Genomic DNA, 243,793 nt, shown 5'->3' with positions numbered 1-243,793 from the left:
AGCAGCGCTGATGTGAAACTGCTCTCGCACAAGCGAAAGGACTCTCCTGCGGGGAAGCCCTCGGCAGGGCTGGTCCCCAGCACGCCCCAGGGACCTGGGGACCGCGGTTTTCCAGAGGAAGGCGCTGGAGCCTAAAAAAATGGTGGTTATGCAGAAATTCATCTCCATGTGGGTTTCTCTGACAATTCCCAGCCTTATTTTAGATTTTTACGGTCTGCTATAAAAGCTGTTATAGTAAATTATTAGACCTACATGTGGGCTGTCAGGAGGCTTCTTACATTTTAAATCCCCCACAATGTTGTTAACTCGTTGCACTCAGCTGGGCCGTGTGGACCACGTCCCTCCAGCCATGCCCCTGTGCTCTGCCCCCCACAAGGCATGTGGGGCTGGAGCCGTGTCCCCCTGTGACCACACCGGGCTCACGGGGGGACAAACACATCTGCAGGGAGAGGGAAAGCTTGGGGTGGTATCCTGAAAACGAGAGCTGTGCTTTGGAGGAGAGGTGGGGATGCCAAAATGGTATCAGCAGGATGCCGTTGTTCCTGGAGATATTTGGGATAGACATCCACTGCTGAGTTGCCCCAGAGCAGAGCTGGTTCTGCACAGTCAGTGGGTGCTGTTACCTGAAACACAGGGAAGAAAAGCGGCGGGGGACACCCCAGTGCTGGAGAGAAAGCTGTGCCCTGGCCAAGCAGCAGCACCGGTAAGAGCATCCCCATTCACCGCACTGGTAACAGCATCACCATTCCCAGCACCGGTAAGAGCATCCCCATTCACCACACTGGTAACAGCATCACCATTCCCAGCACCGGTAAGAGCATCCCCATTCACCACACTGGTAAGAGCATCACCATTCCCAGCACTGGTAAGAGCATCCCCACTCACCACACCAGTAACAGCGTCACCATTCCCAGCACTAAGAGCATCACCATTCCCAGCACCGGTAAGAGCATCCCCATTCACCTCACTGGTAAGAGCATCACCGTTCCCAGCACCAGTAAGAGCACCACCATTGACCGCACTGGTAAAAGCAACACCATTCCCCACTTCAAGGGCAGCTGCCCCAAGCTTGGCTGAAGCCCGAGGGCAGACGCAGCCCCAGGACAATCTCTTTGCAGCTGAAGCTGCTGCAGCCAGTTATTCCCCCCGAATTCCACTTCCCACGGTTCCTGTGCGAGGATACTAAGACAGGTCCATGTGGGATGACATTAAGGTTTCCAGAGATGTATCCTCAGCTTCACCTCTTCAGTCCCAGCTGGTAACAGTATAAAAGCGTACAACAAACGCTGTGGGTATTTTATATGAAGGGGCACCGCCAACACCAGGACACGCCGGGCTCGGGAGGCAGCGAGCGTGCGGGGAGCCCGGGCTGCATGCAGCATGCCTTACCCCACGGAGCTTTGCCCAGGGGTATAAAAACCTCTTGGGAGTCAAAAATACTCCTCACTAAGCCATCCTAACAGCCAGGGCAGGGGAAAGCGGAACAGCATTTGCTTCTGCTGGTGAACACAAAGCAAAAAACCTCTCTCGGGTGCCCGGGAAAGTTTTACAAATTTCACTGGTTTATTCTATTAACCCTATGGCTGCTCCAGGGAGCCCAGCCGTCATGTCTGCAATAACGTGACCTCCCTTTAACCCGCAGACACCGCTCCTTCCCCGCTCTCCCAGACGCTCGCCAGCGCACAGCCCGTCCCCAGCCCTGCCCGAGCTGCAGCTACGTGCTTTGGTGCAATCTCGGGGCGAGAGGCCAGGGCAGGACATCTCCCCAGGGGCCAAACAGAGCTGAGCTGCCATCGAACGCACTCGTGTCATTCCGCTGACAGTCACAGCAGGCTCGTTGCTTTGCACAGCAATTAGCTGCAACTGCAAAAGGGCTTCCGCAGCGTTTTACCACCCGCAGGAGGGTAGGAGCTGCGCGGCGGTGCCGAGCTCTTTGGGCAACGCACCGCAGAACGACTTGAAAATGTCACTTAGTGCCGTTGTGTTTCCCTGATGGGCAACTAAACTTGCTGAGCTGGCAGGCGGCCGGAGCTGTGATCCCTGCTGCACCGCCGCGCTTGTCTTCCTCGGCGGGGAGAGATGCCACCGCTGGGGACTGTCCCTTCGCAGGGCCTGCCCGTGCCCTCACACCCTCATCTCCATCCTGCCGCTCGCTCGGGGGCTCTGGGACCCCCAGCCCTCGCTGCCGTACCAGGGCTGGCTTTGCCTGATTGGAAACCTCAGCTGGAGCCACCCCGGGGAGGTGCCTCAGTCCGTGTCTGATGAGACGAGGTGACTCACAGCGAGTGGGCAGTGGACGTGTGCCCAGCTAGCATCCTTCCTCTATGGCGTTTCCCCGACCCTTTGCCTTGAAATACGTCTGTAATAAAGCTGCACGTGAGTAGAGCTGCAGGGTTTTATGAGCGGTGCTGCTGCAGACACCCCTGGAGAGCCCCGAGCCCTTTCCAGGTGCGATGCAGCCAGCAAGAGCAGCGCTGGGTTTTGGGCAGCCGTCACTCGGAGCTGCCTCTGAGCTGGAAGCGTTTTCCTCCCGCAGCTACGTGAGGTTTGAGGACAGCAGAGCACGACCGGCGGAGGAGGCAGTGTCGATCACCAGGTGCCCCAGGCAGCAGCGACAGCCCTGGGAGTGGGGTGTCTACAGCAAGGGCACGCACAGAAACCCCGCGCGTGGTTTCCCTGAGCTGGCTGGAGAGACTTGGCCACAGGGTGGGCCAAGGAGGGAGCCCTGAAGTTAAGCCAGGAGGAATCCAGCTGCTCCTGCAAGTATACAGCTTCGGGGCAATGACTGCTCTCTTCCCAGGAGGAGCGATGTAGGCACAGAGGAGTTTAACACCGTCACGGAGCCCTTGCTCTGCTCTCTGCAAAGAGGTTGTCCTCTTGCGGGACACGTGCATATAAGGGAGAGAAGGAAAAATAATCTCTCCTGTTGCAGTTGTCACCGTCATCAACGGTACAAGTGCAGCTACGTGTCTCAAGAGACCTTTCTGCTCTGGGGCTTGTACGTACCGAGGGTTAAAAGCAAGCCTGCAGCCCGCCAAAGCCCCTTCCATGACAACTGCTTCTCTCTGCCAAGCATCTCAACGCCCGGCCAAGAGCGTCATCTGAACACACGCGGCTTCGTGCTGATTGTAACGGAGGCACCGGGGGACGTAACTGGTTATCGGTGGCTGCACACCGGCCCAAGGGCCCTTCGGCTCTCCCTCCTGGACGGATGGCTGCCATCCTGCGTGGCATCTCGGCCCCGCTCGACGTGGCTAGCAAAGCAGCGCCTGCTCCCGTCCGTCCGTGCGGGCACTAGCCCCCGGGTACGGGCTGCAGGCAGCAGATGGGCAGGACCGTGGCTGGCAGCTCCTTGGACCTGTGGAGCGTGTGCCACGAAGAGGCGGCGAGAGCTGGTCCTTTCGGAGGGGCACAGGCGCCTCTTGCGACATGCCGCAGCCACAGGGAACAACGCCGGGGGCTTTCAGACGAGGGTCTATTCGCTGCACAAGCATTTATCAAAAGCCCCCTGCCGTCCCTCCCCTCCCCAGCAGGCAGGGCAGGGGGGTTAATGGGCACCATTACACAGCAAACTAGGCAGAAAGATTTGCATTTGTTGGCGAGAGAGATTTCCTTACTAGATGGTTTGTGTTTGCAGTACATTAGCTAATCTCATTTCAGCTTGCGCTACATCTCCCACCGTGCGAATGCACTCGCGCACACACACACACTGCGATGCTGAAGCCCTGCCAGGGCCCCACACATGTTGTTTCCACTCTGCCTGCTCCTCCCTCCTCCCCAACCTCCCTTTCCGAGTCGTGCCTGGATCCCCACGGAGTCCCCCAGGCGCTGATGCCTCCGCAAACAGGGAAGGACCACGGGGCTGGGGTCCCCATGCCTTCGCACGCCGGCTGCCGTGGCACAGTGCCGGAGCTGGCGGTATGGCAGAGCCGGGCTCGCCGCCCACCCTTCCGAATCACTCAGAGCAAAGCCCTGCACAGAGCCGTGGCTGGATCCGGGAGCACAGAGCCACGGATGGATCCTGGAGCACAGAGCCACAGGGCTGGCGCTGAGGGAAGAGCTGCCGGATCCCATAACCAGCTGTATGAAGCACCGGGAACCAACACTGGACCTTCCGGCCTCGGCAAATCCCTGTGCACAGGACTCTGAGCAGGTGCTGGGAGCCAAAGTACTGTTATTTCAGAGGACGCATTTATATAGCAGCGCTTAGTGACTGCTGGTAGGTTTATTACCAACCCCTCATCATACTGACACACTCAGCAGTGTGAAGTTAGAGCAAGCCTCGATAATAGCTCTGTGCAAGCGAAACGTTATTATTTTTTGCTAAGATCCCTGGGAATGAATAGGCCTGTACCCGCGTAACCTCGCAGCCGATGCCACAGGACGGGACGCGTGCCCGCACCCTGGGTGGGGGTGCCAAAGGGCAGGGGACCCCCACAGACCTCCCCGCTCGAGGCAGAGTGCAAGGGCTGACCCAGCCACAGTCGCGGGGACTGCGTGTCTTAGGGGCGTTTCTCTTAAAACCACTGAAAATCACCTGCCCAAAGGCACTTTGCGGGCGGAGGGACAAGTCTGGAGGCAGTTAATGGCTTTCCACCTGCGGGAGCTGCAGAAACGCTACCAACAAAGCACGGGCTCTGCTGCCAAGCTCTTACAAGCTAATCAATTAAAGCATCACAGCTTGGAAGACGGGTCAGAGCAAAGCAGCACAGTATGGATTTTCTTTTTTCATTAGAAGAGCTTTAGAACAAATCCCCTTTTCCCCCACAAAGAGAGCAACCAGCCCCTGCAGAGAAAACCAGCCCCGGGGCACCGCAGAGTGCCCGCGGGTGGGCTTGGGGGGGGACTGCTGCCTTCCTGGCAAGGCACAACCACTCACTGCCCTTGTCCTGCTCCCTCTGCCACCCGGTCCATGGGTGCTGGCACCCTGGGTGATGCCCAAAGCACGGTATGTCCCTGCTGGCCCGTGGCCGCGCTGCTGGCCGAGGCACAGAGCCCATCAGGAATTTGCCATGCGGGAGGGCTGCCGCCGCCCCTCTGCAACGCCTGGGTTAAGTAAAGCCCTGCTCCTTGCTCCAGCTGCAGGAGCTGCCCTCACAACAGGGGCTTTCTCTGACCTGGGTGATGCCAACTGCTTTTCCCACTGCAGAGGGACCCTCCAGTCCCTCGGACCTCCGAGTCCCTTCCACCGCTGCCCAGAGCACAGCTTCCCCCGCCCCAAGGCCCTCTGTTTCATGGCACAGAAATCAGCTTTTGACCGGCTAGACTACGTCTGGTTTAATAATTCATCCCGCGCTGTGATCCGGGTTGCGCCGTAAGACCGCAGGTCTCCGCACAAGTTAACCAGCCTGCTAATCTCCCGCTTGTAAATCTAATGACTAGTGATTTCATATTTACCTGCAGATCATAAGTGAGAATGTGAAGCGGTGACAGAGCTAAGCACCAGTTCTTAACGGGCTCATTAATAATTCCTCCATTTGAAGACGACTCCTCATCGCTGTTCTCCGGGATCTGTCAATGAGCTGGTTCTTAGCCCACTTAAGATGCACTGCACTGATACTGCATCATGCTGCTTTTCATGAGAATACTGCTTGATACCACATCAAATACATTACAACAACCTATAACAGCAATTCAGATACCTTCTTCCATCAAATGCATAATCTCTTCAAAGATTGCAATCAGCTGTTTGACAAAATCTGGTTTTCATAATGCCATGGTTACTGGTGTTAATAGTAATCTGTTCTTTCTTTCTTTTCCCCTCTTTCCCTTATTTCACTGTCCCTTTCTCTTTACCCATCACCAGTCTGTGCTGCATTGGTGCCATGGCAGGGCTCGCTGGCTCTCTCCGGCCTCTCCAGCGTCTCAGGGGTTATTCACAATCAGCATCACCGAGAGATGCTGATTGCATCGCCTCCTGTGGGGAAATTGCTTGGACCAGCTGGATTAAAAATATTTATGTGTGGTCAGCGCTGAGGGCCAAGGTCTGCGCCCAGCCTGTCCCACAGACACCTCCAGCCCTCCCTGGGACATTCCTGCCCACCTCCAGGTGCTGAGCACCCAGGGACTCCAAAAAGCATGAGGAGACACTGGTGTGAGAACTGCAGAACATCTTCCCAGAGGCAATTAATAGGTTATGGTAAGCGCACAATAATGCAGAGGCAAAGAAACCACTTTTTCTAGATGCCGGTAGGATAGCACTAAAGTCACGCTGCGCTTTGCCTGACTTAAAAAAAAAAAAAAAAAAAGAAGCTCTAACGAAATTTCTTTTTATTCGTCAAGGAAAAATTGCTAGCGAGGGCAACATAACTCTGTGCGCTCATGAATTTACAAATTCGGTTTTTCGTATCAGTAACAGTATCTGATGCAGAGTAACTTGCAATTTGTATGGGACGTAATGAGTAAATACCAGCAGTGTCCTGGCGCGAATACCAATGCTGAAAGGCATACGGGGAAGGGAGGCCCAGGTAGGAAAGCCTCAACAGAGCAGGTATTTTTTGGCAGCTGGCAGTGTGCAGAAGGCAGTTTTCTCCGGGCACTTGTGGACATGATGGGCTGGCCGTATGGGCTGGCCACGGAGCTCGGACATGGAGGTCGGGCACCAACTCCCCCTGCCTGCTTTGCCTGATGCAAATCCTGCCAGAACAAAACAAAACTGAAAATCACAACTGAAAAGTCTTTAAAAAACTTTTGGCCAGCACAGCGCAGCAGTGAGCTATGGATATGGCAATTAGAACAGCAATATTGCCTTGGTAAAGAGCCTGTTATCCATGGATGGGAGGGGGTTGGAAGAGCCGCAGTGCCTGAAGCTGGTGGGAGCCTCTCTGGGTGCTGCCGTGAGGAGCTTTGGTTAATTGAGCCATGAATTATGCATAGAGGATAAAACAATGTCCTGTTTTATGGCTGGGGAATTAAGGTGCCACGGGTGCAGGTAGGTGCTCCCAGGCTTCATCCCTGCTGCGCCATGAAAGCCCTTGCTCCGATGACGGGATGGCTCCCTGGGATGTGCCGTGGGGACTCGTCCCTGCAAAGCTGTGCCGTGACCGATGGCCCACGCAGGGGCATTGCATCGCGGAGGGATGCCGAGGTGGGGTGCAGAGGGGGTGCTGTGGGTCACAGCCCCCCTGCTCGGCCGAGGAGCAGCCCCGGGGCCAGGTCACCCAGCACCCCAGGCAGGGTGCCCGCGGGGTCCCTTCCCTCCCGCTCTGCGGGGACGCCGCTGCCTGCCATCCCCGCAGCGGGTTTGTTTCCCTCAGCTCCCTCCAAACCCCAATGGGCAATAGAGAGCCTATTTTTGAGCCGTGCAAAGTCTTCTCCTGTTGACAAGGAACAAGGACTTCCCTCCTGAAAGGGCCCCCAGCTGTGCCCACGGGCACTCGCTCAAAGGGGCTGGAACCGAGCCTGCCTTTGGCCTCAAACCCCCCATTCAGCGCTGGCGTTTGTAAGGCAGAGCAGGGAGGCAGCCCGCTCCCAAAGCCAAAGGCTGGAGTGGCTCTGCCATCTCAGAGGGACAAAGGCCTTTTCTGCCCTGGGACAATATTGCCACTCACCAGCGATGCCCCCCAGCCAGCGCAGCCTGGAGACCGCTCCTCAGAGCCACCATTCAGCTTCGCTGCAGGAGACCTCAGCTTCCAAATCTAAAGACGAGGTTATTTTTCCGCTTCCTCCTGCCATTGAAGCTCCTCCGGGCACCGCGGAGGAGGCAGGGGGGGAAGCTTGCAAGAAAGCTGCAGGCAGGAGGCTGGCCCTGTATCTGCCCCAAGAGCCTGGGGGTTGGGGGGCAGCAGCCTGGCACCACACGCCTGCCCCTGTGCCCCCCTCACAGGACTCCCCCCTTCACACCACGGAGCAGCTGCACTGGGCTGGGCCCTAAACAGGAGCCTTGGCGAGCTGTGGGGCAGCTTGGTGCAGGTCTGGAGCCAGGAGCCCCAGAGGTACCCTGGTTGGGGTCTGTCCTCCCAGCACCTCCGTCCCCCTCTCCCACCCGGGGCTGTCCTGCACCCCACAAGCACCAGGGGAAACCCACCTTGCTGCTGACCGATGGCATCTCTGCTCTGAGCCTCTGCCCTCTTTACACCGGCACTGGGGAAAGGGACCGGCGCCCAACTCGCTTTTAAGCCATGAGATGCTCTTCAACCAGGTTTCTGGTAGCTCAGGGTGGAGGTCTCAGCTCATCAGGAGAAACTGCTGTGCCCAGACTGGGAAAGCTCCTTCCTGCAGCACTTGGAGGTACCACCGTGGCCACCCACACCTGGGACATGCTGCTGGAGCATGGCTGCTGCAGGTTTGCTCTCTGCATCCCTGCTGGGCCGCAGCTGCTGCATCCCCACCCGCCCGGCACCGCTGACCGGCAGCCAGCAGTGATGCTCCGGCCTGGGCGCGGGGAGGACCTGGCTGTCCCTGCAGGGGACACCCTCAGGGCTGGGGACGAGGACCCAGGGATGTGTCACAGTCCATAAAATCACCAGGCGCAGCCAAGGGTTGCCAGCCTCTCAGCTGACCAGGGGAGGCAGCTTGTCAGCGCTTCTGCAGGCTGGGCACTCGGGGAGGTTCATGTTATGGTGGGGGAAGAGTAAAACCTGCAACGATGGTGGCGTCCTTGCTGGCAGCACAGCAAACACCATGGGTGAAACCCCTGCACCCCCTCTGCCCGGATGGAGGCAGCCATCCCTGGGTGTGCGGACACACAGACCGTGTCTTGTGTCGTCCTCGCTCCTGCACTCGCAGGTTTCTGCACGGTGAACGACCCCTCTCGGCGGCTGTGCCCGTGCTGTGCCAAGAGCCAGCCCAGTCTCTGCCCACCGACGTGGCAGCGGCCGCCTGGGAGGTGCTGGTGGGCTCCGGTGGCTGCAGGCGTCGGTCCCAGGTGCTGCCAGGCTGTGGGATGCTTCCCGCAAGGCAGATGTGTCCGAGCGCTCCTTGGGTGATGCCAGGCTGGATGGAGACCCCGTCCGGCGCCGCTCCTGCCCCGCGAAGCGCCCGGAGCTGAGAGCGGATGGCGATCGATAGGTGTAACTGCAGAGCAAATGCAGCAGCGCTGGGCTGCTGCATCACCATCATGAAAATAAATGAGAGATTGATTTTCCGGGCGGTTTGGATCCCATAGATCTCACCAGCTGTGACAAGTGGAGCGCAGGCATGGCCGGCACGGCGGGGCTGACACCTGCCTGTGCTCCCGTGCACCAAGGAGAGGGGGGCAGCTGCGAAGCGGCTGGAGACACGGGGACCCTGAAAGAGGGGCAAAGCAGGTCTGAGGGGCTTCAGGTTCTCGCTGGCATTGCAGGGGACAGACCCCGAGTGGGGAATCAGGCGAGGCTGGGGACAACGGGAGGGATGGGGAAGCGTGGCACCCCCTGCTCCCCCACGGGAGCCCCCGGCTCACCGGCACGTGGCCGCCGCAGCCCGACGCGACGCCGGCATCAGCCGCAGCCCAAACCGTGGTGAGCTGCGCTTGTCTGCTCACCAGAAAGGCACCGTCTTTCTTGTAATGTCTTATCTTCAAGCTTCTCTCGCTAAGTCACATCTGACTTAATTATGGTAATTAAGATTGACATTAATACAAGATTAAAATGTGAAATTAAAATTAGCTGTGAAAGTTATCTGAATTTTTAGTGTGCTTATTGATTTTCTTCACTGTTAATCAAAGGTCTGAGGTAACTGCCGATGTACATGATGCTAATTAGAGCAATGCCCACTAAAGTGGCCTCAGGAGACGCTTCTCTATTTCCTTTCGAATAGCCCAGCTTTCTGACCACGCAAACATCTCCAGCCCTGACGCGCTCCCTCAGCGCTGCTGGAGGAGCAATAACAATTTCTCCTTTTCTTACGTGCACCCCTGTGGCTGCCTGTCCTGCCTGCTCCCGCAGCCACCGTCTCGCCCGCTCCTGTCGGCAGCGCTCCCTGTACGCAGCCGGACTGCGCTCCTGGCGATGCACGGCGATGCATGGTGATGTGCAGTGATGCACGGCGATGCACGGTGATGTGCGGCAACGCACGGTGATGCACACTGATGCACGGCGATGCACGGCGATGTGCGGCGACGCACGGTGATGCACGGTACTGAGGGAGCCAGTCCGGCTGGAGGGGGCTGAGGGCGGCGTGTCCCGGCTGCAGGCAGGAGGACCCTGATGTTTCGGTGGGGGCAGCCGGAGCACGGTGCCGTGGGGAGGGCTGAGGCTGCCGGCTCGCCTGCCGTGCACATCGCCCTTGTTTCTCAGCCTGAAATTTCACAGGCCATTAGGCCTCGGCGCTGGCTGCGCGGGGAGGCTGCAGGAGGAAAATTATTCAAATCACCCTGTTACACACCAGCTATGGGGAGCGCATCCTGCAGTGCATCCCCCTTGATGTGCTCCCTCCTCCCCACTGCCTCCCAGCTTGCCCAAGACCCCAGCGAAGCTGCTGGAGGCACAGGGGGACCCCAGCACCTCTGCGAGACCCCCGGGCTCACTGAGCAGTGCCGTCCCCAGCAGCCGCTGACCCCTCCTTGGGCGCAGGGGCCATGGGGAATCGGGAAACGCACCCCAAGAGCCCTGCCGGCTCTCGGCAGAGCAACGGCAAACACCATGCCAGGCCCCTGGTACCAGGTGTCGTGTCCCAGGCTCGTGGGATGTTGCATTCCCTAATCCCGGCTGATGAGCCGAGGCTTGAGCTTAACCGTTCCCTCTCCATCACTAACAACTTTTGCCACTTAGTGAGCATTTCTGCATTACAAATACAGCACTTGTTCTTTTTTCCTGCCTGTTACCATGGCACTGGTGTTATTATCTGGCTATCTTAGGAGTTTACTACAATGCAGATGAACACAATAAAAACCACTCAAGGAAAACTGCTAAATGAGAGACAACTTTTATCTTTAATAACGGCAGGTTGGGAGGGAAGCCGGGGATGGAACAGAGGGGGGACCAGAGCAGGCTGCGCTCGCTCTGCCGCAGATAGCTTTGTTAGACCAAATTAAACCTCTGAGCAAGCGAATCCCACTTTGTATATGAAAATGACGGTGTTAAATAATATACTGCACCTCTCGGTGATTTCTCTCCCTTTCTTATTTTGTCCTTCTCTCGCCTGCTGCCCAACTGCTCCCAGCTGGCAGCAGCTAGGAGTGACACAGGGAATGCAAATGACCCGGCTGCCTGCACAGCCTGCTTCACGCTCCTCAAAATCCCCCGGCTGCTGCTTCTCCTGCTTGCACCGGTGTCGGGTGGAGGAAGTCTGCAGAGCCCAGCAGGGAAAAAGGCAGCAGGATCAGTCCCCGTGTTTGGACGGTTTCTTGACTTGATGTGTTCTGCGTGGTGGCATTTGTAGTGATACCAGTATGTGATTATTGTTGCTGAGGTAACCAAATCAGTGTAATTGCTGTCTCAAAGGTAGCAGGGACTTCTCAGATGGCAGCATCAACAAACTGGCTATTTGAGGGAAAGGCCGGCCTCCGTCTTGTGGTGTTTGACACTCGTGTCGTGCTTCGTGACATTGTTCTGGCTATTTGACTTGACAGGCAGAGTGGCTGGGAGGACCAGGCAACTCTCCCCAGGAGGTGACTTACAGTAAACATTTCAGGGTAGGATTTGGGATTTCAAAAGAATGAAGCCTCCGTTCCTGTTCTTATCAAAGGCGGTGTAATTACACCATGTGCTCTGACGGGCTCAGGAGGGCCTGCTGGAAGCTCTCAGCTTACTGCAGCTGCGGTGGCCTGGGCAGGGGGGACAGGCAGGACCAGACCGGGCAGGGAGCTCCTGGGAGCCATCAGGCCCATGGTCCTACCCATAGGCGAGGGGCTTGTGGAGCTCCAGGACTGGGGCTGGGGTGCTGAGCGGGGATTGCTTGTGTGCTGCTTCTTTTGCTGCAGGGCTGAGGAGACTCTAATGGCCACCCGTGGCCATGGTGCCAGCCACACGTTATGGCGGGGGGGGGGGCCTGCTCAGCCTCCACAAATTGTGAACTCTCATGTGCCCAGCGCCTATCACCCCACCATGGCTGGTTAGGTCGCAGCATGCAGCTCCATCCCAGCCCGGCTTCTCTGGCTCCAGCAGCAGGACCAGAGCCTGGTGCCTCCATGATCCCAAGGTGGGGCATGGGGCCTGTATCAGCCCCCCAATAGCACCATTACCCTATTCACAGCCTGCATTTCGGGAGCCCAAGGGGAGGGAAGGCTGGGCTGGAGCATGGAGGCCAGAGGGGCTTGGGGTGCTGAGAGGGGCTTTGGATGCTGAGGGGGGCTTTGGATGCCGAGAGGGGCTTGGGGTGCTGAGGGTGAGTTTGGGATGCTAAGAGGGGCTTGGGGTGCTATGGCGGGTGTGGGGACAAGGGGCAGTGAGACGATACAAGAGACTGGGCACAGGCTGGGCAGTGGCCTGCAGTGGGGAGCGCTGCCCAGGCTGGGGGTCACTGGGGCTCCTGGAGCCGGGGGGAGCCGGGTTCTGGGGAGGCTGAGGGAAGTCGTAGGGGCCGCGGGAGCCCCAGGCTGGAGAAGAACAACGGGTCGGTGGGGCTGGGGCGATCCGTGGGGGGGGGAAGCCGGGGGAGCCGCGGGCGGGGCCGCAGCTCACGGCGCTGCGCGGGGGCCGGGGCGGCCGCCGGCGCCCTCCCCCGCCGCTCGCTCCGCTCCTCTCCGCGCCCGCTCCGCGCCCAGCCGCGCCGCTCCTCTCCGCCCTCCGCCGCGCCGGCTCCGGCTCCGGCGGCAGCCCCAGCCCCCGCCCCCGGCCCGGCCCCGCTCGGCTCGGCTCGGCTCGGCTCGGCTCGGCTCGGCTGGCAGCAGCGCGGAGGCTCCGCCGCGCCCGCCGCCGCCGCCGCACCATGCCGGGGCCCCGCGGGCTCTGCCTGCTCGCCCTGCTGCTGGGCAGCCCCGCGGCCCCGCGCCCAGGTAAGCGGGGCGGAGCGGGGCGGAGCGGGCCGGGGCTGCGGCGCGGAGAGGAGCGGGGCTCCCAGGGCACGGCCGCCGACACCGCCGGGGCCCTGCGCATCCCGGCCGGGGGGGGTGCGAGCGCTGCCGGGGAGGGGACACCGGCCGGGGCCGGGGTGGGGGGAGGTGTGGATGCAGCCGTGACCGGGGAGGGGGGAGTCGGAGCGGGGAGGGGGCAGCCGGCTCGGGAGGGGCTGCTGGAATCGACCGTGTCACCCCCGACCGGGGACCCCGCGCTTCTGCTGCTCCTCGGGCCGGGCTGAAACTTCTGGCATTGCTGGGAAAGGACGGCGCCGGCACGGGCACCGGGAGCGGGAGCGGCGCCGGGAGCGGCGGCGGGGCCCGGCAGGACGGCGGCGGCTCAGCACCGCGGGGCGGACAGCTCCCGCCGCCGCCGGGGCCGCTCCGGCCGGCGCCGCTCCCGGGAGCCGCGTCCTAACGGGGACCCGAGGGCTAACGGCGGCCGCGTCCCCCCGGGGAGCCGTGTCGGACCCTCCGCCTCCCTCCCGCAGGGAGAGCAGCCCCGTGTCCCTTCCCCCCCGCCGCGTCCCCAGCCCCCGGTGTCCCCAGCCCCCGGTGCCAGGTCGCCGCCGGTGTTCCCATCCCACGGGATTTGGGGTGGCAGGGGGGCGGCGAGTGTTTTGCCAGGGGCTGCATGTTCATTCCACGTGTTTCACGTTTCCACGCAAATCCGCTCCCTCTCCCTTCCCCACCGCCGCGATGACAGACCTAAGAATAGGCATCGGGACCCGGCTGCGGGTGACTTGACAAAGTCGTTGCAAACTAGCGTGGTGCTTAAAGATCGTGGAACTGGTGCCTGCTCCTGGTTTCTCATAACTGGAAGGCTGCGGGGACAAGGCAGTGGGTTTTGGTGAGCTGCTGGCTGTGGTTACCAATGCGGATTGGTCAGAGGGAGAACGGGAGAGGCCAGCGTTTGCCTGTGCTGCAGTGTTTGTGCAGGGCCTGGGATGCTGACCTCCAGGGCCGATGGTGTGTTTTTAGCAAAGATTAACAGCTCCTGGTGTCAGGAGTGCTGTGCAGTGCTGTCTGCCTGGCTTCGGTTTCTGTTCTTGTGTTCAGATTGCATTGAAAGATTTTGACTTTTTGGTTTTAAGCCTGGCTCTCCATACAGAGATTATATTACAGAATCTATCCTTTATGGATAACAAAACAGAAATGGGTGTAGATTGTGGTATTTCTTCTTTCACCTGCATGGGTCTGTGTTTTGTGTATGGATATGCACGTACATTTGAAGGAATCGGATCTGGAGTCTCTATCCAGAATTGCTGGCATCCTGTTTCAGCATCAGAACAAACAGAAAGACACTCTTCTCCATCGTGTTACACAAACGCTCTTGTCCAGGCCGCTGGTGAGCTGCTGCGGGAGATGTGTGTGCGCAGCGATAGTCCCCGTGCTGACATGGGGGGGTCTGGGGCAGCTGGGCAAGCAAACCGAGCGAGTGCAGGGCCCAGTACAGGGCTTACAGCTCAGCCGCTGCCTCATGTCCTGGAGGCAGGAGGGCTGCCCCAGTCCCAAGCACCTGTTGGGAGCACCATCAGGCAGCCCAGCTCCTCAGGAACAGGATTTGGCCCTTGTGGCAAGCACGATCTGTCATAAATCTCAGGGTAGAAGAACACAGCGTACTGAACTCCTCTTTCCTCGGCAGAGAGGGAGCTGATAAATAGTTGACCCTTTACAAGGTTTGGTGAATTATTGCTGTAAAATCCCAAACTCCTGCACAGGCAGCCCTGGAGCCGGCGGCGACGTGGCAGCTCTCCCTGTTCCCGGGGGGAGGCTTGTCAGTCTGTTTGCAGGAGGTCACAGCCAGGGCCCAGATTAGCAAACCCTGCTGTTCTCAAACTGTGAGGGGGAGCAGGATCAGACCCTGCAGAGAGACGGTTTGCTGTGCTCCATCTGCCCACTTGTTCGGTTCGTTCTTTCAAGAAACAACTAATTTCACATGACTTAACACTGATCAGTTGCTCAGCTGGTGGCTTTTTGGTGCTTTGCACTTGTAAAGCCATTTAGATCAACGGAGAGGAGGTGTGAAAGCCTCTCCTCTCGGCATCCGCTTCCACCCACCCACCAGCACGGAGCAGGCAGCAGTGGCACGTCCCTTCACCAGGGTTTGGTCCAGGAGGCTCCGGGCAGCGGCGTGGTCATCGCCGTAGATATTTATTTAGCATCGTGTTGAATGCAGCATGCGAACACGGGGTGTGCGGGCAGGCGGTGTCCAGGCTGGCATCTGCAGGCAGAGGATTTGGGCAGCGCTGCCTGTGCTGCCCGTGCTGCCCGTTTTCTGCCCGCGCTGGGCAAAGCCCGGTGGCTGGGGACGGCCGGACCCCCGGGAGATCCAGGGTTCCTAAACAGACCCCGCTGGGTGAGGTGGTGGCGATGCGGACCTGCGTCCACTAGAGGTTGTGATGAGACCAACAAATCCTTGAGGCTGCGGTGCTGCGAGCAGAAATGCAGCCCGGGGGGGTGCTGAGCACCGGGCTCCTCCGTCGCCCCGACACCTGCCCTCCCCCGTCTTTTCTTCAAGGCGTCGGGACATCTCCAGGCTAGTTGTCACGGTGGAATAGCGAGCCACGGAGGTTCACCCGGCTTGGCGGTGAGCGCAGCACCACGGGAGAATTTTTCCAGAAAATCAGGTGTGTCCGGCAGGATGGAAAACAGAGGGTGAACTCAGCGAGGGCTGCAACAAGTGAGCGGTGCGCTCTCGCTGCAATCGCAGCACCCCGAGCGGTATCGGCTCGAGCAACAATAATAGCACACAGTCGGGCTGCCAGCGGGCTGCGCGGCCGGAGATAATGGGGAATGGAATTTGTCTGATGGGGAGGTATCAGAGGCCATAATAAATGTCTCCTCTTCCTCCTCTCCTCCTTGGCAGAAAGAATGAGGAAAGTCTGGATCAGGAGCAATAAAATGAAAATAATACCTCTTAGCCCTCTCCTTCTCCTGCATTTTTACCATTATGAGCATAAAAAGATGCTATTTAAAGTGTATGTTTTGTGGATGTTACAGCGTCACAAATGCTTCCTTCTATACATTTTTAACTTCTCTGTCAGCAAGGAATTTGACGCGAGTGTCTGGGGCTGAAGAGGCAGTAAACGTGCTCACTTGGCATCCAGCGTGCCGCACAGAGGTCTTAAAAAAGCAGACCGTGTAAAAAGGGAAGCGCAGAACGTGTTCGGCGTATAATCCATCCCTCGTAGCTTCGAGTCAGCTTCTGCTGGGTTCTGAAATGAATAGGTAGTAAGTCACAGATGGGGGGGCACCACGCGCCGAGGTGTGGCAGGGCAGCAGCGTGGGCGTTAGAAGTGACTGGTGTGGGAATGGCACGTCCTGCCAGTGGGCAGGGTTATTCCTGCGGGTATTCGGGGTCAGAGCTGAGCGCTTTGTCATCCCATTTTGTACAAACAGTTGTGTTTTTTGTTGTTTTTTTTTTTTTTTTAAATGAAATGGGCTCTGTATGACTAAATAACACGCAGCTTTTGATCTAGAGTACAAGCTGCTTCAGAAGTCAGTGTATTTTACATCCTCTGTCGCTGCAATGAGTACAGCCAGTTCCAGTGGGCTTTGGGAAAAAAAAAAAGACTAACCTTCCGTGAGCAATCCAAAAGTTATTTACTTGATGCGATTTTATTTTTCAAAGATTTGAAAGTGGTTACTGAACAGTAAAATACGCTCCAAGGAAATCCTGTTACAAAACACAGGCTATATTTTAATTAGCATAACGTGCAGTTACATGGCTGGAACTGGAGCCTGCCAATAAATGTATCTTTCGGGAGTTTAGATAGATGTCTATAGAAAATACAGCATGAGCACTGGCTTTCCAATTTTCCAGTCCATCAGGATGGATTTACACTCTTGTCAGGGGTATGAAATTGCTGAATTCAGCGGTGAGATAGCTCTGTGTCTTTAACCGCTTGACTTGGCAGGCACAGGGTGCTCAGTAAGGCAGGATTGTGTCCCCGCTTCGCGACAAGGGACCCAGCAGGTCTGCAGGGGGATCACCCTGCCCGTCTGGGCACCCCGAGCAGCGCCCGGCCCCCAGCCCCCCCTCAGGGCTTCAGCAGAGCAAGTGCTGGGGTGAACCACGCCGGTACCGAACACAGTGCATTGGGCAACACCGGGGGCCATTGGTGGCACCTGGCCATTCCCCTTCATTAGCCGAGCGATGTTAGTGATGTTTCCAGCAGACTGTCGCTCGGGAGCAGAAACCCCGGGGTGCCACCGGTGCCAGCACCCATGGCAATGGGGATGGGGACCTGCCATCCCTTCAGCCACGGCCTCAGGGCAGTGGTGGGGAGGAGCGCGTGTCCCAGGGGGGTTTAACTGTACCGGGGGTGTCAGAGCGGGCAGGGCTGCAAACAAAAAGTGCGTCGTGTTGGCCGTGCTGGGCCAGGACCCACGTCCCTTGGGGAGGGCGCAGGCAAAGCCCAGTGAAGCCGCTTTTCCACTGCTGCTTCCAGAGGGAGGTCTCACACACGCGGCCAAACCAGCCACAAGAAAACGCCATCAGACTGCTGCCGAAGAGGCACAGAAGGGCAGGGAGCCCCCCTGCTCCCCCCCCCCGGCAGCACCTGCCTTGCAGGGGGCTCGTTGTTCCCGCTACTGACTCAAAGGGAAGAGGTGTTGGGCGAACGATGCGATTCAAAGAGAGACAGAACCACCTTTAACATGTCCTAAGGTAAAAACACCGGATGCTGCGGAGCTGGGGCTCTGTGATCCCGACAGAAGCCTGGGATGTCTCCGGCCGGGCCGTGCAGCAGCGCTGTGAGGCTCTGGGCATGGGTCTGTGCCGCACGCTGCTGCCACACCGAGATGGAGAGCAAAACGCAGGGTGTCAGGAAGGCTCTGGGGAGGCTGCGGTGGGGTGAGGGTGGGTTTGGTGTCACCCTGGCTCAGGTTCCTGCAGTTCAGCTGCTGCTCCTAACTGTCTTCCATGGCTTTCCAGAGCCCTTCCCAAAAGGACCTGTTTCACGAGATCATTTTTCATGCTGATGTGCGTGTGAGAGATGCCTGGATTGGATGCCCAGAGGAGACCCGCGTGATACAGGTGCCTCAGCTGCTCTTGCTGCAGCCCGGGGTCCAACTGGGAGTCCGGGTATCCCAGTCTGCACGAGCCAGTATGACGTGAAGGAGAAATGCTTTGCAGAGAGCAGCCTTTTTCCACTGAGGTGCTAAGGGAAGGCGTCCTTCATTTCAGAGGACAGGATGCCAGCTGCCTGTCTGTCTGTCTGTCTGTCTGGTTTCCCAGCTTGTTGTTACAGATCCTTAACACAAGTTGTTAAGGATGTTCTTGCCCAGCCCCGTGGGGCTGGTTGGCTCTATCCGCGTCCTGCTCCGGTGAAGATCTGCCTGCTGCAGCCCTGCCCAGGCAGGAGAGAAGATCCCAGGACAGATGGACGCTCCTCAGGGATCTTCTGCACCCCAACCCTGAGCCCGTACCTTTCAGTGGCTCTCCTGAAGAGACCAGAGCTGCTCTGCTCACCCGCTGCCATCCCCCGCAGCAATTGCTGCAGCAACTGCACCGCTGGGAAGAAGAAGAAGAGGAATAAATGAACTTGTGATAGTCACAGCGACCCCCTTGTCACTCAGCTCGGTTATCTCCCGGGCTTCATCCGTAAGGATTTTAGAAATCAGAGATCTACCAGGCTCGGGGGCTGGGGGAGCCTACCAGAGCCTGGGGTGGAAGAGGCAAAGCTGGGAAACAGCTGGAGGAAAGGAGGCTCAGTTTTCACAGCGGAGAGCCAAGCGTTGTGGATTTCTAGCAGAGCCTATGGCATAGGCTTGATAAGCAAGTGCAAGCGTTGCTTATCTTCAACTCGAATCCGTGGCCGTGGTCTCTATGGTTGGGGTGATGCTTGGGCAGTCGCAGCCGGTGCCTGTGTCCCGACGCAGCTCAGTGTGCCCTGGTAGCCCCAGGACCCCTGAGAAACAGAGGTGTGGGTTATTAACAAGGAAATTGGGAAATTTAAAAGTTGGGGGGGGTGCAGCTGGCGCAGAAAGGCAGCACTCCTCCTGCGCTTTCGAGAAGACACTATTTCTGGCCCAACGTCTTTCTTAGATGACATGGATGCGGAATAACGAGCCCTTTGAAGCGTGTTGCAGTGAGTTAGCGTCACGCCGTTAAAGCCGCTGGAGTCGCACTGATTTGTAAAACCAGGGACCCGGCTGAGTGGCCCAAGCCCTGTCTGCAGCCAGAGCCTGGGGGGGGCAGCGAGCAGGGGGAGCCTGAATTTGCCCCCCTGGTCCCCCGGTGTGAGCAGCCGTCCCAGGCTGGTGGGTGCAAGGGTGCTGAGGGGGGTGACAACCCCGTGGCATGGGGGACCCTCCGCTGCAGCGCGCTGTCCCCGCAGTGGCTGGGGGGGTCAGGGCTGTGGGCACATAGAGGTAACACCGTCCCCCACCTGGGGACCTGCCCTTGCTCAGGGGGGACTTTGTTCCCGGGATGCTGAGAAGCTGCTTCACCCCCTTCCCGTTCCTTCTATTTGCTGTGGTGCAGCTGAGGTGACCTGCTCCCAGTGCGAGCAGAAAGCACAGCCCTGATTTAACCACCGTTGGGGTTTTTTTTCCCTTCTTTTTCCTCCTTTTTCTTTCCCTGGGGAGATGCCAGAAAAACAGCTGACCAAAAGGGACCCCGGTGCCGGCTGAACCTGGATGTTTCCTGCTGCCAAACCAAGGAAGGTCTGCCTGGATTCCCCAGGTCCGCGCTGTGCAGGGACAAGCAGAGATTTGTCCAGACCTTTCTCCCTTTTCCCAGGATCCTGTTCCCTCCAGTAGAAGGTGGAGATCCCGAGTGACCCCCCGCCAAGGGCAGGGCTTGGCTCCGCGTCCCCTCCGGCAGGAGCGAGGGGTGCAGAAAGGAAAAGGGCATTAGCAGCCCAGGACAGATGGCTGCAGCGGGAAGGTACAAGGAAACTTCATACAACTGAAAGCCAAGCTCCCGGCGGCGGGGAGGGAACGTATGAGCAGCTTGGCCACCAAACCCAGCTCTGGAGGTGCGATTCCAAATGCAAAGCTTTAGTCTGGAATGGAAAATTTGGTGCCAACTGCAAAGGCATCCAAAAAATTCTAGTGTGACAGAAGGAGTATCTGTGGGGCTGATCCCAGAGCAGCTTAATCTGCTCGGCAAGAAGGATTTTCACGTCTCTGTCTGTCTCACCGTCTTGCACACTTGTGTGTTACGTGCCAGAGCAGGGATCCGAGGTGCCGGGAGTCGTGCTCGGGAGAGGCGGTTCTGCAGGGGCAACCCTGGAGAAGGGACAGCAAACGTGGTCCAGGAGCAGGCAGGAGCCGGCAGGAGCGGGCAGGAGCAGGCAGGCAGGCACCAGTGGGAGCAGTTCTGCTGTGGGTCCCCTCCGGGTATGGAAGGAGAGGGGATGGCGGAGCTGGCTGGAGGGGTCTCCCCCGGGCTCTCGTTGAGCTCGTTGCAGTTCTGTAAGCAAAGCAAGAAACTGGGGAAGAGATGAAATTAGTCCGAGCATCCAAGCACGAATGAAACAGGAATAACGTAGGGGAAGTGAGGGAACGTTCTGGAAACTGGTCAATTCATGGTGGTTTCAGAGCTAGTCAGGACGGCTAAAAATATTTAAAATTCAAGAGAGAATCTCCATCTGACTTTTTTTGGGGTGGATTGGGCATGTCAACATTTTGTGGAAGAGATCCTTCATCTTGGGTCGATGGGTGGCTGGGGGACAATACCGGGGGACATCACTTCTGGTACCCTCTGCGCTGCCTCCCTGCAGCCCTGCGGCTCACATTTGCTGGTGATGATTTAAATGCAATTTCAGCAAAACTCAGGCAATCCCGGACAGTCCTAAACTTCCATTCGCAAAGATACCAAGTCCCTAAATTGGAAGACTACTCTTGCGTGAGCCCTAACGGCCTCCCAGTGCTCCCAGCACACCAGCAGCATCGCCGCCCACAGCGAGGAGCTCTGCAAACACAGAGCAGATGTCCGCCTGGACACATCAGCTGTCCTTTCCCCCATTGCGCGGGATGCAAACGAGGGAAGGATTTAAAATAAGAAAGGTAGACGGTGCTAACAACGTTAAAAACACGATCCAAGCGTTGCTTTGCTGTTAGCGGGGTGGGGAGGTGCGTGGCTGTGCCAGCCTGGTACCCGGGGTGCCTGGGGAGGGATGCAATGATGCGTTCCAGCCCCGAGAGCATCCTTAGAGGCACCAGACTATTCCCAATGCCATCAGAGGGGACGGATCCTGGGGCGACGCTGCCCAAAGCATCACCCGCCTGCAAAGCCACCCCAAAACCCGGCACCCCGAGATGTGGAAAATCCGCTTTAGGGAGCACACAGCCTCCGTCAGACAACTTGGTTCCTTTCACCCCTTATCATCCATCCAGATTATTCATGCAGCAGTTTTTAAGTTGCTGTTGGACACTATATTTACGTAAATATGTGAGCCAATGAGGTCTAAAACCCTGGTGAGCTCTAAATGGTGTATTAGGTTTTGGAAAGAGGATTTTATCAATTTACTGAGAGTACAAATCAACACAGCAGAATTTACAAACCCATCAAAAAGCGAGGTGACAGTTTGGAATTAATCCTCTGCCCGAGGCACACAATGTACCTCCACAAACATCTCCCAGCATAAATATATTTGAGAAATAGTGAAGGAAAATGTAACTTCTACTGCCTTTGTACGCTGCCAGCGGAACGGCTGCAGCGTCATGGGGGAGATGAATGGAGCTAATGTCATTGGGAAGGTGCTGCCGCCTCCCGCTTTATTTTTATCCAAGACTCAGTCCCCAGCCTGCGTTGAAATATTTCAATTTGTCTTTGTGCCAGAATTTCCCCAAAAGAAAATTTCCCCAATAATCTTTTCTCCTCATTCATTTTCTTAAAAAAAAAAAAAATTAAATGTAGTTTCTCCGCACACCCCCTCAACTGCTTGGAGCAGCGCCAGCATGTCATGGGGGGCACGGAGAGATCTGGGGGTGCCCCTGGGGTCAGGTGGTGTTGGTGGATGGTTGTGGCTTTGGGGATGCAGCTGGCACTGGCTGGGGCCGTTCCTGCGCTGATGGGTGCAGGGCTCAGGGGTTTTCTCGGGTTCAGGGGATGGTCCATGGCCCACGTCCCCTGCCTTGGTCCCAGCCTGGTACCACCGCTGCTGTCCTGGGGGGAGCCGAGCATTTTGGTGTTCGCTGAGCAATAGCTCCTTGCATAAAGAGAGAAAACAGCTTTTGGTCTCCCAAGCCAGCGCAGCATCCTGAAGGCACAAAGATGCCTGCTTCTCCTGAGCCCCTTGGACCACATCTCCTGCGAGAGGCGGTGCGGGACGCGGGCAGCCATCGCCTCTGTCAGGAGCTGGGGCTGCTCTCCCGCAAGGGGCTTTAGAGCTGACACTCCGATGAAATCAGTGCGGCAATTTCAATTAAAAGCAAACTTTTCAAGCTACCTAATCAAAAAATATAAAGGCTTCTTTTCAGCTTTTGTTTCCAGTACACAGAGGAGCCCATGCCTGCCAGCGGTGAAATGGCTGTCTTTGTTGTGTAGATGACTGTGAAGGACACAGGCTGTGTTCCCATTTAGGGATGCATTGAGGCTTTCTTGGAATTCATTAGGAAAGGTGGGGAGGGAAGGGTGCAGCAAAACAAGAGCCCTTGCAGCTGCAGCCGGACGCCCTCCTGACAGCCGCTCGGGGGCAGGGGGGGACACGATCAGCCTGCTGCCCCAGGGGAAAATCTTTTTCGTTTTAACGCTGCAAAGTGTCTTCTACAACACCTGACATTTGAAAGCGTTTTCCGTTCCTCTAGCTGGGGCTTACCTGGAGTGAAAGAGGCTGCACCACCGGTAGCCCACCAGCTTGCTCTCCGGTAGCCCCAGATCTGTCTCCTCGCTAGGACCCGTCTGGTGGAGCAAGAAGGTCTCTGCCAGATGTCAACATCCGCGCCCATCTTCTGCTGGCTTTTGCTAGTCTTGCCTATACCTCAAACTCGCATAGAGAAGAGTTTTGAGGCTCCATGTGCCCACCAGCCGTCACCGCGGGCAGAGCCGTTTTGGGGTGTTAGCCGCACGGCAAAGGACCGGGCAGCGCATGGCACAGGCTCAGCACCGCTGGCAAAGGCGTGCGGGCACCCTGCCTGCTCCGACAACGGCATCGCTGCTGCTCCATTGCCCTCAGCAACGGTGAGCCCCCGGGAGCCAAGCCATGGCAGAACCAACAGCTCATTCTGCCCGTCGGCGAGCCAGCCTTTCCTGCAGGCTCAGGCACCACATCTGGATCCGGGAAAAATATCCCAGCCTCAGGAACCTGCTGGAGTGCCTGTTTGGCTGGCTATGCATGCCATGAGAAGCCAGCCCCTTGCAAAAAAAAAAAAAAAAAAAAAAAAAAAAAAAACCAGCAGAAAGGCGGGCACACCAATGAGAAGAGGGTGATGCTGGGCTGCAGGCAGCTCCGGGGGAGCAGCTGGTGGTGGAAGGGGCTGGGGAGATGCTGCGCGGTGCGGAGCGGCCGGCTCCGCTGGCAGGATGCAACGCAGGGCCACCGCAACTCGTTATCGCTCATTGGTACGTTGTCACCCAACCGCACAAATTGAATTGAGTCATGGCAAATAACGGCTCCTCCAGTGACTCAGATGATCTGCGCTGGCTTCCATGGGCAAGGGTTGTATTTTTCCACGTTTCTGCTCCCTGCACGCGTCGAACTGGCCTCGCAAGAAAAGTCTTTAATTATACAGCATTGCATCTTTGATCAAAACAAGAAGCCTGAACGCATAGCAAAGGCAACAGGCTGCTTACATTCAGGACTAGGACCCCAGAGAGGGAGTCAACTCTGGGAAAGGCATTCACCTCTGAAAAATTCCTCCCTGAGCCCCCCCAGCACCATTCCCAGCTACAGTCCGGAATAGTCACTGACGGAAAATACACATTACAAGTTTATGCTGAACCTGCTGCTGCTCTCCCTGCTCCCATGAAGTCGGCTGATGTGTTTCTCGTGAGCAAACAGACCTAACCGACAGCCTCCCGACTCCAGATGCTGCTCCCGAAATGCTGCTATGGACTACATGGCACCTTGCAGGCTCCTCCCGAGCACCCGCAGCAACAGGCGCAGGATGTGACCGTCATTTTGGGGTGGAACAATGCCCAGAGAGAGCCATGGGGTGGTTTGCAAGGGGCAGAGCCTTGGCATCCCTCCCTGCCAGCTCTCAGCGGGACCTGGGGGACCGTCCCCACGCAGGGACAGCCCAGGTCCCCTTCAGCAGCAGCTGGTCCTTCCCTGAGCATTTAATACTGCACGTCAAGAAGGCAATCCTTAAAAGACAGATTTATTTCTCAGACGTGCCTATTTTAATCATATTACACTGCTATCAAAAGTACATTTAAAATTACGACTACCCTGTAGGAACATAAAGAATAGAAGCAGTAGGAAAAAAAACTTATCCAAGCTGGACAACACACTGTTTTTTATAATTTTCTGATTCGTTACCTACCGGGAAGAACAGAGTCAGGTACTTTCTCACCGCGTTTCCCAATCAGCGGGGTGTGTCAAAAATAATAGTATCGCCAGGAAGCACGCGCAGGCACCAGCGATGCGACACACAGGTTTTACAAGAATATATATGAGGAACATCTGACAAAGCCCCCCCCCCCGGCTCCGCACACCGATTCGAATATCAAAGCTCTTCTGGAGAGGCTTGTCGAGTGCCGCTCCTCCCCGAGCCGGAGCGGAGCGGTGGCTGGGGTGTCACACGCTGCCAGAGCCTCTTTGATGGGAGCAGAAAAGCTGCAAACCGAAGAGGAGGCCCCCCGCAATGCTCCCGCTGCTCAGCCGGGTGCAGCCCCGCACCCGGCACACCCCGTTTCCCAAGGCACCCCCCCCTGAGACAGGGCTTGTGGTAGGATGATCCTCAAGGGCCGGCATTTAAGGGCTTTCTCGTTTAACTGAATCCAGCTGTGATTAATGAACAACACAGGTGGTTGTTTACATATTAGTGTTTTCTGATTTTTCTATTTAAGGAATTCTTGGGGGTGGGCAAAGCAGATGTTGCCAAGTTGCTTAAAAGTGAGATGTGTTTCCGTGCCCTCCTTCAGCATCCCTATACGTGCAGAGGGGCAGGGAACCCCCCCAGAGGGGACGCAGCAGGTCTCACCCTGGATGGGGAGGGAGAGGGGAGAGTGCCCCAAGCCTGGTGGGAGCCAGCTGGAGCCTCTGCGTGGGCGCTGGGGACAGGGTGGCATCTCCAGGCAGAGCAGGATGCCCTGGCGGGGGTGGCACAGGAGCGCAGCGGGGAGTTTCCTGCAGCGAGCATCTGCTGCGAGGCACGACGGGAGAGGCAGAGACGGGTCCAGGCGGAGGACCAAGTCCTCTTTGCTTGTTTACGATACCCTTTTAGCCTTCTGCTTCTCCGTTTTGGGGGAAGACGGGAGTTTCCTGGGCGCTGGTGGTGCCCTGGGAGCGGAGGGCCGGGTGCCTCGTCAGGCTCGTTAGCTGGGCGCAGCGGCCGTGCCCGCCATCGCCACCCCAGCAGCCCTCGTGCGCTCTCAACAAAGAGGCTGTCATCTTTGTTCCCAATGTACTTGCACCCCCACAAAGACTATCATTATCTTTTCTGATATAATTAAGATCAATCAAATGGAATAATAGAGCAGAGGTCAAGGAAGGCTGTTACTTCCTCGGGGAACAAGGGGCTGCTTTCGTCAGAAATACCAGGGTGCCGGCTTAATTGTTCTAAATTTCAGAAATTAGGAACGTGTGTTATAATTGCATGTCCTCGCGCACTGGAGGGAGGCGGGAGGCTTTGTCCGGGAGCACGCTGCCTGGCCCTGCAGAGAGCTCTTGCCCTGCAGGCTGTGCGTTCCCCCCCCTCACCCCCAGCCCTGGGGGCTGCTGCCACGGGGCAGAACAGCTAAAGCAGCTTTTTCCAGGGTCCCATGGGTCATCCCACCGACACTGGGCTGGTAGGAAACTCTTTTCCCTGTGCCTGCCCAGCTGATGCCATACAGGTGCACATGGAGGGATGCGGAGGTGGCTGGAGCTGAGCGGGGGACCACGGAGGGGACCGGGGGCTGCACCCTGCCCCGGGAATGAAGGTGCCGCTGCTGCTCGCCATGCAGGAGGACCGTGCTTCTCTCCTGTCATCCCGATGGCTAATGAAAATATATTTGCTATCTGTATTAATTAAAATAAAGTGCAGCGGCTCATCATTAGGCTCTGTGGGAGAAGCCGTACATAGGTTATCATCATCCAGCACGACACAGTGCAGAAATGGAATTAGTTCTGCCAGGCCATCTTTAAAACACAAATCACCGATGACTGATACAGCTGACAATTAATTATATAGAAAACAGTGGCTCTGAAAACGAAACGAGGGCTGAGAAGCAGTAGCAGCAGCCCGGCTGCCCTGCAATGATGGACCTGGGGTGGGCTTGGGTACCCATGGCGGGTCCGGGGCAGGGCAGGACAGGGTGGTGAAGCTGCTGCTCTGCCCCCAGCAGAACAACTCTGATTTTATTGAGAAAAAATTAAAAAAAAAAAAAATTAAAGCATTGAATTTTGTATTTCTTCATCCAAATCTTGTCTAAAACCAGGCTTATTTCTAAAAACACGAGCCAGGGCGTCGGTGCATCCTGCGGCACGGCGAGGCTGGACGTGCGGTGCCGTGCCAGGCGCTGCGTACGGAGCTGAGCAGCGGGCTGTGACACGGGGACCTGCCGTGCTGCCAAACCCGAAATTGTTTTGACATAATGAGGATCCGGCAGCCGAAATGCAGTTCATTACTTTCTTTAGAGGGGGGAAAAAAACCTAAGTAACGGAGGAGGTGACTGGCTGACAAACTGCATCACGACTGCCTGGCACTGTTCCGGGCTGTTAAATAGCATTTTGGAGCAGAATGTGCCCTGTCCCTCGGCCGAGTGTGTTTTTAAGCTGGGATCATTCTGCTTTGCCGGGGTGTGCGGGGCCGGCAGCCGGCACGGGAACGGGATGCGCCGGGCTTTGCCCTAGTTACTAACAGCCTCCGTCGCGCAGACTGTCCCCGTAATCGATGGAGTCCAATAACTGTAATAACCACAAACATCAGTAACCCAACACTTCTCCTGCCTTCCTGATTGCTAGCAGCGGGACTGTTCGCAATCTGTCAGGAATCATTAGATGCCAGAGCTACATAATTTCAGAGGAGTACAACAGGGGTCTTTTCAAGGGCACTACGCCGCGGCAGGCAGCAGGCGGGCAGGTTTCTGCCTGGCCTCCACGAGGGGAGAAAATGCAAAGAAAAACAACGCTTGGAAAAAAGTCGTGTCCCCCCCTCCCAGGGCAGCTCCTTCGGGGAGATACGGGCTGCAGCCGTCGGTGGGACATACTGACCCCGACGCCTGGCCAGACAAACTGACCGAGCAGGCAGAGCTGAAAGCCCACTTTGTTGCTGGGGAGGGAGAAACGGGCCGTGCACGGGGGCTGGGGGCGTGAAGGCACAGCATGGGGTACAAGGAAACCCCAGCCCGGTCCCCCATCCCTCACCCTCAGCGTCTCCAGCTCTGCTGGCTCTGCCTGCCTCTCCCCAGTGCATGGTGCTGGGCGCTGCGTCCCCGTGGTGGGAAAAGCCCAGTTCCTCTGGCGGGGAGAGCAGAAAATCTCCTGTACTGCTGTGCCCTGCGCCCTGTTCACCTGCGCCCCCCTCATTGCTCTGAGGCACCTCCGCACCCCGGGAAGATGGCCAGGACCTGGTGGGCTTTGGATCCCACCCTGAGATGCCCCAGGGCATCTTTTGGGGTACTCCAAAAAAAAAAAAACCAAAACCCCATGCTTTTGGGGTAGCCCTGGAAACACCCACAGGAGGACGGGAGCCACAGGCAGCAGCGGTGCTGGCTGCGTCCTCCCCTGCTGCTACGGGGGGAAAAGCAGCGATCTGACCCTGAGGAGGCTGCCTCTATCTGTTCTTCTGTCGGGAGCTTGGACTGGAGCCACTCCGTGATTCCTGTTACATCTTGTGAAAGAAATATAAAGCCTTGCCAAGCAGATTTGGCAAAAGGCAGCTGAGCTCTACCCCATGCCTTCCAGTCGATGCAGAAGCTGCGCTGTTAACTCGGGCAGAAATCGAATCTTGCAGCTCCCCCAGCCCGAGGAGCGCAGGGCAGTGATGCTGCAGTGCAAGAACAGGGCTGTGCCGGTCACCTGGATCTCTAACGTTATATTGTCATCTCCTGTTTCCAGTTCTGGAGTGGAAATCAAATCAAACCAAGCCGTGAACACACTCCAGACAGGTAGAAAAACAGGAGGAGGTTTTGAATAGTCAGATAATCCATGGATGTGACTGCCTGGAAGTGAGAGCATGAATGATTTATAGCCAGGCAGAGAAATAGTCATCTGTTATAATTAGACTAAACTTTGTCTCTCCAGACGTTTTACAACTGTGTATCTCGCAATTGTTTCCCAGCCATCCTCAGATGCAGGGAGTTTTAACTAAACCCCGTGGATGACAGCTGGTGCGGTCTGGTGTGCGCGGCGGGATGCCCTTGCCTGGCCCCTGTCTTGGCCAAGGTAGTGACGGCAGGGACACGAGCGTGGTGCCCTACTGGGTTGCAGCCCAGCAGGATGGGTGCTCAGGACAGAGACCCGTTCAGAGCCCGCGGTGCTCCTGCAGAGCCCCTGGCTGGCGCGGCAAGGGACACTCCTGGCGCCTGGGGACATCAGTGCCTCGGGGAGAGGAGCTCTCAGGGGGAAAGCCCTTCTGGCCACGTCACACCGACCTCCCCAGCCTGTCAGCAGCCCAGGGGGGGTCCCAGGCAGTAGGGATCACCACGGCACTGTGGTCAGGGCTGCAGACCCCTGGCTCGCTCCCTGCAAGCAATGTCCTGCCTTATAGCAGAGCTGCTGAAGCCTGGGCTGGAGTCCTGCTGGGTCTGCTGCATCCCTGCCAGGGCTCCTGAGTCCCTGCCGGGGCTCCTGCATCCCTGCTGCAGCTTCTGCATCCCTGCCGGGGCTCCTGTATCCCTGCTGCATCTCCTGCATCCCTGCTGCATCTCCTGCATCCCTGCTGCAGCTCCTGCATCCCTGCCGGCGCTCCTGTATCCCTGCTGCAGCTCCTGCGTCCCTGCCAGGGCTGTTGCATCCCTGCTGCAGCTCTTGCATCCCTGCCAGGGCTGCTGCATCCCTGCTGCAGCTCTTGCATCTCTGCCAGGGCTGCTGCATCCCTGCTGATGATGCTACATCCTTGCCAGGGCTCCTGTATCCCTGCTGCAGCTCCTGCATCCCTGCCATGGATCCTGCATCCCCTCCATCATCCAAGAGGCAGTGTCAGGGCAGAGCAGCCCTGCCAACACGTTGGCTCGTGCAGCACAAGCATCGAGAGGCGCTGGCATGGTGTGGAAGGGAGAAAGCCGAGCCCAGCCCAGCCAGGGCAGGAGCCCCTGTGGCATCATGGCACAGAGCACAGCACGAGCTGCGTTTCCCGGGGCTGACCTGCTCCCAAAGAGTTAATCACAGCACTTGCTTCTCAAGATCTGCTCCATTGCATCTTAACAGTGATGGGAGATTAATTATTTTAGTCTCAGATAGCTGACTAGAATGGGCTTTTTGTATCTAAATATACTCTCTCTTTAGGAACCCATTTAATTTTATACCCTGATATAGACGACTAGGCTGGATGATTGGTTGAGAAAGAAGGAGCTTCTCTTCCCCTTGTTCAATTTGTATCCTGAAAAACTGCCAAAATACTCCATTTCCTCTCCCTAGGCAGGCCCTGAGGAATGAGCATCCCAGCCACAGAGCCCAGGAGAGCCACAGGATCGATTTGCCTTTGCTCCTTCATCCTTGTGACAACCCCCCCCCCAGAGCAAGGACATCAAGGGGGACACAACAGCAGAGGACGAGAGGGAACAGGGGCACGGCAGGTCTCCCCGTCCCCGGGGTGTCTGTGTTTGTCCCTGGCTGGGACCAGCCTGGGGGTGCATCTGGCCGATTTGGCACTGGGGATTTACCAGGAAGACTAGAAAACTCCACAAGAAACTTTCTATTTGCACCTAGCGAGGCTCAGCTTTCAAAAAATTGAATTACTCCTTGAAACCACCCCGCTAATTCACTTCAGACAGGCCTATTTGCCCATAACAAGACAGAGTCCATTTCTTTCTTACATTCTGAAATTATGAAAAACTGCAGTGAACTTAAATTAACGTCTGCATCAAAGTGCCACTATCTCTAATGGCTCTGCTCCCCTGCTCCGTGGTGCCCACCAGCTTGTCTATCTCTGCTGAAATATCAGGATAATTAATCACACCCATCAGCTGGGGAGGCAGTGGCGGTGGTACCGAGCCGGGACGAGTCAGCACACGACAGGTCGTATCGTTTCCACGCTGCAAATCTCTTGATTCCTCCGTAATTGGATGAGCCTCTTTAATTCCTCTTCCTCGTTAGCTGCTGCTGCTCCTCCCGCAGCCGAGCAGTGACCTGGCTCGTGGGCGCTTGCATCCCTTTGGGAAGGAGCTGGGCATTTCCCATTGCGGGATGGTACATCCCTGGGGACCTTGGGACAGCTCTGCCAGGGATGCTCCATGCCAGGGATGCTGCCGGTGGGAGAGGGGTACCAGGGTGCTGATGCTCAAGGCACAGTGGGGCTGGGGCATCATGGGGACATGGGGACACACAGGCATGGAGCATCCAGGACTCCTGGAGCATGGGAAAGCATCGGCAGGTTCCTCCGAAGCCACAGGAGCTGCAGGTGCCCACACCGAGCTGGTGTTGCCGAAACAAATGCCTGAGAGTCAAAGTCTCATTGATTCCAGCTCCGCGAAGCAGCACTGGGGAAGAAAATCCATTTTCCTTGTAGCTTGGAGAAGTGTGTAATTTCCAGGCATCCGTCAGGCCGCTGTGGATCATTAGAGCAGTTACGAGCTTCTCCGGAGTGCGGAGGGGGAGAGGTCTGCAAGTTTAATTCCCATATTCCTGGCGGTGTCCTTGCTCCCCAGTGAAGCGAGTCAGGCGCAAGCAGTACGGATTCGCTGCTAAAGCGGGTTTTTACAGAGCATTTCGTTGTGGAAATATCCCCTCCGCCTGCAAGCCAACCCTGCCGCGGAGCCCAAACCCGCCAATCCCACCCGTGACCAGAAACCCCATCACCCACAGCCAGTCCTTGGAGTTTTTCCACCTATCTCGGCCCAGAACTGGGGCCGAGCGTGGACATGGGATTCTGCTGCCACCCAGGACCACGTCCCAGCCTGGTGTCCCCTGCCAAAGCAGCAGGTCCCTCAGCATCTTGCCAACCCCGCTCTGACGACAGAGACCAGTTGCCGATAAAATGCCTTTCCTCTTGCTTGCTTTGCTGACAAAGGCAGGTTTCCCGCTGGGTGGAGGAGCCGCGGCCGGGCGGGTGTCGGGGAGGAGAGCCCAGTCCTTCCCGGCCACGGGTCCTGGGGCTGGGCACCGCTGCCAGCATCTGTGCGGGTAATGAGGGGTTTCCATGGCAACCTTATTTGAGCATTGCTAGCGACACAGATGTAAATTTTAAAATGAAATATTCAGACCACAGTCCTGTGAGCATAAATAAACCCCTGCACATGGCCAATTTAACAGCATTTTAAAGCAGTTTGGAAACTCCCCAGGGCCCCGGGAGTTTCTAGCATCAGGAAACTCATGAAAACAGCAGGAAAAGCGCCCTGACCCCATCCCACCCTAGTGGCCCCAATAACCAGCCGGGTGCCTGGCTCGAGCCCAGCTCAGCCCCAAGTGCCAGGGCAGGACCAAACCAGCAAGGAAAGATGCTGAAGATGCGGCTCTCGGGGACTGCACAGGAGGGACATCCAGACACCCACAGGAACACAGACGGGTCCTGAAGCTCCTTGACCTCTGCTGCAGTCTGCTCCCAAGCAAAGCCTGGCCACCCCTCTTCTTCCAAATTACCTGCCTATTAATTGCTCTTTGGGACAGCTGGTGAAGACAGGCTGGCCGGCTCCATCCAGCGCAGCCAGCTGTGGAGCCCTGCACACCCCACTGCACCCCAGCGCTGATTTTTAAGAGCCACCTGCTTCGCACAAGCACCGGGAATTGCTCAGAACACTCTTAATGCCCTTGAATATGCAACATCCACGTCCTCCCAGTGAGCCGGACAGAGCGCTGGAGTCTTGGGGCTCCCTGACTGCCGGTCTGTCATCCTCACGGAGCAGAAGGACCTGAGGATGGGCACCGCTCCCACATCCCTTGTGCCACGCTGGGCACCAAACCGTAGGAGAATTATTTTCCATTTTCCTCTGCCTGCAATACAAATGTTTGGATGAAAGCCATCCGTGAGCTCCTGCCTCGTCGGCTGCAGGTGGCACAAAATAGCCTTTCCGCAGGAAAGCGGCTCAGAAACGCCCGATGCGATGGGCAGATACCGCTCCGGCTGCGTTTGTCTGCGCTCCCACACGGATGACTCACCGATGATCAGATTGCTACTATTTTATTTGCTTACAGGTTGGACTGTCAGGATGCTCTTGAGGAAAACTTTTTTTTGTCCATTGGAAAAAAAACTTAATTCGCTGAAATTGTAACCGCAGGAAAGAGCAGGTTTCAAATCTCCTGTTTGGAGACACGCGGCTATCTAGGCTCTATCAGTCTGTTTTGACATTTTGAAAACGAAAAGCTGTTTTGATTCAGGTTTTTCTACTCTTCAAGATTTAAGGCAAAAATCTTTTAAAATCTGAAACCAAACCAAAGCATTTCCAATCCATCACACCGGAGTGTTTTGACGGACCCAACCTGCTATTTTTCATCTCTCCGATTCACACTCAAACCCTCTCTCTTTTTTTCCTCCCTGATGGTGAAGTTCATACGGCACGTGCTGGAGATCGGGGTGGGACGGAGGTCCCGGGAGAACACAGTGTCTGCAGAGACCCCGCTGCCCCTTCCCACCCCCCGCAGCCCTCCATCGGCACGGGTTTGTGCCAGAGACCAGCCTCCGCACCCCTCTCTTATCCGAGATCTGGATCAGCCCTGTATGAACTCGCAGAAGGACATTTTGGATTTAATTAGCAATTCCTGATTTAATTAGCACGCCATCCTGAGCTGCTGCGGTGTGCAGAGGGCTGGGTTGGAGGGCAACGATTATCCCATGGATGCGTGATCCGGTTCTTCCCGTTGCGGTAAATGGCAGCACCCACCGGCTCTCCTTCATCGTCCTGGCAGTAATTGGTGATTCCGGGGGTTCAGCCTGCTCCTTCTCCTGCTCGCATGCCGCCACGGGCTCTAGATTACCTCTCTGTGCACACGCAGAGCTTTGAGGAAGAAGCCTCTATCTTTGGGAAGGCAGATTTGGATTAATTAAAGTGGCTGCGGCATCCCAGTAGCCCTGGCCACAGCGGAGGCTGCCGGGCTCCTTCGTTAACGGCAGAATCGGTGCATCCACGGGGGCAGCCTTGGTGGGCGGCTGTATTGCAGGGAGCCCTGGGGCGAGGGGGGAGGCGAGACCCAAGCCCGGGTCATCCCGAGGGAAGGCATGGCTCCGGGAGACCTGCCCGAGCTCAGCTCCCTCCACTCCAGAGCACATCCTTCACATCGCCCCAGCGGTGCCGGCGGGCGCGGAGGCAGTTATGCTCATTACGGCTATTGATCGCCCCGTTTCACCTGCCGATGGAGCCTGCGACAAGGCTGAGATGAACCATCTGCCGGGGTTCATCGCTCTGCTCAGTCCCCTCTCCTCGCTGCCTCGGTCCCCACTGCGCCATCCATCTCACCCGTCAGAGGACCTCATTCAAGGCAGAGAACACAAGAAAAGATTGAACTATACTCTGCAAATAAATCAAGGCAGCATCTTTTTAAAGGAAAGCTTATTGCATTTGGTGGAGTAGTTCTGCCAGCAGAAAGCGTCCCTGAGTTCTCCATACCAGGGCAGTGCCACGTGCCATTCCCAGGCACCCACCCCATAGAGAGCCCCCTCGTCAGCCACCCCCCTCGCCTGACATCAAGACACATGAGAACTCGCGGTCTTCACAGTCATCCCTGTGGCGGGCGCTGCAATGCCTCCCGGCTCCGGGGCAGCTGGCACATCCCTCCGGCAGTGCCTAGCCAGGGTAAGGGGGGGGCTGTGCTGCAGGCAGCCCACCCCAGAGTGGCACGGCACAGCAAATCTCAGCAGCATCCCCTGACTTAGAGAAATCCTGGCTGAGCCTGCAGCCCTGCCCCTGGGCAGCCCTATGCCCAAGCCGAGCCGATCCACCTGGGCCTGGCTTTATGGCAGAGCAGGGCCAGCTGCTCCCATGGACCTCTTAAAGGGGGCTTGTTCCCGAGAGCAGGGCACCCCCTGAACAGGGCATCCGCTGAGCAGGGCACCTCCCCAAGCAGAGCATCCCCAGGGCAGGGCACCCCCAAGCAGGGCACCCCCCCAGGCAGAGCATCCAGAGGACAGGGCACCCCCCAAGCAGGGCATCCCCCGAGCAGAGCATCCCCAGGGCAGGGCACCCCCCGAGCAGGGCACCCCCCCAGGCAGAGCATCCCCTGGACAGGGCATCCCCCAAGCAGAGCATCCCCAGGGCAGGGCACCCCATGAGCAGGGCACCCCCCCAGGGCATGGCACCCCTCAGGCAGGACAACTCCCAGGGAGGGCAGCCCCAGGGCAGGACATCCCCTCACCCCGAGCAGAGCACCCCCAGGGGAGGGCATCCCCCCAGGCAGGGCATCCCCCGGGGAGGGCACCCCGGAGCAGGGCACCTCCCCAGGCAGAGCACCCCCAGAGCAAGGCATCCCCCGAGCAGAGCATCCCCTGAGCTGGCACGGGGCCGGGGGGGGTGCAGAGGCTGGGGTGCGGGAAGGGAGGTACAGGATCAATCCCAGCACTCGGGTGAGACGTCTGCGGCAGAAGCCGCTCCGGGCAGGATTAGCTGATCCCAGCACACCGTCAATCCGCCTAAACCCCGTCACACAGGCAGAGCACGGGGGCTGAACGCCGCCATTAATAGCATCCATATAAGCTTCTCAGGGTTTCTGGTATAATCAGATCGCTAAAACCTTCAGGATGGTAACTACTGAACTTGAGCAATCAAGCCACCATCCTCCGGCAGCCTGGGAACGTGCGCTCCCAGCGAGGCAGCGATAGCATCGGCATTAGTAATGGGAACCCGGCTATACAGCTACTCATGGTTTAGCTCTTTCAGCAGCACAGCAGCAAAATGAGTGCTTTATGATTATTTCAGCATCCTTTTATCAAGCATTTGCAGTTCCCTAATTCCTTTAAGCCCCTCTGGCTGAGATATCGGAGGCAATCAGATTTGCTGGGCTCTCTCCAGCCACGGCACCTCTGGAGCAGCACACGCGCCTCTGCCATCGCCGGCTGCGGCCGCAGGACACGGTCCTGTCTCCCTGGATGGGGCTGCAGGGGTCCCGGGGGACCCTCTCTCATGGGGATGGAGCTTTGGGGCTGGGGAGGCCGCAGCGAGTGGGTCCTTGCCTGGTAGGGCCCCAGGGCTGAGCCTCCCATGGGAATGACATGGCTGTGCAGCGTGGTCCTGGGAAGGGACATGGGGACTCAGCGTGCTCCAGGAGCTGCCCAGACACCTTCTGCTCTGCCGGCAGGGTGGCTGTGGTGAGAGCGGCTGATTTTCCTGCGGGTGGGGGCTGTGGTTGCAGAGATCGCAGTCGCCGGGGTTGTTTCTGAGGAGGCGGCTGCTGCCCCGGGCACCATCCCCAGGAGCTGAGCTAACGGGCAGCGGCTCCTGCCCTGCGCTGAGCGCATCCCTTTGGGATACAGGTATCCCGCAGCCGAGGTCCCACCGGACCCCGGTGTGCCACCATCCCAACGCCAGCCCTTCCGACCCAGTGCAGCCCCACGGGGGTTCCCAGATGACCCGTTCCAGGTGACACTGGGGGTCCCCAGGACCTGGAGCGTGGGCAGGGACCACGGTGGTGTGGGCAAGGCGTTTTGCTGCCAGCTTCTCCCGGCGCTTTGAACGCTGTGCTTGCCATCCCCTGCTGCTGCGCAAAGGCCTTCGGGGCTGGAACAAGCAATTCGCTGTGCCCTTAATTGAAAGTCCCTTGATTGCCAGGGGCTCCCTGCTGCAGGGGGGGGAAGCACAGGCACCGGCGGGGCCGCAGGGAAGGTCTGACAGCCCGGCGGGTTTCAGCGTGGGTTTTGTCTGCTGATTCAAGATCCAGAAGCTGAAACCTTCATCTTGCCACCAGGCTGCGCTGGATCAAAGGCAGAGTCTGGGGGTGCCCCACGCCCAGGAGCGCAGCCGGGACCCCCTCGGCGGGGACGCGGGGAAGCTGGCACTGCAGACACCGGGCAGCGAAAAACTGCCGGAACGCACCCTGTCCCTCCTGCGCGAAACACAAAAACACAGCCACGCTGCTTTCTGCGAGGGACCGCCGAAAAGCCTATTTCGCTTTCACAGAGAGCAAGAGCTGATAGCGTAGGAAACTGTGGCAAAGGGGAGAGCCTGGGCTCACACTTAATTAGTTTTCTTTCGTCCGCCTGGCCTCACAATCTCATTCACTGCTTTGCTTAATACATGGCAGTTCGCTCCGTTAATGCGCCTCGGCCGTCGCGGCAAATTCCAGGCCACCACCCGAAATCTGTCGCCGCGCGATGGGCAATAAGCAGATTTATTTCTGAGTAGCGGGAAAACAAAATTCTTCAGAAGAGCGAGGTAAAACTACCCTAAAGGGTAAAAAACAGGCTGTTTGCACCTGAGAAGATATTGTCGGAGCAAGTAGCTGCTCTTTGTGCGGGCAGGATTGCATCGGTAGCAGAGCACAGACCCCAGTTACGTTGGCCTTGGAGGTCGTTAATTTTTCTCATGATAGCAAGTTTCAAAGAGGCATTTGTATGCGTTTATATATATTTAAGTCTGCATTCAGTGCCTCCGTGAGTGGCTGACGCTGCTTGGGCAGCTGGCTGGTGCCCTGCAAGCACCCAGGTCAGTGTTGGAGCTGGGCGGGGGGAGATGCTTTGGCAGCCCCTGCCCTGCCTGCCCTGCCTGCCCTGCCTGCGCCCTTCCTGCCCTGCTGCCCCCGGAGAGCACCCTGCCATCGCCCCATCCCCGGGCACCGGGGCCATGCGCCCGCTGCCAGCCCCGGCCGGCGCGCAGCCCGCACGCTCCCACGCGCAGCACGGCGCGCTCGGCCACCCCTGCCCTGCAGAGGAGCGAGCGCTTCCGACGGCGGCTAAGTATAAATCCTGGGGGAGTGCAAGCTGGTTGGAGACGCCCTCCCTGGAGCTGAGCTTCCTTCCTCGGTGCTTACACGCCGGTATCTAGGCAGATCCCAGAATAGACCTGAAGATGAGCTGTCGTTATGCATTAAGGTCACTTGTGCTCCAAATTGTCCCGGACGTTTGTGTCCCATCTCGCGGGAGCAGCCGCCTGTGCCAGCGCCGCTCTGCAGAGCGCAGTGGCCCAAGTGCCGCGCCGTGCCCGGGGGGGAGCAGGGGCTGCAGGGACCACTTGCAGAGGCTTTCCTGGATTTAGAGAAGCCTTTCCAGTCTCCAACCACCTGCGGAGCGCTCCCGATCAAGATACAAGATAAACCCCTTGTACATCTTGATAGCATTTACTTCCTCCGGAGCTGGTTTAGCAGATTAGATCAAGGTCAAAAGCAATCATTTCTGTTCCACCAGCTCAGTGTCTCCAAATCCATCGCTTGTGCAGAACAGGATGGATTTTGGCAGCTGGGAAGCATCCTGCTCCATCTGCCCTGCTCCCCAGTGGAGCATCCCATGAGGCCGGAGCGGTGGCGGGGAGCATGGGCATCCTGCAGCGCTGGGTGGTGTTAAACAGCCTCGTCCCGTGCTGGGAGCGGGCAGCAGAGAGTGAGAGCCCGGCTACGAGAGCACCCCAGGAAATCGTCCCATGCTGACAACATTCCCTGCTTTTGTCAGGCAGTCCCTGCCATTACGATAAACCTCTGGTGGTTTCGTTATACACTCCGGTGGCATTAGCCGGCCAGGCTGCATCGCTGCGCGTCTGGGAGGGCAGAGGGGCTGCATGCCTTCCAGCCACGAGTGCGAGCCACAAACCCCTGTGCTCCTGGGCTGGCTCCTGGATAGAAACGCACCAAAGGTGCCCGGGCAATTTCAAACCTCACCTCTCGCCGTGATTACCCCATAGTCCTTGGAGATGGGAGAACAGCTGTTTGCGTTCAGATGGGCATGGAAAGTTTCTTTCCTACCAAAGTCCACCCTTATCCTAATATCAAATATGGAAACCTACTGCAATCCTTCCTTACGGATGAGGATATTCCGGTCTGCTTCACCTGCTCTTTGCTTTTCCTAAAGCCTCGCTCATCCCGGAGAGGCTGTGGGTGGGGGAATGCCCCTCTGTGGGCAACGACACCCCCTCCGTATGTGGGGGTCTCTGCCCCCCGACAGGGAAGAGCTGGTGATTCCCTTCCCAAGACGGACAGGAGCGAGTGGAGGAGATCCATCGAGCTGGGGGGGGAGCAGGCACAGGGCTGTGCTGGGGCCACGGGGGGGTCCCGGTGCCGCACCAACAGGCGTGGGGTGGGACAGGGGTCTGGTAGCTCCGGGGAGGCAGCAGCGGGGCTGGCACCTCCGCGACATGCTGGAGCACAGCGCCGGTTTGGGGGTGGCGATGCAATCTGGAGTTAAGCTCATTAATCACTTCTCTTTCTGGTATCATGGAATATGCCCTTATTAATCACTGATGCCGGGGCCCCCCTGCGCCTCCATCTCCCCGCTCCAGCCTGGCTGCCTTCGCTTCCCTGAAATACACATTTGCCCTTTACAAACTAAAGCATGTTAAGTAGCTCATTACAGAGTCGCTATACAGAGTGTTTTATTTCATGCTTTGTTAAGGACAGAATCGTTTAAATGCATCCTGGCAAAGGATCTAATAAGAAATTAGTCAACTTTCTGAAAGCATAAAATATGGTTTAACGGCAACATCCGTTAAGAATTAGAGTTCACATGACAAATAACCCGGGGATGCTGTTTTGCTGTTTCTGGTAACACAGCGATTTTAAGGACTCGAGTTCCTGTAGGAGTACTCTGACTGTCCCACTGTCAGCCAGTGTCCCACCAGCCAGCGAGTCCCCTCCCCTCCCCTCCCGGGGCTGTGCCGCCTCCTCCTTGTCTGACAGCCCCATCTTCTCCTGTAAGGGAGAAACCGTTTTGCTGCAGAGCACTAAAACCGATGAGCTGAGCCGCGGCCAGACCAGCGGCAGTGGGAGAGCAGCCACCGGCCGCCCATCCCGGGCTTGGGCTGGGAGAGGAAACCTAAAGCACGTGAGAGCCATGCAAAACTTGTCAGGGAAGGAGAGCTGGCGCTGGCACTGCCTTGGGGACCGATTTTCCCCCATCACCCCATGGCAGGATGCCCATCATCACCCCATGGCAGGATGCCCATCTTCACCCCGTGGCAGGATGCCCAAGGAGGCCAGGCTCAGCCCGGGGCTGGGATGGAGACGGAAGAAGAGACACTTAGAAACGAGCAGAGGGTGTGGGGGCTCACGGGGTGCCCCACCAGCAGTGGGTGAGGGGACACCGAGGCACCCAGCCTCCCCAGGGGGAACCGGGGGAGATTATTCAGAGCTGACACAAGTCGGTGGTTGCAGACGACATGTGTGAAATGTCTCCTAATGTGCTAAGGGAATCGGCTAATGAATTTGCTGAACCACTGCTAATTAAAGAATTAATTTTTTAAGTCATGGGGAATATAATGGAAGAGGCCAGGAAGCCCCCAGTAGCCGGGACAGGCTTGCCTGCAGCTGGTCCATGGCTTGGCCAGCTGACAGCAGGACGCAGCGGCTTGGGGTGAGGACGGGCACGTCCCCGGCTGTCCCAGGGAGCCATACATGGGCTCTCTGGGACGGAGGAGCAGGAGCCACTCAGCGAGGGGAGAGGGGAGCCTGCCTGCAGCCCCCGCGAAGGCTCCCGCGCTCCCGCAGTGCCCTCCCTGCACAGACCTGGACAAAAATACATCTCCAGCCTTGGACAAGCAGATTTTGGAAACTCCATCCTTCAGGCTAACTCTCCCAGCCATTGCCTTTTGCCGTTCTGTTCCCTGCAGTTCTTGCCAGAAACCCCTCTGACTCCCCAGAAGACGGAGCAAAGTCAACTTCCAACAGGCTGCTTGTTTCCCTCTGCGCAGGCTGTTCGTGCCCATCCCTCCTGCCCTGCAGGCACTGGCCACCCTGTTAATGGCCAGGGATATCCCCCGTCCCACGGTGTGTCCCCGAGGGCGACCCCTGGGCTGCGTTTGCTGCAGAGCCACCATTTGGAGCAGTGACGGCTGCTTATCCCTGCACGAGCTGCAGCAAGAAGAATAACTGCCTGGTTATAAAGGGAGCTGGCAGGGACCACTGGGGCATGCAAGGCCAGACTCTGCCACCCCAGTGGTGCTGTGCGTCCCTTTTCTCCATGGCACATATGGAGGTGACAGTGCTGGGGTCCCTGGTCCACCCGGGTGGGTGCTCACACCTTACAGTGTAGGAGCCCGAGTCCTATAAAGCCCCAGATCCTGCGTATCTGAATAACGCAGGAGCTGAGCGTTGTGCATGCAAGTCACCTCTGCGGGAGCGTGCACCTCTGCAGAAGGCAGCGTGGGTACCCGAGTGATTCCCGGGATCCGCAATTCAGTGTGTAATGAGAGGCAATAGCTGGATGGCACAAACACGCCGGGGGAGCTGCAGCACGGCCGGGGATCATGAGCAGCATCACAAGCAGCCACGCTCTGTGGCGTCACTGCCAAGGAGGGTCTAAGGTCCCCTACAACTTTCTTCTCCGTCAGGAAACCTCCGTGCGAAATACTTGGGCAGGGCAGGGGGGAGACATCTCACTACAGGAAAGACACTGAGGGGCTGGAGCGGGTCCAGGGAAGGGCGACGGAGCTGGTGAGGGGTCTGGAGCACAAGTCTGGTGAGGAGCGGCTGAGGGAGCTGGGGGTGGTCAGCCTGGAGAAAAGGGGGCTGAGGGGAGACCTTCTCGCTCCCCACAACCCCCTGAAAGGAGGGGGCAGCCAGGGGGAGTCGGTCTCTGCTCCCAAGGAACAGGCGATGGGACAAGAGGAAACGGCCTCAAGTTGCACCAGGGGAGGTTTAGATTAGATATTAGGAAAAATTTCTTCACTGAAAGGGTCGTCAAGCATCGGACCAGGCTGCCCAGGGCAGTGGCGGAATCGTCATCCCTGGAGGGATTTAAAAGCCGGGCAGACGCGGTGCTGAGGGACGTGGGGTAGTGGTGGTTTTTGTCACTGATAGGTTGGATTGGGTGATCTGAAAGGTCCCTTCCGACCAAGACAATTCCGTGATTCTGTGACTCTATGAAGAGTGGCTGATGGCGGCGTTTGTGTGCCCAACACGGGGCAGGAGGAGCAGGGGCTCCCCCAGCCTGGAGCAAAGCCAGGCGAGCTCACCGATGGTCGCCCGCTTCCCCATCCTCTGCCCAGCTCAGCCCCGCCGCCCAGGCAATTAGCTGCAACGAGATTACCGTTCTGTGCTTAGGGCTGAGGAGCCGAAGCCGCCTGGACCAGCGGAACCCTTGTAAACCCGCTGCCGTGCCGGAGCGATGCTGCGCCGCAGCGTGCCCAGCACGGCGCTCACCGGCACCAAAACTGATGCTGGGGCGTCAGAAACTCAAGTTTAAAGGCATTAAAATCACAGGGTGATGTAAACGGCGGTTGGACGCACGGGGAACCGCACTCCCCCGCAGCAATCACTCGGCAGTGTCGCTTTGTTTCCAGTTTCACATCCAAAAGCTCCTTTCTTCCTTTTCCATCCGGTCTTACCTTAATTAGTAGAATCTGAAATGCAAAAAAAACAAGTTAAGTGTAACGTCAGCGTTGTGCTTTTGCTTAAAGTATGGGTACCGCTAATTGCAATGAAGTGCCCAGGGTGAGCCAGAGGTTTATCGTGCTTTGTTGGAGTCTGCTCGGGAAAGAAACCCTGGCTGCCACTCTGGTGGCCCGTCCCACAGGGACCTGGCGCGGTGGCGGGCATGTGTCCCAGCTGCCCCTGTGGCCATGTCACCGCAGCTCGAACCGCTTTTCGGAGCAGGTCAGAGCCGTCATTTGCAGTGGAGAAGGGGAGCACATGCCCGGGCAGCCCCGGAGCCGGGGGCTCGCAGACCCCCCGAGCCCAGCCGGGCGCTTGCCCATGCTGAGGGCAGGGACCCCATGTTTTGGGGGCTTCAAACCCTCCCAGGGGAGCTGAGGGGGCTGGAATGACAGTCTTTATGTACTGTGCATTAAGCGCCTTCCCTGGCAACTGCTGTTTCCATGGAAAATGTTGACTCGCTGCCTCTCGGAGCTTTCTGCAGCGTTTCGCAGAGCCACGGCGCTGCTTACAGCTTCTTCCCCACCGTGGCCCGCAGCCCAGCCAGGCGCATTGGTGTCGAATAAATCTGTATTTCGTGCAATTAAGCTCCCCGGCCGAAGCGGTGGCGGTGCGGCTTTGATTACTCTTTCCTTCCCGCGCATTCCTTTGCCCAACACAAAAGGTTTGCGGCTGCCTGAGGAGAGACTTTGCCGAAGCGGGTGGTGTTTTGCCGCGGGAGGCCGGAGGAAGCAGGTTAATCGGCATCTGTTCCCCGCCAGGCAGCAGCATGGGGAAGACAATGGGAAAAAGCTGCCGCCTAATCAGGAGCTTTGAAATAGCCGTATTTGCTGATGACAATTGCAAAAATAAAGGCTTTTCAGAGAGGCCCGAGCCAGAGCAACAAACTCAGCGGGAGCGAGTGAACCTCCCTGAAAAAGTGACCTCTAGATAAAGAGACCAAATAGCAGCTCTGAAACGGGGAGATAAGGCCACCGAGTTTCGGCAGAAAAAACAGCTTTCAGGGAGTTGGTGCAGGCTCGTTATGGCTTTCCCATAATGAGCCCGTTTGGGAGAGCGGCAGGCATTCAATCAGCTGCGGCTCCCCGGGGGGGGCTGATTCCGCGCCCCCAGCACAGCTGTAACTTCATGCCCAGAGCTGCCCAAGTCCCACTTTTTCCCCATTTTTTTTTGGCAGACAGCGGATCGGGGGCAGCGCTGGTCCCCGCCAGCCCGGACCCGCTGGCTGCGGATGAGCTGATGGAGAAGCCGGCCAGCAGAGCCGGGGAGCTCGGACACGCCACCGCCCTCAACCTGCTGCCACCCGCCCAGGACGGCACCGACCCGGCGGCGGAGGAGACAACGATGCTGGTGCAGAGCCACGTCCTGCCAACCCCCACCGCCGCCCCTGATGCTGATGACAAACAAACTTTCCCTGTTAAGAAAAAGCCACCTACTCTAAAGCAAGTAAATACAGCAAGGAAGCACCCGAGGCCCAAGCCCGCCCTGCCAGGGCCACCCCGGGCTGCCTCCCCAGCCACCCCGTTGGGCTCTGGGCTCCCCACCGCCTCCCAAGAGCCGCCGGTGCCGGCAGAGGCAGCGGCTGGGGTGGGGGATGCGGAGCAGAGCCCCCCTGAGCTGCCCTGGGGGAGTCGGGCCACCACCAGCCGCCCCGTGCTGCAGATCTCCCCATCCACCCTGCCACCGGTGGTCCCTCGGCCCTTCCCCGACGGCACGGACGGTGCCGGCGAGGCTCCGACCGCCGCTCCCGCCGCCGCCGCCGTTAACCGGACGAGTATGGTGGAGAGCGAGCCGCACGGCTCCGTGTGGGAAGAGAGCCAAGAAACCACCACGTCCACCATCATCACCACCACCGTCACAACCACGGAGCCCACCCCGGGTAAGCCACGCACGGGGCCGGGGGGGTGTGCGGGGATGGGGTTATGGCAGCTGACGGGGAGCAGCTCTGTGTGGTCTGCCGAAAATCTTGGGGTTTGGGGCTGCTTAAAATCTTGGTGTTTGGGGCTGCCTCAAATCTGCACCCCAGCGGTGTTGGCCGCTGGAGCAGGGACCTGGGTGCTGGGTTTTAGGGCAGCGGGAGCACCCAGGCGTGGGGTGAGCCGGTACCCGGGGCAATCACTGCTGCGTGTTCCCCCCCAGTCCTCTGCAGCATGAGCTTCCACGACCCCGAGGGCTACATCGACTCCACAGACTACCCCCCGCTGCCCCTGCACAGCTTCCTGGAGTGCACCTACAATGTCACCGTCTACACGGGCTACGGCGTCGAGCTCCAGGTGAGAAGCGCATCGGCTGGGGGGGATCACCATGGCCCAGACCCCCTGCGCCGTGGCGGCAAAGGATGCAAACACCCATGGCCTCAGGCACGGCCGCCCCGGGCACCTGCACTTGCTAAAAAAATACCCTTCCCAGGGAAAAAAAAAACAACTAGATTTTTTCTTAGGCCGTGTAATATATAAACTGTACGAAGGAACTGGTACATCCTGAACGTCAGCGATGATCAAAGCACTAAAATGCCATGCAATTAATGTAACAACGAGACACTGGCAGGCAATTTGCAAAAAAAAAAAAAAAGGCACTCGGGCTTCGTGGGAAGGGGCGAAGCAGCAGGGCTGTCTCCAGCCTCGACACGTTTCAAACACCACCAGTCCACGGTCTCCACGCTCTGGTGCCCAATCCTTTCTCGCTTTTTGCCTTTTCCCCGTGTCACCGTTTGCATCCAATTAAAATCCATTAACTTTTGATCTGTGTAATTAAGAATGTGCATTAAGAAGAGGAGTAGTTCCAGTGAGCTTGTTCCTGCCGTCCCTCCGGCGGGCAGGAGGGGCTGACCTCCGTGGCACGACTGCCACCGCGGCAGTGAGCCCCGCTGCGGAGGTTGCCCTGGGACCGGCACAGGGGCGAGCACTGGGATACGTGCATCTACGACACTTTTCCGTGGCACTAACTCTGTCTCCCCAAATCCGCAGGGTGCTAAAGACAGGCCGATGCGCTGTAAATTCGCCTCCGTCCATGATCCATCAGGTGACACCACTCCTGACCCCGCTCCGTTGTAAGCTGAGGTTTTAATGGAGCATAAAATTAGCCTCTCCACCCTCCCCCGAGCTCTGCGTTTCACTTTGTTGATGCTTTTCAGACAAATTAAATCGCAAGAGCGGGTCCACGCTGGCTGGGCACGGCCTCATTTGGAGCTGGCTGGGCGTACGCCGTGCAGCCCGCCCGGCAACAGCCCCTGGGGTGCCCGGGATGCCCGCGGGTGGCCGGGAAGGGCTGAGCCACCCCAGATGGATGGGCACCGGTGAGAACTGGAGGAGGATGGGTCCTGGGACTGCAGGCAGCGGCGCTGAGTGCCCCGGAGCTGCTGCGGGCGCTTGAGTGCAGGAAAACCACCCGTGCCCTGCCCCAGGGTGGGCAGCGGCTCAGCAGGGAGGAGGGAAGTGGGGGGGTGGTCCCTGCCCCCCCACCCCAGGGCCCCTCCGCAGGTGCCCGTGTGCTCCAGCACATCAGCATCAGTGAGCGTCTGACCCGCCACGGCAGGCAACGAGCTCTGCAGAAGGCTTTTTAACCATTTAGGCAGCAGCGGAGACATGATTTATGTCCCGAGGAAGCTAGAAATAGCATTCACGGCAAGCAAGACAACAGATTTATCCCCTCTTTTTAGTTCGCGCAGGGGATGTCGCACGCAATCCATGCTGATGAGCCCATGGAGGAGAAAGACAGTGCAGGGCAGGAATTTAGTCTGTGTTTGCATGGAAACCTGAGTTTAAAATGACAAGTCCACCCTGGACGTCACCCCTGAGCAGTGGGGCTGGTGCAGAAAGCTCTGGTCCCACGGCTGGGACTTTTCCCCGCTGTCACGAACAGGCTTTGCCGTTACCTCCCCGCTGCTCCCCGTTGTTTTGCCCAGTGCTGATGGACTCGCTTCCATCGCTTTTTAATTATTTCACATGTACAAGCTCTACGAGCTTCAGTGGCTCCGAGGCTAATTACATCGGGCAGGTGCTGGAGTAATGCAGTGCGACTTCCTCAGCTGCCTCACCGTGATGTGGGTAATTGGTTAACATTTAAGTGATTTGGATTTAATTCGCAGTTCCTGTAATGGAGATGGGCAGGGAAGACCTCGCTGGGTGAGGAGGAGCGGGGCTGAGCTCTCCTGCAAGGATGGTGTGATGCCAAAGTGACCCGTGGGGGTTTCCTTTTTTTTCACGTGGATTTGCTGGGGCCAAGCTGGCAGCTCCGGAGGCCAGATCTGCTCGGGGATGCTGGTTTGGGAGAAGCCAGGCTGGGCTGGGGAGTGGAGCTGGGCAGGCTGGGAGGGGCGGGGAGGCGGGTTGGACGGGCTCTGCGTGGAGCCTGAGCTGGCGTGCTCCCCTGTCACGAGCGGTGCACGGTCTCAGCAGGCCCTGCTGGAGGCTGGGCAAGAGGAAGGATGTCCTGGAGAGCGTGGGGGAAGGTCTCCTTCAGGATTCAGCGTGTGGCATGAGGGGGAGGGCAGAGCAACTGATGGTGAAGTGCTCCCTCTTACCTCTGTGAATCTTTTTAAAGTCACCTGCAGGAGAAAAGAGAAGCCCCTGGAATGGGAAGGTGCTGACCCTGCATGGAGGGGGTCACATCTCAGTGCAGGGACCATGGGAGAGCACGGTGTGGCAGGAATGACTGTGGTATGGCAGCCCTGCCCTGAAACAGGAGACGAGGACACCCTGGGGCTGCTCCTGCGGGCACTTGGGGCCATTCAGGAGGCCCCGGGGACCCTCCGCTTCCTTCCCTTGCGCCCTTTGGAGTCAGACCCTCGCTCGCTGCAGAGCAAAGCTGCCTTTGGTGAGGAGCGGGCACAAAGCCTGGATGTCAGGCATCGTCTCGGGAAAGGCTGCCAGCAAACCTGCCTGGTGCTGGGGGCTGCCCAGGGGTGGGTGAGAGCTCAGGGCCCCTGCTTAGGTCCCTGCTGGCAGCCCCCCCCCATGCCCCTCACAGCATCCCGGAGGGAGCTGTGCCTCACCCCGGCTGCCCCCGCACCAGCCAGGTCGCACCATGGCAGCCCCGAGAGCCGTGGAGCAGCCAGCTCTCCGAATGCTTAGTTAAATTCTATTTATTTTTAAAATTCTTGAATCTTCCTGGCAGGAAAATAGCATTTCCCTAAAGAGATTTTTCTAGTGGGTGAGCGAGGCTGGCAGCCTGAATCGAGGATCCCTCCTGTCTTCCCAACAGACTTCAGGAGCTGACATTGGTGCAGTCTTTGATTAAAGTAAGAACTTGTCCTCCCCAGCCCCTGGCAGGAATTTGCCCATATGGTCCCTCTCGCAGCGGCTGACGGTCCCTGGCACGAGGCCACCGCATCCGTCTGTACCCGCCGGTTACTCCGGAGCGGCCGGGGTCCTCTGAGGATGCCAGCCTACCTGGCACTGCCACGGGGAACTGCGGGTCCTTCGCAACGACATCCCTGCTCCAGGCTCCTCTGAGCCCGGCTTTACAGGAGGGGGAGGCTCCCAGCGGTGTCCCCACCCCGGGGCACCCTGCGAAGGGCCGGGGAGACGCCGCAATGTTCATGGGCTCCCTCCCTTCTGCAGAGCTCTGCCTGCTCCAGCTGCTCCTCGGAAACCCTTTCCCAGCAGCAGAACTGGGGAGGGAGAGCAGAACAGCTCGGCTGCAGTCGGCTGCTCCGATGGCACCCCTGATCCATTCTCTTTCTCGTTTGCTGGGGCGATTTGGTGCTCGCTAGCGTGTTGGAGACCAGTCATCACTGGAGGAAGCTGGCTGGGGAGCCGGTTTGTCTTTGGGTGATTTTGGAACAAAATGTGTTACAAACACCCTGGAAACGTCTTTGCAGTGATTCAGACCCAGCTCAGGAAGCAAAACTCTGCCCCGGTGGGAGCTGGGGGCCAGTCGTTAGCGTTGTACGTAAGCCCACTTAGCATCCCTGGATCCCACGCTCCCAATAATTCATCCCCGATAACGTTTCCTTCATTAAATTTATTAACAATTAGATCTGAGCCATCCCCCCAGACGCGAGGTGTGTGTGCTGTGCTGGGGAGGCACGTTTTCAAGGCAAAACCTGGGGAAGAAGAAATGACCCAGGGTAGGGTCAGGGTCCAGGACAGGCACTTGCCCCGTGTTTCCGATGCACCCTGCGGCACCCGTGAGGACCCAGGACTGCGTTTCCCTGTGGTGAGGACCAGAAACTCTCTGCAGCGACCCTGCCGCAAAATAAGGCAAAATCAGCTCCTCCTGGGTTAAAAGCATGGGCTGGGGTGACCCAAGGCGCCGGGAGCTGCTCGGCCCAGCCCCACAGCGAGGACCGGGCTTTTCCAGGCGCTGCTCAGGGTTTACGGACCTTCGGGGCAGGCAGGGAATTACCTGATGGGGTCGGGGTCGTTTCTCCTGAAGCCTCACTTCTTCCAGCAGAAGGCCGGAGGATGCCGAGCGCCGCAGGTGGCTGCGTGCGCGGTACCGGCGGCCCAAGAGCCGGGCACATCCCCGCCTGGTGCGCTGGGTGGGGAAGACGGGCAGGGTTGTGACAACAGCAACAAATCCTCCTAGTCACAACATCGTCGGGAGCGCTCGCAATCACGGGCTAAGGCTGTGGTGTGTGCTAAATATAGAGCCCTGGTCCTCGCACACTTAAGGAAACAAATGATCTGATGAGCATCTTTCTGCTGAAATATGAGCCCATTTATTGCGCTAAATGGACGTGAAATGTAAATGTGAGGTTACTTTTCAGCTATTTCCAAATAATAATTAAAGCCTTTTGGGACTGCTCATTAGACGCGTTTGCCGTGTGTGGGTGAGGGATCCCGGGGAGGTGCACGGGGTGGATGGTGAGCACCAAGCCCTACAAAATACCCCGCTTGTGTTGCAGATCTGTGCCAAATTGTCCAGCCCTGGCTGGGACCAGTGAGCCTTGGCCATGGCCTTGTTCTGTGCCGTGGTGCCCTGAGATGCAGGTCTGCTCCCAGGGCTGATGCGAGTGGAGTTGGAGCCTCACCACTACCATAACCAGTGACTTATGGGACCCCTCCGTCTTTGTCCTGTCTCACCCTCACCTCCTCGACCCACCTGCCCAAATCCCCAGTTTCAGCAGGGAAGCAGAGATGGGTCAACTCGTGTCGCACAGGAGCATCCTGCTTTGAAATCCTTTCGAGCATCCTGCCTGCGCCTGCTGTCCCAGGGGAGGGAGAAGGGGTCGGTGGTCACGGGGGTCCCCCGGGCTCGCGCAAGGCACAGGTTGCTCCATGGCAGCTGAACGAGCAGTTTCTGTCTGCAACAAGCCCCCAGCGCTGGGAGCGGTGCGGAGGGAAGGCTGCGGCGGTGCAATGCTCTGCGGGCGCCGCGGGTGTTTGGGGCTGGGACATGTCTGGTCACCTGCACCCCGTCGGGACCCCCAGCTTCGCCCCCGCAGCTCACAGGTCTCTGCTCCCGCCCAGGTGAAGAGCGTGAACCTGTCGGACGGGGAGGTGCTCTCCATCCGTGGGGTGGACGGCGATGCCCTGGTGGTCCTGGCCAACCAGACCCTGCTGGTGGAGGGCCAGGTGATCCGCAGCCCCACCAACACCATCTCCGTCTACTTCCGCACCTTCCAGGATGAGGTGGTGGGGACCTTCCAGCTCCACTACCAGGGTGGGTGCCTCTCTGACATGGATGCGCGAGGAGGGGTGGGTTTGGGGGGTCAGTCCCGTGGGGCTCGGCCCCACCGGGCTGCAGGGGTGGAAGGATGCCGGGCTCTTCCCTGGCAGCCCAGCCGGGCTCCTGTTTTGCTGCGTGTCCATGCTCAGAGCATCGTCTAGGGTGGGTCGAGCGGCAGCCTGTGTTTTCCCCAGAGCAGAGGGTGCAATGTGCACCGATGTCCCGGACCCCCGCGCTGGCTCTGCTCCTCACATCTGCCTTGCCCCGTTTCTGTCCCCGTGCAGCAGCTCTTCCTGCACAGGCTCAGGCTGCAAGTCTATTTTTTTTCCTTGAAGAGCTATAAAAAATAGATGAGTTCAAGAAAATTCTTTTTGAAATAGAAACTGGGTCTGAGCAAAAGCAGTAACAGGTGGAGAAGCAGCAGCGTGGTGGTTTGTCGGTGCTCTGTGCGGCGAGGTCTCTCCGTGCCACCGTGGGCACATCCAGCGTGTCCCCAGCGCTCCCCCCCCACCACCGACTGCAGGGTGGCTTGGAGCAGACAAGCCCTAAGCTCTGAAATGCTTCTGCTTGTTCCAGTGTTTATGCTGAGCTGCAACTTTCCCCGGAGACCTGATTTCGGAGACGTCACCGTGATGGATTTGCACTCGGGTGGAATTGCTCATTTTCACTGTCACCTGGGCTACGAGCTGCAGGGTCCCAGGGTGCTTACCTGCATCAACGCATCGAGGCCGCACTGGAGCAGCCCGGAGCCAATCTGCTCAGGTACGCTCCTCCTTAATTAGCCTCAGCGCTAAGAGAGACTGGGATCCCCAAAGAAAAAAAAAAATTAGAGTTGCTTTCTTTGCGCCGTGTGTTGAATGCAGTCCCTGGGGGAGGGTGAAAGCAATGCCCAGCGCTGCGCGCAGCGCAACCCGAGGTACCGCGGGTTTGCACGCCAATGGCAGCAGAATCTGCTTCCTAATTAAGCGGAAAGGAAATTACAGATTTAATGTGTGAGCATATATACGTATACATAAAACAAAGCAAAGCCAAGCCAGGCAAGAGGTTCATGCATTAAAGAGTGCTGAGAAGAGCTGGGCAGGCATCGGGGGGGGTGTTCATCCCCTTTGCTGTGCAGAAGCCCCAAGCGCAAACCCCTGCCCGTCCCCTTTGCCCTGCCCCGTCTCCTTGCCCGTCTCAGCGGGGCTGTGCTCTGTCTTGGCAGCGCCCTGCGGTGGGACGGTCCACAATGCCACCATCGGCCGCGTCCTCTCCCCCAGCTACACGGGGAACCAGTCCAGCAGCATGTACTGCGTGTGGGCGATCGGGGCCCCCCCGGGCCAGAAGCTGCACCTGCACTTCGAGAAGCTCCTGTTGACAGAGAAGGACAGGTGAGGATCCAGGAGCTGCTCGGGTGCTGCTGGCCGGTGGCGAGGGCTGTGCTGAGCCTGCATCCCTGCATCCCTGCATCCCTGGGACTGCGGAGAGCTTTGCTGGGTGCTACATCTACAAAGCTTGGAAGTTCCCAGATGGTCTCAGCTCTCCCACCTCGCACCTCCTGCCCTCCCGGTGCCTGGGGTGCGGGTGTCCCCGCAGGCAGCACCGACCCCAGCTCGGGATGCAGCACAGGGGAGGCTGCCAGCCAGAGGATGGTGGGGACGGGGGCAGAGAAAGTTCCTGACGCAGGAGAGGAGGATCCTGATTCAGATGTTCAAGCGCTCAGGAGGCAAGACGGGTCTTTGAGCCGAAAGAGGACCAGCCCCTGCTATCCCGAGACCCTGCGCTTCGTGCCAGGGGATCTTGCCGGTCTCCTGATCCCGCCGGCTGCAGGGTGACGCAGTGCGCTGTGTCACACCCCTCCTTTCCTGCCCCCGAACACCCGATGCCCGGCACCGCTCACCACCGCGGTGCAAGAAGCTGCAAATCCCCCGCTATCCGCATCCGTAACACAAAGCACACACTTAGGGTGCTGGCGCTTGGGTTTAAACAGCATTAACATTCAGTCTGGTAACAGGCAGTAAAGCAGGTTTATGGCTTGTAGTAAAATCAAAGAATAAAGCCCCTGTTTATGACACAGTAAAAGAGACTTATCTGGTTGGTGAATTTTTGTTTGCACAATTTCTTTAAAATGCCGTATTCCAGGATCACCAGAGAGCGGGCGCTGGCGAGGAGGAGGGGCCGGGTGATGCTCTGGGGGGGACGACGTGGGGACACTTGTCCCATGTAACGTGCGGTGTCCTCCCGTGCAGGATGGTGGTGTACAGCGGGGACACGAACCAGTCCGCCGTCCTCTACGACTCGCTGCGTGCCGACAGCGTGCCCTTCGAAGGGGTGATCAGCGACGGCTCCTCCATCAGGATCGAGTTCCTCGCGGAGGAGCCGGCGGCTGCCACGGCTTTCAACATACGCTTCGAAGGTGATGTGCTCTCATTTTGGTACCCCTAAGAGCAGCAGGCCGGCCTCAGCCAACGCTCTCGGGACATTTGGGCAACTAACAGAGATAAGGCTGTAGAAAGGGTCTTGGCTGCCCCCCGCCACCAGCAGACCCGGAGCTCCACTGTGGCATTGTCCCCAGGTCACTGTAGGCACACAGGGCAACCCAAACCTCCCCTGGGGCTGAACTAGCTTTGGGGAACAGGTTTGCCTAGCAAGAAATAGGAAAAGAAATAGCTAAATGTCATTTATTCCAACAGAAATGTTCGTTGGTAAGCTGAGTGTCCACAGGACTCATCTGAGCCTGCCGTGGGGCAGCCCTGGCGCAGTGGGTGCCTCGTCCACGATGGGGCCCCTCCAAACCCCAGCTGAAAAGGCCATCGGTGCCGTGGGAATCACAGAGCCTGTGGTGACCCTCACCACCAAAAGCCCACTCTATTCCCTTCCCTCAGTCCCTGTAGTGCTGGGTACTGAGCCCACGCCAGCCACGGGGACGGGGGCTGTCCCAGCCCCTGCCCTCCCTGCAGCGCTCGCTCACCCGTCTGCCTTCCTCCAGACCCACCAGCGGCTCCTCCGGGGACCGGCAGGGACGGGGCACTGGGCAAGGCCCGGCAGCTCACACGGATTTGCTCCAGTTGTCATTTAAGTGCGTCCTGCTGCCGGGATCGGTCCCGCGGGAGCCCCGTGCCTCTGAGCAAGCTCAATAACGCGCAGTAATCCCAGGGGAGATTGCTCAGCAAATACAGCAACTGGCAACACAGCGAGCGTGTTACTGATGCTGGTACACAATGGAAGTGGGGTTTGGTTAAGCCTGCGTGGCTCAGGGCAGATAAACTGTTGTTAATCCTAATTGCCTGTAAAATACACCGTGGAAGAGGCCATGCGTGCACGGCGGGGATGGAGGGAAGGGTTTCTAGCTGGGGACGGAGGCAGAGCCCGGGGCTTATCACCCCCGGGGCCGAGGGTGTGAGGAGCAGGGGAAGGCAGTGCTCCCCCCAGCCAGCCCCTGTGGCTAACGGGGAGTTTCTCTTCCAGCCTTCGAGAGGGGCCACTGCTACGAGCCCTACATCCAGAACGGGAACTTCACCACCTCCGACCCCACCTACAACCTGGGCACCACCGTGGAGTTCACGTGCGACCCCGGGCACTCCCTGGAGCAGGGCCCCGCCGTCATCGAGTGCGTCAACATGCGGGACCCGTACTGGAACGACACGGAGCCGCTGTGCCGAGGTCAGTCCCCGTGCCGCAGGGTGATGCCGGGCGGCGGGCACAAACACCCCCGGCACCCCTGCTGAGCCCTGCCTGCCTCTCCCTCCCGCAGCCATGTGTGGGGGGGAGCTGACTGCCGTGGCTGGGGTGATCCTGTCCCCAAACTGGCCGGAGCCCTACGCGGAAGGGGAGGACTGCATCTGGAGGGTCCATGTCGGCGAGGAAAAGCGGCTTTTCCTGGACATCCAGCTGTGAGTAGCCCAGGGCCTCGGTGTGTGTCTGCCGTGACAGGGCTCAGCCCACTTCACTGCAGTATCCCTGCTCCCCTTGCCCCAGGGACCCACGCCTTTCCCTGTTCTCCCCCTTGGAGCTTTCCTAATCCTCTGTGATGTACTCGGCATGCAGGGGGAGGTCCAGGGCAGCACTGGGTGCTGCTCCTTGAGTTCAAAGCGCTGTTATACCATCCACTGCGGTAGTTAATTGCTCCCAAGACAGCTCCTTGGGAGCACAAAGTCGTAGGGAGCACACGGACACACGCAACTGGGAGTGACACACAGCACCATCACGAGCTGGGTTCATTTCAGGGCTAGGAAAGCCTAGGGACATCCATGAGCTGGAAACCTCGGCTTGGTCTTTGGGCTGAATGGGATACAGGCAGTACCAGGATGCCTAAGGGAGGGCAAGGGGCAGGGGGAGGCTCTGCCCGGCCCTCAGTCCTGTGCCCTGCCTTCTTTTCCTTGTGGGACCAACCTGTCTTCACAAAATGTGTCCGTTCCCCTCCTGACAGCCAGCCCACTCCTGCGCCATTCAGCGACACGGCACAGAAAGCAGCGGGGAGCAGGCACCGCAGCACTCACTGCACATGCCGGGGGTTAGAGGGGTAGGGGATTTGATGCCAGGCTGGAGGCCCTTGGCGTGATAATGCTGCCGATGCAAAGGGAATCTCCTTCAATGCTATTTTGGGTTTTCAAGAGGAGGGCATGTTTCAAGTAGGGGCTTAGAGTCATAAGGATTTTAAAGCTTTTTCTACAGTCACAAGTCGGAGCTCCCAGTGCACCTCTCCCGGCTTTGTGGGTGCTCGGGCTGAGCAGAACTGGAGGCCAAGTGATTTGAAGTCATCAGACATAAATGCCACTGAGAAAATCATGTTTGACAGAGAGCAGAGATTTACTACAAATGTCAGCTTGCCACGGGGATTAGCTGGGCGCTTTCCAGGAACATTCTTAATAAAACGTTTGGGGATCAGCTCAGGCGTCTCCAAACAAGGCTGAATTAGATGCGCAGGGCAGGGGTGCCGCAGTGACCGAGTGTCTCCTGGGCCCACGGGTACTGTGAACGTACAGCCAGCCGGATCCTCCCCCGTGTGCAGGAGTGCAGGCTTGGCTGGGAAAGTTACTTCAAGCCTCTAACATGGTGGAGGCTCCTCCTGTGGGGCTGGGAGCATCCTGGTGCTCTCCCCCTGCCCCTCTCCCCCATGGGGAAGGGCAGGACGTGGTGTCCCTGCCCCAAGCCCTTGCTGCCCTTCCTGAGACGCCCGCTAGCAGAGTGCTGGGTGCTGGCCGTGCTCCCCAGCACTGGTGAGCCACGCTGGCACGCAGGATGAGGCAGGGTGGCAAGCAGGGGAAGGTGATGCCTGTGCCCATCCTTGGGGTTGATCCCATCGGTTCACCCACGCTACCGCTACCAGCACCGAGCAGGCAGCCAGCGGTGGGGGCTTGCAGCGGCTGCAGAGGCGAAAGAAACAGCCTGGCAGCAGGGATGGCAGCCCCGGAGCAATATTTCCCCCGGGGATGCGCAGCCCATTTGCCTGCCCTTTGCTTGGGAGCGAGGAGAGAGTCCCTTGTCCCCTCCCGGCCGGGGGGCAGCCGCATCCCTGCTGCAACGGGGGTGGATGGAGGCTGCTGCCGGTGCTGGCGCTGGCTCTGGAGCAGGGTTTGCTGCCTGCCCTGCCTGCCCTGCCCGCCCGGCAGGACGCCAGCCCTCCCCGCTCCGCTTCCCTGCGCCATCCGCGGGCCGCCACTGCTCTCTGCTGGCCGCGGCCACCGGCGCCGCAGCAACGCGTGAAGAGGCGGGCGGGGGGGCACACAGCCGCCGTGGGGCTGGGCTTTTCCACGCCGTGGGGCAGGGTCTGGTGAAGCTGGTGTCACCCCACCGCGGGGCTTGGGGCCGCCCTGCCCCACGGAGCCGCCGGCACCTCCCCGGCATTCGGGGCGGCGGGCGAGGGCTCGCTCCCTCCCGAGCCACCCACCGCTGCCGGCGGGGAGGAGGGAGCCTGGGCGAGTTATGGGGCTGCCGTTTGCCCCCCAGCACCGCTGACCCACCCAGGACAGGCCAACATCACCGTGCTTGCCCAGCCTGCCTGGGGATGGGGACAGGGACAGGGATGGGGACGGGACGCGAGGCAGGTTCGCTGCACTGCAGCGCCGGGGCAGGTCGCCACACGGCTGCTCCTTAAGCCCGACACTGTCGTGTCCTGCCTGGGCTCCCTGCCCAAGCTGCTCTCTAACCAAGCTCTCCTTTCCAGCCTGAACCTCACCAACAGCGACATCCTCACCATTTATGATGGGGACGAGCTCACCGCCCGCATCCTGGGGCAGTACGTCGGCAGCAGCGGTCCCCAGAAGCTCTACTCCTCCAGCCCCGACCTCACCATCCAGTTCCACTCAGATCCTGCCGGGCTCATCTTTGGGAAGGGGCAAGGATTCATCATGAACTACATAGGTAGGGAGAGCGGGGTGCTGGGTGCCTCCCCTGCCACTGCAGTGCAGGTGGGGACCATGACACAGCCGGACCAGGTTGTCCAGGTGCCAGGTTTGGAAGCAAGGAGAATGTGACTCCTCTCCACATCCCACCGAGTTCCTGCAGAACCCCCCAGCCCCACTGCAAGTCTCTGGGTCAGTCAGTTCTGGGGTGTCCCCGTATGCCTCCCCTCTTCCAGGCTGGCAAGAAGGCAGTGGCATTTTTGGTCCCTGTTAGCCCCGGTCTGCAAAGCAGAACAGGGAAAGAAATTGCTGGAAACAGGGTTGCGGGATCCCCGCTACGCACACTCCGTCAGGCATGAAGCTGATGGTACTGAGGCACTGCAGCGAAGTGTCCTCCTAGGAGAGGTCACGGAAGCCAGTCCCCGGGTGGGCTCCTGAGACGGACATTCCTGGCTCACAGCTCCTTGCTCCAGAGAGGCTTAGACTACGTCTGGAGACGTCTGTTCACATCGTCCTTCAGTGCAGCCATGTCTGCTAGACCTGGGCGGCTGATGCCCAAGGAAGGCACAAGGACTGGGAAGGGCGCTTCTTCCCCGCGGCTGCCTGCGGCCTTGCTGCCTGCCTCTCCTCTGACCCGTCTTCCCCTGCCAGGCTTCTTCCAAGCGTGTTTTCTTTCCATTGCTGACAGCTCTGGCTACGATAAACAGAGAGCAAGCTGCAATGCAGATCACCTGTGAGGCTGCAGGTCCCATCCCGGGTGCACTGCAGCGCACGCTTGGCGCTGGGCACAGCGTTTGGTGGGCACGGGGCTGGGGGGAGCAGGGCAGAAACCCCTCACCGGAGCAAACCAGGCATGCCGTGACCACGGCATCTGAGGAGCAGGGCTGCTCCTCTCCTGCGCCTGCAGCCAGAGCTCAGCCTGGTGTTCCCGGGTTGCTCCTTTTGTCCTGACCCCAGCAAAGGTAGTGCCCTGTTTTCATCAGCACAGCTCTCCGCCTGGTTTTAGGGTCAGGGCTGGGGAGGCTTCAAAGAGCCCCCGTTACCCACTGCTGCCCCTTCCCTCTGCCCGGGGATGCCACCCGTGGACAGGGCTGCCAGCTGTGGCCCTGCTGTTTGCAGTGCATGGGGCTGGAGAGCTCTCGGGGAGCGACAGGCATTCGGCGACGAGCCGTGTGTCCACGTGCAGTGGCTCCGCGGAGGGCTGCGCCGTGGAGTCTCGCTCGGTGGGTGACGGTCAGCATCTCTCTTGGCTGCAGAGGTGTCCCGCAACGACTCCTGCTCCGACCTGCCCGAGATCCAGAACGGCTGGAAGACCACGTCGCACACGGAGCTGGTGAGAGGGGCCAAGATCACCTACCAGTGCGACCCGGGCTACGATATCGTGGGGAGCGACACCCTCACCTGCCAGTGGGACCTCAGCTGGAGCAGCGACCCCCCCTTCTGCGAAAAGAGTAAGTGCCCCGAGCAACGTGCTGCTGTCCCCATTGCATTCCGGTGACCCACACCAGTTTTTAACAGCTGCTGGTCCCCGCTGCCCCACTCAGACGCCTTCTTTTCCCCAGTTATGTACTGCACGGACCCGGGGGAGGTGGAGCACTCGACCCGCCTCATCTCTGACCCGGTGCTGCTGGTGGGGACCACCATCCAGTACACCTGCAACCCCGGCTTCGTGCTGGAGGGCAGCTCGCTGCTGACCTGCTACAGCCGCGAGACGGGGACGCCCATCTGGACCTCGCGGCTCCCACACTGCGTCTGTAAGTTCCTCCTGCCCTCCCGCAGCCCGGCTCCTCTGCTCGGGGGGGTCCTGGGAAGCCCTTTCCTGCAGACGAGACCTTCCCTAGCTTCGCGGGGTGGGGCAGAGCTTTGAGCTACGTGAAAGCGGGATGGGGTGAGATCTCAGGTGCTTGCCCGCTGCCTCCCAGGCTCCTTCTCTCCCTCGGCAGTCCAAGCCCTGGGGCTCACCCCGGGATGTGTTCCCTTTCAGCCGAGGAGTCGCTGGCCTGCGATAACCCAGGACTGCCAGAAAACGGCTACCAAATACTTTATAAGCGCCTCTACTTGCCAGGAGAGTCCCTGACGTTCATGTGCTATGAGGGCTTTGAGCTCATGGGGGAAGTTACCATCAAATGCATCCTGGGCCAGCCGTCCCACTGGAGCGGACCCCTGCCCATCTGCAAAGGTAACGGCGTGGGCTGGCTGGGGGGGACATGGGGGCAGCCACAGCCTCGGTCCCCAACCCGGGCCAGCCCAGGGACCTTTGTCTGGCTGCAGACTCCCGGCGGTTCTCTAGCTGGGAGTGAAACTCATCTGAAACCTGGGTGCTTTTCTGGATTTGTGCTGAGCGAGCTCTGGCGACCCAGGGAGGGGGAGCAAACCTTCCGGCCACCATGCTGATGGCGTGGGCCATGCAGGGCGTCATCTGCTTTCCTTGCTTTGTTGCTTCCCATAGTGGTTTGCCCAGGCTCGGCAGGGATGCTCTCCTTGGGGACCCACTGAGATGGGAGAGCTCAGCCCCGGGGAACCCCCTGGGCACTGGGACAAATAAGGGTTTAGTGCACTTTCTGGGCACAGGACAGTCCTCCCATCGCCACTAAGCTTCAGGGAGGAATTGTTCTTAATTACTACTTAATGGGACTACGTGGAGACCTTGTCTCTTGGGGAACAGGGCTCTCTGGAGGGTACCACCGCCCCAGGCAGAGCCGTCCTGCCGGTGTCTCGCTTGCCCAGCCCGCTCAGTCCCATGCCATCGCTTACAGAGACAGAGAGTTTATTAAAAACCACAAGTTTGCAGCGTGGCTTGGGGCCAAACGGGGCAGGGAGACCCCGGGCCTGGGCTGCCCGCGCAGCCAACAGCTGCCGGCACCCAGTCAAACCCAGTTACATACCGGTAACTCTCCATTTCTCTTCCAGTGAATCAAGACAGCTTTGAACATGCTCTGGAAGGTGAGTGACATGCGTTTGAGCCCCGCGTGCGGCCCTCAGCCGGAGCCTGCGTGGAGCCCGGGAGGAGGGAGCGGGGGAGCAGGGGCACAGGGGGGATCACAAGGTGCTTGCAAATGCCACCATAACAGATCCTGTCCTTTTAGTAGCAGAAGCTGCTGCAGAGACATCGCTCGAGGGGGGAAATATGGCCTTAGCCATATTCATCCCGGTGCTGATCATCTCCCTGCTGCTGGGAGGAGCCTACATCTATCTCACAAGGTTGGGCTTGCAGATGGGCGGGGGGGCCGGTGGCAGACCCCCATGGTGACGTGGCTCAGCATCGCCATGCCCTCGCTGGCCACACGCCCCAGGCACCGTCCGGGGGAGCCGGGCACTGAGCTCCCGCTCCGGGCTCCCTGGGGCGCCGGTGGGGAGCTGGGATGGGGGGGACGTGGGAGGACGGGGCTGGCCGTGCTTTGCTCTGGGGTGGTGCCGTGCAGCCCAGTGACTCCGGCGTCTCCCCCGCAGGTGTCGGTACTACTCCAGCCTCCGCCTGCCCCTCATGTACTCCCACCCCTACAGCCAGATCACGGTAGAAACGGAGTTCGACAACCCAATTTATGAGACAGGGGTGAGTCCTGCTGCGCGCTTGCCTCCCTGGGGACCGTCCTGACGGGGAAGCGGGGGTTTCGCCGGGCGTGTGGCAATAGGATGAGTCAAGCCGTCCGGATGTGGGCGCACAGAGTAACGGGAGGCTCCGTCCCTGTCTGCGTCTCCAGAGGGGCTGGGGGGGCTCCGGCAGGCGGGAGAGGCAGAGGGGGCTGAGGGTCCAGGCTGGGAGGGCACCGTTTTCGCGAGAGCAAAACAACGCCCAGGGCCTCTCTTGCCGCCCGGGAATGGGGAATTATCCTGAAACGCAGCTGCTGCCCTCAACTGGCTTTTCCTGCTTTTCAGGAAACGAGAGAATACGAAGTTTCGATATAAGGACAGCGGTAAGAGAGTCTCCGGCTGCGAACTTAATGTGCTCTCATAGAACTTCCTCAGTAACTAATCCAGAGACCACGTGGAGTTTGGTTGGACCCCTGGACCTGCTGTTGTCTTTCCTTTTGCCTCTTTATTGAAGATTTTACTGTTTTCTTCACTGTATTTATTCTATTTAAACTGCGATAGGTGTGCTGCGGAGCCCCGGGCGCAGGCAGCAGCGGGAGCTGGGGCAGAGCTGGGTCCCGGCGAGGGCCGGGATGACGTGGGGGTACCCGCTGTGTCCCCCGCCCCCGCGCGGTGGCACATCCCCCAGCACTGCCCACGCACACGCAGGGGGATTTTTGCGGTTTCTGATGTTGTTAAAAATTAAAAATGTCTCCATTGCAAGAGCCTGCAGTTGATTGCTGGGAGCTGAGGTAGGCGCAGGGTTTGCCGCAGGGTCCTGCCCTCCCCATCCCGCAGCTCCCGGTTCCCCTCGCCCCCAGTGGGAGCCGCAGCTGGGGGCTCAGGGTCTTGTGTGCCATGGGTGCAGGGACAGTCCTCGCTGCGGGGAAGCGGACTGTGGCTCAGGAAAGCTGCCGGCCGGTGCGGAGCCCCGCTGGCCGTGCCCGGGGAGCAGGGGACAGCCCGGCACGCACCAGGTACATCCCGCTTTCTTTTCCCGCTTTGCTTTGGATGCAGGAGAGGCAGCAAACCAGGACTTGCAGCTTTACGGAGAAGCATTAACCAGCGACCCCCCCCCACCCCACCCCAGCCTGGGAGCCGTGGGAAGCCTCCCTGGGCACAGGGAGCGGAGCGGCCGGCATCCCTTTGCTCACACCAGTCATTCCTCTTTCATAACTTACCGTCACCCTTGCCAGGAAAACCCCGGTCCCGCTAATGGCCGGAGGTCACCCCTTTTCCCCCCCCGGTAGCATCTCAGGGTAAGCAGGACGGACTGGGCTCCCTGCCACCGCTCCCGCCAGCTGCCGAGATCCCCTTGGCCGCAGGAGGGTCCAGCACCCGCCCCGGTGTGCGGGCAGCCGTGCCGGCACAGCACCGGGCAGGGATGGGGGCATCGCAGCCCTGCCCAGACCCCCCCGCGTCTGCAGCTCCCACCCAAACCCCCCCGGGGCTGGCACCTTGCTGGGCAGGGCACGGACAAGGGGATGAAGGTGGAGGTGTACTGGGGAAGGAAAGGCAAGTAGACAGCGTGGCCGGGCTCCAGCGTGGGAGACCAGCCCGGGGGGGAGCAAAACAGGCAGAAATCAGCCCATCAAAGCTGGTCCCACCCCGAGCGAAACCCAGTTCGAGCCTCAGCATCCCCTGCGCGCCTTCGCTGCCTTCACCTCTGCCAGAGCCGGACACTGGCGGGGCTGGTCCCACTCTGTGGGGACACAGACCCCCAAAAGGGCCATCTTCTCCTCCGCGCTGCCACCCCTCCAGCCAGGCTCTGGGGGCGGCGGGGAGAGAGAAGCCGCCGACGTGTCCTTGGCTGCTGGTGTCTTTCTTTTGTCCTTGTAGAACTGCAATTGTAACCACGGGAGGCTGGTTTAGTTTCGGGATGGTTAGTGCATCTCTGCAGTGTACAGCTGAGACTTAGTTTTTTTCCTTTAAAAACAATGAATGTGTGTTTGTAATTTGTAAAGGTTAAAAAAAAAAAAAAAAAAAGAAAAAAAATGTGCCAAAAATGTACTAAGCATTTCATTTCCCTTCATACATGTCTGTTTTTATAAGAACAATGTGAAAATTGCTGGGATTAAATATTTTTGAACATGATAAAATACTTCCGTGGGAAGCTCTAGCGTTCACTATAACCTCAATACAAATTGCTCTGTATTTTTAAATGCCTGAAATAAGTTTGCAGAGACCTGAACGGCAGGCAGGCCCACGGCGCGGCCGGCTGCAGGGGCTGCGGCGCTGCAAGAGAGGGTGAGCGCTGGGGACATCGCACGCCTCGCTGCGGGACGGTGACCCGGTGCCTTTGCCTTGGCTCTGAATGTGGCTTCCAGGGGCCAGATCCTGCCCTGGTGCAACCCCATGGGGTCCCCCCTGCTCCCGTGGGAGGGAGTTGGCCAAGCACTGCTGGGACACAGGGTGAGGTGGCATGGCCCTGGGGACATCTTTCCTCCACCGGACGCCCTGTGGGACCCAACACCGGCTCCCCCCCCGCCACAAACCCAGCCTTATCCCTTCCCGGAGCACTGCCCGTGCCAGCCCAGCAGTGATGCCCCATGGGCTGGGTGAGGGTCTGGGTCCTGCCCCGAGGCACTGGGACACCTTTGGACACCCATGGCCATGTCACAGAGGATGCACAGAAGGTTTGGGGGAGCCCTGCTAGCACAGCCCCGCAGGGCAGGGGGCCTCTGGGGACCCATCCTGCCTGTGCCCCGCTCGCCGATGGCTGCCCGATGACCTGTGGCTGTCACACGGCAGCTCCTATGGGGCACGTGGCAGCTGGGGCAGGGTAGCTCCCCAAAACCCTTGCCTGCCCCCCGTACAGCTCCACGCTGTCTGGCACAGCTCGGGAAGATCTTGCAGCTGGGTGGGAAAAATCCCTTTGTGTCTCCCCGGGAGCCTCTCCACCCCCGGCTCCAGCGGGGGCTTGTCCCTGCCCCTTGCCCGCAGGAGTTTTCCCCCCTGAGCATCCCTTCAGGAGCCATCCGGGCCCTGGCACGTCCCTGGGGAGTGGGGAGCATCAGGAGTGTGCAGGGCAGGGTCCTGCCCGGGGGGACCCCCGGGTGCCTGCGGGACAGGTTCCTGCTATCCGGGAGCATGGTGGCAGGGTGGCGGATGTCGCCACCTTGCCAAGGAGCAGGGCCACTGTGAAATGCCGGGTTAAATACCATTTCCCGACACCTGCAGAGTGCCAGGTTACCCTGGCAATGGCCAGCGGGGAGGGATGGGGATGAGGATCCCACCCAGCACCCTGGGAAATGCCCTCTCTTGGAGCATCCGCTGCCCTGCCAGGAAACCCGGGGCCTCCTGTGCATCCCTGCACCTCCCCACACAAAACAATAAAATAATCCTGCACTCTGAAAATGTGCTTTTAAAAAAGGTTATGATGCGACACAAGATAATAGCTTCATGTAGCAGCTGTCAGGCTAATGCACGGGGCGGGGGGCGAAGGAGCCAAGGCTCTGATGTGGAGTATTCCCGGGGGAGGAAGCTTGGGTTATTTTTGGACAGAGATTGCAAGAGAATTAAAATGAAGGGGGGGAAAAAAAAAATGTCTTTATGCTGCCATTCTTCCTCGGTGACGTAAAGCGGGAGCCAATCTCTGGCCTCACGCTTTGTGCTGTGGATTAAGCTTTGTCTGGGCGCAGCAGCCACAGCCATTCCCCGCCTCTCCCCTGCGGAGAGCCCGAGCGGGAGGACGCAACGTGCTTGTCCCCCGGCAGTCACGTAGCCGAAGGACCCCCGTGCCCACCCACCCGAGCTCGGGGACACCTCACCTCCTCTCCAGCCGCGTCGCAGGGCGGTGAGGCAGAGCATCCCTGCCCAGCCCCAGGGGATGCTCTGCCCCGGCGCGGGGGGCTTGCGCTCCCTAGCAGGATTTCACGCAGCCGTTTGCTGGCTGCATTCCTGCTCCTTCCCTGATCGTGGGGTTATTTCTCAGCAGGAACAAAAAGCCGGTTTTGGGGAGCCGTGCCAGGGATGGAGAGCTGGGGCAGCAGCCGGCCCCCAGCCCCTCGGCTCTGCTAAGGGCTTTGCTCAGCGTCAGGAGGCTGGAACCGGCCACCGAGTGCCCATGGTCACTGGTGTCAGTGGTGACAGAGCCCTGGGGCTGGCGCTGGCATCCTCCAGTGCAGAGTCGGAAAATAGCAGCAGGGTGGAATACGACTAAAGAGCAAAGAGCTGGGGGGCCACAGGCTGCAGAGCAGCACCCAGAGGCAGAAACGCTGAGGGAGGGGTGCGTGGCTGCGTGATAAAGCCATGCTCAGAGCATCCTGCACGTTGCCCGGGCACAAGCTGCTCTGGCAGGGACTTGGGGAACAGGATCCTGCGTGGTGCGGGTCTCCTCGGCTCGGGGAGCACAGGGACGGCCCCTCCGGGAGCACCGTCCCAGCTCCAGCCTAAACGCTCCGGGAAATCCTGGCCTTGGCAGAACACGAGTGCACTTTTGGCTGCAGCCGCGTCCTGGCAGAGGCTCAGGGGAGGACACCGGGCGGTGTCTGCCCCAGGAGCTCAGGAAAAGGGAGAAGGAATCACCGGAGCCAGGAGGCTGCCACGCAGACAGGGCTCCTGCCAGGGTGTCGCTGGCAGAGACATGCCAAGCGCATCCCAGGGCTGCTCCCAGCCCTTCTGCTGTGTAACGGTTCCTGAGCTGGGTGTCGCTGGCAGAGCCATGCCAAGCGCATCCCAGGGCTGCTCCCAGCCTTTCTGCTGTGTAACGGTTTCTGAGCCTGCTCTCGCTGACTGTTTGTCCCCTGCTAGACTCTTGCTGTCCCTGCCCGGAGCCCAATGACCCTTTCTGATGCCCAGGTGCCAGCAGGGGGGCCAGGCTCTGCCCCAGCAGCAGCACTCCATCCCGCAGCCGCCCCTCCATCCCGCATCCCGCATCCCTGGGCGCTGTGGAAGCAGGGGCTGCAGAGGCAGTGCTGCGGGGTGGGTGCTCGGGGTGCTCCCCCCAGCCTGCAGCGCTTCAGGGGATCCCAGCTGAGCCATCCCAGCCCCTGCCCTGACTCACAGCAATGACATCTCCCCTGAGCTCCCCGCCCGGGCCAAAAGGGAGGAGAGGAGTTGATAGGGCAGAGGAGGGACCTGAGGAGCAGAGGACGCTGGCAGCAGGATTAACCCTCGCAGCCAGCCCCCCAGAGGAGCACAGGGCAGAGGCATTGGGTCCCTGCACCCTCAGCGTGGGACATGCATGGCATGCGTGGTGCAGGGTGTCTCTGTGCTGCATGTTACGGGCTTAGCATTACTGGAGGAAACGCACAGCAGGGAGTCAGGATGAGACCCCCGTCCCTCAGACCCCTTGCCCCTTCTCTCCCCCAAGCTCTCCGAGCTGTGGAAGGCTGCACAGCAGATCGGTTTCTGTAGTGCATGAAGTGTTGAGAAGGGGGTTGCTGCGCTGGAGGGTGAAGAGAGCCAGGCGACATCCCAAAGGCAGAGGGAAGAGAGGGACAGCTCGTCCTGTGGAGAAGAGACGAGCGGCGGAGCTGAGGACCAGGGACTGGAGAGGCCAGAGAGCAGAAGGCAGGCAGAGGGGAGAAAGGATGGGAGAGTCCAGAGCGCAGCGCCGAGAGCCAGCAGAGTCTGTGGCTGCCGACAGAAGGATGCGCCGTCTGCCAAGAGCGGGCAGGAGGTGCGGGCTGAGGCTGAGAAGGGTCTGGGAAAGAGCAGGAAGGAATAAACTCACCCTCCTTTCACCCTGCAACGCGCGGTGCTGCCAGGGCCCTGCAGGAGCAAAGCGGGGAGAGGGCTGGGATGGGGAATGTGCTCGTGGGAGCAGGGAAACAACAGGAGAAGACAGGAGGCAAGAATGTGCCAGGGCAGAAAACAAGGTGCGGCTTGCTTAGGTCTGCAGTAGCCGGGGATGAGGTTGCTCCAGAGCACGGACACACACCTGAGGGGCTGAGCAGAGCCCTTCTTTCACTCCTAAAGCCCAGCTCGAGCCGTGACGGTGGCAGACGGGCAGGCTGGCTACCTGCAGCACGCAGGGAACCTGCGAAACAAGGCAGGGCTTCCCCCGCGCTGGGAGCGGTGACACGTGTCCCACGCAGCTCCACGTGGCACCCTGCCACAGGGCCAGGGCAGCGCTGCCAGCGCTCTGCCCGCACCCGGGCTCTGCCCACTCTCAGCTCGACACGGCGGCTCATCCGGCACCAATGGGAACGGTGGAGGGAGGGCTGGAATTTTGGGGCCCACGGATTTGACAGTATTCCCTTAGGTGAATGGGAAAAGGGCTGGGGAGGAAAAAAAGGAAGAAGCAGGCAGCAGCAAGGCTGAAGACAAACTGTTCCTCCACCAGCACCTGAGCTGATAAGGGACACCCCAAATTGCTAAAAATTTTACTTCCTCTACAGCCAACCGGCAAAGCTGCTCTCCTCTTTTCCATAGGGCCAAAGCGTGGATGTGTGCAAGGTCAGCTTGGAAAGGGAAGGTTTTGTCAGCCCTCTCAGGCTGGTTGAACTGGTTGGAGCCCAGTGTGTGTGGGGCTGGCTGCGCTCGCAGTCTGCTCCAAGCGCTGAGCTGCTGCTTTTAGACACGGCCGGGCACTGCCAGGGCTCTGCAGCTCCTGCACCCGCTGCCTGTGGGCTCTCAAAGGGAAATTCCAGGAGCTGAAGCTCCCTTGGCCCAGGAACCTCAGCCCTGACAGAGGGAGGAAGCGCCGCAGCGCAGCGGGAATGGGAACAGGAGATGCCAGCAGACAGGTTGTCATTTACCATCCGAGGGACCTTCCTAACTGGAAGGGCAGGAACTGGCTGGGGGGCGGGTGGGGGCACTCAGACACTTCTGCCACCCCCTGGGAGTGCCCACAACCCTGGGAGCTGCCTCCCCAGGCATCTGCATCCATGGGGCTGCATCCCAGGTGCCCCCAGCCCCCCAGGACAGCATCTCCTGTATCCTGGCAGCCAGCACCCCCGGGAGCAGCTTCCCCCCACCTCAGGTGCTGCAGCACGCCCTCACATCCTTGCTGAGGCATCCCTGGCTGGCTGCATCTCAGGCACTGCCTCCCTGGGTGCTCCTGTCCCCTGCATACCAGATACAGGCATCCTTGGGGACCAGCAATCCCTGCATCCCGGGTGCTGCATCCCTAGGTGCCTGCATCCCTGCAGCCAGTACTCCCTGCACCCCTGGAGCCAGCATCCCGCACATCCCAGCTGCTGCATCCCTAATAGTCTGCGTCCCTGGAACCAGTATCCTGTCTCCCGGGTGCCTGCATCCCTGTGTGCTCCCACCCCTGGGGCCAGCAACCCCCGGGGCCAGCATCCTCTGCATCCTGACTGCTGCAGCCCCCAGCACCTGTATCCTCGGAGCCCGTTTTCCCTGCACGTCCTCCTGCATCCCCCTCGGCGCCTCTGCACCTCCTGCATCCCCGCTGCTGCAGCCCCAGACGCCTGTGCCCCGGGGGACCGTGTTCCCCGCCCCCCTCCGTCCCGGGGTGCCCGCAGCCGGGATGGATGCTCCCCTAGGGACCAGCCTCTCCCAGCCGACCCCCAACCCCGGGGTGCCGCAACCCCGCCCGGCTGCGCGGTGAGGGGGCGCGGCGCGCCGCCCCGAGGCCGCGGCGATGGGCGGGGGCGGGCGAGCGGGCGGTGCCTCGCCCGGGGCCCGCAAGCTGCCGGCCCCCGGCGCGGTCCCGGCGGGGGCGGTGCGGGCCCCTCCTGCCCGGGCTGCTGGGAGTTGTGGTCCGCGGCGGCGGCGAAGGGAGAGGAGCGGAGAGGAGCGGAGCGGCGGCCCCGCACGGCCCGGGCAGCAGGTCGGTACCGCACCGCACCGCACCGCGGGGGGAGAGGGGGAGGGAAAGGGCGAGGCCGCGGGGGGGTTGCGGGGCGGGGAGCGGTGCCCCCGGCGGGGAGCGCAGCCCGGCTCCGCCCGGCCGGGGCAGCGGGGCTCGGCGGCGGGCGGGCGACACGGCCGCGGCCGGGTGACACCGCGGCGGCAGGTGCCACCGCCAGGTTGGGTGACGTGACGCCAGCGCTCGCCACACACCGGGTGATGCAGGCAGCCACACCGGTGACACCAGCTGACGCCGCCACGCCGGGTGACACGCTCACACTGGGTGAGACCAGTGCGCCGGGTGACACCGCCGGGGTGGCACGCCGGAGGAAAGGGCCAAGCCGGCGCCCGCGGCTGCCTGGCCGTGCTCCAGCTCCGTAGTAGCAGCCGGCACCCTGCCCTCACCCCAACGCTCCTGCATCCCGAGCAGGCTCCCCACACCGCTCCCAAAGGCGACGCTGCCGGTGCCGAGCCGAGGACAGCCCCGCCACGCGTCCTCATCACCGCAGGGCCCATGGCCTGGGGATCCCGGCAGGGCTGAGCGAAACCTGCCTCCTCCGGGAGATGCCGGGGCCCCCACGGAGCTGCCGAAGATGCAACTTTCTGCTGCATCGAAGCCTCTCTGCCTTCATTATGTAACGGCGCTGCTGCCTGGCACGGTGCTCGCCTCCACGTCCTGCACAACTTCAGTGTGATGTGGAATTGATTTCCACTCTTCTGGACTGGCGCCGCTGTTTATTATTAGCTGACGGGTCTTTTCTTGGATCTCGGGCCAGGGGTGCTTTATGCAACTACCCATCTCGGCACGGGGACGCCGCGCTGCGCGCAGACAGGCTGGAAGGGTGACGGCACCGACCGGTCCCGGCCGTACAGCGTCCGCTGGGAGCGGTGCCGGCGTTTGGGGCCCTGCTCTGCCACCGCTGGCACAACCCCTGCGGAAGGTGGGTTTGGGCAGGTTTGCATCAGGGGTGCAGGAGGCAGTTACTGGGTTGCATCCCTGCAGGAGGCTCTTCCTGAAGCATCCCTGTGCAGTCCAGGGCTCAGTAGCCCAGAGGCTCCCTGGCTGCACGGCTCTGGGGCCAGGCAGGCTGCACGTGGGCACGGGGGCTTTGGTGTCCCACTGATTTTCCCCCTTTGAGGTGTTGACAGCAGCTCCAGGGCAGCAGCAGGGCAGTGTTTGTGCTGTGCCACCCTTGCAGGGGTGTGACTGACTCCGGCTTGGGGACCCCACGGCTGTCAGACCCCCAGCTCGGCCCCCCCTGCACACTCGCTTTGTCAGTTGGCTTCTGGACGAGCCTGGCTGCTGCGCTGAGGCGGCTCCCGGCTGGCCTGCCAGGGCGAGAGCCACCCTGAATACAGATCATGCCAGGGCTCTGCCTGCCTTCCCGGCCGCGCTCCGGCTCCGCAGGGACATTGTGCCAGCCTCGGGGAATACCCCTGGGACCGGCTTCACGGCCGTGCCCTGCGTACCGAGGCCTGGAGAAGTCAGTGTGTCTGGAGGGATGCCAGCCGGTGGGGATAGAGCAAAGTTATCTTAAAATTCCCAGGAGGCTGCGACGTGCCACGTGGATTGCGCATCCCGGGACGGGGCACACGTGCAACGTGCTACGAGGAAGTAGGGAGGAGGGAGGTCAGCTGTGAGGATGTCCCTCCCCGAAGCCCGTGTCCCCAGCCCTGCACGAGGTCCACAGCTGCAGGGTCAGGTCCCAGCCAAAGCTCCACCAGCAGAAGCGCATCACCATTGTGATCAATAGGGAAATGCACATTCATTAACAGGCTGCAGGACCTTGGCAGGGAGGGCTGGGAAGGGTTTGGATGGCTTCCCTGGCTAATAAACCCATCCTACTCCTTCAAGTCAATGCTCTTACAGAGGAGCTCCCACGGCGTCTCCCTCCCCCTTACCTGGATCATCCTTGTTCCTGGGATCTCCTCCCAGACGGAGAGCTGTTGGCTCCGCAGCTCCTGCCGGCCTGCATCCCCCTGCCCTGCCCGGGGCTGGCCAGACCTTGGCACGTCTGGGAGGTGCAGTCTGGGCGCATCCTTCACCCCGCTTTTGGTGCTTCGGGGTGGGCTGTGACCCTCCGCATGTGCCCAGCCTGAGCACCTGCTTGGTGTGGAGACCTGACCTGCGGACACTCCTCACCAGCAGTTTTAAACGCTGCACATCAGTAATTCCAAGGCTCTCCTTTGGCTCTGGCAGTGTGCTGGAGGCCAGGATAGCTCTCAGCATGCTTTCCAACCTGGTTTGTGCTTCCCCTCCATTTCTCACCCGTTGCCTTACCTGCCCGTCTGCCCCCGCTGCCTGCTGCTCGGAGGTGCCCGGGGATGGATTTTGGGGCAAGAAAACATCGCTCGTGGTTATGAGGAGTTGCAGCATCTTCTCTTCCCCCAGCTGCTTTCCCAAGAGCTGTGATGGTGCTGGGAGCCGTTCGGCTCCTGTGACCTGCAAGCCGGTAGCCTCTGGTTGGTGAAATCAAAGAAGCCATCTGCCACCATCGCCGCTGTGCCCTGGCCGAGCGCTGGGGTCCTGTGTCCCTGGAGAGCAGAGCCACCGGCGGGCTCAGTGTCTGGAGGGAGAGTCATTTCAGAGCATTTAGGTGGAGGGGATAAACCGATGTGCTGCAAGATAGGGCTGTTAAGTGTCTATTCCCAGCCTTGCCCTGCTGCCTTATCAGCCGGATTTCAGACATGATAAGGCAGCGATGGAGGAGAGAAATGGAGGGGAGAGCAGGAGGGGGACACTCGCCCTGGGGCAGAGGGAGCCGAGGGGCCTGTCTCTCCCCCCTCACCTTCCATTTGGATATTTGTGGAACATGCTGTTTGGAAGGATGGGGGGGTTTCTCAGCATGGGGTGATGTTGGGCTCCTGGGCAGAGGGGAGGGCTCTTTATCCATCACCCCGTCATGAGGAGTCGGAGCCCCACGCAGCCCCGGGACGTGGCTTTGGCTGCACCCTGTGCCCTGAGACCCCGCAGGGACCCCCAGGGGAAACTGCCTCCCTAACACCTCCGTGTTTCTTTCCCCAGAGCCTTCCTCCAGCGCTGCCTTTCAGGATGATCGGCCCAGGAGCGCCAGCGGAGACCCTCCAGGCACATCGCTGCTGACCCACAGCGCCGGGACCCCCGGGCAGCCTGGCCGCCCGCCTCCCCGGGAGCTGCCGTCAGCCGCTGCCAATGCAGAGCCCCCGGGTGCGCAGGGGAGAGCCACAGCTCCACTTCCCCATGGCAGCCCCTTCCCCTCGCGCCCTGGCCCAGCTGCATGGTGTGGGTGCCCCTGAGGACCACGAGGACTGACCGCCGGGCCCCCCTGCGCGCACCCGCCACCCGCTGCACCACCATGTCTTTGGAGTGGCTGATGGATTGGAGCTGGTCCCTGGATGGCCTCCGGGATTTCATCGCCACTGGCATCCAGTCTTTCCGGGACTGCGACGCCACCGCCCTGGCCGCCGTCGCCTGCCTCCTGGTCCTCTTCGTGTGGTACTGCTACCACGTGGGGCGGGAGCAGCCCCGCGCCTACGCCACCGTCAACGCCCTGATGCAGAGCGCCGAGGCCAACGGCGTGCAGAACGGGTACGTCTACTGCCACTCGCCCGAGTGCGTGCGCTGCACGCACCACGACGGGCTCAACCAGAAACTCTACCACAACCTGCAGGAGTACGCCAAGCGCTACTCCTGGTCCGGCATGGGCAGGATCCACAAGGGCATCCGCGAGCAGGGCCGCTACCTCAACAGCCGGCCGTCCATCCAGAAGCCAGAAGTCTTCTTCTTGCCGGACTTGCCGACCATGCCCTATTTCTCCCGGGACGCTCAAAAGCACGACGTGGAGTTGCTGGAACGCAACTTCCAGACCATCCTGTGCGAGTTTGAGACCCTCTACAAAGCTTTCTCAAACTGCAGCCTCCCGCAAGGATGGAAAATGAACAGCACGCCCAGCGGGGAGTGGTTCACCTTCTACCTGGTGAACCAGGGCATGTGCGTGCCCAGGAACTGCAGGAGATGCCCACGGACGTACCGCTTGCTCGGCAGCCTTCGCACCTGCATTGGCAACAATGTCTTTGGGAATGCATGCATCTCCGTGCTCAGCCCGGGCACCGTCATCGCCGAGCACTACGGACCCACCAACATCCGCATCCGCTGCCATCTAGGTAAGCGCCCGGGGGGGTGGTTCATGCCGGCGGGGCGTCCCCACCACGGGCGGACAGAGGGCTGCAGCCACGCCTGGGCGCGGGAGCCCAGAAAAGGCCTCTTGCACCCCGTGCTCTCCAAGTTCAGCCGCTAATTGCTGCTAATTGGAGCCAGCTCATGGCGCAAGGGAGGTTTTGGGGCTTTGGAAGCAGCAGCCTTCCCGGGAGAGGCCAGCGCTCGGTCCCCGATGGGTGCCCGACCTCCCCCAGGTCCCCAGCTCAGCAGCAGGAGAATTTTGCTTCCTCTTCCCGCTGTCCTGCAGGCAGGTGAGAGATACGGGGCTGATGTTGTGTAGGGGTCTCCCAACACCCCCCCACTCTACAGGCAGCCCCCCCTCGCATCGCGGGATGCGGGGCAACCTGGGATGCTGCTCCAGGGACCGAGCTGTCTCCCAGCGCCGCCCTTCCGGCAGCTCCCTCCCTCCTGGGATTTCAGGCATGGTACAGGCAGATGCGAGCAAAGATGCCGCTTTGGTGCAAATCAGGAGTGGGGGGGGGGGGGGTCCCAGGGGTATCCCCTCTGGCGGGGTAAGCGTTGGGCTGACGGCACGGTGCTCCCGGCCCCGCGGGTGCCCGGGATGGGGAGAGCCCAGGCGGCACAGATGGTCGGGACGCTGCCGCGCTGGAAGCGGCGCAGATCGTGCCGGGGGAGGCACCGCACGGGCCCTGCTGGCAAACACGGAGCGCGCTTGTTCAGCCAACTCCTCTTGGGTAAACACACTCAGGCGGTGACTGGCCATTTATTTAGAATGGGAATCAGTCTTCAGAGCTGATCCGAGGAGTTCTCCAGGCCTGGGAAGCCGCTGGGGAGCCAGGACCTGCCCTTGCTGGTGCGGGGAGGCAGCCCACCGCCCGGCCACCGGCTCTCTCCGCTGGCTGGGGAGATGCCTTCTCCTTGCAGGGGGCTGAGAGCGGCTCCCGGGAGGGGGCCAGTGTGGCAAAGTCCAGGCTGGCTCAGATGAACGCACCCTGCCCCGGCAGCGTGGAGCTGGGGCCAGCCCTCCAGCTGGAGCACGCACGCCCTGGGGAGATGAGCCATGCGGGTCATTCCCTTGTCCTTCCACGTTTTCCAGCTCCATCTGCTCTGCAGCTGCTGGCTCTCCAGCCAGGACACAGCACGGGGCACGCCGATGGGCTGCTCCTGCACTCACCGACATCCCCCCCGGTGGCGCTGGGGACTCGGCTCTCACCGTGCCCAGGGCACGGATGTGTTTAAGAGACAACCAGCCCTTTCAGGCCGGTTTGAAAAGCCAGGAGAGCCGTCAGCATAATCCAAGTCGCTCTCTAGGATTTACCCCAACCCCACTACTGCTCTGCTGAACGCACAGGGCCAAGCACAGGCACCGGCTCTGCCCCCCGCAAGGGACAGGGCAGTGTCCCCAGGGGTGCCGTGGAAAGGCTGGGTGCTGCTGGCCGCCTCCTCCCCGCCTCCCCCGGCTGCTCAGCTCCCCCTTCCCAGCTGGAGCGTCTCCAGCTGAGGCCGTTGTGCAGGGAAATGGCTTCGGGTTTTGTAGGCTTTGACACAGCCGTTGGAAAAGCGGAGCGGCTTTCTGCGGTCCCAGCTCTCCCGGGCAGCCGGGAGTCCCTGCTGCGCTCGCTTGGTTTTTGGCATCTCTGTGAGATCCGTTCCTGCTCATTTGCTGCATCGTTACCGTTCGCAAGCCACGTGAGCCCTGACCCCTTTCTCCGCCACGGCTGCATCCTCGGGGCAGGTCGGCTCTGCGCCAGCTCCAGCGGTCCCCAGCACTGCGGGGGGTGACGTTCCTGGTGCAGGGGGTGACGGGATCAACCCTTGTCAAAGGGGCCTGACTTGCGCTCGTGTTTTGGGAAAAGATACGTTTTATTTCTAAGATTGACCTTCATACGGCCTTCACAGAGCATCTTCCCTTACGAGCGTTTTGCGACCCTCCCCTGGGTTTCTGTCCTTGCAGCTGCCTGGTGGGGGACGGATCGGCAGCAGCTCAGCTGGGGGACTGAGGGACAAGGTCAAGCGGGGACGTTGTGGCAGAGCCAGGAGTTGAGCCCGTTTCTCGAGCCCCTGTGCAGCGTCTCCTCCCGCCCCAGCCCTGCAGCGGGCAGGGTAATTGCAGCAGAATTAAGGAGGAGGAGGGGGCAGGCTCTGCCTTTGGTCTTGAAGCTGGAAAGGGTATCGGGGAAACTGTGGGCTCTGGGGACTTGTTGGCCGTTCCAGGTGCAAAGGAGGCTGCCCGTGACGCTGAGCCCGTTGGGGTACAGCGAGTGACTGCGGGGGGTGCCCTGCAGCAGCTGGGGAGGAGAGGGCAGGGGGGAGCGGGGCAGGGGCTGAGCTGCATCAGGTTCAGCTTGCAAATGCAGCGCCAGCTTCGCGTGTGGTTTGAACCCAGGACTTTGCCACGCGCCGAGTTCAGCGCAGCGTCTGCTGCTGCTGCTCCTTGGAGGGAAGCAAGCCCTTGACAGCAGCGTGGAGGTCGCCGGTGGCGTTTCAGGGCTGTTCCCTTGTGCCCGGGAGCGCAGCATCTCACCCTCCCGCGTCCTCTCTCTTTGCGCCCGCAGGTCTGAAGACGCCCAGCAACTGCGAGCTGGTGGTGGGGGGCGAACCCCAGTGCTGGGCTGAGGGTCGCTGCCTGCTCTTCGACGACTCCTTCCTGCACACGGCGTTCCACGAAGGTAAGTGCCGGGGGGGCCGAGGAGGAGCGGGCAGGCAGCGCCCAGTCCCTCCTCCTGTCTGCAGGGCTGGAGGCACCCGCGTCCCGTGGGGGTTACACCGCTGCTGCCCTTGGCTTGCACCAGGGAGGGCAGCAGCCCCGTTCCTGGCATGGTGGGGATTGCCCATCACAGACGCTCCTTGCTGCTTCGGGGTGGTGGAGCATCCCGGCACCCCTTCCCCAGCAGAGCCCCTGCAGCCCCTCCTCAGCCTGCCCCAGGACCCGCTCCCGTCCTGACTCGCTTTTAGCCCACCCTGACTTGCTTTTAGCCCATCCTGACTTGTTTGTGGCCCTGCACGGGGCCCGGTGGTCCTCTCCCCGCCATGGCAGCTGGCACAGAACTGCTTCCCTCGTCCCCCAGAGCTTTGCAGGGCGGCATGGGCTCCGATGCTGTCGGCATCCTCATCCTCTTGCCCTTGCTCGCGGCAGCGCTGCCGGCTGCAGTGGCCCTGTCGCAAGGCAGCAGCTCTGCGCCGACATGCCAGTGGCACCTTTGTCTCCCGTGCACGGAGAAAAGCTTCACGCCGGCCTGTTTTGTTGCCCCTCTCCGTCACTGACGGAGGCTGTTACGCTTCAGCTCTCCCGGATTAACCGGCATTAGCCGCTGATGGCATAAAAGCATCAAGCGGAGCTGTTTTATGCAGGGGAGCGTGCAAAGAGAGTGGGAGAACAAAAGCTGTTGCTCCCACATCAACCCTGCTGTGGCGTCGGGAAGCGCAGCCGCGGGGCCGGGAAGGCTGGAATGCGGCAGCAGCAGCTCCCTGCACGGCTCCGAGACACAGCTGCAGGAGGGGGAGCTCGGCGTCGTGCCGCTGCCCTGCCACGGGAAACTTTCGGGTCGGATTGTTCAAAGCAACCCCGGAGCCCTGGCAGGGGGGACCCTGCCCCACGCTGGCTGCTGGAGGCACTGGGCTCCCGGTTAGCAGCAGTTTAGGTGTTTCCTGGGGTTGCACTGGGCAGACGCCTCCGTGCTGGGCGCTGGCAGCAGCCTCCCGGCGTGGAGCCCATCACCCGTGCGCCGGGGCGAGCACCGGCCTCTCCTGCAGGAGCCCAGCCTCACCCCGTGCTCGCATCCCACCCAGGTCCCCCGGAGGAGGGTCCCCGCGTGGTCTTCATGGTGGACCTGTGGCACCCCAACGTGGCTGCTGCCGAGCGCCAAGCCCTCGACTTTATCTTCGCCCCGGGACGATGACGGCGCTGCCCGGTGTCGTGGGTTCGAGGGCAGCCGGCGGGCGGGCGGCCGTGCCGGCTCGGCTCTGCCGCGGGTCCAGCACCGCACGTGGACGCGCACGGCCTCGGGTCCTCCCTCCCGGGGGCTCTTGTAAATGGAAACTGCGACGTGTATCAACGCCCATCTCCTTCCTTCCATCGTTGGCTTCAGGGATTATTTTTCCAACATGACAGCGCATCGCCTTCCCTCCGTGGTTAGCTGCAGCACCACTCTCCTACGTGTTATGTTGCTACTGTGTTTTTGCGGTGTTCAGAAGTAGAGTAACAAAAAAACCAGGGGTGTTTGTTTGAATGTAATAATGTAAAACTTCTCATGGTCATCAGAAGAACAACATGCACACACACACACACAACCAAAACAGCAAACCAGCCAAACAGCCGTGCTCAGCCTGCGCCCAGCCCCGTTGCAGTCCCTGGATGGACGGACAGACGGATGGATCCAGGGGCTGTTCAGGCCGGGGCAGCGCTCTGCCCGCAGAGAGCTCTCGCACCACGAGCCCAGGGGCTCTCGCTTCCTCCCTCGCATGCCAGCAGGGTCCCTCCTTGCCTTGAGAAACCTCTCTGCCGCGCAGCCAGGGAGAAGAGCCGACACCGGGTCCCCGGCTGCCCTGGCAGCCACGGTGCCCCCAGCCCCAAAGCGCCTCGACATATGCCCTGTCGAGGGGACAGCACGCATCGAGCCCTGCTCTTTAATGTGACGAAGGCCATTATCAGTTGCCTAAAGCCCCTTCTTGCTTTATCTCCAACCTTCGGTTTTCACAGCTCAAGCTGGGAAGCCCCCGCAGGGGCAGGGACACTGCTCGGGAAGGCAGCGCAGGGCTTTTGTTTGCCCGTAGCCAAAGGCCAGGGAAGAAAGGAGGTCACGCTTCCTTCTGCTGCTCCATCTCCTTTCCTGGGGCTAGGGCGAGCGTACAGAGGCAGCTCATGCGTTCGTGACAGCAAAGGAAAGGTTTCCAAAGGCAGGGGGTGTTTAATTCTGCAGCCCGAGGAACAAGCCCTCCACCCTCCCGTGAGTCCTGCCCACCCGGCAACCAACACGCTTTTCCTGAAGTCGCCCAGCATCCAGGGTGTGTTTGGGTTTTTTTCTGGGGGTACAGAGCTACCGTACAGTTTAGAACATGCTAAACGTGAAGCACGGCATGTCGTGGATGCTCACCGATGCTCACCCCTGTCCTTGCGCCTCCGGTTGGGAAGCGGCTGCGCCAGGCTCGGTGGCCTCGGCACGGCTCCGGGGACCGCTCACCTCCTGGGAGGGAACGCAGCCCCCGCTCCCCTCCGATTTCTCTACAGGTTTTTCAATGATGAGATTGCAAGATAAGGCAGAGATTTCAAATACATCCGAGATATTTTTTACACCTGTCTTGTTACAGAATATCCGAAGTGCATGATTTCTACACGCATTGACTACCTGGAAGCAGAGCCTGAGGAAGCAGGCTGGCTTGGTAACCGTCTTACAGTTTGGTAACATTCATACAGTGGATAAGCAAAGATTATCAATAAACAGTTGTGCTGAAAACAGAACGGGCTCTGCCTGCTGGTGTAACCGCTCCAGGGTCAGGGAAAACACCGAGGGGCTGGGTGCTGCTTCCCCCCAGGTCGGGGGAAACCTGCTGGAAAAGCAGCTGCGGGACGGGAGGAAGGGGATGGGCCTGGCCTGGGTTTGCAAGGGATACGGTGAGCAAGGGCATTGCTTCAAAATACTCAGCGCTTGTGTCCTGACCAGTTACAGCCTCCCTAGTCCCTATTTCACCCGCAGCCCGCGCTGCCAGGGAGCACAGGGAATATCTGCTTTGGATCTCCTTGCATCTGCCATACCCCTTCGGTCCGGGCACTGCAGAGCCCGCAGGTCACCGACTGTCACCGGTCAGCAAGAGAAAGAGACGCGTCCCCACCTGCCACCCCCACTGGCCACGCTCACCAGGCTCCGCAGCAGGGCCACCAGCCTGCCCCACAACTGGCCACGCTCGCCAGGCTCCGCAGCAGGGCCACCAACCCGCCCCCCCACTGGCCACGCTTGGGGAGCTCTGCAGCAGGGCCACCAGCCTGCCCCCCCGGCTGGCCACACTCACGAGCTCCGCAGCAGGGCCACCAGCCCGCCCCCTCACTGGCCATGCTGACCAGGCTCCGCAGCAGGGCCACCAGCCTGCCCCCCAACTGGCCACGCTCACGGGGCTCCGCAACAGGGCCACCAGCCTACCCCCCCGCTGGCCATGCTCGCCGGGCTCCCCAGCAGGGCCACCAGCCCTCCCTCACACTGCCATGCTTGCCGGGCTCCACAGCAGGGCCACCAGCCCGCCAGGGAGCCTTCAAAGGAACCACTGCAGAAAACGCTTCCAGCTGCCTGCTCTGCCGCAGCCAAGGCAGCTCCGTCGGGAGCAGCTCTGGGGCCGGGGGGGGGTGTGTGTGCTGGGCTGCCACTCAATTCCTGCCCAAATACCACAAAAACCAGTGCCAGACTTCACCCCCAGCACAGGGCCAGTTTGGCAAGGCAGGAACCGCTCCACACGAGGCCCCTGGCCGTCGTTAGCAGCACTCTCCCACGCTCACGGGACAGAGCCAGGGCAGCAGCTGCTCCTCATCCCGATATACTTGAAATGGCCAATTCTTAAACATCCTCTCTCCCATGCAACCATTAAGTCAAGGGCCTGGAGCTCTTCACTTGCACTACCCCAAGACAACTTTCCTCTTAACGATCGAAGGACAGAAATAGGTCCTGGTGGCCAGATGCAGTTCAAGAAGCGAAAGGGAATGAAGCCGCCCCAGCTGTTCCACCGCCGACAGACGGCACAGCAGATTGTAGCGGGAAGATTCCTGATGACAGCAGGCAAAAGCATCTATTTTGTGCTTTGCTGCTGTGCCAAAACCCCCTCCTGTCCCTCTCAGGCTTTTCCTTCAACTTCTTCGTGTTTCCTGATAGAGCAGACAACCACTTCCCAAAACACCCAGCTAGGAGACGGCAGGCTCTCCCTCGGGGGAGCGGAGTGGTCTGGAGCTGCCTCGCAGCCCTGCCTGCTGTCTGGCTGCTCCTTCTGGCAGTCCGAGGCTTCCTTGCCTCCCGAGCATCGCAGAGGGAAGCGGGATGAGGGCTGCTGAGTGTGCGGAGAGGAGACGGAGCAGCATCTGACAGAGGGAGCCTCTCGGCTCAGTACACCAGAGGAGCCCAGAGGATCGCAAGAGGGCTGGAGCCCACAACCGTCTTTCCTCCCGCTATTCCCACCACCTCATCCCTCACCCACATGTGCCTCTCTGTGCTGCGCTCCAGAACCGAAGCGGCTTGTCCATAACTGAGGGAAGCCGTGCCTTACCCTGTGCCCCCTTCAGCGCGGGTATCACCGAGGCAGGAGGTCTCCTGGATGGCTGTAGCTCAGGCTTTCCAATGAGGTTTCACTTCTACGCTGCCGTGAGCCGACAGGCAACTGGTAGCACTTCAGTTCCACTCCCGTAGTCCCCACGAGGAGGATGGCGGGAGGAAGGAGCAGCATCACAGAGCTCTCCCGCTGCTGCAACACCTCCTCAGCTGTCACAGCTGGAAGCCAGATGGCAACCCATGGCCAGCCATCCCCTGAGCGAGCAGCTGGCTCCTCCTCTGGACTCCACCGAGTTTCCCAGCTGAGGTCTGCGGAGGAGCCCTGCAATGGGAGAGCTACCTTGGGAACTGTCTACTGTCAGAGTGGAACAAGAAGCTGTGACAATGGTGGCTTTACCGTGTCCAGCTCCTGAGGGTGCCCTGCTAACACCAACACAAGCCTGCTCACCATTTCACGGTGAAGCGAGTAATACATCTACCTTTAGCCATCTTCACAGACCCTGAGAAGTAGCCGCTTTGCAGGAGTGATAGAAGCAACAGGCACCGCCTGTTCAACCCCAGTGCAGGAACTCGCCCTCGGCATGGAGCTCACTCAGGGTAACAGGCCACCCAGCCCCAAACTCTCACACCAGGAATCACGAACAAGATGACCACGCAGTAAGCCTGACTCTGGTCGCTGACACATGATCTCCAGAGGTGATCTCCATCTCCTCTGGATGATCTCCAGAGGTCCCTTCCAACCCTATGATTCTATGATTCTATGATTCTATAGTGCTTGGAGGAGCCTTGGAGACTCTTTTATTTTCACAGTGATGGGTGCGTACGTAACAGCAGCAGGCTCTGAAACATACAGCGCAGTCAGACGCGGGTATCCGTCACTCAGGTCTAAGCAGCCATCACCAACAACCCCCCCAGCCTGCGTGGAGAGGGGACACACCGTCTGTCTGAGCAGAAAGAGAACAGCTGCCGAGGAGCTAGAGAGCCTCTTTGGTCCCATTAGCTTCAGGGACTCCCACTTGCCTTTTCTGTCAACATAGCATAGCCAAATTGAGAAGCGAGAGCAAGGAGGTGAAACAAGGTCCTCCACCAGGAGGGAGAGGAGGAAGAGAAGGCCAAGGAGCGGGCAGGTGTAGTGCATTCATACCACCACCATCACCAGGAACCTGTGAGAGAGCGGCGGGTTACAGCTGCGAGGGCGGGCAGCGGGGAAGGCAGCGCTGTGCTGCACGATCCCCGATCAGGCACGCGTGAAGGGACAAGGATCTCCCAGATTCAGCCACAGTGTAAGAACCTCCGGATCAGGCCTGTAGGAGGATTATGAGTTTTGCAGCACTTGTTCTATTCCAGTTAGTCTGAGAACATGCAGGCTTTGTTAATCAAGGCAAGGCATTACATCATGGCAGGGGATTATTTCTATAGATTAAGAGGTATAAATAAAGCCCAAGTCTGAACAGGGCAAGGGTAGGCACAGAACTCCAGGCAGACGCCGTGTCTGAATGCAGTACTGCCCTGCAGCCTGGTCTCTGTGTAGCTTAGAGCAAGAAAAGGTTTTACTTTAGGTCAAGGCACTTCAGGAGTCTCTGCCTGTGGCAGCAGAGCACCACGAACAGTCCTAGAGTCAAGGTAAACCAAGCACCCCAACACAGCTATTTTCTATCTTCCGTCTTTGGTAAGTGCTAACATCAACAATACCCGGCACAAAACGTGGTGCAGGAACAGGGCAGTAAGAGTGCCCCGTCCCCAGGGCAAGGCAGGCTGGAGACTCCGTGGACTTCGGACAGAGCCTCGTACCTCCTACGGAATGAGTGGCTTTGAGATTTCACTTATTGGAGATGAACGGGCTGAGACGCCTTGCCTCAGCGCATCAGTTCAAAGCAGGTTCACTCCATGCTTCAGCAGCTTTTGCTTGGCCTTGCTCGGCAAGCTGAATGCGCTGTCGTGAGGGTTGGGAACGCCCGAGTTGCGGTGTGGAGCACCCAGCTGCTGGAAGTAGGTTTCTTGGACGGGATTCCGGCAGGCGTACACAGCCGTGGAGGCATTCCTAAGCAGGGCAGGAGAGAAGGCAGCAGTCAGTATTTACGGATTTGTGCAAGTTCCCCTTCAACTCACCACACTGGGCATTGAGATGCTTGTGGCACTGGATTCCCAGCTCAACAGAGGGACTTTTAGGTCTCTCTCAACAGAGCAATGGAGCAGAGAGCTAAAACGGGCACCAAAACCCTGCAATGTATTGCCAGAAGGCCACCAGCAACCTGACCCTCCTTCTCAAGGGTCCCGACATCCTAAAAGAGAAAGCATCATATGCCTCATCCCCTGGGACCTACTCAGCAGCATTAGCACCCATGCACGTGGCCATCCTCTGAGTATTTCCTCGCTGGCAGACCAGCCCAGTACATCAAGAGCCGGTAGTTGAACACTCCTGGTGTTTAATATCCCCTTGTTCCTGGAGGAACCTATCTCACTGCTGCTGCCCGTAAGAAATCCCAGCACAGCACCCTTGCAGCAGGAACCATACGTGGTTGTTTCGTCACACGCGAGACAAAGCTCAGACAATAGTCAGATGCTGTAACCACGAAAGCTCAAGTCGTTGACTAAAACCCACCACTCAGTATTTACCTGCAAGAGGGCTGCCAGGGAGCAAAGCAAAGGATTCTGCATTCCTCCTTGACGGAGGAAAGCAGCAACTGATATGTTTGCTGACACCCTTCTGTGACAACTCTCCATAAAAGAAAGCAGTTTTAGTCATCTTGTTACTCAGTCTGATTCACACATGGAGTTGCTTTTTTGGGGGCAACACAGAATATGCCAGCTTAGCCGGTATAGGATTTAAGGAGCCAGTCAGACTAATGCTAAACAAGGAATTCTCCAGCACCGAAGTGTATGATTCACGTTTCCTTGGCAAGCTGTGTCAGAGGAGTGAAACAGTGTAATTCCCAGAAGCATCTTTATTTCATCATGTTTTGGACAAACAAGCGCAGCCAGGCAAGCAGAATCTCTGCGCCCTCACAACATAACCATCCTCCCCGAGATCTGCTACAGGAACGGGGGGAGTGCTGTAGCACGGGATCAGCTTGAGCCGCGGCTGTGCGGAAGGGCTCTGGCTGTGATAAGACTGTCTTTGCTTGGCGCATTACAACTGAGTTTGCCACGCACATTACAGCGTGTTTCCAACCCAAGAAGCCGTGCAAGAAAACAAAATCTAGGTTGCCAATTCTGGGTGCCTTTGGCTCCCAGCCGAGACACAAATTTATTAGGAACAGCTATATTTAAAACTGCGTCTTAGAACCTTATGGTGCCAGGAACTGGCAATATCGTAGCACTGTATCTTAATCCAAACCCGTGGCACAACTCAGCTGCGCCTTCAGCTCACTTGCCTTGGTGCCACTCTGGCCTCTCAACACCCAGAATATTAAGTAGCCCACGTCTAAAGAGCAAACTTCAGGCAATGAGGTGACATGACTGACCTTTGGCAAGAGACACCGGTGTGATTACAGCGACCACCAAATTCAGCAAGCCTTAGAAAAGGGGTTCCTCTCTTCTGCCTATTCTGTGTGCCACACAGCACTCTTGTGCCTGGAAGAGGAGGGAGTTACAAGCACACCTTACCTAATTATCATTTCTGAAGCAGTCGGAAGCTGGTTGAAGTCGGAGTGGATCAGTGTAGCGGCTCTCAGGAAGTGCCGATCCAGAGGCCCCAGTGTATGGGGCAGGTTGGCTGCGGAATAGGAGTAATGGGTGTGGGTTAAAAGCCCTCTCTGTAGAGGAGCATGCCCCCAGTTACTGAACAGGGAAAAGCTGTGGACCTCTCCCACAGACCCTGGATATCTACAGAACCGAGACTGGGTGACACCCTAAGCCCCAGTGTGACCTCAATGAAATTTGGCAGCGGCTTGCAGCGTGTTCAGCCACGCACAAACAACCCTGGCGTACCCTTCCCTGCGTGTACACACATCAGAAGGGTGACAAGAAGGCCTGAGATCTGGGTCACCTGGAATCACTGGGGTTTCTCTCTTTCCCTAAAGCACTTCTTCTAAGCTGGAGAGAGGTGGGACGCTGCCTGTGAGGCTGCCAGAAAACAGGAAAGAGTAGAATGAACTGGAGCAATAGGTACACGGGGCTTTCTGCATGTCACTGGTCTACCCGTAAATCCAGAGCAGCAGCCTCCAAACTGCTGGCTACTACCTGTTCCCAGTTTTGGCTTCTTGTGGCCAGAAATGACTGACAAACACTCTGGTGTACGGCGGGACAAAAGGCATCACACCAGGGATGAATGAAGCTAGGGGGAGGGAGGAAGGGCAGGTCTGAAGAGGATGTCGAGTCCTGTCCTCAGATCCTCAGACCTAGCCCTTAGCAGAACCCCAAGCAACACCTTTCTGAGCAAAGCGCCAGTGGCAGCCGCTCCATCTCCCAGCGGCCTCTGGCTCGCATCCAAACAAAGCGATCAACAAGCCTTCAGTAGATTATAAACTTACAAAAGACAAAGCTTCCTCAACAGGGTCTTATATCCAGGCTATTTTATAAGAGTTACAGCAAGCAATGTTTCTGAGAAGTTGTCTGAAGCATGAGAAAAGGTTACCATAAACCCTATTCTCTTCCTTATTCCCTCCTCTTAAGCGGCTGCAGTTCCAGAAGGTGGAGGCTTACCCATGAGCACGTTCTGAACGCAATCATAGTGAGTGAAACTGTAGGTTATCTTGGCTGAGGATGAGGAGTCTTTGGGCAGAGTTTCCCTCAGATGAACCTCGAGGCCGTTTAGAGAAGCCAGACTGCTGTGGTACTGCAGACAGGGAAAAAAAAGGGTTAGAGGAGAAGCCCTGCTTCACCTAGACTTCCAGGGAGGTACCAGGCGGAGCTTGGGGGACTGACATTGGTGACAAAGGGACTGGACCCCAGGCTCCCACCCAGGAGCGGCTGGGAAACTTGGGCACAGAGGAAAGCAGACGAGTCTCACAGCTTACAAGTCAGTGAGACGGGATCTCAGAAAAGGGGCACTTTAACCTGAAAATAAGCCATTAAACCACCTGATGCTATTAATTACAGGAAAATGCAAGACTCCATTAATTTACCATCAAAAATTCCTCTCCAGGGCTCATTTTCACATCTTGGCCATGACTTTCAGCTGCAGCAAGGAATATTTCTTTGCTTACCAGCCTTTATTACACCAGACAGCCAGCACGACACAGGATGCGGCTTTACACACTTGGGCTGGATTTAATTGCCTGCAGTGTTTCCTGCAACACCCTCTCAACACATGAGCAAGTCTTCTAGTGGGCACCCAGCCTCCGCGCTGAGCTTCTGGCCAGTTGCAGACTGCAGGCACTGGGCTGTCATCAGAAGGAAAAAAAAAAAAAAAAAAAAAAAAAGGAAAACCAAGAAAACAGCCTCACCTGTGGGGTAATGACAGGCCTGGCCTGGAGCAATGGATTTGCACAACACACTAACATGAAAGCCAAGCTATTTTCCCTACTGGACTTTCAGTAGCCCAGTTGCCCTGGCTGTGCTGAGGCTCCTCGGCAGCAGGAAGGGCTCAGACAGGGCTGAGGGGCCCTCTGGCAGTGCCGGGAAGATTAACTCCGTAATCCTCCAGCCTGCCCCCGTGCTTTCCTCCACCACGGAGAGGATCAAGCCTCCATTCAGCAGGACGGCAGCGCCCAGCCTACCCTCGACCCTGCTGGTCACGGAACAGATTTTCTTTTCTGTGCGGTGAAATGAAAGCGTAAGACCTAAAGCCAGGCGGGAAGCGAGCCTGAAAGCCTCCAAAGCCTCCTGCTCTGCAGGGAAAGCCTGTATTGGAAACCGCCCTCCAAGAGGGATGATCGGTACTGCCTGCTGTTCTTGTCTGCACAAGTAGCATACTTTACCCTTCTTTGGTGTCATTCAGGGGCCTCAAAGCATTCGACAAACATTAATTATAGCTAAGCTTTGACATCCCTGAGAGCTGAGGATCATTTTTAATCTACAGATAAACAAAGGAACAGACAAGCTGAGGTTACGCCTCAAATCCGCCATGATGCCAGCAGCAGAGCCCAGCTCTACCTCCTTGAACAATACTCCTCCTCCTGGGATGACGAGACATGCAGTGCATCTCTTCCAAGAGATAACAAACACCTGCACCCAGAGGAAGGGAGCAGTCAGAAGAACCCAAGCACAGTCAAAATCCAAGCTGTGTGAAAGCACAGTTTTGCCAAGATGAGATCCAAAGCAAGAATATATGAGATGGAAGCAGCATGTTTGGGAAGAGAAGAACCCGATGGAAAAGGGCTTTGTCAACCCTGGACCAATACATAAAGGAAAATCAACTGAAGTGTGGTGCACCAGTGTCAGGCAGTTGATTTTGAGACGTAATGAACTGAATGACAAATTGAGCCAGGCTGGGCCCACTGCTGGCCTTGCCCAGGCATTTGATGGGGGGAAGACGTGCAACGTGTCATTAGCAGAGCTAAATCCCCCAACGAGGCATTTCACACGCTAGCTGAGGGTACCTGTGCAAAGAGGACAACCTTCAGCTCTCAAAAGCATCAGTTCCTACCTGCCTGCATCCCCCTCTCTCCCTGCAACCGGAAAAGTCACGGTAGAGCGGGAGCTGTTGTGCAGCTGCCTGTTTGAAACGAGCAGAAAGGGGACAGAGCCATGTCCGCTGCAGAAGGCCAAGGCTGCACCTCCCGGCCTCTGCTGATCTTGCAGCAATCCCTTCCTGGGCACGCCAACCCTCACGTCCTGCACAGAGGCGGCATCCCCCTGCTTACGGGGGGTGGCCACAGCCACAGGCTCCGAGTCCCAGAGCTCAGAAGTAAAAGGGGTAACCTTCAGGCTCTGCTAATGCTGGGAGCCAGCATTAGTCTGAGCTTCCCTGCACCTTCCAGTCTGACGGTTACAGAAATTAGGTTGTTCCTATGGCAACTGGCATATCAAACAGGCCTCTGCAGCTTTGACTCAGCTCCCCGGTAGGGAAGCAGAGGCCAGGCAGGCTCTGCAGACTAATGCTTCACCGGGAGACGCCGGGGGCCGGCACGTCCTTCCCCCGCAGCCCCATTAGCTGCACCCACGCTGCCTGGCAGGAAGCCTGTGCACCGAAGCAAATCCCACAGCAGAGTAATTTGGGATTGCTCTGGTACAGCACCTATTTGCAGCACCCAAATGGCACCCTTCACTCCGGCCCCTGGAGAGCAGCGCCGGGGAGAGCAGGCTGGGGACTCAGACAGACAGATTTTCGCCTAGAAAGGAAACGAGTCGGGGACTTGCTGCCAGACACGTCTCTCTGGTGCTTCCAGAGTGAGAAGCTGTGACATGCAAAGCGGAGGTTAAACAGAGAACAAACCTTGCTTTCCAAAAAGCACTACAAAACTGACAGGGTTTCCCCAACAAATCCCAAATCCAGCACAGGCCTTTGGCAGCCAGCAGGGCTGTCTGACGGTCACACCTACACGTTCTGCTCCGGCGATGGCACTGACAGACAACAACAGGCAACAGGAGTCGCCTGCGAGACAACACTCTCACCTCTCAGGCTCGCTGCCTGACGTTTGTGAACAACCTCCCACGTAGCGGTGATGAACCCTAAGACAAATGGCTTTGCCTCGCACAACACGGAGCAGGTGAGGAAAGAGAGGGGAAGTGTGATCCAACGCTCAACTCCAGTTGTAACCCCTGTCCCCACTGCCACCACCACCAGACAAGCAGCAGTGAGTGTACCTGCAGGTGTGGAAGAACTTTCCCACTTACCACATCTTCAATGGAGCTCTGGTCCTCTCGGAGGTGATCTTCAGCCAGCAGAGAGAGCACAAGCCCCTTAATACAGTGAATGTACAAGCTCATTTTAACCAGTTTGCTCTGCTTGCCCGACTCCACACCAGCCTGGGCTCCCAGACTGGCCAGCTGAGGCAGCCGGCCACTCTCCCCGCTCCTGGGACTCTGCATGTTCTCTGCTGTCTCACTGGACAGACTCTCCTGAACCTCTAGAGCTGGCAGCTGCCTCCTGCTTTGGAGCTCTGATTGTACAGCTGTGGCTGGACAATCCAAACCCCGCACATTGTCACCAGCTGCACCACTGCTTTCTCCAGGGACACTATTTTGGCTCAGAGTCCCTCGCTCTTGTTCACTCAACTTCCTTCTGCTCAACTCTTGGGCAGGAGAGCAAACAGCTGGACTGCCACTGGCTGCAGAATAACTTTGGAAGCTGCGTTGCTCAACATCAGAGTCTGCAAGGGATTTCCCCACATTTTGACTCTCCTGCTCCCGGGTGTAAGGGTTTGGAAAGAAAAAGCCTTCCAGATATGGACCTGCAGTCTGAGCATATTCATCAGTATGGAGTGTGGAAGGGCTTGGCAGCTGCTTCGTGTCTCTTTCTGATGGGAAGGATGCTCTTCTACGGAGCTCTGAGATTTTGCTGTCTGGTGTGCTCAGTTTTGCAGTTGGAGAATTCTTTGTTCTGGCTTCCATTTGGGGGAAGCCCTTCAAAGGCCCTGTGTTCGCAAGGCTGCCTGATTGCACAGCATCTTCTGGTGCAGCTGTGCTTGAAGGTTGCTCAGGGGACTCCTGCACAGAGATATTACTCAGGTCTTGGTTTTCATGAGCTCCTGTTGATTCTGAAACTGCCTGGGAGCAGAAAGCATTCTTCTCTCCTCCAGGGCTTGCTGGGGACACGGATGACCTAGCAGGAAATAATAAGTTGATTAAATTACTGAGTAGGATCTGTTGGGAGTTATTACATACCTAATAACACTACCACCTCCTGGTAGCATTCAATAGCTGATCTATTCTCTGCTGCAAAGAGTATATACCTTGGAAAAGGACAGGATAAGGTCTAACACAGGTGAAAAGCATGGGCCTCTTACACTGCCGACTCCCAGGAACGTCCCTCCCTTATTCACAAAGCAAAAAGGCTTTAGGCAGCACTGCAAGCCAAGAAACGACAGGAGATGGCAGTTGGTCTAGAGAAACAGTTCTGCTTCAGGCTGCTTCACAATAGAGATATGGACACCACGAACTCTGTCCAGCCTGAAAGACCTCAGGTAGCTTTAACAGCCAGATGAGAGTTCGAGCTAGCATCAGAGAAAACAGTAACAACGGCTAGCAAGGACACAGCGCTACACGTTAGCTCCCTTGGTGCAAGAGCCTCTCTATGCTTCAGGTTGATTTCCTACCTGGTCATCCACTCCACTGGAAAGTCTCGGAGCACTGAGACTTCATTTTCTGTTAGGAATACAGGGATGATACGGACACCCTGTGGCAACGGAGAATCTGCAAGAGCAATAGGGGTTTGAGGATTAAATTAACATGCCCCAGAAGCCAGACTGCATCAGCCTGACGGCTTCTGCAGAAGGAGAATGCATGCTATCATCCTGGGGCACCGCAAACTGACCACATCTGACTAGGCTGCATCCTCCAATCCTCCTCATATACTTAATGCCCAACAGAGTTAAATTTTCCCTTAGGTGTTTTTTTGTTGGTTTTTTTTTTTTTTTTTTTTTTTCTCTCCTAACCGTCCTGGCAGAACTGATGCTCAAAAACGATGACTGAAGGTTTGGACTGAAAGCATCAGCCATCTGTTTTCAGGGCTCTGACAGTGGCCAAGTAGGCACATGGGTAACTGGAATTAAAGCAGGCACGTTGGGAATCGGCAGAACTGACAATTAAACGCAAAAGAGCAAACTCCTTTGCTTAGCCAAAGGAAGGAACTAGTTCTCATTACACAACACCCACTGGCACATGCTGACTAGTGGCAGCAAACACGCTCAGGGATATATTCCTGCATGCAGTAAGAGCTTTGATGTGAATCCCAGAGAAGCAGCTCCCGCCCTCACTGCAGAGAATGCAACGCCAGAGGGTTGTCCATACACTGCTGCTGTGCACTTGGCAACCAGTACTCTGCAGCTGGATGCTCACCAGGCTCCCGCTGCTCCTCACCTCCAGGCTCACTCTGAAAGAAAAGCCAAGAATCAGCTCTGTGGCATGACTCAACACTTGCCATCAGTGCCACAAGGACACCTCTCCCAGCTTCCTCTGCCTCCCTGTGACTACAGCAGACCCCAGACCAGCCCCTTCAGCCAACGCTGTGACTGGTTTACCACGCTGGGCAGTGGTTTGTTCCTTAGGCAGACCTCAAAGTCAAGAGGACTTCCCAAGAACCAAAATACACCTGAAAGCAAGGAGAAATACCACAATGTGTCATTACCGCCTGCTTAGGTCACAAAACCTCGGTTCACACAACCACAGTAAGAGCATAGGCCTTCTTCATATCTGGATCTTGATGGTTTTTGTTGTAGAAGATCTTGAACCACATAAATAATTATTTTTGACAAGTTTTAATGCAAACGAAAACTGATCTGTTTATCACTTTCAGACATTCACTGTGTGTACATTTAGCACTAAATACCTAAACTTGGGCAAAAAGCTAATCAAAACACCACATAGATGAGAACTGACGAATTCAGTAACTTAAAGATTGGGGAAAAAAAAAAAGACAATTCCTAGTGCAGAAGTCTTGAAACCTTGCTCAATAATAACTAATAAAAGCTTTTAGCATCAGCATCGATATTTGTCCTTCACAGTAATGGCACATCTAAGATTTATGTCACAAGAGCTCCCACACCACATCCTTATAAGTGGGTATCTGCATGCAGGGAACGTGTTTAGCAACATACCTGGCCTGGAGACTCATCACCTTGGAGGAGAACTTTGGCAGTGAGAGGAGGTGGCAGCTGGGTGCTCACAATCCTAAAAAGACAAAACAAAGTCATCTGTGAGCAGACTGTCATTTCCTGACGCTCAGTCATAGACTCCCATCGCTCAGTGCATCGGGACAGGCAGAGCCCCATGTCACAGCTGGGTGATCTCTGGGGGAATCTCTAAGGTTCCCCTGCAGCCACCTCTCCCAGTCCTGCCAGAGACTCTGCAAGTGTTGAAGGGCCACCTCCAGACATGGGCTCACACATTGCCACAGATGAGAAACACAAGCTGACTGACCATCAGGACTCTCATTTTCTTCTTTACTTTGGGTCAGTTCCACTCTAGACTTAGAAAAAATGCCTGCTGGCATTTACTTTAGGCCAACAAATCTGGTTTCGCTGAGTCAAGACCTAAGACAGACCAATTCATACAGGCTTCCTGCCACCCCACAAAGAACTGTGCGCAGTGGAGAAGATTCAGAAAGACTATCACTCAAAGTACTGCAGGACAGGCCCTTTGGACAGGGCTTCCAAAGGTGTTCTTGGTCTGTCCGTTATGGAGATTCTCCAAAAGACTCTAAAGAAGGAAAAGTTTATCTCAAGTACAAAGCCCTTTGCAGTGTTGTAGTAAGATTCCGAGTTCAGAAAACTCTGGTGACACTTGGTGAAACAAAATCTCTACCAGACAGACCAGTGATACAATGAGACACACACATCAGAAATGGGCAGGTGCAGGACAAGACCCCATTCTCGAGTCAGACGTCCCCTTCCACTGCAACATGCTGCAGCTTCAAGGTGCTGCAGTGACTCACGCTCAGTGTCCTGCTTGCAAGTATGAGATCACTCCCTTAAAAATGTCTGGTCTGCCTCTGTCAGACCTGGAAAGACGCACACATTGTGGCATATTTCCAGTCCTCATAAAAGGTGTTACAGGAACAGCTTAAGCCAAAGAAAAATGGCACTTAAATGCTATTGCCAAGAAATTCTCAGAATCCGCCACCTCCTGTCTTTCAAGGCCACCTTTGAGGCTCTCCTTGATGTCATTCAGTGCCACATCTGCAGTTTCTTCAGCTATGAACGGCTGAAAGAAGTCAGCATTTCTTGTGGGAAACCCTGGCTCATTTTTCTGAGCGCTTTCTACCAGTATAGACAGTGGTCCTGGCCAACAAGTCAGTCAAAAATACATATATACAGACACACACGTGCACTGTATTTGCAAGACTGCAAAGAAAACACTAAGGAGAAAGAATAATATTCACACATCTCTCTTTTTCTCGGTGACTTCCACCTAAAAAGCCTAAAAAGTTCAGTCTTCGCATCCTGCTGAATATCAAAGACAGCAGATTACACTAAACTCAAACCTTGAATTTCTTCATGCTTCCAGTTCTCCCACTGATAAACGCAAATAACCACTTATCCTCTCTGAAATACACCAGCAGACAGGGATTACCTTGCCTGAAGCATTCATATTCCTGCCAATAACGAACAGCAGCTCTTTGTGCATAGCGAGTGCCCTTGCTCTGCTCCCCGGATGCACTCCGGGATCACAGCCCCGGGAAGGGGCAGATTTAACGTGCAGGTTAGCCCTTTGGCTAATACCCGGTTACTTACAAGCCTTTGTAGAGAATGCAGCCTGCCAAGACATGGGGAGACCGCTGGCAAGTTTGCAAGATGAGAGCTGCTTTCAGTAAAAGTAGTGGATCCACCTAAACAGGGAAAACCACAAGAAGTTAAGGAAGAGAATCCTGGAAAATGCTCAAAGCGGCAAATAAGCACAAACCCGTTGGCACTAAGGCAGCTCTAGAGGCAGACACTGCAGAGGACAGCCTTTTACCTTGGTCTTGTCCAGATTCCAGAGAGAATTGAAAATCTTGTGGAGGTCACTGGTGTTTTTTTGGATATGTTTAATGTATCTGTCCCATTGCCTGCTCAGTTCCTCCCGAGAAAATGCCTGCGGACAACAAAAATCCACAAGGCTGTCACTGCACAGGCCTTAATGCGTTCAGGATGGTTAGATGCAATCAATCTGGGACAGCACCTATAAGTCACTGCGCGAAAATAACGGAAGGTTGGCGAGGATGATTGTAAAAACACTCAAGCGACCAGCAGCTGAGGTATCAAAACCCCACATGTATCATACTAATCGTTGTTTAGTCTTGTGTGCTCGACAAGTAGAACATCTGTGTTTAGCAAACACAGGCCTGTGATAGGCTCAGAGGCACCTTATCAAACACGCTTGAGATTCCTGCCCTGCTGTGGGAAAAGATCAAAGCACAGCGGTAACTACGCCGGCTTGAATCCCCGAGATACCGGCAAGAACAGCAGGTTGGGTAACTCTCTCTACAAAGGACCGAGCTCCACGGTGCCTGCCTTCAGAGATCCCCCGGTTGGTGAGGTAGCGAGATTAAATTCACTCTTTGTGTTTCATCTGTGGTTTTGTACTTGTTCCTGCGTCCTGCCTGTGATGGCTCACACAGTGACGAATCTTGTGAGGATAAGGAGGAAGACGATATCGATAGGAAACCGCTTTAGACTGAACATCGAGGAAACTTTTAGCAGACGCTCACACTACCTCGGCTGCAATAGGAGGATGTGCCTGTACGCTTTTCCAGGTCCCAATTCTTTGATATGTGCGCTTGCTCTGACCCTTGCGAGTAGGAAGACAACATAAGGGAACATGCCAGCACATATGTGCCTGGGCAAAGCTCGGCCAATATGGAAAGTGTTTAGGATCTCCTCCTAGGCAGAAACCTCACAGCTGCTGATCTTTAATTACCATGTACGCACGGTGCACAGGTCCATTGTAGAAGGTGAAGAGGCTGATCAGCTGCTCCAGAAACCGCCTACAGCTGACATCAGGGAGCTCAACAGCACAGCCCAGAACCTTTAACACAGAAAGCCATGAAGAAAGAATGTTTACTGACAAAACCCAGGCACAGCAGAGTATCAAAGGCGTACAAGCAGTTCTGTGTCAGGCAAACATCCCCCAGATTCACAAGTCAGATGAAAAGGAACTTTAAAAATACCCAGAGAAAAGCCCTGGCACAAACAGGATAAATAAATTATAACAGAATTCCAGCATTTTAGACACACTCCCTCCCACATTAGACGACCCAGCTCAGTGCTCTAATAGCTAAGAACATTTTCCTGAAACTAAGTACTTAAAAATATTCAAATTAACTTGTCATTTACTCTGATGATGATGATGATGATTCGTTTAGGTTTTGAGATGCTGAGAGAAACAGAAGCATCAGACCTTCTGCCTCAGAGACAGCCCCGTGAGCCCGAACTGCACTGTCAATGAAACACGCCTGACCAGTCTCAGCCCAGTTTCCAGGGGATGGTCTGGGGGATTTTTGTCACGACTCTGCCGCACGCTGCTCTTTATATACTAAATGTCTGTTGACACTGACAAAGCTCTGCAGCAGGGAATACTGAGGGTTAGAAGGAAAGATCAATCAGACTATCAAGTAGGGAGGCTGAGTCCTTCTTATAAACTGCAGCACACAGAACCCTGTTTCCAGTCATTGCCAGTAACCCACGGATACACACAATGATGCAGAGCTCAACTTTTTACAGCCATTGCCAGGCAAATCTTAAGAAAACATGCTGGGTTTGGACACAAAAATGATGTGTGTGAAGCTTTTCACAGAAGAGTGAAGGGACTGCCATGACACGTGGCTGTAGCCTGCGGTAAACAAAACTTAAGTTACCTTGCAATGAAAAGCTGTGCATTGCAAGTTCCCACCCTAGCTCTCCCCAGGTCTAGCTGTGTGCAGCCCATCCCTGGAAAAAAAAAATAAATAAAAAAAAATAAAAAGCCCTCTTTGATACAGTAGTTCAGTCTCTCGCTGTTTTCGCCCCGTGACTGCCTCCAGATCTCTTGAACTCACCCACAGATAGTCTCCATCCACTACGACTGCAAACTTGAGCTTCCTCAGGCGAATGAGACTTGGAGGAACTCCAGAAATCTCTGTCATGCAATGCACCACTCCGGCAATCTGTCCACACAGCAGTTCCTGCTGGTCAGGGAGAGTCTGTCGAGGAAGGCAGGAAGAAAGACTCTTTTTATTCCCCCTTTTGAAAGAGCTTGGAAAAAAATCACTACTGTATTCAGGTATAAACAAAAATTAATTATAAGTTCAATTCAGTTCTAAATCAAATGCAGGAGCGCAGGCAGACTCCAGGGGAAAAAAGCGGACTGCTTTTTTTCAGGCAGCACAAGGGCCTAGAGCTTATTTAGGGGCACTTTCGTGTCTCCTGCGTATTTATTCACATCACCAGAACAGTCCTGGACTCTGCTGGATGACTCTACCAACCAGAACCCACAGCGAGGGCGCAGAGTCCAACACCACCGTGCCCAGCCTCAGAAGCGCGAGGAGTTCTGTGCACCGAGCCCGGTGGAGCAGCACGCCACTCCGGTTCCAGCTGCGTCAGTTTTCTTAAAACCTCTGTGAACACTAGATAAGAATGAATCCAAAGCTCCACTTGGAAGCCCGACCATTCCTGAACCAGAATTATCAGCACTGACCCACAACACAGGCACAGAATAAAAGCAGACATTACCTGAGATGGATAGAAATAGCAAATCCCGGCACTTGTAGGATCTCCTTCTTCCTTAACCTTTGAACCGTCGTAAAGGAAAAAGTAATTCCACCTAAAAAAGCAAAGCATTAGCAGAAACGATTGTATATTTGAAAACTGTTACGCTTCTCCCTGTCCTTTCTATTATTTCAGGCAGAGCTCCAAAAAGGTTATTACAGATGAAGACAGACACGGTTCTTACACGATCACACCGAGCTTAGACATGAAAGAAGCACTTAAAAGGGTCCCATAATATTAAATTTAACCGCTTTTCTGGGTTTAACACAGATTCTATAACTTTACAGTGAAGACACGAGGAAGGAGATTTGGACTTGAGATATTCCCCTATCTACATATATCCACGTACGCCTTATCCATACAGAACAATTATCATTAAGCATTAACCGTGTGCAATCCACAGGGTTCCCACGACCTGCTGCTTTTAATTCACTCGCTGACCGTACACGACAGGCCAGGGGAGCGCTAAGTGGTGGCTTCCTCCTGAAGACGGCCTATGCTGTAACATTATTTACCTCATAATTTCAAAGATACACATGTTTAATAACAGCTCTTCCCTCTCATAGCTGCTCACAAGCACTGCCCAGGCCACGCGTGACCGCCCATAGCCCCACACACCCAGCCCGCGGCCCCGGCCGGGCAGGAGCGACCCCGGCCTCTCCTCCACACCGACAACCCGGCGGTGGGGGCACGGACCGGGAGAGCCGCGCGGTCGCCGGTAGGAGACACGGGGTGGGGTGGGGGGAAAGGGGCTCACCATGGCGCCGAGCCGGGCTCCGGCGCGGTGGGGCGGGCCATGGGCGCCGGGCTACCACGGCCGAGAGAGGGGCCGGCCGGACAGCCGACCCTCCGGCAGGGCCCCGCCGGCACCGGGACCGAACGGCTCCGGCCTCCCGCCACCGCCGCCGCTTCCGGGTAGGCAGCGGCCCGCCGGTCGCGTGACCGCGCCACGTGACCGCCCGGCGCACATGGCGGCGGAGGGCGGGTGGCGCCCAGCGGGCGGGGGAAGGCGGCGGCGGCGGCGCCGGGAGGAGGAGGAGGCGGAAGGCGGTGCGGTGCTGCGGAGGCTCCGGGAGGCGCGGTGAGTGCTCCGGTCCCAACCCGTGCGTCCCTCCCCTGGGCCCCGCTAACGCTGCGCTCTCCCCGCAGGAACGATCTGCTAAGTTCCGGTTTCTGGGCGGCGAGCGCTGGTGCGTGCGGGGGCACCGGGAGGGAGAACGGGCCGCTCCCCTTCTTCCCCCGCCGGGTCTGACGCCTCTCTCCGTGCCCGCAGGAGCCGTGCGGGCCCCGCTGGGTGACACCACCGAGCCGCCCGCCCGCTGCGTCTGCTACGGCCTGGGGCGGTTCAGCTGCTGCCCCGCCGCACGGCACCAGTTGGCCTTTCTGCTGCTGCTGCTGGAGGAGCTGGGGGTGAGAAAGGAGGGGAACCGGGGGATGGGGAACCGGGGAGTGGGGAACCGGGGAGTGGGGAACCGGCCCCCGCTCCACGGCTGCCCCTCTCCCCGCAGGTGCCGCCGAGCCGGTGCTCCGTGTTCGACCCCGCGTTCTCGGCCCAGGAGGCGGCCACGCTGGCGGAGCTGGGGCTGCGGCTGCTCCCGGACAACGAGGTGAGCGGGGACCGCGGGGCTGGACTCCCATCCCCGCTGCTGAGGGGCTCCCGGGGCCAGACCGCCCCGGGATCCGAGGAGGGAGACACCGTCCGGCCTCCGGTGCCAGACGGTAACGGGAGGCGTTGGTTTCCCCGCAGGAGGGGAAACATGGCATTGAGGGATCGGCCACGCTGTTTTACATGGTGCACTGCGGGAAAGCCCTGTACAACAACCTCCTCTGGAGGAACTGGTCCGCAGGAGCACTGTCCAAGATGGTCATCATCGGGAACAGCTTTAAAGGAATCGAGGAAAGGTGCGTGCAGCCCCGGCAGGGAAAGCTTCTGGTGCCTCCAACAGCCTTTTCCTCTCCTTGCTTCCTTCACTCCTTTAGTGCTTCTAACAATGATTTCCATGTTTTGCTCATTTTTCAACTTGCTGCCACATTTGCAGTCATCAACCATCTGTCCCGCACCCCCGCTTGGAAGAGCTTTCTTCATTTCACACGAGTGTCGTGTCTAATACTGTTTGCTTGTGTTATTCTAGATTATTGTCAAGAATATTGGAGAGAGATTATTCTTACATAGCAAAGGTATGAGCCACTAGCGTTTTAACATTATTGGTTTTGTGTTGACAACGCACATTTTGATGAGAAAGGAAATTAATTGCAGTTGGAAAGAAGAGGGTGGTTATTTTAAAAACTTTTTTTTCCTGGCTGCTACACTATAAAAATGAATTGCTTTAGGATCATTCTACGTTGCCTGCAGAACACAGTGCACGCAGGGGTTGAGATTAACATAATACCGTCCTCATCTTCACTGACTCCTTGTCTGAACTTTACAGAAAGGTTCTTCTGCATCATACATAACTCTTTCCCCCAAATGCTCTTTAGGTCTTGAAAGGGACAGAGGAAGTGGCACTCCCAGCCCACCCTCAGTACCTCGACACCTTTAACGACACCTCCGTCCACTGGTTTCCCTTGCAAAAACTGGAGGAACTCTCCCCTGAGGTCTGGGACTTTGTGGAGGAGCCGACGTACGAAGAATGTGAGATCATCAGAAAGGAGGACGGGGCTGACCAGTGCAGTCCCGCTGCCATCGAGTCCTGACCGCTCCCTCTTTTCTCATGGCAGCTTCTGTGCAGCCGAGATGAAGCTCAAGTACTGACAGTGTCATCGTGCTCTGCCAGAAGTGACAGCACTCGAACACTGAGCATGATGGGACATTTTTGTATCTTAATTATTTAATAAAAAGTAAAGCTGTGCTTTGACTTTAAATACAGTGAACAAATTTAACTATAACCTGCCTTTTAAGCCATCTGTACTGCACCATCCGTCTTTTGATCCCCTTCCCTTTCATGCACAATTCAAAGCCTTTGCATGTACTGCACACATTTTGAAGCATCAGGAAGGGGGAATTATTTGAGAGGGGTGTGTAGTTGACAATACTGGTGTCTAGTTCCAAATGCAGGCTTAGAAAAGCTTTCTCACAGGCTTCAGCTGTCCAGTGCTACTGAAAGCGGCTCTTTAGCTGTTCTTCTGTGAAGAATCGGGTCATCTCCCTCGAGGGGGAAAAAAAGCCTCGCTTTCCCCCCCTCACCTCTGCCCTGAACTGCTGTGGTCCCACAGCACATGTTCTGTGAATTTGCTGGGACAAATCCCCCCTCTTGCAGCTCTGCACTGACAGGGCAGAGGGCACCAGGAGCGGCTGATGGCCTGTGGGCTAGCAACCAGGCTGAAGAGCCACCATCACACCTGAAGAGAGATGGGACAAGTCCTGTCTGCGTGCAGCAGAAAGGAGCCCACTGCGCAGCACGCAAGGAGAAGCGCTAACATCTCTGTCGCTGGAGACCTTCAGGACTCAGCCAGACCAGCCCTCACTCATCTCTTGTTGGAGCAGAGAATCACCTCCTGTGGTCCCTTCTGATGATAAACCTCTGTCATGGCTGGCAATTACCCAAGTGTCAGAACTGCTTGTTCCTCCCTTAAGACCAACTTCCAGGTGTAGTTTCACTTCTTGACGCTGCCTGAACTAGTGTTTTTTCTAGGAAAAAAATCCTGGCATACACCTACAGTTTCACTCTATTTACAAATCTGTAACTTCTTTATTCTAAGACAGTTACGCTAAAAATGTTAGCAAGATGGTCTTCGCAGTTCGACGCGGGGCCTCACTTAGCCATGTCAATGAGACTCTGGAGCGAGGTTGGCACCCAAGTCTTTTCTCCTTGTACAAACACAACACCTCTGTCAATGTAAATGACAATCCGTCCGAACGTATACAACTGTTTCCCTTCGTGCCGCTTTCCAATCACAGGCATGAAAACGATGTTGTGCTCCTCTGCTTTTGTCTGAATTAGGTCCTTAAAGTTCATCGGCACGGAGCTGGCGGCCATGCCAATGCCACGCTGGGCCATGTTCTCAGCCTCCCGACGCTCCTGCATGGCTTCGTACTGAAAGTCTTTCCTCCGCTCGGTGTGGGTAAGGTAAGCGATGTTCTCTCGAGCGCCTGGCTGCATGTACCCACCTGTTTGGAGAGACAAAACACGTGAAAACAAGGTGCCAGTCCCTTCCTGCTGCAAGGTCTATGGGTAAACTGCAGTCTAGGACACAATCAATGAATAATTCTCTGAATCCTCCTTTACACGTTCTAATTCACTCGATTTTATACTGTTATTGCTAATGCAACACAGACTATCTGGGTGAGTTGGAGAACTGCAGCAGAAGCAGCAGGATTTGATACAATCCCAAATTGTATCCGTGCATGCACAGGAGCGGAGGATGCTGCACTGCTACTGCCAACGGAAAAATGTGAACCATAAAAAGAACAGCAACAGAAAAATACTCCTCAAAGCCAAAACCTGGCCTTTAGTCACCACAGGCCACTGCTGGGTTACAAACGGTGATTATTGCAAAATCAGGCTAAGGATGGAGCAGTACCATACTGTAGGAAGCAGCACTGCATCAGGAGCACTTACGCTATCAGCTCCTGTTCCCTTTTTGGCCGCATGACTGTCATGCCAGACGTTCCTCAGAAGGTGAATTCCTCTTTATGTGATGCTTGCCTGCAGTTGTTATCATTTTACCACAGAAATAAACATAACACTTAAAATGGGCCTCAAGGAATCCTCCATGTTTCTTTCCCCCTCCTTTTCTCCCTACCCGTCGGGGGATGAAATGGAGAGAGAATTGAGTGAGCGACTGCGTGCTCCTTGCTGCCAGCTGGGGTTAAACCAGCTTACACTATAATCAGGCAAGGCAGAAAAAGAATCGGTTGCTTAATGGCACAGGCAGCCAGTCACCAAAAAATCTGTTTCTGCTTCAGCGAAGCACAGACAATTATTAATTAGCACCTTACAGGTGTTATTTATGGACACCGCAAGGCGACGCACACTTTGAATTTCACTGCTCATGGGAGCTGCTACAACGCCAATTAGCAGGGCCATGCCTAGATACAAACTCACAAGAACCACGCATTGCTGTACTGCCATCACAGCAAGCGGAGCCATCACCATAAGCCACCTACCAACACTGGAAGAGACAGCCCGGTTCATGATATCGAGAGCTTCATTAAATTTGTCTTTGATCGATGGATGTGCTAACACTTGGTCTGAGAACATGGACTTCCAACCCAAGTACCACTTTGTAATCTCTTCGTAATTGGGGCTGTTACTAAGCCAAGAGCACAGCACCTGCAAAACAACGCGACAGATGACATGCAGTAGGGCAGGTACATTTACGGAGGAGAATCCTTATTATATCTTAGTTTATTTCAGAGCTTTCAGTAAAAGAAAGGACCGTGACAGTCTTAAGAAATAGCCTGTTCTGATGTGTATGGAGTTAGGAGTGGAAATCACCCCATTTGGTAGTTAAACCGTTTCAGCAGTGGGGCAATTTCGAGGTAGGAGTCACTAAAACACTTCACAGAGAATCAAGCCTGCTTACTCAGCCTTAATAATTTCTCACCTGCAGCCACTTTGGGAAGAAGTGTTTCTCCAGCAGCCCAACAAGACTGGAGACAGAAATCATCCCCTCCCAGTCAATCACCCAGTAGAAGGCATCCATGTGCTGCTGGTGAGGGTTTATGATGAGTTCATTCAAACACATCCCTGGAAAAAGGGGGAGAAGAGTCAGAAAAGAACTTGACTTGCAGTTTTTCAGTGCCCTGGCCTATTTCACTAGCAACACACATGATCTGAAGAGCACCTGCATGGCATACTATCCTCAGGGACATTCAGGATCTTTAAACTGGCTGATCCCTGCCACCAAAACAGCGCGCTTCCATTTCCAGCGACTACAATTTGCTGCTAGAACGGAGAAACTTAAAACATCTGACTTTTACTTTTTTTGGACTACAGGGCCTTTTAGCCAGTTTGCATAGCTGAATGGTGAATTACAAAATCTCATGGCGAAAACATTCGCATAGACCAAAGAATACAGGAGTAACAGAGAGATATTGTATAGCTTGGTACTATCTGACAGCTATCAGATATTCCTGTCAGCTGAAGAACAAAAGAATCCCATGATTTAGAAAAATAAGATTAAAAACATTGAGAATAATCAGAGCACTTCCCAGCATTTTCTAAAATGTCTGCCTCTGAAAAAAATGCATGGTACTAATAGCAGAAAAGAAGATGCAAGCTTGGTCTAAACTTACTAATAATATTCTTTGAAGTAACACTGGCAACCACGTTAACGTGTATCTTTTCTAGACCTAAGGGGGAAGGTGAAAACCAGCAGACCCCAGAAATTCAGCACTGTTAGGCTTGTCTCACCTAGTTTAGGCACGATGTTTTTCACCATGAAAGCCTCCCATGACCCAGGTGTGAACACATCTTTCCAGGGCTGCAGGATAAGTTTGGCGGAAGAGTCACTGGGATGCCACTTCTGCAGTGCATTCGCCAGCTTGTTTCGGATAGGAGAATACAGCGGCTCTAATCGCGCCTGCATCAGGGGAAGCCAGGGATGGATCCAGGAATGGATTGGGACTGTGTCTGTTAAAGGATTCCAGCTTTCAACCTTAAGGTAAGATAGAAAAGATTAAAATAAGTGCACTCGCTAGCAGTAAGTCCTGCTGGATGCAAAAAGAGCCACAATGCAACGCCCTAACTCCTAAATGCATCGACAGAGGCAGCAGACCAGCATTTTAGAAGTTGTAGTTGACTGAAATTCAAATACTGGTTCCGAGCACGGTTTCATTCGAATGCAGCTCTCTCACCTTACCTCTTTCTGTAGCTTGGGGAAGATGAGCTGATCAAGAATGTTATCCAGTATCCAGACAGGAATAACGTTTACCCAGCTATCCAAGAAATCCACCATCGATCCACAGTTCCTCGGTTGCCACTGCGCCACTATGTTTCTGACATATGGCATCCAGATTTCCCACATCAGTCTGGAAAAAAAAATATAAATAAATCAAAGTTAAACTTAAAGCTATAGCCCGAGGCCTAAATAAACCAAATGGTAACTGTTATTTAAAAGCTACTTCTTTTTATATAGCTGACAGCTGGATTCTAACAGACACATCAAAAGAATCATCTGGAAAGCATGCTTGTATCCATCACAGAGGAAGCAGCACTTAAAGATGCTGCACAAAGTACAACTCATTTGTTCTTTACCTGTGAAAAGCATCTGTTGACAGGTCCTGCCCACTGTGTGATAACAGCTGATCGTTTTCCAAAAGGTTCTTCCACTTGGCTATGATCTCTGTGCCATACGTACAGTCCTGGAAATGGTAAGGCATGAGCAGCCTTTATCCTTTTTTCATTAATTTCAGCTGGTACGTACAAAGAGCAGGCTGATGGTATGCTTGGCTACAGCTTTCTCACACACTCAAAAGCAAGCTAGGAGCTTGCAGCTGTGATTAGTAAAGTCCCACAGGAGGAAAATCCCACTTTATGGATTTAACATACATCCAGGGAGAAAACGGATAGCCTGAACTTTTTCAGATGTACAGACAGAGTTCAGACTCTTACCCATCACACCCCGACGGCATTAAGAACAGACAGCGCCTATCTGACTACACGAAAGACAGACCTCTCCTGCTTTTGCTAAAAATAACAACTACAGACTTTTTCTTCCCAACACCTATGAAAGGGATTGATTTTAACCTTACAAGCTCCTAAGTTGTTAGCCACTTTGCAGAACAGTAACCTTCAGTCATAGCAAATGTCTGAGAGCAGGTGCAGAGTGGGGTTTTGTTTTGGTTTTTTTTCTTTCTCTCCAGACTGATCAGAAATTGGGGGGGAAGTCAAGATAATAAAGACTACCTAAGCCATCAGGAATGAACTGCAGATAAATCAAACTAATACACACCTTGAGGGGATCCCAGTTCTTGAAGTAATCTTTCATGAGAGGATAGACTATTGCTACTGCCAGGTCTACCCTGTCAGACATTCTGTACTCTTCATAGTATTTGTCTTGAAGCGTCTCAAAAATCTTTGCACACTCATCCAAGGTTAAGGGATTTTCACAACTGGGCTGCATCCGTCTCTCGCACTCTTCCACCATCTCCAGCACCTTGCTGAGATTGCTAATTGCCGTCTCCTCGTGCGAGAGAACTTCAGACATCTTCTGTATCTCATGGGTCAAGTTGACAACCATGTCCCTCTCGTACTGCAGCTGCCGGTCGTTCTGGATGATCTCCTGCTCTGTGATGTCAATGAGAAGTTGCAAGTTGTGCTCCAGCTCAGGCAAAGCAAATCCCTGGGGCTTGGAGTCTTTGCCCAGTGGCTGCTGAGGACTGTCATCCGGGATATTGTGCTTGTGGCTAATTTGACTGTAGCTGTAATAAACCTTTTGTTCTCGGCCTGTCATGTCTATAACCTTGCAACAAACAAGAACAAAACACGTCTCAAAAAAATTTGTATTTCGTATTTTAAAAAGGAGGAAATCCCTTACTCCAAATTGAAAACTGGAGATTTCCAAGTACTGTAATTATTCCAGCAGGCTACTAATACACACTGGTATTCTGAATGAGGCAACTAGGGGTTGCCTCCAAAAAGGCCTATGCCAGACATGAAAAGTTAGAATGAATAAGAAACAATTTGGAATCAGAGCTGGAAGAGTCTCCTCTTCTGAGCTCAGTTTTATCATTTCACTGAATAATTCTACAAGCAGTGATGATGCAAGTAGTATACTATTCATTATTGCACAGAAGTCGTAGGTACTTTTATACCTTTTTTAAAGGTATACTAATTTTACATGAATAATTTTATTAAGCGCATACAAGACAAATCCCTTACTGTCCCTTTTAGGTAGAAGATGGTTCAAACTATGTGTTTAGTTTCACAGTCCCAATAAGGACAACCGTACTTTCAGAAGTGGATAAGCGTTTCATCTATGACAAATGTGAAACAATTAAACTTGCAATAAAAAAAAAAAAAAACAAAAACAAACTACCCACATTTAAGGTAATTTGCATTTTTCTGAGGCCAGAGAACTTGCTTAAAAACAAATCCAATATTCTAGATGACACAGTGGTCTATTACATGACTCAGTGATGAGTCTCAGGCCTTGATTTTCATGAGGCTGCAGAGGGACAGTTCTTAGAACTGGCTTCTATTAAGGCTACCAATGGCTAAAAAGCACTCACAATACCAAAGTGGACAAACTGTTTCCTAGAGATGCCACCTCTTGCGTTAGGAACCTTACCTTGACTTGAGACAGCTCCTTCTGAGGGGCTGAAAGCTGCTTGCTGATCCTGCCCTTGGCTTTCAGTTCTTCTACTGTCTTGTAGCTGTATTTGGGCTTTTTCTTGCCTCCATTAGGATCCTTCCGCCACTGACTGAGCTCTTTCTGAAATTCCTGGACAAAACCAAAGAAGAGCCGTGGTTGCTGCTCTTTGTCACACCCCAAATTTGCCTCTGTTTTCTACAGGAAAAGGAAGAATGCTGTACAGCAAAATAATTGGGAAAGCGGTAAAGCTCAGTGACAAATCAGCTCAGATGCTGTGGTCCAGTCAACCACCCTATTCTAATATTAGAACAGAATTTTGGACATACAACGCAACAGGGAAAGAGATATACCAGGAATCATACAAATACCTCCTCAGCTTCTTCTTCCGAGTCCACAACAGGAAAGTCTTGCAAAGACTGGCTGGTTCTTTCAGAGCCATAGGCCCCCACAGCTCCTTTGCCTTTTCTTTGTTTGGCCTCGATTGGATTGATAATACCTGAGAGGACGGTAGTTAGATCAGAAGGAGCAGTTTACTGAGAGAGAAAAGCAAGTACTTTTCTACAGTACCCTAAATTATCAATAAGCACAAATATCCAGCCTGGTATTCTGCCTCTATCACTATTGCATCTTCTACCACTTCGCTAATTTCTTAGTGGCTATAACATCACTTAATTCCAGCACACACCAAAAAAACCAAAGCAAAGTATTATTCGCGTCTGCATTTCACTGCTTTTTTATTCCATCACATAAAATAACATCTCCTTTTCTGTGAGCTGACTACCTTTGGAATTTATCTCCCTTTTTTCTCTTGCAAAATAACAAGAGTATAAAATTTGCCTACAGTAATTTAAACACAACTGAACCTTACCATAAGGACCCAGATCATTTGCACGAGATGTAAGAAGACAAGAAGCAAGTTGTAAGTCATCTGGAGATGGCAGTTATTTAAAGAATACAATCTCTTCTCCAAATTACTAGTTAACAATAAACAACCAAACACAGTACCTTGAGCATTCTTCCCGAGACCTCTTCCAGGGACGTAACCCATCTTCTGGAGAAGCTTCTGCCCAATCCCCTTAGTGTGTCTCTCCCAGCTGCCAAAATCCACGAAAGATTTTGTCCCTCCTACAAAGCCTTTCTGACTAGGCTTGAAATTACCACCCTGTTAAAACAAACAAAAATCCCACACAACCTTAAGGCACCGTACTAACCAAGCTCTGCGTAATTTCACTTTTCAAAAGGAAGGTTCATCCCAGAAGCGATACAGTTGTCACCACACTGCACAGCTCACAACGTCATGACTTATGCATACACATAAGCTGCCTGACATCTAAGGAGTTTCCTGAAAAAGAAAGTCCTGACCAGCTGCCAGTTTTGCTAGAGTCTACCACTGACTTCAGCTGAAGCCGATTCCTGATTCTTCTGTGTAGGGTAAAGGAAAATAAGAGTTTGAGTTTTAGGGTTTGATTGACCTAGATTTGTCATCCTGTTCTGTGAGATTGAAAAAAAAAAAAAAAAAAAAGTCTTTGAAAGGCAGTAAACTATACACATTCTTTTATTTTAACCTCAAATAACCCAAAGGAATATAAAGGAAGATAACAGGGCCTAAAAGGACTGATGTTCCCAAGGACACACAATGATACATCAGAATAGCTACAAAAGACAAAGAAAACACCTCCCTTAATGGCATGCTGTCGTATGTGGTTCTACGGTTTTAATTATTTCTCCCCTTCCTTTACTGCTCTATTATTGTTTTCGGTTTTAATTATTTCTCCCCTTCCTTTACTGCTCTATTATTGTTTTAGCATCTTTAGAATACAGCCTAAGTTTCATAAATACATTACGCAGAATTGAAAACTTCATAGATAACTCACTGTTTTTAACTTCTTCGGCACAAACTCTTTTGGGATTTCTTCCTGCTTCACAGGCTTTTCATCATCATCAGAGTCTTCTTCTGACAGATCCTCAGCTGCTGACTTTTTCAGCCCGGCACTGATGAAGTTCACGGGGGCCGAGTAATCCCTAGAGCTACACCAAAATGAGACTTGTGAGTGAATTATGTTCCAGTGGACCAGTGCGCATCCCTGCACAAACCCAGGGATTACTGTGCTTTAGACTCCCCCCCTTTAAAATGAAACATTAAAAACTGATGAGCAGTTCAACACAGTTTTTGTCAGAAAATAACTGTTCTTTCCCCCTGTTCAGCGAGGACACACTTGCACAGACAAAGTTATAGAATCATAGAATGGTTTGGGTTGGAAGGGACCTTAAAGATCATCCCTTTCCAACTCCCCTGCCCTGGGCAGGGACATCTCCCACCAGCCCAGGTTGCTCCAAGCCCCGTCCAACCTGGCCTTGAACCCCTCCAGGGATGGGGCAGCCACAGCTTCTCTGGGCAGCCTGGGCCAGGGGCTCACCACCCTCAGAGTGAAAAATTTCTTCCTGAGATCCAATCTAAATCTACCCCTCTTCCAGTTTAAAACCGTTCCCCCCTCATCCTATGGCTCCCCTCCCTGCTCCAGAGTCCCCCCCCCCCCAGCTTTCCTGGAGCCCCTTTAGGGACTGGAAGGTCTCCGCGGAGCCTTCTCTTCTCCAGGCTGAACCCCCCCAGCTCTCTCAGCCTGTCCCCACAGCAGAGGGGCTCCAGCCCTCCCAGCATCTCCGTGGCCCTAAGTCCCCACAGGCAGCTCTGTGCGCCCCACGGCCGCCCCGAGGGCAGCCCCTGTCCCCGGCTAGGCTGTTCCGGAGGACGTTACAGCCTGAAAACCACCACGAAGGGCGGCAGCCGCCCGAGCCCTGCCCCCGCGGCTCCGCAGACCCACAACCGGGGTCCGCCAGAGGCCCGGCCCTGGGCGAGAGGGGACGGCTCGGCCCGGGGCCCCCTTTCCCCCCGCCCCCAGCCCGTACCGCTTGCCGCCGAAGCTGGGCCGCTCCTCGTCCGAGTCGCGCTCGGCCCACACGCCGTAGGTGGCCTCCTCCTTGGTCTGCCGGTGGCGCTGCCGGTGGGGGTTGAACTCGTTCTGCAGGTCCCAGTCCGACACCTCGAAGTTCTCCATCTCCACGCCATCGTCCCCGTCCGTCCCGTACAGGTGCGACATCGACATGGCGACAGCGGGGACGCCCCCAGCCCGACCCACACACCGACACCCCGCTACCCGCGGCCCGCCACCGCCGCTTCCGCCCGGAAGTGAATCGTCTCCTTCCGGTGACGCACCACCGGAACCACGCCCACAACCATAGAGTTGGAAGGAGCGGCCGCGCTAGGGCCTCGCGGGCAGCGTCTCCTCTATGGTTTGGCGGCCCGGGCGCGGCCTGCAGCGCCGCAAGGGGGTGGGGAAGGCCTCGGGAGCAGAGAGGGAGGTTTTTTTATTAAAACAATACTTTAATGATGTGCAACAAAGGAAGGAGGCGGGGAGGGGTCGGCTCATATATTAACTCTGCAATAGCCTCTGTAAGTCACAGTGAAGGGAGGGCTGGGGGGGCGGGGGTCACTCGCACCACAAAGGCTCTACAAGGTCAGGACGGCTATTTCTGACCCGTGAATTAGAGAACAGCGTTACGAGACATTTAAACACGGTTTAACGAGTCCTCCGGCCGCGGCGTACAAAATCCCTTCCTGCTGCACACCCGAGCCCCCGCCGAGTGCGGATTTCCGCAGATGCTTCCACCACGGAGCGCCGGGAAAAGGCGGGACGACGGGGATCCGGCCTGTCAAACGTTGGGCCTTTGCAAATAAATGCAAATACATTCCTCGTATAGCAGTCATTTTGGCAATAGTATTAGCAAGCAATATGCTTGGATAACCGATTTCCACTGGTGCCATTGCAAACTCTTCTTTGTTGGACAACAAAAGGCCATTTGCAGCATTCTGGAAGAGAGAAACACACGGGCTCAGGAGCAGGATCCCGTCACAGCAGGTGCCCCACTAATGGTTTTAAACGGTTAGAAAAAAAACAAGTCCCAGCTCCAGGCTGACAGGCACACAACTTCTATTCTCACTCAATGCTTCTGATTATTTTTTTTTTTACTGCTTGTACACAGAAACTAGTTTTTAGAGGGTCATTTTTAGTAAGAAAAAAATGACATTTTATGTTTTAGCATAGAGGCTAGCTGGAAAGAGAGACGGAAAAACATCCAACATATCAACAGTTGTATCTGGAGCAGAAACCCAAGGCAGCAGCTTTGTTTTTCCAAACTGACAGCAGATACAACTGCTTTATCTTCCCTTCCATGGGTGCACAGCTCGCCGTAGAAGACAGCTGGGGAGCAGCTCAGCTCATCTACACATTTCCACATCCCGTTTCAACGCTCCCCGCAGGGACAGTCAGTAATAACTCTCCCAAGTGGCTGATTTCGATTTTGCTGAAGTAAGCCTGTTTCCAGCACTCAGAAAAAGAATTTCTGACAAATCGTCTCACGTAACGGTATTGTTCTGGAAACATAAAGCAACTGTGAAGGAAATAATTTGCATCACGAGCGTGCCTGGAGCAGCCTGGCTAATCCAGAGGCACAAGAAATTACACAAGCAAAATGCTAACCCTGGAGCAACGCAGGCAGATTTGCCGGAGCCTTAAGATGAAGTACAAGGTCTTACCTGGAAATCATTAATTTTCTTAGTGAGAAGATGATGTGTTCTGAGTCACCTAGAATAACCCAGAAACAGAAGGGTCAACTTTAAGCCACCATCTGCAACTCAAAACATTCCCCGCTGTGTTCCCAGCAGCAAGAGAAGGAAATGTTTGGGACACGGAAAGCAGCACGAGGGCAGAGAACCAGCAGCCAGGAGACGCTGCCACGAGACTGCAGGCTCTTACTTGGCTACCGTTCACTCAACACGAACCACCCTGGGCGGCCATCTGGGAACCGCCAGGAACACCTCTCGCAGTGAAAGCCACTACACGCTCGCTTCAAAGGCAGCCCGGCTTCCTCAGGCCGGGACTGGGCTCTGCATCTTCTCGCCCGACGCTGGCGATGCAGCTCAACCCCCCGCTTTCTTCAGAAGGCCACATGTTGCGCAGGTAAAACCTGGCACCTTTGATCAACACATCACCACCAATCTGCTGCATCCCCCTACTGTGCTTGGGGTGCTTTCTGGAGAGTCAGGAAGTCTTTTATTTATTTATTTATTTATTTATTTTTAAGTCTGTATGTGCAATGTTGTTGGACTGCTTTGCATTAGGAAAGATGTTATTAATTGTTTTCAAGCACTGCTCTTTAGAGAGGGAGCCCCATTTTTGACACCTGAACACACCCAAGCGCAAGAACTAGACCTATCTGTAACCTGTCAATCAGACAAGCCCCCCTTCCCTAGGGCAGGCAAGACCCACGGCAATGAAAACGTTAAGAGTTTTGGAACAGAGTGCAAGGTAGGAAGTGTCTTAAAGTAAGAGAACGAAGAGCACGAGTTTCTGATGAGTGAACACGGAACTCCACAGCACGAAACCAAACACACGAGCAGACCAGGAAGGAGGTGGCAGAGATGAATGAGCAGGGTCTGAGGAGCGCAGAATACACAGGACATCAACAACGAAAGCGTGGAAGGTGGGAGCGGTGCACGGCAGGAAGGACAGGCACATCGCCCCCATGGATCGAGGCAAGAGAGCAGGGACATTTCCTGCACTCGGCTGCCCAGCCTGCAAATGCCCATAAGAGGGAGCAAGGGATCAGGCACCTAGGATTAACCAAACAGGGCAAAGACCTGAAAGGGACATCAGACTCTTACCTGCAGATGACCTTTCAAATTGGCTGGCGTTTTATAATCCCCCTTTAAAACCTATGGAAAAGAGAAAACTCGAGTGACCTTTCTGGGGTAGTGGATCTATCAACATTGGTAAGTCCACCTCATTGACTGCATCCTACGTCCCAGTATACCTGAACCAGCTGAAATACCCCAATGGCTGTTTGTTCTACATTGTGGTGCTGTACTGGGGCAAAAGTGGGAGGTTTCCTCCTCCTTGACTGAAAGCAAAGACAGAGAGAGGCATCCTGCATGGGCAGGGAAACGACACAAGCAATTCTCTGGTCTCCCCCTTAGCTTGGGAGGGGAGAGTATTTTGGTCTTTACCATTGTTCCAGTTGTCCACATTCATCCCAAGAAGTACTGAAAGGTCCACGTCAGAGACCCAAAGAGTCCCTGACCCTGCCCAGGGCTGATATTCGCCCAACTCACTGTGTCCTAGAACAGCTCTCAGCAACCAGAGAGAGCAAGGAGGAACTGGAAGAAACCAGAGCACTTGGAGCACAGACCAGCTCCAGGGAACCTCTTCTGACCCTCAGTGCTGCTACTTGGCTGCCTGGCCACGATCCGCACATAGTACCATGGGGACTGGTCCCACCCGCAGACATTCCCCTGCTCCCACCAGTGTGACAAAGGACACCTGGTCCAAGGGCACCGTTACGGGGAGCACGTGCAAAGCTGGGGCGGCTGCAGAGTCCAGCCTCAGGCCAGGGAGGAACCGGTCTGCCCCAAAGCATGAGAAACTCCCTGTGTTTAGTAACTGCTGTCTGTGGCTCTGCAGCTTCTTCCTTCCAGTTCTGCTCAAGGGACATGAGTCAATATTCTAAAAAAAAAAAAAAAAAAAAAAAAAAAAAAAAAAAAAAAAGAAAATCTTCTGGTTTTGCCCAAGTGCATTACGAGCCTCCACTCGCATTCCCCGCGGGACCGCGGGAGTGGCTGGTGAGCTCCACACAGACACAGCCCAGTCTGCGCGTCCTCCTGGGGCCAGACCGGCGTGTCTGGTGCCTACAGCTGTGCACCTAGATAACATCAGCACACACCAGTAACTCCCACGCCTGGGTTCGAGAGCGGGGCTGGATCAGGGAGGGACGGGTCAGTATCTGCCACAACAGAAGAAATGAACACCACCACAAAATCATAGGGAACGTCATCAGTTTGAGCCACACCAGACTCAAATCTACCACACGCGTCTGTTTTGAAATCATCTCGGTGTAACTGCGTGTCTGTTGCTCCCAGCCTCCCAAAAGGAAGAGAGCATTTGTTTCTCCCCTGCTCTTTTCTGATTTGGTTCAGCTGCCGCCTCTGCTCCGGAGGGCTCTGTGGGTGCAGCCCCGCACCGCCCCGCATCTGCACTCCCTCCCGTGGCAGCGCCGCGGGCAGGCGGCAGCGACACTCACTCTGTGCGTGTTGTTGACAACTAAGGGGTCGGGGTGGCCGTAGTTGGGTGGGTTGGCGTAGGGGTCGTAGCCAAGCCTGGCGAGCATCGGTGCGATGTGGGCCATGTCCTGCAGCACATCCCCCGGGATGTGCCCGATCCATTTAGATAATGCCTCCATGTTCACCGGCTTGATAACCTGGTCTGTTGATCTTTCTATCCTGGGGAAAAATAATAAAGAAAAAAAAAAACCAAACAAAACAAGACACTAAAGTTGGGTTTCACGTACTGGGTGTAGACAGAATGGCCTTCAGCCAGGTTCACTGCCAGTCCAACAGTTTGCTTCCAATGCCCAAGACACACGTGCAGCGCGAATAATCAGCACCCCCGGGTCGACCCGGGGCAGAGCCGGCGCAAGGGACAGCGGGACAGCCTCAGGGCAGCCACTTCCCACCCACAGCCCTGCTCTGGGGGAGCGGATCCTGGCAGGGGTTTCCACGGCCCCAGAGGTTGGGTCCCCCCATATATGGTGGGATCCATCCTGCATCAGGGTCAGGGTGTTACCAAGACACCTCTGCTTATTACAGGAAAATAATGAAAGATATGTGGCCTGTAGCGCAGATACACCACACGGCCCCACTGAAAATCCAAAAACTTGGCGGTTTAGGCAACTTCGGCAAAACCCACTCTGAGCAAATAGTGCTGAAAGCCCTGGAGAAATCATTGCTTCTGCCATCAAAGGTGCCTGCGTCTCTCTATCCTACACCACAGCTGCCTTCCTGGTTTGCCTGGGGTAAGGGTGATGGGACATGCTCCCCGCTGGCCATGCCCCTGCCCTCCAACCCCGCCGAGGAGCGAGCCCCTCGTGGGTACAGCCCCCCCTCCACACACTGGCCTGGGGCAAGCAGCCACTTGCTCGACTCCAGCCAAGGGAAACCACATCCCACGCGGCACAGGCGACCCGGAATCCTAAGAGGGAGGTATGTGCACAGAGGCTGTGGATCCTGAGCCTCGTGCGAGCCTCACAGTTACCGCCCGCCCAGGCACAGGCAGTGCCGCACAGCCTCGCGGGGGAGAGCGTCTCAGGGCGGGGGGAAGCGGAGCCCGGCCGCATGCCCACGGCCAACACAGAGAAACGGAGCAGCTGTGTGTCCACAGCTGCCCTCACCCCCAGGGCGTGAGCAATTCATACAAAGACTGCTCATATTCCCTTACACCACGGATTAAATTTTGCTAAGTTAGACTTAAGTCTCCATTTAGGAAATAAAGAGCATTAAAAGAGCAGAAGAAGTGGGAGAAGGCAAGCACCCCCCAGGCACCCAGAGACGGACAGCCAGCAAGGAGGAAATGCTGGGGTGTGTCTCCACGGAGCAGGTATTTCTTTTATTCTGCAATACCAGCACCAAACCTGACAAGAATTGCTGCTCACCACTGAAAGCCATTCATTAGCAGCAAAAGTAATCACGGCAAGGAGGTATTTGAGGATGGGTGGAGAAAAGAGGCATTAAAGAGCTCACGTTTCAGAGCCAGCAGTTCTTCTCAAATTAGAGACCAAAATCATTTCTGCACTGTCAAGACATGAATAAAGCAGTCACCTGCTCCTAAAATCCTCGCCTGACAAGCTGCTTTGCCGGGTACAACAGATTGCTAGTAATCAAGCCGTCTTCTACTCACAAACGCAAAAGCTATTCAGCAAAACTGGACATGCTGCCACTTCTGGCCCTGAAAAAGCATCCATAAACACAAACAACGCGTCTGCACCCCCAGTTTTAACCTTGACCTCCTCTGTGTAACGAAAACGCTCCTCGAAAAGCCGAGACACTCACTTGGAAAGCGACACCCCGCCAGGCTTCCCTATCAGCTCCTCGTGGTGCAGCACCGTGTCGCTCCAGGAGATGTCCAGGAACTTCATGATGGCGTGCATGGACTGCTCGGGGTGCAGCACCAGCTGCTCGTAGTAGACGGGCAGGCAGCGGGACCTCCCGATCTCCAAGCACTGGGAGTACATCACCTCGATGGCTTTGTTCCACTTGGTCAGGCAGTCTCGGTAGCTGTTCAGGTCGAAGCCCGCGATTGTCACTTTGCGTGTGATCATGGAGTGGACCGAAGCCCGGCCATCTCGAACCATCAGGAGGAATTTGGAATTGGGGAAGAGCCTGGACAGGTAGACAGAGGACTTCAGCGTGAAGGGGTCCTTGTTACACAAATACCTGGCTGGCTCACCATGCTTGGCGATCACTTCCAGTATAAAGGCCTGCATAGCGGCGTCCAAAACCTGGTCCGTCACCCCGGCTTCGTCCAGGCGCATTTTCTCTCGCCCTGATTTGGACCAGGCCTGCCGCATCGCCAGCACGCGGGGGATGATGCGGGTCTCCTCTCCACAGCGCACCTCAGGGTGGGCATCGAGCATGGCCCTCATCAGCGTCGTGCCGCTCCGTGGGACCCCACCAATGAATATCAGGGGCATCTCCTTGCTGTAACGGTACTCGACGTGATTGGAGTCCATCATGACCAGCTCCTCGTTCTCAGGTCTCATCAGCCTGTGCCTCCTCTCGCTCAGGACCTGCTGGCACTCCAGGACCTGCTGGCCGAGGTGCAGAGTCACCATCAGGGCGACCACCGAGCCCACCACCAGCAACACCCTCCTCATGGTGACCCGCATCCTGTTCTCCTCCGCACAGGCTGGTGACCACGCTTCAGCTTTCAGCTAGCAAGCGTCCAACCCAACGGGCATCTGCAAGAGAAACACAGCAGGGTCAGAGGAGCAGGATCCACAATCCAGCCCAGCCCCGCCGGCAACCTCAGCATCCAGCCTGGCTCCTTCAGGACGCTGACACCATCCCAGGCTTTCATCATCTCTTTCACTTATCAGCAACTTCCAGGCTAGGTGCCTTCTACCAAGGAGGTAATTAAAATCTGCCTCAGAACACACCCAAAGAGATTATTTCTGGACTGTTTGCGTACCCAGAATCACAAGTTTACAGCTGAAGCAAAGCTCCAGGAATGTTTCGGAGAGGAGGGGCCATGCATACCCGGTCAGTCCTTAAAAAAAAAAAAAAAAAAAATCTTTACAGAGAGTCTGTTCCATCCCAGATGAAGCCCAGACCCTCCCTGCAGTTCTTCCTTCCTTCCAAAACTGAGCTCAGCTCACCACCGTCTTCTCACTTCTCTCAGCCACCTGTCTCCTTCCTACATTTTCTTTTGTTTCAATGTGCTGTCACAAGGGAGGGGAGAAAGCTGAAATAAGAGAAAAACAAAAGCATCTCGTGCAAATTTTAAGGGTCTGAGTCAGGAAAGGCAGTTACCCATTAGAATGAAACACTTTTGAGAAATTAAACCATCTGCAGCCTAACAGCAAACACACAAAGTCAGCGTTAAATGCCCTTCCTCTGGAGACTGACCTTACATAAAAATCCTGGAAGACTTCATCTGGCATTAAGGCTTTTTTGGGTTTTCCGCGCCTCGGTAGGATGATATCCAGCAGGAAGCCTGCTGTTTCTGCAAGTCCCCCGCTCTGCTGCCTGACGGGAGGGACTCCTGCGAAGGCTGGCACGGCTCCCCACACCCTCCCCCCGCTTCTGCTCCATTTGCGAGCACAGGTTTTGCAATCCTCCCCTGGGCTCACCCAGGGATTTCAAGTTCTTTGTGATTATGTGGCTGGGGCGGGCGCTGAATGGAGTGGAAGGAACGGGACGTCCACGCGTTTTGTTTTGCTGAAAATCCAAAGAACCGCTTCAGAAAAAAAGGTTTTCTCCTTTCGACTCTTTCCATGAAAGACCACATTTAGCAGCAGCCCGTCCAAAGCCGCTGTGCGGCAGGGAGCAGGCAGGAGAGCCCCCCCGGAGCCAGGCAGCCCCCTCTCCCTGCCCTACATGCCAGCACAGGGGCCCCAGAACCGGCCGGGTGCCGGAGGACTCGCTCCCTTCCCCTTCCAACCCCTGACATCCCGCTCCACCTACCGGGACGGATGTAGCGGGCAGCTGCTCACCATCCACCCGCTCTGCTTTTATCCACTTCTGCTCAAACCACTGGGTTACCGCCGCACGAAGAGGCAGTGCCGCTCTGCCCACCCAGGTATGCGTTTTCCCATCCCAGCAGCAAAGTAAAATCACCACCAAAATGATTTCCGTGGCTCTTTAGCACCATGGTTGACATCCTGGCCAACTGCTTGGTTAACATACCAAGGTTAAACAGTTTGAAATGCACGGCCACGTGCTATACAAAAGTCAAAAAACCAAATGCTGGCCTATTTGTTTAGATGTAAATCAGAGGGAATAACAAACAGCTCTGGCATTTTTGCAGCAGACTCAGACCCATTAAAAAGACAAGCGCTCATCTGCTCCTTCCTGCTATCTTGATCTGTTTCAGTCATGTAAATATATTCAAATGTTCACCCTAAAAATAATTGCAAATGCCACAAGACCCATTTCAATGCATTGTAGCTGGAGCAGGCAGGATTTAAGGCCAACTGGAATAATTACGGCTATGCAGACCAAGACAGGCTAATTAACAGGAAAGATCCGCAGTTTCGAAAGGAGGCCGGGAGCACAGAAGTGCTCTGTTCTTTGCAAAAACGGCTTACAGTGAGCGTTTCCCACCGCGATGCTCCCAGCAGCTCCAGTCCGAGTGCCGCCGGAGAGGAACAAAGGGACTCCCTCATTTTGCCGTGCGGCGCGGGAGGCTGGCGAGGAGCCTGCGGTACCGGCTCTGCTCCAGCAGCACCCGGTGGGACAAAGTGCCGTGTCCCTGGGACCATCCTGCTGCCCCGGCCCCGGCAGAGATGTAGCCCCCACCGCTGCCCATCCGACACCAGCAGCATGGGGAAGCTCTGGCTCCGCTGCGGGGCAACAGGAAAGGCAGAGAGGCAGGTGCCGACGGCTTCTCCCTCCCTGCTGTGCTCTGGACTCTCCCCGCGGCTCCAGCACACCACAGCCCCGCTCTGCCTCCTGCACGGCACCCGCGGGCGCTGGGAGGGCTGGAGCAGAACTTCTCCGCTGGGACTACCCCAGTGTAGCCGGGCGGGATAAACAAGCATCCGTGAGCGTGCTCGGCAGCTGTCCGCTGAGCGACCGCAAACAATCCTGGCTTATTTTCAACTCTTTTGTGCAAACCTCCACTAAGAATTCCCCAAAATTTACGGGGCTTATTAGGCTACGAGAGCACGGGGATGGATAATTTCCTCCACAGCAGATATCTGGTGGAAAATATCATGGCTTAATTAGGCGGCACGGCTGTCTGATCAGACAACCTTCTAGTCCTTCAGATGCCCAAGCTGGCTCTGTGAGCTTTCCACTCCAGCAGGAATTAGGGAGCTCTTGGGGGCTTCTCTGGCACATCGTGGCAGGGACTAAAAACCACTGCAGCTGGTGACAGGGAGCAGAAATCAAAGTGCCAGCAGCCGATCCCAGGCGGAAGCCCCCAAGTGCAGCTCAGACACTGCCGTGACCCACAGCCAGGGGCTCTGTCCCCAGCTGCCACCAGGGCAAGGCTGGCACCGAGAGCAGAGAGCGCGGGGGAGGACGGGAGCTGGTGGGGAAGTGACAGCAGAGCAGTGACAAACGAGGACACAAGAGGTCCTACAGGCAGCAAGTCTTCCTTATTTTGCATGCTGATCGGACATTAGTGTAAACAAGGCTTAAACCATTTCTTGTCAGCTTTTGAAGGCAATACAGTATTAACGGGACATCGGTGGCGGTGTACACAGATGTATGAAATATTCACCAGCCCGTGCCCAGCATCACTGGAGAATCAACCGCTCTGGCACTGCCATCCGTATGTACTTACCTTCCCCCGGTAAGTTCATTTTGCTGTTAGCCGAGCTTCATGCTGAAACACAGGTGGCCGCGAAAATACCTAATGGGAAAGAAAAGCCACAATGTCGATTTGCTTACTTATCACAGACATCTGCACACGAGCTGACATGCAATGCTCTCCTCCTTGGCAACTTCCCCTGCCGCACGTACCGCTCCTGCTCACAACTTCCCTCCGAGCCCAGGGAAAGGTGGTCCTGGTGGAGATGGTGGTCCCAGCTCACGGCCAGCGCTGGCAGACAGATGTGGCACGCGTGTGACTCGGCCACCCGCCCCAAGGAGGCACCGGCACCGCTCCATCACAGCGGCGTTCACAAGGCTGAGCCAAAAGGGGAAACCAAGGGAAGCGGGAAGGTGACCGCTGTCATTTCCTAAAATGAAGCCTCCTGGAAGGGAGAAGCCTCAGGGGGACAGGAGCAGCTGGGATGTTTAAAACATGGGGGACAACAGCCCGAACATGGCACGCTTCCATTGCACACAAGTGACCGGCGCAACGGCCCATCCCAGAGGAAGCAGCTCCAGACCTGCCTGCCACAGACTTTGGTACAAATGCTGAAATCAGGCTATGGTCAGTCCCCAAACCAGTAACAGCAAAAGGAGACGGGGTCCAGAGGACTCCCCAGGTCTGTCAGGTCACGCTCGTGCCTGCAGGGGCGGTCACGGGGATGCCAACCTCAGCACCAAGAGCTGCCCGCGATGCCGGCATCTCCCCGGCTCCAGCCCAAGGAACAAATCTCTCTCCAGCCTCACCATCCACCAAAGCAGCAGCACTGGCCCCATGCGGCACGCAAACCCCACCAGGTAGGGGAACCAAAACCTGCACATCATCCCAAACGCCAGATTTCCCACAAGGACACGACGCCTGCGCCCAACAGGGCTGCACCCACCCTGGGGAGCCCAGCAGCAACCTGCACCGCCTTGGCTGAAGCTGTCCTGCAAGCACAGAGCATCCCGGTGACACCACCCCAGTGCAGGGGTGCTGCCCGCGTCCCGCTGGCGGTGCAGCAGCCGTGTCCCTGCAGAATACCCTCCTCCAGGCACAGGAGGGCAGCAGCAGGCTGGACCCGTCCCAGCAGGGCTGAAGGTTTCCCAGCAAAGCCACCATCTGGGGGCTGTGCTGCAATGGAGCACCCCAAGGGGCAGGACCCAGTGGGCAGACAGGGTGGCAGGGTGGCACTCCGCTCCGAGGCTTACAGCGTGTGCACGGGACCATGGGCTCGTCATGGGGCCGCTGCAGCCAGGCCCTTCCCGCAGCCAGCTTCCCCTTGATGCACGATGGCGTCCCGGCCTTGGAGGATGTTTTTGAGAACATTTCGAGTACAGACACTAATTGTTATTCCAGCCACCCAAGAGTCTCCTCCTCTCCTGCCCAGCTGCCATCAAACGTCACACAGCCCCTCTGCTTTAACACTAATTAAAAAACAGAGGGAAACTCCACCCAGCACGAACTTTGCAAGAATTCGTCCGCAGTGCACGCATCGCCCTCCTTCCCTGCAAGGCTTTTTCTGCTCGACCCTGGCCTGGCCTCCATCGACCACGGGATTTCAGGTCCGGATGAGGCTGCAGGTCTGCGGAGCAGCCACTGCATCCCCGGATGCGCTTCTGCAGTGCCACGAACGATCTGGTGCACGGAGCGGCAGCGGTTTAACAGCCCGGCCCCGAGACACCCTGCTCCGGAAACGGCTCCAGCTCTCGCCCGTGCACACGCAGACAGACACACAGACACACACACGCTTGCAGACTTCCTTCCTGACGCCTGCCACCGCAGCGCGGGGCCGGGCAGCGTGCCACTGTGCCGGACGGGCGGACACCGTGGCCGAGCGAGCACCAACGGCCAGCGCCAACCGACCGCAGCCTCCACCGCCTCCTTCACCTGCTGTTGTGAAACGGGCAAACCACCGCCACCGCTGCCGGCGAGCGGCCCCGCGCGAGCCAGGGAGCCCTGCTCCATCTGTAGCCATGAAGCAGCATCTCAAGGCCCTTTCTTTTTAAAGCAGCAAAGCGTTACAAACAAACAACCAAACCAGTTTCTCCGAGAAGCTCAACATCATCAAAAAACGCGTTTTTCTTTAAACCCTTCCCAGAAATGATTGCTATTAACTGCGGCTTCCCCAAAAGACATAGGTGTGGCCTGGAAAATTTTAGTTCAAATCGTTGGTGCTTAATAAGAGGATGAGGAACTGCAGACGTCTTTGTGGTGGAACGGCAGCAGAAGCTGTGGTCAGCAAGAAATATCTCAGTATATCTAGCGCTCATCTTTACAAATCAGCAAAATTTAATCACTTAATTGATAGTCTCCAGTTAATTCACACGCGGCGTGCAACACAAAAATAAACACAGCTTGCGGCCGCTGTTATCCCAACCTGAGTTCGGGCGAACAATGCGCCCAGAAGTGCTGTCACCGCCGAAGGTTTGCGTGCTTCTCCGGGTGGCAGCTTGCAATGCGCGTTTCAAAACGCCCGACGACTCCAAGGCATCTCCCTTTAGCAGGACAGAGATGCTGACTCCTGAGGAGGCAGCAGCAAAGAGGAGAGGGGTCAACGAGCCCCGGGAGAGGAACGCCGGGAAAAGCTGGCGGGGACTGAGGGCGAGGAGCGGGAGGGGACGGACTGCCGGCACGCAACGCACGGGGTGTTTCTCCGTCTCAATTTCAAAGCAGCCCGAGCGAAAGCTGAACAGCAAATTTTAAAACGTTCACCAAGAAGTGGAGGAGCAGCCCTGGAAAGCATAGAAGCAGCAGGGATCTCCGCTTGCTGCTGCGTGCCCACGGAGGCGGCCGAGGCTGAGGTTCACCCAAGTGCAGCGTCAGCCCCGTTGCACAACGCGGTTTGTGCTCGTCCGCCCCCGCCAGGGCCAGGATCGATCCCCGCGGGGACGGCCAGCCTGCGGGAGCGGGGTCCAACCCTCTCTGCCGTTCGCTGCCCACCCCAATCAATACCGCGGCGCAACGGGAGCTTGGTACAAACCTCTGCTGCAGGTGAGAGAAGAGCCCGCTTTTATGTGCATGAAATTAAGCTGCTGAGCGGCACCTACAGCACTCGGGGAGGGGAGGGTGGAAAAAGAAGTTGCTTTCAGGCCACCAAGTGGTGAGAACAGCAACATCGACAGCAGAACGGTTTTTGCTTATTAAAGCTAAAGATGCACTGCAGGTCACAAACCCAGGCGCATCTACAGGAACCAGAAGCCAATCCCAGTAAAAATACATGGATTTTAGAGCACTTCAGGATAATGCATCCCTTTGAAAATCGCCAGACAGAACAAACAGCACCGTGGTTTGCATTGGCACTGCCAACATCATCCCAAGTAAAACTGGAAGAAATAGGCAGAAGACTGCAAGAACGAGTGTTTAAGCAGACATCTTGGCACGCAAACCACAAGGAGGATGTTTAAGCTCGCGCCTTAGCACCCAGCCGGCTCAGCTCACCCCCACAGCATCCGCAGGGCGCGCCGACACTGCTGCGCTCGTAGGTCCTGCCCCGTTTCCTTACAGTTGAGCACACTCAATGCCATGCACCAGCCAGCATCCCTGCAACGATGCCAGCTCCTGAGCATCTCCTCTTCGCCTTCCACTGCGCAAGATGCTCGCCGCATCCCCTCACTGCGCACCCCCTCACTGCGAAAGGTGCTCGCCGTGGCTCTGGCCGCTCCGCTCAGGTGCCGAAGCCACCCCAGCGGCCGGGTGCGAGGGTCCGGTGGCACAGCCCACCCCCACGGCACAGCTCCTGCTCCCCAGCACCACCACAATTCCCACATTCCTGCAGCCCGGAGATCGCTGGCTTGGACCTGCAGGAGCGAGGGGTTTTCACAAAAGACCACTTTTCTCCCAAAGCACAAAGCCCTCCTCCAAGAGGGGGACACGGGGGATTTCATTCTCGCTGCTGACTGAGTACCTAGAAAATTAACCTAGCAGAATCTGATGCCCTGAGGATTAAAGCAGAGCACACCGGCTTCAAATACCAGCTTTCTCGCCCAGAAAAGCCCGTGAGGTGGAAGCCCTGAGCCACGCAGCGCGTTCCCAGCCGAGCACCCCGGCACACCGTCCCCAGAGAGCCTGGCCAGGGACGCACGCACAGCGCGCCAGCCTGCTTTAGCAGGCTCTAAATCACATCAACAAAGAATCGACGGACATTTCACAGCACAAATGTACTGTTTGTTTATTGCCTCAAGGCTGTTATGATTAGAAAAACATTTTATTATCCTGCTCAATGCTACAATGTTCCCGAAATAATAAAAATCCCACCAATTTACAGCATCTTTGCTCCACCCGCCTCTCGTTCCAAGCACAGCAACAGCATTTTATCACCCGGCAATGGAAACCACACTATCCACCTCTGCCAACCTCTCCGTAAGACAACGGCCTTTGTCTCAAAGTGGCTTATTAATTATGAAACGCCCGAAGTGAAAGCCGCTGCCAGAAGGCGGTGATGGAGGCACCCACCCCAGCGACCTGGCACAAGTCACCGCACCCCAGCAAAGCTCCGGCAAAGCCAGGAGGAGAGGGGCTCGCCACGTCCCCCCCTTGGCTCGAGGAGCAGGGTCGGGAGGTACAGCTGCCGCTGGAAGGACTGAGCCGAGTGAGGGGGTACAGGCGGAGAAGGGAGACCCCCCCCGCCACCCCGTGGGCTGCAAGGGACGGGTGCCACAGCAGGAGGGGTGTCTGTGACCCCCCAGTGACAGACGGAGCCTGCCAGATCGGCTCAGTCTTCACTTTGGAAGCACTTACGCCGCAACGGGCCAGGAGCTCTGCACTTTGGAGGGGCGCTTCTGACTTTTAATCAATCCGCAGCTCCAACTCACCGAGCTTTACCTTTTCTTAATTACTCCGCAGTCGCTGCCTCCCGGGGGCAAAGGCAAAGCCAGCGCGGGTGCCGCTGCACGAACGGTGACAGACAGACAAACGCACTCCCACGCTCGCTCCCCTTGCGCCCTGACCCATGGGCCTGTCGTCCTGCTCCCCCCGCAGAGCTGGACGAGGGGGGTCTTGGGAAGCACGGAGCTGCTCCCCCGCTCCTCCGACCAGCATCCCTCGAACTCCCACCCCTGTCCCAGGATAGGTCCCGGAGAACCGGGAGAGGGGCACACGGAACGCCGCAGGGCGAGGGGAGCCAGAGTTTGCAGCCTCCGCGTTAATTCACCGCGCTCGGTGCAAACACGACGCTTCCCTCCCAAAACTGAACCAAGGTTCCCCGCGTGGATGTGGGTGGTCGGAGCCTGCCATAAAACACAGGGAGAAAAAGAAGGCAGAGGAACTGCTAGAAAAAATACTAAGTATCTTCAAAAAAAATATTTTCCAAATCCACATGCCAAACCGTAAGTCTCAACAAGCTCCATTCTTGCAGGCACAAAGATCAGGATTTGCAAATAAAAGGTTGTTTCTGCAAGAGAAACCCCAAAACCTCAAATTTGCTTAAGAAGCAAAATCAAAATATTTTATTTCCCCATGCAGCAACACCAGGCCGTCCCCAGAGCTGATGGCGCTGGCTGAGGAGAGGGTAACGTGGACAGAAGGGCTGCCGGGCCAGGAGGAAACGCCACGGCCAGCCACGCTTCGGTAGCGATGCCCCATCTCCCTGCACAGACCGGCACCGGGGCCGGGGCTCGGCATTTTGGCTGCCACGAGGGCGAGTGTTTGGCATTTTCACAAAGCCAGTAATTTTGGGAAGGGCACAGAGTGCTGCCCAGCACCAACTTCAGCAACGTGCGAATACGTGGCCTCCCACTCGATACGACACAAAAGCCATCTCTGCCCGCGCAGCCCCCAGCGAGGACGTGCAACCACCTCCCACCAAGCCCCGCTGCGGGAGAAGCTCTTCCCGTGAAACCGTGTATGGAAGGAATGGAATTGGCTCCTTCCGAGATGTGCTGCTCTGTGCGCGGCATGGCTGACCCGTAAGACAAATTACCCTGAACAGCACATCCGAGTGCTTCACGGCTCTGTTCCTGTCTTCAGACACGCAGCTGCGAGCCCTGCATCCTCTGCTGCCATTTACAGCTGCAAACGCTGGGCCACTGAGGGCTGCCTCTGCATGCCACCCGCACCCTGCCGCGCTAGCCCACAGCCAGCTGTGAGCACAGCTGGCAGCCGGCCGGGGGGGCTGGGTGCTCTCCCACCACCCTTGCAGCGTGTCCAGGCAAAGCCGCTGCCAGAAACGGTCACTCACGCCACAGGATCCACCCCCAGCACCGAGCAGGAACAGGAGCACTGGAAAAACCCGGCTGCTTCTCCCTGTCCTGCTACAACAGGCTGCGGATCCCAGCGGCTCCGAAGCCGATGAGATGGTGGTCATTTCTCCACGGAAAAGCACCTTGACGAGCCGGCAGTCGTTTCCCCATGGAGAAGCACCTCGACGCCGCAGCCACTTGCGGATTCGCCGGTCTCGAATTGGGCTCACTCGCCTGGGAACGCACGATGGGAACCAGCCGCTTGCTTAACTTCCGAGCGCTGCGGATTGAGCAACCCTCTGCGGCTATCACTGGGTCTTGTTTACTGACCCAGCAAGAGGGCAAGGGGCTCGGGGGGGCTCCTTGGTGAGCCTGTCGCCTACCGCATGGCTCCTACGGGCACGGCCAGCCCCTGGCAGCGCTGCCAGCCCATGCTCCTGCCTGCACCTGTGCTGCAAGATCAGCAAAAAGGATGGATTGGGGGTGAAAAGGGGGGAAAAAAAAAAAAAAGCATCGTTCACCATTAAACAGGATTCGAGGAGAATCCCTGCGATACTGGAGACGGATAGAGGTTTAGGAGAACTGCACAGACTAAAGGCTTGCAAAATGGTACGAAACAAAGCAGGCAGACAACATGGCAAGCTTCTCCCGCCGGCCCACGTGCTCGCTGCCTGCGCTCGGAGGGCTGTGAAATCCAAAGCGAAACATGCTCAGCTGAGGCTTCCTAAATGCATCACAAATTCGTCAGAAGACGCATCTGTACGGTGCCAAATAAAACCACCTGCTGGGTGTTTGTTTTCTCTCTCCAAAAATGTTCTTGACAAGTCACTGTGTTTTGTAGCGCTCCTGCCACCCCGCACATCCCCTGAAGGCTCAGCGTATCTGTAATGCAAACTGCCTTTGGAAGTATCTTCCTAAAATAGCGACAGAAATTACTAATACAGTTTTTAAAAGCTACCGGCAGAGAATGGCAGCGGCACGAGCCTGCCCGTCCTGCTGGTGAGCCCACCAGCGAACCATGTCCTGGAGACACCCGCATCGGCTCCTGCCTCCTCGCCCCCAGCCTGGGACATCTCGCCAGCACCGGTGTGGAGGGCACAATTCTGCCCGCGTCCCCCTGCAGCGATGCCCCTGATGCCGGCACTGGCTCCGGGTGATGCCAGGAAGGATCCATGCGGCACCATGCCCGGCTCAGCCGCTGCCGCGGGATACGGTGCTGCTCACCCCAGGCGAGGCGCTTTCAGCTTGGCAAAGGGGGCCCGGAGCACGGTGGTGGCTGCCCCATCTCAGCTGACGCGCTGCCAAACACCGAGGTGTGGAAACTGGCTCTCATGGCCGGGTCCTAGCAGCGATGCTCCGGTCTTCTGGGAAACGCGGAGCTGCTGGCATCAGCCAGCCACTGCACCCCCAGAGAGCAGCATTACCCCCTAAGCGCGCACACAGGCACAGAAGGAACTCGCAGGAATGGAGAAAGCTCAATGCCCTGGACCAAAACACCGGGACGCTGCTGGGTGCACCAGCAAGTTCCACCAGTCCCTTCCTCAAACCCCTCCAACTCCACCCCTGCGGGTTCACGAACAAACCGTGGAACGTCTACAAAGATCAGCACTGGAAATCACCCCCCAAATTCCAGGGGCTGCCCCCCCTGCCGGAGCACCCTGCAGACCCTTGGCTCACTCTGCGGGCGGCACGGCGTGGCTGTTCCTGCCGAGTGCCACACGCAGGAGCACAAGCTGCAGTCAGGCACCACGCTATTACAAAACCCTGCTCGCAGGAAACATTTGAACCTGCGTTGGCACTTGACAAGCTCCCCACGAGCACACTGCAGTATTCCCAGAAAAGCAACGTCAAATTTGGAAACCTGTTAGTACAAATCATTTTAATCTCTCCACTCGCCCTCGCTCGGTACCCTCGCGTGAGAGAGCGGCACAGCTGTGCGCAGGGGAGACTCACCACCCGTATATTAAGCACAAGCAGCTGGCGGGGCCGGGCTCCGAATCGCAAGAGGAAGACGTGTGAAGGGGTTTCAAGCTGTGAGATGTTTTTTGGACGGAGACCCAGCATGCAAACAAACACAGCGAGGGACAGAACAAAGGCCCACGCAATGCAAACCATACCCTTCCCATGGAAGAGCGTGGCCCAGCTCATGCTGCCGGCAGTGGGAACGCGCTGCCAGCAGCGCCAGGGACTGTGGCTCCAGCCACAAGTCCCAAGGAACTCGAGCTTGCTACGGAAATAGCGTGGATCTCGCATCCCTGCCATGCAGCACCACAGGGCAGCGGCTCGGTGACAGAAGGGCAGAGCAGGGAGAGCATCGGTGTTTTGGGGGGGGCCGCGAGGCACCATCGCAGCTGCTCAGGAGCCTGTCTGCAATGTCCCTGCCAAGGCACCCGCACCCCATGGCCACCCAGACCTCAGCTGCTGCCCAACACCTTTCGTCCCAAAAGTTGAGGCTAACGCCGAGCGAGACCCATGGGTGCAGCCTCTCACCAAGCACTCGCTTGCCCAGGCCACCGCGACACAGGCAGCCAGAGGAGGGCTGCCCCAACCCCCGAGTTCAGCCCCAGGCGCCTGGATGGACGGACGGACAGCCCCAGCCTGTGGGTGCCTCCGGACAAGCAGCGTGCCCAAGCCTGCTCTCCACAGCGCTGTCCTGTACAGTGACGTAGGGGTGATGGAGGGCTCCCGAAGGGGTGCCAAGGAGACTGGGGGTGAGGGGAGCGTGTCGGAAGGAAGGAAAGAGGGGGGAAAAAAGGTACATGGAGCACCCGTGCACCAAGCATCCCACACTGCTCCGTGCACCAAGCACCCTGCATCACTCCATGCACCGAGCACCCCACACCGAGCATCCCACATCACTCCGTGCACCGAGCACCCCACACTGAGTGCCCCGCACCGAGCGCCCTGTACCATTCCGTGCACCGAGCACTCCACACCCTGCATCGCTCCGTGAACCGAGCACCCCGCACCGAGCACCCTGCACCTTGCACTGCTCTGTGCACCGAGCGCCCCGCACCGAGCATCCCGCATCGCTCCGTGCACCGAGCACCATGCCGTGCACCGAGCACCCCGCACCGAGCGCCCTGCACCATTCCGTGCACCGAGCTTCCCGCACGCCGCCCGCACGGAGCACCGAGCATCCCACGCCGCTCCGCGCCCCGCACGCCACCCACCGAGCGCTGCCCGCCGCGCTCCCCCCGCCCGCCCCGCCGCTACCGAGCGCCGCCCGGACCCGCCGCTGTCACCTGCCGGCCGACGCGGCGGCGGCGGGGGGGGCACGGTGTCGCTGCCGGTGTCGCTGCCGGTGTCGCTGCCGAGCAGCGCTGGCAGCCCCCGCCGCGCCGTACCGATCCCTCCCCCCCTCTCCCCACACGCCACTTACCGGGACCGGGGCCGCCGCCGCCGCCGGCCCGGAGCGGCGCGAGACGCGGCGACGTCACGCGCACGAGGGGCCGGGATCCCCGCGCCGCGCGCCGCCCCCACTGCGCATGCGCCCCGCCGCCCGCGGGCGATACCGGGCGGCACCGGGGGCGCGCGGACGGCGACAGCGGCGGGAGATGTCACGTGACAGGCGCGTGCCCGCAGCGGCCGGGGTGCGCGTCCCCGGGACACTCCACGGGCAGCGCGGGGGAGCCGGTGCCGGGACACGGCCCCGTGGCGGGGGGTGCTCCGGAGGTGGGGGGGCTGCCCGCCCCCCCAGCCATCGCCCCCGAGCCCCGGGGTGCTGGTTGCACGGTGCCCGGCGGCGCCGCCGCCGCCGCTATCAATTACCGCCATCGCTAATTAGCAAAGTGGGAGCGCGGGAAGATGCCACCGAAAGTGCTTCAGCGGGAGGGGAAGGGGACGGGGACGGGGACGGGGACGGGGAAGGGAGGAGGGCGGGGGCGTCCGGTGGGGAGGGGGGCGTCCCAGGGGAAAAAGCACCTCCTTGATAGTGAATTAGGCTTTGATTGACTGCAATTAGGGGCTGTTAATTATTTACCGCTCGGGTGGATCCTGCTGCAGGCTGCTCACAGAGCTGTCTCGTGGCGTGTACCCGCCGGCAGGGCCCCGTGAGCCCCCGCTGCCCCCGGCCCCGCAGCACGGGGGGACACAGGAACCCCCCCGTCATGGTCCAACCGCTCCCGGGACGCCCCGAGCCCCCCACCTACGAGAGACCCCCCGGGGGCTGGTGAGGCCATGCCGGAGGCACCTCCTTCCCACGGATGCTCCAGCTTCCACCGGGGTCTCCCTTGACCCTGCAGCATCCCCAGCGTGGGGGGGCCCTCCCTCCCTGAGAGCGATTCCCCTGGGAAAATCGCCCTCCGCTGCATCCCACCCGGTTTCCAGCGCCAGGCTTTGAGCGGGACGGCGAAGAAGAGCCGTCCCCCGGCCGCGCTTGCGCTCCACCGACTCCCGAGCAGCTCTAGGCTTCTGTTTTTTTTTTTAATTTGCCTCACAAGGTCGAGTACATCCAGGGAATGTGCAATGTACAAGGAAAGTGCTGAGCAGGCGAGCGCGAGGGGAGGCGGGGGTGCCCCACGGGGCCCGGGACTCGTAGCTAGCAGGGGGCACGCTCAGTCGGAGGGCGCGTCGGGGGTGACGAAGGTGCCCTTCTGGTCCCACTGCATGTCCCGGATGCGGCGGATGGACTGGATCTGGGGCTGGAAGGCAGACCACTCGTTCCAGTGTCGGAAGTCTCCGGTCTCAAAGAGGTACTGGTAGCCTCTGTAGCCAGGGTACTGGTACCCGACCCAGCTGCAGGGAAAGCAAACACAGGGCACCTGAGCGGTGTCGGCTGCTACAGGTAGCAGTGACGTGGCCGGCACGCTCTCGGGAAGCCGGCAGAGCCCCCCGCCGCCTCCCGTCCCCCTGGGTGAAGGGTTACACCACCACCGAAAACAGCCATGTGTCACTTTCTGGCTGCCCAAGAGCTCCGTGCGGATGCTCAGGATCAGCGGGCAGCGAGCTGGAGTGGGGCACAAGCTGCCCCCGAGCTGGGGCAGGGGGGAGGAGGGGGGGCCTGGCGGGAGGCAGCCCCCGCCGCAGCCCGGCTTACGTTCCACTGGGCACCTGCACGCTGCCCACGCGGTCGCAGAAGCCATAAGCCCAGAGGCTGGGCACGTCGTCCTCCTGGATTTCCATCTTGTTGCCCTTGAAGTCAGCAGACTCGTACAGGGAGATTTTGTGGTCCTCAGCCTCCTGGGGAAGACAGAGGGAAGGCGCTGGGTGGTGCGGCCAAAGCCCTGGAGCTCGCTGCCATGAGGCATCGAGCAGCACAGATCCGGCCCTGGCCAGACCCCACTGGGTGCTTTCTGCTCCTGGAGCACTCACCATTTTGATGGGACGCATGGACATGAAGCAGTCGCTCCGGTAGCTGCTAGACCAGGTGTCCCAGCGAGGGTACTCACCCTTCTCCAGGATAAACATCTCCCCGCGCATGTTGGCCTGCTCGTAGGCCACCCAGCTGGGGAGAAGGGGAGGAGAAGACAGCAGGTCAAATGCCACCCAGCAGCTCCTCTCCTGCTCTGCCAGCCTGTGGGGTGCCAGAGCTGGGCTCCCAGCACCCAAAAAGGCTGCAGGTGTCGGGACTGGCCCCACCATCCTGCTCCCACCTTTCTCAGAGCACGGGCATGCACAGAGCTGGCAGCTGCCGTGAAGCACCGAGCTCACAGGCTCTCGGCTCAGTGTCCAAGGCAGGAGAAGACACCGGTGCTCCCCTTCCTCACCCCGGGGAGCGGCGGGACCCCCAGGCAGCTGGCGAGCCCTGCACACTGCACCCCGGAGACTCGTCCTTGCGTTATCTCAGGATTTTGACTATTTTCCCTCTTGCACCACCGAGCCCAGGCTGTCTGATCCTGGCATGCCCGCACGCTTCACTGCACCAGCTTCAGCCAGCTCTGGCATTCCTCCCGTTCCCGGGGTGCGGGCGCTCAGGGCTCGTGCAGCTGCAATGTCACCTCTTTAGCAGGGCCACAAGGTGCTGCTGTGCTGTGAATGTCACAGGCTCAGGACTCCAAAAGCCCTCGACGCCAGCCTCGCCCTGCGTTTGCTGCTTCACATTTTGCTGCAAAACAGGGCTATTTCTGCAGATGCCAAGAGGTATTTTCCTAACGGCAGGAGATGCGTTCCGAGTACCACAGGCAGCATGGCCTTACACTGACTTCTAAGGCTCGGCTTGGTTGATTTTGCTGTTGTCTTTCCCTAAGTAAATTTTTGAGAGTCACCAGTGACTCTCAAGAAAACCCTGAGGATTTAGGACCTCTGTTCTCCAAGTTTCACCCGTTCTATATCTAGTGCAGCTTCCCAGGTGTCACACCTGAGCTCCTTTGGGCCTGCTCCATCCCCTTTTCATTTCAAGAAGAGTTGGATATTCTGGGTTCCTAATAAAAAAGTTGTCATCGGCGCTACGTGGTGTCATTCAAGGTGAGCACAGGTCACCTTGCCCTGTCCCTCAGGGCTGCTGTCAGGGCAAGCCGTATCCCGCGCATCCTCCCTGCAGCACTGCCACCCCCCGGCTGTCCCACTGCCACCAGGCACAGCCTTTCCAGCCGGTCACGGCCGCGGTGAGATGATCTTTCAACACGAAAATCATCTGTCTGTGCAGTTATCATCTGGTTTGGCAATCTTTTTTGTCCCTGCCTGTGTCAGTTGTTCCCATGGCTTTCGGACCTCCCCGGACCCTTTATCGCTGCTCAGGCAGCTGAGCAGCGATAAAGGGTCTGGGGAGGTCCGAAAGCCGTGGGAACAGTTGTCTCTAGCCTTGTCTCTGTGGTGGCCCTGGCCACCGACCAGGTCCAAGGCACCTGCCTCGTTTCACCTTGGCTTTTCTAAAATCTACAGGTCTCTTGCATTTCATGGACGGCTTCATGTAGCAGATCTGATGGACACCTTTCCTCAGCCTTCGACTTTGCCTCTGGTGCCCTTTGCTTTACAAATGGCCCTGGCATCCTTCCTGCCTGTCCAGGCCACCCTGCCCTCCTCAAAGCAGACCCAGGGTCCCCAGCTCTGCTCCTGCACTGGCCCCGTTCCACCCTCTACCAGGGCTGCAGGGAAATGTCCCCGCATGTCACGCTGCGCCCAGGGCTGCTCCCCAGGACCGCCCCCCTCCCAGGGACATGGTCCCCTCCATGGCTGGGGTCACTTACGGTCCAGAGGTGACGATGACACTGCGCACCCGGTCAAAGCCGCGGTCCCCCAGGTTCAGGCACTCAGTGGTGAACTCCATCTGCCTGCCCTGGAAGTTCTCCTGGTCGAAGACGATGATCTGGGGACAGAGGGAAAGGGTCAGGCAGGGACAGGCATGCTCCGGGAGGGCAGGGCAGTGCTGCATGTCCCTGCAGGGACCCTGCATTCATGAGCCCACCACCCCACGCCTCCCCCTTGGCTCTCCAAGGCTTCCTGCAGCTTTTCAGATCTGGTGCCTGGGCAAGCCGAGCTGGGCTCTGTGCATGAGCAGCCCCATCCCAACGTGGGCTGAGCACAAGAAGGTCCCCTCCTGACGACCATCCCTGCTCTGAGAAAGCTTCATCCTGCCTCCGGTTTTGCTGCTGCAAAGCCACATCTCCCTGTGCCGGTGCCCACACTGGGCCCCAGCCAGGCTGGAAAGGAGCTGCTTTTCCAGGAGCTGCATCTGTGCCATCGCCTTCGGTGCCTGGCATGTGCGGAAGTGTCGCCGGAGCCCTCACATTGCTCGCCCCTTGTCCCCAGCCCCTCTGCAGCACCTCAGTGGTATGCTGCCCCGGCGTCACCGCGGTGTTTCAGTGCTGGCCCTGTCACCCGCAGCCTCCTCCTCCACCCCCCAGCAGCACCGCAGGACCCCCCCGCATGCAGAGGGTGACCAGGCGGAGCAGGTGACAGCACCCAGCCCTGATTCCATGACCCGGGGAGAGCATTTCCAAAGCCTGTGGTCCCCAACAAGCTGTCCCAGCCAAGGGGCACACGGAACATCCCTCATGCAGCAGCCCTGCAAGCGGCTGCCCAAATCCTGCACCTAGAGAGCAGCTGCCCAGGAGAGACACAGCAGGGAGGGACGGCATCGTCTACACTCTCCTGCTCTTGAAGGAGGGTCCTTCCCCTTGGGACGCCTCTGATCTCCTCCTGCCAACTGCCCCAGAGATGCTCCCACAGTCCCTCATCCCCGGACTGCATCCCTGCGCGTGGGGAGCAGCAGGGCTTACCCTGAAGGCTTCTGTGGAGGGCTCCTCGCCCTTGCTGTTTGCGACGGGAGCAGGGTCGAGGGATGGAGTGGGCGCTGGGGCCACCTTCTCCTTCTCCTCCATGGCCTGGCCGGGAGCAGCAAGTTTCGTGGTCTCAGACATCGTGGTGTTGGGGCTCAAGTCTGGGACAGGGCACCAGGTGGAGATGCCAGCAGATTAGAGGGGAGGCATGGACGTGGGCACCCACCAGCCGCCCCAGCCCTTCCCCTGCCCTGGGGATGGTCGCATTGGGATGGGGGGGCTCAGCAGTGGGGTGGGCGGCTGGGGGCAGGAGAGGAGCTGCCGGGAGCTTCTCCAGGCAGGCACAGGCAGAGGGGTTCTGCCTTCACCAGGAGGACCACAGGAGGTCCCAGGCATTGACACTCTCCTTCTGTGGTCAGGAGAGCCCTGAGCATGGTCCCACCGCTGCAGGGGTGCCCAGGGCGGCCCCGAGCCCTGGTGCCCAGTTGCTCCGTGCTCCCACAAGCCAGGCTGGGGCCTGACGCTGCAGCGGGTGCTGGGGATGTCCCACACAGGGTGTGCCTGGGATCCCATTGGGGACCGGGGCAGCCCATGATGGGGTGGGAAGGGGACAGCCCTGCTTTGCTGAGGCCCTCCAGCGGGCACCCTGCTGGTGGCCACACAGAGGAGCTGGTGGCCACACAGAGGAGTGTCACCAGTGGCTGCCGGGGTAGCGGAGGGTGGTGGGACGCTGAGCACCAGGGTGCTCCTAGACACGATGACCACAGTGGTGGCCACGGCTGAGACCCTGCGTTTCCCTCTCCCCTCCTCGGGTCCGGCTGCAGCCCGGTGCCCGGGGACTTTGTCATCTTACCTGGGCAGCTGCTGCTTCTTGTTGGAGTGAGCGGGCTTGTGTTTCGGGGCGCAGCGAGGCCCCCACTTTATAGCCTGGCAAGGGCAGACCCCCGGGCGGGCGCACAAAGGAACTGCCAGCTCATCAGTGTCTGCGCGGCCGCCCAGTCATCACATCCTGCAAAGCGCTGGGCGAGCTGGAAGCCTCTCCCCAGCCCCGTGCCCAGCCGCTGAACCCAGCACTTTCCTTTGTGCCCGCGGCACAACAGAAGACCTGACCGTGCCACTTTGCAGCATGCGGCGGCACCCGCTGCCCCGCATGCGGCCACCGCGACAGGGCATATATAGCCCCTGTACCACCCGCCCGGTGCCAGCACGCCACTCTCCCCTGCCCACCACCCCCGGTGCCCGTGCCAGCACGGGCACCCAGCTCCAGTGCCACCGCAGCCGGGGAGGATGCACCAGCCCCGTGCCCCATGGCTGCATCATGCCCAGCCCCATGGCTGCATGGTGCCCAGCCCTAGCGCCGCGCTCTGCTCGTTTCTCCCCTCTAAACGCTATATCTCTTGCTTTAAACATCACTCCGTACCCGCAAATGCCTGAGTGTGCTGCCCTGAAGATGCCAGGATGCAAGAATTAAGTGTTTGGAAACGCTTCAGGAGTTGGAGTTTTTTTTCCAAATGACGTGTAATTCGAGCCGACACTTTCCAAAACATCTCAGTCCCTGAAAATGGTATTCTCCTTTGAGGATGTCCCTGCTCACTGTGGCCACTGGCATGGACGTTAGCTAGTTTTTAGCCCATTTAACTTGTGCTGTGCTCATTCTATACCATCCCTAGCTTTCCCATCACGGTACCAAATCCCACGTGGGGTTTCGGTGCATCAGTGCTGTCTCTGACTGATGGCAGGCGGAGGGGCCCGTGGGGCGGCTGGCCGTGGACATGCTGGGCATCGGTCCCTGCAGTGGCTCAGCCTGCGGTGCCGCGTCTCCTGCACCCCACGGCCGCTCTCCGCACTCAGAGGCACCGGGGGGACCTTCCCCTGGCTCCCACCGCACCTTCAACCAGCTGCTCGCCCTGTTTGCCCACTGTGATCCTGGTCATTGTGTATATACCTACACACTCCTTTCCTCCTGATCTTTCCAATGCTCCCATCTTCCCGCAGCATCCAGCACCTGGGCTGGCTCTTCATTGCTGGCAGCAGTAAATCACCCAGCGCTGCGCGTTCAGAAAGCTCAGAGCCCTCCGTTTCACTGTCCTCTTTCGTTCCCCTCCAACGCGAACTGGCAGAAGTGGGATCCGGCTGCACCCTCTGGGCTATTGCCCAAAATCCCAAACAAAAAGCATTTATCGATTCCTCCTTCTTTCCTCGCAGTGTTGTGGCAGGCTGTGCCGTGCCCGCAGGCACGGCTGGTGCGGGTGCTGCTGCCCCGTTTCCCCTGGGTGCTCCCCGCAGTCTCTCACCTCGACACTGGGCAGCTTTTATGGCTTTCAATTTACATTAATTTTCATGTTTTTTCGACAGATTGCTATTTTAAGCTGCGTTCTCTTCCTCTGGGAGCCGGGGTGGGTTTTTTAACCGCTCTGCCTCATCTGTTAATCGGCAGGTCTCACTCACCCCTGCTCCTGCCTCTGCTTTCCCTCCCGACTCCCAGCACCTTTGGACTTGGGCATTGGAAAACGGGGCTCGGAGGGACGGACCTCTGCTCCCGACGGCTGCTCCCCGCTGCTTTGGCCATTACTCCGAGGGCTCGGCAGCCTGGTGATTTTCCCTGAGACGGTGCTGTGGAAGGGTTGACAGCAGGGATCTGTCCTTGGCCGTTCTTGAGCCCCCCCCCGGACACAAAATCTCTGCCCTCCCCACTGAGCGTCCCCGCAGCCGGCTGCAGGCGCTTTGGAAAGCCCCTCGCTGCACCGTCCTGTCCCGCGCTGTCCCCTCACGGCACCGTCCCGCCCCGGCGCGGAGGGACACGTGTGACGCTGAGCTCAAACACAGCAAAGAGCTGCCCAAGCGTCCCCCCCATGCAGATGGCCGGAGCCGACCCAGCTCAGCCCTGGCAGGCAGAGGCATGGGCACATGCCCAGCGCGAGGGGTTTGTTCTGCCCCGGTGAGCCCTGCTGCACGCGCAGCTCCCGCTGCCGTGTCCCCTGCCCGGCGCTGAGCGGCACCACGGGTGCACCCAGCCACAGCCCGGGCTCCGCACGACCGCGTCCCGGTGCTGGGACGTGTCGTGGAGAGTGACCAAGCTGTCATCACCGCGTTGGTGGCCGGCAGCAAGCCAAGTTTAGCTCAGGCCACAGCGAGAGGCAACTTGTGCCAAACACACATGTGCTGGGGGCTGCAGATGTCGGGGACGGCCAGCGCAGCCCCACTGTGGCCAGGAGCAGCCCCTTGGATGTGAGCCCCCCTTGGCTGCTGTGTTATCCTGCTCTGCCTCCCCCCGCGGTGCCCAGGGCTGCACAAAGGAGGATGCTCCAGCAGTTTGCTGGCAAATGCTGTCCCAAAACGCAGCACGACCTGGACACATGGGTTTTGCCTCCCAGGCCAGCAGCCTCCTATCGCTGCTGCCCCACTGCTGCCCCCTCCCATGGCAGGCTGTGGGGGTCCCTCTGCAAGGTGCCCAGCCCTGGGAGCCCTGCACGCTCCCAGCACGACCCCGGAATGATTTTGTAGGGGTGGTGGTGTCACCGTGAGCAAACCTTGAAGGTATTTAGATATCCAAAATGTGGATGCAGCGGGCTCTTTCCAGGTCCCTGTGCGCACAGGCAGGAGGCGGCCGCGGCACTCCCGAAGTCTTGATCTGCATCTTTAGTCCCTCTAATGCCTTTGCAAACCTGCCTCTTGCTTTCCTGTGCCCCCAGTACCCGCTTGTTACCGTGCTCTGTGGTTGCTGTGTGTTCAACCTGCTGCCCCGGCAGACCCCAGGGGCGATGCTCCGGCTCCGGAGCTGCGGTGCCGGGGCTCAGAGCCCATGCCCGGTGGGCTGGGGGAGCAGGAGTTGCGACGTCCCAGCTCATCAGCTTCTCTGCAGCGTCGCCTTTGTTCTGCCCGGTCCCTCCTCCCTGCCATGTGCTGAGTTAGGGGTTTCAGTAATGCTCTCCTGGGCTCTGTCTCTATCTGGAGGCTATAAAAACCCAGCCAGAGGGCTGCTGGACATGTCACCTCCTCGGGCACCAGCGCCTCACCCCAGGTAAGCGTGGGACCCTGGTGGCAGCTGCCCCTGCCCCGCGATGGCCCGGTCCTGGGAGCGGAGGAGGAGAATGGAGGAGAATCCGAAGCTGCTGGCATGACGTGGCTGGGGGCTGCGGGGCTCTGCAGCTGGGGAACGAGCAGAGGGCAGCCGCCGGGGATGGGCTGCGGCTCTGCTCTGCCGTCACACGCCTCGGCGCGGGGGAACGGTGGCAGGGATCAGGGGGCAGGGTGCTGCTGCTCAGCGTGGGCACGCGGCCACCTCTGCAGGGCTTCTGTGAGCGCGCCTGGGGACCCACAGTGGGACCCTGCACCGGGGCTGCCTGCACAGGGGCTTTGGCTCAGGGATGTGCCTGCGGGAGGAAGAGCCTGGCTGGGCACGGGCAGCCCCATGGGCAGGCAGCGTGCTCACCCCGCTGCGGGACTGTGCCGTGCTGCCAGGACGGCTGCCAGGGCCACGGCTTCCGCATGGCCTGGATGGCAGCCCTGGGCGGGCTGGGAGAGCCCTGGCCCGTGCTCTGCACCTACTGCGGCGTGGTGCCACCCCATCACTGCCTCCCACCCCGCCGGTGAAGGGACACGCACAGGCTCCCAAGTCACCCGGGCAGAGGCTGGAGCGAGCCCTGCAGAGCGGAGCAGGAGGCCGCGGGCTCCTGCCTCCATCTGCCTGCACTGGCCACGCAACGCATGGCCTGAAGCCCCGTCCCGGGATGCGGGAGTCCCAGGAAAAGGCCAGGCCCCCAGCGCAGGGTTGGTGGGTCTGGCCAGGCTACGGCGGCGAGGCCAGGCTTGCAGGGACCAGCGATGCACCAGCCCTGGGGCAGGTTTAACGGTCCTTTTCCCTTGTGCCCTGGCAGAGCCACCATGACCCACCGCTGCAGGAGATCCTCCAGCCTCTGGAAGGTACAGAGCCTGGGGAGGACCATCGACGCAGCTTGAGCCCCATGAACACCTGGGCATGGGGCTGCAGTCTCTGCTTGGGGCCTCTGCACCCACAGAGCCCCCTGACCTGCTCCATCCTCCCCAGATCGTGGTGTGGGATGAGGCTTTCTTCCAGGGCAAGAAGCACGAGTTCACCACCGACTGCTACAGCACCCCGGAGCACGGCTTCAGCACCGTCCGCTCCTGCAAGATCGAGAGCGGGGCGTGAGTGGGGGTCACAGGGGGCTGCCACCCCATGGTGCTGTGGGACCCCACGGATGGAGGGGGGTTGGAGAATGGAGGTCTTCAGTGCCTTTTGCCACCTGAGCCATGGGGCTGCCTCCAATGGGTTACAGCCTCGTCCCCGTGGGGCGCAGCGGGCTCTGTGTTAGCGGGGTGGTGGGTGCCGTGGGGGTCTCACCCCCCTCCCGCCCCCGGCAGGTGGGCAGGCTTCGAGCACTGTGGCTTCCAGGGGCAGCAGTTTGTGCTGGAGCGTGGCGAGTACCCGTGCTGGGAGGCGTGGAGCGGCAGCAACGCCTACCACGTGGAGAGGATGTGCTCCTTCCGCCCCATCGCCTGCGCTGTGAGTGCCCCCTCCCCAGCTCCCCACCTTGGGGCTGGCCCCTGGAGCCCACCACCAGCCGCTGGCTGGGGGGCCAGGCAGGGCAGCCATGCCGATGCCATGCTCCTCTTGGTGGCAGGACCACGGGCGCAGCAGGCTGATGCTCTTCGAGCAGGAGAACTTCCAGGGCAAGCGGGCGGAACTGAGCGACGACTGCCCCTCGCTGCCTGCCCTGGGCTGGGACAGCAGCGCTGTGGGCTCCTTCCTCGTCCGCTCCGGCGCGTGAGTACCCCGTGGCCTTGCATCCTGCCAGGACCCAGCACCGGGGGCACGCACCGGAGCTGAGGATGCTCTGGCAGCTGCCGGCACCCTGCCTGCGGCGCGGGGTGCTTCATGGTGCTGCCAGCCCTGAGCCGCCGCCGCTCTCTGCTCTGCCACAGGTGGGTCTGCTCCCAGTACCCGGGGTACCGGGGCTTCCAGTACCTCCTGGAGAGTGACAGCCACGCGGGCGAGTACAAGCACGTGCGGGAGTGGGGCTCCCACGCGCAGACGGGCCAGGTCCAGTCCATCCGCAGGGTCCAGCAATGACCGCCGGTGCTGGAGCCACTGTGCCGCCGGCTGTGTGCCCTGGGCACCGTCTCTCCTGCAGGCGGCGGGGGCAAAGCTCAATAAAGGCTCAGTTGTCCAAGGCGGCACGCTGGCAGTTGGGGAGGGGACGCCATGGGGGTGCGTGGCTGGGAGTGACGCCATGCCTGAATGCAGAATGGGGGCTCTGCAGGGGCAGGGATGGGGTGAGCGGGAACAACCACCCTTTTCTGCCCCTGCAGCCAGCACAGGCATCCACATGTCCCTGTCACAGGCAGGCGAAGCCCCTGCTTGGCTCATATACGGAGATGCAATGCTGTGCAATGGCCTGCCCTCGGCCCCACTGCCAGCCCCCTGAGGAGCTGCGGGGCCAGGGCACAGTGGTCAGGCCCAGTGCAGCGGTGAGGAGCCGGGCGCTGAGCCAGCGGGAGCAGCAGTGCAGCCCTTGCACAGCGCTGCACATCCCGCCGGCGAGGACCGTGTCTGTCCTGTCCCTGCACCAGCCCGGCTGCCGGCTCCGGGGCTCTGCAGGACCCACACATCCCCGCAGGACCCACACATCCCTGCAGACCCCATCCGCTCTGCCGATACCTGCTGGCAGCTGCGCTGCATCTCCAGCAAGGCTGAGGAGGACACCGTGCGGCCGCTGCTGAGCCTCAGCCTTGCTCGGGAGCTGGAAGGAGCTGCAGGATCCAGCAAGCTGCAGCTGTGCACTCTGCAGCCATCCCCGCACCCCTGCGCACCCCTGCAGCCATCCCTGCGCCCACGCACCCCCCTGTACCCACGCACGCACCCCAGCACCCACCCCAGCTTGCAGCACCCCTCGTGCCCGGCGTGGAGCGGGCAACCCAGGGCAGAGGCGGGTGAGCCCCTCTGCCCGCAGCGGTGCGGAGGACCAGGCCACACCATGTGCTGGCCCTGGGACAGCGAGGTGACACCGTAGGCTGGTGGCTCCGTCTTTGCCCCAGCAGCGCAGTGGGCACAGGCAGCGCCTGCTCCTCCTCGCATGGCCCTGGGCTGCTGCTGCAGGATACCTGGGGAAGCGAGAAGCCATCGGATGCTGCTGATAAACCACCTTCTTCAGCTCATGAGAGAGCAGCCTTTAACTGAAGTTGAAAATGTGGCAGGGAAAGGCTGGTTTGGAAAAATTTCTCATTTCAGAAGGGCTCTGGAGAAAAGGTTTGACGTGATGAAAATACCCCACTCCTGACATTTGCAGCAGAAGGACCACCATTGGAGACAATGCTGCCCAGGAAGGGATTCTCTCTGCAGGAAATCATAATTAAAAATTCAGAATAGAAGAAGAAACAAAAGGTTTGGGGATGGGCTGAGTGAAACCCTCCTGCCGCCCCAGGGCAAACCCGTCTGGGGCTGCCAGTCAGTGAGCCGTGGAGGAGCGGAGCTTCCTGGCCCCTCCATGGCCACATCTGGTGGGAAGCCCCATCCTGGCCAGCCCACCCTGCCCCTGCCCAGTCCCAGAGCCCCGGGGTGACGTGGCCGACTGGGAGCGGGGCCAGCACACAGCCAGGCACGGCGGGCAGCTGGCAGCGGGACTGGTGGGTCCCCGGGGACCTGGTGGGGACCTGGAGAACAATGCAAGAGCCCAGCAGCTGCAAAGCACTGCGGAGGGGCCGTCACAGCCCTGTGGCCCCCGTGATGGGGGTGTGCCTGGCTGTGCCCAGCCGGGCAGGGCTGCGGCACTCCCGGACCCCTGCGTGTCCTGGCACCGCGGCCAAGGATGTGTCCCCAGGCTGGGCTGGTCTCCCTGCCATCCCACTGAGCGTGGCCGGATCCTGCGCGCCATGTCCCCAAGTGGTTTGTGTCCCTCACCCCACGTCCCCTTGTGCCACCCCCCATGGGTATGGAGTGCCCGCGCCATCCCAAATGGCCGTGGGGAGCCCATGCCACCGCGGTGGGCCAGTGTCCTGGGCAGAGGGGGGTGACGGTGGCCTTTGCGGCGGGGGCCGTGGCCCGGCTGCAGATGGGTGGGTGTCCCCCGGGGGGTCTGCCGCAGCAGGGAGCCGTGCGGGGCCGCGGGCGGGGGCGGGGGGGGAAGGTGATTCGGCCGCATTTCCAGCATTAAAATTTAATGGGAGTTGCAGCATCCTCCTGCGCCGTAGGTAGGGCCGGGCGGGCCCGGCGGGGGCTGCGGGGAGGAGGAGTTTGCATGGCAATCTCTTCCTCAGGGATGCTCTCTGGAAAGCTCCAGCACAAAGAAGCTGCACCGCGGCCAGGAGCGTGCGGAGCCCGGCGACCCCCGAGCCCAGCCCTCCCCTGGAAATCAGGTAAAACCGCCCTTACGTTTCTCTCTGCTATTTTCCGGACGGGAATGTGGCTCCTCTCCAGGCGCTGGGGAGGTGTGTGTGTGGGGGGTTTGTCTTGGGGCGCAGGGGCGTCAAGGCGGAGCGCCGGGGGCTGCCCTCCACCTCGGGGAGTGATGCAGGGACAGGAGCAGGGAGAGATGCTGCCCCCGGGACATGGCTGGTCCCGCGGGCATCGCTCCCGGGAGGCAGCGGGGGCCTCCGGGCGCTGCTGCTCCATCCGCTCGGTCTCCAAAAAAAAAAAAAAAATAAAAAATGCTGCCCCCCCCCCCCCCATATTCTTATTCCCTGGTTATAAGTAATTCTCACACGAACCCACAGGCGATGGCAGAGCCGCCAACTTCTCCCAAGGGGCACCAGGCTGGGGGCAGCCTGGGCCCCGCTCCCTTTGTTAGGAGCAGGAGCAGCAGCCGCATCCACAGCGCGTTCCCGGACGCAGACCCGGCCCAACGGGGCGATGCCCGGTCCGGATGGCGGCACCCGGGCAGCTGGGCACTGTCTGCAGCCCCCGTACCAAAATTAAGATTAACTGATGCACCACTTGTTTGTATCTTTTTTTCAGAAACCTCATCAAGAATAGGGCTCGAGACAGGTAAATGGATTCTTGCCTGATTTTCAATGCTCCTGGAAGGAAATGTAGCCAAAATGCTGGGTTACTTCTTTGTCTTGAAACCACCATTTTCTCCTAAACCTGGTGATCTTAGGTAGGGGGTTAGAGAAGAGGCTGGGGCCAGCATCCCCCCAGGGCGCTTCAGCACAGCCCTCCCCCCTGCAAAGAGTTAACCTGACAGATGCTCCCTGGGCTCCTTTTGGGGAGCCATTTTCTCTCCCTCATTGTCTCACCGCCTTTTGTGTGTTGCGAGTATATCCTACCCTGGGGAGCCAGGAGGAGCCCAGAAATAATCAGATTTTCAGTTGCTTCTGGCTTTTCGAGGGAGCCTTTGTGTCCCCCCCACCTTCTCCCAGGGCTGCCCAGCCCCCGAGAGCTGCAGACAAAGGGAGGCAGCGCCGGCACCGCTGCGGCAGCACCAGAGCCTGGGCTCTGCCGGGTGGCAGCGAGGGATGGGCAGTGCTGGCAGGGATGAGAGGGTTTTCTCCCCGCTGTCTTCATTGCTGAGCAAGAGAGAGGCCGTCCTGCCGCGGTCATCCCGCGCAAACACATCCCGCCTGCCCCACCATAGGCACCTCCTGCTCGGATCCAGGCAGGGAATCCATTTGCCAGATGCTCGACGGCATCTCCTCTGCCCAATCCCCCCCGCTGAGCCCGAGCCCGGCTCCCACAGCCCGGCCCCACGGCAGCTGGTTTGCAAATGCTGCCTGGACATGCTGTCCCCACGGGAGAACTGCCGGCAAGTGCGGAGACAATGAGCCGCGGGGAGCAACAGCGGCTCCGCAGCTGAACTGCAGAGTCATCACGGCCCGGCTCCCCCGGGACCAGCTGCCATTGTGGCTTTTCCAGGCGGGCAGGGCAGGAGGAGGGCGGGCAGCGCAGGCTGGCGCCGGCCGCGTGTGCCCACAGCCCCGCGGAGGTGGTGGAGCGGCACCCACCGCAGCATGGCGGGGACCGACGGCCGCTCCCTACGGCCAGCGCCTGCGGCACACGCAGGATCCAAGTGACCCAGTGTAACCACAGGGCAGGGGCGGCAGTGGCAGTGGAAGCAGTGTCAGAGGCACTGGCAGGGGCAATGGCAGAGACGGCGGAGGCGGTGACAGTAGCAGTGGCGGTAGCAGTGGCAGTGGCAGAGGCAGGGGCAGAAACAGCAGAGGCAGTGACAGTGGCAGTGGCACAGGCAGTGACAGGAGAGGCAGTGGCAGAGGCAGTGGCAGAGATGGCAGTGGCAGAGGCAGTGACAGTAGCAGTGGCAGAGACGGCAGAGGCAGTGGCAGAGGCAGTAAGTGACAGTGGCAGTGGTAGTGGCAGAGGTAGCGACAGTGGCAGTGACAGTGACAGTGGCAGTGGTAGTGGCAGAGACAGCGGTGGCAGAGACAGCGGTGGCAGAGGCAGCAGTGGCAGAGGCAGCAGAGGCAGACAGTCCCTGCCCCTGTGCAGGGATTTCCAGCAGCAGACAGGGACAGTTTGGGGCATTGCCGCCACTTCTGGTGTGGTCCTTCCCAGTGTCCCATCCCTGGTGGCAGCTCCGGCTTTCCCTCCCGGCCCCTGCAAAGGGACAGGCACAGGAGGGAGAGGGGCCATTTCCTCCGTCACTGGGTGCCCCACAGCAAGAGGTGGGCAGCCGAGCAGACCCACGCAGGGGGCGAGGGGTCCCCACGGGGAGTGCGGGCTGGAGCTGCCCCAAGGCTCCTGCTCCCCCAGCTGCCCCCTGCCTGCCTCTGCCCCACGGCAGAGCCCAGCACCAGTGGCCTGCAGCCACACAAGCTGCTGCGAGCACCCAGGCGCCAAGGGGCAGGGCTGGTTTGGGGGAGCACCCGTGGGGCAGGGGGCTCACCCGCTGCAGGAGGCAGCTGGTCATTGCCGTGCTGTCCCAAGGCAGCGCCAGGACAGGGGTGTCACTTTGCTGGAGATGCCAAGATGCCCGGGCTGGTCCCTGCTCCCCCGGGCAGCCCAGTGCATGGGACGGAGAAGTTGCACGGGGCAGGCTCAGCCGCTGGCAAGGCATCTCCCCCTGCAGAGGTCTTACATCCCCATCCCACGGGATCCGGCCCCTTCCTTTGCCCCCGGCTTTGGGCAGCACCCAGCCGCCTTGCAGGGACCAGGAGCAGTGCCAGCAGCAGTGGGGTTCGGAGCAGAGGATGGCACCTGGGGGCTTTAATCCTGCAGGGATGGGGAGCCGCAGGGGTGGTAGGGGAGCGGAGGGAGGCTCTGCCTGCGTTCCTGCCTGCCCTGCCCTGCCTGTGCCTCCTGCCAGGCTCCCAGCAGCACCACGCGTCCCCCACCGGCTCGGCTCAGCTCTGCCGGGGACGGCGGCACCGCGTTGCTCTCCCTTGCTGCGTTGGTTGCTTTCTTTTGCAGCTGCTAATGACTGACCTGAGGTCTGTTCACACACAGTCCCCTGCGCGGCCTCTGCGGCGGAGCAGCCAGACAGGACGGGGGGACATTGCATGGCACTCGCGTAGCCGGTGACCACAGGTAGGACCCCTGGGGTGGTGGACGTGGACAGTGACAGCCCCGTGCTCCCCCCACCCCTCGCGACCCAGGAGGGCTCTGGGCAGCAGGGAGCCAGCCTTCCTCCCAGGGGTCCCATCCCCTCATGGGCTCTCCTTGGGCTCTGGCTGGATCCGTGGTGTCACACTGTCCCCAGGGTCACTTCCATGAGAGGATGCGTCCCCCACTCATGCCCAGTGGTGGGGAGGGAGCAGCCACTGCGCTGCCCAGGGTCTCACAGCATCTCTGCTCCCCAGTGCCACCAGCCCCAGGGCACAGCCCCAGCTCCTGCCCGGCCAGACCAGCCGTGCCCGGAGGGGAGCCGGGGCTCAGGAGCCACCATCGCCACCCGCGCACGGATGCCAGAGACGGGCCAGCCACAGCAGAGCAACCTGGTGTCGGCTGCCATGGGCCAGAGCCATGAGCCCGGCCACTGCAGGGGACGCGGCCGAAGAGACGGCGGTGGTGACACCTGAGGACATGGGTCTGCGTGTGCGCGCGGCTTTACAACGAGGTGCTGGGGTCCCCTTCCCTCCTGCTGCTCCATCCCAGCCAGAACCAGTGCATGGGTCTCCCCATGTGCCCTCCCCAGCAACGGGCAGGATGAGACCCGTCCCCTTCACTGAATGCAGTGTAGGAGGAGGGAGAAGGGGATGGGAGCGGAGCTGTGCCACCTCCTCAAGGAGACACGGGGCCCAGAGCCCAAAGGGACCCTGGTTGTCCCACTGATCCTGCCCGTCTGTCCCTCTGTCCCAGTACTTTCTGCTCTGGAAGTGCCCTGCACTGCTGGTGCCACGTCCCGGCAGGACCCTGCCCCTACTCTGCTTTGAGAAAACACCTGGTTCGTGGAGCAGCCTGGAGCACAGGGAGGGACATGGGCAGTGCATCCTCCTCCCGAGAAGCCTGTGGCATGGCCTCTGCGGGGCCGTGTGGGGCCGACAGTGGCCCCATAAGCGTGTGTGACCATTGCCTCGCTGAGCAGCCCTCTCCGAGCAGGCAGGAGGGCTGGGCGTATGGTGGGCTGGGGGCTGAGGACAGACACAGCTCATGGCAGGCTTGCAGCAGGCTTGAAGTCCAAAATGGAGGAGCATCCTCTTGGGGACCAGAGGCAGCTAGCGCTGCAGGAGGAGGTGACCCAGGGTAACACGGGGCAGAGGGTGCCCTGGGTGCCCCTTCCCAGCCTTATCTTGGGCACGGTGCTGCTGCTCCTGCCGCCCCTGGGCAACCGGCACCGCTCAGCCACCCGCTCCTGCGGGCAGCGCTGGGGAGAGGCAGCTTCTGACGGGGAGGGGATAAGCTGTCAGGCACCTTTCCTCTGCTCCATACCCTGGTTTTCCCTGCTGGACCCCCTCCTCCCTCCATGGGCAGTGGGAGCTCGGTGGAAACCCAGAGGCGCCGTCACTGTCTCGGCAGAAGCCCTGCTCTTGCAGAGCTGCCCGTAGCCTTGCTCCAGGCACCGCCAGCGATGCCGTCACCCCTTCCCTCTCTCTGCTTCTTCCAGCTCCTTTCGCACCCTTACCCCGGAGCCTTGCAATGCCGAGTCAGTCCGGCACTGCTGGGATTGTCTCCTCTGTGCAGCCCATCTCTCCTCTTCACCAGTACGGGGGGTGGGAAACATGTATTGAGTGGGAGCACACGCTGCTGGGGGTGGGTACCTCACCCCCACGGACGACAGGGCAGATCCCCCGCAAAGCATTTAACTTGGAAAGCAGGTTACATTACGCAGGCTAAGCCCTCCGCTAACACCTTCCCAAATTCGACCCAGTAGCAAAGCCCAAAAATGCCTCCTGCTCTGGCCAGCCGGAGCCCCGCTGCTTCCGCAGGAGCCGAGCAGACCCACCCCCGGGAGGGTGCTCCTCCACCGGCGGCGGGGGGGCTAACCGGGACCGGCTCTGCATGCTGCCGCTGCGCTCCCATATTAACCTACTAACCCGCTGGGACCCCCGTCTGCACGGGGTGCCCAGGGGCTGCCGAAGCCCCTGGCGAACGGACTAACCCACTAACCGGCTCCAGCGCATGCCCTACTAACCGGCCTTGTCTCGCCCCCCCACTAACCGCGGACAGTCTTTAAAGGGGAACGGAAAAGCTGGGTAAGTAGGTTTGTAAGTGCCGGGTGATGCTGCGTCGGTGACGGGCTGCGCAGGCAGCGCCGGGCGGTCTGAGCCCCCGCAGCGGGCAGGAGGGGCAGTGGGGCAGCCCCTGCCCCACAACCCGCACGAGGAGAGGGTTTCTCCCCACCTCGCCATCCCCGGCTCTGCCTGTGGAGTCTGTTGCTGACTAGGAGCCTAAAACGGTTTTATCAGCAGAAGCTTTTCAGTTCCTTTTTAAGCCAGTAGATCTCTGTTACTAACACATTCCTGAACTGAATTAAACAAACTAACCGTTGCTGCTTTTCTCTTCATTTCTCTTCCAGTATGTATGTCCTCTAAGTCAGACTGATTGTGCCATGCTTCTCTCACTAACCGCCTGTACTAATCGTTCCTGACCTGTTTCTCTATTGCTACTAACCAATACTCTTTGCACTTTTAACTCTCGGACGCCATTCGCCATGACAAATGAACAGTGGCCGCCTCCTGGACTCTTGCTTATTCACTTGCAGCAGCCCAGTTTTCAACGCTGCTGAGCATCTTTGTCTCCCATTCGGTGCGATGGGAAGGAAGACGCTCAGGCTGGGGGGGCTTTGAAAATTTCCCTATTGGCCTTCTGTTTTCCAAGAAATTTCATGGGGCTAAACGAAGAGAAGAGGCTGAGTGGAAACAGGACAATGTGGAAACCGCTAATAACAATCGGTAGCGGCCACAAAAGTCCAGCAAACCCGGTTTGCAGAGTTTGAGCCAAAAAGCGACGCTATTGCTATGAGCCCCACCAGAGCCCGAGCTCGGGGCTCTCCCGGGGCCGCAGTTCACCCGTCATGGGGAATGGTCTCGTGCTGCTCCCCGCATCGGCACGCGGGCGCCGGGGCGGCTGCAGGGCGCTCCCGGGCTCCTCTCTTCACTCCTTTTGTCTCTCCACAGTTTATCTTGTGACTCTGGTGCATGTGGAAGCCGTTGCCGGCAGCGTGGTCCTGACTAACCGCACGGCGCCGAGGGCTGCATCTAACCACGGGGTTGGTACTTGCAGGGTCCCCCCCCGCCCCCGGCCACGAGCTGGAAGGGCAGGAGTGGGCAGCGAGCGGTGGATGGTGGCCCTGCTGCCCGGCAGAGCCAGGGGGGTGCAGCCTGTGCTTTGCTTTCTGTCCGTCTGTCAGGCAGATAAACATCCCATGCCTCTACAGGGATTCTGACGGGGTTAAGGCTCCAGGATCTGGCCCATCTGTGTGGGTTTGGCACGCAGGGCAGTGATCTGGGGTGAAGACACCGTCAGCATTAAGTGCTGGCTGTACCGGCAGCAGTGCTGCGGTGACCCGCGGGGCAGAACCCAAGCCCCGTGCCAGGAGAGGAGGGTGGCCCCATGCTGCTGGCCGGGACGGGTGCTGGCTCCTGAGGACATCCCGGACCGTGGCTGCTGGGGGGATGCAGCCCTGGGGCGACCTGGGGGGATTGCCTCGCTCAAGGGTCGGGGCAGCTCTGTCCAGGGGGTGAATGGATCCAGCCAGCATCCAGCTCCAGCTGCTCTCTCTTCCTCTTGTCCTTGGTGGCTTTGGCTTGTGCTCGCTAACCCAGTGATGAGGACTTCCCCAATAACCCAGTGTCACTGTCTGGTTTCAGTCTCACCTGACAGCAGCTCTCCTGCTCTGGAAGGCAGAGCTGGAGCCGGGTGCCCCGGGTGGCCGGGTTCATGCAGCACCGCTGCCCGCCTCCCCTTGGCACCCCTGGTCCGCACCGACCACAGCCTGGCCCTTCAGCTAGGACAGGGGGGTCTCGCTGGGCTCTCTCACTGACGGGGCTGCCCTCCCCACCCAGCTCTGTGGCTGCTCGACCCCCACCTTAACCCACTAACCACGCACCTCCCTTTCCTCTGCACGGCTGGGACCAGGGGGGATTTTTGGGCTGATGCTCCTCATTTTGACTGAAGGGGGAGGCAGGGCCCTGCCGCAGGCTCGGGGCAGAGGGTCAAGCAGAGGCATGGGGATGGGAAAGGGTCAGGGGGACAAGACAGGTTGGGCACAGGGCAGGTGGGTGCCCATCGGGGCAGGCGGGGTCAGGGCTCCTGCACGGGTCAGGAGCACCATGAGCACTGGGCAGGGGTTGTCGGAGCCTGCCTGTCATGAGGGGCTGCCCTCGCTGCCCCCACAGACCCCCTTTTCAGCTCCAGAGCAGCCTTCCAGCCAGCCTCGCACCCAGGGGGACCTCCCCAGGCCGGTCAACGAGACACCAATGGGACCACGAGTCACGCAGGTGGCCCAGAGGATGCACCGGGCAAGTGCAACCCCGCACAGGCAGCAAGTGCTGCCTACGGACCCCTTGGTGGGGACAGGACACCAGCACCCACCAGATGGCTGCTCCCCCCTGCAGGGCCACCCCTTCTGAACAGAGCGGGACTGGGGGGCAAGAGAGGCTTCACGGAAGAGCCAGGTTGCTCCTTTGCTCTGCCCCAGCACCTCAGGGCTCCCTGCCCCTGCTCCCCACTTCCCTCAGCTGGGAGAGGAGTCGGTCTGTCTGTCTGTCCACCCCCCTTTGCTGGTGTCCCCAGAGCTGTCTGAAGAGGGAAGGCAGCAACGCAAGCGGGATGTGCAGATCCCCCTTTACCAGCTGCAGTGACAGCAGGTGTGGGGCCGTGTCACCCCAGCAGCGACGTGAGCAGAGCTCCAGGGATGGTGCCCGGCCCTGGGGGACACCGTCCTGCCCAGGGCATGCCAGCCCAAGCTGGCCAGGGCTGCTCCTGCTCTGCTGGGACCCCGCTGCTGCCCCTCGCCCAGTGTGGTGGGAGCGGGCACGGCCGTGGTGGGGCTGGGCGCAGGAGCGGGGCTGAGCGCTGGCGCGGGGTGAGGATGCCCTGGGGAAGGGGCTCCTGGGGCTGCCTCTGTGGCGCGAGCCGGAGCCCTGCGCGTCCCCACAGCCCCCAGGATGTCCCTACTGCCTGTAATCTCTGCTGTGAACAATGGCAAGTGTGCAAACGGCCTGCAGTCTGGTGTCTTTGTGGGGCGAGGGAGGCGGGGGGAGACGGGGAGGATGGTCTGGGGGTGCCCCAGCTCCCGTGCGCACCATGCCATGGGGCACAGCGTGGGGGGGGGGGGGGGGCAGGACAGGCTGTTCTCACCACGGCCATCTCGGCACCCCGCTGAGCAGCCAGGGCCACTCGACGGGGCGTCAGGGCGGGAGGGGACAAAAATGCCACGGTCCCTGGGTGCCCGGCGGGAGGAAGGGGCTCCCTCCCATGGCAGGCGGGGGAGGGCACTGCGGGAGGGCGCAAGGACGGGTGTCACCTCCCCAGGCACTGCCGGAGGATGGCTCTGGAGCGGAGAAGTGACATCATGCAGCGCAGGCAGCGCAGGCAGCGCAGGCAGCACTCCCGGGCAGCGCAGGGTGCGGTGCCGGCGCCGGCGGAGGGGACAGCCCGGGGTCCCCGCTCGCTCCGGGACACACCGCGGGGCGGGGACGTCCCCGGGGTCCCGTGGCGGGGGGGGGCGGAGGGCAGCCGCAGGCAGCGCGGCGCCGGGGTGGGCAGCGCCCGGGGGCTGCGGGGACGCCTCCCCCGTGCGGGGTCACCTCTCCGGGGTGCGGGGAATGCTGGGGACCGGCCCGGAGTGCAGGGTGCTGCCGGCCCTGGCCGCGGGGCGCCGGACACCCGCCCGTACCGGCCCGGACCGGGAGGGCGGCGGCAGGTGGAGCTCGTGCTCCAGGAAAGCCCTGCCCGCACCCTGCCCGCACCCTGCCCGCACCCCCTCCACACTCCTCCCACACCCTGCCCGCACCCTGCCCGCACCCTGCCCGCACCCCCTCCACACTCCTCCCACACCCTGCCCGCACCCTGCCCGCACCCCCTCCACACTCCTCCCACACCCTGCCCGCACCCTGCCCGCACCCTGCCTGCACCCTGCCCACACTCCAGCTGCACTCACCCCGCACCCTGCCCGCAGCCCTGCGCCGGAGCCAGCAGCAGAAGCGAGGGCAGAGGGTCTGACCCAGGCCCCCATCCCGCAGGGCAGCCCCGGGCTGGGCTGTGCCAGCGATGCCTGGGTGCTGCAGAGCACCCCGAATCCCCCCGGAGAAGGGGCTGAGGGCAACCACCCCGGCTGCCCCGCAGCCACTGGCAGCTCCTGCCCTGCACAGGGAGACACGGGGCAAGGGAGCGGGGTGAGCCCGAACCCCTGTGTGCAGCAATGGCTGCGTGAGCGGGCCTGGCGTGTCCCTGCCTTGCTCCCAGCGGGGTCAGGCTCAGCCCGGACCCTCCCCAGGGCAGGGGAGCACAGGAGGGACCCGCAGGAGCTGACAGTGTCACTCGGCATCCCGCAAAGCCCAGAGCCCCCGCAGCTGCGGAGGAGGCCTTTTGGACAGGGTGGCAGCTCCAACCGGGGGCAAAACTGTCACGGAGCGTGGGGACACAGCGCTCGCCTGCCCCCCACCTAGGAGGGAGGCTGGAGAGCCCCCGCTGCCACGGCTCCTGCCCCGGGCGTTCCCGGTGGTGCGGGAAGGCAGCAGCCAAACCGCCGTGTTTATTTTCCCCCCAGTAAGCAGCAGCATTTTGACATGTCACAGCAAGTCTCTCAAACACATGTTGACAGAAAATGTGTACAAGCAAGAGAAATGTTGTTCATTTGCATCAAATTGCGAAGCGATTCTGTGAAATTGATAGGTGGCATTTCTGCGAGCGGCTGCGAGCGGCGCGGGCGCCTCTGCCACCGCAGGCAGGGAGCCACGAAGGGTCCCCGAGGGAAGGGCTTTGCCAGCGGGATTGTGAAAGCCCCGAGCACCGCCGGCTTTCCCAAAGGTCCCGGTGCCAGCTGTAGAGCTGCCGAGGGACCCCGGGGAGGTGGGTGTGACGAAGTTTTAGTATCTCTGCTCCCAGATCTGCAAAAACGACATTAAAAAAATAAATTTTCCATTTTCCCCTCCCTGCTTTCACTCCGGGAGACAAACGGAGCCATGTGGGTGCTGGAGGTGGCTGGCCGTGGCAGCGCTGTCACCGTGCCATGCACCCGTCACACGGGCCCTTGGTGAGGTTTTCTGCAGGTGCTGGAGCTCGATCCTGGGAAGCGTCGTGTGTTTGCTGTCCCCAGCAGCTTGCAGGGCCACCACGGGGGGACCGTGTTTGGCCTGTCGCGGTGTGGATTGAAATGCGGCTGCACACGCGGCCTCTTGACCTAACCTCATTAGGAAGGTGGAAGTAAGACTAATTAAAAGCGTGCAGTCCCAAACTGTGCGAATCTCCTGGTTGAATTTATTTCTTGCCACTTCTCATTCCCACAACTCCATCGGGTTAATATTCGGAAAGTGATAAAAAGGTGGGCAGTGCAAAATGAAACCCGTTTCAGGGCCATTTTGGGTGTCTGGGCCTTTTCATGGCGTTTACACCCAGGGCTGCGGTGGTGCCAGCTGGGGAAGCACATTCATTTCTGCTAATGCTCTGGCTCCTGCGTGGCCAAACCTCATTTCTGAGCAAACCCTGCACGAGCCGCGCACTGCCGGGAGCTCCCGCACCCCCGGGATCCGTGCCTGGGACCATCGGGTCACCCTGCCACCGTCCTGGGAGGGTCTGCATGGAAATACCCTTGGAAAGCAGGGAAACAGGTATGGTGAATGCACCTTAAATGGGAAAACTGTTGTTAGCCACAGGCATCACCCCGTTGCCGTGCCCTGCTGTGCGGGCAGCGATGGCATCTCCCGGTGGGGAGGGTTTAAGCGGGCGCCTTGTTGCCCCGGGCTGTTGGCGCGGCTGCTCGCATCCGGGCAAGGAAGAGCCTCCTTCCACGAGAGCCGTGCCAACCGGTTGGAATCCACTTGTTTCCCAGATGGTTATGACTATTTCATATCTTGCAGCAAACAGAGCCAAAAGCCATATGTGGAATAATGAGTAAAGCTGAAGCTTAAGGCGAGGAGATCCTGGCACGTCTTGAAGCAATTAAAATATCAGTTACCAACTTCCGCGCGTGCAAAGCCGCCATCCTTTCTTCTGCCACCTTTGCAGAACACGGCAGCGGCTGCCACTTGGTTGGGTACCACGATAAATATTTAACGCCCCCATGGAGCAAAGTGTCCCCGTGGCTGCGCCGATGGCAGCCGCGGCCGGGCAAGGATCACCCCTTCCCGGCAGGCAGGGATGCTTTATAAAGGAAAAGCCTCTTGATGGAGCCATCCCGGTGATCAGTGCTGGTAAAAGATCAGCTCGGATGTTCCCGAGGGAGAAGCTCACTACACAAACCCCCAGTGCCCACCAGCCCAGCGGATGCTGGTGGCCCCGGCAGCAGGGGTGCAGCAGGGAGGGGAAGGGATCCGGGTGATTTCTGGTGAACAGGCTGGGTCCATGCCGTGGGGTCCCCTGTGTCATCTCCAAGGGACACGACGCCTTCAGAGTGGCTGCGGCTGCTCCGTCCGGCCACGCTCCGGGATCTCCCCTCCGCCGAGAGCAGGCTCCTGGCCTGCTCATTAATACGCGGGACCGTAAGGCGATCCATAATTAGATGCTAACTGAGTTTTCTCTAAGTTGGGTGAGGGAAGGTCACCAAGGTAGGACTGGAGTCAGCTTATTGTTATTATCAATCAATAACCTATTTATTTTCCAACATTCCTATTAACCTCTGCGAGCCACTCGCCGTTTCCATTTGAAAGGGCTGTGCAGCCGCTTTGCTGACTGGACAACTCTGATTGAAAATGTAACAGTGACCCGACCCCAAAGGCAGAATCCAATTAAAATCATTTTCATTTGTAGATTAATATTTTTTAACATGTTCTACATTCCTTGCTTCAGCATTTCACACAGGAACTGCCGCCTCATTACACGAGCAGCCTGTATTGATAGTGCCATGAGAAAATAATTATAATTAATTAGACACAGAGACAATAGGACCGTCCTTTTACAGGGAGCGAGGGACAGTGCTCAGTTGCGATGTGCCACCCCCGTGGTGGCGGCGGTGACCGGGATGCTGGTGGCTGGTGGGACAGGGCCACCATGTCGGGGGGGACAGGGTGGTCTCACTCTACGAGCATCAGCCCTGGGCAGGGGGGTGGGGGAGGGTCACCGGTGGTCCAGCCCACACTGGTGGAGGAGACCAGATGCCCCGGTGATGGGCATGTCAGAGTGTGGCAGTTCCCGTCCTCGCCCCCCGCCCCCCACCCCGCGGAGCCGGGTGCTGAGTGCTGCTGGAGGATGCAGGGGAGCGCAGTAATTGGCTGATGAAGCTTGGTCTTAATGTAAAGTCTATTATTAATAACGTGACTTTGATAATAAAAAGATTAAAATTAAGTTTATGGTTTGCTGACTGCCCTTTCCACACTGTAATCATCTCTCATTCATATTCATGAACCGCTCATTAGTAACCACTGCTTACAAGCAGGCTAAACAGCCAAACCATTCAGCAGCCACTATCTCCTTAACTGCTTAACTTGCTCACTGATTACCAACATCAAATTAACTCTGCAGAACGGATCTAATAAGCTTCCCGGTGGCTTCAAGCCTCCTTGAAAATTGCTCTGATGTCTCCATGGGGCCCTATTAAAAAAAATTCTTCCCCTGCGAATATTGCGCTCTTGCGCGGGGTAACGCGTTGGGCTGCGGTGCTGCTGCCGCCCCGTCCCTGCCCGGCAGCCCCGGGGCCCGTCTCTGCAGCATCTGCCCAGCCCCGGAGCAGCCCCAGCCCCTGCCTCCAGTCCCAAGCCTTCATTAAATGCTTCCAAGACTTAATTTGACTATTTGATAGCTCGGGGCTTGCGTAACAAAAGAATAAATAAGAACGACCTTTCCATTTAATTACTTTTTTTTTTAGATGTGGGGAATATATCAGCTTTCCCCCCGCGCCGTGTGAAGAGGTTTGGTGGCATTTAGAAGGAGCAGGGGACCTGCCAAATGATGCTCTGCCACCGCAGGGCCCCGCTCCGGGCCAGGTTTGGGGACACCAGGACTCCTCACGCTGCCGGGGACGACGCAGTGCCATTGAGGGCAAGCCGTGGGCTGGGGACAACCCTGTGCCGGCAGCTGCCACGCTCGGCAAGGAGGATGGGGGTGGCTTCCTGGCAATTAGCTCTGATTAATATTTCAGCGGTGGCCCGGCAGCGCGGCCATGGCCATGCGGAGGAATGCTGGCGCCGAGCATCACGGGAGGCGAAGGGGAGCCTTCCTCCCTCATTGCCATGGCAACCGCGGAGGAGCGGCTGGAGAGCTGCGAGGGGCGCATGGGGGGAGATGCATCCCTCCCTGTCAACAGCCCCCCCCCCGGCTGGGTTGGCTGCGAAGCCTCCCCCAAAATCCCCCTCTGGGAGAGGGATAGATGGGCTGCACCTGGTGGGATGCCATGGGGTCCTCCATCACCCAGAGCCCCCCCAGCCCCCCGCCTGGGGCTCGGGGCTCTGTGCAGGCACCCAGACCCGCTGCAGCAGGGTGGGATGCGGAGATCTGGCCCCAGATCCCCCCCATCCAGTGGGGCTCAACCCCCCCGGGACAGCAGGCAGCTCCTGGGAAAGACCCCAGTGTGCAAGGTGGATGAGGATGCTGAGCCCCCTGCCCAGTGCCCCCCACCCAGTCCCTCCCAGTGTGGGACCCTCCCACCCCTGCCCGGCACTGACGGAGGGAGTGAGGCGGCTGCAAATTCCCGCACCCGGCACATATTTTCTGCATGCTGGTGAGTGCGTCTTGCAGCAAGTCAGAGACAGGCGAGATTTAGTAGGCAGGAGGCGGAGAATTTGTGTATGGGCTCCCTGCTTTATGGCGCCGGAGTCTGGGAGGTGGAGGCAGGCAGCAGCCAGCAGCACACGGTCCCTCAGCCCCACACAGCCATGCCGTGGGTCCCGGACCCCTCGCTCGGAGGGACAGGGACCCTTCGCTCGACCCCAAGCCCTGGACCCTTACGACTTTGGGATTAATGCCGTGCTGTCCCCGGAGCCAGCATGGTCCTCCTGCCCGGGCAGAGGGTTCATGGACCACGCTGCATGCCCATCTCCTGCCCCAAGGAGGGCAGAAGACCCCGCAGCCCGGCCCCACGCCATCCTTGCCCCACGCCATCCAGCCCTACACCCTCCCTGCCCCAGGAGCTCATCGCAGCCCCTCTCCCTGCGGAGAACCCCCCACACCGCAGCAGCATCGCAGGGCAGGCAGGAGGGGACAGGCATGCTGCAGGCTGCGGTGGGGGGACATTGCCACCGGCTTTTGAGCAGGCGAGGAAGGGGGATCCTCATCCTCCTGCTCAGCCAGAGGAGACCTCCCTCGCCTGACCCACGGCACAGCTCAGGATGGGCCACCCCGGGGCAAGTAGAAGCCATTCTGCATCTTAACCCCCTACTTTCGCTCCCCATCCCTTGCCCACACCCCCCTCCCACACACCTCCCTGCATATTCTTCCCAGACTCAGGCTAGAACTGATATTAATAACGGCTTATTTCAAGTTTTCAGCCCACTTTCTCCCAAGAAAATATTTATACTGAGCTCCATTTTCCATTTCTTTTCAATTACCGCCGTGTCTCATCACCTCCCCACAACTCTCCTCTTTAGCCATAAACACAAATCCTATTACCTTTTCCCTTTCTGTGTATTTGCCCTTTGATTTAAGCTGCATTTTCTCCTGTTTTCATCAGTTCTGGACCTCTGCCGCTGTATATCTCCCTGTTTATCTACTTTCCAAAGGCCTCCTCTTATTTCTCCGGCCCTGATCAATACAGCTGCAGAGCCGGCTGGCAGCTCCTCTCCGCTGCTGCCTGTAGTTTTTCTTGGGGGACTTGTCCAGTATTTCTTGTTAAGCTTCTGTCTCAGCTTGTTCCATTTCTCATTAGGTTTTAGCACTGGCATTGTAGTATTTCTTGTATTTCCACGCTGCCCAGTGGATCTCTTGTAATTCTTAACGGCGGGGCTTAAAGTCTCACTCTTTAGTGGACTCCCGAGTCCTTTCTGGCAGGGTTTGAAGTGGCGAGCAGCGTGACGCTTTTATTTTCAGGTGGAGAAAAGAATGTCTCTGGTTCCAAGCCAGGCCATGATTTTTTCTAACAAAAGGGGCATGGGGGATTATTTGTATTTTACGGCCGTTACTCCAGGGGATGGATTTCCTGGGGCTGTGGCGGGTGGCAGCCCCTGTCCCTGCAGTGCTGGGAAGGTGGGTGACACCACGCAGAGCTGGGACACCTTGGTGCTGTGCTGGGGACACGACTGCAGCCCCGCGGGCAGGGCAGAGCCGGGCAGCCCCCGCCGAGCCTCCTCCGTGCACCCCGAGCACCCCTGAACCGTCACCCTTGCACCCTCGGCCAGGCAGCTCACACCCGGAAAGCATCCCGGCTCTTTGGAAGGTGTTTTTTTCATCCGCATCCCTCTCGAAATTTTCCTTCTGAGAGAGAAGCTGCTTTTAAAATACACCCCAGCTTTCCAGCTGTCAGGAGCCAGCAAATGTATTGCTCTCCATGGCTGCATTTCTGAGTATTAAACATGACGCGCAGTCGCCGCTACACAATATTTCCTCAGATGCCACTGCACCGCGGGAGCCAAACAGTGTCCTTTAAAATAAAACCAATTTTTCCTGCCTCCTCCACAGAATAGTCTTATTTATACACACTCAAACAGCTGTTACTGCAGGTTAACCAAAGGTTGTAAAAACATTTTTCAAATGCCCTTAACTTCGCTTGGTTTGTTATTGAAATTGTTAATCTTGCGTTTAGATATTTTTCCCTATCACACTGGTATAAAATAGGCAAAACCAGCTCTTATCTGGCTGAGCTGAGCTTTCTGCTCCCCCGGCAGCGGCTCGAGCATCCTCTTGGTGTCTCCCCGGGCAGCGCCGGGGCCGCACAACTGCTCTGCACCACCCCGGAGGGGTGTTGTGGCTAACAACCCCGAGATTTCCGTGTCAGTTCAGTCCTCGCACTTTTTGTGTTATATTTCTGCCTGGCAAACTCCTTCGTGCATCCACACAGGCACACGCGTACCTTCTGCCCTGGCTGGGTCGGGCCCTGCGGTGGCCCAGGACACCTTGGGTTTGGCTGTTGAGACTTTTCTGACAAGCTCGCAAAACTCTCGTGGTTAGGTCAGTGTCTTCTGTTGCCTTGATCCCCCCCTAAACCGGTGCAAATGGGATCTGCAGCAATTAAAACTACTCTTAGTTTAATTGCCCATGAGGGGCATTGCCTGGCAAATCACACATAAGGCCAGCCCCAGTGAGAGGGCAGGGCAGGAGGCTGGGGACTGGCACTGGAACATCCCTCTGCCATGCAATCCAATCCAACCTAACCCAACCCAACTCAACCCAATCCAACCCAACCCAATCCAACCTAACCCAATCCAACCCAACCCAACCCAATCCAACTCAACCCAACCAAATCCAACCCAATCTAACTCAACCCAACCAAATCCAACCCAATCTAACCCAACCCAACCCAATCCAACCCAATCCAACCCAACCCAACCCAATCCAACCCAATCCAACCCAACCCAACCCAATCCAACCCAATCCAATCCAACCCAACCCAACCCAATCCAACCCAACCCAACCCAACCCAACCCAATCCAACTCAACCCAATCCAACCCAACCCAATCCAACCCAACCCAACCCAACCCAACGCAATCCATTCCAACCCAACCCAATCCAATCCAACTCAATCCAATCCAACCCAACCCAACCCAATCTCCTCTCTTCCTCCCCTCCTCACTGCCTCCTCCTCTCTTAGAGCAGTTGGGACCATCACGGCTGTGGCACAACGCTTCTCCACACTCAGCAATAGCTCTTTTTCCCCCCAGCCAGCCCCTTGGCCGATGTCCCCAAGGGTCACTCACCCAAGCAGTGCCAGGACGGCTGCTCCTGCTCCTGCGCCTCGCCAGGAGACCTGGGCACAGGCGGGTCAGGGCCAGTGCTGCTCGCATGGCAGATGAGTGATCGCCGTCCTCTCCTCTCACCCCGAGAACGCCATTTCTATGCAGATGATTCTCTCGCTGCAGAGTGGAAAACCAAGGCTGATGAAATCCAATCTCATCTTCAGTCTGATTGTGATAATTTGCAATGAGCTAAGGAAAAGTGAATTATTATTAAATGCAAATAAAAGTTAAATAATGCTGTTTGGGAGCTGCTCTATGTTGCACCATCCGCATAAATCAGGGGAAGGTTTAACCTGGGGTAATATATCACCGCAGGTAGTTATCACCTCTAAATACCTGGCTGTGTGTCCAGAGCTGCCCAGACCCTCAATTACCTTCCCGTTAACTGGGGACGGTGATTACATGGCTGGGGATGTGAAGGGGAGCTGCAGCTCTGCCGTAGCCCGTGCAGAGCAGCTCCCGGAGCGTGGCCGGGCAGAGGGATGAGGGATGGCAGCGGGGGACCAGAGGGTGGCTGGGGAGCGGAACAGGCCGACCCACGCCGAGGAGGAGCCGCCGAGCACCCGGATGGTTTTATGTCCCTGTAAATCGTCTACCAATCCAAGGGCTGACAGAGATGTATTTTTAGCTGCTGCAGCACAATTAAGTCTTCTTGTTAGTCTCAGGAGGAGAAGGAGGTTGTTGGTTTACTTGCAAATGCTTGAGGTAATTCTCTAATGGCTCCTCCACCATTACACAGACACTGTTTTCAATCTCTTATCATATGTAATCCCTAATGATTTCTCTGTTATGTCCTGTTTTATTAAAGCGCCATTGAACTATAGCCTATTGATTTAGATTTCACAGACAATTGAAATTTAAATTGACTCCAAATTGAATGTCTCCATGCAATCTGTGTTCTGTACTAAAGATAGATAAAATGCTTCTATTTTTGATAACAACTGATAGACAAGGCACATTTCAACTTCGGGAAGTGCGGAAGGGTGTCAGGATTTCCATGACAATGTCAGGTGGCTGGGACAGCAGTGGCTTTCTGACCTGTGCAAGCATTGAACATCGCCCTGGGGCTCGACGGGAGCTGCCGGAGCCTGGGCAGCGTGCTGCAGGTAAGTTTTATTTAGAGAAAAATTGAGCTTAATGCCATGAAGGATGCGGCTGGTGAATTCCTGAAGGGCTCTCGGCTCGCTGAGCACCAGCCGAGCTGCCCACGCCTCCCCACCCGAGCTGCCAGCGGGATGCTTTGCCACCGGGATGCTCTTCGCCGCGCGGCAGCACCGCGAGCGGCAGAACCGACACGTGGCTGGAGCAGCCGAGCGCGCAGCCGAAACCCCGCCGTGTCCTTAAATGTCTTCCAGGTTTTATTTGCTCCCGTGTTATTCCCGGCTGATGCAGTGCTCCCGGCGGTGCACAGAACCGGCCGGGGCAGGACCCTGTTGGCAGGAGCACACGGGAGGAGCCACAGCCGGACCTGGCATCGCAGCTCTCCGCTCCCCGTGCCCCATCCCAGGGTGTCCCCACGAAGCACGGGGGGGAATGAGCCGTCCCTGCGGGCTCCGGGGACCCGCGCCTCCGCCTCCCGGGAGCTTCGGTATAAATAATAAAGAGTTACAGGCTGCTCTCTGCCACAGGCTCTACTTATATGCCTCCCGCTAGTAATAATGTCTGTGTTACAGCCGACCTTAATGCCAGCAAAGATAATTCTTTCAGCGCAATGAACTGTTTATTGGCTGATGGATACAGCCCTGTCACGCAGGGTGATCCCCGCAGACCTGCCAGCCCCCAGAGCTCCTGCGTGGGGACGGGAACGCGGGGCAGGGGGGGGCCCTTGCCGTGGCTGGAGCATCCCCCCGACATCCCTCCCGCAGCAGCGTGAGCAGCCCGGCCCCGCTCCGCGCCGTGCGCTGTGTTCGGCAGCATCTTCGGAGGGGAGGGTTTGGGAAACCCTGCGGAGCAGACCCCGCGTGTCCTGCCCAAAACCTGACCCTGCCCTGCCTGGAGGTAGAATCCAAGGCTGCTTCCCCATCCCTTGCCGTGCCCACTTCGGCATCTCCGGAGCCGCTGGAAGCGGGCGCTGAGCCCAACTGCAAAGAGCCTCCCGTGTAGACACGTGGCGACGGGTGTGTGTACACGCGGCTGACGAAGTGCGCCGCGTTCCCGGCTTTTAGAGACATTTACGTTTAATCTACGGTTTAACATTCCTAGCGGGAATACTTCCCAGCTGAAGAATGTTTTCCCCGAGCCTTTAGTCTCATTTCTGACATTTCACCTGTCATATTATGTGCTTTTCAGGGGAGCCAAATGGCAGCTTGTCTCCTTAAAAGCGATGGACACGCTGTTTGTCAATGAGACGAGCGCCGGGCGCCGTCCCCTGCTCATTTAGAAACAAAACTCACCTCAAATGATGGTTTGAACAAATAAGCCGCCTCGCCAGCCTCTTCCCAGCGGAAGACGCGGGGTTTTCCCGGCCGTCGGGGCTGGGTGGTGGGTGCGGGGAGGGTGCTGCAGGAGGATGGGTGCCTGCTCCGGGGATGGGGAGGCGCCAGGAGAGTCAGCAAAATCTGCGACCATTAACGCTGCCCACCCGGAAGGACAGCCCACCCCCAGATACCTCTGGTTAAAAAAAATCATCTGCCTTTAAAGCCCACCTAAACTCCTACAACGGGAGCTGTCACCTAATTTATCAGGTTACTGCGGTTTTCTAAGAATGATAGACAGTAATTAAAACTAAGCTAATAACCTCCTCACTCTTGACATTTCTACAGGGGTTTTGTTCACCATTATCTACATATAGATTAAAAATTGTAATTGGACCAGAGATAGGGTTAGAAAAATCAACCACCTTCCAACTGATAGTTTGCTAGTGAGTGACACTTTGAAATTTTATTTAATCTGAGAAAATTGAGTTGAGCTCCAGTAAAGTTGAGTTATCATGAAGTACCTGCACTGGGTAGAAAACGCACTCGACGAAGGCGTGGGAGGAAAGCGGGGGCGGGAGGGGGGTAAAGCAGCGAAGGGGCTGCAGCAGACCGGCTGCAAGCTGGCCAGGAGAGTTTGCACTGTGAAAGTTTCTGTACCGAAAAAAAAAAGGCGAAGTGGAGCAACTGATGGTGCTGGCGGCGCCGGGTGCTTTAAAGCCTCCGTGTGGGGAGCAACCTGCCGAGCTGGAAGGTCGTCCAGTCCCACCCAGCTCTTCCCAATGGACGGGGCATCCCTGCTGCTGCCCGCGGGCATCTCGAGTGCACGACGGCGGGGAGACGCTCGCGGGAATCTGCTCCTCACTTCTACCAGCCAGCGCTAAGGCGATCTGCCTTTTATTGCTCTTGCTGGTGGTCTTTCGTCCTCCCGGTTTTAGCAGAACAAGCCCAAAGTGCCGGAGCCGCCCAAGGGCTTCCCCATCAGGACAGCCCCTGCCTTACTCCAGCCTTAAAACCAGCCACCAAAGTCGTTTCTCGCTCCTCAACTCCCCACCAGGAACATTATCCCTTAATTGCTTCATTTATTCAGACTCATCCTGTGTATCTGTGTATCTATAGCCTATATATCTCTATATCTATAGCCTGTATATCTGTATATCTGTATCTAGATCTGTAGATATCAGATATGTAATTACTAGATATATTGGATTATGAGATTATTATTAAATTAGTATTGTATTAGATTATTATTAGAGTATATTAGATATGCAATTATTAGATATATTAGATTATGATTACATAATTACATTAGATTATTAGATACATTAGATACGTTAGAGTCTATTAGGTATGTAATTATTAGATAGATTAGATATGCAATTATTAGGTAGATTAGATTATAATTAGATTATTATTGTATTAGATTGTTATTAGATATATTAGATATTTTAGAATATATTAGACATGTAATTATTAGATTAGATTATTATTATACTATTAGATTATTATTAGATATATTAGAGTATATAGATATGTAATTATTATATTATTATTATAATATTAGATTATTTTTAGATAGAGTATTATATATGTAATTATTAGATAGATTATTATTAGATTATTATTATATTAGAGTATTATTATTACATTGGCTTGTTATTAGGTATATTAGATATGCAATTATTAACTACATTAGATTGTTATTAGATTATTATTAGATTAATTATTAGATATATTGGATATATTAGAGTGTATTGGGCATATTAGATAGACTAGATTATTATTAGATTATTATAATATTAGATTGTTATTAGATAGAGTACATTAGATAAGTAATTATTAGATATATTAGACTATTATTAGATTATGATTATATCAGATGATGATGATTGCTATTATATTGGATTATTATTAGATATGGTAGATAGAGTGTGTTAGATACGTAATCACTACCTTACGCCCTCAGCCGCAGCGCAGGCCCCTCCCCGGGCAGAAGGGCCGGTGCCTGGGTGACGTCCCCCTGGAGAAACGGCAGAGACCTGGCTGTGGGTCACCCCTCTGAGGTCAGGGACCCCCGTCCAGCGTAGACTGGGGGGAGTTAGCGAGGGTTGGTGTTAGCTTTGGGATGGCTGATGCTTTCCTGGGATGTCTGGGGGGCAGCCGGGCGGCCAAAAGGCCGCCCGGCTGCCCCCCAGGCATCCCAGGAAAGCGAAGATGCTGCGGGCACCGTACATCCCCCCACCCAACACAACCCCATGGGGATGCACATCCTGCCCAGCAGACTCCCCGTCCCCCCCTCCCACAGTCTCCCCGGCGTTGGCAAAAGATGCTCGAAGACTTCAGGGGGTGATGCCCGGCTTGCCGGAGCGGCACGGGGATGCAGGGGTTAGCGAGCAGAGCCGCCGGCTCATGAATTTCGTCGCGGCGGTGCAGACAAAGAGCATCCCCACGTCAACGCGCTCTGCCAAAACTCGCCTCGTCCTCTGGTGTCTCTTTCTCCCGTGTTATTTACGGTGATTTTTATTCCCATCTATGGCAATCCACGATCACTATAGACACTTAATTATTGCCGCAATAATTATTATAACACAGTATTAGTAATGGAGTAATGACAGCATTTATTTTAAACCGTGACATATTAACTAAGCAGGGCAGTATTAATTGCAATGGTGAATTATCCTCATAGACACTATTTCAATTATTGTTTTGTCACTATTACGTTTATGACAGTAATAATTACATATCTAATATACTCATTATTGTTAGATATACAGAATAAGTCTGAATAAATGCAGCAATTAAGGGATAATGTTCCTGGTGGGGAGTTGAGGAGCGAGAAACGACTTTGGTGGCTGGTTTTAAGGCTGGAGTAAGGCAGGGGCTGTCCTGATGGGGAAGCCCTTGGGCGGCTCCGGCACTTTGGGCTGGTTCTGCGGGCTGTGCCGGGGCATGAGGGCTGGGTACGGGGAATCCTCCTCGTCAGGTCTCTGTCACGGCCCTTCACATGGCCCCGAGACCCCAGAGAGACCTCAAATGCTGGAGGTGGGGTGGTTCGAGCGGGGATGCCTGTCCAGGGGGCAGCCTGTGAGCAGGGATACCCGGGGATGCCTCACTGCCACGGCTGGCTCTCGGGGAACCAGTCTAACGTCTCCCCTGGCTGTGGCTCATCCTCCGCCACCCAGCACCCATAGTCCCCCCACTGTCTCATGCTGCTCCCCCTGAGCCCGCTGGGGCGGTAAGAGGGGCTGGGTGCCACACACCGAAGCAGCAGTTTCTCTCTTTGCTGTTTTTCTCCCCTTTGCCTGTGTTTTTCTCATTTTGCCTCCAAGGAAGAGAGATCAGCTCCAACAGCAGCAGCAGCAGCACCAGCCAGTCTCGGCTGATGCCCCCAGCACGGTGACACCATCTCCACGGCTGGCTGAGAGGTGCTGGTTTTCCCCTTTTTAAAGCCTGGCTCTTACCACGGGGAAAGGAAATAAACGGTTTATTAGTTGAAAGCTTTGCTGAATACTCAGTTTTTAAGATGCTGTAACTGCTTTCCTTCTTTTCTGTGCCTCCAATATAAGCCTAATGAGGTTTTTAATGTTGATTGTTGACAGGGGACTGACCCAGCTCCAGTTGCGGCGTTTGACCCCCCCACCAAATCTCATTTAACTAACGCAAGGGTGGCTGCAGCCTGGGGACACCTCGGCCTCCGTGGGACCATGGAGAATAACACCAGAGGGAGGAGGAGAAGCTGCTGCAGCCGGAGTGTGGGACCCCCCCACTGAGACTCCCCGGGGACACACAGCCGTGGGGCTGCCAAACCAACACCCGAGGGGGGGGAATGGGAAAGCTGCCTCTGCTCCTGCAGTTTTATCCCTCCAGCACTACAGCTCGTGTTTTCCCATGTCCCCTGTGTGTCTTGACATGTTGGTCTCCGTCCTCGCCGCACCCTGCAGAGAGCAGGGCAGACGAGGGGTGTCTCGCAGCCCAGCTAATTTTACTGAGGACGCCCCAGTGTGTCGGGGTTGTGACATCCCAGCTCTTGATTCCCCACCCGCAGCGCCGCACTAGTCAGGTCTCACCTCAGAATTTATGAAGAGCAAGCCACAAATGTTCTCCCCAAATCACTCTGCTCAAGCAGCTAGAAACCTGTTGGTGTGCGACACGGGGAGGGGACAAGGGCACAACTCAGCGGTGCCCCAGTGACAACAGCCAAGGGGGAGGATAACACCCCCCGGAGCAGCTGAGCTTCCCCTCAGATGTGGCTTCCACGGCAGGGGCTGGTGCAGCCGGTGCTCCCTGGGGAGACGGGCAGCGGCGCGGGTGCTGCTGGCACCACCTGGGCAAAGCGTTCCTGGGGCGAAGCGCCGTGCTCAAGTGCTGCAGTGCAGCGGTGCTGCATGCGGTGTGCAGGGGTGGAACCATGCAGGGGTGCAGCCGTGCAGGGATGCGGTCATGCAGTGTGCTGCAGCCATGCAGTGTGCTGCATGCAGGGATGCAGCCACGCAGGGATGCAGCCATGCAGTGTGCTGTGTGCAGGGATGCAGCCATGCAGGGATGCAGCCATGCCATGCACGGTGTGCAGGGATGCAGCCACACAGGGATGCAGCCATGCAGGGATGCAGCCACACAGGGACGCAGTCATGCAGTGTGCTGCAGCCATGCAGTGTGCCGCATGCAGGGATGCAGCCGTGCAGGGATGCAGCCATGCCATGCGCTGCGTGCAGGGATGCAGCCACGCAGGGAAGCAGCCATGCAGTGTGCTGCGTGCAGGGATACAGTCATGCAAGGATGAAGTGATGCAGGGATGCAGCCACGCAGGGATGCAACCATGCAGGGATGCAGCCACACAGGGATGCAGCCAAGCAATATGCTGCGTGCAGGGATGCAGCCGTGCAGGGATGCAGCCATGCCGAGCGCTGTGTGCAGGGATGCAGCCACGCAGTGTGCTGCATGCAGGGATACAGTCACGCAAGGATGAAGCGATGCAGGGATGCAGCCATGCAGGGATGCAGCCATGCCGTGAGCTGCGTGCAGGGATGCAGCCACGCAGGGATGCAACCATGCAGGGATGCAGCCACACAGGGATGCAGCCAAGCAATGTGCTGTGTGCAGGGATGCAGCCGTGCAGGGATGCAGCCATGCCGTGCGCTGCGTGCAGGGCTGCAGCCACGCAGGGATGCAGCCGTGCAGCGATGCAGCGTGGGGAGCTTGCAGCGTGCAGCAGTGCGGCGTGGCACGGCGCGGTGCATCGGCGCATCCCCACACGATGTCCCTCTTCACCCGCCGCACGGCCGCATCCCGCCCCGCCAGCCGCCGCCATCCATCACCGCCGACCCGCCGCTCCTCTCCCAGACAATGAGGGAAAATCGGCCTTTTCAGGAGAGCCACTTTGTTGTTTATACAAAGGAGTTTGGCTGTTAACACATGTAAGGTAATGGGATCCCCCACCGGCTGCTCGCAGGGCCTGCGCAGGGGTCTGCCTGATGGATTACCCACACCATTCATCTAAATTATGTCACAGGCAATAAGCAACTTGCTTAATCTGTCTAAATGAAGGGCTGGGTTGGCTGCCGCTGACACGTGCTTAACGCTCCCTTCCTCACCATCACCAGCAGCCGGCGAGGCGCGTCCCCGGTCGCTGGTTCCCGGCGGCAGCGCAGGGGCTGGGGACAGTGGGGGGCTGCGGAGGGACAGGACTGGACGTGGGAGCTGCAAATCCCGGCTTCATCCGGGGCTGGCGACAGTGGGGGGCTGCGGAGGGACAGCACTGGACGTGGGAGCTGCAAATCCCGGCTTCATCCGGGGCTGGCGACAGTGGGGGGCTGCGGAGGGACGAGGGCTGGATGTGGGAGCTGCAAATTCTGGATTCATCCAGGGCTGCATCCCTGCCCGGCTATTCCAAGCGTGATACAGCTCCGCTCCCAGCCACCGCTGGGATTGGGAGTAGGTTCCCAGTGGGTTGTTTCCACCATCCCAGTGCCGAGGACCCGGGCAGGGACCAGTTCCCCGCTGCGCTTGGTGCTGTGCAAAGACCCCCCCCAAAGCACAGCAAACTCCAGCGGGAGAAACCGCACACCTGAGCGACTGCAGGGCAGGGTTTTCTCAAAAGCAGGGGGATTTTTAAAAACTTCTTGCCTGCTTTGGGTAGCGCGGGCAGGTTTGGTCACTGCCTGTCCCCTGGGTGGCAGGAGCAGGGTTGACCTCCCCAGCAACCGCCCTCGGGTCTGCTGAGCTGACACACGGAGTGTAAATGAGAGGAGTGGCTCATAATCATCCATCCAGTCATTAGCATCTATCCCTCACGCTTCTTCAATAAGACAGAAATTGGCGTAAATGCATGTTGATTTGCTGGGATGGAGATTAATTCCGCCCCGGGGCCCTGCAGGCGCTCTCTGTCCCTCCAGCTACTGCTCGCTCTTAGAGTGCGGGACCGGATTGCACCCTGATCCAGCCCCGGGAAGGGGGAAGCATCTCCAGCTCCTGGGAGGTTTGGGATGTTCTCTGCAGTGGTCTGAGCCCCTCGGTGCTGCGGTGGACCGTGGCCACCACCACAAGGCAGCGGCAACCCCGCTTTCCCTGCTGGGGGAGCTCGTCTTGAGTCACTTCTCATTTTCAAAAGAACCCCAGGAATCCCAAAGCCCATCTTCAAAGTGGAATTTTCCTGATTCGCTTTGTGCAACATCTTTTTTTTTTTTTTTACTATTATTTTATAATAAAAGTAATAGTCTTTTTGCTACCAAAACTACCAGGATCAGATTCTGTAAAAGCAACAGACTGACGGGTGCCCAGCTGTGGAGATTCAAAGCCTGGCACCTCCACACCTGCACCATGTCCCCTCATTTCTTCATCTTGGATTATTGAAACCTCTTGTGAACCAGGCTGGCTGGGCTGGCTCTTGGTGAGGTCCACCAAGGCACCATATCCCATCCCATCCCGTCCCATCCCATCCCATCCCATCTCCTCCCAGCATGGGGGAGGTCAGGCTTGAGGCAGATGATTGCATCTGGAGCAAGATGTGATGGGGCCGGGACGCAGCGACGGAGCTGCTGAAGCGTCAGCCCCAGGGGCGCGCGCGTGGGGGCCGCACATGCCACAGCCGGGCACCACAGAATGCAGATTAACGAGGACCCGAACACTGAGACCATCATAACAGCCTCGCGTGGCAAGAAAATTCAAGTTGTGGCTGCAAAAAACATAGGAAATTCGATGTATGAGGAAATAAGATGCATGATGTAATTCGTATTTATGCAGACTCTTCACATTGTACTTGTAGTTTATGCTAAATTTTCCAAAATGCCAGTGAGAATGGGCATTCCTGAAGTGTGTTCATTTCTCTTTATTCTACATCATCTTTTGTGTTGAAAAGAATGCTATTTCCTAATTAATAAGATTCTTAGGAGAGGGGGTTTTCAAATTTTTGGGATTATTTGAGTAAATGTTGTCCTTCCCGTGTGTCCGGCTGCTTCGCCTGAACCACGCTGAGGGGACGGTCCCTGTGGCGAGTCCATGGCACACATGGCACTCGGGCAGCCTTGCCTTATTAGAGCTGCTCCGTCATGGTTTACCCCGAGTCAGCAGTTAGGAACACCCAGCTGCTTGCTCGCCCCTCCCTTTCCACCTCCCCATCCCCAAGAAGGGTAGGGAAAAGAAAAAATCTCATGAATTGAGATAAAGACAGTTTAATAGAACAATATCAGAAAAGAAAAATAACATTAATAATAACAATAACTATTATGGCACAAGTCACTCCCACCGCCCGGTGAATTGGCACTATCCGAGCAGTGATCAAACATTTCCCCCCCATCCCTGGCCAACCCCCAGTTATATAGTGAGCATGACGTCTGCGGTACGGAATATTCCATTCGCCATTCCATTGCACTGTCTATGCTCCTTCTCAGCTTCTATGGGAAGCTGAAGAGTCCTTGAAAAGTATAAACATCGCTTAGCAACAACTAAAGCAATACGGATTGTTGACATTCCTTTCATACCAAATCTGAAGCATAACAACCGCTAGAAAGACAACGAACTCTGTCCCAGCTGAAAGCAGGACAGGCTCCGAGCCTGAACATGTGTAGGGAAGGGCTTCCAGGTGTGCCTGGACTAAACACCTTCCGCACTACCTGAGCAGGTGAAACCCCACGTGTGCAGAAGAGGCAGCGGCAGCCGGGCAAAGGACATCTCTGTCTTCCAGCACAAGGGTCTGCCTGATGGATTACCCACACTATTCGTCTAAATTATGTCCCAGGCAATAAGCAACTTGCTTAATCTGTCTAAATGAAGGGCTGGGTTGGCTGCCAACACGTGCTTAATGCTCCCCACGCCTTGGTTCGGAGGGTCCGGGGGTCACAAGCCGCCACCGCTGCCTCCCTCCTGCTTCTAATGGCAGCATCGTGTGCCCCTGCCCCGGCCACGCACATTACACTTAGCAGCAAAATGGTAAATATTTGCAAAAATGGGAACGTAAAAGCGCTTGGACTCTTTGCAGCGGGTGCGGGACTTGTAAACAGCGGTGTCTGCAGGAACGCAAAAAGCTGAGCACTAAACTGCCTGGTTCAGGCACAGTCAGAGAGAAAGAGATTAGTGCTGGGCTTTAGAAGCCTTAACAGCCTTCCCAGGGCAGCCATGGAAATTTAAAGAGAGAAGAGAAAGAAAAAAAAAAAAAAAAGGAAGCAAAAGAAAACAGACAGTGCTTTATTCTTATGGCATCATTAACCCAAAAGTGCTAAAAACCGGCTATGGGCCATCAGCTGGTGCTTACAGCCGAATTAGTCATCCCCAGTAGCCAAACACTAATGACTGGAGGGGACACAGCCTCATTGCAGCAACCAGACATTATTTAGTTTCTCTTGCTGCTAAAACACTACTCTATTCCGGATAATGAGACACCTTCTGCTTTAGCATCGTTAGGAGATTTTTGCAAACCCACCGCGTAGCCGACAGGACCAGCTCAGACAAGTTTCCCACTGAAAAAAAAAAAAACCAAACAAAAAACCAAAAAACCACACACATAAAATTTGGGGCCAGCGGTGAGCCTCGGTGAAGGGGCACCTCGTCCCGCTCACCGGGCAGCCGTGGCTGGGGCTCCACGTATCGCCCACCTCCAAGTGCAGGCTGCGGTGAATCCCCCAGGGATAATTACACCATTTATAATAAATAAATTGGGTCCATCCCTGCATCCCCCACATCCCGTGCTGGGGCCGGGCAGCTCCCGCAGCTGTGGTCCTCATCAGCCGCTCTTGCCAAAGGAGGAATCGACCCGGCTTAATTTTTGAGATGAAGAAAGGAAGGAGAGGAGGACGAGGACCCAGCTTTTCTCCCAATTTGATGCTATGCTAACCGGAGATGGTGGCTAATTTGACAAGGCCATTGGTCCTCCGGTGATGGCGTTTGACTTTTTGACTAATGACGAGGGGTGAAGTGTCTGTTCCCGCAGCTTACAGTGGAATAGCTCTGGGCGATCACCCAATCACGTGTTCAAAACGTTGCGAAGCGAACTGTCTAATAAAGCAATAAAGTAAGGGACTCGCTAAATGATTTGTCTTTTAACTATTGTAATGGAGTTTTTTTAACATTGTTTTATGTTGGAATGCAAAAATTATTACAAGTAATTAGAGTAATTTCGATTCAAATCTCTGCTTGGGCTTGACATATTTTGCATACTTCCACCGCATATAACAAGTCAGCTCATAAAAATGCAGGCAGCTTGCGAGCTTCGCGGCTCAGGCGAGAGCGGAGGTTGTCTAAACTAGCGTAAAACTGCCTTTCCTTTAGCGGGAGAGAAGGGAAAAGGCGCGAGGGGGGGGGCGGGGGGAGGAATCCGGCACCGCGTAAATTTATTTTGTCTCATTAGGGAGGAAGGAAAAAGCGAGGTTCTGCATCGCAGCAGAGCGGCAGCATCCCCCGCTCCCCGCCGGCACAGCCCGGCTCCCGCCGGCATCCGCGGCTCCCCGGGCGCTCGCCCCCCCCCAGGAACCAGCCTGGGAGGGGAACATTCCGTGTTTCATCCCGATCCTCAGCTGTTCTGAGCGTGCGCGGACGCAGACAGGCTCTAAGCATGTTTTTATCCACTCCGCCTCATAAGCAGGTGTGTTTTAGCAGGAAACCTTTGGGGGAGGCGGGGTGCTTGGCAGGCACCCGTCTTATCTTCCATGGCGTGGTGATGGTCTCATCAACATTTTAAATAACGCTGTAGCTAATCGATTTGCACCCAAACCTTTGCCATCAGCTTTGCACACACGAGCGCTGGTAGTGCCGCTCCCCACGGCATCACCCCCCCACGATAGCTCTGAGAGGGAAGAGGGGGAGCATGGGGATCACGATAACTTTATTACAGAGAGAAGAGAAATCCTATAAGGCAACGCTCAGCGGCTGCAGGAACAGAGTTTAACACAGACCGGCTGCAGCTCTGCTGGTACCAGAAACACGTAGTTTCGCCCCGACTCTCCGGTCTGAGCTGTTCCCTGTGTTCCGGCTGCGGTGGGCTCTGCCTGCTGTGCTGCCCACCCTCCTCGCCTCTCCCGCCCGACACCAGCTGCACCAGCTGAGACCAAAGTTCAGGATACCTGAGTTGGGCCCGGTTTCACCGGCAGAATAACAAGAGCAGCAACAGCGATAGGGTGGGTCCCAGCAGCCCAGGAACCGCAGGTTGATGGTGCAGGTGGGCTCTGCGCCAGGCTGACCGATTTCATCCTCAGGTGTTCATCCTCAGCTTCCTCATCTTATCAACACTTATAAATACTTAAAGGGTGGGGGTCAGGAGGATGGGGTCAGGCTCCTTTCAGTGGTGCCTGGTGACAGGACAAGGGGTAACAGGTACAAATTTGACCATGGGAAGTTCCACCTAAACATGAGGAAGAACTTCTTTACCCTGAGGGTGGCAGAGCCCTGGCTCCCACAGAGCCCCCACAGAGAGGTGGGGGAGTCTCCATCTCTGGAGACATTCCAGACCCGCCTGGACGCGTTCCTGTGCCACCTGCTGTGGGTGACCCTGCTCTGGCAGGGGGTTGGACAGGATGATCTCCAGAGGGCCCTTCCAACCTCTGCCAATCTGGGATTCTGTGATTCTCTGTTGCGAAAGCCATCGGGGATGTCAGGTCCGGCTGCATGGTACCTGCACCAGGGCTGGCCAGGATTCTCACGTCGCCAGGCTGTGACGGAGAGGAGATGCTACCGCTCGGCTTGGGACAAATCCTGCTCATCCCCCTCCGGACGGACCACGCCATGCTGACAGTGCCGTACATCTGCTCCCGACAATCAGATGGGATCTTTTACCCGCCGCTTTATGTATCACACCCTGTACACAGCATCTCAATACCAGATCTTATTCTTTCTATTTGTCTTGTTTGAAAGCCCCTGTGTAAGAGAGACAATTTTTTAACTGTAAGATAGATTGCCCGGAGCTGTGCGACAGCAGGGATGGGGAGGCAGGGGATGATGGATAACGTACAAATGATTAGAGGACAGGCCGCACAAATTCAGATGGAGAAAAAAATGCTACCAGCAATGTCACACCTCTTGCTCCTCTGGTCACCGCTTGCACGACCAGCTGGCTGTGCCCCTGGCTCCTCTTCTCCAGAGCTGGTGGGGTCTAACAAACACAAACCCTGCGCATCCTTATGGCTGCAAAACTGCACCCCATGTGATGCCTGTGTGGCAGGATCCTCCCCAGCCCCACTCGTCTGGTGTAAGGAGGCTTGCCAGCGGCATGGGAAGCTCTCTGCAGGGTTTCTGCCCCATCCTCATTCGGTTCCTGGGGCAGTCTTGGGGCTGAGATCATGGTGAGTGCCAGTGAGAGGGGGCAAGGGCAGCTGGAAGGAGACCCTTGCTGCCAGGAGCATCGTTTTGTGATGGCAGGGTAACGGCTAAGGGGCCCTGGCACAACCTCGTGGTAAAAGGTGGGGCCGAAGCCCACTGTGCACTGAGGACCACTTTCCAAAGAGGATGCTCAAGGCTGGCCCCCTGGCCACCGCCACCTGGTCCCTGCGGGATGCCACCCGTGGGCCAGCCCCGGTGGCACAGTGCCTTGCTCAGCACCGCAACAGCATGATCCCCCTACCGAGCCCTGGGGCGTGTGCCGGGGACCACCGGCCGTGCGGCACTGCTGGGGGTGTGACGGAGGAGCGGCGGCGTGGGGCGAGGGCTGGGTACCATCACGCTGCTGGGTGGCACCGCCACTGCCAGAGGACACGAAGGCAGCTGCGACTGGCGAGCCTGGCTGCGGCATGAGCTGCCAGCGGAGCTGCACTGGGCTTTGAGTTTCCTCCACCGTCTCATTAATCCTGATTTACAGAAGAAGGCGGCAGGCTGGGGCCCTCTTAACAGGCTGTCCAGGCTGCTGATTTGCCTTCGCTGAAGACAACGGTGCCCCTGAGACGAGGCCACACTGAATTATTCAAATCAGCGCTGGGGATGGGGAGCGGGAGCCCAGCGGGGTGGCCGTGTCCCGGCCACCACTACACTCCCGGCTGCCAGCGGCGGCACAGCCCCGGTGCTGCGGCGTCAAATGGGGGGCCAGCAGTCCCCCTGCACACCGGTAACGGTGCCCCAGAAGAGGGGAGCAGCGCGGCACAGCCCTCCCCGGGAGTACAGTGGGGTCCTGAGCCCGGCTTTCAGCACACAAGATGGCCCATGTCGTGGCTACTGGCTGCACCTGGTGGCACAACGCGGCTCCCAGTGCAGCAACCGGGCTCTCGGCACAAGGATGGGAGCTTCCCATCCATCTGTTCGCCAAATACAGATGCTAGCACCTTATTACACCTCTGTTCAGCTATTTTTCAACTTAAAGGGCTAATAATGCCTTAATAAAACTGTTTAATTACAGAAAATGTCCTTTATTAAACATAATCACCATATGGTTGCAAAGTACTTATGGCCACATCCATTATATGGGAAAGTAAAGCTTCTCTGGTGGCACTGGCGGTGTCATTAGTAGGGCTGCAATTAAATTATTTCTACACACACCCGTTTTAATTCTTTGAAGATTAAAGGAAAGCAGTTGTCACGGGGCAGGAGTGAGAGCCTTTACCTGAGCTGCCACCCAGCTCCGCATCTGGCCACTCTGCTGTCACACGAAGCCCAGCTGCCTGTCAACGTGGCCACCGCCTGCGGTCACACAGCAGCATCCCCTGCGTGGGCACAGCCTCCGGACCCGCTGCAGCTCCCTGCGGCCCCCGGGGCCAGGACCAGCCCACCGTGGCACTGCGTTGCCAGCCAGGCACTGGGAACCGGTGTTTTGCCGCAGCCGGTGGTGCTGGGTGGCCCCGGCGCGGATGGCTCGGTGTGGGGCTGCGGCTCCTTCCCCGACACCCTGTTGCAAACCGGTCAGCAGCGGCCAATTAATCTATTACCCAGAGATACATTTTCCATTAGCTGCTGAATCACTGACTTCAAAGCAATTAGCCAAAGTAATGAACTTTAGTGCTGCGGCACTGAAGGGAGCTGTTAACCCCTTCTCCTCTGGACCAGGCAACCAGAGATGGTGGCTGATGAAGGTCTCCTAGAGACCTCCAGCATCCCGACCCTCCCGGCTGCACCGCATGAGTTGCTCACACCCGGGCGAGGTGTGAGTGGCCCAACCGCGCATCGCATTTGCCTTCCCATGACAGCCCACCCAGAGCCCACCCAACATCCCCACGCGTGCCCATCCTTCCCCAGGACAGACATCCCTCTCCTCTCCTGAGCCCGCTGGGATCAGCGCCGGGTGTCGGGGATCAGCGCTGTCTGCACGGGGCGATGTTCTGCATCGTGGACGCATTTAATCCTCCAGCAAACGGGGACTGATCACTTTGCGCCGTGAGCAGCACATCGCAGACACGAAGAAACCTCCCTGCCCAGCCGAAACCAGAGAGAGGAGGCAGCCCTGCGCCCACGCCGGTGGCCAGCACCTGGCAAACGGGCCCTGGGGGAGAGGTTTGCCGAAGATGAAGGGGGCTCCGGGGAGGGTTTCCAAAGACAGGGCATGGCGTAAAGGTAGGCAAAAGCTCTGCCATGCAGCTCCCACCCCAGCACAGAGCTCGTGCCAGGTCCCGCACACAGCCAGGCTTCGCCTCTCGGACACCAGCCGCGTGGCCGGGTGGGGGGCAAGAGGGGCTGGCTGCTGCGGTGACACCTTTGCACCCCATGTCCTCGGCGAAGGCTCGGTGCAAAGCTGGAGGGGAAAGAATCGCACTCATTTTTCAGCTGCCGCAATTTTACGTGTAATTAAGTTTATTAATTGTGTGTATTAGTGATGAAATGGAGACACACGACTGTCGAAACCTGCCCCAGCAGGCATTCGTCTCTCCCGACCCCTCACATGGAGGAATCGCAGCTCTCGTGGCCATCTGCTGAGGTCCAGCATGCCCCCAGGCCACCCTGCCATCATCCCCTGCCCTGGGGAGCAGGGAGGATGCTCGCGGAGATGCTCGCTGCTGCTAAAACTTGTGCAAACGAGCCCCAGAAATGCCCCTGGAAGGACTGTGGTGTTGTGTCACTGGAAGCTGCTGGTGGCTGCCAGCAACGGACCTTGGCCCGCAGTGGTGCAGGGCTGGTGATGCCGGCCGTGACGATGGGAGGTGTCGGTACCTGCTCTGTCGGGGATGCGTCGTGTCCCTCAGCCTGGCAGTTAAGAGATGACTCCCTAAAGACAACTAACCCCTAACCAGGCTGGCAGTGCGTCCCAGGAGCCAGCTCTCCCAGATGCCGCGCTCGTGCTGGGGTCTGTCCCCGAGGTGGCAGCTGGGCCGCCTGGCTGCAGAGCTCGGCTTCAGCCTCGGCGGGTGCATGGGCAAGGAATGGCCCTGGGAAAAGGGGAGGGAGGAGTGTGGGGCTGTGGAGAAGCGGCTGGGAGATGCCCGGGAGCAGGGGCTGGGGACACCGGGGGTGAGTAGCTCAGAAGGTTAAGTTGGTGGCCAGGAGGGAGGAAGAGTGAGCCACTCTCCTGGCTTCCATACAGCCCGCGCAGCTGGAGGGACCTTCACTGCGGGGCGTGGGGAGAGATTTGCTTTGGCAATCCTGGGTTATCATTTCGTTCAGAAGCGGCGTTAATTGCTCCTGTTTGTGCTAAACCCTTGGCAGCAGCTACGGATGCCGTTCATCAGATGCAGCAGCGTGATCCATTGGCGCTAACACACCGTTGCGCCAGGCGCTGCCGTGCTGCAAGAGCCGTGAGCTCGGGTAGTCTGAGGGGAAGAGAGAGACAGCACAAACGCAGACAGACAGATTGAGGCACCCAAAGAAAAGCCAACTGTGATTATTATTCATACCAAACAGACAAAGTCTGCTAATTGCGATATTAACCTTGCAGCGTGGCAAAGTCCCTCCGCCTGGTTGCCACCTCGGTTTATTCACAGCTTCACCTGCGGGTCCGCGCCGCTGTCCCCGGGGGGGCTAGCGGGGTGTAGGGGACATGGCCACCAGCCGCGGCGCTGCCGGGGCCGGGGCGCAGCGCAGGAGCAGCCTCTGGCAGGTTTTCCCCCTCCAGCTGTTGGTGGAGGTTCAGCCCTATTAGCGATTTGCTGATCTTCATGGCCCTGGGTGCAGCCAGAGGCTGAAGACTCCTCATTTAACCAGCGCCAGGATCCCCGCACGTGGCTATTAGCCCTCCTCGCAGGGCGCTTGCGGTTGTTTAGATGCTGCCTTGGCCTTTTGTTCTGATTGGATTTAGTTTTTTGCCACTAAACCAAAATAATAAGACAAGAGACGAGAGTGTAAAAGCGCGGATGCTCTGGGGTTTGCTGCGTAATTTGCACTAACTGGCTCCAGCCCAGCCCCGGCTCCGGCGCTGCTGCCATCGCTCCCACACCGCCTGCGGCTCTGCCGGGCACGCAGCCCTGCGAGGGGGGGGGGCGTGTAGCTGTGCGGGTTTTAACTAATCCACGGTGGCAATTATCATTTGCAGGAAAAAAAAAAGTCATCACCTGCCCTTAATCTCACGCCAGAGCTCCCCAGCCCCCAGTTTAGCCCCGGCTCTGGGGCAGCCGGGCGAACTCAAGCTCGGGTCTGGTGGGGGGCTCTCAGGAAGCCCCCACTGAGCCACCCCCTCAGGCCCCTTCTCCCGCAGCTCCCTCCGGCTGCAGGGGCAGGAAAAAGGGGACAAAATGGCAGTGGGTTGGATACGTCCAGTATCACCAGCGCCCACTGCATCCCAGCCAGGCACACGTCCATGAGCTGATGGAGGCGGCTGCGTCAGCCACCAGTGCAGACCTTTCTGTCCCAGGGCTTTGGGGACAGGGGCTGCAGCCCTCTGGTCCCCGTCGGGGCGCAGGACAGGCCAGCACTGGCCGTGCAGGGGGCAGCTGGCTCTCGTGTGGTGGCAGCTGAGGTGGGAGCCGTGTGCCGGTGCCCGTGCCAGGAGCAGGGGATGTGGCAGCAGCGAGAGCGTCACCAAGACCAACGGGGCAGTGACACATAAGCGAGTGGCTCCTCGTAACCCGGGATGGTGACGGCATGTGGGGCTACGAACTGTTGATGCAGTTAGACTGGGAGGAGGACCACCGGGCGCCTGAGAGCCAGGCGGGATGAAGGCAGCCCTTTCTTCAGCACAGCCAGCGTGTGTTTGCAATTACGCTCCTCACCCACTGCGGTTTATCCCTCGTCCATTGGGCGCTGGGTGTTAACTCTTTCGCCGGTGGTGGCTTCCAAAGTGCATCTGCCTTTGTTTTCGGCAAAGAGCAGCCCAGCAGCGCGGCCCAGCAGCTCCCTGGGGACGTGGGGTTAGTCCCAACCAAGGGATCTCATTCATTCTTTCCATGACGTACTTTTTGCGAACATCTGGTTAACATTTTCCAAATGAAAAGAGTTCTTCTTTGCTGAAAAATGGCTTCTTTCCTTTTTTTCAAAATTGCTGAGATATGTGAAAAATTGTTCTTTTTTTTTTTTTTTTTCTTTTCTTTCCCGAAAGTGTTCTGTCTTTAACCCATTTTCCTGAAGGAACCTGCTTGTACGATCAGAAACCGCCCATTAGGGTCCCTCCCTCATTAAGAAACGCCTTCCCTGTCCACCGCCCACTTGGCTCAATTGTTGCCTGCGGACACCCAGCAGGACCTTGTCCTGGGGGTCACCCTGCTCAGCCCCAGGGAGGGGACACGGCTGCAGTTTGACACTCAACCCCAGGATGGGTCCTCTCCACCCCATGGGGTTGCCCCACTCCTCACTGATGGCTGCTGGGAGGGCTGGAGCCCCTCTGCTGTGGGACAGGCTGAGAGAGCTGGGGGGGTTCAGCCTGGAGAAGAGAAGGCTCCGGGGAGACCTTCCAGCCCCTTCCAGTCCCTCAAGGGGCTCCAGGAGAGATGGGGAGGGGAGCCATAGGACAAGGGCTAATGGCTTCAAACTTGAAGAGGGGAGATTTAGATGAGATCTCAGGAAGAAATTCTCTGCTGTGAGGGGGGTGAGCCCCTGGCCCAGGTTGCCCAGAGAAGCTGTGGCTGCCCCATCCCTGGAGGGGTTCAAGGCCAGGTTGGACGGGGCTTGGAGCAGCCTGGGCTGGTGGGAGGTGTCCCTGCCCCGGGCAGGGGGTACCATTCTCTGATTCTTTGATTCGCTGGGTCTCTTCACCTCGTGCTCTTCACCCCACAGCCTGCTGTCCCCACACCCCATCTTCCCCCCAGACCCTGTCCTCCCCTCTTCCCCCCCCATGTGCCATCCCTTGCCCGCTGCCTCTGATGAACTATTTACCGCCGATGACTGTTTGCCCGACCCAGCCGGGCACTGAAGTGCCATTGAAGCAGAGAGGCTCGCCAGCAGCTCTCGGTGCATGCCGAGGGCTGGAATTGCTCCGGAGAGGAAAGCGCGGTGGAGAGGGCACAGGGTCAGCTGGGAACCCCCCCTCCAGTGGGGACCGCAGGCACTGGGGTGGCGGGGCCGGGGCCAGGGAGGTCTGCAGGTCCTGTGGCACGTGGGGATGGGGTGAGATGGCCACCCCATAGGGCTCCACATCCCCTTCCCCGCGGGAGCCCAGCCCGGCTGCTGGCTGCCCAGGATAATAGGATTCAAAAGGTTTCTATGGGGAAGGGGGGGCAGAGTTTGCATTTTTTTTTTTTTTTTCCCTTCAAATTTCCATACCTTGGATTTGATCGGGCCCTCTGGGGACCGCGATGCCGTTTGATCTCATTTTGTGTTCCATTTCTGATGTTACACCTTGTCATGGTGTATTAAGTGCCATCAAGCTCCGTAATGCAGTGACACGAGAACCTGATGCTACATGATCGACAAAAATATGCTCGTCCCCCGAGAGATGCTGACAGTGTCATATCTGCTACCGGCTCCCGCCATGTGCAAAAGGCGCAAACCCCCTTTTCATGGCAGCTCCGGTGCTTCTGCTGGTAGAGTTGAGCGGGGAAGCTGAATTTCGTTAAATCTGATGTCCTGGAGCCTGACACCTGCAGAAAATGAGGCCCCCAATTAACAGAAGATCCGTATCCAGAGGTGGTTTAACCACCTTGGGGCTGTGGAGGAGCTGCCGGCTGGGCAGGGACACGAGCGGGTGATGGATGCGTGCGTCTTCCCACGTTGATTACCTGCCTGTTTGCATACGGAGACGTGGCGGATAAAGCCTTGAGGTGCTGCAAATTCTGGAAAAAGACTGAAAAAAATGCACCTCGCATACAGCGACACCGAGGCCCCCCCCGGCCCTGTGGAAGGAAGGGGACCCGGGGATTTTTGGGGGTGCCCGGGGATGGGGACAACAGCCACGCGATGGGGTGAGCGGGAGAAGGACCGGCAGGGCGATGCTCGGTCTGCGCTGGGCGGGAGGGCATCGCCACCCCCCTGTGCCACCCCCCCACCTCTTCTTGGGGGATCCTCGCTGGTTTAATCCGCAGTTATTTCCCTTATTTCCCTCGCCCGGGTTTCTTGACAATCGTTAATGTGCCAGTTGACTGATTTTCATGGTAATATGCTAAACAAGTGGCTCTTTCTCTTGGCAGCGACGGGGCGGCTCAGCCAGAGTCCCCGCGATAGACTTGGTGTACAATCCCCTGATGTAGCGAATGTGGCGTGCCGAAGTAATTCCGAGTGAAATCCCAAGGGATTTATGTCAAGGACAAAATAGTGTATCCCATGGGTAAATATAGTTAGCGCAGCTGCAAAACAGAATTTATTTCTTGTTTGCGATATCATTTTTAAAGTATGGCATAGGGAAAGCTTTAAAAATGAAATTATAGCATGCAATAAAAAAAGCTCATAGGCACTGTATTCAAATTATGCAACAGTAATATGCTGAGTTCATAAATAAACATCTCTTATTAACCCTTCTCGTAGCAAAATGGTATTTTTCCCTTGAAATAAACAGTCGGAATGATTTGCCAGGGAAAACATCAGCAAACAAGGGTACGCCGTGGCTGCAGATGGTGGGTGTTATTATCTGCAAAGCCGCGGGCGGTGACTGCGCCGGGACGGACGGAGCGTGTGGGAAAGTGCCCGGGACACCGAACCCTGTCCCAGGGGATGGCCCTGGTGACGGGGGACACGGGGGACGGGGGGGTTCTGGGTGGCAGGGTCCCCGCGGGGCAGCACCCACGGCCCCCCCCCGGCTCCCCGCCAGCCGCTCCCTGAGTTATTAGGCGGAGCGCAAAGTGGCTAATCAATTTTGTTTGCATATGCAAGAGAAGACGCTGTCATTTCATTAGCTCAAGTAAGGACTCAGCACACTTTGTGCAGCTTCAATAATTCTCTTTAAAGTTACTGAGAAATGTATGCTTAATTATATTTGCATATGAAAAATAGGGCCTAATTAGTTTGATTGATTATTATTTTAACCTTAATGACATTTTGAGTATCTGTCCCAACTAATAGCAAATGTATCTCTAATAAATCACGAATTTTTATAGCGTGGTCTATCGAGCTTCCCTTTGAAATATATTTTATTAATATACCAGAATGTATTGAAACTGAAACAAGTCAAACAACTGCTCGTTTATTAAACCGTTTAAATGTCAGTTTTATACAAGAGTAATACTACAGGAAATACGTTCCTATGAAAGACATCTGTAGGCCAGGGGTACTCAAAATATTCGTTATTTTAGCGAAATATATTAAGGAAATAAAAATTCAATTATGTCATTTATTGCACTAAATAAATTTATATCGACTAGCGTAAATGTTTTTGCATTAGCAGATGTTCTTTCCTGCAAACTCCCTAATTTTCCACGGCCGATCCCGTGCCGACGCTTCTCTCCCACCTGGTGTCTCCCGCTCGAGCAAGTGATCCCGGACCAGTGGCCGCTGATCCCGGACCAGTGGCAGCTTCCAGCAGGGACCGGAGCTTTGCGGAGCTCTGGGACCAGCTCGGCCTTGGGGAATATGAGGAGAAATCCCAGCGGGAGCCGGTGTCCGACTGGGGGCCGCAGCAGCATCCCGGCCATGCATCCCCCATCCCTCGGGAAATAAGAAGCAGGGGCCGCTTTTGTACTATCCTTGATTGGAATTCTTCTGCGGTGGTGGTGGCCCTGCCATCAATGCCTTAATTAGAAATTAGGATAGTCACATTGGCATAAATTAAATCAGACTAAAGATGATTAACAAAGTAATGCAAGAAATCATTAAATTAAACCACTGTGCCAAGTCCACTGCTGATCTATCACAAATTTGGGCTGCTAATGAGGTCTTAATTAGTAAGTTAGGTCGAAATAATTCATGTCATTCAATTCGGAGAAGACACTTTTTTTTTTCCCCCCCCCAAGACTCGATGCAAATGTATCAACTAATGGGGCCATAAATAAATAAATAAGCAAACGGCATCCCCGTGTTATCAAAACTCTGCCAGGCAAGTGGCAAACGTTAATTGGTAAAAGTTAGTGCTCTCGGTGCCCAAAGCATCCAGCCCCGTCATCCGGCAGCTCGCCTTCTTCACGGCCTCGGGGCTGAGCCTGCCCGGCTTTTTTGGGGACAGAAAGAGAACTTTGCTTTCCAGTGACTGGGTCCAGCCCTGCCCAAGGAGGGGTGTCAGGACGGACGTCGGGATGGTTTTCCATCTAAAGTACATCACTGCCAGAGACCAGCGGGGGGGAAAGCAAACCGAACGTGTGCAAGGACAAGGCATCCGGAACATTTTCTGAAGAGCCACAACATCATTAAATCGCTCCCCTGAAACAGTAGGAAAGTAGTGGGTTTTTTAAATTTTTTTTTCTATAAACATTTTGGGCACCTTGAAACAAAGCAAAGGCACGGTTTGTGCCATGCGCAGATCCAGGGAAGCCTGGGGAAGGCTGGAAAACCCACGGCAGAGCCCCAGCGTGGGCTGGGCAAAGCCCATTCTGCCCCGGGAAGGCCAGCGCAGCCCTCGGGAGCGGAGCGGGGCGAAGGGCCCTCCCCACCGACAGCAGATTGCTTCTTCCTTGCTTCACTTTTCCTTTTTCAAGTATTTTCTAGCTGGAGATATTACACATTTCTGGGGCCCCCCTTGCTTTTGGGCGGTTACGTTGCAGTTACTCTTGCACAGGCCGCACACGCCGCTGCTGTGGGCACAAAGAGAATAGATTTATTTAAAAGTGGACTGAAATGTCCCTTTTGGACTTGTTCCGTGCTGCTCCCAGCGTCTCTTCCCCCTGCACGCTGTACGGGCGAAGCCTCCTTTTCTATTTCCCGCTGCTTCCCCGCTGATGCACTGCGACGATGAAAACACAGCTTTGCTTGGGCAAACCGGGCAAATTCCAGCCCTTTTCTCTGCGAATCCCCACGCCAGCGAGGACGCAGGGTGACATCGCCGTGCTCACCAGCAGCCAGGTCGCCTGGTGACATTGCCACCGGCAACAAGAGACCAAGGAGTTTGACTTGGCTGCACGGGGTGTGCAAGAGGAGAGCTTGGGGACCTCCCTGGCACGAAGACGCTCCAACTTGGGCTATTTCTTCCACTAAAGAAGGGGATGAGAATAAAACCGAGACAGGGCTGGAAAGGTGTTTCAGTTGCAAAAACTCTTTGAGCCAACACTTGCCTAAGTGCAGAACCCTGCACGAATTCAGCCCCGATGCTCAGCAGCCACCGCGGGGACAGCCGGCAGGTCCCCAGCCGCAGCGCGTGGCACCCCCGGGTCACCTCGCTGGAGGAGCAGCGGCTGTGCCACAACAGGGCTGCAAGTGGCAGTGTCTGCAGAGTAATAAAAGCATAGAAAAGCAGTCCGAGCGGCTGCCAAGTAGGACATATCGGAACGGGGCTGCTGGCTGGGAAAGGGGAACGCCAGAGAGGTGGGAGATGTGTCCTCCAGGGTGGTGGGGACCCGTCAGGCCCCTCAGGGTCCCTCCACCGGCAGAAGATGCAGAGGATGAAGTTGGCAGAGAAAGCCCTCAGGGAGGTGTGAACGGGCTGATGGGTGGCTGTGGTGCCCGTAGGCACGGAGGGTTACTGGTGGATGGGGAGAGCAGGCTGGGGTGATGTGCTGGGTGCAGGAAAGGCCGGAGCAAGCTCTTTTTCATCTGAAAGGAAACGTTCATTCAGACTGGACACCTAAATTGTCCCATTCTCTCTTCTTTAGGACAACAAGAGTTGGGGTCTTAATGGCTCAGATGCTTTTGGAGAGCTCAGCTTTACCTTCCCCCTGCCTTTCGCCTCCAGTCCTAGACCCCACAGCAAGCCTGGACAAAGCACACGTAAATGAAGAGCAGACCATCACCCACCACCCCTGCCCAGGGCCCGGGGGCTTCCCACCCTCCCAAGTGCTTCCCACCCATCGTGCCGTGCTCCTGCAGCCGAACCTTCCCAGTCTTCCCAGCCAGCGCCCCATCGCCGCTGCTGACAGCCACGCTGAGCTGCTCGGGCTGAAAGAAATTGATTTTTTTTTTTTTCCCTTTGCAAACAGATCCAGCTGCAAGAAGAGGGCTGACAGGGCCGGATCCGGCCACAGGGGCCGGGATGCCCGCAGCCACGTGCGCTGCACCCGCTGCGGGTCCGGGCTCCAGTGGAAGTGATGCTCCGTGCCAGCCCACCCAGCCTCCAGCACTGCAACAGCCTTCTGGGATGCTTCCAGGTTGAGAAAAACTGAAGGGAAATGAGCAATAGTTAAATTTCAACCGGAAGGGGTGTGAGCATCCCCAGGGATGCACGGTGTGTGGTGCTAAGGCCACGAGCAGGGAGGACAGGCCGGTCTGCGGGGGTCTCCAGAAGCCGATGGGCTGTGTCACGCAGCATCGCCCCCGGTCCAGCCGCCGGCAGGGCACACAGCCGGGGACGGACGCACTAAGGGCTGAAGGGCTACGTTGTCTGTATGGTAAATAACGGCTTTAAGAAGCAAAACTGGCCATGATGGGTTTGGGAAGCGTGTCTCTGCAGAAAATGTGGAGGGTGCAGTTGGAGAGGGAACCGCCAGCATCTCCCTTCCTGCCTGGAGGGCCATGACCCACGCTGCCCTGTAACCCCAGCACCAGAGCTGGCCCGAGCCACCAGAAATGATGGGATTTTCCACCGTGATTCTCTCCAGAATTGGGTCCTGCTGGGTCCCCCGCCCCGGCACACCGCAGGAGAGAGACATAAATGAGCCCTGCTATTCTAATGCCTGCAAAGCACCCTACAATACAGAAGCAACGGTAACAAGAAATGATCAGAAAGAGCCAAGGAGGGTGACCTGGAAACCTTGTCTGCATGCATTGAGTTCTGCCGTCTTGACTACGGTGTGGGGATGTGTTTGGGGAATTAAGCAAAGCACATCACTTTTTTTGCATAATTGAATTCTCTGCATATTTTTTTCTTTCTGTGCATAATCTCCCTTTCATGTTGTTCATGTACTTCCTAGATAATTCAGAGGTTACTTTCCTTGAAAAGAAAATACTGAAAGAACCTATGGCACTATATCCTTAAGTATTCCACTTGTTGTAAACTCCCCGAGGAATCTTACAGACACTAAACATCAGTGAAAAAATATTCAATACATTTTCAGAACAGCTCTTTGTACTTGAAATACTCTGGTTTATATTAAAATATTCTCATCTCCCTATAATTTATAAGAATTCATAGAAGTGAGAGGACTTTATTTCTTCCAAATCCTGGTTTGAAGTGGCACCGGTGGTGCCAAGCGCCGGCACCGTGGTGAGCACGTGGCAGCGCTGGTCACGCCGTGCTCACCGGGGCTGAGCATCGCCCGGCACCGGCATCCCCGCGAGGGGACGCATCCTGCGCCTTCCCACCCCCCCGGGCTGTGCAGGCTGGAATCGGGAGCAGGCAGGGATCGCTCTCCGCTTCCCGACACTCAAACAAAAGGCAATATCGAGGAAGAGGACAGGAGCAGAAAATCGCACAGCCGGCAGCATGCGTGGGACCTCCGATGGCATCGCTAGACGAGGACGTCCCCCTCCGGGCTGGGGATGGTGCCTGGGGGTATAAATGCATTTTTCCCTGTGATGCTCAGGCCTGGGAAGGGTGCAGGGGGGTGCAGGGGCCGGGACGAGGTGCAGAGGGAACCCCGGAGCCAAATAAGGCTCCGACTGGGGCCACGGCCGCCACGGGCGAGCCGAGACACTTCCATTTTGCGTGTTAAAAGGGAATTTTCCACTCCTTATATGGGCCCGAGTGGAGGCTTGAGCAAGGAAAAAGGAGCCAAGGCAGCGCAATCGCCTCGTCCTGCCCGGATGGGATTAATTTCTTGAAAAACAAACATTTCCCCCCCCTCCCCGAAGGCAGAGCCCGTGGCGGCTGCACCTGACACAGGGTTCCCGGCGCAGGGACGCAGCCGCCCTGAAGGGCATCGGGAAGGAGCTTCCCAAATTCCTAGCACTTCAGTGGTTAAAATGTTATCACTTTTATTCGTGTAATAGAGATGAAGTTCCCGGGCCTTCCAGGAGCATCAATCTAGAGATTTATTAACCAATTTAAAATACTATTGTCTTTCACTTCAATGTGAGATTGAGGTGTGTTGTCGGAGGAATATAAAGCTACAATCAGTGAGCCGCAGTGCTGGGAGACGCCAGTACCTGGAACTCAATAGATATTCATGAACATTCTCGTATTTAGTGAAGGAAATAACTTAATACCGACAGTGTCGATGGAATAATAGCCATTTCCTGGCTGACTTGCAGCCCTCAGAAAATGAGATTGCGCCTGCCTTCATTTTTCTTGTCTTTCCTGGGTTTCTTGCCGGGGAATGCACCGCGCAGGGATGCTGTGCGCATTCCAAATCAGCCGCAGGGCAAGCCCCGCTGCCGCCCAGAGTCCCACCCCGGCCGCCTCTGGCAGCCCGGCCGCGCCAGGAATACCCCCTCCCCGCCGGCATTTCATCCACGGGAAGATTATAAATATTCCAATTATCATTCCAGGCAAAAAGCAGGGCAGGCGGCTGCTCCGGCATCCCACGCCGAGCCCCACATTTCCCCCTTTCGCACACGCGCGGCCTCGCGTGCTGCATAAATATTCATAGCAAAATCAATTTGCACCTAAAGATCTCTTCTGGAATTGCGTCCCCCAACGCAGCGGCTTGGCCCGGGAGCGCGGGTGGGACGTCACTGGAAATGCCACGTTCAGCCTAAATACATCGAATGGGGTAAATCTCCTGTAAGTAATTGTTGTATGATTTCTCTTATTCCTCCATCAGAAACGGCACTAAATTGGGTTTTATCGTTTGAAAGGCTGCCGGCAGATGCTGCTGTGCAGGCTCCAGGAAAAAGAGGGTCCCTCCTCCCACCTGGGTGCCCGCCGGAGGCTGGCGGTGCTTCCCGGCACGGCCTTGCCCCGGCTGTGGTGGTCTGCAGCCCGGGTGAGACCAGCCAGCAGCACAGCCATAGAACCAGCTCGATTTCGGTGCAAAAGGACTCAGGTTGTCTGGACTGGTGACCTCAAGGGACAAGGGGCTAAACCTGGAGATACTGTGAAAGTTTAAGGAAAAAAAAAAAACCACCAAAAAGCCATTAAAAAATGATGTAATGTATTTCCAGGAGAACCACAGTTTGCAGAAAGCTCAAGGAAGGAAAAGTATTTCATATTTCAATGCTCTCATTTCAATGCCGTGGACTGTTTGCGAGGGCATGGAGCCATAGGACAAGGGGCGATGGTTTAAACTGGTGCAGGGCAGGTTTAGATCAGACATTAGGAAGAAGTTCTGTACACTGAGGGTGGTGAGACACTGGCCCAGGTTGCCCAGAGAGGGGGTGGAGGCCCCATCCCTGGAGACATTCAAGGCCAGGCTGGATGAGGCCCTGAGCGACCTGATCTAGTTGAAGATGTCCCTGCTGACTGCAGGGGGGCTGGACTGGATGGGCTTTAGAGGTCCCTTCCAACCCGACACATCCTATGATTCTGTGATTGATTCTATGATTCTATGATTTGTTTTATTTGTCTCACACCAACTAAAAAATGATGCCAGGGTACACTCGGTCTGTGGTGTCCAGGGAATTCCCCTGCTACTTCTAGTTCCCACCTGCAGCGTCTGGGCCAGGAGGCAGCCAGGGCTTGGTGATGTGCTAAGGACGCCTAATACCAGCCATGAGCTCCCTGTGCCCCCTCGGAGCATCCCAAGCCCACGGGTTGCCTGGGGGCTTCCTCAAAGAAGTTTCCTCAAAGCTGCAGCTCCCGGAGTCACATGAGAACGTGCATCTGTCCCCAGGCTGCCTCCATGGAGCCTCCTGGCCCATCTTCTTGCAGGAGCGGAGCGTGGGAGAGGACCTGCAGAGCCCCATCAGGATGAGCCGGGGCTGGGAGAAGGTCTCTCCTTCCCACACGCTGAGGACAAAGCGGCACGGTAAAAACACTGATCTTCCAGTCTCAGGAAAACGCTACAGCACCTACCAATCATTTTTATACCCGCTAAACAAAACCTGACAATAAGGATTTATTGCTTATAATATTAAGTGAAGTTTAATTTAGACCATCTATAAAAGTCCCATTCCAGAGTGTTTCCCAAAGATCCTCGACGCTTTAAAATAAAGAGGACAAATACTGAAGTGCTCTCTGAATGTTATGGGACAATTTCCTTTTATGTTGCCATTCAGCGATGTTTTCTCTCTGGCTGGAACCCAACATTTCAATGAATTTTTCAGACTCTATCATGCTTTTTCCCTCCCAAGCTGCCAGATGATGCTCATGCGAACACGCTCACACTGGCAGAACAATAACCAACGCTCAGCGGCCCCTGGCAGCCCCACGGTGGTTTTCATCTCGTACAGCTGGGCACTTTGCTCCCAACGAATGCAGCCACGTGTGCGAGGGACACCTCGGAGCGGCGTCTGCATTCCTGAGCCCCCCTCCCCACCCTGCCCGAGGGGACGAGGACAGAGGGAGGTCCCCTGGGGCCAGCTGCCTGGAGGGACCGCAGCAGGGTCACCGCCCGAGCACCTGGTGGTTGGGGGCAGAAGGGACATGGTCGCCCAGCGTGTGCTCCGGCCGGGCCCTGAGCACAGCCCTGCACGCTCCCCAGATGAGCAGGATCACGCCACCCCATTCCCAAATCCGCCCAGGACACGTGGTGGCCAGTTGCACCGCTTCCTGGGCTCCTTCGGGCCACTGGGTGTGGTCCAAAGGCATCTCCAGATGCATCCGAGCACATCTTCCAGCGCGACCTCTCCCCGAGGGCGATGGGGGGAAGAGAGAGTTGGGAGAGCGAGCCATTCTGGATCTTAGTGAACTTGGGGCTGTCGCTGTTTGATGGCAGGTGCCGAGCAGCACCCAGCATTATTCTTTTGTTCTGGATTTTGCTTTTCCTTGCGGGGTTTGTGAGAGGCAGTGCCTGGCCTTTCCCTATGGGGAACAGGGTTAGAGTACGCCGGGATGCTCCTGGGGGGCCGGTGGCTGGTGCCCCCGACTCCGCTGTGCCCATCCCGGCTCTGCTGGGCTGGCTGGTGTGTCCCCCCGGCGCCGGGGGCTGCTCGCAGTCAGGTCCTTGGATAAACAGAAAGCAGAATATGATCTGCTGTAGGCAGAGCTGGAAACGGCAAAGCGGTGACGAATAGCATTGCTATGGTAACTCAATCAGTTAAAGTCCTCTGGCTCAATCCGCTCCCGTTACCAGCAAGGTTGGGAGGAGAGTTAGGGAAAAAATAGAGACGGGAAGAGCGAGAGATTAACTCACCTGAAGACAGCGAGTGCACCGGGCTGATTGGATTAATCGCTGCAGATGACTGGAGCTCTATTTAGAAAGCACTGTTTTAAAAATATGCAGAATTTTAATTACGCATTGACACACACTTTATTCCTAATGAAGGAGAACTTGACAGCAAGGGCAGGTGCCATTAATTACGGCTTCTCCCAGTGCCGGAGCTCACCGCCCCGGTGAGGAGCTCGGGAGCACCCCGCGGTGCCTGGGCACGGTGTGGCGGGTGTCTCCGCAGCCTGGGCACGGGGCGTGCAACAAACACCCCCCCCGGGGGACCTCGGATGGGGTCTGGGGTCTGCGGGGTGAACGTCTCCATGAGGGCAACCGGCTCTCGAAGGTGAACCCACAGTTCTGACCTCCTCTCTGTTGCAGGCTGCCCAGTTCTCCCAGTTACCCCAGTGCTAGACCAGCAACTCGGTAATTCAGCCGTGTGTTTTGCACCTGGGTGGGGCAGAGGAGAAAGAGTTTCAGCCTGGTAGTATGTAAGATTTCTTTATTCTGCTATTCAGACATTAAAGAGAAGACAACAGGTCTTTGGGAAGGACATCTGTAGAGCTCTCAGCATTCTTACTTTTTAGTCTGTGCTCCAGACACCCGTCTGTGCCGAAACCCCTGGTGAATCCCCAGCAGGACCAGTTTGCTGCTGGAGAGGCAAACGGCAGCGAGTGAGCCTTCCCCAGGGACCCACCGGGCTCGCTGCCGAGGCACTGCGGCTACCAAGCAGCTTGCCAAGAGGAACTTCTTAGTGCCGCTGCCTTTTTGGCCCAGATCTTCATAGGTTTTATAGAGGCAGCATCAGCCCTTTCCCTGTGAGACGGAGCCTGACGCAGCAGGGAGCAGGCGGGGCGGGTGACTTTAGGTGGGTTTGCTTGTTCATCTCTCAGCGTAGCGAACTAGTGCTTCTAAAACACCCCAGAAATGATGGTAAATGTGTTTTAAAATTTTGTGACAGTGCATGCACAAATCACCAATTAAAGACTCCCTAAGTGCCCATTAACATGATAAGTCGTAACAGCTCCAAAAGAGACATTATTGTTTATCACGTCAGCGACCCGTGGATTAAGGACTCCCCAAGTACACATTGACAGGGTGAGCGGAACATCTCTGGAGCTGTTCTGCTGCACTCAGCTGTGGAGAATGGCAGCACTTGGGAGCTACGGCAGCACCCAGCCCTGCTCGTCCTCGGCATCACCCAGCCCTGCTCAGCCCCGGCATCACCCAGCCCTGCTCAGCCCCAGTATCACCCAGCCCTGCTCAGCCCCAGCATCACCCAGCCCTGCTCAGCCCCAGCATCACCCAGCCCTGCTCGTCCTCGGCATCACCCAGCCCTGCTCAGCCCCAGCACCACCCAGCCCTGCTCAGCCCCAGTATCACCCAGCCCTGCTTGTCCTCGGCATCACCCAGCCCTGCTCAGCCCCAGTATCATCCAGCCCTGCTCAGACCCAGTATCATCCATCCCCGCTCAGCATTGGCATCACCCAGCCCTGCTCAGCCCCAGTATCACCCAGTCCTGCTCAGACCCAGCGTCACCCAGCCCTGCTCAGCCCCAGTATCACCCAGTCCTCCTCAGACCCAGCGTCACCCAGCCCTGCTCAGACCCAGTATCACCCAGCCCTGCTCAGCCCCAGTATCATCCAGCCCTACTCAGACCCAGCGTCACCCGGCGCTGCTCAGCCCCAGTATCACCCAGCCCTGCTCAGCCCCAGTATCACCCAGCCCTGCTCACCCCCAGTATCATCCAGCCCTGCTCAGACCCAGTATCATCCATCCCTGCTCAGCATCGGCATCATCCAGCCCTGCTCAGCCCCAGTATCACCCAGCCCTGCTCAGCCCCAGTATCATCCAGCCCTGCTCAGACCCAGCGTCACCCGGCGCTGCTCAGCCAAGAGGCTCTGGCTCCAATGGGTCCGTCATTGTGTTACAGTTTGAGAAAACCCATAACTACTTATTGTCATTCAGACAATTATTCTATCATCCTATGACCCCTCCCCACCTGGGAAGGGGAAATGAGGAAAACAAGGAAACACGAGGGTTGAAATATAAATAGATTGAATAGGATAAGACTAAATAATTAACAATAATAGTAAAGAACCAGTATTGATCCCAATACTAATACAAGATATACAAGGACTATATTCAGCCCATTCCATCAGCAGAAGCCGTGCACTCCCCGCAGGGACAGCCCATGCGGGACACTGCGAGCGCTGCGGCTTTGGGAGGAAGGGAAGGGCTCAGGGCTCCGGCACCAGGGTGAGAGTTCTCAGGACCTATGCCATCAAGGGAGAGGGAGACGCTATGGAGCAAACGTTCTAATTTATATTGAATGTGCCGTTCATGGTATGAAATAATCCTGTTGGCACCTTGGGTCAAGTGCCCGGGTCTCGCTGCTCCTCATCCCCGCACCTGGCAAGGCTCGAAAACACCGAGACCTTGAATCCCACATAGCCTAGCTGGCTATAAGGTGAATATTTTAAAGAATTCAGGCACCAGAGTCTTCTAAAAATACAGTTTTCCCAAGCATTAGAAGTGCAGGTAGTCCTGTGCAGCTCAAACTGGAACACATTGGTACACGCTGCTTTAAAACAGGCTTTAAAATATTTTTTAAATCTTGTGACTCTCCTTGCCCTACTTCTGCCCATCCTGCCTCATTAACCTGCAACAATTTGAGCAGGAATTTGGTTTGTTTCGGAGCTACTGAAAACTATTGCACCTGCTGGTTTTTAACAGAGGGTTTTTACTCTTTTATTTGCAAACAGCATCAGTTTGCTCTTAAATATCTTCACTTTAACTGAAAAGCACAGTTGTCCCGAGCCAAAATATTATAGCCAAAAATGGCAGTATTTTGCAAGGCCTTGGCTGCCACGGTGCCTTGTGGGAGCTGTAGGCCTGTGACAATCCCCGCCGGCACGGCGTCGTCTCACTCAGCTCTGGGACACACTACCCTCAGAAGCTCCCACTCTTGATGTGCATGTCCCTGCCTCCCGAATTTCACCCGGGAGCCAAAAGCCTCCATTGCCAGCCATGCTTGTTTCTCCTTTTTGCCTCCACTCTGCCTCAAGCCCCTTGGCTGTGGCCAAGAGGGAGGAGGAGGAGGAGCAGCACCCTGTCCCCTGCTTTTCCCCAACACCATCATTCGGGGACCGCGGCAAGTCCAGGGGTGGCACAGATCTTGCCAGTGCCAGCCCCAGGAGATGAGCTGCTCCCAGGAGGGGTCCGTCCCCATCCCCAGGCAGGGGACACATGTTCCCGAGGCAGCGTGGAGCCCCTCCACATGCTGTCTTCCCACCGGGATCCCGCTCGGCTCTGCCTTTTCCCGGCGGTGCGAGTGACACGGCTGCAGGCACCACTCACCCGGCGGCAGGAGCCGAGCCGACGCCTCCGCCGTGATGGGGAAGCCTGCAGTTTGCTGCTCAAAGTGTAATGATGTCTCTTAATTTCCAGCCACGCTCATTACAAGTCAGGCCAGCTTATTATACACCATATACAATTTGTGCAGGGAGCGTGAATTCCCAGGCCTATAAACATCCTATTTCCAATTCCAGATGCACTGACAGAGTTGTATGGTTCAATTTCTACTTAAACCCTCATACGCTGTCTAGTCCCATGAAGAGCTCTCGGCTTTAGTCTGCTCATCCCAATTATTGTCTCAGGACCTTAAGTCAGGCTGGATTCAGTCTGAATTCCCCAAATCTCTCCATTAAACAGATCTCTTCTTGTTAGAACCTATTTATTCAAGATGCAAATGACAGGCTCACTACCCAATTGAAATCATTTTCATCCAGAGCCAAATAACACACTTTAGTCTTCTTGGCGTGAAGCAGCGAGCTATTAAAATTGGGAAGGAAATACAGGCAGGCTACTTCATTCCTAGCTTCAGGCCTTCTTCATCAATATTTTACTTAGGGAGCCACAGCTCCATTTTAATGTGAGTCCCATCACCAGCCAGATGGCAGCTTTGTCTGCGCGGTGAGCGGTGGCCGGGAGCCGAGAGCACTGCGGGACCTGTTGAAGCCAGAGTCGGCTGCAGCCCTGCACCATGGACAGGCAGAGCAGAGCCCCATGGCCACAGTGTCCCCGATACCAGCCCTAAATGGCAGCCCCGGAGTGGCCCTGGGTGGCCCCCAGCTCCGAAGGGCTGGAGCTTCCCGGGGAAGGGGAACCACAAGCCCCGGGGCCGGTGCTGCACAGCATGGGGCAGGCTGGAGGATGTTCGTGGGAGGATGCTCACGGCAAGATGGGTCCTGCACTTGGGTCACACCAACCCCATGCAGCGTTACAGGCTGGGGGCAGAGTGGCTGGAGAGCTGCCTGGAAGAAAAGGACCTGGGGGTGTTGGTCGGCAGCCGGCTGAATAAGAGCCAGCAGTGTGCCCAGGTGGCCAAGGTGACCACCAGCATCCTGGCCTATATCAGGAACAGTGCGGTGTGTAGGACTAGGGCAGTGATCGTCCCCCTGTACTGGGCACTGGTGAGGACCCACCTCAAGGGCTGTGTCCAGTTTTGGGCCCCTCACCACCAAAAAAGCCATTGAGGTGCTGGAGCATCTCCAGGGAAGGGCAACGGAGCTGGTGAGGGGTCTGGAGCACAAGTCTGGTGAGGAGCGGCTGAGGGAGCTGGGGGTGTTCAGCCTGGAGAAAAGGGGGCTGAGGGGAGACCTTCTCGCTCCCTACAACCCCCTGAAAGGAGGGGGCAGCCAGGGGGGGTCGGGCTCTTCTCCCAAGGAACAGGCGATGGGACAAGAGGAAACGGCCTCAAGCTACGCCAGGGGAGGTTTAGGTTGGATATTAGGAAAAATTTCTTCACTGAAAGGGATGTCAAGCATTGGGACAGGCTGCCCAGGGAAGTGGTTGAGGCACCATCTCTGGGGGGATTTAAAAGCCAGGCAGACATGATGCTTAGAGAAATGGGTTAGTGGTGGTTTTTGTCAGAGTTAGGTTGACGGTTGGACTCGACGGTCTGAAAGGTCCCTTCCAACCAAGACAATTCCATGATTCTGTGATTCTATGGGGGCTCCTGGCTCTCTGGCTGTGCCAGTCATGGTTTGACCTTGCAAAAAGTGCCAGAGACCCAGGCTTTGAGCACCAAGAGATTGCAACCAAGCCCTCAGTTTTGCTCAAGTCCCGAGGATTACAGTCAGTGCCGGGCACCGTGGGCCCTTACCCTCCAGCAGCTTGTTTTCTGCACGAGAGGAGGACCAAAAGAGGAGGGAGGAGGCAAAGTCAGGGCAGGGATGGACAGGGATGGTGTCTCCCTGCCCGCTGCCGAGCCGGGGCGACGAGGGCTCCACGTTGGTGATTTGCTGCCGGCTGCTCCCACCGTGCCCACGGCCCCCCGGCGAGGCTGCGGGGTGCTGGAGAGGGAAGGCAGGCGGTGCTGAGATAGCAGGCTCCGTTACAATGGAAGAGGAGCGTGTTATTCGATCCAAGAGCTACAGGAGCAGAGATGAATAATGAGTCTACAGCACTTCCACTTGTTTTCCTCAATAGTCAGACTTGGCTTCTTTCCCTTAGATCCAATACTAACAAAACTGTATTTGAAATTCACCCAAGTGTACAGTAACCATGCCAATGTGTTAGCAACTTACTTCTGGCACACTGCTGGTAACATGTAATTACACCTGACACCATGCTATTTAGTGTATTTCATTCAAATTAAACAGTGCGCTTTAGAGTGTTTAACGGCAATGTCTACTTTAAGCCTCATAGAAGAGCACGGCATGTACTTTGTGCCAAAAAATGCACACATGCGCACACACATGCACACAGACGCATCGCCTGGGCGCTGGATGGGCTCCCCAGGGCTTGCGGGGCAGCAGAGCCCAGTCCAGCCCAGCCTGGCCAGTCCAGCCCTGGTGACACTCCCACTGGGGCCATGCTGGGCATCCCTGTGATGTGCCCCTTGCCATGGTGTTCCCATCCCAGCCCTGACACGAGTCACCCATGGGCAGGCACTTCCCAGGCTCCCTGGGGCACAGGGGCTGCAGGAGAGGCAGGATGGGACACATCCTTACTGGGATGTGCCACATCTTTACTGGGATGTGGGTCTGGCGTGGCACAGGGCTGGCAGCCAGCGTCCCCTCCGGCGGGGGTCTCGCGCTGAGGAGCTGCCCAGCTGCAGGACGATGGGAGCAGAGGGGTGACACCGAGTTGTGCCATCGACTGCTGCCTTTGCAGATTAGATGGGTAATCAAAACTCTCATCTTGGGCTCCAGTGCCAAGGATGGGAACAGGAATAGGCGCAGCGCATAACGAACCCATTCACATGCTAATGACTAGGGAGAACAGGAGGCTTTGCTGAACCAACTGACTGCTGCCTTGGGAGCCTTCCCAAATGCTGTGTGTCTCCGTACTGGAGAGGGGCTGATTCGGCTTGCAGACATGCTGGGACACCCCTCTCGTCTGGTTAAGCCCCAAGAATGCCCCAGGCTCTGCCCCGAAAGCATCACCGCTGTCCTGACCCCGGGAGATGCAGCACTCGGGAGCGTAGTGCTGGCAAAAGGCTACGAGGTCAGGACGTGGGGAGAAGGGTTTGCTGTGCCAGTTCCCTCCGTTCTCACCCGCAGGGACTGAAGAGGGGTGCCACCGTGGCCTGTGAGCCACTGAGAGCCGGGACCTTTAACTGGCAGCAGCGGTGCTCGGTGCGTGCAGCCACGCGAGTCCCTCTTATCCCTGATATTCTCATTAGAGTCCCTGGCACTCCGGCAGCTGGCCGTGAGGCTCCTTGGTATTATATATAGAAAGTTAACAAGGATCTGCAGAGCAATTGTGAAGTAATGGGGGCTTTTAAGGGTTTATTTTATTGAAACATTTTAACATTAAATCTCCTGTTAGACCAGCAATTTCTATTTCAGTACTTTAAGCTGTTTCTGTACTAGTCACTGAATCTGAATGGGGGCAGACCGAGGCTTAGTGTGGGGTCCCGCACCTTGCAGAGAGAAAAGGGACTATTAACTTGTAACTAATGCCATTAATAACACCCTTGGGCTCTCCTGCCTCCCACCGTCCCTCTGCGTGCAGGAACCGCACGTCCCCTCCAACTGCAGCCGCTGTGGAGCTCCGTGCATGGGGCCATGGACCTGGGGCCAAGGGGACATGGTGGGGACGAGAGCCCGACCCCCCGCTCAGGCTGTGCTCAACCTCTGCCAGAAGCAGCAGGGGTGAGGGCAGCTGGCGAGGGGTGGGAGGGAGGGCAGGGATGGAGCCATCTGCTCTGGGCATAAGGTTTGTCCCCCCAAAGCCAGGGCGCGCGGTCCCACCGTAACCTCCGGTCCATGCCCAGCCTTGCCGCCGAGCCACCGAGCTCTGCAGCTCCACGGGGTTTCGACTCTCTTCCGTGGCTTCTGCCTGCTTGATGCGTCTCTCATTTCTGGCAGGTATATTGAATTGCTCTCCTGAACGCATATGAAGTGTATGAAATGTTATAGAACAATAAGTACATTTAAAAGATGGGGATGCAGCATGTCAGCCAAGTAATTTCCCCTCAGTAAAAGGAGCTGGGAAAGGGAGCAGTGAAGTTGCTGCGATCCTATTTCAGACTTCATACAGTATCTGCAATAACATCAGTGCAATCCAAAAAGAAACAATACATAGTTTATGAGCACCTTAAGTGCCTGTTGTACCTGTATTTACTCCATTAGGTTGTGTCACATTGCATTTGAACTGGAGACTTCGCGTCTCAGTCTGTTCGCCACGCTGCATGAGGCAGGAGAAATCCTCCCAGGTGAAGGCAGGATCCCGCAGAGCTTCCCTGCCATCGCGGTTGCTGAGGAAATCCTGGAATTGTGGTGGCAGCAGCCACAGCAGGCAGCATCCATGGTGGATAGCATCCATGGTGGGCAGCATCCATGGGCAGCAGCATCCACGGCGGGCAGCATCCATGGTGGGCAGCATCCATGGTGGGCAGCATTCGTGGTGGGCAGCATCCGCGGTGGGCAGCATCCATGGCCAGCAGCATCTGTGGTGGGCAGCATCCGCGGTGGGCAGCATCTGCAGCAGGCAGCATCCATGGTGGGCAGCATCTGCAGTAGGAAGCATCCACGGTGGGCAGCATCTACAGCAGGCACCATCTGCGGTGGGCAACATCCGTGGTGGGCAGCATTTGTGGTGGGCAGCATCCATCTAAACCAGCGCAGCCCCCCAACAGGAGACATGGCGGAGGGGCACGAGGAGCTGGAGCTGAGCGCAGCGGGGGATGGAGGGGGATTTCACAGGGTGGGTGTCCGCCTGCCGCAGGGAGAGGGGGAAGATGAGCAGAGAGCAATGCTCAGGGGGCACCAGCCCCAGCCCCCGGCTGCGATGTGGGGTCCTACCCCACGGCAGCGGGGTCCGCACTGCCCATGGAGTTTGTCACAGCTCTGCTTGTTGTCACTATGATCTCCCCGTAACAGCGACTTAGCTCAGCTTAGCAGTCATCCTTTGAAAAAAAGCAGCACAATTAAAAGCACGCTAAAAGGATATTACTCCCGAGCACAGCTTTATGGCTCCAGCTACCAGCTCCAAGTGGACCCTTTCTGCTCCAATTCCACCCACTCTCATGGATAATAAGCTGCCTGCACTTAAAAAAATATAGCGAGCAAGTCTGAATGCTCTGAAGGGGACGGGTTGTCTAACCTTTAGTGCAGCTGGTGATACAGCCAGGCATGATTTATTAATATAAGGCAGTGATCTGCATGTGATGGATAATAGTAGTTCATTATAAGTCTCAAGTAAAAATTAATTGTAGCACATTGGAAAAGGTCACAACTCCCGCACTAAACTTTATAGAACCAGTCAAAATACAGTAGAACAAAATAGAAAGGTGATAAAAAATAAGTAAGTGCTCTGAAAAAGATAGATATATAGGTAGCTAGGTAGGTGGACAGACAGAGAGACGGGTAATTAGATAGATAGATAGATAGATAGATAGATAGATAGATAGATAGAAAGAAAGAAAGAAAGAAAGAAAGAAAGAAAGAAAGAAAGAAAGAAAGAAAGAAAGAAATATAGATAGATAATAGACAGACAGACAAAGTGTGTATGTGTGTATGTGCGTTATAGAGGCAGATGAGAAGGCATCCATGGTCCTGTTTTCTCTTCCACCTGCTCAGTGCCCCCCCTCCCCCAAATTCAAGATTTCTCTTACAATTACTTATTTGTTTCTCTGCATTCCTGTGACAGTCCAAAGCCAGTTCCGAGGTCCCTTTCCCCCGCACTGGGCACCACTGGGATGTGCCCAGGACCCTGCTGTGAGGGTGAGCGGGGGGTGGCTGGGGCTTTGCAATAGCAAAAGAGGATGGGGGGCAGCCGGGGGGGTGGGGGGAGCCGTGGGGGTCTCACACACAAGGCAGGAGACGTTTTCCAGAGCCCTGTGCCTGGGCATGTGGGCAGCAATGTCCTTCTCCAGCCACAGGAGCATCCTTCAGGGGGGACAGTCTCATCCCAGTCAGGATTCACCAGCAACCCAGCTCGCACCATCGCGTCTTGCGCTTCTCTGATGCAAACACACAAGGAAAAACGCAAATTAGGGCAAATATTTACTGAAGATGCATTTGAGGTAATATTCAATTGGAACGTCAGGAAGACGCGTTTGCAATTAGCATTTCACAGTTCCTGCTGCATTCGTGAGTTGTACAAGTCATCTGTTCAGAGAAGAGAAACAAGCCCAAATGAGAGGAAATGGCCTCAGGTTGGACGAGGGGAGGTTTAGATTGGTTATTAGGAAAAATTTCTTCATGGGAGGGGTTGTCGGGCATTGGAACAGGCTGCCCAGGGAAGTGGTGGAGTCGCCATGCCTGGAGGTATTTAAAAGACAGGTAGGTGTGGCACTTGGGGACATGGTTTAGTGATGGGCTTGGCAGTATTAGGTTTACGATTGGACTCGATGATTTAAAGGTCTGGTCCAACCTAAGTGATTCGACGATTCTATGATTTTAGAGTTAATCGACGCAGCAGGGAGGTGGGTCAGCCCGGCCCTGGCTCGGCAGGGTTTCCACAGGACGGCTGGAGCCCCACGGCACACGCTTGTACCCGGCGTTTCTCTGCAGGGGTGCAGCCGCCAGTGCAGCGTGGGCTCCGCGATGAACGTGCTCTTCTCTCAGAGGCAGTTCAGAGCAGGAATCGGGTGTTATTTAGGAATGCCATCAGCGGCGGATGTCAGCACTGGCTTGTGAGCAGCTAATGAAAGGATAAAATTTGCTGAATAAATTATCTGTTGCATTTTTTTTCCCCCTCGGCTTTGGTGTGTTGGGATGGTGCAAGACAATAAAACTTTTATTTATGCCTGTCTGTAAGCTGGTCTCTGACAGTGGGGAGAGATGAATGATTTCCTGAGTGCTGCATCGCATACTCTCCCCATGAACCCTGCTAATATTAGTTTGTCCAAACTGTAAGGCCCTGAAAATAAGAGCTGATAAATGGAAACCAAAGCAGGCGCTTGACCCTCCTGACCTGCAAGCTCCTCCAGAAGAGCCTGGCATTTCCAGCACTGGCTCCATTTGCGGAATATAGATAATGTTGCTGGGCTCTGACACAAGCATTTGAGGCTCTGCAGCACCCAGGAGTGTGGGTTCAGCCTCTGGGTTGGCTCCTTCACACCCTGGGGTTCCACTGCCCTGCTGTGCAAGCCCAGAGTGGGACGGGACAGTACCTGCTGCCCCTCAGCCACCCCCAGCGTCCCTGTCCTGCCACGGCTGCTCCCTCTCTCCGGCCAAGCGTCCCGGTGGGTAGCGGAGCTGGTTTGGTACCGAGCTCCTGCCCACAGCACTGGGAGCGGGGAACATGGTGGGCAGCGGTGCCCGTATGGGTTAAGGTCCATCCCGGCACTGTCACTGGGGCAGGCACCCCAGGGAAGGGGTGGCTTGGGACCCTCCCGCCAGCCCTGCACCCCAGGATGGTGTCTCCCCCTTTCTCCTGTCTGAATGCCCCAGAGCAGCCCCCTGACCTGGCTCAGTGTGGCACGGGGTCCCGGCAGGGCTCCTCTCGTACTCCTCCGTGGTCTGTGACAGCTGTCCCCATGCGACGCGCTGCCACCAAGTCCCACCATCCCCACCATCCCCAGCCGCAGGACACGGGCACGAGCCAGCCAGGTCAGTGGCACCTTCGGACCCCGGCTGCTGGGGCTGAGGACACTCCGTTCACCAGCGACCCTCGATGGGGCTGAGCCCGCTGGTCACGGGCAGCTCTTTCACCCCGCAGAGAAGGGCACAACATCCACCAGCATCCACCAGATCTGAAGCTGGGAAACTCAGATAGGACGTGTTTTGAACAAAGGCGGGGTGTAGCTCAGCTAGAGCCGTCGTAGCCAGGAACATGCCCGATTCCCCATCGCTTCAAGTTCTCAAATCAGTGTCCCAGCACAGCACAGGCTGTAATTAAGAGGGGACACACACTCTCAAGCACTGCCAAGGTTAAGGGGTGACCTTGACAATTTTTGTAGATGATAATTTCTAAATTTGAACAATAGGTGGAGGGAAAAAAAGCCCCATCTAATTAACAAAAACCACACAGCATGGTGTAGTACAAACTTTGGGGCAATTCCATCTTTCTTTTGCTTCAGTGATTTCAGAAGAACATGAACCATCCAATTACCCAATCATTTCTACACTGGCTGAGTAACAGCTAAGAAAGGGGAAAGGTCAGCACATTCCAGAGAGCAGGACTAAAATGCCTTCATTTTCTCTAATATCTGTCTGTTTAATTACTGGAACAATTGTTTGAACATTTTAATATATTAATTTAGCAGGAGGATAATTGTATGATTACAAATTCACTTTGGCCATGATAAACTGAAAAGCTGGAGCTTGCGCTAAAATGAAATACAGAATTTGTAGGAAGAAAGAAAAAAAAAAGGGAAGAGGGTGTGCATTGGGTTCCCCTCCTCTCTCCCCACCAAGCAAAACGCCTTATTAATCGCAGCTTTGGACAAATCCGAAAAGCTGAGCTGGGAGGGTGCTGGTCCCACTGGGATGGGGCAGGCGATGCCCCAGGCACTGGGTTTGGGGCATCAGGAATGGCTGCAAAACACCAGGACTGAAATGGGGGAGCAACAGCTGCAAAAGCAAAGAGATTCGGGAGTTTCTCACTGAGCTTCTCAGAGGGAGTTTGATCCCGATGCTCCCGGGAAGGGGTTAGCTTCGAGTTTTTCGTTTTTTCCCCCTAAAAAGAGCCTTGCAAGCAGTGAAACATCAACACAAAGCACTCGTGTTTTGACGTTTAACAAAGCATTTCAGATTTTGTTTGAAATATTCCATATCGATATTTGCTTAATTTATAGTAAAAGTATGTAAACAGAGGTCAGCGCTGAACCCTCGTGTTTTGAAACAGCTGAAGTGAAACATCTCCGCAAGCTGAACGCTGGGGATTTATATTTACCGAAAAGGGAGATTTTCATCTCAGTCCTGTCTTGGACTGGCTGCGGTTTGCAGCATCCTTGCCCCCAGGGATGGGCAGGGCACGGTTGCGGCCACTGGGAGGGAGCGGGGACCCCAAGCCACCGCAGCCCCCCAGGCCACCGCAGCCCTCCAACCCCGCATGTCCCAAGGCAGGTTTAGCCAGAGGGTTTTTCCTGCAGCAACAGACTACCTGCACCCACCTTAGCCGGGATGGGTCCCACGATGCTCCGTGGCATCCGGCACCAGCCACGGTGGTGACCTGGGGACCCGCTCGGGCACGGGTTGGGGGTCCCCGGGGACTCCCCTGACCCCGTTGGTCCCAAGGAAGCTGGGGCGTCGGGTGCATCTTCCTTGCACAGCTCAGCTGGCATTTCTGCAACCACTAGCAAGAGAGAAAATTGGTCTTTAACAGCTATTCATAGAAATGTCACCAAGTGTAAACACCGGGTAACCTTTGCTTCTCTCCTCGCTCCTCGGGGAACGAGCAGCAAATTCAATAACACAGCCAGCGGTTCCTAAATGATATCACCTCCCGTTTTAAGTAAATTAGTATCAAATCCATCTGGCCTGGCGCCTTTGCCGGCCTTCAGACAGAGGCACCTCAGTCCTCCCGGGCCATTAGCAGACACTTACACAGCCCCTCGCATCCCGGGTGCCCGTGTCCCCACTTGGTCCCAGCTGCCATCCCAGCCACCGCAGGGCTCTGCTGCCACCCCTACCCAGACCCTGCACGGCTGATGGTAACGGGGACGGGGGTCCAGGCAGGGTGGGGGTTGCTCTGCTAAAGGCCACGGGGACCCAGAGGAAGGGAGATGCCTGTCCCCGCATGCCATGGGAGGTGCTGGTCCCTCCTGGCTGCCTCGCGCCCCAGCCCCGCTCATGGCAGGCAGCGTTCTTCATGCTGATGTGATTTTCAATTATCAGAGAAGTTCCCAGATTTCTGCCTTTGTCCGGTATCTTCCAAAGTATCTCATTCCAGACAACAATTATATAATCCATCCATGACAGGGCGATCAGTCACACTCTAAATTAAGCATCTCAAATAAGGATTTATTGGAATTAATCAGACAATTAATGTATGGCCATTAAATAGAGTTTATTAAAATACATCTAAGTGTATTAACTATTTAATAGGATAGATATTGGTTATGCAGTTGGCAAAAGGCTTTCCAGTCTTCCTCTCTTTTCCGAATGCGGAGAGGCAGAACCACGGGGGCAGGATCCGGGCAGACCCCGTGGCGATGCCGCCTGCCTGCAAAACACCCCTCGCACGGCGGCTGCAGCAGCCGGGACCCGACCGGGGCTGATCTCACCCTGCGACACCTGGGGTGGCAATACCAGGGTGCTCCCCTCACCCCCCTCGATGTCCCCCAGCCCCCAGTGCCGGGGACGGGCAGGGGCAGGAACCTGAACCGTGCTGGAAAATTGATGCTGACAGCCTCCGTGAGCGGTGCTGGGTGGGCACTGCTTACCCCCGGCAGATGCACGGGGGTTTTAGAGTGTTTGTTTTAATGCAGAAATAATAATAATAATAATAATAATAATAATAATAATAATAATAATAATAATAATAATAATAATAATAATAATAAAAAAAGTGGAACTAAAGCGGGCTCAGCGAAAGGGGCCCAGCAAGGCTGGAGGAGCAGCTCCCAGGGGATGCTCTGCGGGAAGGCGATGGCAGGATGGACGGAGGGTGCAAACCTCAGTCCGAGCGGAAAGCAGCCCCCAGCTGCTGACCGGATCGCTTTGCAGGAATAACGGCAGCATCATTACTGACCTAGGAGATAATTAGCAGCCTTTTAAGTAAAGCGGCAGTACGAGGGCAGAGCAGGGAGAGCCAGCACAGCACATCTGGGTTCCCTTGCAGGGCAGTGCCTGTGGGACCGCGCAGTCTCTGCTGCCGGTAACGGCCCCCCCGGCCCCCATCAACCCCCCCCCCAGAGCTCCGTCTGCATTTCTCTGGTTTACAGCTGCATGATCAACTGGCATTTCTTCCTTCCCTCTTCCCCACCTCTCCTCTAAAGTATCTCCCAGCTACTCTGGATCATCCCACTTATACTTTGCACTTGTACAGCGCTTTACATTTGCAAAGCAGACCTTAACTAATTAATCAGATGTTAATGATTCCTCAAAGGTGCAGCAGACCAGACAGCTATCAATCCTTGCCTCTCCCTTTGTATCTCCCCCGCCTCCACAATTAGATTCCAGCAGATTTTCCTCCTACTTTGCTCTCTTTTCCCGGTGGCCTCTGGTTCGGGGAAGGACGGCGCAGCAAACATCCATCAACCCTGCACTCTCATTACCGATGCATAGTAAGCAGGGTTTGGCCGCGTTTACTGCCGGTAACTCCAGCCGGGGAGCACGGGGAGGTGAAGCAGCAAGCACACACAGGCAGGCCAACAGGCATTTGGTTTAGTCGAAAAAGCCAAATCTGTTCTTAGAAAAATGATGTGCCCCAGAGACATCCCACGCTGCCCTGCCCGCAGCTCGCTTTTCCAGGTGGGAGGGAGGTGGCATTTTCTGTGTGTCCTTGGGTGCATGCTCCCAGCACTGGCAGGTCCTTGGAAGGGAGGTGTGGGTGACGCAGTGCCAACCCCCTGACAATTCCACCTGGGAAGGGACCAGGCACAGCGCTGGCAGCAGGGGCAGGGGGCTGCTCCCCCTCCCTGGCTGCGGCACACCTCTCCAAACAGAGACGACCTGCCAGAAAATCCTGCAAAAACACCCAATTCCCCAAAGCAGGACCCAGCTCCTGCTGCCCTGAACCAGCAGGACACGGGTCCCATGGGACAGGGTGGGGGACCGCTGCAGAAACACCCAGCAAAGGAGTCACCATCTTCCACGGACCCCAGTGGTGGGGCCAGGGCCACCTCCAGGGATCCAGCCCCGGCACAGGATTAGGCAAATCTCCTCTGTTCAGGTGCAACGTGTGATTAATCTAACCTGTGGGGCTTTGCACTTCCATCTCCTAATGAAAAAGCTGGGGAGGGGAGGAAGGGGGAAAAGGGCAAAGCAAAAATACAGATCTTTATGATATGCAAAAATATTCCAAGACAATGCAAATCAAGCAATTTAGCCTCACAGGCATTCCTCTGTGCACCGTTATTAAAAGTTCCCAGTCTGGAATTGCAATTTCTAATCACAAGCGGGATCCAGGGCAGCCGGAGCAGGAGTCGGGGCCGGGCGGCCCTGGGGGAGCACAGGCCAGGGTCAGACCCTGCCGTGCCCACGCCGTGGGCACAAGCTGTCGACAGCATTTTCCACGCAGGGACATCAAAAATTTAATTTAACGTCCCACTGCCCCGTGTCTTTATTGCGGGGCAAACACTAAAATTGTGTGGAAAGGCCAGATCCCAGGACGGGAACGGCAGGTTCCAGTTAACCACATCCCATCGTGCCTGCATCCCAGTGAGCTTCCCCAGCCCTAAACTGGGAAGCACTGGGCTGGCTGGGGAGGACAAGGGGAGCGTGGCCTCAGAGGGGCATGCGAGGGCTAATTAGCCAGCAGCTGGGAGATATGCTGAAGGAGCATATGAAATACGTAATTATAATTACAATAATAGCAACTCCGTGAGCAGCGCAGAAGTGATGAATTCACTTCAGCAGTGGTGATACAACTTGACAGGGCTTATCACAGGGAACGTTATACCCAATTAGCAATTAACTGTGCTGCAGCCACTGCGCTAAACACCCCGCACCCAGCCATCGACTTGTGCTGGGAAAGCTTCAAATTCCCCAAATTCTTCCCAAATTCCCAAGTGAGGCCTCCCTCCTGCCACTTTCTGCGCCCTGGGATCGTGCCCCAGTGCTCGGACCGCTGGCACTTGTCCCACGATGTCCCTCACCTTGCAGGCAGCTGCCTGGCTCTGCCTGCTGCCCATACCAACCCGAGCTGCCCCTCGTACCCCACTTTTTTCAGAGAGCCACCATAAATGGCTCTGATCGAGGCAAAGAAGCCATGAAAAGGGTCTGAGCTTTGAAAAAAAGAAACTTGAGCTCTAAGGAAAAAGGAGAGGGAGACATCTCGGTTGAGATCCCGTGCAAGTGCTCAGCACAGAAGCAGCACTGGCTGACCCCTTCGACCTGAGTAGCAGAAACAGGATGAAATCAAATAGCAGAAAGCACAAAGTCCCGCATTCAGGGACCGGTAACGACTAAACCCTCGCCTTAACCAGTGAGCTCAGCAGCTGGAGGCACTGGGAGGAGAGGGCAGCCTGGCTGACCATAAAGGCACGCTGCTGGTCTGACACTGCTGTCCAAGGGCAGGGGCAGCTCTGGCTCCTGACACCCCCCCCCAATCATCATCCTGACACCCCCCCACCATCACCCACCTCCCTCTGATCTCCTCACTACAGCGTTTTTCCTCCCCGCAGTGTGTTTGTAGGGGTTATAGTCAAGCAGAGCAGTCTCACCTGTGGCAGAGTCCCACCTCCGTTGAATGGGGAAGGAACCTTTCTGCTGGTCCTTCTCCCCGTGACCCTTCAGACGGATGCTGGTCCCCCCCAGCTCCCCGAGCTGTGCTTCACACCCCCCCCCTCAGCCTTTCGGCACTCGCTGTGTGCCCGGGGAGCGCTTTCATCCTTACCCCAGCAGTTCAGTCTGGTCTCTGCCTTTAGAACACTTCCCTTGTGCCCCTGAACTCACTAAGAATCTTGCGATCCTTGTATTTTGAGCTTCCTTGTTTGTGCGTATTAAAATCATTTATTTAAGAAACTGGCTCCTTTTCTTTATGTATTTCCATCAGTTTTGTTTCTGAGGATACTATACCCATTCATTCTCTGAATTTCCTCTTTCTTAAAAATCCACTCTTTTCACTTTGCTTTTGCTCTTTTTCCTTCAAGGAATCATGAATGCTATTGTTTCATGGCCATTCCCAGACAGCCTGCTGCCTTCGCATTCCCAGCCCATTCCTCTGTTGATTAGATCCAGAAGCGTTTCCTCTCCATTTGTATTTATACCTTCTTTACTTACAAATTGTTTGGTGCAGAGGAATGCAGCAGAGCCACGTGAAATAATCTAAAGAGCAACTGGAATGAGGAGGTGAAAGGAGAGACGGAGGAAACTCCTTTTGTGGGGTCAAAAGAAAAGTCTGAGTGTGGAAATCCCCATCCTCTGTCCCTGTCCCTGTCCCTGTCCCACAGCAGGACCAGGTGCTGGAGGGGCTGCACATCCCAAGCAGCCCCTGCCTGGTGACACCAAGGGGCTATCAGGGTGTCATTTCCCCATTACGTAAGCGACTAATGATGTTAGACTAATTAATAAGCAATGGAAGTGTAAACAATTGTGTCAAAGGGAATTTAATTATTGGCAATATAATATGATTGTGATTAATACAATTAGATTCTCTAATTGCATTAGTAAAACCAAAAACTAGCTCCAGGTCACTAATTTGATTGAAATTTCCAGCTAAATGAGCTCCAGCCCTTCTCGCCTGCTGGAGGCGGGACCTGCTGGCACCTCCTGCCCTTCAGGACAAGGACCTGCAAGGACCTGCCCAGCCTGACCTCGGCTGCCGCTGCCTGGAGCAGGTCACTGGGCACGGTGGGACCCACAAGCTTCTCCCTGGCCCCATGGCAGGTACTGGCAGGCCTGCCCGTAGCCAGGCATGCAGAAACCTGCTCCGGGAGCAGGCACGGCTACCAGCAGGAAGCTGGGAATCTATCACCCGATTTCAACCTGATCACTGGACCACTCCTGGTCAGTCCAGGATGGTCCCACGTTCTGCCGCTGGCTCGGGAGAGCGGTGCCACCTTCGAGGCAGGTGGAGGTGCCCTCTGCTCTGCTCCTACTGCACAAGGAAGAGAAGCATCTTCCTAATATTTTTTGATTTTGCATGTATGAGGCAGAGAGCATTTCCAAAAATTCCTGGTGCCAGTTGTTCCTGCAGCAGCTGAGAAAGCCCAGTCCGGCCCAGCCATGTGTGCAGCTTACGGAGGGCAGCAGCTCAGCTGGCTGGGCAGCAGTTCCAATTACCAATGATGAAAATCTAATTATTGACTTTAATGGGAGCTGAATCCGGCCTGAAGAATCCAGGAACAATTATTCTGGGTTCCCATTTTATTAAACAGGAGCAATAGAATAGCTCCATCCCCCTGTCATGCAGACATCAGGGCTGAATAAAAGCTGAATAAAAACTGAATAAAAACTTTGTCCATTGCATTTTGTCTTCTTCTCAATGCAGGAAACGAGGCAACGGCACTTAGCAGAGCTGGACTTGGCCTGGGGTGCTGGGAGCGCACCCAGGGCAGCCCTGGTAATAGGGGTTCCTCCTCCCTGGTCTGCTCTGAACTTTTATTGTACTCGAAACAATAAAAAATTGGAGCTTGATAAAATGCCATTTGTCTCTTGTGCAAGTTTGCCTCAGCAGAAAGTTCCCATGCAGAGGTGACAACTTGCTGGGATAAGGACGACCTTTTAAGCGCAGTCTTCCCATATTGGCTTGTGAATTGTTGTAGCGTTATTCAAATTATTACGGAAAACACACAGGTAAATTAAAAATATGCATATGTACATGTAGGAATGCACGTCCCTATGCAGCTCGATGACACCTTTGCACAGATTTGCTGGCACTAGGACATGATTTTTGGTGCTTTCTCGGCACTGCAGGAAGGATTCAGCCCCGGTTCACGCCATGCTGCCTCTGTGGCCATGGAAATGGGCGCAGGAGGCATCGCTGCCATCCCATGGGATGCTCCAGGCGCTGGGGCTGGCCTCCTGACCCTGCTGCCAGCTCGGGAACAGGGGGCTCTCTGCCCATGGCTTCCCGAGCTTCGAGATTTATAACTTCTGTAAAGTGTGTAAGAATTGAGACAATTTTTTAAGATGCGTATTATCCACTCGCTAAACTGTGATGGCTCTTTGTGAGCTGTAACACTCTATCGTATAAAAGCAGTATTTAGGATCTATTTTCGAATTCATATTTTCTACCACATAGAACATAATGGCTCCTTGGGAGCCAATTTAATGATTATCAGATAGATATGTTTTTAGAGTTGTTTTTTTTTTTTTTTATTTAAGACACACATTTATTTAGAGGCCATTTTAAAAATGTGCACCATGTATCAGCTACCCTGGACCGCACCGCTGGGGCTGGTCAGTCGCAGCGCTGGGCAGGGAGGTTTTTGCTGGAGCTCAGAGGAGGTGCCGGGGGGGCATGACCCCTCCCTGCCACTGCGATTCAGTGCTCTGGCACCCAGGGGTGCCCGCTGACCTGGGGTGCTCGGAGCCCAGCGAACACGGGAGCGCAGAGAGCATCTGGACCAGGGAGAAAGGACTCAAATATTTACTTATGCTTCATGCTTTGTCCCATTCTTGCTAATTTTTTAAGGATTCTGTGGCAGCTTTCCCAACATTTCACTATGCAATGGTCCTGATAATTTGGACTAATTACCTCCCTAGATATTTTAATTTCATCAAATGCCTTCGAACGTGTCTTCCCTGAAGCCTAAAGATGTATCTCACCCCGACCCCGGGTCAGCCTCTGCTGCTCAGAGCCGTGTGAGCTTTAACCTCCAGCCCCGACCGGGAGCGTGTCTGGGTGTCACAGGCTTTGGGGTCCCCCCTCCTGCGAAACAGGACGGGAGTCACCGAGTCCTGCGAGGGGCGAACAGCCCCACATATCCTCTCGCATGTTTTCTACCCAAAGCGCTGCTGGGGGGAACCAGACCAAACAGCATTTCCCCACGCCAGCCCCAGCTGGCTCCGCTCCTGCTGTGAGCCCTGGTGCTCCAGCCCCTCTCCGTGCCTAAAATACTGCTTTAAACACCGTTTCTTTTATGTCTGACTCGTGTGATTAAAATTTGCCAGACTAATGATCCCGGTTTGCTGGTCTAATCACAGCTCTCTCTTCCCTTCCTTCCCTTCTGGCACAGGGAGGTATTTGAAGCTGTGCTGGTGGGTTTTGGTTTTTTTATTTTTTTTCCCCCATGTTCACATTAGAGTTTATTAAATTCCCATTCCAATCTTAACATATTAGGTTCCTAATCCCATTACAGCCAATTAGCCCGCTCTCCTTGTGTGAGCAGAGTGGGTGGGCTCGCAGCCCCTTTGGGGACGGGAGTTTGCAGAGCACGGGGCAGCGCAGTCCCTCCGGCCACGGGCATCCCTGCTGCGGGCAGAGGCTATGCCAGGGGTGCCATCCCCGGGAACACCGGGGTTATGTCAGTTGCTGAACTAGCAGTGTTTAAGGCAGCCGTGTTATGCATGGATTGCAGAAACAGGGATAAAAGGAGTCCCACACTTTGGGGCTGGGATGCTCCCTGAGTAACGCACGGTGCCGGTGCCACCGGGTCGCCCTCCCGTCAAGGAGCACGGCGAGCAGAGCGCAGGTAGCAAGCGAAATGAAGGGACCCACTTCAAAAGGAAGGCAGAAAATCACTTTTGGGGACAAAATTTTCCTTTGTTTATAGCAAAAAAAGCAGATTTATGGGTTAATAAACATCTACAGTTGGCCTCTGAAAAAATATACTCAGGTAGACGGGAATTATTCATTCAAATTAACTATAAATTAAGATCAGCCTAATTTACGTCCATTAAAATGGAAAAGCGTATTATCTCCCATTCAAAGGAATTTGTATTTGATGCAAATAGAACAAATTCAGAAACTTTAGAAATGTTCTCTGATTGTTCATTTGCATCGTTAACCAATGTAGAATGGGACTGTGATTTAAAAATGGGAGAACAGAAGGAACAATAATTAGTTATGTAAATAATGTGGCATTCTTGTTTATAATTAGTTCAAGAATAAAATAAAATTCACGCATGTCACAGGACTAATTTTCATATGCAAATTAACAATCAAAATTATAAACGGTAATAATGCAGTTTGGGAGAATGTGGCATTTTTAATTTATTAGCCGAGGCATAAGCTAGAGCTGATTCCAGTTGACGTTGGGAGATTTCAAAGGTACCTCCGGGACAGGAAAAACGTGCAAAAAAAGAGAAAAATGAGAAAAAAGGGCAGAAGACGGTGTGGCATCCACCTGTCGGAGTTTTTCCTGAAGGGAAAAGGATGAAAAATGTGGCGGGGCTCTGGGGAGGGTGTGACCTGCCCACATGCAGAAGCTGCCCGTGGAGGCACCATGGGTTGGGGCTGGTGGCTTTTGGGGCTGGAGGCTTTTGGGGCCAGCGGCTTTTGGGGCCGGCAGCTCAGCCCCCAGGTCCCTGCCATGGGTCTGGCCACTGACACCGGGGCCAGGCAGCCCCCGTGGCTGGATTTCATCCTGAGAATCCTCATCCTTAACCAAAAAACTGGAGGGATGGAGGAATGTTTTGAAATGCTCTCAAATTCCCAAGGTCTGTAACCACCAATTTTGTCTTTCTTTTTTCCAGGAGAACATGGTAGAGAAGAAAACTGAGGCTGGAAACCCTTTCTGCTGCAGTCTGATATTCCACTGACTGCCACAGCAACGAGGGATCTCCACCACAGTTTGCAGAGTGGGTCCCACTTGCACTGCCCGACGTCCAAGCTCATGGAAATACCCACTTCACACCATTAAAAAAGTTGGATTCCCACCCATTCTTGCCACTCCCCACTTCAGACCCTGCCATGACCAACACCAACAGCTTTCTGCAGAGACGGGAGCTTGAACCATCGCTTCCATTCCATCCCACTGTGGCCGAGGCCAGGGACATGAAGGTGACCTCAGGTTTTTCTACCTTGCTCCCATTCAAGTGACTTCATTGCGAAGCTGGTCCCCTGTGCCTCTGCCAAGGATGCAGCAGAAACATCTGTGCCACGGCCGGTGCCCTCCCCGCATGGCCCCGGGAACAGCTCGAGCTGGGGGGATCCTTCAGGATGAGCAGAGCTCTAGGAATGTAAGGGATTATTTGGTATTAATTATTAATTATGGCTTATCTTGCTTCAGAGTGTGGAACAGGAGTCAGAATCTGCATCAGGGAGGACAGGACATCTCGGGGAACAGTAATTCTTAGGCTTCTTTCTTAAAATATGCTTTCCACCTCAGCTCGACACTGGAGCTGAAATCTCTCAGTGGAGCAGTGGAGCCGAGACAAGCATGTTTTATAATAAAAGCAAGTACAGTAACTTTAATTAAGGCTCCTCAGGCTGGTGCTGCTGCAGCCCTGCAGGAGGGGAGGCAGCTCGGGCTTTCCTGGGTGAGGGCTGTTGGGGTAAGGAGCTGCTTGGGGGTGCCGGGGGATCGAGCATCCTCCTGTCTCCCCCCAGCTCCTCAGCATGGAGCCAGACCAGGTAGTGCCAGATCCTCCGGACAATGGGGTGTGAACAGGGTGAATTTGCAGCTGGGGAAAATCATAGAATCATAGAATACCAGGTTGGATCTTCAAGGATCACCTGGTCCAACCTTTCTTGGCACAAGCACGGTGTAGACAAGATGGTCCAGCACCTTGTCCAGCTGAATCTTAAAAGTGTCCCATGATGGGGAATCCACCATTTCCCTGGGGAGATTATTCCAATGGCAGATTGTTCTCATTGAGAAAAATTTTCGTCTTGTGGGCAATCGGAATCTCCTCTGGAGTAACTTGTACCCATCACCCCTCATTTTTTCCACGTGACTCCTTGTCAAAGGAGTCTCCATCTTCCTTATGGCCTTTAAATACTGGAACATGGTGATAAGATGTCCCTGAAGCCTCTTTCCTCAAGGCTGAGGGGGGGGGCTGGATGCCAACATGGTCACCTGCAGTCAGCGTAGGGTTCAAGCCAGGGCTGATCCCAGCAGGACAAGGGCCAAGGAGAGATATTCTCTGCTGGTGAGGTAAACACCATGGAAATGCAAGTGTTTCAGGCGAACAAATGCTTTTGCCAAACCCCAACCCCTGATTTCTTAAATGAATTCTCAGAGGAAGCACATCCAGAGGTCAGCCTGTTATCCCAAGCATCCCTCTCTGCAGGGATCCCAAGGCTTTGCTCTGTGGCGGGGTGCAAGAAGCCGTTGCAACGTGGCCAGGAAGAACCAGGGACATGGGCTGGAGCCTGCAGGGGCTGCTGGGTGCCTTTCGGCGAAGGTCTGTGACTCTGCAAGGAGTCATAGAATCACAAATGGTTTGGGTTGGAAGGGACCTTAAAGCCCACCCAGTGCCACCCCCTGCCCTGGGCAGGGACACCTCCCACCAGCCCAGGTTGCTCCAAGCCCCGTCCAACCTGGCCTTGAACCCCTCCAGGGATGGGGCAGCCACAGCTTCTCTGGGCAACCTGGGCCAGGGGCCCACTGCCCTCAGAGTGAAAAATTTCTTCCTGAGATCCCATCTAAATCTCCCCTCTTTCAGTTTAAAACCATTCCCCCCTCGTCCTGTGGCTCCCCTCCCTGCTCCAGAGTCCCTCCCCATCTCTCCTGGAGCCCCTTTAGGGACTGGAAGGGGCTCTAAGGTCTCCCCGGAGCCTTCTCTTCTCCAGGCTGAACCCCCCCAGCTCTCTCAGCCTGTCCCACAGCAGAGGGGCTCCAGCCCTCCCAGCATCTCCGGGGCCTCCTCTGGCCCCTTTCGAGTCCTTCGGGCCCTGTCCCCGAGACCAGGCCGGGAGCACCAGCCCTCTCCGAAAGGCTGTAAAATGTCTCCCAGAAGACAACGTGTTTAAAACACTTGCAGAAGAAAACTGAAATCCCGTTTCTGAGCCTTGCAAACTGCCTTCCTGGAACCAAGCACTTGCAACTGTTTACTCGTGTCACTTAGGCCCTTGGTTGCCAAACCACTGACTGAACCTTTCTGTCAATCCGACACTTTTAGGGTAATTTAACTTAATAATACCTTTGTCTGCACAAGCATTTGTATCTGAAGGGTTATTACCATAGGAGTTATTTTAGGTTGGTTAATGGTATGTAGTAGATTCTAAATTGACAGAGCAGCTACGCAGGCTGCTGTTCAAAGTGTTTACCTTTCAAATCTTTCCCTCACTTTACAAAACTTACTACCCTTACCTCAAAGTGCCATCATAAATTATTAGCAATTTTCCCCCAGGTTCTCATGCATCATTAATTCTTTGTTTAGAAGGAAAAAAAAATCAAACTGTCCAGGCCTTAATTGTTATCACTTTTAGAAGAGCCTGAAATGGGCGCGGGGCCTGTTGGTTCTGTCAGAAATTTTTGACTTATTGTAGTTGATATTTAACTCGTCGTCTCAGGGGGGTTCACAAGAAAAGGGGGAGAGGGGGAAGAAGTCTCCTTGAAAGAAGAAAGAATTATTATTGTGGGAAAAAATCAAGAATTGGGCAAGACAGCGGAGGAGCCCAGTCTCCCTTCCTGCTGCTCAGCAATGGGTTTTTGGGAAAATCTGTGGCTGCAGGCATGCAGGGAGCAGCAACGCCGCAGCCCATCGCCCGGTCAGGCTGCCTGAAGCCACAGGTCCCTGGCAACCATGCGGCAAGAGAGAGGGAAAAATCGCATTTGTTGGGAGCATCCTCCAGCCCCGTGAACCGCTCCCGCCGCTGCCGACAGCGCCGGCTCATCACCGACGCCAGGGCTGGGGGGCTGCAGCGGCTGGCACCTCTGCATGGCATCTGGCACCTCTGCATGGCAGCTGGCACCTCTGTATTGCAGTTGGCACCTCTGCATAGCAGATGGCACCTCTGTATTGCAGTTGGCACCTCTGCACAGCAGCTGGCATCTCTGCACGGCAGCTGATATCTCTGCACGGCAGCTGGCACCTCTGTATTGCAGTTGGCACCTCTGCATGGCAGCTGGCATGTCTGGATAGTGGCTGGCACCTTGGCACAGCCCTGTCACCAAAGCCAAGGCTGGGCAGCTGCAGTGGCCGGCACCTCTGCATGGCGGCCGGCACCTCTGCATGGTGGCCAGCACCTCTGCATGGTCACTGCTGCCTCTACATGGCAGATGGCACCTCTGCACGGCAGTTGGCACCTCTCCATTGTAGTTGGCAACTCTGCATGGCAGCTGGCATGTCTGGACAGTGGCTAGCACCTTGGCACAACCCTGTCACCAAAGCCAAGGCTGGGGGGCTGCAGTGGCTGGCACCTCTGCATGGTCACTGGCACCCTTGCATGACAGCTGGCACCTCTGCATGGCAGCTGGCATCTCTCCGTTGTAGTTGGCACCTCTGCATGGTGGCTGGCACCTCTGCACGGTCACTGGCATTCCTGCACAGTGGCTGGCACCTCACAGGCATCCCGCAGTGGCTACAGCAGGAGGGAGGGGGCTGCACCCACCCCGCCGCGCATCCCCTTTCCCATTCCCTAGAGAACCGCAGTTGAGCCCTGCCTTGCCTGGAGCCCAGCAGGCAGCACAACCCTCCCGCCTTCCCCCTGCCTGAGTGTTATTTTTGGGTAAGAGTCCCATTAACGGCAGCGGGGAGGGCAGCAAGGGCTGTCGCTGCACCAGGGCTGCCACCTTCCTGGCGCTGCCGCTGCCCCGTAACCTCCGCCGGGTCCCCTCGCTGCCGCCCAGCCGCCCCTCGGGCCAGGTGACCTTGAGGTGGCTTTGCTCTTTGGCTCAGCTGCAGTGGGAAGATTAAATTCTGCTCCTGTCCTGGGAATTTGATGATAAAAAGTCCTTTCTAGACAGAATCCAGATAATGAACAGCTCCCTGGCTTCGCAGGGGAAGAGGGAGTGTGGAGTTATTACTGCATTAAAAAATCTCCAAAGTCAACTAAATTCACCACAGAAGCCGAGAACAAGAATTCTTCTTCATTACAGCAGGGTAGTGCATTAAACATTATAAATAATGCTATGCTAATTGCCAGATGGGCAGAGTGGATGGCTGAGGGCTTTGTGGTGGGTGTGCTGATCCTGGAGCAGAAACCGGCTCTTCGCTCACCCTCCTCCCCCCGTCTCCATCCCTCTGCTCCACCGCAGCCGGAGAGGGATTTGTTCGGTAGGGAAACATACTTCCAGTGCGCATCAAAAATACACGCTTCAAACCATCAGAGGGGGTTTGACGCCACGTGTTCATCACCAGTCCATGTGGTGGGACGCAGTACTGGGTCAGGAACGTTTTCCAGCCCTCTCCTGCCAGAGCGGGCGATGCCTCCCAGGCTGCGCGGGGAAGGAGAGCTCCCTCCACCATGGGGCTAGTGAGCAGAGGATTCGCCGGCCACCTCTGCTGCTGGCTGCTGGAGTGGTGGCACAGGTTTTCTCCAAAGTGTTTTCCCCATAGTGTTCTCCAGAAGTAGTTTTTTTTAAATATTAGATGCAACAAGATAAGAGAAACCTGTGAGCCCTCGGGCGCTGGAGTCTCCATCAGCAAAGGCAGCGGCGAGGCCAGCGGTGCTGCACGGTTGTGACGGGGAGGGAAGGAGGTTATGCTGGGAAGAGCCATGTGTTTGTGTCTTCCAGCCTTGCGGAGTATCTCCAGGGGCTGCACTTCAGGCTAATGCGGGACTACAAGGAATCCCGCTGGTGTGGCCAGGCTTTGCGGGGACTGAAGGGACCTCGAGTTTCATGGCACCGCCGCTGGTGTATTAATGAGGCCGAGGGAAGAATGTGGTGACCTCAGCCAAGTACCCTGTTAAAGGCACGCTCAGATGTGGCAGCTCAGGACCAAAACTCAGGATGCGGTCCTTTGCCTTGTGTCACCAGGATGTCACTGGCGGGGGACTTGCTGCCTGGCAGTTCAGGGTCAGCCACGGCAGGGGCACAAGTTTCACAGGTACCCTGGGGCTGAGCTGGTGTTTAGGTATAAATACTGTGTTTTAATTACCCAGGACAAAAGAAAGGACAGGCCAAGATACAGAATAGCCGCAATAAACAAAGCTGTGGCATGTCTCTGGTATTAGTCATAGGCAAACAGGGAAGCGGAACATATATCTGGGAAGGATTCCGGCTATCCACTAATTAAAAAAGCCTCTGACTGCTGGAGACACTGTTAATTCACAGACAGTGTAGTCCCCATGGACCGTGTTTAGGGTAAAAAAGGATTTACACCTCGTGGAAAGTTATTCTTTTTACAAAGACTGCGCTTAATCGGAATTTTTCACAGGAGTTTGTTGAATAAAAAAGGAACTGAGTCTCTGATGGAAAGCCTTTGGCTTTCCTCCTCTTGCTTGCGTTTAGTTAAAGCCGTAGCATCTCTCCTGCAGACACAGCTCACGCTAACTTTCATTTCTCCTTACAGGGTGTCACACAGCCCAATGCCTCTGCTGCCGTGATGTCGCTGTGGTCACTCCTGAACTCCAAGTCAAACTGTTTGGACCAGGTCAATAGATTTTATGTTCCTCTGGCTGGTCCAAGGGCATGGTATGAAGCCAGCATCTTACAGCCCTCGCCTGCTCTCCCTGATGAATTGTTTTCTGGGAGATGGGAGTGATGCAGGAAGATGCCTGGTGGTCTCATCGCCTTCCCTTCAGTGAGGGCTATTTAGGGATGGCAGACACTTCCAGCGCTAAGATGCTTTCTGACCTTCAAAAACATCATCGCAAAATTGCCAGAAAACAATCCAGCGGGTGAGCGGAGCCAAAGCAGAAGCTGGAGGTTCACCCATCACCGCGCGCTGCCGCAGGACGGCTCTGACAGCCCAGAATAAAAGCAGAAATAGCAATTTCTCACCGAAGATCTCGCCTGACATCTCTCTGACCTGTAAGCAGCAGGGACTCTCCGCACACAGGTACCGCCTGTTTGTTTGCTGTTGCTTTGGCTGACACTGCTGATTAGAGAAGACAGCCAGGCAGGCGGACACAGCGCGCGGAGGCGGCCGCTCCGGCCAGGGATTGGGATGCCTCCTCCTGACCCCAAACCTGAGTGCTATTGCCCTGCATCTGCAGCTAAATAAACGAAGTAAATCATCCTGGCAGATAGATAATTAAATAATTATCAGCCACTTAATAACAAGGAGTGGGTGTTCAGAATTAGCATATTAGACAGTGTCTTTAAGGGCTAATTGTTGCATTACATCAGAGTTACTCATTCATTATTCTTGTCATTTCGGGTGATAATTTGCACTTTAGGAGACAGAGACAATTTTAGCAGGCAATTAGAGACACGTCAGGCTTGGCCTAGTGAGTTACTGTCACAATTATTGCATTTTTTCCGGTGTCCTCATTTGCAGGAGTGTATTTAAGGGCAGTCTACTAATTTCATGGTTAGGCGAAACAGGCACCGACGCCAGGAGAGGCAGCCTGGGATGGAACAAAACCCCATTTCCCAGCGCCGGCCGGGGGGGGCGGCTGAGCTCCGGTGCTGACACGGGAGGGCTGGGGAGAGGGCTACTGCTTTTGCACGGAAAAAGAAAACAAAAGACGAAGAGGGCTTTCTACATTGCTAATGGAAACACTTTTACGTTTGGGCTCCCATGCAGTCTTTGAAAACCCAGTCGCACACGACACCCGCTGCCACGAGGAGCGGTTTGTGTTGAAGAGCCGTTGCCCCTTCTTCACCCCGCGCCGCTGATGGACACGGGCATCCCCCTGTGGCATACGTGAGCAATGAGGGGATAAGGGGATATTGTCCCAGTTTTTTGGCACCTTTGGCTACCTGGAGCAGATCTCAGCTTAGTTAGGTGCGCTACAGCCGCTCGGGGACGGGTGACGGGTGCTGAGATGGGTGGGATGCACCTAACGGGGTTTGGGCCACAGGCTGCACCCAGGCAGTAAGAGAAGGGCACGGGAATTAATCTCCGAAATGTGCTCTCAGAAACTTGGTGCCCAGTTTGGACCTTTCGGTGAAGCTCAGTGAGATAGTCGCAGCCAGGGCTGCTACAAACCGGCTGCGTGTGGGATGGAAATGCCCGAATCCATTACCACATGGCAGGGGAGCAGAGCTCCATGGAAACTCTTTGAACAGACCTCGCTTTGCTTTTCGCCTGCACGATGCCGGGCGAGACAAATCTTCACCAGTCCACGAGCACGGTCCTGAGCTGGTGCGGAGCTCGGAGGGGGCTGAGATGCTGCCAGCGCCTCGAGATGCCTCCGGGGGCGAGGATGCTCCAGGAGCACGAGGCTGGAGTAAGACCTCATGGTCTTACCCTCTCCAGCACCTGAATCCCACCGCTTATCTAGGGATCCGGTGAGCGCTTTCAGCATCTCCATGGGAAAGCCCTTGGGATGTAGCACCCCAAACGGAGCGGCTGCAGGCGCAGGTGTGGCAGGAGCTGGGACACTTCCAGCAAACTCCGAGGAGAAAGAAGTTCCCCCGGAAAAGCAGCGTGTCTGCATATCAAACAGATGCAAATGGTATCGTTGCTTTATCAGTTCGACTAAACGTAACGATGCGCCCCATGATTCGGCAGACCGGCCGAGCCTGAGAATTATGACAAGGTTTAAATATTTCTTAAACTACAATTGAAAGGAAAAACTAGATCTGTAACAGATGCACCTTGGGATACATGCATTATAAGGGTATATACAGTCAAATAGAGTTAATTAAGCTAAAACCACAGTAAATCTGCCAGACCCATATTAACACTATAGTCAAAATTGTGGAAAATATAGTATTTTCTATAATAAATCCTGTTCTGTTACAGATTTATGTTGGCATCTGCATAGTTACCATAGTTTTACAATAATCATTGATCAATCAAAGTTTTATGACAAAACTATAATTTTACTGTGTTTCTTTCTTACTTAGTTTCCTAGTTTGCTTAATTCCCAGAATGCAATATAGTAAATCTTTTGATCTGAGATATTAAGTAGATAATAAGAATGCCATGTAAGATTTGCTTATATTTTAAACTGTCTTTACAAATGATTTATAATTAGGACCAAATCTAAGACAAAACATTATTAAAGTCAAAACCCGCCATAAATTACTAGAGTTTGCTTACGCCTGTAGTAATTTATTAGGGTTTTACTACAGTATTTTCTCTGGTGATATCCAAAGCTTTATATGTCATAAATGGAAAATACGAGTTTGTAAACCATACAGAAAACAGGAATGATCCCCAGTGACCTGAGATGACAAACTCGTACTCTGATGTAACGTCAAAATCATTTTGCAGTGGAAATATAATGGTACCGCTAATACAATTGTGCCAGACCCAAAACGCAGCTTTCTTTGTAAAAATTAAATCTTTATTTATATGCTTTTTTAAGTTCTCCCATTTACAGAAGGAATATAACCTGGGCCGGCTGAGGGAGATGCTCCGTTTGTGTTTCCTGGCATCGCACAGAGGGCTCCACTGTGGGAAACGCTCAGGGTCCAGCGGCGACTGCAGCGCCCAGGGCATGGCACAGGGCTGTTCTGAGCATTATCTGTGGGCATCCTTCAGTCTGCTGGGCGGGTACAAGATGTTCTCAATTAGCCACATACAGGTAGCCTTTTTTTTTTTTTTAAGTATTAATGTCTGAGTGACTTTGCTGCAAGTGAAATTCTCTGTTTGCAATGATAATTCTGTGAGCGTCTCCATAACACGCTTTCCAAAAGCCCTGCTGTGTGCCTGCCTGGGCTGAGCTGGACCGCGGGTGATGGAGCCCACATCATCTTTAGCCGCCTGGGTTTTGGCAGCAGCAACAGCAGAACATCTGCCCCTCCTCACGCTGGTTCCAGTCTACCTGCCTAAATCCCACCCCAAGGCACAGGGAGCACGGGGACAAGCAGCAGGGTGAGGGCAGGGATGGCAGCGGCACCGTGGCTCCCATGGAAAGCAGAAGAACTGGGCGGATTTACCCCAGAGAGGAGATGGATCCTGGGCTCAGGGATGGGGAGCTGCCCAAAAAGTAACCAAACATTTAATTTTCCGCTGTGCTCTTGCCACAAATGACGCCGCTCCCTGGCACTGGGCAGTGCTCACAGGTGGCATCACCGGGCAGGCGCAGGCAGCGGCACAGGGCACTGTTGGTGCCTGCAGGCAGCAGTGGAGAGTCCATTGTACATAAGGATGGAAACTAGATGTGGTGGGAGATCTCAGCTCACCACTCGGCTGCTGGAGAGGCCAGCCAGAGAGAGCGGAGAGACGAGTCCCTGTTCGTTTCATTAAAAAGCTCCTTCCTCATCCTTCGCAGCAAGCTGTAAACAGCAGAAACGAAACCTGTGGCCAATTCAGTTGTCTGTTGAAACAGAGGAAAATAATAAAAATGAAATGAAATGAAATAAAATGAGATAGTAAATTAAAATAAAATACATAAATCAAAAAATACTAAAATAAAATATTAAAATAAAGTAAATTAAATTAAAATAAAATAAAAAAATAATAAAATAAAGTAAACCAAAATAAAATAATAAAATAAAATAAACCAAAATAAAATAGAAAAATAACAGATAAGAAGACAAAGACGAGTTATTGCGAAAGCTGCACAGGCGCATTGTTCTGGCCATCTCTCAGGCTGCACTGTCTCTGCTCCTCCATCTGCGATACCATCAGAAGGCACTGATTGAATTGCAGGTTTGTTATCAGTCTCTCGCCATCCATCACCCCCAGATAATCCTTTAGCTCCGACATCAGGCAGTGCCGATCTCTGTTCTACACCTGGCGCGACGAGCCCGGGATGCTCTCGGAAGCCACGGAGATTATTTTAGGGAAATCACTCTGCAGGCGCCTGAGCAGCAACTGCTGCAGGAACTTCCCTTCCCATCGAGGACAGCACTAAAAAGGCAGAGATTTGGCCTGAAAACTATTTTTATTCCTGAGAATAATCATTGGTGCCTCGTCCGATGTGTTTCATGAGATGGATGTATAAATTAAAGTCTATTTCATAACACCGATATAACCTGCAAAGCTTACTCCTGGGTTTTGCCAAGGTGTGGATGCTCAGAACAACAATCCGAATTAAACGACGGTGCGAGCTGAAAGTAACTTAATTAACTTGCACTAAACTCATTTGTGGACGCTCGTTCAGAATTGAAATCCTGTTAATTAGGTTTAGCTCAACTTACCAGCACCTTAATTCAAAATAACATTTTCACTGCAGGAGGGCATTTAATGAGGTTCAGCTAATCCACTGCAAATTCACACCTGAAATTAATTCTAATTAAATTTCCTGAGCAACCCTAGAAAAGCAGGACCAAATGCAGTGGGTATGTTGTACCTGTGTGGCTGGGGAGTGTGGGTGGGTGCTGGGCCCCGCTGAGCCCCCCCGGGAAGGTTGCAGGACCCGCTCAGCCCCCATCGACCGGGCGCCGCGGGCAGGGGAAATTCAGCTTTATTGCAACTGGGATATTTTTGCAGAGACATGACATTTTGTAGAGGAAAACTGGAAAGTGATTCATGCCAAACCACTCTGTTACCAAAACACGGGATTGCATTACAGCAGCGTTATCATCTATCTTTTACACGACCGCGCGCATGTGGTAGTGTTGGGACTTTACCTGAGGGGATGATTCACTGTCATCCATGCAAAATGGTTCGACATTCCTGGGCTGAAACGGCAAACTTCTGCTGAGTTCCAAAGTTTAATATTGCGTGCCAGTATAACTTTGATTCTTTTTTTTTCACAATATATTTCCAATAGATAAAAGATTTTATTCTGACAAAACCTTCTTACGAGTCATTGCTAGCAGCTTCATTGTTCTTCCTTTTTTCTTTACAGTGTTTGTCCTTGTTTGTCCAGTATTCAATCAATTCTGCCCTGATTTAGGGCTTCCCATTCAGTTCTCACCTTCTTGCTCCTCAATGCAGGGAATTATTTTCCATGTGGACCGTGTTCACTCCAGCTCAGGTGATAAAGCTCCCAGGAACCAGAACTTCTGAATTCAGCCCTGAATGGAGATTTTGTTGGGTGTTTTGGGGATGCCTGAAGCCAAGCAGGACTGGTGCTCAGTGCTTGGGTGGGTGGTGCCCAGCTGGGTAGCACCAGGAGGGTGCCCAGCTGGAGACAGCTTACAGACCGGCGGGGGTGAGGTTAGAAAGGAGAAAAAGGAGAAACAGGAGCCACACTTTATGCTGAGGGCACCTTGGAAGCCATGGTGGAGATAGGCAGCATCCCGGGGCAGCGGAGGAGGATGCGTGCAAAGGCACCGCAGCAAAGGTGAGAGCTCCGGGATGCCTGCAGCAGAGGGGTGGTGGATCCAGCCTCGGTGGTCATTGCAAATGTATTACAAACTGAAATACCTATTATTTTATTGGCAGAGGGGGACATCTCAGCCCCTCATACAAGCATGAAGCCCAGGGCAAGGCATGTGCTCTCCAAAAGGAGACTCTGGGTGGGAAAGCACAGCCAGGGTGAGCACAGCCTGGATGCCAACACGGGACTCAGTCTGCGCGCCGACAGCCAAACAGAATCATAGAATCACAGAATCATAGAACTGTCTCGGTTGGAAGGGACCTTTCAGACCATCGAGTCCAACCATCAGCCTAACTCTGACAAAAACCACCACTAACCCACGTCCCTCAGCACCGCATCTGCCTGGCTTTTAAATCCCTCCAGGGATGGTGCCTCAACCACTTCCCTGGGCAGCCTGTCCCAATGCTTGACATCCCTTTCAGTGAAGAAATTTTTCCTAATATCCAACCTAAACCTCCCCTGGCGTAACTTGAGGCCATTTCATCTTGTCCCATCACCTGTTCCTTGGGAGCAGAGACTGACTCCCCCTGGCTGCCCCCTCCTTTCAGGGGGTTGTAGGGAGCGAGAAGGTCTCCCCTCAACCCCCTTTTCTCCAGGCTGACCACCCCCAGCTCCCTCAGCCGCTCCTCACCAGACTTGTGCTCCAGACCCCTCACCAGCTCCGTTGCCCTTCTCTGGACCTGCTCCAGCACCTCAATGGCTTTCTTGTGGTCAGGGGCCCAAAACTGGACATAGCCCTTGAGGTGGGTCCTCCCCAGTGCCCAGTACAGGGGGATGATCACTGCCCTAGTCCTACACACCGCGCTGTTCCTGATACAGGAACACACCAAATACATACACCAAGTGCACCATAACCGTGGCCAACCCCCCGCGGCCTGTGTGGATGAAAGCTCCCGTTCCACTGGTCCATGATGTGCCGCATCCCCATCCCACCATGACCATCCCCACGGGACCCTCTGCCCTTGAGCTGGCTCCAGCCCCACTGCCCGAAGGACAGCAGCACCATGCCCTCGTCCCTTATTGACGGGCCCTTTGATGGCCACGCTCGGTGCAAGCAACGCTCTCCTGGTCCTTACCCCTTTGTAGGGAGGAGAGGGAAGAGGAGCCTACACTGCAATATAGACGTATGCAGATTACGCCATTAAATTTTTATGTGAATTCAAAAAATTCAGTGTTGACTTCATGACGCAAATAGGTATGAAAATTCTGGTGAGCACGCTCATTGTTACAGAAATCAAATGGCTGAACAGCCACTAATGAGGCAGACAAGAAGCTTCACTCATCCTCTGAGGATTTGAAGGCAAGAAGAGAAGAAGGAGCGCATTACATTATTCATGCTGTCTTGTTTGAGTTTCAAATCATAGCAAGTCACAGCGAAGGGGGATTTGGGATGTGCCGGTGACCTGCTCGGCTCGGGGAGGTGTGTGTAGGGGGCTTTAAAAGTCCTGTTGCCTATTTGACAACCGCTCATTGCAAACACGGCTCTTACATGGCCGAGATCTCCCTTCCTGCGTGGATCCCGTCTGGGCAGTGCAAGGGGAGAGGGGGCTCCCCGGGACCCCCTCCCCTGTGACATGCAGGGGGATGCCCCCAGGATGCGGGAGATGCACTGACAGCATCCTTAGGTGCTGCTGCCCATTGATTGCCGGGCGCTGCCCACCCACAGGACCCGGCAGCACAGAGCAGGGCACCCAGCTGGAGCTGCGCTGTCTCACCGCCGCCACAGCACCCACCGCCATCGCTCTTCGGGTCTTGCAGCAGCTCCAGCCGCCGCTTCGGCAGGGCACAGGCACCGAGCAGAGCCAGCTCGGCTCGGCAGAGGGGGGGTCTGCACCACTCGCAGCGCCTGACAGCGAGAAGCACGCAAAGCGGCTGCGCTGTCACCCCTGGAGCACCCAAACCCCCACGCCTGCCACGGGGGGAGCACCCAGAGCTCTCCCCGTGCTCCGCGCAGCATCCCGCAGGGGCAGGCGTGCCGCATTACTAACTGTTTCAAGCACACCGTGCTCTGCTGCAACAGGCGCGGAATCTTGTTTAGAGGGAAAAAAATAAAAGGGAAAACAAGGGAAAATAATTGATCCGAGGAGAGGCGTAGGCAAGCGTTCCATAAAGCAGGGATGAGGCATGCAGTGTAACTGTTGACCAAGCACTCGCGACTAATAAACAGATTCCCTGAGTACTTCTGCATTTTGTAATTATTACTTACCCATAAAAATCCCTTCTCCCTCCTGCCAACATTATCTTAGTAAACTTTATGAGTGCTCATGAGGTTAATGCAGAGCCGTAAATCTGCAACGGGTCGAAGGAGTGAGAAGGAGAGGAAGTGTTCGTAAATCTGTTGGAATGGCTCCAGTTTGTTTATTTAATAAAATACTGTTTCATAAAAAGGCAGGCGGGCTCCCGTGGGGGCCGTGCCGCCCGCTCAGCTGCTCCCAGCGGGCAGGGGGACGCGAGGGGCTGTGGTCACCCAGCCTGTCCATCCGTCCGTCCATCCGATGGACCATGCTGCCCCAGCACTGCTCGCTTTAACAGCATCCTTTGATGGTTGGATTCAGTACTTAAATTGTGCGTCCTGGCCACCGCCACCACCCAGGGCCACCAACCAGTGGCAGTGAGGTGGCCCAGCAGCCCATGAACCCACCTCCAGCAGCGATGCTGTGCTGCAGACAGCGTTAGGGGCATTGGGACCACGGTCTCGGGTCCCTTGGCATGGCCAACGTGGGGTTAAACTCCCTCCCAAACACTCCAGGTCACGGTATATTTGTTTGGATTTTACATTGGAATTTGAAATCCACGGCTACAAGGAAACATTTATTTTCTTGCCCTTCAATGATCAAACAAGTGGCGCCGAGGCACAAGGAAGCGGAGTTTCCATTACTAGAGCTGTTTTCTTTTTGCTGTAAAATATCAAATATTTTGACATTTCCATCAGACTTTTCTTTGTATCAAAGCTTTAATGGCAGAATAATCTCAAGGCTTTTAGACTTCATAGGTTTTTATATTTCTGAGCACTCCTGACTTTATAAGGGGACACTTCTGAAGGTACATGTTATTCCTTTCTCGAAGACCAAAGAAAAGGTAATAAAAACAAGAGCCTTGTGAAGGCTGCAGGGGAAGGGGGGTGCTGGGGCTCAACACCCATCCCCTCTCCCAAAAGCGGGATGCTCCTTCCCAGAGCTTTGCAGTGCCGGCGGGGGGTGGGGGAAGAATTGCCATCCCTCCTCCAGTTGACAGGTGGGGAGATGAACACCACGGCATCATCATCACCCGCGTCGTGATTCGCAAGATGGAAGGAGTGCATCACTTACAGGCAAAATCCATCACGATGCACCCAACTGTCTGGGGAGTGAAACCGGCTGCTTCTTCAGCAAGTCCCTGAGGCAAAGCTCTTGTCTGGGTCCTGTCCCAGCCTGACGGGGTACTAATATGTGTGGTGTCAGGGCAAGATGCCTCCAAATGCCGGTTGGGGCACCCTGGGAGGTCACTCTGCCTCTGGGCCAGCGGTGCCAGCATCCCCCTCCTGCCCCGAGGTGGGTCCCCTCGCCGGGGGCTGCCACCCAGCCTTCCCTCTAACCCCGGGAAAGATGCATGGCCGTATGACTGACGTGTTTTCCTCTCTCTAGTGTTTTAATCAATAAATACCTCTAATCATCGGAATTTCAGGGATAATCCGCACTCTGCTAGCCCTTTTGCGTGAAGGAGGGGGCCGGGGGGGGGAGCTCTCCCCTGCTCGCAGGGCAGCGTGTCGGCGGGTTCCATGCCATTCCTGACAGCCTCACGGGCAATTTCCAGTCAGGGACTGGAGGGGATCCCCCAGCAGGTCTGTAGCATCTGTGAGTGGCAGATTATGGGGGATTTATTCTGGTTTAGCTGTTCTACCCACTTATCCCCAGCCCTGCTGTGTCCACCTCAACCCAGGCATCCCCTCGCCACCAGCTGCCCTGACCCAGGGACGGTCCCGGCTGCTGTTTGACAGAGGGGTTCATTTTTGAGGTCAGACTCACTGGCCCCCAGTTGACTCTCTCGCATTTTTCACCATTATTCAGTGTAGCACGCTCGTTACCCGCTAGCTGAGTGGTATCACCCCCACCATTAATCCCTGACGGGGATCGTCCCTCTCCGGCGCAGCTCCTGCAGCGTTCGCAGTCCCAGGAAGCAGCCCCCTGCCTGCAGTCCTGCCCGGCCCTGCCTGCACCAGGACCAGCTCATTTTCTGGAATATATTCGTTGCTGAAACCAGAACCCAAACCAGATCTAACAGTGAGCAGTCGCTGTTTGGTGGGGCCGATGCTCCTGCCCACCCCTGCGGTCAGAAGTGCCGTTTGCTCTCCAGCCTGCCCTGCGGTATCGCTGTCTTTCCCCGGGATCTTTATTTCTTCAGTCTCCCAGGGGTTTCTGTCCATAGCTGAATCTCACCAGGGATCAGCGAGTGATGCCCAGCGTGGGCCGATGGACCTTCTCGTGTCTCCAGATTGATCCAGACCCAAACAATTCTGTTCTGTCCCTTACTCCCTGCAGCATTCTACCTTGGTGATGCCCGCGTGCCCTCATTGCCTTTAGTTTTATTTGTGTTTTCCCTGGACAGAATAGTCTGTCAAGTACACACTCCCAGTCACGACAGCCGTCTTCCCCTTTTTTCTATTTCTTCTTCATTTTCCCATTCCCATTTGTCACAACACGCTCTGGAAATCCTGCCCCTCCCTTCGCGCCCCCTGCGAGAGCGAGGGGTGGCAGGGAGCGGAGGATGCTCAGGCAGGGAGGCGCTGGGCAGCGAGGGGATCGGGAGCCAGCGAAACGGGTGCAGGAGGGAGACGGATGAGATTGCTGTTGCCATGGCAACGGGGGGGGGCACAGGGGTGCTGTGGGCACCGGTGCAAGCCCATCGTCTGGTCCAGCCCTTTCTCACCCAGCACCAAGCTGAGGGTCGGGACCTGCGCATCCCGAGGGGAATCGGACCAAGTTGGATGGGGATGGACTGAGGGGACATCAGTGAGCCTGCGAGCGGCCAGCACCGGCCACCTGGGGACCAGCCAGGCTTTGCCACAGAAGCCAATTCCCATGGGTGACCACGCTGCCACCGGCCCAGCTCTGCCACACACGGCTGGGAGCAAAAGGGGAACGAATGACGAAGCCTCTCCAGACAGGACTCCATTTTCTGGTCACATGTAAATGTCTTCCCAGAGCAAAATTGCTTTGAAGTTGGTGTTTATCTCACTTTGATAACAATCTGCTTAATGTCTTGTGTCAAAGCAATTAGCGTGTAATTACCTTTTTTTTTTTTTTTTTTTTTTTAAATAACAGGTATTTTAATTGCTGCAGGGTTGCCGATCTGCAGCTCTTGCACTACCACGGCTGGAGGTAGATGCTTGGCACCCTCGGGCGTCCCAGACCCTGTCTTCCTGGAGAAGGGTGAGCATCACCTGCTGTACGTCGCGGCACCACGTTTCCTGGGAATCACTCCCTGTTCTGTGCGTTTTCCAGGCATTCCTCTTCTTCCCCTGCCTGCCTTCCTCCCCTCAGCCTCCTCTCCCTCCCAGCCCTCCACCTTCCTGCCTGTTCTTGGGCCGTTTGGACTCTATTTCTCTTGCCTGTTTACGAATGTGTTCAGTTTCTCCTTTCCCATTTGTTTCCTCTAGACATCAATTTTTCATGCTGGATAGCTGAGGATAATTAATTAATGATTCATAGAAACACTGTGGCTATAATACATAATTAGAGGATGGTTCATAACCTGTTGCGGAGGCAGTTATCAGTAATTTCAGAATAATTAAGAGATGTTTTTTAGCACATTTCAAAAGCCCTTACAGAATCAAGTGGATGGACTAATTTATTTCTGTATAAAACTCGAGGACACACCTCAGTGGAGCACGTACCAGCATTTCCCATCTCCTTTGCGGTCCTGCAGTGCTCTGCGGGCTGGGGACCAGGGCTGGACCCCAGCCTGGTGGGACCCTCCTGCTTCAACCAGGGCATCAACGCAACAGAAAGGTCCCCCCTTTCCTGTCCATGTCCCCCCTCCCCAGTTCCCTCTTCCCAGAGGGGGTCTGGAATGGAACTGGACCACGGCAGCTTGGCTTGGGGTATGGCTTCAGCATCTCGCTGCCAGGCTGGTATTTTTTTCAACATGAAGAGTGACAATTAACATAAATAATGTGACTGTTACATTTGCAGTAATTTAACCCGTCTTTAGTTTTGTCATTTAGAAATCTACAAAAAAAAAAAAAAATATCAAAGAGCGGCTGCTGGGTTGTTTTCAAGGGAAAACAATCAAATTTCTGTCTTATGTCACGAGTGATGAGCAGGTCTGAGCGAACAATTAGGGAAAATCTCAAATAATTTGTGTAAGGTTTTGAAAAGGAACCCTCTGCTCCGCGCCGTACGGCAGCCGTGGGTGCCAGCACTGATCCGGGCTCTCTGCTTCCCGCGGGAGGGACCCACAGGGTCCCCTCACCGAGGTTCCTCTCAGGAGCATCCTTCAGTAAAGCACGTACCATATTGTACGAGATGCCATTTTGAAGCTTTCTAAGTGCGATAGATACTCCAATAATTATAGACAGATTAAACAAAGACAGCTCTCAGCAGGGAGGAATTACGGGTAAGAAAGATCCCGACAAGAAAATGACAACGAAGAGTGGCCCAACGAGAGTTATTCAAGATTAATAACTTTGTTATTGGAGGCATTTCTTCCGTACGTAAGGGCATACATAAATACACTTGGAAGCTTCCAGATGGCCGCGCCAAGAGCTGAATTCATCACGCCGTTATTAGTTTTGTCAGCGTGTTCCAGCCATGAACCCGGCCAGAAAACCACCACGGGGGCTGCCTGGCTCGGGCGGTGAGGTGGGGGGGCGGGTGTGCGGGCGAGGGGGCCAATATTTGTCCCTAAAGGCGGGAGGTGGCTCTGTCACCCCGGCGGGCGCACGGGAGGGACGCGGTCCCGCAGTGCCACAGCGACGCCGGCCCGGGGACGCCGCCTCCCTCCTGCCCTGCACCGAAGCACCCGAATACGCCCCGTTCCTGCCCGCTCCCCCCGCGGCCGGGCCCCCACCGATGCAGGCTTAGCTCCGGTCATCGCGGTTAGCTCTGGAGAGCCCCGGATTTCTGCTTTCCTCCGCTCGCGGTGATGGTGATTTCAGAGGACTCTCAAGGGCAGGCAGGAGCAGGAGCACCGGTGGCGGGGGCGGGGGACGAGCTGGGAAAGCCACCAGAGGGGGACGATGGGCCAGCGCTGCCCGAGCATCCCCCCCCGCCAGCCCCCAACATCAGCACCGACCCCAGCAAAGACAGACCCAGAGGTGAAACCCTCCCTCTTTTCCCGTCATTACAGCCGCTAAACTGTTTCGCTCCTCACATCTTCCCCACCTAAGGTGATTAGATTTTTTTCCTCTTTTTCTTTTTCCCCTTTCCCCCCTTCCCCCCCGCTTTTTTTTTTTCTTCCAGTACCACAGGGTGTTAAAACCAGTCTTCCTATTAGGGGCTAGACATATTCAGAGCCTTAATGATAGATTAAATACCAAATACCTTAACATTTGAAAAATGACATTTATTATACAGAGTTGTAAATAGAGAAAAAAAATGACAATAGAACACAGTGTAGATCTTACATAAACTGCACCAGTTCTGTGTAATGACTATGATAATGTCAGTGCTAACAAGCAGATAATTGGCATCACTGAGATAATTTTTGGCACCTTATGCAGAGGGGAAACTGCTCTGCATAATTATTTTACCTAGGAATATTCTTCATTTAACAGGTCCATTTGCATAACGGTTGGAACTTTTTAAGCTATAAAGGGTGTTTAATATGTTGATTTGTTTTATCCACGAAACAATTGTTTATTCATGAGAACTGGCACCTGAGGACTTTAGTAATTAAGCCACAGTGACCCAGTTGGAAGCAGCAGCCTTTTATTGGATTTACAGGTCCGAGCGGAGGCAGGATTAGCAGACCACTCACAAACACCTAACAGGCTTTTATAGACGTTGTAAAACTGAGTCATTCTCTGTAGTAAAACTTTATTTCTTTAACTTTTACAAAGTTGATAACTTTAGCGTTTCACTGCTGGTGGCAGACACCTGCTCGGGGGCTGCGTGTCCCCCGGGGACGATGGCGTGAAGGTCCTCGCCTGCCCAGGTGTGGCACGCACAAAAAAAGGGAATTTTTCTCGGGTTCTCAAAGCCCAGCGGCTGCAAATCCTGCGCATCGCTGCCTTGCAATTAAGCAGGGGTATGCGATAAGGAGGACGAGTGGTGCGAGGCATGCCAGCCGTGCTTATGTGGGGATTGTAATGGGATCAGCGCGTAACAGGTCAATATTATCACCGCGCTGGAGTGCAGAGATGAGTGCGTTTTTCAGCCCAAGCACAGCCTTTGACAGGTCAGGCTGATGAGCTCTCTCGGTGTCCAGGCAATGGCCCCGCAAGCATGTGCCAAGCCGTCTGGAAATATAAAAGATGCTGGACGCCAGCCTTGGACTCCCATCGCAAAGAGAGAGCTGGCCAAGGGCCAGCCGCTCGCCGGCGCTTTCTCTCTGAGGCTGAAAGCAGCCCCCATTTATCCTCCTCTGCCACCCGGACGCGAGGGAACCTCCCACCACCCTCGCCAGACCCCGCGCTGTGTATCAGAGCCCTGTTCGTCCCATCCCCGGTACATTTCCAAAACAAGGAACGAATGCTGGCTTCGACCGGGTGTTCCATCCCAAAACCTCGGCCTGTTCATCCACCCAGCCGCCACCAGCGTGATTGATAGCAGCTCCAAGGCTTAAAGTCCGCCTTGGAAAAGTTCAAATTCCCCACAGGTTACACTTTGACCCTTACTTGGCTTCTCCATCGCTGGTTCCGAATCTGCTGGCAAACAATTCCTGCCACTAGGAAAGCACCAGGCATTCTCTGACAAACACTTTCCCTCTTGACTCCGAGAGAAGGGACCATCACTCGAGAAGCTGCAATTGTCTGGAATTTCCTAGCAGTCACTCGAAGCTCCCAACGCCGTGCTCCTTTCAGCCTTGTGCCTCGCGCAGGCATTGCTTACAAAGAAAACCCTCAGGGAATATAATTGTAGGCAAGAACTTTGCCAGAAACCAGCAAGTCGATAAGGAGAACCTTTTAAACTCCCCTTTTATGAAAAACACTTCCAGTCTTTCAGATCCCACATCAACGAGGCCAAAAAGAATTGTTAGTAAATCACTACTCCAGCTTTGATTCTGCAAGGTCTCGTGTATCCCCAAAGTTTCAACCTGCGAGAACTCCTATTGACTACCAAATTAATCATGTGCTTAAGCACCTCGCTGAATAAAAGCCCGAGAAATGATTTGCCGACACTGTTATTGCAAAGCAGCTCCGCCGAGGCAGGACCAGACACGCGTTTGAATTCAGGAATCGGAAACAAAAGCCCTGTTCTTTGGGGTCTCGTTTCATGATAACTCTTCCCCCGGCGGCGGCGAAGGCAGGGCTGGTGCGGGAGCCCAGCGCCGGCATCCTTCGCAGCAGCTCTCAGCTCACCCAGCCAAAGGGGGGATGCCTTGTTTTGTTCTTTGCCGCCGCGATGTTGCCACTTCATTTAATTTCTTTTAGTTTTTCAGCTACCTGATGGAGCAAACCGTGCTTGAGCTGAGCAGCAAAATAATCAGCGTGCTCGCGGTGCTGGTGCAGCGTGTGCCCCAGCCTCGCAGGGTGGGAGCCTGCTCCTCGTACAGCGACACTCATTTTGAGAGTAACGCTTCCAGGGCCGGCTGAAATACGTGTTAACCGTGAGCACGTTAGAGCGTTATCACCACGCTGGAACTCCCGGAAAGCTCTGGCACGTTGTGCGGCGTCTTTCGCTGAACGCGCCTGCATGGCGTCCAGCTTGTTATTGAACAGCAAACACTGACCTTTTGGGAGGGCGATTTCCATCAGTAAACATCAACCTTCACGCCACAGGGCTGATGTTTGCCCGGGGTGGGGCTGTCACGGCGGCAGGAGGGACAAGGGCTGCTGGTTTTGTGCTCGAGGCGGTGGTGGGCGGCTGTGGGAAGCTTCCCTTCTCCTGGCTGGGCTCAGAGATGCCCCATGACCTTGGTCAAGTCATTTAATGTCTCTGCCGCTCGGGTCTCCACTCTGAGCAGAGCCACTTCTCGCCCTCAGGTCGCCAGGCTCTAGCCTGGGGTATGAGGAGCCTCCGAAATCCTGCTGGGAGCCGCCGCTGGATGCTGCCTTCGAGAAGATGATACCCTGGAATGTTCCATCTGTGCAGCTTGCAGGTGACCAGCTCCTCCCCTTAAAAATCCTCTTCCTGCAGCCTTTCACCTGCCCCACTTTAGGGAAAACTGTTCGATTTGAGTTAGTTGTTCTCTGAGCCTGCAGGCATCGATTTTCCCATGAAAAAGCTATGTGTGTAACTCATTTTGTTATTTATTATGCTTGTCCATGCGTGTGCATGTATGTGCGTGCGTGCACGTTTGTCTGTGCTGCTCTGCAAACCTCTGGGCCTGCGACTTTCAGCTCATCTGACTTTTTTTTAGATTAAATTCCGTTTCTTCCCAAACAAGGCTGTTGGCTTTAGCGGAGAGAGGTCTGTAACGTGTTTGCACATGAGACATTTAACTTCTGAGTGTCTTTTGATGAGGTTTCCCTAACCTTCGTTCTAGCATATCTGCTGGAAGGAATAGCCTGTACCCAGGCGATGGACTCGGAGTCAATACATCACACGCTCATTCTTTCAAGGCCATCTCACTGGCCTCTGACGTTCTGCAAAATGTTTCACTCTCTGCTGTTTTATAAACTTTATGTGCGAGCCTGCCATTTTTCAGCTCTCACCTGGAATTTCCAGAGCCTGGAGCCACCCTCGCCCCACCTCGCCCTTGCTGGCACACGGACCCTCACAACCTGCCAGCAAAAACCTCCGGCGTTTCCAATAGGTCCACTCCATCTGCTGCGTTACAAAAAAAATCCTAAGGGCTTGCCTTAAATCACCGTTCTCGCCCGGTCAGGGAGAGGTGTCCAACCTTCTTAGGGATTAGCAGGTGATGGCTGGAAGCCACTCTGCTCTCACTCATTGAAGGACCGTAATTACTGCGTCCCGTTCCGCCCACAAGTTCTGTACCGCTTTTTTTTTTTTTTTTTTTATGACTCCACCAGGCCATCTGTCTCGGGGATGGAGACCACACTCGCTCCTGTTGGATTTTTCTCCTTTTCAATTCCCAAGTCAGCTCTAGTTCAGTGAGTAGATTTATTACTACTCCTCCGTGCTCCCTGGCTCCGTGCCACGGCAGGGAAAAGAGCAGCTCAGAGACTATTCTAAATACAAGGAAACGTGGTCCTGCGCCGATGGCCATCGGCGTCATGCGTCCGAGCTCACGGTTGTGGTCCCCACTGAGCCCCGGCATGTGGGAAAGGGGTCGGCACCCCAGCAATGGGACGGATGCTGCCGGCAGCCGGCAATGCTCCGTGGCGCTGCGCAGGGGAGGGTTGGTTTTACAGATGTTGATCAGAATGAAATCTCTGCTCCCCGCCCTTGTGAGACTCGCAGGGGGTGTCACAGCTCTGTCAAAATACAGGGAGAGGGGCTTCAAATTGCCCTTTTTTTCCCCTGAGGAATGACGTGGCAGGATTTTTTGTGTGAGAGAGGCGAAAACGAAACTCAGCAGAGCGTGGTGCCATGGCCAAGGAGAGGCAGCTCCATGGTCCAGGGGCCCTACGGCACCTGGCACCAAGCCACGCACCCCACCGGCTCTGCAGCACTGCCCAGAGCCACGGTAACGGTAACGGTGATGGGAGACGCATCCCCAGGTACGGCATCGTGGATGCTGGTCCTCCTCCCTGGCTCCGGAGGGACAGTGGGAAGGTCTCATCACCGGCAAGGGATGGAGCCTCATGGAGAGAAACCGGAGAGCCCGGCGAGCTTCAGCTTGGTTCAGACGAGAGGGAAAATGGTTAAACTTTGCAAAATGACTGCATCTACCATGGCTTGGGAAACCGGCTGCCTGCGCGGGCAGAACAGGCAGGGGGTACCCAGCCTTCGTGTCAGGCTCCACGGAGGCGAGTGGTGGGGTCTGGCTGTTTCACTTGTTCGGCTGATGGAGCCCATCTTGATTCAAGATGCTGAGGACATTATTGATCTAAACAAGTTGTCAGTGAAGGAAAAGTTGTAATTGCTGCTGTAGTTGCATTGTAACACACCAGCCCCGAAGGGAAATTAAAGTTTGTAGCTAATAGGGTTGTATGATCCTTCAACCTTTGATGTATTGAATCTTGAGCAGCCTGTGGAATACTGATTTGATGCACAAAAGATCATTTTTAACAGTGGCTGTACCTCCAGTTTCCTCCGATCCAGTTCTCCTTCCGATCCTGCTGTGTGATGTGTGCACTGGGGGATGGGGAGGCGGCAAGGGAATGGCGTGCTGTGCATCGGGCAGCATCGATCTGCCGAGCTGGCATCCTCCCTCCTGCGCCCTTGGGTCTCTTCCTTCAACTCCCACCTTTCTGTGAGTCCCTGACTCTTGCTACATGAATAAAACAAGCAGGAGCGATGTCCAGGAGAAGGCAGTATTACTGGGGGGTGGGGTGGGGTGTGTGCGTCTGTGCTGTGAGAATTATCCCGAAATGGCTCACCTTTGCATGGCTCCCTGCATGAAGGATTATTTCTTAGCTTTAGACTATAATAATTCTTCCAGCGCCTCGGGGAAGACGGCATCAACAGGCTGCACGGCTGATAAACAAGAGGGAAATACAACCCCGGTGTCTAACAGCAAAAAAAGCATGCCCGTGCCCTGCCGGCAGCGCGCAGGAGAAGGCATTAAGCGTATTCCAGCGTACAGGGGAAACAGGCGCCTCTGGCTGCGGCGTGTGCGGGCGTCCACGTGCAGGGGGTCCACGCACGGACCCTCGCACCCGCTTCCACTCTGCCCCGCGGCTCTGGCTGCCGGCAGCCCTGGCACCACAGCCGCAGTGCGCGCGGGACGGCCGGGCTCCAGCTTACGTGGGAAAGAGCTTCCTCCGGGGCTCCTCTAATCCACGCTGGAGCCGGAGCTGCCACAGCCGTTCAGAGAATATGGGTTTGCAGCAGGAGCGGCAGTTTCCTGAATTCAGCTTTTCAAGCGAGGGTGTAACATCTCATCGTCCCGCCTGGCCATGATTCCCTTAAAGCAGCAATTACTGACGTTTCTAAGCACAACTGCCTGCTCCCCCATTAATCACCTGCAATTATAAACCAGGAGTCTGCTAAACAGTCGGTCCCCAAAGGTCACTAATCAGGGAAGTTAATAGTCCTCAGGATTTTGTTTGGGGCTGAGAGGGGACTGCGAGCCCGGAGCTGGGCTGAGAATCCCCTGCGCGTCCCGGAGTGGAGGACAGGGCTGTGCATCCCCAAAAACTGCCTGCGACCCCACAGCCCCTCGCGCCGCCTCTCGTCGAGCCCCGGCTCCCCCACTCACTGCCTGCTCCGGCAGCCAGCCCGAGGGATGCCTCCCACCCTGCCTGCACTAAGACACTTGCATTCTGCCGTATGAAGACACTCTCTCTAATTACTTCAGTTAATTAGCACTTCGCAGCCGCCGCAGATTCTGCAGAAGGAGCAGCCCACGAGGACACATCGCTGTCCCTGCCCACTGCCACCGCGCCACTGCCGTGCCCCTGCTGTAGCAGAGGGGACCCCCAATCCGCCACTGTCCCACCGCTGCCACCGTGCTCCCACTGTGGCAGACGGGACCCCCCGCTACACCACCGCCCCAATGCCACCATGTCCCTGCCATGGCAGAGGGGACCCCGGCTCCACCGCCGTGTTGTCCCCACCGTGGCAGAGGGGACCCCTGCTCCACTGCCGTGTCCTCACCATGGCAGAGGGGAGCCCAGTTCCACCGCTGTGTCCCACCATGGCAGAGGGGACTCCCGCTCCTCGGCTGCCCGGCGGGTCAGGGATGCGCCCCAGCTCCTAAATCCCTGCTGAGGACAGCAGGCAATTTAGACCTGAGTGCAGCAACTAATTAAATCAATATGAGATAATGAACAGCAATTAGAGGTCCAGCTAGGCACATCTTCTCTTGTAAATACTGTTTCTCTCCCAACGGGAAGCTCTTTTTTAATAATCTGTTTGTGTTTCATTTCCAGGAGCCGTAATTCCCCAAAGAAGCAATTTGGGAAAGTGATTTGTTTGTCTGTATAATTGCCAAAGCACTTAGTTAGACTTGTTTGTTTTTCTTAGCTCCTGCTACTCCCAGAAAGAAACAATGCAGATACTGCGTGTGTTATTTTCCCTTCTCTCTGATTTTTTTGATGTTGTGGGGTTGGGGCGGGGGGTCCCTCCATCCCTGTGTGCTCTGGAGACGGTTACTGTCTGGACACAGGACATTCATTCCCTTGGACACCGTCCCCTTCATCGGGGCTCGGGGCGGGACAGACCACCGAGGCAAAGCCAGCCCAGCAGGAACAGAGACGAGCGAGGAGCTGAGCCCTAGACCCAGAAAGCGCAAGGGTGCCAGAGGGAAAGAAGGCATAAAAAACCTTTTCCTTCTCCAGCTCCCAGGGCCCCACCTCTCCTAGAACGGCCTTTGCATTTTTGGCTTTACAGCAGAAGTTTCGCAGACGTCCCCCATCCGAACACCCTTATCTCCTGCTCGCTCCTCTGCGCTGCGTCAGCCCGGGCAGGATCTCCTTATGGGGAAGTTTTTGCCAGCGCCTCGTATGCTGAGCATCCCTGAGCCCGTGGTCCTGCTCCGCCTGCTTCCCTCCCCGCCGGACGGCACGCACCGTGCTGGGGGCACTGGGATGTTTCCAGCACTATTTTCTCCTGCACTCACCGCAGACCCTGAGCTGCTGCATCCTCTTCAGCACCCGTTTCTTGTGCGAAATTTTCCGTGCACTGCCCACAGTCATACCCAGGGCTTTTTCTTGGCTACTTATGGCTCCTTTATGGCTCTCACAAGGTGCACAAGTGGTTCAGCTTATCCCTCCCCTTAGGCATTACGGAGACCCAGCCAGTAACACACTGCACCTGCCCAGGGCTGCCCACCCGCAGAGTTTCATGGGTCTTTTCAGAGTGTCTCTAAATAAAACGAAGTCAACGTTCCCCATGACAATTTAATTAAAAGCTGAACCTCATCCCTGGAGAGCCACACCTTTCCCACAGCTCAGGGCTCGCTGCTCCACGCTCCGGAGCCGGCAGAGGATGCTGCTTTCGCTGTCGGAGCTATTTGTGCCTGGAACTTGCCCCATCACAAGTCTCACCGAATGGGATGGAAACAGGGCAGAAATAGGTGATGGGGTTTGGATGGGTGCTCTCAGCAGCGCACACGTCCCCCGGCGAGAGGAGAATGAACTCCTACTGACAGGGAACGGCTTCTCCGGTGCTGCGGGATGCTGGGGGTGAGCTGGCATCCCGAATGCACAAATTGCTTTGATCTGCCCAGCCCAGGGCTCCCTGCCCAGTCCCTCGCCGCGGGTCGGTGCCTGCTCAGCAAACCACAGCCTGGGCAGGGGGCAAACTTTCTCCTCCCTCCATGCACTTTCCAGCCAGGTAAACAACCACGTTTAAGTCCAGGGAGGAAATCAGCGGGTTTTCTGGGGCTGCCATCACTCCTGGTGACATTCCCTGGGGTTGGGGAAGCAGAAGCAGCCCCAGGAGCCTCTCACATCCCATCTGGCTCTGTAGGACCACCGAGAAGCAAATCCCAGCCTGGTTTTGTCCCACGTCTGTTTTGTACTGACCAGATGCTTTGGGAACAGCGCGCGCTGCTGTTGTATGATAATGGCTCCTGCAACTTGCCATGTGAACGCTCACCGCCATTCAGTCATATTAAATTGCAATAACCTTTCAAATTAAACCATGCACCTTGTTTATTAGCAGTTAAATGCTTCCCTGAGCCTCTGAGCTACGGCAGGACATAGGACGCTTGGTATACAATCCCATAATTGGATATCTATTGCTTGTTTAGTTTGCAGCCAATTAGATAGCAAACAGGTTACGGTCTGCGTACGTATTAAATATGACTTTCAACACTTCCCTGCAGGGATTAGTTATTGTTTAATTCAGCTGCACTACAGGCTCCATGCTATGGCAGGCGATGGGGACCCTGGCAGCTCCGGCGCTCGGTATGGCTGGGTCACTGGAATTAGTGGGAGGAGGAGGAGGAGGATGGGGATGATGCCGAGGTCTCTCCGTGGGATATAACCCGGGTTTAGCCCTGGGTAGCCCATGGGCAAGGTGACCGCAGGTCCTGGGCATGGAGGGGTGGGCAGCCGCCACCCTCCCTGTGCAGAGGAAAACCATGGACTACCCATCCCAGTCCGTATGGGGAAGCACGGAGACCACTGGGACAGGGACTGGGAAAGGAGAGGATGCGTAGAGCCCCTAATGGATCCGGCCCCGTGTCCCGCATGCCCTGGGATGCGACCCACACCTGCAGGAGGGAAAACCTTCTGCATTGCCAAAAATCATAGCGCGTGTTTTTCTTCTCTGTCTCGTACGGCAGAGCTGACTCCTCCAGGGCAAACCTTCGTACTGTCTCTCTGTTTAACATCTCAAAACCTGAAGCTGCACAGTGTTTTCCTTGCGGCTTTGAAAAGAGACAGGCATATTTTGACAAACTGAGATTATCTGAAATCATCTCTCTTAGAGTGAGCGGTTGCTGTATAGAACTTAATTATAAATTAATTAATAGTTGTAAATTTACAACCCAAGCTACAGGGAGAAAGAGGTAGGAAAGAGGATTTGAAAGTGAAGGCAGTATGCCTGGAACACGCAAAAACAAAATAAAAGTTGTGCTCCTAGAAAAAGCTCCTGCAGTGCCCAGAGCAGCGGGTACCATCAGCAGCGGGTACTGTCGGCAGCCAGTACCATCGGCAGCGGGTACCATTGGCAGTGGGTACCATCGGCAGTGGGTACCATCAGCAGCGGGTACTGTCGGCAGCGGGTACCATTGGCAGCGGGTACCATCGGCAGCGGGTACCGTCGACGGTGCACCATGATGTGGCACCAGAGCCACCGCCAGCCCCGGGATGCCAGACCTGACCCACCTGGGCACAGCCTTGGTTCTTCAGAGCCAGTTCCAACCAACATGGCCAGGAGTCCCGGGCGACCCTCAGCTCGGGGTGCTCGGCAGCGCTGGATCAAAATTGTATTTGCAGCATCAACTTACGGGGCTGGAGCTCCCCGTTAGGTCAATGCTGGCTCCTGCCCCTTTGTCCCTCACCCTCCCTGGGCAGGATGCGCTGCGGAGGTGGGGTCTCACCTCCTCCCTCCCGCCTCGCTAGCGCTGGCCTCGAGCCTCGGGCGCTGCAGTCACTGGTCACGGAGGGCTACATAAATCAGAGTGGGCAAGGGTGCATGCCCACAGGTATCCCTGCCAGGGGAATCCACCACGGGCACAACAAAACACCCGCTGTGCCTGCCTGGGCAGGGAGAAGCGGCAAAATGTGTATTTGCTCCAATCACATCTGCCCCGTTCATCCCGTGTCCTGGTCCAGCAGGGCTTGGAGCAACCTGGGCTGGTGGGAGGTGTCCCTGCCCAGAGCCGGGGGTGGCACTGGAGGGGCTTTAAGGTCCCTTCTAACCCAAACCATTCTGTGATCCTATGATATCCCACGTGTGCTGGTGCCGTCCCCAGGCATGGCCGCAGGGTGAGGACCCTCTGCCCCCCCCATCCCCACTGGCCATCAGGGCCGGGTGCGGTGCCACCACCGGCTTGTATTACTGGTGAAGGGATTTACCAACCAAAGCGATTTGCAGTGATGCTTAGGAAGGAGAGTAAAGGCTTCAAGAGCAGCGTAAGATGTAAAGCAATTAATTTTCTTCTTTTAGATCCTTAAGAATAGGATTAATAAAGGGAAAAGGACACACTTGGGATGAGCTGAAAGCAAAACCATGAAGAGCTGGGAATTTTTTTCAATTCCACCGTGGAGGGCTGTAGTGCTTGTTTCGAACTGTGACGAAGAGAGAAAGGGGAATCCTGGCATTTACTTTTGCTTTTCACCAGCCTCTCCCCGGCTCTGCTGCTCCGTTTGCAAACAGACCTCGGAGGAACCTGCTGCTTCCCAATGACCAGATCTGAAACATCAAATTCCGTCCTCTTCGGGTCTCTCCGGTTTTGGTTCTTCTGGAGCGAGACGCTGGGTGCTAGCGAGGTCTTAGGCAGAAACAAAAGGAGCAAGCGATAATTTTGCTTAATGGGGCACCAGCCCAGAGGGATGGGCGTTACTGGTGCCCAGCGGGCACAGGCGGCCGTCGCTCTGGCTCTGTTGCTGAGGGGAGAGAACACACCCGAGCCTTCACCGCGAGGGGGGAACCGTAATGCAAACCGCCACCTGTTATTGCAGCGACGGAGAGGTCTGCCTTCACGCCTATCCCCAGCAAACCGGCAATGAATCCTGATCAACGTGTGCCACCCAGGTATTTTAAAAGCGGTTGTTTTCTTGTCAAAACTTTCACAGTAGCTGTGTGGCAAAGACTTTTACTTTTGCTTACAAAACAGCGCTGGGATTTCTCCAGGGAGGCAATGGATGCTGAATTAGTAGAGCTGCTTTCACCAGCACTCGAGCCTGAAAGAGGAGTTGAGATAAATATTTGCATTTTTATTTTGCTGCTCCCGTTCTCTAATGGAGCTTTACAAGCAAAAAGGATGGCCCCGTTTGTGTACCCTGCGTGTCTGTTGGTGGGGTAAGTGTCAATCATCTCGAAAATGCGGGATTTCGAGCCATCTTCAAGCAGAGAAGTGTTTAACGTCAGGTGGGGCTGGGTTGCTCAGACACTCTCCTTCCCGAGCACAGGGCCCTGCTCCTGGCTGCAGCACGGCCATGTCCCCCCCCGGCACCCGCTGCTCCCCTCCTGTGACCCCAAACTTCATCTCCCGGCGCATCCCTCCAAAACACGACCTGGGGAGGGTTTGGTCCCGGAGGCCCGTCCATCAACCGTCCGCCTGAATTTGGGCCGAGGGCAGAAAGGGGCAGCCGAGGGGGAGGTGGGAGTTGGTGGTGGCATTGCCACATCCTCACCGAAGCAAGTGACACCTCTGCTGGGACAGACGGACGCGGGGTCCTGCCCTGGGGAAGCCCATCCCTTTGCAGGAGGCTCTGGGCGCAAGACTGGTTTAGCCCCCCCGCTGCCGGGGAGGGACCCTTGTGTGGGACTTTCTCCTAAAATTTTCTCTGAGGATTCCCTCAGGCCTTCAGGTGATGAGGGTGGCCAGCAGGACGAGGGAGGTCATCCCCCGGCTCTGCTCTGCCCTGGGGAGGCCACACCTGGAGCACTGGGTCAGTGCTGGGCCCCCCAGTTCAAGAAGGACGAGGAACTGCTGGAGAGAGTCCAGCGGAGGCTACGAAGATGCTCAGGGACTGGAGCACCTCTCTGCTGAGGGAAGGCTGAGAGCCCTGGGGCTGTTCAGCTGGAGAAGAGCAGACTGAGAGGGGACATCATCAATGCTCAGCAATATCTAAAGGGCGGGGGCTCAGGAGGATGGGGCCAGGCTCTTCCCAGTGCTGCCCGGTGGCAGGACAAGGGGTAACGGGCACAAACTTGAGCATGGGAAGTTCCACCTAAACACGAGGAGGAACTTCTTTACCCTGAGGGTGGCAGAGCCCTGGCACAGGCTGCCCAGAGAGGTGGGGGAGTCTCCGTCTCTGGAGACATTCCAACCCCGCCTGGACGCGTTCCTGTGCCACCTGCTCTGGGTGACCCTGCTCTGGCAGGGGGTTGGACGGGATGATCTCCAGAGGTCCGTCTATCCCCCCTGGGGACAGCTGGGCACCGGGCTCCGGCTCCAGCTGTGGCCCCACAGGGCTGGTGGCCGAGCCCCGGCCCCAGTGGAAAACATGCACTCAGGGAGGGGGTTGTTTAGAGAAACCAGCAAATCCTTCTAACGCCAGATGTTTTCTGCAAAAGCGCTTTTACATCCACATCAAAACATCCCGCGGGGACTTTCTCATCTTGATGAATTTTTCAATGAAATAATCCAAGATCAATACTGATCCCTTTTGACTTTCTTCACTCTCTTAAACATTTCAAAGATAGTAATGAATTATGGTATATTTCTTTTTTTGTTTTTCTTCTGGTTTATTATAATGTTTTAACAGCTGTCAGATCGCGTCATTCTAATAGGGTTGTTTCAGTGTTTATGAATTGGAACGTTTCTCCAGAATTTCCATTCTGGGAAATACAGATTTCTGTCTCTGCAAACTCACTTGAGGGGGAGAGAAAAGAGATTTCAAATACTGAACCCGGCCTGGGAAGGCATCTTGTTTTCCAAATAGGTTAAAGTTAACAGGGAAGTGAAATGCTCCCCATTCCACCCCAAATGTCACCTCACGATTTACTGAACATTCATTTTTCACAACTGAATCCTGTCCCACCATGTACGACAAACCTGCTCGGAAAGGTAAACCCCCTCCTCTGATTAAGTCCTCCATAAACACATCTTTTAATTTGTGTTATCTATTCCTAAATGCAAAGGAAAAAGAAATCTCTTTTCCAGAAAGTCATTCTATTCTGAACTCTTCACCTTTTCTGGAGAGAACGCCCAAGTTTTGTCGACTTTTTAAAATTCTTGTTGTGATTCTTTTTCTTTTTCTTTTTTTTTTTTTTTTTTTTTGTTATAGAACATCATAAATTAGCTGTCACCATTTTTTAAAGGTTACTGAATGTGTAAAATAATGTTTGCCCGATTCAGGAGTGCAGTAGTTTATGCAATTATAAAATAGCACATCAAAAAAAGCCAGCCTTTCCTCGCTACTTGCATAATTCATCACTCATCCTGTTGTCATGGGCGAGACCTCTCCTATCTTGCAGACAACAAAAAAATTAAGTTTACATTCTCTTCTCTAATTAAAAATTTAAAACTTTAAAGGAAGAGAGTTTGTAAACTGTTCAACCATTAAAAAAGCTGGAGACACAGCCTTAAAAAACACAAACTCGAGTGACAGAAATAAAACACAATTTTCTACTTCCAGGCTCCCGAGCACGGAAGGCTGCGGGAAGGAGAGCAAAGTGAGGAGCTCCGGGGGGGGACAGGGTGGGAGAGCTGGGGACAGCCGGGGATGGTGACACCATGGGTGGGGGTGGCCTTGCCCTGAAGGTGTCTGAAGTGACCGACCCCAGGCGAGGACGGCTGCTGGCACGAGTGTCCCAGCACCGCCCATTGGAAACTGGGTCTGGGAGGAGCATGAAGGTGCTGGGATGGTCCTTATATATGTATACGGGTGTATGTGTGTGTGTATTTATATACATATAGATACCTATATATGCATACATGCATATTTATATGGATGTGTATGTGCTTACATGTGTATATATATACACAAACGTAGTTGCGGCTTGAAGGAATCAGCGGTTTCAGGTACCTGGAATCCACACGGCGCAGCTGGTCACAGAGGAACCCTTATCACGTACCTCAAAACCAAACGTGGCTTCTCAATCCATCAACAAATTTTGGAACGAACAAAATGATATTGAGGACGCATGGCTGTGCCAAGGATGCCCGCCCACGCCCAGCCCTTCCCGGCCCCGGGCACCATGGGCACCGATGCTGCAGGAGATGGAGCAGCCGCTGGTCCACCTGCCCGCCCGGGCATCCCGGGGAAGGGACATCGGTGCGGGGATAGGGACCAGGGGAGACGCCTGGGAAAGTTTCCCGATTGCTGATGAGGACGAGGAGAAACCGCTGAGACAAACCCCATGGAGCAAATACAGGTGGTAACCAATGCTCGTAATATGTTTTATGTGAAAACGCACCTATAAATCAGGCTGAAATACTGTAATCCCGGAAATGAGGGGGCTGAATTGCTCCAGTTACTGCCCCTGCTCCTCCGCCTGCCGCCCCGGAGGGTCTCCCCGCGGTGCCCAGGATGGGTGCACCACACTCCCAGTGATGCTGAGCTGCAAAACCGGCACGAAGGGAACCAACAAGGCCGCCTCGGAAGAGGCCAAGTCGGAAATAGCGGGCCCCGTTGCCTAATGGGACTTATCAATTATTATCTCAGACCATATTTCTTTGAGGGGTGATTGTTTCACAGAGCCTGACATCTCATATAGCTTTAAATTACTCACAACCGGGACGCCTTACAAGATAGCAGTAAAATCAGGAGAGGATTGGGCAATGTAATTATAGTATGGAAATGATGTTGATCGCTCAAGCAGGGAACAGACCTTGAATCGAAGCCCCCTCCCTGCTTCCCCCCCCGACCGCTGCCGCCCTGCACCTACAGAGCCTGGAGAGCCGGCAGCAGCCACGGCTCCTCGTTAGGGATCTGCAAACGAGCAGGCGCTGATGGCAGGCACCGGAGGAACACGCAGGGCTGGAGAATGGAAGGGACGGAGCAGGACCCGGTCCGTTGGCCAGAGGCACGTGCAAAAGGAAGATGGAGGCATGATGCTCGGGTGCTGGACCACGATGTTCAGGCGCTGGACCACAATGCTCAGGTGCTGAGCGTGATGCTCGGGTGCTGGACCACGATGCTCAGGTGTTGGGCATGATGCTCAGGCCCTGGGGCATGATGCTCGGGTGCTGGACCATGATGTTCAGGCGCTGGACCACAGTGCTCAGGTGCTGAGCGTGATGCTCGGGTGCTGGACCACGATGCTCAGGTGTTGGGCATGATGCTCAGGCCCTGGGCCATGACGCTCAGGCACTGGACCATGATGCTTGAGTTCTGGGCCACAGTACTCGGGCACTGAGCCACGATGCTCCAGCACTGGACCACGATGCTCCGGTGCCGGGCCACGATGCTCAGGCACTGGACCACGATGCTCCAGCACTGGACCACGATGCTCCGGTGCCGGGCCACGATGCTCAGGCACTGGACCACGATGCTCGGGTGCTGGGCTCTCGCTTAAGCGGGAGCAACTCGCCCTCAGGCTGGGGATCAGCAAAGAGCAGCATGTGGTCCCATCTCGGCAAGACCCACAGAGATGCTGCTCATCGCCTTTGCCAAGGGACAGTTTCCTTCAGAAACCAGTAAAGGAAGGTTATGGGGTGGTATTTTTTTTTTTAAAAAAAGGATTTTCTAGAAAAAATATCAGCAGTGTTCAACTGGGCATTTTCATATTCCAAGTCGGGGGCACATTTTAAAAGAGTTAAAAGGTGTTTTCATGGACATTTTCAGCAGATACATCTCCTTCCCCTTCTCCACGCAGAGCTGACACCTCCCAGCACACCACTGGCGATGGCGGGGACCTTGGGAGACCGGACAAGGTCAAAACCAACTGGCCAGAAAGCAGTTCCGGGGGAGTGCACGGGAGCAGAAGAGAAGAGGCAGCTGCTTGGGGTTTTTTCCACCAAGTTATTCATTTGTGGGGATGGGAGTTGCTGCCGTGGCCGTGATGCGTCGGATGAGGCACATGCACAGGGATTAAGAATTGCCCCGCGCCAGGGCATCCTCCCACCCAGCCTGGCCCCGGGGCGCAGCAGGGATTCTGCACTCCCTGCACAAATCCAGCTTTAGTCATTGACCAAAGTTCAAATGTTTCAGCAAAAATAGATGCAAATCTGACTTGAAAACCTCCTAAAAGTGGTACTATCTAGTAGAAATTACTTGGCAAATTTATACACGCCGCTGTGACGGATATGACGGATATGTGTTTCACAGGCAGACCCTGCCTGTGCTGCCTCTAAAATACGGGGCCGCGAAAGAAATGGGTGGCTCAGGAGGACCTTTAAAAAGGCCAAATTTCCTCTCTTGGACTTCTGATGTGCTATAACCAGAAATGCTCCAAAAGTAGTGTTTCCATTTCATGCAGAACTTCAAGGCTTTGCAGCTTGGTTTTGCTCTTAATTGGCATTAAATTTTATTTTTAAAAAAGCAATCTTTTAAAACGTTATACTTCAGCTTTCCTACTCCATGTCTGTTACCGTATTCTGTATCAGAAGTCAAGGGGGAAAAAAAAAACAAAAACCAAAGGAAATTATAAGAATGAATGATTTCATCTCAATGAAATGCTTGTAAGAAAACCAAAATAATAATTTCGCACCAAGTTGTGGGGAAGGCGGCGAATCCCTTGAAACCCTGGTTTCCCAGCAGCTGCCTTCTCCCCTGTCGGCACCGCGGTCATCAGAGCGTTTCCAAGCCCCGGAGCGGGTCAGGGGGTCTCACAGCGGGAGAGTGGGACAGGACCGGGACCGGAGCAGGGCATGATGAACGTGGTTTGGCATGTGGAGGATGCACTGTCGGGGGGTGCCGTCGGGGGGTGCACACACAGGCCAGGGGGGCTCGGCTGGGAAGGGGCTCCTCCCCGGTGGGCACCACCTCGGGGCTGGGAAAGAGCCGGTGCAGGACCTTGCTCGGCAGCGAGCACCAGAGACACTGACCAGGGCAGAGATAACCAAGTCCAGGACAGAATGAAGAGACTTAGGAATCGGGGGATTATGGAGGTTTGTGCCTCTTTTCATTCCCTTTCAAGGATTACTGCTCCATCCTGCTTCCCTTATGATAGAAACGCATATTTTGTGGCTGCTAGTTGCAAGCGCCTTCAACTGGGACCATGTTCCTGGTTACCATTCACCTTCTTTGGAGCTCCAAAATAGGAAAACTCCACATACCTGTCAGAAAATCACAGGCAGAGAATGAAAAACTCACTTAACATCCTACACACATTGTACCAGTCTCCTTGTGACTCCCCGGCAGCGGTTCCCGGTCCGAGCCTGTGCCACTGGGAGCGACCCGCTGGTGTCGGTACCTGGCACCGGTATCAGTATTTTCCAGGATGCTGCTGGGAACAAGGGGACGATATGAGCCTGGCTGGATATTTGCTGGTGACAACCAGCAAGTCTGTAGGAAAGCAAA

General features: G+C 56.4%; 9 protein-coding genes across 48 annotated transcripts; 5 read left to right on the top strand and 4 right to left on the bottom strand.

The window, feature by feature from the left end:
• Positions 1–12,504: 12,504 nt before the first annotated feature.
• Positions 12,505–61,177, top strand: SEZ6L (seizure related 6 homolog like). Of its 2 annotated transcripts, none has more exons than XM_063350673.1 (17): positions 12,505–12,856; positions 42,791–43,492; positions 43,753–43,886; positions 49,029–49,221; positions 49,804–49,989; positions 50,432–50,597; positions 51,456–51,622; positions 52,675–52,869; positions 52,961–53,099; positions 55,373–55,569; positions 56,807–57,001; positions 57,113–57,304; positions 57,535–57,729; positions 58,461–58,493; positions 58,637–58,751; positions 59,001–59,103; positions 59,427–61,177. In XM_063350673.1, exons 1-17 carry the CDS (start codon positions 12,790–12,792, stop codon positions 59,454–59,456), a joined length of 3,009 nt encoding a protein of 1,002 aa, XP_063206743.1. In that variant the 5' UTR covers positions 12,505–12,789; the 3' UTR covers positions 59,457–61,177. The 2 variants fall into 2 exon arrangements, with proteins under 2 accessions (XP_063206743.1, XP_063206742.1); XM_063350672.1 differs by having other exon boundaries at positions 12,651–12,856; positions 58,640–58,751; positions 59,427–61,176.
• A 5,504-nt stretch (positions 61,178–66,681) lies between these two features.
• On the top strand, positions 66,682–74,967 carry ASPHD2 (aspartate beta-hydroxylase domain containing 2). Of its 2 annotated transcripts, none has more exons than XM_063350831.1 (4): positions 66,682–66,861; positions 69,907–71,024; positions 73,596–73,709; positions 74,830–74,967. In XM_063350831.1, the coding sequence occupies exons 2-4, from the start codon at positions 70,139–70,141 to the stop codon at positions 74,937–74,939; spliced, it is 1,110 nt and encodes a 369-aa protein (XP_063206901.1). In that variant the 5' UTR covers positions 66,682–66,861; positions 69,907–70,138; the 3' UTR covers positions 74,940–74,967. The 2 variants fall into 2 exon arrangements, with proteins under 2 accessions (XP_063206901.1, XP_063206902.1); XM_063350832.1 differs by lacking the exon at positions 66,682–66,861 and adding an exon at positions 66,987–67,822.
• Positions 74,968–76,604: 1,637 nt separating this feature from the next.
• Positions 76,605–94,493, bottom strand: HPS4 (HPS4 biogenesis of lysosomal organelles complex 3 subunit 2). 5 transcript variants are annotated; one of them, XM_063350795.1, is made up of 13 exons: positions 94,308–94,493; positions 93,515–93,605; positions 92,842–92,985; positions 91,725–91,832; positions 90,783–90,899; positions 90,560–90,654; positions 88,925–88,997; positions 88,119–88,200; positions 87,425–87,521; positions 86,004–86,931; positions 82,929–83,061; positions 81,891–81,999; positions 76,605–80,325 (listed from the first exon to the last, which is right to left on the bottom strand). In XM_063350795.1, exons 1-13 carry the CDS (start codon positions 94,346–94,348, stop codon positions 80,154–80,156), a joined length of 2,190 nt encoding a protein of 729 aa, XP_063206865.1. In that variant the 5' UTR covers positions 94,349–94,493; the 3' UTR covers positions 76,605–80,153. The 5 variants fall into 5 exon arrangements, 3 of the variants coding, with proteins under 3 accessions (XP_063206865.1, XP_063206866.1, XP_063206867.1); XM_063350796.1 differs by having other exon boundaries at positions 88,167–88,200; XM_063350797.1 differs by lacking the exons at positions 93,515–93,605; positions 94,308–94,493 and adding an exon at positions 92,662–92,734 and having other exon boundaries at positions 92,842–92,976.
• SRRD (SRR1 domain containing) lies at positions 94,404–96,690 on the top strand. Its single transcript, XM_063350836.1, has 7 exons — positions 94,404–94,631; positions 94,700–94,740; positions 94,824–94,960; positions 95,059–95,157; positions 95,298–95,452; positions 95,683–95,728; positions 96,029–96,690. The coding sequence occupies exons 1-7, from the start codon at positions 94,519–94,521 to the stop codon at positions 96,242–96,244; spliced, it is 807 nt and encodes a 268-aa protein (XP_063206906.1). The 5' UTR covers positions 94,404–94,518; the 3' UTR covers positions 96,245–96,690.
• Positions 96,691–97,217: 527 nt separating this feature from the next.
• TFIP11 (tuftelin interacting protein 11) lies at positions 97,218–106,057 on the bottom strand. The gene is made up of 12 exons (XM_063350794.1): positions 105,716–106,057; positions 104,683–104,836; positions 103,814–103,970; positions 103,177–103,304; positions 102,785–102,937; positions 101,447–101,956; positions 100,750–100,856; positions 100,355–100,523; positions 99,907–100,150; positions 99,098–99,240; positions 98,658–98,823; positions 97,218–97,658 (listed from the first exon to the last, which is right to left on the bottom strand). Exons 1-12 carry the CDS (start codon positions 105,910–105,912, stop codon positions 97,303–97,305), a joined length of 2,484 nt encoding a protein of 827 aa, XP_063206864.1. The 5' UTR covers positions 105,913–106,057; the 3' UTR covers positions 97,218–97,302.
• A 96-nt stretch (positions 106,058–106,153) lies between these two features.
• Positions 106,154–125,406, bottom strand: TPST2 (tyrosylprotein sulfotransferase 2). Of its 31 annotated transcripts, XM_063350802.1 has the most exons (11): positions 122,036–123,199; positions 115,884–116,049; positions 115,705–115,773; positions 113,072–114,084; positions 112,885–112,962; positions 111,747–112,654; positions 109,943–110,141; positions 109,186–109,368; positions 108,531–108,581; positions 107,403–107,451; positions 106,154–106,676 (listed from the first exon to the last, which is right to left on the bottom strand). In XM_063350802.1, exons 6-10 carry the CDS (start codon positions 112,580–112,582, stop codon positions 107,422–107,424), a joined length of 1,299 nt encoding a protein of 432 aa, XP_063206872.1. In that variant the 5' UTR covers positions 112,583–112,654; positions 112,885–112,962; positions 113,072–114,084; positions 115,705–115,773; positions 115,884–116,049; positions 122,036–123,199; the 3' UTR covers positions 106,154–106,676; positions 107,403–107,421. The 31 variants fall into 31 exon arrangements, with proteins under 31 accessions (XP_063206872.1, XP_063206868.1, XP_063206880.1 ...); XM_063350798.1 differs by lacking the exons at positions 115,884–116,049; positions 122,036–123,199 and adding an exon at positions 125,275–125,406; XM_063350810.1 differs by lacking the exons at positions 115,884–116,049; positions 122,036–123,199 and adding an exon at positions 125,275–125,406 and having other exon boundaries at positions 113,072–113,157.
• A 936-nt stretch (positions 125,407–126,342) lies between these two features.
• Positions 126,343–131,155, bottom strand: CRYBB1 (crystallin beta B1). Of its 2 annotated transcripts, XM_063350834.1 has the most exons (5): positions 130,052–131,155; positions 129,020–129,138; positions 127,206–127,338; positions 126,931–127,073; positions 126,343–126,629 (listed from the first exon to the last, which is right to left on the bottom strand). In XM_063350834.1, exons 1-5 carry the CDS (start codon positions 130,190–130,192, stop codon positions 126,449–126,451), a joined length of 717 nt encoding a protein of 238 aa, XP_063206904.1. In that variant the 5' UTR covers positions 130,193–131,155; the 3' UTR covers positions 126,343–126,448. The 2 variants fall into 2 exon arrangements, with proteins under 2 accessions (XP_063206904.1, XP_063206903.1); XM_063350833.1 differs by having other exon boundaries at positions 126,931–127,338.
• Positions 131,156–134,868: 3,713 nt separating this feature from the next.
• Positions 134,869–136,142, top strand: CRYBA4 (crystallin beta A4). Of its 2 annotated transcripts, XM_063350838.1 has the most exons (5): positions 134,936–134,974; positions 135,099–135,217; positions 135,434–135,575; positions 135,694–135,836; positions 135,995–136,142. In XM_063350838.1, the coding sequence occupies exons 1-5, from the start codon at positions 134,936–134,938 to the stop codon at positions 136,140–136,142; spliced, it is 591 nt and encodes a 196-aa protein (XP_063206908.1). The 2 variants fall into 2 exon arrangements, with proteins under 2 accessions (XP_063206907.1, XP_063206908.1); XM_063350837.1 differs by having other exon boundaries at positions 134,869–135,217.
• A 2,127-nt stretch (positions 136,143–138,269) lies between these two features.
• LOC134522907 (collagen, type I, alpha 1b-like) lies at positions 138,270–146,617 on the top strand. 2 transcript variants are annotated; one of them, XM_063351169.1, is made up of 3 exons: positions 138,270–138,424; positions 139,023–141,548; positions 141,821–146,617. In XM_063351169.1, exon 2 carries the CDS (start codon positions 140,146–140,148, stop codon positions 141,229–141,231), a length of 1,086 nt encoding a protein of 361 aa, XP_063207239.1. In that variant the 5' UTR covers positions 138,270–138,424; positions 139,023–140,145; the 3' UTR covers positions 141,232–141,548; positions 141,821–146,617. The 2 variants fall into 2 exon arrangements, with proteins under 2 accessions (XP_063207239.1, XP_063207240.1); XM_063351170.1 differs by lacking the exon at positions 138,270–138,424 and having other exon boundaries at positions 138,431–140,383; positions 140,447–141,548.
• Positions 146,618–243,793: the final 97,176 nt, after the last annotated feature.

The sequence above is a fragment of the Chroicocephalus ridibundus genome, chromosome 13 (genome assembly GCF_963924245.1).
Source record: "Chroicocephalus ridibundus chromosome 13, bChrRid1.1, whole genome shotgun sequence".
Lineage (NCBI taxonomy): Eukaryota > Metazoa > Chordata > Aves > Charadriiformes > Laridae > Chroicocephalus > Chroicocephalus ridibundus.
Note: the sequence above shows the minus strand (reverse complement) of the source record. Positions and strands in the feature narration are given on the sequence as shown.

Excerpts from the sequence above, each read along its gene's own strand:
- LOC134522907 (XM_063351169.1), top strand. The coding sequence starts at position 140,146 with ATGGCAGAGACGGCGGAGGCGGTGACAGTAGCAGTGGCGGTAGCAGTG.
- TPST2 (XM_063350798.1), bottom strand. The coding sequence starts at position 112,582 with ATGCGGGTCACCATGAGGAGGGTGTTGCTGGTGGTGGGCTCGGTGGTC. Across the intron at positions 110,142-111,746 it reads GGCGGGGTGTCGCTTTCCAA|GATAGAAAGATCAACAGACC; the intron begins GTGAGTGTCTCG and ends ATTTTTCCCCAG. Across the intron at positions 109,369-109,942 it reads TTGTCAACAACACGCACAGA|AATATTGACTCATGTCCCTT; the intron begins GTGAGTGTCGCT and ends TTTTTTTTTTAG.
- SRRD (XM_063350836.1), top strand. The coding sequence starts at position 94,519 with ATGGCGGCGGAGGGCGGGTGGCGCCCAGCGGGCGGGGGAAGGCGGCGG. Across the intron at positions 94,741-94,823 it reads TTTCTGGGCGGCGAGCGCTG|GAGCCGTGCGGGCCCCGCTG; the intron begins GTGCGTGCGGGG and ends CCGTGCCCGCAG. Across the intron at positions 95,158-95,297 it reads GGCTGCTCCCGGACAACGAG|GAGGGGAAACATGGCATTGA; the intron begins GTGAGCGGGGAC and ends GTTTCCCCGCAG.
- TFIP11 (XM_063350794.1), bottom strand. The coding sequence starts at position 105,912 with ATGTCGATGTCGCACCTGTACGGGACGGACGGGGACGATGGCGTGGAG. Across the intron at positions 103,305-103,813 it reads TCTCGGGAAGAATGCTCAAG|GTATTATCAATCCAATCGAG; the intron begins GTACTGTGTTTG and ends CCGTCCTCTCAG. Across the intron at positions 100,857-101,446 it reads AGAACTGGGATCCCCTCAAG|GACTGTACGTATGGCACAGA; the intron begins GTGTGTATTAGT and ends TACCATTTCCAG.
- ASPHD2 (XM_063350831.1), top strand. The coding sequence starts at position 70,139 with ATGGTGTGGGTGCCCCTGAGGACCACGAGGACTGACCGCCGGGCCCCC. Across the intron at positions 71,025-73,595 it reads CCGCATCCGCTGCCATCTAG|GTCTGAAGACGCCCAGCAAC; the intron begins GTAAGCGCCCGG and ends TTGCGCCCGCAG. Across the intron at positions 73,710-74,829 it reads GCACACGGCGTTCCACGAAG|GTCCCCCGGAGGAGGGTCCC; the intron begins GTAAGTGCCGGG and ends CATCCCACCCAG.
- HPS4 (XM_063350795.1), bottom strand. The coding sequence starts at position 94,348 with ATGGCCCGCCCCACCGCGCCGGAGCCCGGCTCGGCGCCATG. Across the intron at positions 87,522-88,118 it reads GCCAAGTGCACAGCAGCAGT|ATTCTCCGTTGCCACAGGGT; the intron begins GTATGGACAACC and ends TTGCTCTTGCAG. Across the intron at positions 83,062-86,003 it reads AGAGCTCCATTGAAGATGTG|TACCACAGCAGTCTGGCTTC; the intron begins GTAAGTGGGAAA and ends CCCTGTCTGCAG.
- CRYBB1 (XM_063350833.1), bottom strand. The coding sequence starts at position 130,192 with ATGTCTGAGACCACGAAACTTGCTGCTCCCGGCCAGGCCATGGAGGAG. Across the intron at positions 127,339-129,019 it reads GTCATCGTCACCTCTGGACC|CTGGGTGGCCTACGAGCAGG; the intron begins GTAAGTGACCCC and ends CCTTCTCCCCAG. Across the intron at positions 126,630-126,930 it reads GTGCAGGTGCCCAGTGGAAC|CTGGGTCGGGTACCAGTACC; the intron begins GTAAGCCGGGCT and ends CTTTCCCTGCAG.
- SEZ6L (XM_063350673.1), top strand. The coding sequence starts at position 12,790 with ATGCCGGGGCCCCGCGGGCTCTGCCTGCTCGCCCTGCTGCTGGGCAGC. Across the intron at positions 43,493-43,752 it reads AACCACGGAGCCCACCCCGG|TCCTCTGCAGCATGAGCTTC; the intron begins GTAAGCCACGCA and ends GTTCCCCCCCAG. Across the intron at positions 59,104-59,426 it reads ACCCAATTTATGAGACAGGG|GAAACGAGAGAATACGAAGT; the intron begins GTGAGTCCTGCT and ends CCTGCTTTTCAG.
- CRYBA4 (XM_063350837.1), top strand. The coding sequence starts at position 135,030 with ATGGGGCTGCAGTCTCTGCTTGGGGCCTCTGCACCCACAGAGCCCCCT. Across the intron at positions 135,218-135,433 it reads TGCAAGATCGAGAGCGGGGC|GTGGGCAGGCTTCGAGCACT; the intron begins GTGAGTGGGGGT and ends CGCCCCCGGCAG. Across the intron at positions 135,576-135,693 it reads TCCGCCCCATCGCCTGCGCT|GACCACGGGCGCAGCAGGCT; the intron begins GTGAGTGCCCCC and ends TCTTGGTGGCAG.